The sequence below is a fragment of the Phyllostomus discolor genome, chromosome 2 (genome assembly GCF_004126475.2).
Source record: "Phyllostomus discolor isolate MPI-MPIP mPhyDis1 chromosome 2, mPhyDis1.pri.v3, whole genome shotgun sequence".
NCBI lineage: Eukaryota > Metazoa > Chordata > Mammalia > Chiroptera > Phyllostomidae > Phyllostomus > Phyllostomus discolor.
In genome coordinates, this window is record NC_040904.2 from 150919695 (window position 1) to 151169780 (window position 250086).

Below are 250086 nucleotides of genomic sequence, written 5' to 3' on the forward strand. Positions count from 1 at the left end.
TACTTGACTCTGAATGCCCTACGAACGTTTCTGTTTTTCAGGTCATTTGCAGAAAGCACGAGCTAGTTTACATAAATAATTTTCACTGTTGGAGAGAAAGCACTCACAAAATAAAGAAGAAATAACACACAATGTGCAGTTTTCGTTCTGGTTATTCTGCACCAAAATATGGGCCAGTTTCCCTTTCTTATTTTTGAGAAACACAAGGGAGCTGCTTGTCTAGAATCACTGTTCCCTTTGTCAATAAATAAAAGATCCTTGTGTTTGCAAGGATTTCACATGATGAACTAAAAAAAAAGGCGTGTAAAGTTTCCACAGCAAGTGTGTTCAGCAAATTTGTGTGAACCACTTAATTACAGGGGATTCGGAGGGATAAGCCACACTTCTGTGCGGCGCTAGCAGCGAGCCTGCAGGGTGCCAGGGCGTTCCCCTTCGGGCTTCCTCTTCCCTTGCGGGCTTCCACAGACCCAAAGACAACTGAAGCAACAACAACAAAGAACCCACAAATTATTTTTTAATTAAAGTTGAAAATTTGAAGCTCATTTCCAAGAGACTAACATTAACTCACATCAAGCTAAATTAATAGCAGAGAAAATATTTTTTTTCCTGTATTTAAACTATCAAGAGTGTTTAATAAAAGCAACTTAAATCCTTCATAAACCTTCTAGGGTTCTCAAATAAAACCTGGCTTAAGATAAAAAGCCTGCTTAACTCCCAAGATTTCAAAGGAGTTAAACAACATAAATAGTTTTATTAAAAAAAAATAAAATCTAGACAAATCCTGAAACTAGTCAATGAAAATTAACTCTGGATATTTGAAAAATATCTGCATCTATCAAATATCTATGTTTGTAAAGCAAAAGAGCCTTGGCTTCATTAATTAAGGACTAACAGGAGCTGGTAAATGGGATTTTATTAAGTAAAAGTTAAACTATTATATGTTAAAAAATAATAAATTAATCCATGTAGCTTCAGGTAATAGCCCTCCAACCAATGGCCCTACTTCTAAGGGTAACTTTGAATGATATTGAAAGTTTTTGCCTAACTCCTCTCACCTGTTTCTGTGTACACAGGTATACAGTGTATGTAAAAGTCCAGCCTCATTATTGGGCTCTGCTAAATAACTTTGCTTTAATCGATCATTAGTACCTTTGTTTGAATTGGCATCTGAGCTAGCAAGGATGTGAAGGCAAGATCTCTAGGTAGTAGGTGGGCTACAGAGGTCAGGAAAGGTGAACACTCAAAAGAGTCCAAAAGCAGCCTTCTCAGGGAGACAGATATCGTCTCCCTGAGGGCGGTCAGCTCACCCAAGTCATGCTGTCCCGTGAGGCTTTCAGGAGGTGGCAGCTAACCTTCTCCAAGGCCCATGTTCTCTTCTCTCTCTATGTGGCATAATGTAGTGGTCAAGTGCATGGACTCTGCAGCCAGACTTACATTCAAGCTGCATTTACAGGGTACGCTTAGACATGGTACACTTTTTGTTTATGTGTGTCTGCCCCATTAAAGTGGAGCTTTCATGAGGGTGGGAACTTTCTTTAGTTCATGGTCATAGAAGAGGGCCTAGTGCACAGTAGGTGCTTGGTGTTTATTAATTGAATGAGTGAATGAAGCATTTAACCTCACTGGGCCTTGTTTTCTCATCAGTAAAAGGAGGACAATGCTAGCTTCCAGTGTGTCATACATACAGGTAGCAACCAGAGTCAGGATGCAGGATCAGAGTTCACCTTGCCAAGGAGTACTTCATGTTCTTCCTGTGAAGGGGAGGACATGGTTTCAGGACGTGCAGCTCCGGACAAGGAGGGACAGGGAAAGCAGCCACGGGTGGGTGCTGGTAGGAGCTGTTCAATTGTGTTTACTTGGAAATTCTCTCTGCTCTTTTGAGAAGGAGCTCTGATCATACAGATGTACTTACGCTCTTATTTTTGTTGTCACGAGTCAGCCACTTATATTTAATGAAACGAAAATGACTTAGATAAAATGTGATGGGGATGGAAAAGGGATAAGAGCAAAACTTTTCATTACGTTTGGCAGCTCTCATTCGAGGTGCGCAACTTGGGTGGGAAGATAATTTTAGAATTCAGTATGCTCAGTTACAAAGTGAGTGTGTAAACATTGGTGTCCTTCCTACAGAGGGCTGTGTTCAGTCGGAAAAAAAAATAATGAAAATGTTTTTGCAAAAGCAAAACTAAATGTGAAACACCAATGAATAAACATAGCAAGAAATATAAAGGCCTGAATGAAGACTCCTCTGAAAAATTACTTAGACGCATGAAAGAAAATAATTCAATGAAGAGACACTTTATTTCTGGATGAAAAGTTGCATTATTATAAATATTCCCAAGTTAATTTGTAAATTTAATGTGAAATTTTCCGCAGTATTTTTCTTAGACCTATATAATTTTAAGAACCAACTTTGTAGACTAAGCTCATAAGAATAACTAATATAATTTAGAAGAACAGGAGAATATGGATAAGGAAGGACTTGTATCAATTATTTAACAAAACATACTATAAAGGTATAACACTTATTTATTATATTTATTAAATATAATAAATATTTGGTCATGACTCCCTAAATTTATATCATGGCCTATTAAGGGTCATCAACTGCACTTTGAAAAACAGTGGTTTATAGATATTAAAATTCGGCGATTTGGTGACATTTATTTCAACACAGTCATAATGCAGAATATATGCAGTTACTAATAGCAATGTAGTAGAACTATATTTGTTGGCATGGAAAAGCTTGACAATATATTGGTAACTAAAAAAATTACTAGAGTTACCCTATTTTTAAAGAATAAAATATATGCATATATATGCACACAAAAAACATGGACAGGTATGTCCATGGACCAATATGTTAACAAGAGTTACAGCCCATTTTTCTTTAACTTAAACCTTATTTCCATTTTTTGCTATTTTATTTAATATTATGATTACTAGCTTTATGAAAAAAAGATTTTCCAAATTTCTGATGATGCCTTTAGGATAGAGTCCTAGCATTAAAATGACCTTAATAAGCATTTTAAAAGCTACATCACAAAATTATTTTCTAAAAGGATGGCAGCAATTTTCATCCCTGGCAGCAATGTATGAATGGCCACTTTCTTATACCCTTGCTCATATTAGGTGCCTCATTTAAAAAAATGAGTAGATACAAAATTTTAAAAATTGTATTTGCTCTTATAATAGGCTAAATTTTTTTTCATTTTTGTTTTAATTTGTACTGGCTTTATTACCAGTGTAGTTAAACACTTTTCTATGTTAGTCATTTATATTTCCTCTTCTGTGTATTATTGCAAACACTTTCTTCCTGGACCATTTTCTTTTGACTAAGAATGAACACTAACACGGTGACGGTTACCGTGACACAACTCTTTTCACTCCAAGAGAATAAACTATTAAATCATCTCATATCAAAACTCAGGTCTAAAGTCTCCCAATTAAAGTCCCACCTTATCATAAAATGAAGAAAAATGTTAAGATATCTAAGGACCTATCTGCCCTTTATTTATTATAATTTATTATAATCATTCACTGCCAAAGACAATGAATGATACTTGATACTTGCTGCTTCAAATATAATGACTCAAATTTTCATTCCCCACCTCTAAATGTGCCCCCAAAAGTAATTTAATATATTGGGCCATACTTTAACAATTTGTGTTTACACAACATAAAATGTCCTTATGAACAACACTGAATAAATAAAATTGTTTAGAAAAATTATATTGTATCCAACAGACCTAAAAAAAATAATAACCTTACTGAGTTGGAACCAATTCTTGCTCTATTTTCAGCAATCAACAGAGCTACATGGAATGTTCCGGACATATTTGTAATGCCATAGTGAAGGCTTTCATTGTTTTATTTATGAGAGTTGGGCATTTTATTAAGTAAAACTTTAGATCAATGTTTTCCAAATTGTGAGTGGGTCATGAAATCAGTTAAGTGGGTCAGACTGGCTTTATTTATTTATTTGTTTTTAAATTCTTACCTGAGGATATGGATTTTTAATTGATTCTAGAGAGAGAGGGAAACATCAACAGAGAGAGAAACATCGATTGGTTGCCTCCCCTCTGTGCCCGGTGAACCCACCACCTAGGTAAGTGCCCTGCCCAGAGATCAAACCTACAACATTTCGGCACACGAGATGATGCTCCAACCAACTGAGTCATCTGGCCACAGCAAGACCAGGTTTCTTTTTTTTTTTTTCTTCTTTTCTAAAAAATAGAATAGAAGGGGGGAAGCATTGTTTGCAATAAAGGTATTACTTCATATGATATGCCAGGTTGCTATGTCAAATGAATCCTTACTATAGGGATTCATTTCCCTATACCATATGCCGTGTGAATCTCTACTATAGGCTGTGGCCTAATAGGTTTAAAAGCACACAGCTTGCCCTGGCTGGCATAGCTCAGTGGATTGAGTGCAGACTGTGAACCAAAGCATCGCAGTTTCGATTCCCAGTCAGGGTACATGCCTGGGTTGTAGGCCACGGCCCCCAGCAGCTGCACATTGATGTTTTTCTCTCTCTCTCTTTCTCCTTCCCTTCCCTCTCTAAAAATAAACAAATAAAATCTTTTTTAAAAAAGTTTGAAAAGCACACAACTTTACATAATAGCCAGTGTTCTTCTCATTAAAAAAAAATTAATTCTATCCTCACCCCAGCAATTACAGGCATGCCTGAGAAATATTGTGCGTTCTGCTCCAGAACACCACAGTAAAGTGAGTGGTAATCTTTTTGCTGGTGGAAGGTCTTGCTTTCAATTTGTAAAAATAACACATCTATGATGTGCAATAAAGCAAGGGGCAACAAAATGAGTTATGCCTGTACTTTCCGTTAATAATTTAAATTTGTTTTAAAGAGAATTATTTACTTGCTGCTACCATATCTAGGCATTGTTCTAGGCACTGCGGATACAGTGCTAACAAAGATTCCCTACTCTCATAGAGCTCCCACAGAGCAGAAAGACAGGTGACGTACAGCATCGGGTGGTTTGACAAGGACCATGGGAAGAAGGACATAAAGGGTGAACCAGTGACTCAGGTGCAGTTTTAGATAGAACAGGCAGAGAAGGCATGATGAAGAAGGCGACATGTGAGCAGAGTTCAATATTTGATTTTTTAATCTTCATTTTAAAGTGTTACTTCAAATTTAAATGAACATCTTAATAAATAAGAGTTGCTGAGATGAAAGAATATAAACTATTTTAATTTCCTATTGTGATGTTTAACTTTTTCTTCATTTATATATTTAGTCCTTTGCTTAAAAACTGTTTACTTTGTTCCGATCAAGGGCTCCCCACTGTATTGGACCCTGGGGATTGAACTGAAAACAAGATAAACATAGTCTTGTTCTGAGAAGTGTCCAGTTTACTGGAGTTTTCAAAAATAGGGCACAGGCAAAGGCAATCTCAATGTGATACATAAGCAATGGGGGATTACAAGTCACAATTCTCTCCTTGGAGGATCAGAGAAAGCTTCCTGGAGGGATGATGACTAAACTGAGATATAGAGGTTGAAACAAAATTACTGTGAGTTTCAAAAAATTTGACTCACTCTTACTTAAAATCATAGTGGTGCTTAATGAAAAATTGTGAGTTGGTCTCCAAGGAGGACATACAGAGGGCCCAGAGACATATGAGAGGATGCTCAGCATCACTGGCCATCAAGAGAGATGTAAATGAAAACCACAATGAGATACCACTTCATATCAGTCAGAATGGCCATCACAAGCAAATCAACAAACAAGTGTTGGAGAGATTGTGGAGAAAAGGGAACTCTAGTACACTGTTGGTGGGAATGCAGACTGGTGCAGCCACTGTGGAAAACAGTATGGAATTTTCTCAGAAAACTAAAAATGGAACTGCTTTTTGACCCAGTAATTCCACTGTTGGGATTATACCCTAAGAACCCTGAAACACCAATTCAAAAGAACCTCTGCACCCCAATGTTCACAGCAGCACAATTTATAATAGCCAAGTGCTGGAAGCAACCTAAGTTCCTATCAGTCAATGAGTGGATCAAAAAACTGTGGTACATTTACACAATGAAATACTACACAGCTGAAAGAAAGGAGCTCCTACCCTGTCCAACAGCATGGATGGATCTAGAGAGCATTATGCTAAGTGAAAGAAGCCAGAGAGAGAAAGACAAATACCATACGATCTCACCTATAAGTGGTAGCTAATCAACAAAACAAGCAAGCAAGCAAAATAGAACAAGAATCATTGAAATAAAGAACAAACTGACAGTAACCAGAGGGGAGGGGGGAGAAGGATAATAGGGGAAAATAGGGGAAGGTCCATCAAGGAACACATATAAAGGACACGTGGACAAAGCCAAAGGGGGTAGGTTCAAGGGTGGAAGGTAGGGATGGGTGGAGCAGGGGCCCGAGGTGGGGTGAAAATGCAGACAACTGTACTTGAACAACAATAAAAAAATGGAAAAAAAAAAGAAATTGTGAGTTGGAACACAAATGCTTTTACTTCACATAACAATGGCTCAGTCATAAATGTCCTCTTTAAAAAATACAAAAGGAGGTTAAGAGAATGTTTACATACCTGTTTCCATTCAACTTAAGTCTATAATGATCTTTTATCTTATAATCAAAAGGTTAGGTTTCTGTCTGTTTATGAAGTGAACAGGTGTTCCTGGAATAGAGGTATGTTTTTATAGCTGGGAGGGGGGTTGTTGATCCACAACCTGAGACTGTGAATATTTGTACTGCAGAACTACATGCAACATATTAAAACGTCATCTGCAGAGAACCCTGTTTCTTCACATGAGGTTGTAAACTGTTTGCCAAAGGTTAAACTAGCTCACCATCCTTGTGATAATTAACCAGGAAGACCTCACTGATGCTGTTACAATGAACTCCACCAGTATAAAGAACTGTGGGTTTTCCTGGCATAAGGATAATGCAGAAGCTTTTCTTCCTTGCAAAGATTATGCAAATAAAAGTAAATAGGTGAGGCTAAACCAATGACAGGAATTTTAAGTACAACCCCAAGTCTCATAGTTCCACAGAAGTCAGCACTCGAGGCAGAGTGGAGGAGTCTAGTGCAGTGTTCCAGATCATGGGAACTGAACACAAGCAACTCTTTCAAGGACTCAGAGCTGTTCAGATGAGATGCTTCCAGGGGAAGATGGCAGACTGAGTAGATGCATGAGATTTCTCTCCCCAACTTAATCCACTATTGCAATACCTTCCCCGAATGGCATTTCATAACCACCACCACCTAAGTTTTATCCAAAGCATTTATTGTTATCAAACGTATTATATATTTTACCCATTATTTTTTCTCTCCTCCACCCCCTGCATTAGAGTGTAAGCTCAAAGAGAACATGACTTTGGTCTATTTTGCTTACTAACATCTCCAGTTAAGAATGGAGACTAAAGACTGATGGGAGGTTTAAGAATGAGGCTTATTAACTTTGATCTTCACTTTAGGCCCAAGGTGCTATGGGTGGATAATTTTCTGACTCTCCTCCTCTCTCCCTTCTGACCCCATGTTAGTATTTTTAAGTATTTCCCCTTGAGCTGGTCAAAAATTTCCCCAAGAAGAGTCTTGCAATCTTCTACTTGGAGATTGAGGTCTGGCAAACTGCCAGATTCTGGCAGCTGAGTGAGAAGGTGGGACTTTCTTCATCGATGTATTTTTATCAACTTTTACACATTGGTTTATAGACTCATGGGAGCAAATCCATGACCAAGTTAGCTCAGCTCAAGAAATAGAAGCAAAAACCAGATTATCTGTCCTGTCTTTCATTCTATGCTTCCAACTTCTGCCATTTTCCTTTGACAGTCTCTCTCTGGTCCTGTTTATCAACTCAGACATTGTGGTACATCTGTTCACTTACCTTAGGTCCTTGTACATGCTCCTTGTACATCTCCAGTCTGAGAAATCCCTTCTCATTCCTGCTTGTCCTTCTGCCTCCAATGACCCACAACTTCTCTCCTTATTTAGGACAGAATCTGTCCTATATTTATTTATGTCATTTACACAAAACAAGCAGAAGCCTGATACAATGAAGTTGTATGTATTTCTGATCAAAGAGGGTGAGGAAAAGGGAAAGGGAAGCAAGGGAACTGAGTGGCAGGCTGGTAGCTTCTTAACACAGCATAATGAGGATGTTTATGGGAACTGCATGGATTGCCTTAACTCTACCACATGTATATAAAGATTCCAGCTGAGTTTACATGAACTTGATGAACTTCATTTCTCCATGAAGTCATATTGGCAAGAAAGTGGTCTTTAAAATCAAGTCTCTCTTTGCCTGCTTTTCCATTAATTCTTCTGGTTGCAAGCTACCATGTGCAAAAGACCTTCAAATATAAGTCAAGTTCACTAGTTTGCCAGAATTTACCAGTGGGGACCCTGGAACTCTCAGGTAGATGATACCTTTCTCAAACAATGGCATAACACTTACCTAATGGTGGGTTTATTTGCTTTTTTAACCTGGTAACCAAAACATTAATTTGCTGTTGGTAATGACAGAGAACTTTTATTAAGAATTCTTTTTGTAGAGAACATTGCACTTGTTTCAAAGGAATGTCTTGGTAAGGTCTTTTGGGAGTGTAAAACAAAAGACTAGCAATGCCTGTATCTGTGGACAAATGAATTGATAAATAAACTGTAGTTTGTACATATAATGGAATATAATTCACCCTTAAAAAGGAAGGAGTTTCTGATACATACTATGACATGGATGAAACTTGAGGACATTGTGCTAAGTTAAATAAGCCAGTCACAAAAAATAAACACTGCATAATTCTACCTGCTGACAAAGTGTAGTAAAAAGTTAAGGTAAGTAGGCCAAAAAGGATGTTTCTTTCATTCATTCATTCATTCATTCATTCATCCCTTCCTTCATTTGTTCTATTTGCTTTCTTATTGGAAACTTAGGCCCAGGAGATTCTGATTGCATAGATCTACAGTGAGTCCATTAATCTGTATTTTCTAAATGGTCCCCAGGTATTATGATGACCAGACAGGCCTGGGAACCACAAAACTAGAGGAAAAGTATTAAAATTTTGCTTGGGCTAGTAAATATTTGGTACAAATATTCTAAAGTGATTCTGAGGTTCTACTAAAAGAATTACAGGTTTAAAATAGAAGACCCTTGTCAGGAGAAATCCTTACACTAGAAAAATTTTTCGTAATTCTATTTTCTTTTACTTGAAGATTACAATTACGTAAATACCTTGATTTCCTTCCTTGGTTGTTATAGGTAACCAGTATGCTTAACTCTTCTTACCTGTTCTGCAGGTAGGAAAGGTAGGTTCAGAATGGTTAGTTCACTTGAGCAAGGCATACTCAAAGGATCTAAAATAGAAATGGACTCAGGGCCAGCTTCCTGAGCTCAAGACCTCCTTACTCACATAGAGCCCATGCTTAGAAGGGCCCTGTGCTGGGATTAACGGTCTGCTGTTGCTATCTTAATATTTTTAATAATTTTTAACAAGAAACCTTGCATTTTCATTTTACACTGGACCCTGCAAATCTAGCCAGTCCAGGACTTAGGTCACCGATTCCAAAATGTGATGTTCTAGGCTCACCTGGAGGAAAGGCCATGAATAAAGCAGCACTGTCCCTTTGACTCAAGACTCAACATGCTATTTTGTACACAGTTTTCATATTGGCTTGGCCATGTAGCATTGCAAAACTAACACGAGTATCCACAATTTAAAGGGAATTTAGAACACAGAGTAAATAGTTACAACCAAGTTTCCGAGAGAAATCCTCACAAAGACTAATATAATTTTCTCATAAATATTTACAAGTTTTAAATTCTTGGGCATTAGTCATTCCATTTATTTTGGTGTTTCCTTGTGAATGGAGTCCATCCAGTGTCTACATCTTATTGAGAATAGTCTGTGAAGCCAACAGAGAAAGAAGAATCAAGAAAGCCAAAAATAAATGTTTTCATCTTGAGCCAAAGAATGAATCACTTGTGCATTCATATATTACAGAAAACGTGATCCCCTGTTTCCAGTTGTATAAGGCCAACACCTATCAGAAACACTAATTCTTACGTTTACTGATTTAGACTAGCTCTTAAAAGCCATAAAAAGGCTGTTCATGGAAATGAACAAAGAATGTATTTGTATCTTTATCTGAGACTGCTTGCCAGAATCCATTCCAAATTAGCAAAGTAACATTTACTTTATATTTGTGTGTTTTGGTGAATTTTATAAACCCTAATGCTAACTGACTTTTGCTTGTAAAGTAGAGATATAAACTGACATTGGGAGAGAAGACTGGTGATATGTCAGGACTGAAATGTTTGTGCCTTATTTAGTAAACACGATCACCCTTTTTCGCCGGAAATCACCCCAGAGTCGGCTCTCTCAGAAGACACTGAGGTCCAAAGTGAGGGTTTCACTTCTTCCTTATCCCTAAGCACTGAACAGTGCTAGCACACGGAAAGTACTCAGCAAATCCTCTCTTTACCTTCTCTCCAAGTCTGGCCTCTCAGAGAACAACCTCCTTTCTCCTGCTAATTTTTCACCCAGATCTGTCCTGGTTGAGCAGTGCTCCCAGTAGCCAACCTTTCCTGTTCTCTCTGCAAACTTCCATTATAATTTATTTGTTCCCAGTCCCACTCCCTCTGATTCCCAAGATGAAAATCATCTCACGACTAACTTAGGATCATGTTTTGATTAATTAGTGCATTAACAAGGTAGCATGAGACTTCTTTTTCAGGTGGTAGTTTTTACAATAACAATGATATATCCAGACAGTGGCCAATGGAATGACACTTATAGTTAAAATTTCAGGCTACACAATTGGGATTTTGAAACATCTCTGAACCTCATAATTTAGATGGCAGCCTATGGACAGGACTGGTTCTTTCAAAAAGGTACTTACTCATTTCTTTACTTAATCATCAAATATGTCTTAAGGACTTAAGCTGTACCAGGGCATACAGCATTGAATCAGACGATCAGGTCCCTATTTTCATGATGCTTACATCATAGGCATGTGAGGAGAGGATCTACCAAAAAAAAAAGGTAATAATAAGTACTATGATGAAAATAAAACATGACGATGAGGGTGTGGGCCTGGGGCTGCAGCTGGGTGGTCACAGAAGGCCTCTCTGAGGAGATGGCATTGATGTTGAGACCTGAAGGATAACAGAGAACCAGACATGCAATGATCTGGAAAGAGAACATGTCTGGCCCATGGGAAGAGCTAGTGCAAAGGCTCCAAGATGAGAGGCAGCTCTTTTTGCTCATGGGTATTGTGGCTAGAAAGTAGGATGAGCAAGGGAGGTGAAGGTGAGAGGTAGGCAGGGGCCCATTCATGCGGGGTCTTGGAGACCAGGAGGAGGCTTTGGATTTGATTCTGAGTGTGACCAGAAGCCACTGGAGTATTTTAAGCAGGGCTTCTGTTTTGAAAGAACCCTCTGGCATTTGAATTATAACTAGACTATATGTATATGCCAGGGAGGAAGCAAGGAGGGCAATTGGGACTGAGATGCAAGTGCTTAGGCTGGCATGGCACCAGTGGAGGTGTCAGCAGCAGACGTCAGGATGTAGGTTGGAGAAGGGAGTCCATAGAACTTACTGATGTATTTTAAGTGGTGGGAGGAAAAGAAAGAGAGGAGTCAAAGATGAGTTTAGGCTTTTTGGCTTGAGTAATTGAATATATAGTAGTGTCATTTTCTGAGCTGAAAAAGCTGGGAGGGGATTGCCCCAGCAGGATTGGCTCAGTTGGTTGGGGTGACATCCTGTAACTAAAGGGTTGCAGGTTCTAGCCCCAGTCCAGGCACATACCATCCCTGGTCTGGGCATGATCGGGAGGCAACCAGTTGATGCTTCTCTCTCCCATCAGTGTTTCTCTCTCTCCCTTCCTCTCTCTTTAAAAAGCAATGAAAAAAGTGTCATCAGGTGGGAATAAAAACATAATAATAATTTTTATATAAAAGAAAAAATGGGAGGGTGGAAAGTGTGATGAGACAGGTTCTCGGGGAGAAATCCTAACTTACAGTTTTTAAATGTTGAGTTTGAGATATCTATAGACATCCAAGTGGAACTGTCAAGTGGGCACTTAGACATGCAGGCGTGGAGCACAGAGGAGAGGCCAGGGACAGAGATGTAAATTGCAGAGTTGTTGGTATGTAGGTGAGAGTTAAAGCCATGGGACTGGATGAGATTATCGAAAGGAGGAGGGTGAATGGAGAGGATGAGGAGTCAAGAATGCCACCACTTAAAGGGTAAGCAGAGAAGTCAGCAAAAAAGTCATTGAAAAGGATAAAAGTCTGGACTCCGTGTGTATCAGAAGCCAAGAAAGGGCAGCATTTCAAGGCAGAGTGTGTTTAACTGTGCAGGATGCTGATGGGAGGCTGCATGAGATGCAGACAGGCGGGTGGCCACTGAAGGCCTTTGGCGACCTTGATGGGGCAGTTTCACAGTGATGGGGACAGAGTTAGGACTTTGAAGAAATATATGCTATACTTCTTAAGACACCCAATGCTGCATTGGTCTAGGAATGCACAATGTTCTCAAAGGTTTATAATTTTTTTTCCTAAACAATGTGGCACACAGAAAACACACACCAACAAAATGCTGTGAAGTTTTCATTGCCGCCTACATAGCTCATAAACCCTGAAATGCCTGAAAGAGCTCCTAAATAACCAGCATTGATAATTTTATGGGGTAGCTCTCCAAGACATCATGAAGAAAAAAAAACAATAAAATACACTGTAAAAAGTCTAACAAAAATAAAAAACCTGCCTGGGAATAACTCACGCCCGATGAACTTCTGTGTGGCAATGCTAACAAAGCCACCATAAACACATGGTGCTGACTTCCGTGGTTAAGGCATTCACAGTACAACAAACCCCACAGCTAGTAAAACTGTGTCTACCATTGTGACAGACTTTTATTTCACTTGTCACAAGGTGCTACTGAAATTGTATCATGTTCCATTTCATCCAGCAATTGTTTGTAGGGAGCAGATAGTAAAGAAAAGGGGCTGCGCTGGCTGCTGAAGGGGACACAAAGATGAGGCACAAGCAGCCCCTGCCTTCAGAACACTCACAAAACTGCCTCTGCCACCAGGCTGCCACCGCCACAGGGGCAGGGACTGAGTCTGTCTCGGCTCCACTGTCACCCAGCGCCCAGATGTAGAAGGAAGGCACTTATCTTAGTCCATTAGGCGACTATGGACTGGGTAGGGTATCGACAACAGAAATTTGTTCCCCTCAGTTCCGGAGGCTGGGAGGTCCAGGAACACGATGCCAGCAGGTCTGGTGTTTGGTGAGGCTTCTGGTTCATGCCCAGCCATCTTCTCATTGAGTCTCCATATGGGTGGTCTCTTTTATAAGAGCACTAATCCTATTCACGGGGCTCCATCCTCATGATCTAAGTACTTCACAAAGGCCCCACCTATTAGTATCATCACCTTTGGTATTAGGTTTTCAACATGTGACTTTTTGGTGAGGGACACAAACAGTCCCACCAGAGCAGTGTCCACATCAGTATTTCTGAATACATGGGTGAGTTCAAAATAGGGAAAGATTCGTGTATCTGGCATGTAGTAGGCAGGTGTTCAATAAGTAGTTATTGAACAAACATCTTAAGATACATTACAAAACGAGGGGGAAACATATAAAGGGATATAGAACTAGGATTGTCAGAAAAGAGTCTTGAAAAACTGGCTTCTGAAATAGGCCTTGAAAGCTAGATGGAATTTTAGTGGGTAGAGTTCAAAGGAAAGCTATTCCAAGAATGGAAACAAGAGAAAAAAGGTTTCCTTAAGATCTTTAACCACAAAAGAAAATGCTTTAAAGAGAAAGAGAGAGAGAGAGAGAGAACGCGCTGAAGGAGGTTCTTTACTACCCAGTCACGTGAAGTGTGTTGCTTTGAGTTTGTCATCTAGAACCAGGCCAAATATTCTGCAGGGGGAATGGGTCTCTGGGTCCCACCATGACAACTTGCAGAGAAAGCTGCTTTCTGTAACTAATACCTACCTCCTCTGTTGGACCTTATCTTCCTGAGAAACAGCAGTTTTGGTTAGGCCACCTAACCAAATTTAACTCTGATTTACTCAAATCTCCTATACCACATATATTTTTCAGAAATTGTCCTAGACTCCCCACTTGACAGCCTGTAAATTTTAGATGGAGAAAATCAGCAATCCAACCTTGGCCAGCATCATGCAAATAGACCAGGGTATAACACAGGCAGCAGAGCTCACGCCTCACGTTCTTCTGACCCACTGCAAGCACAGAGCAGGTGTACACAGTTAGAAAAGCACATGGTTTTCCTTCCTGACTACTTTCACTGGAAACAGCCCAACACCAAGGTCACCTGAAGGGCTGATTGACAAGATAGAACCCCCTCCTGTCTGTCCTTTTCCCAACCATTTGGAGAAGGTGAAGACTCTGGGAATTGTGAAAAGATTATAAATAGGACAAACTGCAGGAAAGTCTCTCTCTCCCCTCTGGTGCTCTGCCTCAGAAATATCCCAGATGTGTGTTTGAAAGACGGGAGAGAAGTGGGCAGAGCCAGCTTCAGGGTGCGGGGACTGCACCTAGGTTTTGATCTCACTGTCTTGAGATTCCCGATAATGTTTGAACACAGAGCCTCACATTTTCACTTTGCACTGGGCCTACACATTGCGTAGTAAGTCCTGGAGGTGGGAGCTGGCAAGGGCCAGCCTTCAGGGAAAAGCAAGCTCATGCCTGACTCTCACTGGGCTGTGGGAGTTTCCTGTCAAGTATTTTCTTTTTCCAATAATGTCAGAATAGAGGGACCTTGGACTCACTAACCTTGGTCTGAGGAAAAAGCAGTAAATAGCTCTCAATTGTGACATTTCTTTGAAGGCTCATATTTTATCCTAAAGAAAAAAGGAAGTGATATTTGCATGCTGTTCCATAATATATCTGTTGGATACATTTTAGAAATAAGATAGACTCCACCCTCCCCCTAAAATCTGTAAGACTGATACTTCAAGAAGATACACCTTCTTTATCACTTGGGTATGAAGGTCTTCCAGCCTGTCAAATAACAACCCCCGTGCTGGAGCAGTGGGGGGTGCACAGGTTCAGGGACACAAGGCGAAGGTCCAGTTTGGCAAATAGACACTCATGGGAGTCCACTGTCTTCTCTGTCCTCACATGGTCCCCCTGCAGCCTTTCTTGGCACACTGTATAACTCATGGTGTCTGACTCCTTTGTTTCTGCCCTTCATCCCTTTCCTCTTCCTATGAAAGAATGTATTTGCTTGCTAAAACACGACCCTAAAACTGCCTTTAGTCTCTAATTCCCTGTGCCAGTTGAAGTTCAATCACTGAAGCAGAACCACTAGGAATAATATAGATAAGGGATTTGTTTCAAGAATTGAAACTTTAACCAGCAATTTTTGGAGCTAGTTAAATGGTCTGTGTAAGGCCACTGATTCTGCATCTGGTGCTGGGGCTGCAATCTGCAGGGCAGGTATTTGGGGGGGAAAGATGAACAGAGCAAGGACAACTGGAGCCTGTGGGAACCAGTTGGACCCCTCCAGAACAGACTGGTACCCTGGCACTGTTTGTTGGTGGGGGAAGAACCACCCCCACCCCATAGAACTCAGTTGTCCAGAGCATCTTCAGATGGGGAACAGCTGGGAGAGTTATTTGGAAATGTAGGGATGCTGGAAATGAGCAAAATGCACGACAGCACACATCTACTAAAAAGATTAAAGTACTTATTATCTCAATATTGTTTCTGATGTGTGTGAAATAAAGCATCCTGTTCTCTCTGCCTGGGCCTTCCATGTCTTCCTCCTTCAGGTTTCACCTTAAACAGACACATCTTCAAGAAGCCTTCTCAGACCTCCACTCAGGAGCACTCCAGCCCAGTTAGCATCCTCAGTTCCTCTGCCCCATAATATCCTGCAATTTCCTTTTGGTAACACACATCAAAATGGTGGTTGAGTGGTTGTTCATCTCCGAGTCTTCCCCTGAAGCATGAGAACTCTATTAAAATAAAGGCTGTTTCTCCTTTCCATCCTGGGGTGCTCAGCGTATTATTGGATGTTTAATAAATATTGATAGACTGACTAAATCAATCAATCATGAGGAGACAAAAGAATTTGTTTTGGGTACTCAGTATATTTATAATTTTATCTTGTGGAAGTAATAGTGAATGGACATGGTTTAGGCTGTTTCAAAAGGATCATTGAAAAGAAAATGATTCAATGAATTCATAAGTTATCAACTATAGCATTCCCCCTTATTGATAGTTTCAGTTTCAGCAGTGTCACTTACTTGTAATCAACCATGGTCTGAAAATATTGTAAGGGAAATTCCTGAAATAAACAATTCATAAGTTTTAAATCGCATGCCATTCTGAGTAGCCTAGCACTGTCCTGCTCTGTCCCACGGGACGTGAATAATCCCTTTGTCCACTGTGTCCATTAGTCATTCAGTAGCATCCTCGCTTATCAGATCAACTGTTTCGGTATCTCAGTGCTTGTGTTCAAGTAATCCTTATTTCACTTAATAATAATGGCCCCAAAGCACAAAAGCAGTGATGCTGGCAATACGGATACGCCACAGGGAAGCTGGTAAGTGCTTCCTTTAAGTGAAAAGGTGAACCTTCTCAACTTAATTAGAAAAGGAAAAAAATATCGTATGTAACCCTGTAAGATCTCTACAACCATAAACCCCAAATCATCAATGATTATCCCATTTCACAGAAGTAAGACAAAGAGTCTGCATTTCCAACAAGCTCCCAAGTGATGCTGATGCTGACCCTAACCACACTTTTTTTAGGTTCTAGCTCTTCAGCCTCCAATCTTCTGTACTCCCCACCCCCACCTCCGATTGACTCTCTCCTGAATTTCCTTCCCTCCCAGCCTAGTGTGAACTCCAAGGGCAGTAATTTGAACCACACCTTGCCCCTTTGCCTTTCTGGAACAACAACCCTGGCATTCTCCACCCCTGCGCTGATAAAACCTCCAGTATTCAGCCACAGAACCACTAAAGGAAACCATGTAACTGCCACTGCTTTTATAACAAGTGTTTGATTTCTAAAGTCAAATAAGCAATCCTTCACTTTGTTCCTAGTCAGTTCCCCTTCCCACTCCTTATTGCAACTTTGCCTAAATCTAACTAATCTCCTCAAGCCCCATACCCCCGCCTTTCAGGACTCAGTGAACACGATGTAAGGACGACCTCTTAGGGAGCCATCTGGAAGTCACATTTAGTATAGTAACTATTGCATACCTTCAAAAAATTCCACTCAAAAATCCAACAATATCACCCTGACCTGGTGGCTCAGCTGGTTGGAGCATCCTCCTGCACACCACAAGGTTGCAGGTTCGATTCCTGGTCAGGACACATACCTAGGTTTCAGGTTTACTCCCCTGTCAGTCAAGGCACATATGGGAGACATGGAATCAATCAATGTTTCTGTCTCACATTAATGTTTCCCTCTCTCTAAAATCAGTAAACAAAATGGAGATCATATGGAGGGTTATCAGTGGGATGGGGAAGCAGGGAGAATGGGGGGAAAAGTACAGGGAATAAGAAGCATAATTGGTAGGCACAAAATAGACAGGAACAGGTTAAGACTAGTATAGGAAATGTGAAGCCAAAAAACTTATCTGTACCACCCATGGACATGAACTAAGGTGGGGGGATGCTGGTGAAAGGGGGGTGCAGGGCAGAGGGGGATAAAGGGGGAAAATGGGACAACTGTAATAGCATAATCAATAAAATATACTTAAAATAAAACAAAATCAATAAACATATCCTTGGGTGACGATTTAAAAAATCCAACAATATCATATTAAAATTTTACAACTATTAGAAAATTCTTTCCAATTAAACTAGATCATTTCTTTAAGAAACACCTCACACAATGAACCGGATCATGCGATGCTACAGTCTTAGTTCCTAACATTCTCCGTTTTGCTGCCTGGGAATCATAGGCAGCCTCGGGACTCCTCAGAGCTCAGTTCCGCAACAGTGTCTATGTGAAACAAAAACGGCCAGCAAACCCTTGAAGGCACATTCAACTCACTCAGGGCACGTTGAAAAAATGTTTCCTGGGCTTCAGTGAGAGAAATCTAGTTCAATTCATTTGGAGCGGGGCCCTGGCACCACAATTTTTAATCCGTTGAAGAGGAATGTTACCGCAAGTCAGTGATTTTCAAACTTTTTACAGTCACAGGACCTTGCCAGGAGTCCCTCCTTACCCTGACAGGTAATGCGTGACAGGTGTGTGAGGTCTCTGCTGGCATCACAAACTGTCTCAGGTTTTGGTGAAGCCCTTGTTCCCCCCAGTGTAAACACAGACCACCCAGTCCGTTCAGAAGGGAGCATTTTAGGAAGGCAGAACGGAGAAATTGACTTAGGAAGTGTTGGTGGAGGGAGCACTGAATTTACAAATAGTGACTCTGCTTCCTAATGTGTGATCTGCAGTTTTAAACGTAACTCTGATTTACTCAAATCTCCTACACCACATATATTTGTCGGAAATTGTCCTAGACTCCCCACTTGACGGCCCTTAAAACTTTTACACACATGCATTCTTCTTTCTTAAATCCCACGCGACTGCGGAACAGGGCTGAGGAGCCTGAGGAGGCTGGGGGCGCGGTCCCAGCGACTCCCGCGCAGGGACTGCGGAGACCCTTAAGAGCCCGTGCCAGACCCTCGGCACCCGGAGCTCGCCGGGCGCATCCTGGGACGCCAGGTGAGCCGCAGGGGCGCCGGCCCGCAACGCCCAGCGTGGGAAGCCCGCTGAACTTTCATCATCTCCAAATTTGCAGCGGCTGGAAACCCTCGGCAGGGCGTCCCGACCCCATCGGCGGCCGGAGTTGTGCTGGAGCGGAGGACACACTTCCAACCCAGCAAAGACTAAAGCTGCTGCGGGTCCGCACAGCCCCGCGCGCCCTTGCTTCCTAGCGGGGCGCGAGCGCAGGGTCTCCCAGGTGAGATGAAGACAGAGGAGTCCGCGCCCGCGCGCCTCGGCCCCGCCTAGAAGGAACCCCCGGCGTCTGAATGGGCCAGAGAGACGTCAGTCAGGACTCGGGAGCGGGTCCTGGGAGCGCCCGCCCCCTTGCCCGGCTATAATAAGTGGCCCGGCCCCGCGGCCGCGGGCGGGTGAAGGTGCGCGCCCGTGCCGGGGTGAGGCTGAGGGCGCGCCCAGCCGGGTGCAGCTGCCGCAGCTGCCGGGCGGCGAACAGCAGCCGAGACCCGGGGAGGGAAGGAGGGGAGGGGGCGAGATGGATGGCACCCCGGGCTGCCCGTGTTCCGTTCGCACTAACTCCCGAAGGTGTTGCTTCCAACTTTTACCTCCTTAGGAAGCAGGAAACGATAGTGTTAGGACTGACACTAGAGTGTCAGTGCCGGATCTAGTAACGCCCATATCAGTCTCCCCCGCCCCCCCCACCCCACCCCAGGCCCCGCGCCCCGCGTCCCCCCAGTCCCTTGTCTGGTCTCAGCTTTGTTATCATTTTTATTCACCTCCAGAACATGGACTTCGCCTGCCTCTGGCTAGGGTTGCTGCTGCCTTTGGTAGCTGCGCTGGATTTCAGCTACCACCACCAGGAAGAGATGGAAGAGTTTTTGAAGAATGTTGCCCAAAACTACACTTCTATCACTCACTTACACAGTATTGGGAAATCTGTGAAAGGTAGGGTCCGTCTCGTGCACTTTTCCAAAACTCGCTTTCATTCATTAAATATCCCTTAGCTTCGTGTCCCCTCTCTAGGAAGCTACTCAGAGGAGCTCCAAGCGGGCACACCAATGCCTTGCTTGTTGGTGGTTGTCTGCTTTTGTGTGTTGTGTTGCTTTATTTTGTCAGGGGAGTGGTAACAGGACGACCTGAGTTTTACTAAATGCTTCTGCTGTCATTCGATGTCACTGAGTCCTAGGAATTAATGAATGGTGTTCTGTCTTTTGGATCTTGCGAATATCAGTTGCCTGGAATGTGTATTCTCGTTCTTTTTCTAGACAAGCTTCTGATAGGAAAGTCAGTCCGTCTGTCCATCTCAGGTTTCCCTTTTTGTTGGCTTCTTTAAATATGATTCAGACTGTTAGTATCTCGTCTAAAGGTCTCTTTTGAACTAAAATAGTGCAATTCTGTTGATGAGATTTCCTTGTCATGTATAATTACCCGAAATGCTTCAAGTTTTGCAAAAAATATATTGGCTCTGATGCTGTTAAAGGCTGTTTTTAAAATCACCCATTTGAATAAGACAATTGCTGGATAATAAATACACATTAAGAGTGATCGCTACTGCTTCTAGCATTTTCACATTTATCGTTTAATTGCTGTATTGATTTAATTTAGAAACTAGATATTAAGTATAAATATATAACTTTATATTAAGTAGTTACCATTTTTATAGATGGGGATGTTGAATCATAAAGATATTAAGTATTTTGCCCAAGATCACCCCAATGTTAAGTTTTATCACCAGGTTTGGCACTCAGGTCACTACTTCAAGGCTTGGACATTGGGGCAAGGCAAATAATTTTGATCACATATTACTTCTTAACCCTCTTTAATTGCATTGGTACCTGCAAAGAGATTACCTGAAATAAGTGCTTAAATCAAAAGTCTTGTCAAGTTTATGTAGTTTGGATCTCAACTTTTTGTATCTTCAAGCCCTAACTGGATTTTAGCTCTGAGCTTTTCAGCCAACTGGGAGTCTCTTAATTACCATATTCTTACTTTTTCCCCTCAAATTAAGGTCAAGTTTTCTATATTAGAAAAGAGATATTACATAAATTTACTTATGTGCAATGTAAAATAAAACTCCTGGGCTTATCTGTGTGATGGCACCTTTGTTTTTAAACCACATTGCCAGAGAGATGGTGCCAGACCTACTCTGCATTGCTCTATAATCTAAAAGTATAGAGATTGCATGTATGAGAAATCATATCTTGAATCAGCATATGTATTCAACCTTTTGAAATCACTCCTGCCTGAAGTTAGATAGGAGCAATTTTAAAAGATCTAAGAGTACTAATTATATTAATAAAAGAAATATAGAACACAACTAGCTTGAGTTATTGTTCAGTCATCATTTAAACCACAAGATGAGGAGGATGTTGTTAATTTTAAGTACAAAATTAAGTACTAGATTTGGTAATTTTTTTTATTTTTGCAAGCACAGAGTGCTTGTGAAAGAAAGCTGGGGAGTCTCTTAATGTGAACCAGCTATTTTGATCTACCCTGCGTGATATCAGACCACAGAGCAGTAGGCTTTTTTACTTTGTATGCACTCCTGCGGTTAAAGCGCTGAGGAGCTATCATGTACAAATGATATGACACCAGTGGTTAAATATGTGCGCTGAGTATGTTCTGAATAATTACTCAGATTAAGAAAAATCCCAAATCTGCTATTAGGTTCCAAGTAGTAGATTAAAATACACACTAGTAGCTGGGCGTCAGTTTCTCCTGTATCTGCATGTTAGTATGAGCATTAAAGACAGAGCTGCTTTGTAGGCACTCTTCACTAGGAAGGCAATTTTCGAGAGCCAACTTGCCCTCTAGAGTAGGAGTACTGATCTCTTTTCCCTTGTTGTCAAGGAAAAAAAAAAGACAACAACCAACACAACAAGAGCCATTGGTGAGAATGAATCAAAATTATACCTATTTTTTTGTCAAATTGGCAAAAAATAAAACATTTTTTGGTGTGCTGCAGAATTTTAGTAGTTAATGTGTACCATGAGATAAAAAAGATTAAAAATAGCTGCTCTAGTGTAAGATAAGTTTGCTTAGCAAATAAGATTTATCATACATGGTATTTATTTTCCTTTTTTTATGACTATGGGCAACCTACTCAGAAGGGAGATTAATACTCCTACCTTGCCAAATACAGTTTTAATTTTTGTATATGCATATTTCATATACTTTCACTGTTGTAATAGTGGATTCCAGGCTACTTTTTCTTTAATTCTCATTATTTTAAGACATTTTTCCATGAACTGACAGAGTCTGCCAATATGAATTGGTTGCTATATAGTATTTTATCCTCTTGATTATCTAAGTTTTCTTAAGTCATTCACCTCTTTAAGACATCTGTATAGATTCTGATGATCTTTTTTTATAAATAGTGATGCTATAAATCCTTCAGGGTATGTCATGATAAGTACATTTTATTATATTTGGTGATTTTGTTCAGGTTTTTATTTGAACTGTTTGAAAAACACAGAGAGGTTGAGTGCATGTATACCTTTCACCTAGGTTTCAGACACGGTACTGGTACACTGACCATATTTCAGTTGAATCTTTGGAGAAACTGCACTACCAAATAACATAGTAAAGAAAATCTACATGAAACAAGAGAAGCAACTTAAACAAACAAAACACCTGACAACTGAGTTGAGAAAAATCAGTACAAGTACAATGTTCATTGGTTCCTTCCTCTGTTCAATTAAAGAAGCTTCTGCCCCTTCCCCTCCATGTGTGAAATTTCTAGCCCCATTTGAGTAGCAGGATGCCTGGAACATATTCAGTAATTTGTATCTATTTGATGGATTGAATATTTGCTGAGCAAATGCCATGTGAACCAAGCGAAGATGTGTGCCATTAATTCTCTACCTCAGTAGTTCTCTACATTCAGTAGTCTGCTTTAAAATATAAATGTATTGGTGGGAGGGATGCAGACATGGAACGGACTGGACTCTCACCTACCTGTGGTGGATAAAAAATTGGTATGTCTAAGGCAGCGAGGAGTCCCAGTCCCACACCAGGCCCTCCAGCCCAGGGTTCCAGTGCCAGGAAGATAACTTCTGGCTAAAACAACCAGAGGGGACAGAGTCAGAGGAAGAAAATTCTAGACTCCCAAGTGGTTCATTCCTCTTAAAAACCTACACACAGACTTACTGAGACTCACTCCCTCTGAGCTCCAGCACCAGGGTAGCACCTTGAAAGGTACCAGTGGCATACAAGGAGAAACCGAAGTAGCTGGCATCAAGGCAAGCAGAGGCCATTGTCCCTTTTCTGAATACTCCCCTTGACAGAGCCACAGAGCCTGTAGGATGGTGCCATATCTGGGACTCCATCAACCTGGCTAACACTGTGTGCCCCGTCCTGAAGATCCCCAGAGACTCCGTCCCACTCAACTTAGAGTCCCACCCAAGCTGCTTTTCTGTATGAATGCTGGTCTTGGCTCATGCTTCACAACTTCCTAAATCCTCTCTGGCTTCAGTGAGCCCCAGGCCTGGCACTAGCAGCAGCCAGCCTAGATTCACAACTTGGCTTCACCTGGGGATCTCCAAGTCTAACACATGTAGCAGCCATCTCAGATTGCTTTATAACCCAGGCAGGATGAACCTGGACAAAAACACAAGTGGGAGCTAACCTTGGCCTGTACCACTCAGGAAACCCCAGAGCCTGCACACCCAGTGGACAACTATGGACCACATCAAAGTACCACCACCCTGTCCCTGCACAACTGACCCTCCACAGGGAGTGGAGGTTGGTGGTTAGTGATCCTATGATCACTAACCTAATGATCATAGCTGCTAGTCCTTGCAGCTGACTGGCCTGGGTAAATCCCTCCCATTGACCTGCCAACAGCAATCATGTCTCAACTATAAGAGGAGGGAGTACTCAGCCCACACAAAGGGCACACCAGCTTGAGTGATAGAGGAGGCTGTGCCACTGGACCCTATAGGACACCTACTACATTAGTTCACACCACCAAGTCATGAGTCGAAGCAGCTCTACCTAATACATAGAAACAAACATGGGGAAGCTGCCAAAATGAAACAAAGAAACATGACCCAATTGAAAGAACTGATCAGAACTCTAGAAAAAGAACTCAACAAAATGGAGATAAACAATCTATCAGATGCAGAGTTCAAAGCACTGGTTATAAGGATGCTCAAGGAACCTAGTGAGGACCTCAGCAGCATAATAAAGATTCAGTCAGAAACAAAGGATAAACTAATTGAAATAAAGAACAATTTATAGGGAAACAGCAGTAGAGTGGATGGAGCCAAGAATCAAATCAATGACCTGGAACATAAGGACGCAAAAAACAACCATGCAGAACCACAAAAAGAAAAAAGAATCCAAAAAACTAAGGATAGTATAAGCAGCCTCTGGGACAACTTCAAGTTTTCCAACATTCACATCATAGGGAGAAGAGAAGAAGAGAAAGAGCAAATAATCTCTTTGAAAAAGAGATAGATGGGAAATCTACTTGAAAAAAATAATGAAACACAACTTCCCTAATTTGGTGAAGGAAACAGACATGCAAGTCCAGAAAGCAGAGTCCTAAACAAGATGGATGCACTCCAAGACACATCATAATTAAAATGCTAAAGGTAAAGAGAGAAGCTTAAAAGCAGCAAGAGAAAAGGAGTTAGTTACCTAGAGGGAAGTTCTTATAAGACTATTAGCTGATTTCTCAAAAGAATCTTTGCAGCTAGAAGGGATTGGCAAGAAATATTCAAAGTCATGAAAAGCAGGGGACTACAGCCAAGATTGCTTTGCTCAGCAAAGCTATCATTTAGAATTAAAGGGCAGATAAAGAGCTTCCCATCAAGAAAAAACTAAAGGAGTTCATTGTCACCAAACTATTATTATATGAAATGTTAAAGGGTCTTATTTAAGAAAAAGAAGATCAAAACTATGAACAATAAAATGGCAGATATATATATCATTTTTTAATCTAAAAATAAAATAAAATATAAATGTATTTATTGTGATTTTCCCTGCTTAGCCATACCCCCCAAAATTAGTTCTAGCACCATTATAAATGAGAAGTCCTACCATCTCTGTTTTAAGAATCATATCTTGCCTTTGAAACTTTACTTTATCTAATTAAGGAAGCTTGGAAAGGGCAAAAAGTAGATAATAAAAATCTCTGTTATCAAGTGTTTTCCTTGTATTAGGTATTTTAATGCCTTATTTCAATCTCAACAACTCAAAGTAGGCATTTTCCTCGTTTACTGAAGAGGTCAAATATGGCACAGAGAATTTAACTTGCTGAAAATCACACGGCTGGCAAGTGTTAGAGGGAGGTTTCGAACTCAGATTCACCTATCTCCCAAGCACATCTCTTTTCCCTTTAAAGAAATAGCTTGAGTGGACCTGGAGATTATTATGCCAAGTGAAATAAGGCAGTGAGAGAAAGACAAATACCGTACGTTTTCACTTATATGTGGGATCTAACGAACAAAATAAGCTGATGAACAAAATAGAAACAGAGGCTTGAAGACATGGAACAGACTGACAGAGGGTGGGGGAGGGGGGATTGGATGGAGGAACGTGAGGGGATTAGTCAAAGAACACACATGCATAACCCACAGGCACAGACACCCGTCTGTGTCATGGCCAGAGGGAGGGGTGGGGGTGGGGACTGGGTGGAGGTGGGCAAAGAGGGGGAAATGGGGACATAGGTAAGACAGTGAACAATAAAAATCAAGTTAAGGAAAAGCAGCTTGACATAGATGTAGCTGGTTACATGGAGATTGAGGTTGTTAGTGGAGGGTTTCAGATTCATGGTTTGGGCCACGGAAGTGTTGTCCATTACAGTACTCATTAGCCCCTCTGTTAGTGAGCAGCTGAAATGCGGCTAGACCAAACTGAGATGTCCTAAAGTGGCTTTGAAGACTTAACAGGAAAAAAACAAAATTCTCCATTATATTTTATATTGATTACATGTTAAAATGATATTTTAATGCATAGATTAAATAAGAAATACTTAAAATTAATTTCATCTGTTTCCTTTTGCCTTTATTAATGTAGTTTTGTTTCCTAGGACATTTTAAATTACATATGTGACTTTTATTATATTTTGATGGGCTATGTTGATCTAGGGAGACATTTATTAATAATATTTTTCTGTGTACACAAAGAATTCAAGTTCATTTAGAAAATTTGGAAAATACCGAAAAGAAGAAAATCTCACCATCCAAAGGAAACAGGTGCCTTCCCCCTTCCAGCGCGCCAAATATCTTGTTTGTCCGTGCAAACATTTTATTTAGAAAATTTGATTTTTAAAAGATTTTATTGATTTTTTTAGAGAGAGGGGTAAGGAGAGAGAGAAAGAGAGAAACGTCGTGTGGTTGCCTCTTGCATGCCCCCAACTGGGGACCTGGACTGCAACCCAGGCACGCACCCTGACTGGGAACTGAACCAGCAACCCTTTGGTTTACAGGCTGGCACTCAGTCCACTTAGCCACGCCAGCCATGGTGAAAATTTTATTTTTCATGATTGTTTTGTGTCCTATCAATGGATATACTATTGTTTATTTAACCCATACTGCACTGATGGACATTTAGTTTGCTTCTAAACTTTCCTTCTTATAAACAATGCCATAGTGAACATCTTGGCAGCTAAGACAGCGAAAGTTGTCAATACACAAGCTTTGGAACCACAGTGTCCAAGTTCAAATTCTAGGTTCTCTACTCTGTAGGCAGTTTGACCTTGGTTTGTTAGCACAAAATCAGTGCTACGTAAGAGCTATTGTTAGGGAGACATCTACTGCTATTAGGGATATATTTTCATAAAAGTAAATTACTAGGTCTTAAGCAGTTTTATGTTATTTCATACATGTGACCAAATTGCCTTCCAAAAAGATTGTATTGATTTAAAATCTCATGAGAAATATATGCTAAGGAAAGAACAAGTCTTATATTACTCATAACTCAATACTGGCAGTGATTTGAAAGATTAGTGGAGTATTTGTCAAAGAGTACAAAGTTTTTATTTTCCAAGATGAATATGTCTTAGAGATCTACTGTATATCATAGTGCCTATAGATAATAATACTGTATTGTATGCTTAAAATTTTACCAAAAGGATAGATGTTATGTTGAGGTGATGATGATGACAATGATGAAAGATTAGTGTATATCAACTTTTATTTGTGTTTAATGTATAAGGGAGAATTTCTTTCTCATGCTTTTTTTCACCCAAGAACTCTAATATTCATATATTCATTCAACAAATATTGACTTAACTCCTCTACCAGGGGTCTTTATACAATTTCAGATGCTCAAAAGTCTCCCTAGATTTGGCTTAGATCCCTGCCCTGAAGAGGTGTGTACTATGTTCACACACACAGGTCTCTCATTGTCTACTGCCCTTGACTGTGTAGATTTTGGCAGGTGATTGGCCCTCAAAAGAAAAAACAAAAACAGACATTGTATATTAAATTTTGCCACAACATTTAGTTTTCTGTCACACTCTGTTTACTTCTCAAGTACGGTCATGAAGCCAGTTTGCCTGAGATCCTGTATAAAATGCTCTTTGTGACATAAGGGAGTGGGGTATACTGAGGACTGAATATCTAGAAAACCACTAAAATCTAGGAGTTTCAGCTGAAATACACATGTTTGTGATTTCAAGTTACACTGATTAAGCAAGACTTTCCCCTTCTTTAACTTGAAATGCAAAGTTTTTTGTTCTGAAACATCTTATAGATATTGCCCTTGTTTATAACCATTCAGGGTTTTTTTTAAAGGCACTGTTTTTTGTTTGTTTTCTTATAAGGAAATCATTTAGACTGATTCTGTTTGTAGTATAATTTAAAAGAGAATATCCTAAAAATAACACAGAATTTTACTCTGCTTCTTATATCTAGTAACCACTTTTATTCCAAATCTCAAATGTGTCTAAACAGAAATACTCTAGATGCAAATGGCATTTGAAACTTAAAAAAAAAATGACAGCCAACATCAAGTAAATTTTACTATTTCCTAGCACTTTACATATCTGTTCCCCTGAATCATTTTAATGATTTTATAAAATACCATTATTATCCCCATATTTGCATGTGAAGAACTGATATAACATGAATTGTCCATAGTTTGTAAATGACAGATAGGTGACTGGAACCAGTCTGTCTTATGCCAAATAATAAACAAACCCTTAAATTTTTTTTGCTGTAGAGGAAAGATTCTCCGGTTATCTTAATCTCTGTTCTTGTCACCTACCCTGCCTCCTACAGATCTTCCCCCCAGCTCCTGTGATTCTGAAAAAGTTGACAAGCATCCTTTGCCACCCAAGCATATTAAATGTTTATGGGGTTTTTTTTTTTTGGGGGGGGGGGGTGAGTGACCTGTGGAATTTCTTGAACCCTTTTCAGTATTCACAGTTTCATCCAAAGCAGTTTGAATTCCTAATTTTTTTGCTGTAAACTTAATTTTTCCTATATGGAAAACCCTTGGATTATGAGACAGAAGATGGCAGAGATTCTGGTTTACACACTCGTCCACCCATCCACCAAACTGCATCTTCTGAAAACAGTGGTTCTCATTAAGAGCAGTAGCCCCCCCTAGAGGGAAGTTTGGAAATTGAGGGGATGTTTAGGCTTTATAAATCTTGGGTTGGAGGAGGTGGTCACTCCTGGTGTATCCTCCTGATCTTGTTAGCAACACACAGGATAGTCATGCACAGTGAAAAATTGCCCCCTATATTTTTTGATACCCTCTGTAGGGGAAAGACCAGCTTAGAATGATCAGAACCTAAAACCAAACTCTGGTTTTGATAACAAAATACTTTCCCTCACAATTTTAATATATACTGAACTTTCCAGAAGTGTAACTATAGATACGATGAGAAGAATTTGATTTTATTTTTCTCTGAACTTGGCTGAGAGATATTTTGCATTCATAAAATCCTCACATCAGTGACCACACAACTGTATTAGTCTGCATTCGGGATAGATGCAGTCACCGTGATGCTCAAGGACAATCAGCCTTCTGTATCCACAAGTTCTGCATTGCTGGATTCAACCCACTGCAGATCAACAATAGATTTACAAGTTACAGCGTTGCTGATGTATATGATATAGTTAGATCTGCCGTGGTTGCATCTGTACTGAACACATACAGACTTCTGTTTTCTTGTCATTATTCCCTAAACAATACGTACAACAACTATTTACACTGTACTCACATTACTGTATTAAATATTATGAGTAATTTAGAAATGATTTAAAGTATTCAGGAGGATGTGTGTAGATTGTATGCAAACATTACACCACTTTCTATAAGGGACTTGAGGATCCTCGGGGTTTGGTGACCGTGGGAGTCCTGGGACCCGTGCCCACGGATGCAGAGGGAGCACTGTGGAGATGAGCATCCGACTGTTCCATTGTGTCTCCTAGTGGACTGTGCCCAGATTTTTACATTCTGATGCTATGTTTTGTTATAAGTTGCTTTCCTTTTATTTCTCCTTTGTATACAGTTTGAACACTAAACTGACCTTTTTGAAATTATGCATATAAATATTATATTTTCTAGGAATTTCATGCCAGCATGGTAAAGGGAGAGCTGCAAACTACTGGGCATGAGAAAAGGGCCATAGACTGATGGGGTTAGGAGCGGTTCATCTGCCGTCACAGACAGAGAGCTGATAGGGACCCCCGTTCAGATTCACGGAGCAGCGTCTAAAAAGGTGTTTGGTCTCTGCTCTCAGTCAGTGCACACATGTGTCTGGAGGTAACACAGTGGTGACAGCCGTATCTAGGGTCGGGAGGTGACAACTCCCATTAGCTCTGTTTGTATATTTAGAATTTCTCTTTCTGTAAGAGTGCAGAGCTGGAAAGTATAAAAAGAATCTTAAACATAGGTAGTAGTGGAACTAATATGTGCTCACCTGTTGTCTTATTTTCTTAATAAGGATCTAAAGATTTTTTTAATCCTAAATTAAAATCTAAAAAAAAATACTAAATACCAATGTGCATTTGGGTTAGGGGAAAGGTATTAGATCAAATCTTCCTATCTAGTGATTTAAAACAATTGGTACTCTCCCTAACTTTTTAGCAGTTCAACGTAATGTAATACACTATAGCAGTTTGCTGAGAGGTTTGTTAAGTCCTAATTTGAGTGTGTGTTAAAACAGACATGAGTTGCACATGAATAATGTTTCCCATCTGTGCATGTCAGATGTTTAAGTTGAAGGACAAAGTTTCTAGTCTGTGACCTTTCACATGCATAACTTCAAACTGAGGGCTTTGTCTTCACTGCGTCAGGGAAGGCGCAGCCAGCTTCAAACAAGTTCCCTTCAAACTGGCCCAGAGACTTATCATGAATTTACCCAGAGCTGCAGATAGCGGCCTTTTCGGTGGGGTATGAAGGCATTAAAAATAGGGCTTATGTACTTGGAGTGTTCACCCTATTACAGAGTTCACCAGAAGAAACCTGCTAAGTAGCTCTTCTATTTGTTTAAATAAAGGGCTTTCAATTAGGCACTTTCCCGGGTCTTTAGTTTCTCCAACAGGAATCTCTCTGAGGGCATGGGGGCTGCACCCATGGCACACAACAGGTAAAATTCAGCACAGTGTTCATTCTTAGAGCAGGTGTGGATGTGACAGACCATTTGACCATTTATTCAGTTCATCAAGGCTTAGTTCAAAATGGTACCTTTTCCTGGAAGCCTTTTTCTAGTCCTGGGCAGAGTTAGGGTCCTGCATCCTTCTTCCCCAGTATCTTCCAGTAGCTCCAGCTACATTGCCCCTGGAGAGCAGGGACCAGGCTTTGTTCACCCTGCATCCTGGGCCAGTGTGTGCTTACATGTGGCAGCCAATCTTAAGGTCAAAGCAGAGAGCTCTTCCATGTGTGGTAAATGAAACATGAATGTAAATATACCTTCATACAGTATAATATGTTACTATTTTGTAGAAGTACATAAGATGTGTATTTTTATATATACTTTTATATAGTTACATATACTACATGTAACTTTAGGTAATAACTTTGTAAGATTATACATATTGTATGTAGTAAGTACTTCAGTCTCAAGAAAATGAATTCTTTTTTTGCAATGTAAACTTTTTTTGGCTAAAACTATTTTACGGTAAGTAATATGATAACTTGGAGAGGTAGAAGTTAAGGACCTCATTATGCCACAGCTCCAGATAAGTTCCCGGAGTGGAGGAGAAGGCAGCGAGGAAGTGAGTGTGTTTCAGGAGGTAAAGGACATAATGAATAATTCACTGACAAGCCTAAAGTTGTTCTTCCCCCTCCCCTCAGCCCCCCAAACCTAACCAAACATGCATCAAAAGCAGAGAGGTAAATACAGGACACACACACACCCCTCCATTAAGCAGAGTTTAAGTAAATATCCCGGGTTTTATCTGAACAACACAAGAATAATTCAAGTGTCTATTTAGAGAATGTAAAAATAGAGAAATGGAACATGTGATGAAGGCTTTCCCCCCAAAAGTTAAACAGAGATTTGAAACCCCTCAATTTTAAGGGTCTTTTTTCCCTCCATACTCAGCAATGTTGTACAGATTTAAGATGAAGGCAGCCAACATGTTTAACTATTCTTGCTGTGAGTGGTTCAGGAAGGTGTGGGTTTGGGAAATACACAGGTATATAGACTGCTGAATGTATCTTAGCTTTAATTTTTAGTCCCTATTAATATTCACTCCCATGCCATTGCTGGTGACTCAGTTGAGCCCAACAATTAAAATTCTTTTATTTTTTTAACTATATTTTATTGATTATGCTATTACAGTTGTCCCAATTTTCCCCCTTTGCCGACTATCCCCTCACCATTGCCCCACATCCCCTCCAGGACCCTTGCCCCATATCCCCTCACCATTGTCCATGTTCATGGGTCATGTGTATAAGTTCTTTGGCTACTCCATTCCCTACACTGTACTTTACATCCCCATGGCTATTCCCTAACTACCTATTTGTACTTCTTAATTCCCTCGCTTCTTCACCCATTCCTTCACAAGCCCTTCCATTTGGCAGCCATCAAAATGCTTTACCGTATCCACGAATCTGTCTCTGTTCTTCTTATTTGTTTAGTTTGTTTTTTACATTCAATTGTTGACAGATATATATTTTTGTCACTTTACTATTCATAGTTTTTATTTTTCTCATTTTTCTTCAATAATTCCCTTTAATATTTCATATAATAATGGTTTGATGACAATGAACTCCTTTAGTTTTTTCTTGTCTGGGAAGCTCTTTATCTGCCCTTTGATTCTAAATGATAGCTTTGCTGGGCAGAGCAATCTTGACTGTAGGCCCCTGCTTTTCATGACTTTGAATATTTCTTGCTAATCCCTTCTAGCCTGCAAAGTTTCTTTTGAGAAATCAGCTGACAGTCTTATAAGAACTTCCCTCTAGGTAACTAACTCCTTTTCTCTTGCTGCTTTTAAGAGTCTCTCTTTACCTTTAACCTTTAGCATTTTAATTATGATGTGTCTTGGAGTGCATCCATCTTGTTTAGGAGTCTCTGCTTCCCGGACTTGCATGTCTATTTCCTTCACCAAATTAGGGAAGCTGTGTTTCATTACTTTTCAAATAGATTTCCAATTTCTTGCTCTTTCTCCTCTCCTTCTGGCACCCCTATGATGAGAGTGTTGAATCACTTGAAGTTGTCCTGAAGGTTGCTTACACTATCCTCCAGTTTTTTGGTTGTTTTTTTTTTAATTTCTTTTTCTTCTTGTTGTTCTGATTGGTTGTTTTCTTGTTCCTTATGTTCCAAATCACTGATTTGATTCTCAGCTCCACCCACTCTACTGTTGTTTCCCTATGAATTGTTCTTTATTTCAATTAGTTTCTCCTTTGTTTCTGACTGAATCTCTTTTATGTTGCTGAGGTCCTCACTAAGTTTCTTGAGCATCCTCATAACCAGTGTTTTGGACTCTGCATCTGATAGATTGCTTATCTCCATTTTGTTTAGCTCTTTTTCTGGAGTTTTGATCAGTTGTTTTCTTTAGGGCATGTTTCTCCTCATTTTGGCAGCTTCCCCGTGTTTGTTTCTATGTATTAGGTAGAGCTGCTATGACCCTCTTGGTAGTGTGAACTAATGTAGCAGGTGTCCTATAGGGTCCAGTGGCATAGCCTCCCCTATCACTCAAGCTGGGTACTTGAGGTGCACCCTTTGTGTGGGCTGAGTATATCCTCCTCTTGTAGCTGAGCCTTGGTTGCTGTTGGCAGGTCAATGGGAGGGATTTATCCATGCCAGTCAGCTGCAAGGACTAGCTATGACCACTGACCGCCAACATTTGTCGTCTGGGAGGATCAGTTGTGCAGGGACAGGTGGTGGTGCTTTGATGTGGTCTGTAGCTGTCTACTGGGTGTGCAGGCCCTGGGATTTCTGGGGTGGTGCAGGGCAAGGTCTGCCCCCACCTGTGTTCTTCCCAGGGCCACCCTGCCTGAACTATAAAGCAATCTGAGATGGCTGTTATTTGTGCTGGGCTTGGAGATTTCCAGGTGAAGCCAAGCAGTGAATCTAGGCTGGCTGCTGCTAGTGCCAGGCCTGGGGCCACTTAGCAAGAGGTGTAGGGACTGAGGACTCACTGAGGCTGGCCCTTATTCATTTGAGAGGATTTAGGAAGTTGTGAAACATGAGCCAAGACCAGCTATTCCTATGGAAAAGCAGCTTGGGTGGGCACATAGTTGGATGGGACAGTGTCTCTGGCAATCTCCAGGGCAGGACAAACAATTTAACTAGGTTGATGGGATGGGGTCTTAGATATGGCACCAGCCTACTGGCTCTGTGGCTCTGTTAGGGGGAGAGTTCAGAAAAGGGACAGTGTCTCTTCCTGCCTTTCTCTCTGGGAGAAAGCTGTCCCCAGCTTTTGCTCTAATGCCAGCCACTTCAGTTTCTCCCTGTGTGCCACTGGTGCTTTTCAAGCTGCTACCCTGGTGCTGGAGCTCGAGGGAGCGAGTCTGAGTAAGTCTGTGTGTGGGTTCTTTAAGAGGAACTGCTTAGGACTCTAAAAGTTTCTTCCACTGACTTAATCCCTGCTGGGGTTTTTTGTTTGTTTGTTTGGTTGGTTGGTTGGTTTTGTGGGGGTTTTTTTGAGCCAGAAGTTGTGGGGACTTATTTTCCTGGCACTGGGACCCTGGGTTGGGGGGTCTGGTGTGGGGCTGGGACTCCTTACTACTGAGATATCCCTCCTGAATTTTTATCTACCACACATTGGTATGGGACCAGCCTGTTCCAAATCTCTGCTCCTCCTACCAGTCTGGGTGGATGTGGTTTCTTTAATTCCTTAGTTGTCAGGCTTCCATTCAGCGCATTTTCTGATGGTTCTAAGTGATGGTTGTTCTATATTTTAGCTGTAATTTTGATGTGGTTGTGCTAGGAAGCAAGCTTCCTATGCCACCACCTTGACTGGAAGTCCTTAAAATTCTTTTAAAGGGGAGTATTTACTCTTGTGAAAGTGTAGACACCTGGGAACAGGTGGGGACCACAGGTCATTTTAACATGTGGTAATTCCACAGGAGTTTTCCCATCAGTTTGTTCTATTACTCTAACAGACTCAGAGGAATAATCATACTGTACTGGAGATATCCTAGAGCCTAGCTGGTTTATCATTTGTTGCTAGTAAGTTCCTTTCTATGTGTAAAGAAATAGAAAAATAAATTGGGAAACACCATATTCTAACCTTAACAAACATGTAATTGGGTTTGGTCATCTTTTGAGTTTTAAGAACATGTACTTCTTAATGTATAAAACGTGTTTTCAGAGTCTGTCGTGCAGAGGTGGAGGGTGAGCACTGAGGCGTGGAAGTGGAAGGGGTGCTCCATGCACCACCTCCTCTGGGGGGAGCTGAAGCTCAGTGAGCCAGGGGAGAGGTCCTGGATGGAGTGGGAGTGAGAGGCGTGCTGGGGACAGACCACAGAGCGCCTCAGCAGCCAGTCAAACATAGAGAGTTTGAATTCTGTTCTGAGAATAGGCTTGAGGAGTTTTATGCAGAATGACGTGATCTGATTAGGTCTGAAAAAAGATGATTCTGGCTGCTGAGTGGAGAATCACTGAGGAGCAAGTATATGTGCAGGGGGAAAAAATCCAACTAGAGTAATCCAGGCCAATATTGATGGTGATTTGGATTAGAAAATGAGAGAAGTGGAGGGATTCCTCTCCTAGAGATGTGTTTGGAAATAAAACCAAGAATATTTGCTAATGGATTGGAAGGTGAGTGGGCAGGGAAAAATTAAAAATCCAGGATGACCTTTAGGATTTATGTTTGGTCAACTGAGATTATGCGTTTTATTTACCAAGATGGGAAAAACTAGACGAGGACAGGTTTGGGGTGAAATCATGAGCTCTGACTTGGACAAGTTTTTATACGTTTGAAATCCTTAGTAGACATAAAGTGGGGGTGTCCAGAGGACAGCTGGGTATGTGTGTGGGATTTGGGGGAGAGGTTGGGCTGTACACATAAAACTGAGAGTCATCAACATATAGACATATGATGACACTGAAACCCATGGAACTAATAAAATAATCTAGAGAGTGGAGATAAAAGAAGGCAGGAATAGAGCGGTAGGACAATGTACCATTTAGAGTCCGGTGGAGATAGAAGCCAACACAGGAGATGGAAAGAAAATCAGCAATGAGGCGAGAGGAAAACAGGGGGTGGTATCACAGACATCAAGAAAGGGCAGCAGTTCAAGAAAGAGGCTGTTTCAGGTCCCCTAACCACCCGCTAGTGAATTGCCAGAAAGGCTAATGACTCAACATAAAGTTGTACTCACAGTTAAGAGTTATTAAGCAAAGGATAGAGTGAAGAAACAGCACAATAGTGAAATATATAGGCAAAGATGAGAGAAGTCAGCATACAGTTTCTTCTCCTCCCTCGGTGAGGCTCCCACAGGTGGATGTTTCTCTCCAGCTGTGAATTGTGCCTCCACCTGGGGAAGCCAGCTCATGTCTCAGCAGCTCAGAGTTCCTCCAGGGAGCGGCCAGCGCCCTGTGCAACTGGCCAGCGTGCAGACCCACGCTCGGTACCAGCTGCACATTATGAATCTTCCTGCTTACTTTAAACACTGCTTTCAGTCAGCTTGGCACATCCTGACCCACTGACGTAGTGGTACAAAGTAACATCACTAATTACTGAACATTTCAGGAGTTTAGGGTCATTATTGTGACTGTAGGTGTTCCCAGAGATAAGCCGGAAGTGAATGGGACAGACTGACCATGTCAGTTCTTTCCTTGCTGAGGTCATGGTCAACCCTGCTGAATGCTGCCCTAAGTGAAAACTGAGAGCCGTAAAGTTAAGTGAAAGATCTTAAAGGACAGTTAGTTAAATTCTATTTTTGTCTAGACAGATTGATTTCATTTACTCAGCAAACAGGTATTGAATGCCTATATAGTTTGTGGCATGAGGCATAGGGATATGGAGGTAAAAGATGTGGTTCCTGCCCTGGGGGAGTTGAGAGTCTGAGGGTGGGTGGGAGGGGAGAGTCATTCAATAAAAGCAGATGTGATTGGCCCCAAGGGCATCTGTGGTCTCTAACACCAAAAGGATAAACAGAAGCCAGCCAGATGAGAGGGAGAAAGCAAGGCAATAAATAGCATGTTGAAAGGCTTGGCAGTGAAGGAGCATATTGACCTTGAGGAACAGAAGAAATTCGGTGTGGCTGGAGAGGGGAGAGTGAGGGAGGAAGGAGATAGGGGGCAGGTCAGGGAGCAGCTCCTTCGGTTGTTAAAGACTTTTTGCTTCGCCCATGGGGAGTCATCATCGTTCTAGGGATTCCTGCACGATCATAAAATAGGAACATTCTTCTGGTGGAAAAATTTCTGATAAATTTATAATTCATCTTGCATTAGAATTCCCTTCCCATGCATTAGAAAGATTCCCTTTAAGAAACAAGATAGAACAGCAGTTCCTGGAATTTAAAAATAAAAAAGTGAGGAAACACCAACACACCAGGGTGAGTAAACCAGAGCACCAACCAGAGTATTATCAAACCTGTTCAACTAATAACAGTCCCTGAGAACAATCAGTGAGAAGAATTCTGATGTAAATACCATAATTGGATCAAATTGTTCACTGAGAAGAAACTCAGTGTTACCATTGGAACTTCTTCGAAATGTTTCAAGAGTGTCACGCACTGTCGTTTCTTTTTGCTCTCACAGAACATAGATCACACAGAAAGAAATGATTCTGTAATCAGGACTTTGTAGACAAATTCTGTGCATGCAAACCAGACAGAAACTGAACAAGATGAACTAAATCTATAATTCAAAGAAAAATGCCAGAGTATCTGGGAGGAGATAATTTTTTTCCTAGCTGTACCGAGATATAATTGACATATAACAGTGTGTAAGCTTAAAGTATATGATGTGATGATTTGATACACATGTACCTTATAAAATGATCATAATAAGGTTAGTTAACACATCCATCACCTAATTACTATTTTGTGGTTATAGGAGTGAAAACATTTAAGATCTACTCTTTTAGCAACTTTTAGGCATATAACACAGTATTGTTAACTATACTCACTGTGCTGTATATGAGCTCCTCAAACCTTATTTCTCTTATAACTGGAAGTTCGTACCCCTTGACAAATACCTGCCCATTTCTCCCAACCCCTACCCCCAGTAACCATCATTCTACTCTCTTTCTATGAGTTCAGCTTTTTTAGATTCCACATGTAAGTGAAATCATACACTATTGTCTTTCTCTGACTTATTTCACTTAGCTTAATGCTGAGTTTCACCCGTATTGTAGCAAATGACAGGACTTCCTTCTTGTTTATGGCTGAATGATGTGAGTGTTTATGCTTTCTTCATCCATTCATCCATCTATAAATCCTTTGGTTGTTTCCATGCCTTGGCTGCTTGTGAGTGATGCTGCAGTGATCATGGGGTACAGGTATTTCTTGGAGATGGAGATTTCATTTCCTGTGGATACATATCCACAAGTGGGATTGCCGGATCATATGGTAGTTCTCATTTTTTCTGAGGAACCTCCATACCGTTTTCCATGGTGACTGTACCAATTTACATTCCCACCAAGCAGTGCACAAGACAGGAACAGCTACTTTCTACTTAAAAATAGTTTGGGGCCCTGACCAGTGTGGCTCAGTTGGTTGGGTGTCATCTTGCAAAGTGAAAGGTCACTGGTTTGATTCCTGGTCAGGGCACGTGTCTGGGTTGCGGGTTTGGGTTGCGTACAAGAGGCAACCAATTGATGTTTCTCGCTCACATTCATGTTTCTCTCCCTCTCTTTCTCCCCCCTTCCCCTCTGTCTACAAATAAATAAATAAAAGCTTTGAAAAAATAATTTTGGAACACTGTTATTATGAAACACAGTCACTTGTATTGTCAGGTGGTGTGTGCCCTGATCTCATGGTGTAGGTACGCTGTTCAGCCGGAGCAGCGAGGGCGGGGCGCAGAGGCCACCTATTAAGTTCCAGGCACCGTGCTAGTCCCTTTACAGACTTTCCTCCTTTGAACTATATAAAAACCCTGTGACGTGTTATTTACGTTCCCATTTTAGAGCCGAGGACAAACAGATTTTATAGATGAAGAAATGGAGGATCCAAAATTATATCTTGGTAACTAAGAGATTTGGGTCATTACCCCAAATTCGTCTTTTTAAATTCATTGTTATATTTGTTCAACAAATATTTTCTTAGCTCCTGTTGTCTGCCTGAATCTGTGTGGGAGGGTGCATGACCTGGACCTTTCCCTTTGGGAGCTCAGGCGGGAGCCTGGTGTGCACTTCAATGGGGAAGGCATTGTAACACAGGCCTGGCCCCTAGGGTGCTTGGTGAAGTGCAGAAAGGCTTATCAGGGAAGCTGATACTTGAATAAAGCTTTGAATGTTACCAGGCAGATAGGTGAGGGGATAAGGATTCCAGGTGGAGTGAATGGAAAAAGATACTGAAGTCAAAAGGGCAGGGCGGGGTGGTGCTGCAGAGAGCAGCTGGAGCCCTGCGTTCCGAGGACACGGGCCGGCCTCTGCCCGTGTGGACGAGGATAAAGACAGACAGCGGTGTCCAATGTATCTCAGCATCCAGGGATCTTAGTTTGTGCTCACTGGGAAATACAAAGTTATAGAGGGATTTTTGTTATCATGGCGGTTGTTTTTACAAAACAGATCGTTCAAAGAACAGTGATAAATAGGGAAAATATTTTGACTCCTGTAACTCTTCACTGAAAATGTAGTATGTGTAGCCCCAAGAGAACTGTTTCCATAGGACATTCTGTTCTCTGTCCTTGGGAAAATATGTTTAAAAAGGAATAAAAAGGGGGTATTTGAGGATTAGTAATAAAGTTGGACACTTTGTTGAATGCTTACGACGTACTGGCTACTTTCACGTTATTTTACATCCTGACATCAGGGAATCAGGTCGTGCTGTCCCTGTTTTAGAGATGGGAAGCTGAAGCTTAGGGAAAGGTAACTTGTCCAAGACAACTTGGCCAGACAGTGGCAGAGCCAGGCACTCCGACCCAGGCCTGTCAGGATTCAAGGCCTCAGTTCTCCCAGCTTTCAAGTGGTCTGTGTGGCCTGGAGGCTTTTGTGAGGTGATTTGGGATACTTCAGTGGGTAAGTAACTGGCAGCTTGGGGTCCCCTTCCTTAAACCAGGGCAGCTCAGCTTTAACTTCTTACATTGGATTTTCACATTAGGCTTTATTGTATGAAAGTTCCGTGACCAGGGTGGGTGGCATGACCAGGCTACCTGTGCAAGAACAGACTGAGGATGTGCCACAAACAAGGCAATGTGCCGGACTCCCAGGCGCATGCCAAGGGGTATCAGTTCCCACCCTTTGGAACGTAGTATTCTAGAGGGACGTGTATCAGTGGTGCTTTACAAAGGTTCAGAGCCCTCTGGAACCGATCGAAATAAGATGCTATCTGTTAGGAAAATACTGAATATATTCTATATAACAAGCCGAATGCTAGGGGCTTGTGTAAATAACAGAGTACTTGGCTGATCACCTATCGGTTGAGTTAGGAAAAAGATATCTTAACCCTCCCCTCACCCACGTCCTTGCTATGATCAGGGCAGATACAGTCTCTCTAAATATCTGAAGAAGCTCAGAAATGCTCCACTACCTCTCCTGGTTTGCCTGGGCTGAGAGCTCCCTCCTCACAGCTGAGACTCAGATTTACACAGACTCGGTTCATTGACAAGGTGGAGCTAGAGAGCAGGAGGCACAATCTGGCCCTCAGGAACTTTGGGTTTTCCAGTGAGCACAGACTAAGATGCCTTGGATGCTAAGGCTGCAGAACCCCTGAGGGAAGATTATGTATAAGACATCAAGCCCACTCAGCATCCTTAATGTCCAGGAAGGGAAGACACCAATGTAGGGACATTGAGCAATGCTGGCCAGCCTCAACTGTGTGTCCTGTGAATGAGATGGTGGGGTTAACATGTAACCATGTCTGTCCTCACCACTGGGGTCCCACTTGCTAACAGGGGAAAGCTTTTCCCTGCATACTAGAGGTGGAGCTAGAAATGCATTAAAGAAAAACAAAATAACCTTTTACACTGGGTAAATTAACAGAATCCTACACTGCTGCCCTGGCTGGGTTGCTCGGTTGGTTGGAGTGTCATCCCATACACCAAACGGTTGTGGGTTCAGTGCCCTGTCAGGGCACATGCCTAGATCATACGTTTGATCCCTGGTTGGGGTGCATATAGTAGGCAACCAATCAATGTTTCTCTCTCTCTCTCTCTCTCTGCCACCCCTCTCTAAAATCAATTTAAAAAAAGAATCCCAGACTGCCAAACACTGGGGCATGCTCCATTCATCAGCAGCCCAAAATATATTTCCTCTAAGGGACACATTATGAGCTGGTATAATGGTATATGTAGTCTACCGATAAACAACTCAGTTTAGAGGTGGAAACTCTAGGGAAATACAGTCAGCTAATGGACCAGAATGGAGCCTATTATTGGAGAGATGGTAACTCTCCAGGCTTTTGAGTTCCAAATCATCTCAGGCTCATAAGAATCACAGTGTGATTTTAGAGGTTGTAAGTGACCAATAGAGTATAATAATGCCTTTCCTTATATTTGTTTTTTAATATAGCCACCTTTAAAACAAGTTATCATCTGGCAGTCACTTTAATCATAGATTAATTGATTGTTTAACAAAGTAATTTTTAAAATCTTCATAAGAAAAGATCTTGGCATCAGGTATTGAAATTGGGAGGCTTTCAGAATAGAGGAAAATGCCATATTTATACCCATGTCCATAAATACAGAACTATTTGTGAAACAATAATATGACAGTTATTAATAATGGTTAAGAACACAGTCTCTGAAGAGTACAGATTACCTGGGTTCAAATCCTGGTCTTACTGTGTAGTAACTGTTTTCCTGGACCAGCTGCTTACCCTCTGTGTGCCTATTTCTTCTTTTGTAAAATGGAAATGATAGTTTTTACTTCATAGTTTGATGAGAGGGTTAAATAAGTTAATAGATATTAAGTGCTTAAAATGTGATTGGCACATAATAAATGCTATAGAAGTGTACGCTACTCTTATTGGCTATTATAGAAAACGGGGTATTTGGCAACTTGGAAGTGTAGCACTGACACAGGCTTTGGTGTTTAAAATACTTGAAGCTGCTGTTTATTGAGGGCATCTTTGGTGTCAGGTACAAGATTTGTGCTTTATCTCACTGAATTTCACAACATCCTGCAGGATAAGTACCAAGTGATAGCTTTAGAGACCGACTTGCCCAGGGCCATGAAGCAAGTAGCTGGCAGACTCAGACCTGAACTCCCAGTCTGCAGAGCTCGGCTCCCGCCCCCACTGCACCTGCAGATTTAGGCTGACCTCATTCCTGCCAGCACACCCTGTGACCTGGGCCAGACAAGTTACAGCATCCGGGCCAGACCCTCTGTTTTCCAGAGGAGGACCATGAGGATGCTGGATTAAGTGAATTGCTGAAGGTCACCCTCTACTGAGACTGTGGAGTCCAGGTTAGGAAACCAGACCTAGTATGAACGCTCCATCTCTCTCTGTAGGGTCCAGTTGTTCATAGTACAGTTGGCAAAGAAGACTCAGGATAAGCTGTCCGACACCAGATAACTGACTCCATTGAGGTCTAGCACAGGTGCACTAGGGTACAGGTAACAAACCATCTTTTCCTTTGATTGGTGAATGAACATTTAAAAAATCAGTTTTTTGTTTTCCCACTTTTACATTTGCTTTGGAAAGTCCCCTATCTCTTCAAGGGGTTTAAAATCATGCTTAATAATAATGTAATAATCATAGAAAAAGACCAGCCCATGTTTCTTCTTATCACTGTTTATCACTGGCCCTCAGCAGATGACAGCTTTCTGTCCCATAGAGAAACACATTCGAACGAAGTGTGTGTGAGGGTGCAGATGTAGAGCATTATTTATGATAGTAAGAAAGGAAAATGGTAGTTATCTAATTAGTGCTATTGAATTGTATACTTAAAATGATTAAAATGAGAAAATTCATGTCATATGTCTTACACAATTTTTGTAAAACTAATATAACATACCGAAACCATCAAACTATATTCTTTAAATGGGTGAATTGTATAGTATATGAATTATATCTCAATAAAGCTGTTTAAAAACAAGCCATCAACAAAGATTTGGCTACTTTATGCTGTACCCAGCAATGGAACTTTATACAGCCTTTCTGAGAGAATGGGGTAGTTTTTATGTTTTGACGTGGGAAATGTCCAGAATAGACTGTGACAGAAAAAAGGTTCATATGCAAACTTTTTCCTATGCATTTATGTGTGTACACATGAAGACAGTTTCATTTTACGGGTGTCCCCCCACATACATCAGCAGGCAACCTGCCTTTTCCCCCTGGGTGCTGGAGATTGGCACATGTAGCCATGCCTCACTGTCTTTAACTGCTTGGTGCTATTCCTGGTTTGATTTCCTCATAGCTTGTTTTATCATTGTCATGCTGATGAGTACTTAGGGCATTTACAACTTCCAGGGATTTCCGGCAATGCTGTGATCCATACCTTTGACAAGCACACAGAGCTCAGGAATTTCCCAAGGTAGGCATCGCTAAATCAAAAGGTGCATGCATTTTTATGCTTGGTACATGCCGACAGATTGCCCTTCCGTAAGATGTATTGTTTCACTCCCAACATCACCCGAGTATGTACATTTCCCCACATCCTAACCAACGCTTTAAATATTTTCCAATCCAATGGGTAAAAAAAAAAAATCTCCATTTTAAATTGTACTTTCATGATTAAAAATCAGAATGGGCATGTTTACACATTTATTTCACCTTCTATAAACATTGAGGTTTAAATATTTTCCCATCTCATGGGTAAAAAAGATAATCTCCATTTTAAATTCTATTTTCACAATGAAAAATCACAGTGGGCATGTGTTTATACTTATCCCACCTCCTACAGACATTGAGGCCGAGCTGCAGTGGCCGGAGACACCAGTGAACAAACAGGTCTCTGCCCCTGTGGGACTTACATGCAAAGCTTTTCAGCGACTTATCTTTCTTTCCTCATGCCGTTTGCCCGTTTTTCTGATTTGTAGGCCTTCTTGGATGTCCTTTATGGTATATGTGGCAAGTATCTTCACCCGTTCTGTGGCTTGTCTTTTAAACTTCATTTTCAATACTTTTTGCCTTAGTGAAGTTTCTAACTTTCATGAGGTCATATTCATCAATCTTTTTATTTATGCTTTTATGTTTTATGTCTCATTTTAAAAGGCCTTCTTTGCCCCAAGGTCGTAAATATAGTCTATACTTTTTTCAATGTTTTTATAGTTTTAGTTTTTATATTTATAGCACCTGAATCCATCTGGAATCTATTTTTGTGAGTGGAGTGGTATGTGGATAGGTTTCATGTCCTACAGTGTGTATTTTTGAAGGCACACATTTTTAAAAAGCATGTATGACTTCTGTAGGCAGAAAGAGCCAGGACACTTACAGAATGAATGTCCAGGGGAGCAAAGGTAATGTGATGGGGAGACAGGGCTGTGGGCCTGTGGAATAGATTCGGGTCACAAAGGGTCTGGAGAGGCGTGGAAGAGAAAGATGGGCCTGTGGCTCACCTTGTGTCCTGGTTGATATAGCAGCTCAGGAAATACTTGAAACATTTCATATGTACAAAGTATCAAATCATAGCTTCAGAAAACAAGCTAAAATGAATGAGAGATTGGATTCTGTGGTATTTCTAGTAACAGAATTGTTAATCCATCATTGGGGGAAAACCAAGTTTGGGAGAACACCCCATTTAAAAGTAATCGAACCCCAGAATAATGATTGACTTGATTCCCATTAATTCTGGCTACCTGTTAGATTTAAGAAAGAGAAATATGGATAATAAACGAACCTTCAATAGATATAATTCTTTTAAGGGGGTGGACTAAGAACTAGGCTGGACTAATCCACTCAAAATCACACCAACCCCTTTCTTCCTTTGGCATGGGACCCGTACGATCCTCTAGTGTCTGTGTGACTCCAAGGCATTTAGAGAAACCATTCACCTCTCAGACGCATTTGCCTAATGCTGCGCCAGAGCCGGTTTCAAATGTTAGTTCATTTATTCCCTATAATAATCCTATGAGGTACAGACATAGGCTTTTTATTTATTTATTTTGCCTTTTATTCCCCAAGGTTTTTTAATTGTTGTTCAAGTACAATTGTCTCCATTTTTACCCCACCACAACCCACCACCCCACCCATCCCTGCCTCCCATCCCCAAGTTTTTTTACATTTCATCTTTATTTGTATTTTTTCTGTTACCATTTAGTCTCCCTATACCCACCTCCCCCAGCAATCACCACACTGTTGTCCATGTCCATGAGTCCTTTTTCCTTTCTGCACCATCCCTCCACCCTCTCACCTCTCCTCTGACACTGGCTGTCATCTGCTCTCCATCTAGGAGTCTGTTCCCATTTTCCTTGTTAGTTCAGTTTGTTCATTAGATTCCACATGAGTGAAATCATATGGCATTTGTCTTTCTGTGACTGGCTTATTTCACTTAGCATAATGTTCTCCAGGTCCATCCATACTCTTGCAAAGGGTAAAATTTTTCTTCTTTTTTATGGCTGAGTAGTATTCCATTGTATAAATGTCCTATAGTTGTTTTATCCATTCATCTACTGACAAACACTTGGGCTGCTTCCATATCTTGGTGATTATAAATAATACTGCAGTGAATATAGACATGCTTATGTTCTTTTGACATAGTGTTTTGGGTTCCTTCAAATATATTCCCACAAGTGGGATCACTGGGTCAAAAGGCAGATCCATTTTTAATTTTTTGAGGTATCTTCATACTGCTTTCCACAGTGGCTGCACCAGTCTGCGTTCCCACCAACAGTGCATAAGGGTTCCCCTTTCTCCACATCCTCTCCAGCACTTGTTGTTTGTTGATTTATTGATGATAGCCATTCTGGCAGGTGTGAGATGATATCTCATAGTAGTTTTAATTTTCATTTCTCTGATGATTAGTGACATTGGATGTCTTTTCATGTGTCTGTTGTCCATCTGTATGTCGTCTTTGGAGAAATGTCTGTTCAAGTCCTTTACCCATTTTTTAATTGGCTTGTTTGTGGTTTTGGTGTTGAGTTTTGTAAGTTCTGTATGAATTTTGGATGTTAACCCCGAGCAGATGTATTAACAAATATGTTCTCCCACTCTGTGGGCTCTTTATATTTTGTTGATGATTTCCTTTGCTGTGCAGAAACTCTTTAGTTTGATATATTTGTTTATTTTTTCTTTTGTTTCCCTTGCCTGGGGAGATATGTTTCATAAAATATTGCTATAAGCAATGTCAAAGATTTTGATGCCTCTGTTTTCTTCTATGATATTTATGGTTTTGGGTGTAACATTTAACTCTTTGATCCATTTTGAATTTATTCTTGTTTGTGGTGTAAGAAGGTGGTCTAGTTTTATTATTCTGCATGTACCTGTCCAATTTTCCTAACATCATTTATTGAATAAACTATCTTTTGCCCATTGTATGTGCTTACTTCCCCTATTGAATATTAATTGACTCTAAAGGTGTGGGTTTCTTTCTGGGCTCTTTATTTTGTTCCATTGATCTATGTGTCTGTTTTTATGTCAGGACCATGCTGTTTTCATTACTATGGCCTTATAGAATAATTTGATATTAAGTAGCATGATTCCTTCCACTTTGTTCTTTTTTCTCTGTTGTTGTGTGGGGCCTTTTGTAGTTCCATATAAATGTTTGAAATGTTTGTTCTAGTTATGTGAAATATGTCATTGGAATCTTGATAGGAATTGCATTGAATCTATAGATTGCTTTGGGTAGTATGCACATTTTAAAGATGTTAATTCTTCTTGTACATGAACACAGTATGTGTTTCCACTTATTTGTATCTCCTCCAATTTCTTCAGTGTCTTACAATTTTCCAAGTGCAGATCTTTTATAACTTTTGTTAGGTTTATTCCTAGTTTATTCTTTTTTTTAATCAATTGTGAGTTTGTTTTCTTTTTTTAAAGTGTATTTTATTATGTTATTACAGTTGTCCCAATTTTTCCACCTTTTATCCCTACTCTACCTGGTATCCTTCATTCCTCCTCCCTTAGTTCATGTCCATGGTCATGCATATAAGTTCTTTGGCTTCTCCATTTCCTATACTGTTCTTGACCTCCCCCTGTCTGTTTTGTACCTACCCATTGTTCCTTGTTTGTTTGTTTTTTAGATTCATTGTTGATAGTTGTAAATTTGTTGCTTTTTTAATGTTGATAGTTTTGATCTTCTTCTTTTTCTTAAATAAGTCCCTTTAACATTTCATGTAAATAATGACTTGGTGATGATGAACTCCTTTAGCTTTACCCTGTCTAGGAAGCGCTTTATCTGCCCTTCCATTCTAAAGGATAGCATTACTGGATAGAGTAATCTAGGTTATAGGTCCTTGCTTTTTATCACTTTGAATACTTCTTGTTGGTCCCTTCTTGCCTGCAAAGTTTCTTTTGAAAAATCAGCTGATAGTCTTATGGGCACTCCTTTGGAGGTAACTGCTTTTCTCTTGCTGCTTTTAAGATTCCCTCTTTGTCTTTAACCTTTGGCATTTTAATTATGATGTGTCTTGGTGTGACCACTCTTTGGGTCCAACTCGTTTGGGACTCTGTGCTTCCTGGACTTGTTTGCTTTTTTCCTTTGCCAAATTAGGGAAGTTTTATTTCATTATTTTTTTAAATAAGTTTTCAATTTCTTGCTCTTCCTCTTCTCCTCTGGCATCCCTATGACTTGTATGTTGGTACACTTAGAGATGTCCCGGAGGCTTATTTTGGTCATTGTTTGTTGTTCTTTTTCAAGTTCCTTTAAGTGTGAAGTTAGATTGTTTATTTGAACTTTTCTTGTTTTTTTGAGATAGGTCTGTAATGCTATGAATTTTCCTCTTAGGGCTGCTTTCCTTGTGTCCCACAGATTTTGGACTGTTGTGTCCTCATCTTCATGTGTTTCAAGATAACTTTTGATTTCTTCTGTGATCTCATTGTTGACCCATTCATTGTTTAATGTCATGTTATTTAGCTTCCATGTCTTTCTCTGTATTTTAGTATTCTTCTTGTGATTGATTTCTTGTTTCATAGCATTGTGGTTGGGAAAGATGCTTGATATGATTTCAATCTTCTTAAATTTATTTAAGAAGAGACTTGTTTTATGTCCTAACATGTGGTCCATTCTAGAAAACATTCCATGTGCTCTTGAAAATATATACATTCGCTGCTTTGGAGTGAAATGCTCTGAAGATATCAATTAAATCCATTTGTCTAGAATCTCGTTTAAGGCCACTGTCTCCTTGTTGATTTTTCTGTCTGGAAGATCTATCTGTTGAAGTCATTGTGGTGCTAAAATCCCCTACTATGACTGTATTTCTGTTGATCTCTCCCTTTATATCCATCAAGATTTGCTTAATATGTTTAGGTGCCTATGTAGGGTGCATAAATGTTTACTAGGGTTATATCCTCTTGGAATGTTCCCTTTATCATTATGTAGTGTCCTTCTTTGTCTCTTGCTCTTTGTCTCTTGCCTTAGTTTTAAAGTCCATTTTGTCAAATACAGTACTGCTAACCCAGCTTTTTTTTCTTTTCCATTTACATGAAATATCCTTCTCCATCCCTTTACTTTTAGTCTGTGTGTATCTTTCAATCTAAGGTGGGTCTTTTGGAGGCAGCATACATATGGGTCTTGTTTTCTTATCCATACAGCATACTTTTGGTTGGAGCATTTAAGCATTTACATTTAAGATAATTATTGGTAGATATGCATGTTGTGCCATTTTATTGTTAGAATATTTCTTGTCTGGGAAGCTCCTTATTTCTCCTTCAATTTTAAATGATTGCCTTGCTGGGTCAAGTAGCCTTGGTTGTAGGTCCTTGCTTTTCATCACTCTGAATATTTCACACAACTCACTTCTGGCCTGAAATGTTTGTGTTGAGTAACCTAATGACAGTCTAATTGGTGCTTCCTTGTAGGTAACTCTCTGCTTTTTTGTCGTGGTTTTTAGGATTCTCTCCTTGTCTTTAAGCCTTGTCATTTTACTTGTGATGTGTCTCAATGTAGGCCTCTTTGGATCCAGCTTGCTTAGGACTCTCTGGGCTTCCTGGACTTGTGTTTCTTTTTCCTTTACCAGATAGGGAAATTTTCAGTTATTATTTCTTCAAATAGGTTCTCGATCCCTTGCTCACTCTCTTCTCCTTCTGGTATTCCCATGATGAGAACATTGTTATGCTTCATGTTGTCCAAAATGTTTCTTAAGCTCTCCTCATTTTTTAAAAATTCTTTCTTTTTGTTGCCCCACCTGTTTATTTTTTTCTACCTTGTCTTCCATATTACTGATGTGATCCTCTGCTTCATATAACCTACTGTTTATTTCTTCCAGTGTATTTTTATATCAGATATTATATCAGATATTTATTATTGGAAATAAATGTCTTTATTTCCAACTTTTTTATGGTTTCTTTGTCTTTTTTCATGCTATTGACTATCCTTAAATCATTACTCTAAACTCTCTATCTGATAAATTACTTGCCTCCATTTCATCTAGTTCTTCTGGAGAATTCTCTAGCCTTTTCATTTGGGGTCTGTTTCTTTGTCTTCCCATTTTGGCTGATTCTTTCTTTGTATTTTCTGCCTTAGCTGCTAAACTAACCAGCCATCAAACCACTCAGTTGTTAAACTAATCAAGTTGTAATCAGCAGGCTTGCTTAAGCTCCACTGGGTGGGGCAAAGTCATTCCTGTGGGTGGGGCTATTGCTTCCCATTAGGCTGATGCCACTTGGAGAGGAGTGCTTTGCCTGAGAAAGATGGCTTCTTCAATATGGGGAATGACTCAGCACAGATTTTCTGATGGCTGTTCCTCCAGTTCTCTCCTCAGAGCCACCAACCCCAGACTCTCCTTAAGCATTTCTAGTCCATTCTGCCGTCCCTTGCCAGAGACCAGGGTAATTGGTTGCACACAAAATTATGAGCATTGGACCCTTTAAGAGGCTCTCTGCATCTCTAGCCATCTCTCCCTCACAGACAGAAACCCTGCTGCTTTTCAAAGCTGGATTTATCTGGGTTCTTTTCTGACTCTGGTGCTGCAGGCTGGGAAGCCCAGCTCAGGGTTTAGACTGCACACTTCTCATGGGGACTCCCTCAACCACTGAAATATCCCTCAGCACTTCAGCTGCCACCTGTAGGAGTGCAGCCAGCCCTCTCATGCCCCCTCTGTATCCCCTGCTAGTCTTGTTGTGGTGAAGTGGTTTCTTCTATCTGTTTTTTTGTTATAAGGCTTCTCTCCAGCTATTGTTCAATTAATTATTCAGGATGATTTCTCTACAATTTAGTTGTAATTTCAGATTGGTCCTGGGAGGTAGTTAGTGTAGGTTTCATGTACTCCTCCACCATCTTGGATCTCCCCTCTGCCCCAAGTTTTATTGAGCTATAAATTATAGACTTGTGTTACTCACAAGGAAGCTGAGGCTCCCAACAGTTCAAGGGTACCAGGGCCACATCAGAAGTAGCAGAATTACAATTTGGAGTGTAACTACTGTGCTGATGCCTCCACACTGGCTACATCAGCAAATGTGGTGGGCAGAAAAGAATTCTACTCTGATGAGACCTCATGAGGCAGAGTTGAAAAACCTGTGTCAGGAGAAGATATTTGTACTGTCTCTATGGTTATCAGACCCCCTGGAAGGAGCCACCCTAAAGCTGAAAAACAGCTGCTGCTCTGGCCCATCTGACTTTGGTTACAGTGTGACTTCTGTAGTTCCTGGCAAAGTTTGACCCTGTGGTAAAAATGGAGGAGAGTGCCTTGTGATATAAGTGGTGGCATATCCGTGCATAGCTCTGCCTATGCTTGATTCTGGGTGGCGGTGGTTCTCCATTTGGTTCACATCACATGAAACAGCCCTGAGAATGAATGACTTACACTTACACAACAGTATGAATGAATCCACAATAGGAGGTAGTGCCTGGATGTAGGCACAAAGGTGCTTCTACAGTGCTGGCTTCACAACCATATGTTCACCTTATAAAGTCCACAGTGAGCTGTACAATCTATAGTTTTCTATATTATATTGTTTCACTAAAGAGTTTCTTTAATGGTGTGTACTGTAGTTAAGTGAGGTATTGTGAAAAATTGAAACTCCTGAACTCATGAGATTTCCATTCTGGGTGGAGCCCAAGAGTTTGTAGTTGTACAAATTCTATTGCAAGTAGCCCAGAGATAATCTTGTAAGAAACACAGTGATGCCAATGACCTAGTTTGCTGCTGATTAGTTTAACTCTGGCCACCAGCAGGACTATATAGGCTGAGCAAAAGATTTTTTGAGAATGACTGAACTCACACTATAGGATATCGCTTACATGATTAAAAAAGTCCTCCTGACCAGTGCGGCTTGGCTGGTTGGGTGTCATTCTGCAACATGAAAGGCTGCTGGTTCGATTCCTGGTCAGGGCACACAGCTGGGTTGCAGGCCAGTCCCCGGTTGGGGAGTATGTGAGAGATAGCCAATCAATATTTGTCTCTGACATTGATGTTTCTGTCCCTCCCTTTGCTTTGGCTGGTGTGGCTCAGTGGATTGAGCACTGGCCTGTGAACCAAAGGGTTGCCAATTCAATTCTCAGTCAGGGCACATGCCTAGGTTGCAGGCCAGGTCAGGCCTCTAGTAGGGGACATGCGAGAGGCAACCACACATTGATGTTTCTCTATCTCTCTTTCTCCCTTCCCCTCTATCTAAAATAAGTAAATAAAATCTTTTAAAAATATCCACAAAAATGCAGAAACATACAAAACAACTGCAACAAGATTTCTCTGAATTCCTCCGATGCCTATATGAGAAGTGTTTAAAAATCTTCCTGCATTTTAACGGAAGAGGATAAATTTCAGATGTGGTTCTATCCCACCAAAGTTTCTCTCCATTAGATAGAAGTCATCCGTGTGTGGGTATATCACCACCCGCATCCTCAGCTGCCTCATCTTGCCCTTCCACCCATGCAAAACCATGGTTAAAACTGCTCCTTCCCAGCTTTTCTCCTGGGCCTTTGTCATACCCTTTCATGCCAACTTGCATGTGCGTTAAATGGAGAAGGTGGCTCAAACCTTACGTTATTATTGGCCTGTAAGTGCGCATCTAACTCTGAGTGATGGTTAGACATGTCTCAAGGTAGTGCCCCATTACTCACTCTCTGGTGGAGTATTGCTGACATGTTGAGCACAGAAAAAGCCCTGTCAAATCTTGTTGCCCATCCTTTCTTAAGAATCTGCCTCATCCTTTCAGCCCAACCATTGGATTGAGTGTAGTGAAGTGAAATAGGGGAGAGCGTGAATCAGGTCCCTGTCTACAAATTTCTTAAAGTCCACTGAGGTCAATAGAAGCACACTGTCAGGAAGGATAGAGGCTGGCCGGCCACCATGTGCTACAAATGGTGGGTATAGAGCTGTGACTGTCAGGTGAACCAGGGCTACCTGGCCCCACTGTGAGCCAGTGCCTGATGCGGTTAGAAGGCACCTCCAGAATGGCTCTGTATCTGTACTTGGGCTTTTCACTGAGGTTCCTGTGTCACAGCCCATGGGAACGTGGTGCCTAGCAAGAGGCCTGACAGCCATGATCATTGATGCATATGAAGTCAACTCTAGGCATCTGGCCCACTCTTTCTGGAGAATAGTTTGCCAGTGAGCAGTGTGCTATGTGACCAAGCTGCCTCACATCCTTTGTGAAGTTGGCAGGACATAATTAATTAAACAGATACAAACTAACAAGAGATCAAGATAAGATATGCTTTAATGTGTGTGTAAACTCAGGTGGCTCATTAACACCTGCATTTCCGCATGCTTCTTCAGAAATGGGCATTTCTCAACCTGTTTTTTCAGGTAGGAGCTGATATGAGATAAAGCTAATTATATAGTTTGATGAAACCAAAGAGTTGGGCTTGGGAGATTTTTTGACCTTAAAATGTTCATTGGCAGTGGCACCTGTGTGTAATCTTGGGTCTGCTCTGGCACAGTTCAGAGCCTGAACAGTCAGTGTTGCTCCTTTAGACATATAAACCAAACCAAATGCTGCAGTTATGGGTGCGAGAGTGGCATTGTTAAAGCTCTGGTCTTTGGCTTAGGAAAGATGTATTGTGACCACACAGCCAGAGAAACAGTTGGGAAACTCAGCCACTTCCAAATTAAATGCTGGTTTCTTTGTCTATGTGTGCACAGGCCTGTTTTGTAGATAACATTGGCTTTGAATGGTAACCAGTGAGTGTCTCTGAGCTCTTATAGACACAAAAGAAAGTAAACACCTGAAAGCATCTTCTCATTGATGAGTCTAATGCCGCTATCAGAGAAGTGACTTATTAACCAAGTGGCTTTTGTTGGGTGGGGAGAGAGATATGGGAGATGAAGAAGCCCTTGCTTTGTTTTGGGAGTTAGATGCCTCAAGTTCTTTGTTTTCAAAAAGTTAAGTGTTTATTGGTTACAGAGGAAGTTCTGTTTTGCATTGGAGCAAGGAGGAACAAACATTAATCTTAGAGTTAAAACACACAAAAACCAGTTCAAATCCCAGGCTGACTGAGCCTATTTTTCTCATCGGTAAAATGAGGATAACACCTGCCTTGTCTACCTCATCGGGTTTCTCTGAAAATTAAATAACATGAAGTATATGAAAATAACTTTGGAAATTATGTAAAATGTCAGCATTTTAAGCAGGTATGACTTCCTGAAATCTTTGAGTTTTTCCTCAGATTCCATGATTATGATAGCATTTGAGTATGCGATCCCCTTCCTAATGCTAATGATGAAATTCTCAGTGAAATGCTGGAAAAGTCCCAAACCAATAGAAATTCCTACTAAAGCAGCTCACCATCTGATGTTCCCCAGTGAGTGATCACTGTGATGGATCTGCTGAAGGCACCCTTGCCGATGGCTTTGTAAGCTTGAGAAATCTGTTGATAGTTTCTGAAGGTAGGGTGTTGCAATGATATGAATGCGTAGGACCTGTTTCTTGTTTTGTTTTTTAAGTAAATATGTTTGTGTTGAGTTGACAACAATAGGTACAGCAAATTTAACCTACTATTTTGTTATAGAAGTTTATTAGCACCAGCTCCTGGTTCAAGTGATCTAGAACTGCAGTGTTACAGTACACTCATATTCTTGGCTGTGTTAAAAACACAAACAGAAATGAAGTAGATGTCATTGTCAGCACTCCTCTGAAGGAGGTTGAGTAATTATAATGTTTCTTGGCATTTGTTGACAACAAATTTAGGCTATGGCTTTGTTAAGGAATAAGTTGAAAGAATGCTTGAAAGCCACCAATATGTTGTCCTTCACTGGTGTCCACTGGATAAGGCAGGACTTCTCCTGAGCCTGTGTTCACAGGCTGGGAGACATTCAGGCCCTTCTGCTCCCTCCGTCCCTCTTAGTAGCCCCTGACCTGGCCTCGCCTCCCCTCCCTCTCCTGTAACAGTCTTGCTGATCTATTCTAACAAGGCCTGGAGGGGAGTGGAAATCAAATCGAGGCAGAGACAACAATTTCAGTCATTTACATTCCTACTTTCCCTGACCCAGTGTCCAGTCTTGAGGAAGAGATGGAAGTCGTAATTAAAATGCCTTACACGCAGGCTTCACTGATTCCTTATTCTTACCCTATGTTGATCACCCGGTCCTTGCTAGATGAATGACTTGGTGACCAGAAGGCTGAATGATCACATAAAGCATATAATTTTAAAATATTTTTGTAGGGTTTTTTTCTTGTTTTATAAAAAATTAAAAATCCCTGTCCTTGGTCAAAATTCACACATGCATCAAGATGATGTTTGTTTCTCAATATACAGGGAGATTTAATCCGCTAATGTGCCTTTGTTATGAATAGTTTACATAGTAATTTCTTAACCCCCTTTCTAGTAGAGTGTTTTCAAGGGGAAGAGGCGACCTGTGGATGTTTCACCCCAGGGCCCCCTTCCCTCCTCAGGGCCTCACCTTTCATTCTAGGTGGCCGCCTCTGACCTCTCTTGATCCTGTATCTCACCTTTACAAGCTACCGAAGCCAGAAGCCACGAGAGCAGGCGTGATTGTTTTACCTTTACCTCTTTTAAAGCTTCCCCCTCCCCAGCTTTTTATTTAAAAATTTGCCAAGCATATAGAAAAATTGTAAAAGTAGTAAAATAAATACACGGTCTTCATGTAGATCCATCAGTTCTTACTGTTTTGCCACATTTGCTTGCTCTTTTTCTTTCTCATGAGCTCTATCTACAGATTTTGCTGAACTATTAAAAATGGCAATAACATGCTTATTTACTAAATACTTCAGCACACACCATCTGAAAATGACTTCTTGCAGCCTTGGCTGGTGTGGCTCAGTGGACTGAGTGCCTGTTTGTGAACCAGGAGTTGCTGGTTTCATTCCTGGTTGGGGCACATGCCTGGGTTGTGGGCCAGGTCCCCTGTGAGGGGTGCATGGGACGTGGCCACACACCAATGTTTCTCTCCCTCTCTTTCTCCTTCCCTTCCCTTCCCTCTCTCTAGAAAGAAAGAAAGAAAGAAAGAAAGAAAGAGACTAAAAAAAAATCAAAATTACGTCTTCCTACCTAACCACAACACAACATTACTAAACTAAGAAAAATAATGATCATTCTATAAACAATATACTCCATATTTAAAGTCCTCCAGTGGTTCCAAAAATGCCTTTTATAACTTTCTCCCCCCTTTTAGAATCCAATCAAGGATTGGAAACACACTGCATATAGCGTTATGTCACTGTAGTCTCGTAATCTGGGGCAGCTCCCCTGCCTTTGGTTGCCATTGACGACCTCACGCTGAACCAGTTCTACGTCTCCCACTGGCTCCTCATGAACCAGTTCCTCATCAACAAGTTCCCAGGTTGCCCTGTTCCAGTAATAAGCTGAGATCCCTCCACAACAGGGCCAGAATGGAAATCTTAACCTGGGTAAGCCTGGAGATAGTTAAAATCTATGTGGTGGCTTCAGTCACTTTGGCAACAGGCCACGTAGGAAAATGTTGTGAAAGACACATTTATAGTTAACTTTTCAATGCAGTGAGCCAGGGTGACCTGCTTTCAGGCCCAGCACCACCTCAGGCATTTTGTCCCGGGAATTCTGAGTGAGATGTTGTCCTTGGACTTAAAAAGTACATCCACCTGATGTCCGTTTGTGACAGATTTAGTGCTAATAGATTCTGAAGGACAGATTCTCTCAAGGTAGCCCCTTCCACTTCTGAATCCACACTTCAATATCAAAAAGTCTGCAGTGTGTCTGGTCTATCTGAGCTGATCTGCAGGTTGTCTGGATCATACATTTCTGCCTCCTGTTGGCATGAGGCCTCTATATTTTATGGACGTTTATATTTGAATTTTTTCTTTAATTGTGTCATCTGCTAGGGCCTATACTTTGTCATCAGCTCATTCTCTGCACTCCAGTCCCTAAACCAGCATGAGCTCCCCATGTTTCCAGCACTATTGTGAAAATTGTGAGGGTTAAGTGAGATAGAATCCCATAACACAGAGGTAAAATTTACCCCATAACACAGATGAGAAAACTAATTCACCCCAAGAGATCAAGCAACTTGCCCAAGACCACACGGCGAGGTGTTTAAACCTTGGCAGTCTGATTCTGGAACCTGCGAGTATCATCTTTTGATGAGGTGCCCCTCAAGGGATCCTGCATATCTTTTAAGAAATCGTAGATGCTGTTTTGAGGCAGATAGTGTGCTGCCGAAATACTGGTTTAGATGTGCTTACTAAGCCATTGAGCTATTGGTGAGACTGAAATCTTAGGACAGTGACAGTAGTGAGAAATCCACCTTTGTTAAGTGGGTTAACACTTGGGTCCTGAAGGACCCTCATTTTGACAATATCAGGGCTGCTGTTATCAGGAGCTCAGCATCCCTCTGTCGGGACTCTGGCTGGCCCCACTTTCAAATGAAAGTGTTCTAGGGCACAAACTCAGGGAGTAGGATGGTCGAAAGAGAAAGTTGTATTCTCCAGAGTGGCCTATGAGGACATTGGAAAATTAACTGCTGTTATTTCTTGCCACTAAAAGATGCGTCCTTAGAGTAGCAAAAATAGGCAAAAGGATAAACAGACCTCCAACAAACTGTCTTTTCTCTGGGACAGATGGATTGCAATCGGCCTCCTCATAAATCACGGCAGGCACTCGTAAGAAGTAAAAACACCAGCTGGGGAGAAGGACCTGAACGCCCACACTGAGCCAGAATGCCCCCCCCACCCCAGCCCCAAAGGAGAACCCTTAAGTGGACAACAAATGTATAGTGTGAGCTGTAATTATTGTACCTTTTCAAACACCATTTAAAAAATCTCTTTAAGTACTTTTTGTACTTTTAGATAAGATGATCTGACTATGTTTGACTTCTCTCCCAAGGGACCAAAAAGCAAAGTTCTCAGCTTTTTATAGCACCAGGCCTCTAGAGGTTTTCACTTGGGGGACTTAAAATCAAATTTCCTGTCTCTGCATGAAAAAAGACTAGAAAGGAACACAGAAATGATGATAGCTGGGACATGAGAATTACGGCTGGTTTTAGAACTCACTTTTTAAAAACTTCTTATCATTTTATGACTTATGGCTTGAGATTAAAATTGCTAGAGGAAGGGGAGCAGACTCATCAGCCTCTGGCCTGGGAACAGAGTGGGGTGACAGAGGGGATCGGGCTAGCAGGGGGCGAAGGCAGGGCGACTTCCTAGAATCCTCTTTTGGGTGATGGTAGCTGATTAATGAGAGCAGCTGCTCTGCTTCTCTGCAGGTCTTGACTCTCTTGAAATCAAAAAAGAAGAGAAAATGTATTTCAACTCTTGCATTTTCAGATTTTTCCTTTTCCTTTATCCCCTACAAAGGGACATGTCCCTGAGCAACCAGAAGAATCTCTGATTTAGAAACTGAGTTCCCCAAAGTTCTCCACTCCCTTGTTCAGGAAGAAATAAAACATACTTTCTTTCTCAGGTATTTAACGTTAGTGCTGTGGGTGCAAATGTGCAAGCAGATGGAATCTCCTCTCCCCATGATGTTGAAGACTCTAACCTGAAGCCGCTTAGTTGGTTTAAATCTCAGCGCTCTTTTATACAGAAACACTCCAAGAAGGTGCATCTACTCTGGAACTGATCTAGAAAATTGGGCCCTTTTCAGAGCCTATCTCGGAAGGCGCTTTGAAGTGTGGCTGCAGATGTTTTCATCAACACTGGGAAATAACCTAATCTCTGAATCAGAGGCGACCCCAGATCCAACTGGACTTCCTCATTTGCTTACTGATGTATCCAGTCTTTCATTCATTTGGCAATATGTATTGATCATCTACTAGATTTGTGCCACACATGACACTAAGTGCTCTAAGCACGGAGGTGCACAATCCCCTGCTGGCAGGAAAGCCTGTGTTTTCAGTAAGTGTTAGGAGAGGGGTTGCAGAAGTGCTCCCAGAGTTCAAAAGGGAGGGTGACTAGGCTGGTATGGGATGAGACCAAGAGAGGGAAAGGGTAAAAAAGGTGTTGGATAGAGGGGGCTTTTGGTTGAGCGTTGAAAAGGCAAATGGAAGTTGACCCTTTGATCGGGTGGACCAAGGACTATCCATGCAGAAGAATGATCATGCATTAAAGGCAGATGGTTGGCTCCTTCTGGAAATAAACATAATTAAGAATGGCTATGCCCTGGCTGGTGTGGCTCAGTGGACTGAATACTAGCCTGCAAACCAAAGGGTGGCCAGTTTGATTCTCAGTCGGGGCACATGCCTGGGTTGCAGGCCAGGTCCCCAGCAGGGGGCATAGGAGAGGCAACCACACATTGATGTTTCTCTCTCTCTCCCTTCCCCTCCCTCTAAAAATAAGTAAAATCTTAAAAAAAAAAAAAAAAAAAAGGTATAGCTAGATCCTTGTGTATGGTATTGCGGAGGCTCAAGGCGGGGAGGGGACAGTCCTCAGGAAGTCTGATGTGCCGTGCCGAGGGGCTTGGGCACTCTCTTGATGGCAGGGGAGCCATGTGATCCGATTCACCTTTGGTTACCTCCTGAATAACAGACAGTTTATCAAGCACTGTATTTCTTTTGGACTTTGTGTTTTTTAATAATAATGATGTCAGAATACAAAATGAGTGGCTTTTGGGCAAATGTAATCAGTGAGGGATTCATATCTGTTTCTGCTGACTAAAGCCTGGCTCAGGATAGGCAGTCAGTACATATTTGTTGAGTGAGTATGTGAGAAAATGAAGAGTTAAGCCCTTGTACAGGAGGGCCGCCTACGCAATGGAGATGTGTCTGATTTTCCACAAATGAGTCTGGGAATGCTGCGTTCAGTCCCTCAAAGCTTCAGGTGTGGGTGGCAGTGCTGCCTGCTGCTTTCGGCGTGGCCAGTCTTTGCTGTCCAGCCATGCTGTGCTCCATGCTGTGCTCCAGCATGCTCCTGGCCTATGCTTGTCTACCCTGGTATTTCACTGCATCCTTCAAGGGCCGCCCCTGCTCCCCTCACTTGGGATGGCCCCATGTTTCTTACCACATGGCAAGTATTTAGGTGCTTGTGTTGTCTTTTTTTTTTTTTTAATTCATGCCCAATGTTGCACTCCTAGAATGCAAAGCATTACTTGAGCCCTAGAATTATATCTACTGACAGACAAATACCATGTGATGGTGCATACAGATATAATGAAGTTACCCAGGGAAAAAAATTCCAGGAGTTAGGTTTTGCCAGTGGTGTCTTGCTATGGTATTCCTTCTTAATATGGTGTTTTTAGTGCATTTTAATAGTAATTTATTGGCTGTCCATGATAAGCCTATTGGTAAAGTAAATTTTTGTTTGATTTTTGTCTTTGTTATTTTCCATCCTTAGGTGACTAGAGCAGTGCAGCATAATGGTTAAGAACAGAGCAGATTCTCTGGGTAGACTATACAGCTTCATTTCAGGCTATGGTGGTTCTTGAACAAGTGTGAATGAGGATCCCCTGGATGCTGTGGGCTGTGCTGTGAGAATCCCCTGGATTCTCCTTAAAATGCTAACCACTGGTCCTTACCTTCAGTTCCTGAGTCAGCATTTAAGGGATGGGGCTCAAGAATGTGCATTTCTGACAAGTTGCCAGGTGGTGCTGATGGACCACACCCTGGGAACCACTGCCATGTGAGGTTCCGTAAGATTGTGTCCACCTGTGTGAAAGGACAATCCAGTACCTACTGCTTATGGTTGTCATTGTTAAGCGAATATACATAAAATGCTGTGAATACCACTACACAAGCATAGCCAGTCTGGAAACTTTGGCCATGCTTTTGGTCCCTGTGTTTTGTGCCAGTGTTTGTTTTCTTCTGGTAATGAGCCACTGAGCTGATGTAAACTTTGGAGGCTGAGTCGATAACCTGACTTAAGTGATGTGCTATTTTCAGCTCCTCTAGGGACTCATGCATTATTTAACATAGGATTTTGTGTGCTATGTGATAAGCCTCTGTGTGTGTAGCAAAGGGAACGTGCATATGTGAAATTGAAGGTTCGGTATCAGATCTTTAGCTCATTCTTGGAAGGAGCTCACCAGCCTTACACCAGCCTTGCCAACAGGGCTGTTGTTCACACCTGTGTGCAAGGACACTGGAACTCAGTGCACTGGGCATGCTCTCTCAGGCTTTGAGTTAGGCCAAAGGGTAAGGGTGAGGGCACACAGAAATGTGCAAGTTTGGGAAACCAGCCGCCGACCCCTCACTCTGGACAGCAGAGCCTCGAGGATCAGACACACATACAACAAGCCTCACGAGAAACTGGAATGCACTTCATCATCTCTGCAGCTCTGCCTCAGTGACCGGGCCACCCAGGTAGCATCGCTGCTGCTCTCTGGGCCTGTCCCACAGAAACTCCCAGATCAGTGATAGTCTGACAGCATTGTTACATCAACACCTACATGGAATGTCCCTGTAGGGTAGGCCTCCGTGCCGGCGTCTTGTCCTGGCTCAGTCGGCTGTAGCCAGGGAGCAGCCTGCATCTTGCTCTAGGTGCAAACCATAGCCACTCATTACAGAAAGAATTGCTTGGGAACATTCCCTTCCGAGTGCGGTTGGCTCTGGCCTACCTAGCACCTTCAGGGAAACTGAGGCAGCCTGGAGTATCCAGAAGAGCACAGATTTTGGAATCAGATAGACCTGGGGCTGAACCCTAGTTCTGCCACTTAAATCAGTTTCCTCAACAATGAATTGTGGCTCTCGCCTACCACACACAGAAGCATTGTGAAATGTTTAGCATAGTGCCTGGCGTGTAGTATCTGGACTTAATGAATGATAGTATTTGGGTTTTTTTTCTTAAACAGTGGCAATATGGAAAAGTGAAAAAAATGTACTTGGTTTTATCACCCTGCCACTTTGCCCCTTATCACTGACAGTGTGTCATTGTCAATGTTTTTCTTTTTTTGAGCATAACTTATCTGGTTTATTTTAAAACACAATTTTTAAAATAATTCTTTTAAGGGGTTCAACCATTATTTAATTTAAGGCTTTATATGCTATGGAGCCATTTTCCTCCACAGTATTTTTTAATGTAAAATCTGTTCTACATGGGTGTAGTTCTATAGAATTTTGCATTCCAATTTCTTTCACATGATAAAAGGTTTTTATGTTACAAATTCTGTACACAGGTTCAGTGGACATGCTGAAATTTACACAAAATTATGTATTGCTGGACACCTACCAGCAGAGCATTGGTTGTGTGAACGGCAGTACATGTATAAAATATTAAGCCCCCATTTTAAAAGATACAGTAGAATACAGTATATCTGTTAACATAGAGGCATGTTCACAATTATATGTAAAATGAGATGATTTTACCTAAAGATTCACTGCCTCCCAAATCTATCTGGACGTTCCCTGCCTCGGTCTCGGCAGCTTTCAAACTTGAATGGGCCTCGGAATTGACAAGGGAGCCTGATAAATGCAGGCTTCAGGCTTCCCGCTTAGAGCTGGGTTTAGGAGGCAGGGCTCGGGGTCGGCCTTTTCACAAGCATCCAGGAGATTCTGATATGGGGATGACACTCCACCCATTTCTGCCTGTGGAAGCTGTATGAGGCACATCCAGGGTGAGTCCAACCATCGTTAATATAATGAGAATGGTTTGCGGGACATCGATATAACCTGGCAACCAAAGAGAGTGGACTAGAATGCACATGTGTGAACAATGAAGACTTCGCTGTACTAGTCAGTGGGGGTGGTAGATGCCATTGAGCGTGTGTACTGTGTGACCGTCACATTAAAAATGACTGAATGAGTAGAGCATTAAATCTGCATCAAATTTTGCATTAAGCTGGAACATTCCTCTGTGGAAACTATTCGGATGATTCAGAAGGCTGCAGCTATGGGCAACTAGTGATTGGCAGCTTCATCATGACAACGTGCCTACTCATGCATCATGTCTTATGTGGAGTTTTTTGGCAAAACATCAAATCACCCAGGTGACTCATCTGCCCTACAGCCCAGATTTGGTGCCCTACAACTTCTGGCTGTTCCCAAAACTAAAATCACCTTTGAAAGGGAAGAGATTTCAGACCACTGATGAGGTTCAGGAAAATACAATGGGGCAGCTGATGGCGACTGGGAGAACTGTGTGAGGTCCCAAGGTGCCTACTTTGAAGGGGACTGAGGCGTCATTGTCCTATGTACAATGTTTCTTGTATGGTGTATCTTCTTCAATAAACATCTCTGTTTTTCATAGTACATGGCTGGATACTATCTGGGAAGACCTCGTACTTCAATTTCTAAGCTTCTCCTACTTTCTTCAGAACTCCTGTAGAAGTTTGTGGCACTTATTGCCTGTTTCCTTGTCTTTGTGCAGCCTTCTGAATTGTAAGGCTGTCCTCAGTCCTCCAGACAAACCCAGCTGGGCACCCCCATCACATCACTGGGATTTTGTCAAGCCCCTAGTGAGTTCCTGAACACAGATACTAAAACATTTGGAATCCAAGTTTTGTTTACTTTGTGATGAGGGGAAAGAAACCAAGCAATTCATAACTCTTAAGCACACCTGGTATTAGGAAGAACTTGGGGGAATAAAGGTAACCTTTCCAACCCTGATAGAAAAAAAATCTTGTTTAAATTACCCTATCTTGGCAATCAGGCTGTGAAAAGTAAACATTTGTCCTTTGTATATTAACCCTGGTCGAAACTGGAGACAGCCAGTGTTTGTGGGAGAGGGTGCTTAAAACCCTTCGAGAGGCTTGTCCTTCCTAAAGCACTGTGTGAGTATCTTCTGGATTTATTGCTTGGTTTCTGTCTTAGACTTTGTGCCATTGAGGTTTATTCAAGGTGAGTTTCTCATCTTGCAGTTCACTTCCAGGCCATTTGTGCTAAAATTGAAGTTGAGTTTCTCATCAAGGTACTTTTTTTTTTTTTTTAACTGGTTTGGTTTCTCTCCTTCCTTAAACCCAGCAATACTGGCTATCCATGTCAAGTCAGATTTTTGTTGTCTTACACTCTCCTTTATTTGTCAGGTCAGCATTGCAGATGTAGAGTTATAAATATAACAATTGGTAAATATTATGTAGAGATATTGGATTTTTCCCTTTGCCCATGAGGGGACTAGACCATATTCTGTACAAATCTGCGATTATTTTAGCTTTAAAAGCATGAATAGCCACCTAAAAGAATTCCCTGGAAGGAAACTTAAAGAGCCAGGTTTGATAGCTTGTCCTTGGAAAAAGCTCTTCCTTGCTTCACATGAAAATGTTAATTTTGTACAATTAACTCCGAATGACCTGAGAATTGGCATGGTGGGGGATTGGAAGGTTCTGGTTAATGAAATGGTTCTGGCAGGTGGATTGTGCTGGTCCACATGGCAAACTCATTCTTCTGAACCCCATTCAGACGTCAGATCTAAAACCCTACACCCGTCAAGGTTTACATGATCCCCATCCTTGGAACAGGTTAACCATTCATCGTAGTCTGCTCCCACAGTGCCTGACACACAGTCCTGGGGTCGTACGTCACCATCTAGTGTGATTACATGTTTGCACGTTGCTCCTCTCCACTAGATCAGAAACTCGCTGGGCATAGAGGACTTACCTGTGCAGCCTAATTGCCTGGTTCGATGCCCAGGTGAAGTAGTACGGAATAAGTGGATGTAGGGTGTCCTGCACTGAACAGGAGGCATCAATCAGATAAACTGCATCTGGGGTCATTTTCTGAGAATTCCTGTAGTTACTAAATCTAAAGCCATCATCCTATTGTTACAATAAGAATAAATGGTGAAAAAGATAAGTCCAGTATCTGCTTCTTACTGGATTCCTTATGGCAACTGGGTGTTCTCAGGCCGTGGGACCCTTGATTTAAGGACCTGGATCTGAAATTCTGCAGAAGCCTGCTCTACATTAGCCCATTAGCTGCTGTTACATTCCTTTCTGGGCTCTTGAATTCCACAGAAGGCTTAGACATCACCGATATTTGAACTTGGTATACATGTGATAGATATCAAACATACAATCCCCAGTCTCTAATTTTGAAATGTTTGCATTCAAAGAGTTCAAAGAGCCAGACGGTGATAGAATAGAAAGGGACCCCTTCATTTTCCTGATTAGGAAACCAGACACTTGATGGACGGACAGCTTTTAGTGGAAGGAGCGCTGGAACTGAAATCAAATAGTTAGGATTCAGGTCTTGGCTCCAATCACAGCCTCTTACTGGCTGGCTTTGGGATCACAAGCAGTTTTCCTAATAATTTTTGAAGATCAGCTTTCTCATTTGTGAAGACTGGTTAAAAATCCATCTTGGTGAGTTAAGACAAGGGATTACCTGAGACGATGTGAACCAGGGTACCAGCTGTAATGAACACACAGAGCAAATCCTCAACGATCTGGAGTCTCTGCCCTTCCTTGCCCACATCACACCATCTGTGACAGAGTTAGGACCTAGTGTTTTCCCGGAGGTGTTGTTAGGATGCACTGTGGTTCCCAGTTCACTTTACACAACTCCGGCACATCAAGGACACTCACTGCAAAAAAGCTGTGTCCCATCAGCATCTGCAGACAAGATCCAGGATTTCTCTCCAGAAGGACAAGCTCCCTTCTGAGTTACCTGTGTCGTGGCTGTTGCTTCTCCCCCTTTCCTTGTCCTGAGAGTCATGGCACCCTCCTAGTCAACCACCAACTGCAATTCAAGTTTCTGTAATTGTGTGGATTAGCAAGATCATTTCTATAAATCATGAGAAACTCAGGGCAAAGTATACAAGCATTTTGGAAAAATCAGATCCATGTAGCCTCATAAGTCTTTGGGTTTTAAAAATCACATCTTAATATAGTAAGTTAAATATTTGTGCTAAATCGCCAGGGTTTGGGCTGGCAGTGAGCTAGGAGCACTTTGAGCGCTGAGCTGTCAGTCACGGATGTCAGGCGTCATGAAACAATGGTCAGGCGGGAGAAGTGGCATCGTCTACTCCCTTTGGTCACTGCCCGAGTTCATTTGTCCTTTCAAAAGACAACTTATTTTTTTATCTTTTTCTTCCCTATAAAGGCAGAAACCTGTGGGTTCTTGTTGTGGGTCGCTCCCCAAAGGAACACAGAATTGGGATCCCAGAGTTCAAATACGTGGCAAATATGCACGGAGATGAGGTATGTATGGGGCTTGAACATCTGAAGTATCACTACGGACGGAAATATCCCCTGGGGTCTTTTGAGCTCTGTGTAAATGCCAAGGAGGCAGCGCAGATTATAGCAAAGAATCTGGACAGGTCTTCCTGTTAGGCCTTCTGAGAGAACAAGCAACCGGGCCGGCCACTGGCACAGCCCATTGGTTGTTTACCCAGAGTCCTTTGAGGGAAACTTGCGCTCGTTTTTGTTTGGGGGCTGAGAGACCAGTGGTGCCGAAATGCCAGCTGAGTCCCTGAACTCCTTCCTGGGTTGATTTCCTGCCCCCTGGTCAGCATCAAGGTGACCCAGCGAAGGAGGTATACTGTATTTGAACTCAAACCATCAGAAGACCCCAAGTAGCTCTCCAAACATGTGATATCTGGTTTTTTGAAAGCTTTTGTCACTTGCTCTTAATCTAATACTCAGTGCTTTCAATGCTCAAGTTTACACAATCATAGTTAAGACTCTCTCATACCCACCATCTACAAACACATAAATTCTGTGATGTCTTGCCTCTTTTCCAGCTTGACCAGGAGAAACTCTATTTTTTCTGGTTTTCTGTTATTTATTTTATATTTGGCAAAATGCCCTTTTACCACTTCTACCTGCCCTACCATTCTTGCTAGGCTTGAAAATGCTCCCCGCTATTTCTTGCCTTACTTCCTCCGAGTATTTTAAGAATATGACAACTGCAGTATTTTCCATTCCCCGGGACACCATACAACTAGGCAATCAGGTGGAAGGGAAAGACAGTTCTAGGCATCGCATTAAAGAAAGTTCCTGTAGGAATAGTGTGGAACAAATTGTAAAACACACCTAACTTTAAGGAATGTCGAAGTAAATGTATATCCAGTAAGTACAACTGGCTGGCTTGTTAAAACACTTCTGAAGTCGAATTAGTGTGGGCGGCATGTTCTAATCAAATGCTGAGCTTCCTGTCCTGACTTAACCCTCCCCAAACCTGGGCTTTCCCGAAACAGGATACGCCCCTCCTGACACGCACACAGCCGGCCCTTTCCAGGCATGCTGCCCAACCTGTCCCACCCAGAGAGGGCACTTCTTGCATCTGGATCTAAGCCGCAAGCACTCGCCTCCAAGCAAGGGGCTGATCTTTGAACCGGATTTGTAGGCGAGTGGAAGTTCAATCCCCCTGTGACTTTTTTTTTTAGCATAATGGGCTGTGCTCTAGAAGACTTACTATTGCTAGGAGTCTGTCCAACGTTGTTTTTAATAAAACAACCATTCATTCCAGACAGCAGCCCAGACTTCCTCTCCCTGTTGATCAGGGTCCCGTGGAATCCATTTTTAATCAGAGATACATGACACTCGTTGACTCAGTCATTTGTTTACTGAATTCCTGGCATTTCAGAGGGTGCAGCCTGCTGCTCAAAATTTAATCCTCTGAACTGAAACTTCCGAAGATAAGCAAGAGTCCTTTCCCTCACTCATCTCTGAATTTGCTTGTTCCTCCCATGTACTTTCCTGAATTTCTGGCATTTTGCTCCCCAGGTAGTTAATATATCCCATCAAATCAGGGCTCTCCAGCTCACTTTGATCTGAGGACTGAGATGGGGCAGGGGAAAAGTTCCAGTGTGTTTTGGGGTTGGGACTTGAAGTCCTGTTACCCTCTGTGTGGCCCAGCTGGGAGCAGGGTTTGTGGGCTCTAGAGACCATGGAGACACTCATCATTCTGAATTTGAGATCGTGTATATTCTGCCGTCCTGGTGCCACTAGGAGCTGGGGAAAGCGACAGCTTAACCCGGGAGAGTAGAGGAGTCACAGGAGGTACAGGGTCTAACCGCTTTCCTCATCCTTCTCCTCCCAGATCTTTTGGCATTGAAAGAACATTTTCAAAACTTACTATTAAATAGCAACACAGGTCCTGGCTGGTGTGGCTCAGTGGATTGAGTGCCAGCCTGCAAACCAAAAGGTCACCAGTTCGATCTCCAGTCAGGGCAACATGCCTGGGTTGCAGGCTAGGTCCCCAGTTGGGGACGTGTAAGAGGCAACTGATTGATGTTTCTCTCACACATGGATGTTTTTCTCCCTCACTTTCTCCCTCCCTTTCCTGCTCTCTAAAAATGAATAAATAAAATCTTTTCTAAAAAAATAAAAATAAAAAGCAACATAGTTAATATTCAGGGCAATGGTTCTTAACCTTCTTGGGACGGAGTCCTTAAAATTCTGGCACAAACTTCAAATGCTGACCTCAGGGTCTATGGCTCTTCTGGGAGTTGTGGACCTCCTGTAGAGAATCCCAGCCGGGAGCACGTGTGCACTAAGTACATGGTGGACAGAATTAACCACATTATTATAAAGTGTTAGCCCTGGCTGGGGTGGGTACCTGCCTGTGAACCAAAGGGTCACTGGTTTGATTCCCAGTCAGGGCACATGCCTGGGTTGTGGGCCAGGTCACCAGTAGGGGTCGTGTGAGAGGCAACCACACATCGATGTTTCTCTCCCTCTCTTTCTCCTTCCCTTCCCCTCTCTAAAAATAAATAAAATCTTTTTAAAAAGAAAAAAAATAAAATGTTTCCTCTTTCTCCTGGACCCACCCCAGTGTGTGTGTGTGTGTTTTCCACATCCAATGCCACGGCCAGGTGATGGTGGCATCACCACCAGGAAGATACAAGGCCATTATCAGACCTGCCTTATACCTCATTATTGCTTTAGAATCAGATCTTTTTTACATTAAAAATAATCTATTTTTACAAAACCAACATATGTACACCTTAGAAAAAATACAGATAGGCAAACAAGAGACCTTGTATACTGACCTTCCAAAAATTAGGACTGTTAATTCCTTACTCTTTATTGTTCCAGATTTGTGACTGTGCATGTCTGTGCCTGCACTTTTAGCAAATGAGCATGCTAATTTGCTATTTATAATGTTCTTAAAGTTAACACTAACTCCCTTTTCTGTCCATAAATCTGTATCTTGTCTTCACCTTGTTCTCTACTTTCCAGTTCCTCCAACTGTCCTATAATGTCCCCTGAAATTGCCCAAATAAGGATCATGTGTCACATCTGGCTGCTATGTCCCTCGAATCTCCATTAATCTGGCATCTAGGGAATCTTTGACAGTAGATTTAACAAAGACCCCGTCAGCTGTCCTGCAGAATGTCCCATGTTCTGGACATTTTGTTTCCTTCCTTATTGTATCATTGAACTTGTACTTCGAGTTCCTCTGTCTACCTCAAATGAGAAGTCAGATCTAAAAGTTTGTTGGATTTAGGTGAAGTTTTTTTGGCCAAAATGCATCTTAGAAATTGTGCAGATGGGTTAATTTGGCTGACGCCGAGGGTGTAGGCTGAGGAGCCTGACCACACTCGGGAAGGCAAGAAGCCAACTGTGAGTAGCAAAGTCAACTTAAAATGGCCCTGCGTCTGCAAGCAAGTATTGTCACTGAAGAAGTGAAGTTAAATCTACTCTTGTTTTGTGCGATATTTTTTTTGTTGTCTTCAGTCACTTGCCATCGCATCAGCTCACAGCCTTTGCATGATGCTGACTGGCTGTGCACATGGATTGGGTGTCAGTTGCCTTCTCTGCAGTGCTGCACAGCACATCAGTGAAAACTGCCCGCATGCGCTGAGCACAGACCACACCGAGCACTTTTGCTCACCTCTGCAGGAGGCTCGTCTGCTAGTCATTTGCCTGGAAAGGGGTCCAGGTCTGTGTTTGGTGCTATGCTGCCTGACCCCAGAGCCGGAGCCTCAGCTCTGCCTCCTGTACTCTCTCTGCTGCTTCTGGAATATTCTGTTTTTATTTTTCCATATAGATCTATGGTTTATTTTTTACAAATAAATTAAATTAACTGTGTTTGGATGGGTACCTTCTTGTTCCAGTGCCATTTCACAACAAGATTCGGGCTCATTCACTGAGTAAAAGGGGAGCCAGCTCCAAGGATCCCCGGGATGAACATCTCCCAGGCACCTGTCTCTGTCCCTTTCTTGGTCCTACTTACTCCCTGCTTCCCCTCCCTGACAGCCCCGGAGCCACACAGGGGAGCCAGCTGACGTTTGATGAGGCTGTGTCACCTGAAGTGCATGCTGTCTCAGAATGTAGGAGACACATCTGTAGTGGCTGCCCTTCCCATGTTAGCAAGACCAGCAGGCGTTTTCTAGACCACCCAGTCCTTGGTACACACGTTGCTGGGTTGCACTACAGAAGCCCCAGTTCCAGGTTTAATTCAGGCCAGCTCCCGAGTGGCAGAGCTGACGCACCTGCAGACTAACAACTGTCCTTCATCGTAAGGGACGATCCCAGCACACACTGAGTGGGGCCCTGTGCCCTGCCCTCACTCCTTGGACATTCGCACTGTCCGGGAGTCAGGCCTTTGCCTTCTTTCCCTGCCCCTCCACCTCATTCTGCCACTGGCTGGCTTTGGAGTAAAGTACCACCCAATGTCTACAGTCACAGCTTTACCAAAAACTGGGGTCCTACCCTGAAACTGGGGACAACTGATACCCTCAGCCTAGTTGTGGGTACAGGAGAGAAGCCTGGAAAATCGCTGCTTCTTCCTTCCTCGAGCCCTCCCCTCTCTTTGTTCAGTGCCTGTCTTCTATTCCACTTTTTAAAAACTTTGTAGAAAAGAAAGTCTTACACTAGGGTAATCTCTAGACTTGTTAATACATATCTAATTAATCTCCAATGGAAATATGTATTCAAGTGAGACCTATGTGCTTAGAAAGCTGGGTGCCGATAGTTTTAAACCAGTCCAGTGACCGGCAAAGGACAGGCCAAAGTACAGGCTGGGTTCACAGGCACCTTTGACCTCAGGGGCCATGGTCGAGAGTAGCGTGAGGGTCGGTATTCCACATGTGTTTGTTAAGCTTAACTGAATTGCCAAGTCTGATGCTTTTTGAGCTTCTGTTTCTTAAACATCAGTGCATTATTTTTACTATGATGGTTTATTTGGGTATAGACTTTTGAAATAGCCACCCCACACTTAGAATTTCACATTTGGTGGCATCAATTCATATAGCCAATTGTGGGAGTGTTCCAGGTAGATAGGTTGAAGGGAAAAGCATTCTCTGGGTAATGGTGACCATATTTTTTCAACTTTAAAAGATAAATGATTTTCACATACATTCTGGATATGAGATGGTTTATGAGATGTAGTGTGTATGTCTTCAGAGGGTACGTTAATGTTGACATAAGCAGTAGGACAGCTGTCTGAAACTGTGCCTGTCCTGGAAACTCTGGGCTGTGTAGTCAGCGCGCTGTAGAGGTGCCAAACTTAGTAAGAACGAAACAAAAAAATTAAAGCAGTGAGGCTTGTCCTTCCAAAAGCTACTTCCCAAGGATTTTTCCCTAGTTGACAGCAAAATGTCCTCAGTTTTGCAGTATGGCTTTGGATAATTGATTCTTCCTTTTTGGATTTAGACAGAACTAAACTTTACTCCAGATGAAGTATCTAATTCCTTTAAGACATGTATTTAATTCCTGATATAACTATCTTTTTTCTTTATCTCCACTTTGACTAGGGTGACCAGAAATTGGGAGTCCTCGTCACGACCAGACTTGTTAACCCCAGGCTCCATAAAATGTGTTCAATATTGAAAATCCTTCAAATGAAATAACTTGAGCAGTTGTACATCTCCCCTCCCTAAGGGCCTTATGCCCTCATGTTTTCAGAAAGTTCCTTCTTAGAATAGTCTTGACCTCGTAATGCATTTGTCAGCAGTAATTTTTGAATACATGATATACCAGGAGCTGAGTAAGACGCCAGTGCTACAGAGAAAGCCATTAGCATCCCTGCCCTCAGGGATTTTAGGTGGTGGAGTTGGGGAGCAGGGTCTTTCAAGCTTGGTCAGGCCATTGTAATGTATTCGAACTGTGTTAGGATAGCACAAGCGTGGAGAGTTATGGGACCACGTAGGCAGGAAGTGGAACCCTGACTTTGGGAGGCCAGGTAACAGTGTGCTGGATCCTGTAATAGTTAAGACTATTGGAAGAAGGATTTTGCTAATCAGTCAAACAAATGAATTAAATCTGCAACACTATTGCACAGCCTCAGAACTGACAGGCTTATATTTCCCCCAGAAGCTGGGTTACGATGTAGCATTGCAACAACAGATTCTGTCACTAGGAGAGCTGACGTTTTTGTGCTACCTCTCACACAACACACTGCCTATGTTGTGGATTGTTAATGCCAAAAAATGTTTATGTTCTTTTTTTAAAAAATATTTATTTATTTTTAGAGAAGGGAAGGGAGGGAGACAGGGAGAGAAACATCAATGTGTTTTTGCCTGTTGAGTGCCCCACCAACTGGGGACCCTGTCCACAACCCAGGCATGTGCCCTGACTGGGAATCAAACCTGTGGCCCTTTGGCCCCCAAACTGGCACTCAATCCACTGAGCCACACCAGCCACAGCAAAGTGTTTATATTCTTTATACACATTGTTGAAAGAACTCACTCAATTTTACCTAAAAAATTCCAACTTGACTGAACTGAATTAAAACTGATAGTTCTTTTCTGTTTTCTGGATTATTGCCATTTTAACTATGAACTATGAACTATGAACTATGAATGAAAGGCTTCAGAAGCTGGTGTGTTCACCCAGCCTTTCAGTGACTTCATTGGGGATTCTCTCATTAAGTCCACACTCTCCCCAGAAGGAAGGAAGCAGGCTCAGTGAAGTAAGGCTGGTTAAGCTACTGGAGACTGACCACTTTCTTTCTTAAAATTTGGATTCTCTAAGGTTTCATAGTTAAAGACTTAATTTTAAATGAAGGGAAGTTTATACATAAAACATGAGTGTTTGAGACATTTATATTAAGGTTGGGAAGAATTAATTTGAATATTATTTGGCATAAATCTGCTGTCACAGAGACAGCAAAAATGTGTCCCAACAACAAAAAAGAGGACTTTGTTTAACTTCCCCTGAAATTTCATCTGTTTACCTCAGCATTTTTAAGTTATCTGACTCTTCATTAGTTCTTTATTGTATTTCCAAGATTTTTATTTATCCTCTGCAGTTAGGAACTTGTGATTTGTTTTGGCATATGGAGACAAACAGAAAATATCTTTATTACACATTTTTTCTTGAAAAAAATCATGATTTTATTGTTTTTTTTTTCACTACCATAAGTTTTCTTTAATTTACAAGTGACACTGGAAAAATAAGAAGAAATAAGAATCATTCAGAATACCATCACTAGAAAATAACCATCACTAATATTTGTCAAATATTATTCAAGATATATATATATATATATATATATATATATATATATTTGTAGTAAGAGAATGAGAGGGATTAAAAGGATATAAAATAAAATGTGTGTCATAGTACATGTTATTTTTAAATAAATAGTATGAGATTTAATACTATTTTGGCAATAAAACTGAAGTGGAACTAAAATAATTGGTGAACTTGATATTTTCTCAAAATAAGAAATTGGGTATCAAAAGAGTCTTCTAAAGTCAAGAAAAAATTACAAAAAATTTTTCAAAAATATTTTAAGTTATTTTAACTTTTAATAGTATCTTACAAGCCATTGCTATGGAAAGTGAGAAATTGGCACTTGGAAAAGTTTTCTCCCCTCTCCTCTCCTCTCCTTGCCCCAGCCTCTACCCTCTCTGTTAACTATAAATCTAACTTTTATACTGTATCCTGTACCCATATTAACACAGTTGCTTAATCTAGTTTTATAGCTTAATCATAGCTTCTTTACATTTCTTCTTTGTTTTCATTTGCTTTTGGTTGAATGAATTTCATTGCCAACTCATGCCTTGAGTTCTGGCGTGCTTGAGGATGTGCGGCTCAGACAACGAAGAGGGAAACTCACATTCGGGGCCATGTGGGGACTCTGACATGGCCCCCCTCTGTGCTTGACTTGGGGCTCAGATGGGACTCCGCTTTCTCCTGAGTGGCCCCTCCGATCGAACCATCCTACAGTCTCCAACCAGCATTTGAAAGTCTTAGGAGCTGCAAGTGATTCCTGATCTCTTCTTCCTCCCTTTCCTTTACTTCTTTTTCTTCCCCAACCCCTTGCCAGAAGAGCTCCTTAAATCAACTACACTTTCTACATTTAAAGTTACCTTGGAAAACCAAAGTCACTAGTCCCCTGTCTACTGGTTTTAGGCTAGTCAGTAAATGACGCATGGAGGGTACGTCCAAAAGTGTTTGAGCTTCCAAAACTCCGAATTGGAAACCCAATGTATGGCTCACTGGACTTTTCTGGTTATCAGTTCATAAGGACTTTTTCAAGTGATAATTTTTATTATAAATACAAAACTCGACAGGACCTCTGGCCAATATGGTAGCATAGGTAGACACACTGTGCCTCCTCGCACAACCAAAAGGACAACAAATTTAAAAACAAAAACTGACCAGACCAGAACTGACAGAAAATTGAACTGTATGTAAGTTTGACCACCAAGGATTTAAAGAAGAAACACTCACCCAGACTGGTAGGAGGGGTGGAGGAGGGGCGGAGATGGGCAGCCGGGTAGGGAGGACTCACAGCAAGGCAGTGGCTGGTGGACCTGGGCAGGCGAGGAGGTGGCTGGCGGACTTGGCGGTCCCTACTGTAAAAACTAGGTTTACAGTTCATACAGAAAATAATGCAATAATTAATAAATAATAATACAAGAATTAAAAAATTCACAGTAGGGAAAAAATAGAAATGAATAGGAAAAAAATTGAAGTCAGAACTGAATATATTTCCACTCTGAATTTTATGGCTACCTATGAATATGTAATTCACATATACCAAATTTTCTTAGTCCCAGTTATTCTGTGTTTATTCAGATAACAAATTCATAAAATGAGGTCTCTGCTTGCTTGCCACTGAGGGGCACGAAGGAATTGCTCATCCTGTGTCACAACAGCGACTTCCTGCAGTGGAGGCGTAACTGAACTTCTCCCTGCCCACTGCGAACCTCAGTCAGTGCTCTGCAGCACTGTCCTCGTTTGTGCACCTGCCGGCCCCTCTGCCCACTTCCTGCCCGCTCACGGCATCTGATCTTATGTCAGGCAAACATCGCTTTCTCAGAAACATTCCTTGAACCCAGGATTAGAGGGAGTAACCAATGTTGCCTAATCAATTCTTTCTCTAATAAGGCTGAAATGTGAATGACTTTTATTTTTTAATAAGAAAAATAGTAAATCTCTTCTTTGGGGGTTGTAAAGCATGACCTCTCACAGGCTTCCAGTTGATCAGTCTCATTGCTACATAAGATAAGTCTAGATGAGTGTAATGACTACTTTATTTTCATAGTCATGCTTTTATTCTAGTGTACATTAGAAACATATCTCTAGGAAAATGATAGTGACACGAAGTTTTTCTTTTTTTGGCATTCAGTATTATTTTATATTAGTTTCAGGCATATGGCATACTTTGCAAAGTGTTCCCCGAGATACTTCTCGTATCCCCTTGGCACCACACATAGCTATGCCAGTGAGACTGACTGTATTCTCTATGCTGTACTTTACATCCCACCAGTCTGTACTTCTCAATCCCTTTACCTTTTTCACCCAGCCCTCTCCAAACCCTGGCAAACATCAATCTGTTCTCTGTGCCTATGAATCTGTTTCTATTTGGTTTGTTCATTTATTTTGCTCTTTAGGAGTGGGCAAAAGTAGGTTTACAGTTGTTCGTAACAAATAATATAATAACAATTTAAAAAATAAACTCATGCACACAAAACTGTAAACCTACTTTTGCCAACCCCTGGATGAGTGAAATCATATGGTATTTGTCTTTCTCTAACTGACTTACTTCATTTAACATAGCACCCTCTAGGTCTATCCATGCTGTTGCAAATGGTAAGGTTTTTTTATGGACAAGTAATGTTCCATTATATATATATGTACCACAATGTGGGTTTTTTCCTGCAATTTTCAAGTATATAGTACAGTATTGTTAATTATCTATCGCTACACCATAAATGATATCTCCAGAGCTTAATCATCTTACAACTAAAATTTTGTGCCCTTTGATCAACACCTCCCTATTTCCCCCACCCCCTGCCTTTGGCAGCCACCATTCTAGCCTCTGTTTCTGAGTTCGGCTTTGTACATTCCACATATAAGCGATGCCATGCAGTATGTGTCTTTCTCTGTCGGAATCATTTACTTGCTATAATGCCCTAAAGATCCATCCATGTTGTGGCAAATGGCAGGATTACTTCCTTCTCCTGGCTGAATATATTCCATTGTGTACCTCAATGTTTTTATCCACTCATCTATTGATGGGCACTTGGGCTGCTTCCATAGCTTGGCTATTGTAAATAATGCTGCAGTGCATGGGGGGTACATATATTATTTTAAATTGGTGTTTTGAGTTCACTCTAATTCCTTTTCAAAAAGTAGATTATCAATAGCCCTGAGTGGTGTGGCTCAGTGGGCTGGGTATCATCCTGCAGATGGAAAGATTGCTGGTTCGATTCCCTGTCAGGGCACGTGCCTGGTTGTGGGCCAAGTCACTGGGGTTGGGGGAGTGTGAGAAGCAACTGATTGATATTTCTCTCCCTCTTTTTCCTTTCCTTCCCCTCTCTAAAAATAATTAAATTTAAAAAAATTAAAGAAAAGTCAATTATTTACAGATGGGTATTTTTTCATTAACTTTTTAAAAAAATTGTACTAACAAACAACTTTCAACACACCTGTGACTGATTGCCACTTGCCAGAGTATCGGCATGCTTGGGAAACAGTGGTCTCTTTTCTTGCAACTGGTTTTGGTATCTACTCTGTGTAGAGTTCCTTTATTGGGGAATTTGTGCTTTGCAGACTATTTTTCTTATTTTCCTCTGACCTAATAATACCCTTTTCCCACATACAGACTGTAGGGCGTGAACTGCTGCTACATTTAATTGAATATCTCGTAACCAATGATGGGAAAGACCCTGAAATCACAAGTTTAATCAATAGTACCCGGATACACATCATGCCTTCAATGAACCCAGATGGATTTGAAGCTGTCAAAAAGCCTGACTGTTTTTACACCAATGGAAGGTAAGGATGGGCTACTCAATCTTTATTTAAAATAAAACAAAACAAGCCCTGGCTGATTTGGTTCAGTGGATTGAGCGCCAGCCTGCAAACCAAAGGGTCGCCGGTTTGATTCCCAGTCAGGGCTTGCAGGGCTTTTGGTTAGTTCCTGGGTTGCAGGCAGGTCCCCAGTTAGGGGTGTGTGTGAGAGGCAGCCATACATTAATGTTTCTCTCCCTCTCTTTCTCCCTCCCTTCCCCTCTCTCTAAAAATAAACAAAGTATTTTTAAAAAGAGAAAACAGAATTTAAAAACAACAAAAAGGCTCCCATGAGCGAGTCCCCTTGGCCCCAGTAAGAGGAGTGGGGGAACCATCTCATAGCCTGTGTCCTGTCACAGCTGTGCTGAGAACTCCTCAGGGCTGCCTGCCTGTTGCTTTTAGGGTGAAAAGTAAAATCCCGAAGAAGGCTGCTTTACTGCTGGGCCCACCTCCCTGCCTCATTTACTGCTCCTCCTTCTCATGCCGCACGAAAGCTCAGACGCCCTCCATCTCTGCAACTGCCAGGCTCTTTCTTACCTCCCATTGCCCCCTCCTCATGCCTCCCACTGCTTCACCAGCATGTTGGCAAAGATTCCTTCCTAGCCTATCATATATGCATTAGGTCCCTGATCATACTCACGTCACCTGGCACTTGACCTTCACAGCACAATTTTTAATGTCTAATTTCTTGTTTACTGCCTGAACTATAAGCTACCTTAGGGCAGGAATCCCGTCCAGTGTGTTCATCATTGTTAAATCCCTAGGGTCTAGCATTAGTACCTAGGTCCTCAGTAACTACCACTTGATTTATTAAGCCAGGGCCGGAACTAACCAAAAAGAACAGTGAGTCTTATAGTCTTCCTTCCTTTGCCTTCCTTCCTTCCTTCCTTCCCTCCTTCCTTCCTTTTCCTCCTTCCTTTTCTCTTTCTCCCTCTCTGTCTCCCTCTGTTTCTTTTTGAAGTGAACCCCCAAGATCTTGTCTTCATGATAAAACAATATTTGAAGCTCAGAACTGGATCATTTGGTCCTTTCTCTTCTTACCTCTTCCCAGTTCAAAATGCTTGACTCTCTTAACAGTCAGCATTTGCTTGGACCTGCAGTTGGGCTCAATGCATTCAAGCCTCTGCACAATCTTCTTTGTAGTTTTAGCCTTTTTGCAAAAAATTAGCTTGATTTGCCCACCACAGTCATTCTGCTTCCTGTCGTTACGCCACTGACCCTGCCCATGCCGAGGATCCTGCCCTTCTTGTGCTGTGTCGCTTCGTGGGGGTGATGTCTGCCACGCTCCTCACAGAAGGTCCTGCGGGTTTGAGGAGCACTTACCGAGTTTGCGAGAGCGCTCCTGTCAGCGAGGGAAGCAGCGTTTCTGATTTAAACTGTTTATTTTGTTTCAAGTTACCTCAGGAAGTTTGGATTTTCTCAAATGTCTAATATACATTTATATTTGTGCAACTAAAATTTGGTTACTTTTACCAAAATAAATAAAAGCTCACCACTTGATTTCCTTCAAGTTTTTCTAGCATACTTAAACACGGCCAGTGCCACTTTTAGAAATACATTTGTATAAAGTAGCACATTCCATTGGTTTCCGTTATCAAATATGGGGTAGACCAAAAAGTCTGTTTAGTTTTTTCCCTAAACTAAAAGGCTCATTTTTCATTTTCACCAATAACTTTATTGATTTTGACAATGTCAGCTATCTCCCACATGGTAGAACGTTGATTGTCCTCAGTTAATGTCTCGATTTGACCTCCATCAACTTCAACTGGTCTAGCGACCACCATGGAGCATCGTCCAGCAGAAAATCTCTAGCTGAAACTTCGCAAACCACTTTCCATACATTCGATCAGTCACAGCACCTTCTTCATACACTGCACAAATCTTTTATTGCATTTCAGTTGCATTGTTACCTTTCTTGAAATAATAAAGCATAATATGCCAAAAATGTTGCTTATTTTCTTCCATCTTCAATATTAAAATGGCTACCCCAAAATTCACCAATTTTGATGGGGTTTTTTGTAAATGCCCACTGATATGACTGCCATCACAATACAATCTAACAAAATTGTTTCAAATGAAGTTGAGACAACTAAGTGCTGCTAGAGCCGTCTTATGGAAAAAGCCAAACAAATTTTTTAGCCAGCTCAATGCTATGTAATAAACCACCAGGAAACTCTGGGACTTAAAACAACCACCTTTTTATTTACTCCCAATTCTGTAAGTTAGGAACTTTGTCAGGGCAGAACAGGCACGTGCATCCCTGTGGCCTCAGCAAGGGTCTGGCTGAGACCGTGGGACCATGTGTCTGCAGTCTGGTCACCTGGGTCCCTCATTTCTCTGTGTGGACTCTCCACATGGCTACCATGGGGATCTCAGGGTCCCAAAAGAGAGTGTTCCACCAGCAAACACCCCAAAATGGAAACACTTATCAAACCACTACTTACATCACAACAGCTACTGTCCCACTGGTGTGAGCCAGTCACACAGGAAGGGGTGACATATTGTGTGAATACCAGGTGTGGTCCACTGGAGGTTGCCAAGGCAACCATCCATCCACCACACCTGGAGCCCAAACCAAAGGTTCACACATGGCATGAATCTACTCCCTCACATACCACCAGTAAACCCTAAAAAATTCTTTCTTTTAAAGGGAAAACGGTAACTCCTATGACCTGAATAGGAATTTCCCCGATGCTTTTGAAGTGAACAATGTAGTAAGGCAGCCTGAAACAGTGGCAGTCATGGAGTGGCTGAAAACAGAGACATTTGTCCTCTCCGCAAACCTCCACGGTGGGGCCCTGGTGGCCAGTTTCCCATTTGATAACGGTGTTCCAGGTAAGCAAACACGGGCCCGGCTTTGGCTTTCTAAGTCCAGAGTGAAACTGTAAACTCTCCTCCTCACTTAACTTCTCTGACAGGGGTAGAAAGAGCCTCCTTTTCTCAACCCTGAGCCAACCGTCCCACAATTTATAAACTGTAGATGGACAGTGTGGCTCAACTGACCAGCAGCAACAGGACTGCCTGACATTCATCACTGAAACAGAGAAACTGGGGTTTACGCGATCTCACAAGAGGCCCCATGGCCAAGAGGAAATAAAACTAGAACAATTTACCCTTCTTTGCTAATCATATGAGTCATAATTGTTGACTCCTCTTAAAACTCTGCAGGATGAGGTAAATACGAAGGACTTAAAATATGACAGTGGCTTCATTAACCCCTACAGAACCTAGGGAAACATCGCTGACCTCCGGAAATGAGCAGGAGTGACCAGGCGGCTCTTTAGCTGTTCAGCAGGTTTATGTGGATGGCTGCTTTTGTGTGATGCCGCCTGGTGTGTGTGCATTACCCACGGGGAAGGAGGGGGGAGGGGTGTTCTCGGGAGAGGGTAACGGGTTTCTCTGTAGGAGGCAGAGCTGCTGTGTGGGATGCGATGATGTATGTGCTCGTCGGGTGCTGTGCGCTCCCTCTCACTGCACTGTCACCACGGAGGTCTCTGTTTGTCTTTCCCACGTAGCAACTGGGTCATTACACTCCCGGAGCTTAACCCCCGACGATGATGTTTTTCAACATCTTGCAAATACCTACGCTTCAAGAAATCTCAACATGAAGAAAGGAGATCAGTGTAAAAATAAAATGGACTTTCCTAATGGGATTACAAATGGGTACTCTTGGTATCCGCTCAAAGGTGAGTCCCCCTCCCTTCACTTCTGTCACGTTCCTTATGGCCTGCACCCAGGGGTACCCACTGGTTTTGGTGGGCCCCAGCCCTTGTCCTAAGTTCGTTAGGCACGGGGCAGTCCCTTCCATTGCAAGAGCACTGGGGGAGACTGGTCGCTGGGGAGGTGCTTAGACAGCCAAGGCTGCCTTCCTTCGTTCAGATGCTTGCTCAGCTTTTTCCTGCTGTGAGTCAGGAGTGATGCCCAGAACGACGAACAGGACACAGATTTCACCCCAAGTTTAATACAGAAGAGTGACATGCAAATGTGGAATTGTAATGGCAATGTAATTAGAATAAAAAGAGAGATTTAGAAAAGGTACAGTGTGCCAGGGTGTAAAACCAAAATACAGAAGGGAGGGTGAAGACCTTGGAGACATTGAAAGCTTCTATCTCATCTAATGGGGACAGCTGCTCCTTGGATCCAGCTAATTACTGCTGTGCCACAGTGGGTCCCCTGATTGCCAGATCTTCCAGTTCATAAAACAAGCTGGGTTTGTGCCTGAAGCCTCATGATTTCACAGCCACTTTGTAGGTTAACCAAGAGAGCTCTTCAGGCTGGATGCGGTGGGAGGGGGGCCTCCAGTTTTCCAACCTTAGAGCGGATGGCCAGGTGAGGGAGGGGAGGTAAGGAAACTGCCAGGCGGGGGCCATGAGAGTGGGGATGCTCTTCTCAGAAGGAAGGACATAAGCAGAAGCCCAGGGATGTCGGAGAACTCATTCCAGTCTGGGAACTGAGACATCACAGGAGGAAGATGGAAGGGTGTGAGGGAAGACTGTGGGCTGGATCTGGAGTTCCCTGGCCTCAGTGGAAAGTGTCCCCTTGGAGGCTGCTTTGCCTGAGCCTCCCAACAGCGAGCTTCGGGCTGCACTTCTACAGGCAGGACAGTTGCCCAGTTGTCACTTCGGGTGCATAGGCTATCAAGTAGTCTTGCATAAGGTGGTCCTTTCATGTGCAGGTGGCTTTCTGCCAGCTTCCTAGGTAACATAAATACGCACAGACCACAGGCAATACCACAACATCCCAGACTTCTCTCTGCTGTCCTAGGCACAGCCTCCCTCAGCCCCTGCCCCGGCCTCAGGGCTCTAGCCTGATCCTGGCTCCTCACTCTGCACCATGGGGAGGAAAGGGCCTCCTGCCCAGTGGCAGAGCTGTCCTTCCTGTGCCCTGTGTGTGAATTTCAAGACAGAGGCAGAGGTGTGGGAAATTAGCAAGGGGCCCCAATGGTGCTGTCGGGAATTTTTCCCAAGTGTGCCCACGTGCAAGCTGTGTATCCTTCTGAGAAAAAAAAGGCAGACAGCCAGCTACGTTAAGGAGTTTAAAATGAAGCCTTCTGGTTCAGCCTGGAGGTTTTGTGGGCCGGCCTGACTGGCCTTGGCCAGAGGTGCACACCTCTCCACACTTGGCATCCTCAATTCTACATGCTTTGCACACCTGTCGGGCCATGTGAATTCTACCTACCTGAGACACAGTCATCTGCCAAGGGCCTGTGTTTTGTTTCTCTCTCCATTTTTTTCCTTCTTCTATCTCATGGAGAAAATGAGGTCAGAAAGAAATACAAAACTCTTAGTAAAAAAAAAAAAATAGAAAAGACAGAGAAATTCTTCCTGGCTAGAATCTGGATCTACATAAGTACTATTTAACATTTAAATAATATCTTGACTTATCAATATTTTGACCATTTTTTAACATAAAATTTTTTTTTCTACTTTAGTATTTCCCAAATACTCTGATGTAGTTAACAGTACATATCTTACTGGGCAGAGATCAAGTATAACAAGTTAAAATATGGCAGAAGCTACCTCCTTTCAAAGTTACTATATTTCATCAAATCCAAAATGGCATTGACTTGTAAAATACAATGTACTATTGAGAAAGAAAAAAAAAATATTTCCAGCCAAACTAATGACACCAAGATGCTTTTCAACCATCAGATGTAAGACACATCACAATTCATAGATTTTAAAATATGGAAAGCTTTGCATCTTAGAAAGTATGAAATATAATCATAACCCTTTGAACATAGGCTCTCCAGCGGTAAGAACTGGAAAGCAAGCAGGGCAGCGGCAGCCCAAAGCAGCAGCAGCCTTGGCTCTGGTCCGTCATCCCCGGGCTGGACTCCCTGGGCACATAACTGATCATCCGTGATTAAGCTTCCCCATCTGCACAGTGTGGGCAGTAATTGCTGTGAGGCTCACGAGTTGATACAAAGCCCTTCACATGGTGCCCAGCAGCAGTGAGCACTCCGTGAATGCTGGCCATGGTCATTCCCCCAAGTCATGTGCTTAGCTTTATGCAGTAACTGTAATTATAAATAGTGTATAGGGATAGTTCTAAATAAATCTCACTATATTTAGGGAGGTAATATAATTTGAAGAATCCTTTTTTGTAATGTATGATTATGAAACGGAACCTTCCCCTACCTCTCACTTAATTTTATGCACAGTTGTACTCCAATCAGCTGTGATCTAGTTACCCATTTGGGGATGTTCAGGGTTGCCTGGTCATGCCTGGGTAATACATTGTCAAGCTCTGATTTTATATGCTAACATATCAAGTTCATCTTTTCCTGTGTATATCTATTTTCCTTGCAATGGTCTGGTTCACTTGTGCTCAAGGCGTGGGATACTCGGCTCCACTCCAGTTTTAGACCCTAAAAAGTATTAAATATGCTTGTGTTTAGGTGGAATGCAAGACTATAATTACATCTGGGCCCAGTGCTTTGAAATTACGCTGGAGCTGTCGTGCTGCAAATATCCTCGCGAGGAAAAGCTTCTACTCTTCTGGGATTCTAACAGAGCCTCGTTGATTGAATACATAAAACAGGTGCACCTAGGTTTGTGAGATTTTCTAATTCCTCTTAACAGAAAACATAACATCTTGGCAGAACCTGTGGGCTGCAAAAATGCGAGCCCCTATTTGTGTCTTCTAGGTGCAGCTTCATTTTCGTGCCAGAGCTAACGGTTGAGAATTCTCTGTGCGTGAATATCTGCGGCGTGTGAGAAACACAGTGCCCACGTGTCCATATCAGAGAAAGCACAGTGTGTGGTATTTTCATGTGGGGATGCAAAGTCCAGACTGCTTCTCATTTTACCTGTTGAATGACCTGGAAATCTGGCAAAAGATCAGGAAAACAGGTTGTTATTGTTGCATCATCACCAGTGAGAGGAAAGCCAGGTCTGCTTGTCAGCCGCCATGCAGTATCACAGACTGGGAACACTGCACAGGCCGTTTTGCATTTTTCTAGAACTGGGGTAACGATCACCGTTAGCGTTAGCTCCTCCCACCACTCCACTCTGCCAAATGACCTGGCACTGGGAATCTTCCCAGCTCGTTTCTTGACAGCCGACTGGCCTTTATCACAGATGGACAGACTAAATGTGGCAAGAGTGGTAGTTCTCAAACACGTGCAGCCGACTCGTGGGGAGGGCTTGTTAAAACACAGGTCCCATACCCAGGGCGTGATTCAGAGTGTGGTTAACATCTTCCCAGGTGATGCTGACGCTGTTGATCCAGAGAAACACTCTGCTGGTGACGATGATGAAATCACACACTGTTCAAGTTTATTGGACCAGTCTGTGTCTCTCTGGGCCGGGTGTGGGGGGCTTTCCGGCATTGCAGGAGTGGAAGTTATTTTTCTCCACTCAGAACGGCTTGGGGAGAAGAAACACCAGGAACTGGCATACTAGTTAAGCTCCCACATCAAACCAAAGTGCAGGGTGTATGCGTGTGCTGAAGACGTGTGTATCGTGTGCCTGCTGCGTACTTCCTGTCATTCCCTGCATGTTTCATACCTGCTAAAAAGAGATGGAAATGGCTGGTGGAGGGAAAAGTAAGAAGCGCAGGGGTGAAAGGCTGAGTGCAAGGGGAATTAAGAGCTTTCCTTGGCCACACATCCCCAATAAGGATGCCCCCCCCTTTCAGACCTTCATCCCCAAACCCGTGCCCCAATCCCAACACAAGCACAGAGATTGTCGGTGAACCCACAGGGCTGTGTCTACCTGACTGAGACGCATTTGGGGCAGGTTGATTCCCTGTGACAGATGCTACAAAATTCCACCTTTTTCACCAGCATCTTACTAACATTTATTAAGCTTATTATCAGTCTTTGTCCTTTCTCATTGTCATCAAACTTTGTTTTGGGTCCTCTCTTGCTTAATATTCTGGTGTTTCCCCCACTAGGTTTTCCTTTCTACCTATATGGATCCTTTAGTGTGTACTCTGCCGATTGTTTTCTGAAATTCCTCCTCCAGCAGCAGGGGGCAACCCAACATGAAATATGCTCCATGTGCCTGCACTGTTTTTGGAATTTCAATCTACTTGTAAAGGTTGCTTCCCAAGCACTGAATTGTATCATGCTGACACAATACTGCCAGTGAAGGAGCTTTGTAAACTGTTAAATAATGTATAAACTATAGCACAACCAGTGTCATTAATTTGGAAGGCTTGTAAGTCCATCTATACTAGGCTTTTAAAGAATATGTTATCTGTCCGCCTGTGTCTATAATCGAATATGTACAACTCACTTAAAAATGTGTTCGTGAGCACGTCAACCCTGCCCCCTTGTGGTTTAAGACAGAGGCATTTTTTTTCTCCTAGTTTAATCATGAAACCCTGTTTCCAACAATGAATGGTCTAGTGTAGTTATTTTTACTTGGTAGAAAGGTTCTCTTCAAATTGGTGCCCAGGAGAAGGCCAAAGAATATCTTTGTGGCTGATGGGAGCAAACAGCTCCTTATAATATTGGTTTGGTTTGAGGAAACTGTTGATATTTGTCAATCTAAGACATTCACTGGACCAGTCTCACCACTTGCTAAGGTGACTCTAAGTCTCTGAGATTTTGGCCCATCTGAAGTCTACAGCCTCTCTTGGCCTCTTGCTCTAAGGGAAGGTCCTGGCCAAGAGGACATGGGCCAGGGTAAGGCCCAGCTGCTTTGTCATCTGTCCCTGTGTAAAACCTTGAGCAAGCTATTTGCCCAAACTGCAGTTTTAGTTAACTGCTGGGCTCTCTATCCTACTCTAGTGATCTCTCTGTTATGCCATATTGTTTTGATTATTATACTTTTGTAGTAAAGTTTGAAATCAGGAAACATGATACCTCCCACTTTATTTATTTTTAGAGAGAGGGGAAGGGAGGAAGAAAGAGAGGGAGAGAAACATCAATGTGTAGTTGCCTCTTGTGTGCCCCTCTGGGGCCTGGCCTGCAACCCAGGCATGTGCCCCAGCTGGGAATGGAAACAGCGACCCTTGGGTTCGCAGGCTGGCACTCAATCCACTGAGCCACACCAGCTGGGGCCCTCCCACTTTGTTGTTACTCAGGCTTTCTTAGGCTATTCAGGGTCTTCTGTGGTTCCATGTAACTTTTAGGCTTACTTGTTCTAGTTCTGAAAAGAATGGCATTGGTATTTTAATAAGGATTGCAGACATTAAGGCCAAAATAGCAAAGGAGGGCAAGTCTAAGTTCTAGGGGCCCGGAGTGCTTGTCCCCCTTTCTGGAGAGAAAGATGAGAAAGCCCTGCCCTGGCTGGTGTGGCTCAGTGTGTTGGGTGTGGCTCAGCGCAAACCAAAAGGTCATCCGTTGGACTCCTGTTCAGGGCACGTGCCTGAGCTGCAGGCCAGGGCCCCAGCCGGAGGTGTGCGAAAGGCAACCGATAGATGTTTCTCTCTCACATTAATGTCTTCCCCCTGTCTTTCTTCCTCCCCTCCCCTCTCTCTAAAAATAAATAAATAAAATCTTTTTTTAAAAAAAAGATGAGCAAGCCACAGTGTTACCTGTTGCTGTCCTCTCTGCTCAAAGCAGTTCTGAAGCCCAAAGTTTGGGGTGTGGCCCACAGCACCCAGAAATGTAAACAACCTGACCTAAGAGAATCTGGGATGCGCTGAAGCCAGTGGGACACAGACACACACCTGTCGTCAGACGCAGAATAGGTGGTGACTGGTCATAGGTGGGAACCAGGGAGCGAGCCGGCAGTCTCCGCGCACCTCCCTGCCTGGCCTCTGCACTGCGCCCAGCGGACACCGAACTCCAGTGCTCGCCGGGCAGGCTTTTCATTCCTGGCGCCTGGTGCACCTCCAAGGGAAGGGGAGCTTTGCATTTCTCCCCCTCATTTTCATGTGTGGCCACGGAATTTGTCTCAAATTTTTTTCTCCTTTGTTTATGATCTGAGCTTTTTTCAAAATTTCACTTTTTGTTCCCCTGATGGAATAGTACTGGCTCTCTATGCATCTCTTTGGATCTACTGGTCTTTTTCCAATGTTTCAATTTCAACATGTACAAATAAATCATGTCTTCTGGTAAAACAATTACTTCCCTCTCAGTGAAAGGTTTGGCGATGCCTGGACAGAATACTGCAAAGACATGTAAGACATGAAGACAGCTTTTGTTCGGCTGGCAGTCTGCGGTTTCCCTCGAATAGAAACCCCACATTCAGGCAGGGTCTGTGTTTGTTCGGCAACCGTGACATTCAAACACCCCAGCCTTCCCCAGAACTGTCTCTAGGTTTGGGTAAGGGTCATGTGGCAGTGAATCTTTGGATTTTTAGAGGATAGTTAATGAGAGTCAAACGGGAATATGAAGATTTTAGTGATTCCCCTAAATCCAAATTATTCCTCTTCTCCCATATTTGAGGGCAGACAGACCACAGGTCACTTGAAATCTTTGTTCAGTTGTGACACATACTAATATATGGGTGTCATATGGGTACCTAAGATCATCCAAAAATACCATTAATGTGAAAATTGAAGCCTGTTCTGTTCAAGTATAACCCATTCTAGCTGAGAAGGAATTTACTACCCTTTTTTAAGGACCATGAGATTTTTTCCCTTGGTGTCTTCTGTTAACTACTGATTAGTAGCATCCTGAACTGTTTCAGAATTACCTTAGATGCTTTAAAAAAATTTTTTTCAAAATCTTATAATTCTTTGTTTTTAAGATTTTATGTATGTATTTTAAAGAGGGGAAGGGAGGGAGAAAGAGAAGGAGGGAAACATCAATGTGTGGTTGCCTCTCATGCACCTCCTACTGGGGACCTGGTCTTCAACCCAGGGACATGCCCTTAGTGGGAATTGAACCAGCGACCCTTTGATTTGTAGACTGACACTCAGCCGCTGAACCACACCAGCCAGGGCACCTTAGATGCTTTAAGAAGATGGTATTAAGTCAGTTACAAAGGTAGTTTTTATATTTTTAGGTTGGCTTTTATTTTGTTTGATTTGATTGGTTTTGTAGAAGTCAATGAAAAATGAAAAAGATGTTAACAGTCAACACCTCTACCACAAACTATGTTGCTCAAATGCACAAATTTTCCTTAGCGGTGGGAAGATAAGCTAGCCCAGAGACCCAAAGGAGAGAGAAATATGAGTAGCTTCTTCCACCACATATTCCTGCCCTTGTTGGAACAAAGTTGAATTGATGTTCCAGAAATTTATCCAGTATTTGTCTCACCTACAAATTTACATAGCTACATTCTTTCTGTTCTGTTGTATAGTTTTTCTTACCCAAATAAGAAAAGAGTTAAGTCCTGGCTGGTGTGGTTCAGTGGACTCAGTGCTGGACTGCAAACCAAAGGGTCACCGGTTTGATTCCCAGTCTAGGGCTCATGCCTGGCTGGCAAGCCAGGTCCTCAGTAGGGGGTGAGCAAGAGGCAACCACACAATGATGTTTCTCTTCTTCTCTTGTTCTCATCCCCTCTGTCTAAAAATGATTTTTTTAAAAGATTTAATTAATTAATTTATTTATTTATTAGAGAGGGAAGGGAGGGAGAAAGAGAGAGAGAGAGAAACATCAATGTGCAGTTGCTGGGGGCCATGGCCTGCAACCCAGGCATGTGCCCTGACTGGGAATCGAACCTGCAACACTTTGGTTCACAGCCCATGCTCAATCCACTGAGCTATGCCAGCCAGGGCTTAGAAATGATTTTTTTTTTAAAAAGGATTAATAAAAGAATATGAACTGATCAAAGGTTTTTTTTTAATGAAAAGTATTAATAATTGTTCAGCCTCCTGCCTGGAAGGTGGTGACGCAGGAGATAGAATAGGAAGAACTCTGAGACTGAGTCGCTGTTGCTAGCCAGCTGCATCCTGGTTGCCAGGCAATTCCTCTTAACACTTACGCAGCAGCTAGAAATGAGCAGCCAGAGGGCAAACAAAGGCAGGACCCTCACCACTGCAATCTAACAGAGAACTTAACACAGGAGGCTAAAAGCAAAAGAAGACATGCTCACTCATTGACCCTGTAGTCCTGACCCTAGATCAATAAGGCTGCCAGACATTCCAAACAACATAAATAAATTGTGATAGTGCAGGAGGGAAGTCCTTGAAAGTCTGTGTGTATCATCTTCACCAGCTGGGAGGAGGAAAACCTTGAGACTGTGTGTTCATTCCAAGGCCTGGAAGGGGGAAGGGGAGGGGCCTACAGTGCCCAAAGGACCCATAAAACAACTTTGGTTAACTGCCTGCCTCCTGACACATATGCAAAATGAACAAATAGAGTCTGGAGCAAGATAAGGATCCAGGCTAACAGATCCCCACCCATACCTATGTTTGGGTAGTCAGGTCTCCCTGGGGCAGCTGGCACCACCTTTACCCATCAACCAATATGTAACTTCTTCACCCCCATCCTGCTAACTGTATGAATCCTCAGAACAAAGGACTCCCTCTCTTGGCTCTCTTGCCACATGGGGGGGGCCCTGGCCACCTGGCCTCTTGTCCCTCTCTTTTTTGGCCACTCAGCCTCTTGCTACCTCTGCTCTTGCCACCCTTGCTTTTACTCTCCCATTAGAACTTAGCACTGATAAACTTTACTTGCATGCTAGTAGGCTTGCTGACCTGCAATTCTTTACTGCGTCGGCAAGAAGAACCAGGTTTCTCTCTTAACAGTGCTACATATTGTGCCCAAAGTATAGGTGATGAAATTGAAGCTTGGGAATGTTTAGTGACTGGAGAGCTGGGATTCAAACTGAGACCTGACCACGTTCTTTCTGTCATACCAAGCTCTGCTGTATTTATCTAATGTATCAAAGGACACGCTAAGAAGGGTACAATAGAAATACCTTTTCAAAGAATAATGCCACTGAATCCAACAAATAAATGCATAATAGGGTTATTAAATTATGACTGATGTTTGTGATTGGGTCTACCTAAAGATATAAAGGATATACGAGGTCTATCCAGAAAGTATCCAGCCAAGTACTATGAAAAATAGAGACACTTACTGAAGAAATCAGAAGATACAAGAGACAAGAAACACTGTACATAGGACAATGATGCTTCAGTTCCATTCAAAGTAGGCACCTTGGGACCTCACACAGTTCTCCCAATCACCATCAGTTGCTCTGTCCTATTTTCCTGAATCTCATCGTCTGACATCTCTTTACTTTCAAAGGTGATTTTAGTTTTGGGAAAAGTCAGAAGTCTCAGGGCACCAAATCTGGGCTGTAGGGGGCTGAGTCACCTGGGTGATGTTTCACCAAAAACCTCTGCACGAGACATGATGTATTAGTAGGCAACATTGTTGTGATAAAGCTGCCAATCACCAGTTGCCCATAGCTGTGGCCTTCTGAATCATCCAAATAGTTTCTGTAGAGGAATGTTCAAGCTTATCACAAAATTTGATACAGATTCGTTGCTCTGCTCGCTCAGTCATTTTGAATGTGATGGCCACACAGTACACATGCTCACTCAATGGCATCTACCATCCCACTGATTAGTACAGTGAAGTCATCATTGTCCATGCATGCACATTCCAGTCCACTCTCCTTGGCTGCCAGGTTACATTGATGTTGTGCAAATCATTTTCATTATATGGCTGGACTTTTTCTGGACAGACCTCATAAAACTAAAAATTAATTAGAAGGAAACTGGAAAGTTCACAAATATGTGGAGATGAATCATGTTACCTAACAACCAATAGCTCAAAGAAGAAATCAAGAAAAATTTAAAAACATACCTTGAAACAAATGAAAATAGAAATATACTATACCAAAATTTATGGGATGCAACAAAAGCAGTGCATAGCATTAAGATGCCTACATGAAGAAACTTAAAGACCTCAAACAACCTAACTTGGCACCTCAAAGAAGTAGAAAAAGAAGAACAAACTAAGCCCAAAGTTCAAAGGAAGAAAAAACATCAGAAGAAATAAATGAAATAGAAACTAAAAATGAAAAAAAGATCAATTAAACTAAGAGCTGGTTGTTTGAAAAGATAAACAAAATTGATAAACTTTTAGCTAAACTCACCAAGAAAAAAGGTAGATTAAATAACATAAAATGTAAGAGAAGACATGACAAATAATACGACAGAAATACAAAGAACCATAAGAGACTACTATGAACAATTGCACACCAAAATATTGGACAACCTAGAAAAAATGGTTAAATTCATAGAAACATACACTTACCAAGGGTGAATCATGAAGAAGTAGAAAAGTCTGAATAGAATTTCTACTAGTAAGGAGAATAAATTAGTATCAGAATATTCTAACAAACAAAAGCCCAGGACCCAGTAACTTCACTGGTGAATTCTATCAAATATTTTTAAAAGAATACCAATTCTTTGACTCTTCCAAAAAAAGAAGAGGAGGAAATCCTCTCGAACTCAATTTACAAGACCCTTAGTACACTGATGCCAAAACAGGAAAAGGACACACACAAAAAAATTACAAGCCAATATCCCTGATGAACAGAGGTGCAACAAAATCCTCAACAAAATATTAGCAAACTGAATTCAACAGAACATTAAAAGAATCATACCCCATGATCAAGTGGGATGTATTCAAGGGACACAAGGGTAGTTCAACATCCACAAATCAATCAATGTGATATACCATTTTAACAAAATAAAAGATAACAATCATGATCATCTGAATAGATACAGAAAAAGTATTTCACAAAACTCAATATATCCATTTTGATAAAAACTCTCAACAAGGTGTTGTATACCTCAACATAATGAAGGCCAGCTATGACAGTCCCTCGGCTAACATACTCAATGGTGAGAGGCTGAAAGCTTTTCCCCTAAAATCAGGAATGAGACAACAATATCCACTCTTGCCACTTTCATTCAACTTTGTACTGGAAGTCTATGCCATAGCAATTATGCAAAAATAAATAAATAAATAAATAAATGGCATCCATTCAGAAAGGAACACATAAATTAGTATTTGTTTTTTAACTATATTTTATTGATTATGATATTACAGTTGCCCCAACTTATCCCCCTTTGCCCACCTACACCCAGCACCCCCCACTCCCCCAGGCAGTCCCCCCACCATTGTTCATGCCCATGGGTCATGCACATAAGTGCTTTGGCTTCTCCATTTCCTATACTGTACTTTACATCCCCAGGACTATTCTGTAATTACCTATTTGTATTTCTTAATCCCCTCACTTCTTCACCCATTGCCCCTCTCCTATCTGGCAACTATCAAAACATTCTCTGTATCCATGATTCTGTCTTTGTTATTCTTTTTTGCTTAGTTTGTTTTTAGTTTCAATTGTTGATAGATATGTATTTATTGCCATTTTATTATTCATAGCTTTAATCTTCTTTTTCTTATAGAAGTCCCTTTAGCATTTCATATAATAATGGTTTGGTGATGATGAGCTCCTTTAGCTTTTTCTTGTCTAGAAAGCTCTTTATCTGCCCTTTGATTCATTTTAATTGTGATGTGTCTTGGAGTGGGCCTCTTTGCATCCATCATAATTGAACTCTGTGCTTCTTGGATTTGGATGTCTATTTCCTTCACCAAATTAGGGAAGTTTTCTTTCATTGTTTTTTCAAATAGATTTCCAATTTCTTGCTTTCTCTTCTGCTGGCACCCCTATTATACAAATGTTGGACGGCTTGAAGTCCCAGAAGTTGCTTACACTATTCTTTTTTTTTTTATTCTTTTTCTTCTTGTTGTTCTGATTGTTTATTCTCTGGTTCCTTATGTTCCAAATCATTGATTTGATTCTCAGCTTCATCCACTCCACTGTTCTTTCCCTGTAAGTTGTTCTCTATTTCAATTAGTGTATCCTTCATTTCTGACTGGATCTTTTTTATGCTGTCAAGGTCCTCACTAAATTCCTTGAGCATCCTTATAACCAGTGTTTTGAACCAGTTCAGCCCCACCTGTGTTCTGCCCAGGGTCACCCTGCCTAAGCTATAATGCAACCTGACTTGACTGCTACTTGTGCTGGGCTTGGAGATTCCTAGATGAAGCCAAGGTGTGAATCTAGGCTGGCTGCTAATGGTGCTGGGCCTGGGGCCACTTAGCAAGAGGTAGGGATTTAGGAGTTCACTGAGGCCAGTTGTTGCTTGTTTGAGAGTTTTTAGAAAGTTGTGAAGCATGAACCAAGACACTGTTAACAGCTCTAAGTTGGGTGGGACAAAGCCTCAGGGTATCTTTAGGGCAGAGCAAATAGTGTTAGCCAGGTTGATGGAGTCTCTGACATGGTACCAGCCTTCCAACTCCGTGGCTCTGTTAGGGGGAGGATTCAGAAAACAGTCAATGGTCTCTGCCTGCCTTTCTGTCTGGAAGAAAGTTGTCTCCCAGCAATCACCTTGATGTCAGACACTTCAGTTTCTCCCTGTATGCCACTGGTGCCTTTCAAGTGGCTACCCTGGTGCTGGAGCTCAGAGGGAGTGAGTCTGAGTAGGTCTGTGTGTGGGTTCTTTAAGAGGAAATGCTTAGGACTCTAAAAGTTTCTTCCACTGACTCAATACCCACTGTTTTTTTCAGCCAGAAGTTGTGGGGACTTATTTTTCTGGCACTGGAACCCTGGGTTGGCAGGTCTGGCGTGGGGCTGGGACTCCTCACTACTGAGATATCCCTCCTGAATTTTTATCCACCACATGTGGATGTGGGATCAGCCTGTTCTGCATCTCTGCTCCTCCTACCAGTCTGGATGGTTGTGGTTTCTTTAATTCCTTAGTTGTCAGGCTTCCATTCAACACATTTTCTGATGGTTTTAAGTGATGGTTGTTCTATATTTCAGTTGTAATTTTGATGTGGTTGTGCTAGGAAGCAAGCTGTGTTAACCTATGCCTCCATCTTGACTAGATGTAAAGTATTGCTATTTGCACATGATGTATCATATACAGAAAATCCTAAAGACCCCAAAAACTGTGAGAACTAGTAAACAAATTTAGTAAAGTTGCAGAATACAAAATCAACATACAAAAATCTGACACGTTTCTATACAATTACAAATTATCAAGAAAACTGTCCCATTTACCACTGTATCCAAAAGTAGAAAACACCTGGGAATAAACTTAACCAAGGAGGTGAAAGACCTGTAGTCTGTAAACTTAAGACACTGATGAAAGAAATTGAAAATGTAAATAAATGGAAAGATATTCCATGGTCATGGATTGGAAAAATATTGTTAAAATGCCCATACTACCCAAAGCTATCTACAAATTCATGTATTCCCTTATCAAAATCTCAATGAGATTTTTCACTTAAATAGAATAAACAATCCTAAAATTTCTATGGAACCACAAAAGACCCCAAAATACCCAAAGCAATCTGAGGAAGTAGAACAAACGGGAAACATCATGCTTCCTGATTTTTAATTGTACTACAAAGCTATAGTAATCAAAACAATATGGCATTGGTTTAAAAACAGACACATAGATCAGAATAGTCACCAGAAACCAAACTCATACATATATGGTCAACTTATTTAGAACAGGAGCCAAGAATATACAGTAGGAAAGGGCAGTGTTTTCAATAAATGGTGCTGGTAAAACTGGGCAGCCACATGTAAAAGAGTGAAACTGGACCGCTGTTTAACACTGTACATAAAAGTTAACTCAATATTGATTAAAGGCTCAAATGTTAGACCTGAAACCATAAAGCTCCTAGAAGAAAACATAGACAGTCAGCACCTTGACATCAGTTTGGTGATAACTTCTTTAACCTGATACCAAAAACAAAGGCAAAAGAAGCAAACTTAAACAAATAGGACTATATCAAAGCTTCTGCACAGCCAAGGAAACCATGAACAAAATTAAAAGACAACCTACTAAATGGGAGAAAATATTTGAAAACCATATATCTGATGAGGGGTTAAAATTCAAAATATATAAGGAATCCATACAACTCAATAGCAGAGAAAAACCACTCAGGCTAAAAACTTGGCAGAGGGTCTGAATAGAGATTTTTTCCAAAGAAGAATAATAGCAAACAGGTACATGAAAAGATGCACAATGTCACAAATCATCAGGGAAATGCAAATCAAAACAATAGTCAAGTATATTGCCTTACAACTGTTAGAATGGCTATTACCAAAAAGACAAGAAATAACAAGAGTTGGCAAGGGTGTGGAGAAAGGGGAACCCTTGTACACTGTTGGTGGGAATGTAAATTGGTACAGCCTCCACAGAAAACAGTATGGGGGTTCCTCAAAAAGTTAAAAGAGAACTACTATATGATCAGGCAATTCTATTTCTGGGTGAAAACACCGACTTGAAAATATGTCTGTACCCCCATGTTCACTGCACCATTACTTACAACAGCCAAGACAGGGAAGCAACCTAGGTGTCCATCAATGGATGAATAAAGAAAATGTGGTATATATATATTTATCTACAATGGAATATTAACCAGCCATAAAAACGAATAAAATCTTGCCATTTGCAACATGGATGGACATTAAGGGCATTATGCTAAGTGAAATTACTCAAAGAAAGACAAATACCACATGATCTCATCTATATAATAAAACAAACAACCAAAAAACCCCTGAACTTAAACTCAGACATACTGAAAACAGATTGGTAGTTGCCAGAGGCAGGGGTGGGAGGAATGTAAGAAAGTGGTCAAAAGGTACACACTTCCAGTTCCAAACAAATACTGTCCTGGAGACGTGTAGTGTACGGTAAGATGAATATAGTTAAGAATACTGTATTGTAATTCAAAATTTACTGAGAGAATAAATCTTAAAAGTCCTCATCATAAGAAAAACATTGTAACTGTGTTAACTAACGTATTGTAGTGATTATTTTACAATATATACATATATCAAAACACATACCTAAAACATGTTATATGTCAACTATATCTCAACTTTTTCAAAAAGTTCTCCTCAAACATTTTATTAACTCAGAACAGCTAATAAATATTGGGCATATTTTACTTAAATAATTACAAGAAATTTTTTTCATATGCCATAAAACATGGTGTTAATATTGAATTCTCTTTTTGTCTTACAGGTCTAAAGGGTCAAGTTTTTGATCATAAGGGAAATCCGTTACCCAATGTAATTGTAGAAGTCCAAGACAGAAAACATATCTGCCCCTACAAGACCAACAAATTTGGAGAGTATTACCTCCTTCTCTTGCCAGGGTCATATACATTAAATGTAAGTATACAGTTCTAGTTATTGTTCTTAAAATATTACAAAACTCATAATACCTCCTCACCCAGAAGGAATCTACAGTAAGTCTGGAAAGTCCAGAAGTAGCACAAACACATCAGGACAAAAGGAAAAGATGACACCAGACTTGCCTTCGGCAAGGACTGAGAGAGGGAGCATGATAGGAACCAAAAAAATCATGTTTTTTTCCATCTGGCAATCAATATTTTTAATAAAGGCCAGACCCTATTTCTTGTAATACCTTTTATGATTTTTTAAAAATGGAAGAAACCTTATTCATAGTGAGAATAATTAAACAATGTAGCTAGAGTACCTACAAGCTTTATAAAATATCATTTTAATACCCATTTCACAAATCATCATTTCTGCTATTAAAAAACAGATTTGGACAGAATTTCTTTAGAATTCATTAGAAGTAAAATTTGACCCACAAATTTTACTACATTAAGCAAGTGATAAACATATTTTGTAGTCCTTTTGTTACCGAACTACAGGGTGGGCCAAGGGGAGCCAAAGGGCAATATGCTATTACCGAAAGGAACCCCCCAGGTTTGTTATGTCCACTGCCAGAGGAAAGATGTCTCTCAATGCCAGAGATTTGTGAAAAGGAAAGGAAATGTTTATTTAATGCTACACAAACTTAAAATAGTGACCTAATGTCTTCATCAAAATCCCAAAGTCCCTTAAAATACCCATAAACACACACAGTCCTTCCTTCCCCCTTTGCCCAGTCTGAGGCACCATATCTCAGGAAAAGAAATAGAAGTCTGTGGCTCAGGCAGCCCCCGGTTCTTCCCAGTAATCCATCTTGGCTGGTAGGCCTCCCTCGGTTCCTGGCACCATCAGCTGTGTCGCTGGGATTTCTGCTAAAGCCCGGTGGTGGTTCCCCCTTCTAAAGCTGTGGGGGTCCCCACTCTAGCAAAGCCAAGAGGCTCTCTCTCCACTGCCCCAACAGCATGGTACTCTCTGCACAATGGCCACGGGAGTCCCCACTCAGCCAAACCCACATGATTCTCCCTCTAATGGCTGCCATGTCTGGGTTTAAATCCCTGAGCCAATCCTCCTCTACAGACCCATTTCCGACTCCTCCTACAATTGATGACACTTGCCAGCACTCCCATATCCTTCCAGCTTCACTGAGCTGCCATCATGGGTCTGGGCAGGTGTGGCTCCATGTCATGGAGCCAATCTTCTCCAAGCTCCCACCTATGCACTGTAACCAGGGGGACCTGCCCCCACAGTTACATCTTGGTGGGGAAGTTACTTCCATTCCCCTGGCTCAGAGTATGGCCACACCTATTTAACCTATCTATGCAACCAGTTAAAGGTTATAGATATGTTAAATGACCACACCAGAGGTTAGCTGCAAAGCTGTTGCTATGCAAAACAGCTCTCAATGCCCCTGCTCCATTTGTCCCTTTCCCAAGTCACACCTGTGGGGGTGCAGGGGTAAGGACATCCTAATATATCCTGGACACCTTGAGTTCTAGACCCCATTCCAAATCCCTATCTGGGGTCCCCCTCTTGGCTGTACCCTGTTACACTTTCATAAGCAAATGATGGTGAGTTTTCCAATCAATGCAAGTGAAGTTCTGGATTTTAATTTTAAGGTACATGTTTCTGAGTCATTTCTTCCTGGTAGGAAGCATGGACTGGTTTGAGCCCAAGTAGGTTTGTGCAGATGAACTAAATGAATAAGGATCCAATTTCATGGCTGGATTGTGTGTCTTACTCTCGAGTGATACGACTTTTCTCTAGGAAATTCAAGATTCTTCTACTTTGTTTAGCGGGTCTGATGCCGACCATAGCAGTTGTTCTGAGCAGAAGAGCTACTGCTAGGAGAAGGTGGTTTATTCTGTGGGAAAAACTGGCTTTGCCTTTCATTATTTCACCTTTACGACATAATAAAGGCCATGGGTTTTAGTTTTTACAACTCTACGGAATTCAGAGGCCCCCTGCTCCAGAGGTCATTCCCGCAGTGCCCAGCAGTGGCTCTCCTCAACCTCTAGCCTTCTTCTTAGGGATGTCTCCTCCCCACAGCCCCCTCCCCCGAGGGGGGGAGAGAATCCGCGGGATGACCTCGCCTCCCTGGGACTCTGTGCTGTTTACTGTGACATATCCCTTCTATGAAAATAAGGGTTTTCCTTGTAGTGGATCTAAATTATTTTTATCTAATTCCAGAAAGAAGCCATGCCCATATGGAATAGTTATAAATAGTCCATTTCCAATTAGTTACACCAGCGTCATACATGTTGGCTTTAGCTACTAGTTCTAGGACAGATTAGAAGGCAGGACTTTGGGAGCTGAAATGAATGGCTGCAATACATACCAGTTACTGGTCATGTCGATGTTATTCCCCATTCTTTCCTCTCTTTGCTGTATATGATTAATTGAGGATTTGTCCTATTTTTCCTGACCATTTCCCTCAACAAAAAGAAAACAAAACAAAACAAAAATCTAGCCGAGGATTCAGACTCATATGAACAAAACCAGGTAAAATTAAAACATTCTAAGGGAGCAGTAAACTTGTACACGTAGTTGTAAGGAAAATGGAATAATTTTAATAAAAGAATTACACTTCTAAATAACATGGATTCCCAAGCAGGATGCCCAAGACCTGGGACACAGGGAAACAGTCAACTCTTTCCCTTTACTCTCCATGAAGACAATGGGGCGGAATCAGTCTCTTGCTTCCTTCTGCTGACTTACATCTCCAGATACAAAGGACCTGCCTTTATTTCACTTTGTAATTCTTGGCAACAGCATTACCAACTGTGGTCCCTATCAACAGACATTGGATAACTCTTTCAGTGAACAGAACTGAGCTGTTTACTGGCCTGGGAGGCCTGGCGGACTGTTACATGTGTTTCCTAGAGGCTGCGTTTTCGTGGTGGATATTAGTGTTTTCAGCGTTGGCACTACAAAACATTTGAAATCATTCGGATAATTGTTTCTTCTTTCTTCTCAGGTTACAGCCCCTGGACACGCGCCACACCTCACAAAGGTGACTATTCCCAAAAAATCCCAGGACTTCAGTGCTCTTAAAATGGATATTCCATTTCCACTCAAAGGGCAGCTGGATTCTATCCCAGTATCAAGTCCTTCGTGCCCTCTGGGTCCTCTGTACAGTAACTTGCCCAGTCACTCAGCTGCAACAAAGCCTGGTCTGTTCTTGTTTTTAGTGACTCTTTTTCACATATTGTTCAAATAAAGCAAAATGTGAAACTCAACCCCATCGCCACCTGGAATCAGGGATGACTCACGCCAGGTTACTGCACAGTCTAATTCCCTCTGTGGGCAGCGGGACAAACTCCACCGCCCTTCCCTGAGAAGATGAATGGTTGTTTCCAAACCCTGCAATAAGCAACTCATGATAACAAAACGAACGATTTAGTCTTGATGAATGGAAGGCAGCCACCTATCAAGTACTGACCACCTCCACGTAGAGTAGTCTTAGAAATTTATAAGAAGTTAAGCTTGAGAAACAAAGAGGTTCCCACAAGAAAAAAAAAAGGAGCTAATTCTGTATACAGAGAGCCAGATGAATATAAGCAATGAACATGAACATTTATTGATCACCTATTCCATACAAGACCTTGCTATGAGTGCTATATATGAAGAGAGAGTGCCATATATAACCAGTCTCGGGGCAGGGAGAAATGACGACAGGACTGGAGGCATTTAGTTTTGCAAATGTTCTAAGGAAATATAAGAAAAAATAGGCAACCGTGTCTCAGTGGCCCAAGAAAATATGGGCCTAATAGGATGACAAGGGGGTGCCTGCAGAGTCCCACAACAATGGGTCAATTAAGTAAGCATCCCTGCCTTTCTGTACCTGGGTGCCACAGTCCTCTGTTGTGCTGATAACCCAAAATGTGTGATTCTAGCCTCTTGCCTGAGCTTCAGACTCACATCCAACCTCTCACTGTATATGTATCCACCAGGATGTGACCCAGAGGTACCTGGAACTCATGTTGGATATTGAACATACTTTTCGCTAGAGCTGCTCTTCCCCCTATATTCTCTGCCTCAGTTACTGGTCCCACCAAACCAGAACCCTGGGAGTCACCTTTGATACTTCCTCTTCCTCTTTCATCCCCTGTAGTCAGTCAGTCAGTCACTGCAGACTGATGTCAACTATAAATGATGGTCAAGCCTACCCTCCCTCCGTGGCTACTAGCGCTTCCCCGTCTCAGCTCCACTCACGTGCTCCACTGCAGCTGCTTTCCTGGTCTTCTGCTCCCAGCGTCCTCTTCTTCAGATCCATCCTCCTCTCAGCCCTGGGGAAGGGGTGGGGGTCTCTTTAAAACAAAAATCAACAACCTGTTGCTTGTAGTTCCTCCACACCTAATGTCCTGCTGGGTCCCCTGTGTCTGGAATGCCTTTCAGACTCACATGTTCTTCCTCCCCCTCCTTTAAAACTCAGTTTGGGTGTCAGCTTCTCCAGGAAGCCTTTGCTGACCATCACCCCACTCCTTTCTGCTTCTCCCCCTCCCAGTCTGGGGGCCCCTCTTCTTGGCTCCCCTAATGAAAACGGGTTACTTCTATTGGATTTACAACACTGCATTACTCTCTTGTACTTCATATGTGCTCTTTCTCCAGCAGAGTGGGAGCTCTTCGGAACCAGGGCCTATTTAATTTGCTTGAAAAGTACATTGTGATATCCTTGGAGAACATATTAGGAACTAAATGAATGAACAAAGGGCTCCAACAATTTGCTACCCCCAGTCTCCCCCAAAAACTGTATCGGTCTTTGAGTCATTTTATGAAATTGGAGCCCATGCTTTGGCAATTTCCAGTTCACTAGTAACACTGACAGAAGAGTGTTTTTGTATATGTATCAAGAAATAAATTCAAATATGGTGCTTTTACTGGACTTTGCATTTATCCTAAGATTCGTAGTAAAGGTATTATGTTACCTGGTCATGCTACAGCTACCTTTTTTTTTAAAATCAGAAAACAAAATTTTCACCATTAGTACTCAGTATGAAGCAATTATTCACTATAATGAGAGTTAACCTAACTTAAAACATTGTATTAAGGGGAATTAAGTAAGAATTAAGGGGAAGTGTCAAACAGAAAAAATAATAGCATAGCAACCCTGGTAAGCAGGTCTCTAAGTGCTGTGTATCAGTCATGGAGAATGAGTTGCCTTGGCTCTTATTTTAAATGGAAAGTTCTGTGGGATCTGGAAGCAAAACTGTACTGGGCTTGGTGTGTGGTGAATGCTTGAGCCTGTAAATGAATGGGAGGCACAGGGGCATTTAGGAGCTATTCTCGCGCCAAGCATACGCTACCTGCACAAAATCACACATGTTTAACATAAACATAATTTGTAATCTTTTAACTGCTTCTTTTAAATCTGGTAATAACCTAAATATCTCGATCATTTTTATTTAAATAAGCCATAATTTATTATACTTGAAAGTATATATTAAAGTATTACAGAAAATGTATCAGTATATTACCTATGAAAGTACATAAAATTTGGCTTGATTTACCATCAAGCTCTAAACAATTTTTCAATCAGGCATTCTGAGTTCTAACTTCTCCTTTTCCAAGCAGTTTTTTGTATCTTTTTTTAATCTTGTTTTTAATTTTTAAAATTAAATTTATCAGGGTGACATTGGTTAATAAAATTAAAAGACAGCAATTTTTCAAGAAACATGAACCAAAATCTGAACTGGTTCATGAACTTTAATGTTAAGAAACATTTTTAAAACTAGAAATTTTATCAGAATCAAACAAAATTATTTAGAGATGAGCAAAACAACTAAAATTATCTCCAAACCAAATTTATATCAGACCTGAATTTAATTCAGAGCAGGTTTGGGGTACATATTTTCAGCAGTGGCTCTGTACCCCACAGTTTGTAGCAAAGGTTAGTAAATACAATGGAATCACAGCTATACCCTCCACTAATCCAGTGAAGCGTCCCAGAGGAGAAATGTCTACGGAATTTTGACTACAGTCAGACCATAACCTTTCCGGCTGTTCTCCACCCTGGAATGTTCCTCAGGCTCTAAGTTCAGGTATAACTCCTTTTATGGAGAGACCGATATGGTCAAGGTTTTCGAGACAGGTAGGAGAAAAGATAGGACATGGCAGTAAAATGACAATAAGGCAGAAGCCCTGGGCTCAGACCCACCCCACGTTCAGTTTCCTTACTGGTGAAACGGAGGCCTCCGCTGGCCTGGTTCTGTGCCTGTCGGAAGCCATGGTTTGAAAGCCACGCTGGTGCTGTTTTTGCTATTTGCCCAGGCGGAGGAAGGAAATTAACACTCAGGTGCAAGTATTTCAAAGGCAGTGCAACTTACCCAGGACCAAATCTTTTGCCTCAGGTACAAACAGAATTGGTCTGAAAACTAAAATGAAACATTGATTAGCTAGAATGATCATTTAATTGTATTTAAGGAAATTTCCCTGAAGCAACAGTTTTCCTGGTGTAGGTGCACTCAAACTATACAAACATGAATGACTCTGAATGGTAGAGAGTGTTTTAAAGAAATGTTATCGCTCCAGATACGTGTCAGTGCTGACTTTGGAGCTTAATTTATCACATTCAGAACTGAGCTGTTGGATGAACTCAATGTTTTGTTCTAGAAGCAAATTTGCATGGTCTACCTTTAGAAAGCAAAAATATCTGACACTTCATTGGAAAGATCTTTTCCTAAGGAATCCAGAAAAATGAGCATTGCAGATTATCTTATGGCAACAGGATAAGTCACTTACTGAGAAGTTCGTTTCTTACTGTACACAGTGAAAACACAAATAATGTCCATTTCATGACCGATGATCCCTTTTATCTTCCTCATGACTTTAGATGGGGGGAGAGGGAGAAAATGGTCAAAGAGCAATAAAAAACATTAGTAACACCTGAAACAGAAGTTTGGGGATGGTCTAACTTCGTTGTAGACTTTATATCACTAATAAGCAGGCATTGTTCTGTATTGCTTACAAACTGTTTTATCATGGTTTAGCACATGAACTGTTCCACAGCCCTTTGTAGATGTTTTGCGATAATTTTCGAAATTTTCTCAAGGACTTTCTAGTTAAGAACTTTATGCGCACACATTAAGATTATAAAGTTTTATTGGGTATTGGCCATGACTACCTCTGAACTTAATAAATCTAGAATGTTTCTTATTTTCAATAAACTAATATTCATGTAAACAATGAGTGCTGTTTCCTTCCATTACATTACCTTGAAAACAAATGCTTGTGCAGGTCTAACGAAGTCCCCCTGCTAGAGAACTGATTACAGAGCCTGGGAAAGAGCAAAGTTAATGACCTTTTATGAGGCAATATTGCAGTCAGTCTTCAGAGATCAGATAGTTCTTTCATAAACTCACCCTAGTATGTTTTATTCCAAATTAACTTGTACTGTGGGGTAGATAATGAAAAGTGTGGCTTCTGGTGAAAAAAAACCAAAACACAACTTTGGAAAATTCATAACGGATATGAATGTAGTTTAATGGGTCTGAGAAATCACACAAGAAAGAAATGGGATTTCCCAAACATACTTAGCCACGGAACCACTCTCTTAAATAATGTTGCCTTAAATAATGTAATGAGGTGTGGCTCAGCTGGTTGGGTGTCATCCCACAAAGCAAAATGTTATTGGTTGGATTCCCTGTCAGGGCACATGCCTGGGTTGTGAGTCTGGTCCCCAATCAATGTTCCTTCCACAGATCGATGTTTCTCTCCCTGTCTTTCCCCCTCCTTTCCTCTCTCTCTAAAAATAAATAAAATCTTTAAAGGAAAAAAAGACTACAGTAGCAATGTGTAGGCATGATAAATGAGATTATTTTGCACAGATCAGAAAGTTTTATAAATAGCATAATCATTACCTTAACATACCCTGAATATAGTGTTTATAATCTAATTCTTACTACCAACTGTCCTCAGAAAAGATCCTTAATTCTATACTTGAAGTATTATAAATCCAAAATTAATAAAGCTTTACTGTATTTGAGGATACTCTTTGACTAACGTAGTAAGCACTTCAGCCATTTATTTCTTACATGAGGTAAATTATGTGTGTGGTTACTATTTTAAAGTTTAATTAGTAACTGGCAAAATCATAGAACTTCAGTTCTATTCTGACAATAGTTCCATGGATTTTATTGTCCTCACCTGAGTGTGTACAACTGTCATACATGGGCATCAAACACTGGGACTGTCAATCAAAGTGGCTATTTTCACTATTTTGCTGATGTTTATAATTAAATATAAATCAAGATGTTAATCTGTGCAGTTTGAGGTATTTTAGAATCCTATGTTCTGACCCTACTATTCTTAAAGTGTTAGGAAATTTCTAGACAATTCAGAGCAACGTAATGACACTTCCAGCTAGTTTAAAAACAGTCCTGTTTATTCAATTTCTCAATTACTCTGTGAATTCACTGGTTTCTAAAACTGGCTTTAGGCACAGGTCTGAAACCTAAGTAACTATCAAGAACCACAAAAAAGCCCATGAGGGCACTTCAACGTGTCATAGCAGTTCTCAATCTAACCAACAGATGGCACCAAATCCTGACATTAGGTGCAGAAAAAGAGCCTGATATACAGGTTAAGATGCCTTGGACTTCAAGTTCTGTCTGTGGGTGAATGATGGTTACTCTCAAAGACTTCTCAAACTGACATCACTACCACCTATCCTTTACTACACCGGAGAAGCTGGATAATAACAAACATTTTTACTTACACAGTGAATATGACTACCAATTAATTTTTTATCTAGAAAGAGTATTTTACAAGGTTCTGAAAGAGTAGAGAAACTAAGGATTGAAAGGTTTAGTAATATCTAAAATGTAAGTGTAGGGGACCAGTTTGTTTCAGTCTGGCAAGTGTGAGTCAGCTCTGCCTGGAAGACCTACAGAAGTGAGGTGGTGGGCAGGAGCCAGACCTTCAAACCGAGTTTCCCCATGGGAATCAGGCCTAGAAAATGCATCCAGACTGTTATGGCTTGCTCTTGCTAAAACTCCCTCACCCTGGTCTGAAACAGTAACTGTGTATTGTCTATCTTCAATTTCCAAAGCCTGTGTAAATTTCCCCAAAGGTGGAGCTAATCAGCTCACCGTCTTTCCCTTCTGTATGTGTTATTTTCACTTCCTTGACTGTACCTAAAATGTAGACAATAATATTCTATGTAATAGATGATAAATCCTTCTTTGATGTAAGACCCAAGAAAAACAATAAAAGCCTGTGTAGGCAAGGGTCGGGGTGCTCTCCCCTTGAGAGAGCGGCTGTGCCATCCCCCTTTTCTCCACAGGATTGCTATAGCCTGTGCATTTATTCTCGTCTTCAGTCACAACAGGCAGACTCTGCTGGCTGGAGTCCACCACATCTGGTGCCCAGGAACAGGGACCCAGAGGCTACAAGTGGTCATTGTGGCCAACATACCAACATGGTTGGAACGCATGCATCAGCCCAGGTAAGGGCCTACGACCCCAAGTGCTTTTCAGTAAGGTCATAGGGTGTGTTGTATTTCAGAGAAAAAGGGTGTCTTTCCAAGGTTGCCCTCTCTTGAGACCACACTCTCTTTAGTAAGCAGAATCCTTTGCTCTCTCTCTCTGGCAATCGCTGCACTTCGTGGGCACAGGCTGGGTAGTTAAGAGCCACAAGGGCACCCACCACTGAAGGTCACCCGTGACAGGATAAATTGGGACGTGGACCAGGACAGAACACTAGGTTTCCTGACAAATGCAAGCAAAATCCCATGCAAGGAGGGGCACACTGTAAAAACATCCACAAGCCCACCCCTGCAGCACAACCCCCAATCAGGTTTTAGGCTTGGGAGAGAGAGCAATGAATTTTCCTTTCAATTACCTTTTTTTCTTATAAGCACCTCTGGGCATTCTTTCTTTAAAAGCTGCTTTTTGCAGACCTTTTGATTCTGCCTTTTCCCTCCGCCCGCCTGTAAACAGAAAAGCAGATAGTAAATGAGCTTTTAGGTTTCAACCGAACTCCAAGGATTGCTTTGAGAACCCAGTGTTAGTTACAGGGTTATTTATGAGTGTCTCAGCTTCTTGCTGAAGCACCGAAGATCAGAGGCATTCCTCCCTCCGGCTTGAGATCTCAAGCGTTCCTACTGTGAGTAGGAGCCTTGCGGAGGTGTCTGGGGTCAATCCCCTGAGACGTGCAGGGGTCTCACAGGGAATTCCAATCACAGTAATTTAACTCTTCCGCTCGGTCAGGGAGCGCAGTATAAAGGTTGGTCACCTTGCACTTTGAGCCCCCCTCGTAGTCTTAGATGTGTGGGGAAAGCCTGAAACCCACAAGAGGGGTTAGGGTACCCTGGGTAACAGGCTGCCCTCCCTCACGGTTTCACCAACAGTACATTATGACTCACTACATTCTTTTCACTAAAAACAAAGAGGATTTAAAGGTGCGGACCGAGTGAAAGCAAAACTGGCTTTGTAATCGCCGCACTTGTGGCGGGAGGAATATCAGAAAAAGGTTCTTTTATTTGTTAAAAAAATTTTAAAAGTGTTTCTGCGAATCCTCCACCATGGGGAACGGGCTCTCTAAAGAATAAGAGCAATGTTGTATGCTACTCCAGCAGCTTTTTAAGGCTGCTACATGTCTCCCTGATAAGGGATCTTTACACTTAGTTATTTGGGAAAAAGTTGGGCAGAAATTGAAACAGCACCAGGTGGTGTGAGATAAGGGGTGGTGTCTCACTCCCTCCTTTAGAGGATTTAATTTGAAAGTACTGGTTCGCTTGAATTTTGCTTTTGTTCCTGTTTTAAATGTAACATCTCAGTCTCAAAATGTTTTGGTAAATAGAATGAGATCTCTAATGTTGTTAAATCATGCGGATTCTACTCAGAAAGAATTTAAATTGATTATTTAAAAAAGAAAGGAAGATCTCACTTCTCTCAGACAGTAAAAAGTGCAGAAAGAAAAACAATGAAAAAAAAAACCCGTGTCTTTTAACCATTCTGAATCCCCTTTCTGGAGGCCCAGGGACTGCCTGGGGACAAGCTGTGCCAAGCTTAGCATCCTCCCTCCCTCTTCTTCAGCCTCCCTAAAGCTGTCAAGGGCACTGGATAATGAAACAGCTCACTTTTGAGCACATTCCAGGAATGCAGTAATCACTGAGAATAAAAAAAAAAGTAAATGTATTTGCCAGTAGAAGAAAAACTGTTTCTAAAAGTTATGAATGTGTTCATAAATTTGTCGATCTAAAGCATGCTGTGAGATGGGAGGTGTGACGTGTTAAAGAAATATTAAGAATCCTCCTTGTTTATGCGGGAACCGTGACCTTTTACTCTAAAAATAAAATATATTGTCTCCCAGGGAGAACTAGCCCTTCTCCATGGAAGACTAAGCATTATTTTTTAACTCAGTACCTGTAAACTCTGATTGTTTCCTTGGGGAAGAACTGGCTTCTCTCAGAGGGAATGGTTAGTCAATCGAGTCACGAAAAGCCCTTGGTGAGTCACTTTTGTCTAAAACATATTTGAGCAGAACCCCCCCCCCCATCCTCCCCATTTTCCTTGCAAACTCTAAACCTAGAAGCTACCAAATCCTAAGAACAACAGGGGCAGTTAACTTGCAGCTCGAACTCATTGCAGCTTACAGAAACAGCAGAGGGCCTGTCTTTCCAAGTAGAGAAAAACAATGGCACTTTTAAAACTGAGGCTAGTTTTCAGCCACCACTTGTAACCAAACCTTGTTCACACTGGCCCCTACCTGTTATAAAACGGAAAGCCAAGGGTTAAGGGCTTAAAAGAGCCCTTCCATAAGGGCGAAAATCAGACCCCCAAAGCTAAACAGAAAAAGTAATAGAAAAAGCTAAAAGACTGTTTATCATTCCCAAGCTAAGCAAATTGTTAAAGAATGCTCTGACTGTCAAGCCCTTACTAATGCACCTCCATCCACGGGAGTTAACCCTTGAGGACTAAGTATTCAGATAATTTGGCAAACAAATGTCACTCATTACTCTCCCTTTGGAAAATTCAAATACATTCATATTTCTATTAATACTTACTCTGGTGCCCTACATGCATCTGCTTTAACGAGATAATCTGCTAAAAATATACAAGCCCATTGGCTTGAGGCCTTTAGTCATTTAGGATGGCCTCAGCAAATTAAAACTGATAATGGCCCAGGATATCTTGCCCATTCTACTCAAGCCTCCCTTCAGCGTTGGAATATTCAACATAAAACAGGAATACCTTACAATCCAACCAGTCAGGCAATTGTTGAACAGGCACACCATACCTTTAAAAATCATCTTAAAAAGGGGGGGGGAGTCAAAAGTCTGCCCCTCAAAATTTGATTATGTTAAATATGTTCACCTATAACTTTCCAAATTGTGATGAATCAATCTGTACTCCAATTGAGAAACATTTTCAGAAGAAAGACCCAAAGTCATCTTATGCTCTGGTTTTATATAGAGATCCACTGGGAGATGGTTCCTGGCAAGGCCCTGTAGACCTCTTAACTTGGGGAAGAGGGTATGTGTGTGTTTCCATCCCTACAGGTCCCGTCTGGCTTCCAGCTAAAAGGGTGAAGCCTTATCATGAACAACACAGACATCAAGCTCTGCCACCTGGAAATGAAAACCGATCAGCTAACAGACCAGATAGCCCATTAGAAGAAAACAAGCACTGGATTCCGGTGCCAAAAAAATACGGTTTATGTTGCTAAGTATTTACTAGTTTATTTTTCTGTTCTTATTGGCACATTGTGTTTTCCTTTAAAGGAGCAACCTTATGCTGCAAGCAAAGAGCAATACAGTAATTACTATCAGCTTTCCATAGTAACTACAATTGGCCTGTGTACCCAGGAGGGGATTTATCATACTCCCAATCCCTCTCTGGTTCCTCCTTATACTTAGACAGTAGCCATAAAGACTCAGTCTCTTAGTCTTTGTACAGGGGACCAAATGCCACGTTGCTTTTCTCCTCAAAACTCCTTTTATAGTGAAGAACTGGGGAGCTAATTGGAAGGTACTAGCTAAGCTTGGCACACTAGCTTCAGCTCTGCCTCAATTCCCATATACTAATATGTGGTGGGAGGGGCCCAGTACTGGGTCACCTGTTATTAGAATTGTTTCTCCCAACCACACTAGCCCTTGGCATTACAATTCTTGGAAAATGGGCTTGCCTTTTATCGCTAGAAAATGTTCGTATGAAAATTTCTTTAAATGTCTCTACCAGGATGACCCTCCACAACAGGATTGGGTCACGGTTTGTAACTCCCAACCCTACTTGTTTTTAGCAGCTCCAGGAACAGCTCAAGTCTTTTATAATAAATCAGCAAAAATTTATTCTCTGCCTGTCCCTGTAAGCTCCATATATGCCAGCTGCCTCACTCATCTCACTATTACTCAGTTAAGCTTCACTACAGTTTATAGTTAGAAGATGAACTCAAGTATGGGTGCCAGTTAATGTAACCAGAGAATGGGAAGATCCCAATGGCATAGTAGCACTTAACAATGTGCTGGCCTCCTTAAGAGTCTGACGGTTTGTTGGCACCTTAATTGCATTTATTGTCTCTGCTATAGTTGTCGCAGCTACTGCTACCACAGCAACCGCTGCCCTCATTGAACCAGTTCAAACTGCTCATACTGTTGATGTTCTCTTAACCAGCACTACTTTAGAAATACTTCAACAGGCCCAGATTGATCAAGAAATCCTAACTCACCTTTCTGCAATTGAATCAGCCCTAACTGGATTGTAAAACACCAGGACACGCTAGTAACCCATCAGCAGCTGACCTGTGATGATCCTGGTTTCTCCAAACTGTGGAGTGGAGTGACCATGCCAATAAAACTCCAGCCAATACTCCTGGAGTGATATTCAACATCACCTAAGAGCTTTTTCTACCAATTTAAAGGGACAAATTAATAAATTACAACTGGGGTTACGCCAGCAGTTGCAGGACATTCAACGTTTACCTAAGCAGGAGATTTTTCACTTATTAATAATTTCATCTGGCTAAACCACAAAAATGGGTTTAATAGACTCAACCTAAGACTCTGGTTCACTGGAGCCACTGGTTATTTTACTGATTCTAATAATGCTTTATATATTTCGATGCATTTACAAATTATTTGCCTAAGGCCACAAGAGAGACCAGCAAGTAGCAAGTCTTGTGGGATGCATTACAACAGCCTTAACAAAAAGAGAAAAAGGAGGGAATTGTAGAGGACTGGTTTGTTTCAGTCTGGCAAGTGTGAGTCAGCTCTGCCTGGAAGACCTACAGAAGTGAGGTGGTGGGCAGGAGCCAGACCTTCAAACCGAGTTTCCCCATGGAAATCAGGCCTAGAAAATGCATCCAGACTGTTATGGCTTGCTCTTGCTAAAACTCCCTCACCCTGGTCTGAAACAGTAACTGTGTATTGTCTATCTTCAGTTTCCAAAGCCTGTGTAAATTTCCCCAAAGATGGAGCTAATCAGCTCACCGCCTTTCCCTTCTGTATGTGTTATTTTCACTTCCTTGACTGTACCTAAAATGTAGACAATAATATCCTATGTAATAGATGATAAATCCTTCTTTGATGTAAGACCCAAGAAAAACAATAAAAGCCTGTGTAGGCAAGGGTCAGGGTGCTCTCCCCTTGAGAGAGTGGCTGTGCCATCCCCCTTTTCTCCACAGGATTGCTGTAGCCTGTGCATTTATTCTCGTCTTCAGTCACAACAGGCGGACTCTGCTGGCCAGAGCCCGCCACATTTAAGTAATTAAATCTGTCACAAACTTTTTCTTCTTACATGAAAAGTACTAAATAAGTTACATTTAAATGTCCTACTTAAAGTGTTTTTAGGGGGAAGGAGGCTGTTTTTATTACAATGTGGTATCCATACAGTTGTAGGAAGTTAAAATAAAAAAGAAATTTTAGTGTTTTTTTTTTCTTAAAAGATCTTATCTGAGGCAGAAATGATATGCCATAGATGAGAATACTGGCTATCTTCAAATTTATCCATTACAAATACCAGTTGTTTGTTTGGAATCCTCACCCAAGGACATGTTTACTGAGGGAGGGAAACATCGGTATGAGAAATATCGATCAGTTGCCTCCCCTATGCACCCCAACCAGAATTCAAACCCACAACCTAGGTATGTGCTGGATGGAAACTGAACCCACTACCCTTTGGTCCACAGGACAATGCCTCCACCAACTGAGCCACTCAAGCCAGGGCTATACTTTTTGTGTAATATTTTATTTATTTATTTTTAGAGATGAGAAGGGAAGGAGAGAAACATCAGTGTGTGGTTGGCTTTTCACACACCCCCTTCCCATGCCCTGACTGGGAATCAAACCAGTGACCCTTTGGTTCACAGGCTGGTGCTCAATCCACTGAGCCACACCAGCCAGGGCTATAATTTTAATTTTATAAGCAGGGCAACTAGGAGAAATAAGTTAGCACAATCATTTGAATTGGTTGTCTACATACTGGGCATGGCTTATTTCTTTTTTTCAGCTTCTTTGCACATGTAAAGCATGCCATAAGATGTCCTGTTTTGCCATGGACAATGCAACCATTTTTAGGTCGGCCTTGGCAAATCACACAAGGTTCGATGGCATTACTGGGCAAATTATTTTCTACAATTTCTTCTTTGTCTTGTGTGTCTTCTTTCTCAAACTCTTTGATATCTTCTTGGCTGCTATAAACAATGCTACTAGAAGTTGATGGCTGAGAAAAGTCCTCACTTTCTTGGGAGTGGGAGGCTTGTGTAATCTTTTCATCATTTTCCTCAACGCATGATTCTTGGGAATCATTCACTGTATTTTTTTTACAATCAGGGACATCAAAGCCCTCTTCTACTTGTGCTGAGTTTTCTAGTTCAGTTTTCTCAGGCATGTTTCCTTGTTCCTTCCCTTTGTCTTCAGGAAGCCAATTCTCACGAAGGGCCCAGCATCTGTTGCAATGTGATGGAAGGGGAGGGTTCGTTTCATTGCATGAAGTACACTTCCAATAGTCCTTCAATGAAATAAGACAGTTAGTTTCTGTAACCGTGTAATAACTGAGTCATATTAACACTAACACCTTTAATATGCCTAAGGCAAAATGTATCACACAGCTCCATTTTCAGCATTTCATGTTTTATATGGAGCAGTCAACGTATAAACTCTGTCTTCAAGTATGAGATTTAAATTATTTTTTTTTTTCAGCTAAATGCTTAACCATAAACCTATAAAGTGCAGTAAATTGAAGCAAGTGCTATGGGACTGATCTTCTACTCTGTGATGAGAACTGTACCCACTCCATTTCCTTACAGGCTCAACCCTGTGCACCGGGCCCATAGCCCACCCAGTGAATCTAGATGAAACTGCTGCTCAGCCTTCCACCGACCCCCTGAGAAGTACTCTAGAACCAGGTCTCAGCTGAGTGTTCCCTAACTTCACTCACAAAAGCAATGCTAAAATATTCTCCAACAATCACTGCCAGCTAAAATCTGTCATCCTTGTCACTACCCAAACTGTATGCCCATTACGTGTCTATCCTTTCTTTGCAAGATCTATGTCTGAAACATCTCACTCAAGTTGACATCAAATGAGTCTAGTTACTTGAATTATTTTGTAATAGAGCAAACAACTATTCAAAAATTTTACAATTTCGCTTTCAGTCAAGATGGTGGCATAGTTGTAAACATGGTACTTGCCTCGTCCCACAGCCACATCAAAATTACAACTGAACTCCAGGACCATCATTCAGAACCGCCTAAAATCTGGCTAAATGGAACTCCTACAACTAGGTAATTAAAGAAGCCACATCGAGACTGGTAGGAGGGGTAGAGACAGTAACAAGCTAGACCCACACCCATGCATGGCAGATAAAAATCAGGAGCAGGGGTCCCAGCTCTACACAGGGCCCCCAGACCAAGGTTCCAGGGCCAGGAAGAGAAGTCCCCATAACTTCTGGCTGTAAAAACCAGCAGGGGTTAAGGCTGAGGGGAAAGAGCGGGCTTTTGGCATCCCAAGCAGTTTCTCTTATTAAAGGGCTTGCTTGAACACGAACTTACTCAAACTCACTCCCTCTGAGTTCCAATGCTGGGGCAACAGCCTGAAAGGCACCAGAAACATAGAGGGAAGAACTGAATCGCCCAGAATCGGCAAGAGCTGGGGGGCAGCTTTCTCCCAGATAGAAGTGCTGGCAGAGGCCAGTGTTCCTTTGATTAGCCCTCCCCTGACAGAGCCCACAGGCAGACACCATACCTGAGTCTCCATCAACCTGGCTCACACTGTTTGCCCCACCCTAGTGATTGAGTCCCTGCCCCATTCAACTTTTGGACACACCCAAGCTGTTTCCAGTGGCTTTTCCATACTAATGGCTTGTCTTGGCTCATGCTTCAGATTTTCCTAAAATCTCCCAAACAAGCAACAACTGGCCTCAGTGAACTCCCAAACCCCTACCTCCTGCTAAGTGGCCCCAGGCCCAGCACTAGCTGCAGCCAGTCTTGATTTGCAGCTTGGCTTTGCCCAGGCACCTCCAAGCCCAGCACAATTAGTTATCCGCTATTTGCAGATCACTTTGTAGCTCATGCCTGGTGACCATGAGCAGCACACAGGCAGTGGCTGACTTTGGACTGACCTCCTGGGAGGCCCCACAGCCAGTGCAACCAGTGGACAGCTGCAGACCATGTTGAAGCATCACCACCCAACCACAAGCAGCACTCAAGGGATGGACTCAGCAGGCAACAGAGCCCTGATGAAGAAAATCCTGCTCTGTGGGGCGAATCCCTACATAGCTGATCCATCATGGTGGTTGAAGGTGTGTGGTCACAGCCAGCTTTGCAGCTGATCAGACTGGGCATAAATTCCCCCTAGAGACATGCCAACAGTAATCAAGGCTCAACTACAAGAGGAGGGTGTACACAGTGCATATGCGGGAGCACCTGGGAGGCTGTGCCACTGCACCCTACAGGACACCTACAACACTAGGCCACTTTACCAAGCTCAGAAGATGTAGCAGCTCTACCTAGTACATAGACACATACACAGGGAGGCTGCCAAAATGAGGAGATGAAGAAACATGGCCCAAATGAAAGAACAAAACAAAACTCCAAAAAAGAACTGAACAAAATGGAGACAAGAAATATATTAAATGCAGAGTTCAAAATACTGGCTATGCTCAACGAACTTACAGGGAACTTCAATAGCATAAAAAAAGGACCAGTCAGAAATGAAGGATAAAAGAGCTTCTCATACAAAAACATGCTAAAGGGGTTCATCACCACCAAACCAATATTGTAGAGAATGTCAAAGGGTCTTTGTTAAGAAGAAGAAAAAAAAGGATAAAATATGAACAGCCCTGGCTGGGTAGCTCAGTTGGTTGGAGCATCATCCTAGTGCGCCAGGGATGCAGGTTTAATCCCTGGTCAGGGCACACGCAGGAGCCAACCAGTGAATGCATCAGTGGGTGAAACAGCAGGTCGATATCTGTCTGTTTCTGTCTCTCCCCCTCCCTTCTCACCCTCTCTCTCTAAAATCAATATATAAAAATAAAATGGAAATAAGTACATATCTATCAACAACTGACTGTAAAAAACAAAATAAACAAATATATATAGACATATCTATATCTATCTATACATATATATATATATATATGAAATTCTGATGGTTGTCAGATGAGAAGGGGTTTGGGGGATAGGTGAAAAAGGTGAAGGGATTAAGAAGTACAAATTGGTTGTTGCAGAACAGTCACAGGGATATAATGTACAGCGCTGGGAATATAACATTCTAATAACTATGTATGCTATCAAATGGGTTGAGATTTATCAGGGTGATCATTTAGTATGTCACATAATGTCTAATCACTGGGGCATACACCTAAAACTAATATAATAATCTATGTCAACTGTAAGTGAAAAATAAAAATGATTTAAAATTTTTTAATTTTATAATTTGACTTTTGCATCTGGATAATTGTTTCCAACTCAGAAAGAAAAATGAGATTCCCTATTCAAATATAAAAGGCAGCATTAACAAAAATTAAAGCAAATATTCATTTAATAAAACTTCCAGGCCCTGGCTGGTGTGGCTCAGTAAACTGAGTGCTGGCCTGTAAGCCAAAGGGTCACCAGTTCGATTCTCAGTCAGGGCACATGCCTGGGTTGTAGGCCAGGTCTTTGCTTAAGGGCATATGAGAAGCAACCACACATTGATGTTTCTCTCCCTCTTCCTCTCTCCCCTCCTCTCTCTCTTAAAATAAATAAATAAAATCTTAGAAAACAAAAACAACTTCCAATGCCTCAGGAACCCAGTGAGGCAATACAATGTTTAAGTCCTGATTTCTTTATGTGGCATATCCTACTGAATTCTACTACAGTGTTTCTAGAAGTGTTTCTATTCAACAAGATTACAAAATGGCCCTAGCTGGAGTGGCTCAGTGGATTGAGCATTGTCCCGCAAACTGGAAGGTCATGGGTTCAATTCCCAGTCAGGACACATGCCTGGGTTGCAGGTTCAGTCTCCTGGTCAAGGCATGTACAGAAGGCACCAATCAATGTTTCCCTCTCACATCAATGTTTCTCTCTCTTTCTCTCTCTTTTCTCCTCTAAAGAAAAAAGACTGGCAAATTTTGGTAACTATTAGAGGTTAATGATAAGTATACTGGTAATATTTGGTATGCTATACATACTGGAAATTTTCCATCAAAGTGTTCTTTCAAAGTTCAAATTCCTGCTCAAAACTAAAAAATGTAGCAATAGATCCCAACACAACAAAGAACAAAAATGCTTTAAATCAGGGGTCCCCAAGCTCTGGGCTGTGGACGAGTACTGGTCCAGGCCTGTTAAGAACTGGGTTACACAGCAGGCGAGCTTGAATCATCCTGAAACCAGTCTCCCCACCCCAGTCCGGGGAAAAATTGTCTTCCAAGAAACCAGTCCCCGGTGCCAAAAAGTTTTGGGACTGCTGCTTTAAATTATTAAAAGTTTACAGATTTTTAACATTATAAAAAGTATCTCATGTCAGGGAGTAGACAATATTCTAATCTTGACTTCAATGTTATTTTTTTGACACCTTAAAAATACATGTATACTACTTACAGCTAAGGAAATTTCAGGATCTTCAAATGAATCTGTATCACTCTCCTCTGCTTCAAACACAGTAACTTGATATACCTAATAAAATAAATCCACTATTTTTTCAACCAGGAAGGTTTCTTAGTGGTAAGTGCTAAATAAATAGCATATTCAACTATATATAAGAAATTCTAAGACAAAGGTCAAATGGAGTGAGTGAGTGTAAAGAGGGAGAAATGGAGATCAGTGAAATCCTGAGCCACTATGATAAAAAGTCAGACAGGATGTTTAATGAATAAAGCAGGAATTCATTATAAGCATCTTATTTCATAAATATGGAGGTAATAAGCAACAATGAATCAGTCAGAAATATAGGCAACAAATCTAGAAATACTATGTGACTTTATGTAACTATATGTATGCTTCACTTTTGTAAAAAGTATATTAATATTAACAGAGGGGAACTGAATTAAGTATTTTTTAAAACCAGCAGACTATTACAGCAATGCTCCTTAGGGCCTACTTAGTTCTTGGCACATTTATAAAAAATACAAATAAGACATAACAATATTCTAGTCTGAACATATCAAGCTAAAGTATTTCAAGTGAAATCTGAATGCATTGTTTCAATCTCATCAATCAATGAATATGAAAAAGACTGTAAAATTTTTAGAATTAGAGAAAAAAAACTACCTCATCATCATCATCTGAGAGATCTTGTCCTTCTTCACTAAGGTTATAATCTTCTGAGTTTAAAGACTCAACTTCAAACTCTACACTGAATCGATCTGAAACTGAATCTTGATCCAACCAATCACCTGATTGGTCACTGACACCAGCATCCAGATCCTAAAATCGGGGAGGAAAAGAGACACTACATTATTTGTTGGCCTCCGTGACAACTTCCTAAGTTACATCCTCTGCCTCTAATTCTGCCTCAATTCTATCTTGCCCACTGACACCTAGATTAAGACTCTGGGTCATTACTATTCAATACATTATTTAACCTGTCTAAACCCACATCACATTCAGGGAAAAGGCCAAACTACTTGGTGTTCAAGGCACATACAATTTGACTATATTAACATTTTCAGTTTATCTCCAACAAAACACTCCCTCCTCCTCAAAAATATTAACTATCGGTCAGATCTACATTGTTTCCTAAACCAAACTTGGCACTTCAACTTCCACTTTCCCTCGCTAACTGCAATAATGAGGTTTTAGTCCTGCTCCCCCTTTTTGCCAAAGCCTCTGTCAAATCATTACTAAAAGAGCTCCCTGAATCTTCACTATCTTTACTACTTATCTATTATTCATTATATTTCCCCATATAAGTTATGAAAAACATAATTATGCACACTTGTTTCTTATCTGAATTATACACACTTTAAGAGTTAAGACCATGTCTTAATCACCTCTGTATCTTCAGACTGGTAGAATGCCAGTAACTACTACAAAGCACTAATTATGAGATCTACATTTTATAATGAACTTTGAGAATTTCTTTGGAAGACCTTCCAGAAATAATTTTTTGAAAGCTATTTCAAAAAAAATTTTTCAAAAAAAAATTGTGTCTGCTCATGTGATTCCTCACTTTAGGTCTCTAATTAATAGTATAAGAACCTCCTTTCTGCTGTAGACCTGAGTAGCTGTTGCAGAAACGGGCAAGTTTATGAAAACTCAGGAAAGTGGTGCTGGTCCAGGCCGGACGCTACTCCAGACACAAAATGGTCAGCCTGAAGAACACTGATGACGGCATCCCAGACCGCCCCTGCAGCCTCGCTCTGCTGGCCGGAACTGACTGCTGTCCCCGCCACATGACAGCTAGCTGCCACAGGCAAGAAAACTGCCAAGAAGTCAAAGATCTGTTTTTGGGGGGGGGGGGGGGGGGGGGGGTCGCAAAATTTTATAACTACAATCCCCTCACGCCCACAAGGCACTCTGTGGATATCCCCTTGGACAAAACTGTCATCAACGAGGATGTCTTTAGAGACCCTGCTCAGAAACACAAGGCCTGAGGGGAGGCTGAGGTCAAGTCTGAAGAGAGGTACAAACCCAGCAAGAACAAATACATTTGTTTCTATCATTAGAAATTTTTTTTTAAAGGAAAAGTATAAAAGCCTAATAAAATCTTCAGAATTAGTATTGCTGTCAGTGGGTAAGGGTACGAACATATGCAAAGCAGAAGGGCACAGCCAGAAAAAGCCCATTAAGTCTAGGAATCAGGATACAACTCTTATTCTAAACTTCCATTCAGTGGCGATTAACCCTTGGACGTATCTAACCTGTGAAGGCCACAGCCACTTCATCTATGAAAGGAATTTGAATTAAATGATCTCTAATAAATTTCCATCATTTTAAAAAACATATTATTTTATAACCACTAATGTCAAAATACTGTTCTGTTTTGTTTACAGTGAGGTTAAGAAAGCGGTGGTAACAGCAGCATTCATCCAGTTGCAGTTCTAATTCCTAACAAGGGTTCCATTAACAATCAGGTCAAATTCAGAAGTCAAGCTACAACACTTTAAATAAAGTAACCTAACAAACTGGATAGTTCAATTAACTAGTCTTTAGTACACTAATTTCAGAATAAGAGGGTAAATCATAAGAAAAATGAAATCTCAGAAAGCATCCTCTATGGCAGGGGTCAGCAAACTGGCCCCCATCCACTTAGTTTTATAAAGCTTTACTGACCACAGCAATGCCCCTGTGTTCACTCGTCACCTATGGCTGCCTCGCCTTACAGCAACAGAGCTGAGTAGTTGCAACAGAGACCACATGGCCTGCAAAGCCCAAATAATTAGTATCTGGCTCTTTCCAGCAAAAGTTTGCCTACCCCGGTTCTAAAGTATATGAAGAAAGCAGTATTAAAGGTTTTTTAAAGTTCAAAATGTTCAAAAAAGAATGACCCAGAAACTTTAAATACTTTATATTTAAAAAGCATCATAAAGGCTTATCTGGAAAGATCTTAAATTTTTAAGTCAGAAATCCCTAGTTTAATCTAAATTCCACTTGTGGAAGTTAGTTATGAGATCGTAAGTTATTTGAAACCCTCAAGTCTTAGTTTTCCCACCTATAAATGAAGTTTGAGGCTCCCAAGATGATAAAATACGCTATCATGTAAACTGCCTGGCACAGACCTGGAATATGTAGCCTTGGCTCCAAAAGTTTATTAAACTGAAAAGATGAAAAGGAAATGAACTTTCCTTTAACTCCATTTACAAGCTGGTGAATGACACCACCAAATGATAACTGTAACATTCTTATATGAAGCAAAATTTAAAAAAAAATGTTTGCCCTACCAAAAACTTTCACAACTAGGGCTTTAGTGCTATGGCCATGCCTCGTGGCCATTGTTCTGGATCTGAGTGATCCTTTTTTATTTCTCCAGAAGATGTAAGGGACTGAACCAATTGTGATAGTAATCCTATTCTTTTTATGTATTCTTGTTGCTTGTGTTATCTTCGTTTTTCTCTTCCAAAGCAGTGATTTTATGCCTACAGATATGACCTCTACAATTAGTATTTAACAGAGCTGTTACTTATGCCAGCCACTAGATGGCAGGAAGAGAGCAAGTTTAGGGCTTAAACTAAAACAACAAGACTTCTAAGAGAGGGATTTTTAGGATAGGAGTAGCCAAAAAAAAAAAAAAAAAAAAGGTTAGCCCCTCCTCCACTCCTTGACTTCCGGCCAAGATGGAGACGGAGGCGTAGGTGGACACACTGTGCCTCCTCGCACAACCAAAACTAAAGACAACAAAAATTTAGAAACAAACCAAAAAACAACCAGAACAGACAGAGAAATGAACTGTACAAGTCTGACAACCATTCATCCAAACCGGTAAGAGGGGCGGGGACAGAGGCCAACAGAGAGGGGTCAAAGGGTTGTGGCAGGAAAAAGTGGTGGCTGGCAGATGGCGACGTGCAGGGTGCAGGTGGCAGTTGGTGGATCCCAGGTGTGCAGGGATTGCAGGTGGACCCGGTGGCAGACCCCGGGTGCGGGAGGCAATAGGCAGACCCAGTGAGGCGTGCAAGGAAGCTGGCTGTCTGCAGTCACACATTTGCGTGCTGATAAACCAGGCAAAAACGGGCAGCGACACAGACTGCGCAACCCAGCGACCCAGCGCCAGGAAATAAAGCCTAAAAGCATCAATTGAAAACACTTGTGGGGGGTTGAAATGCCGGCAAAATCTCCCAGCCTCACAGGAGAGTTCATTGGGGAGATCCACAGAATCCTAGAACGTACATAAGCCCACCTACCTGGGAGCCAGCACCAGAAGGGCCCAATCTGCTTAAGGGAAGCTGCAAAGGGGACTGAAGTCCCAGAGAGAGGGGAGCAAATGCCACTGTTCCCTCTCTGACCCTACCCCCACATACAGCGGTCACTACCCAGTGACTGGGTTGCCCCGCCCTGGTGAACACCTAAGGCTCCACGCCCCTCATATGTAACAGGCTTGACTAGACCAAAGGCAGGGGTGGGGGGGCGGCGGGGGGGGGGCGGGAGAGATGGCTCGAACAGAATTGAAAGCCCCACAATGAGTACTTTTAAGTGGCTGAGAGATAGCCAACCTATCAGATGCACAGTTCAAAGCACTGGTGTTCAGGATGCTCACAGAATTGGTTGATTATGGTCACAAATTAGATGGAAAAATGAAGGCTACACTAAGTGAAATGAAGAAAAATGCACAGGGAACCAACAGTGATGGAAAGAAAACTGGGTTTCAAATCAATAGAGTGGACCAGAGGGAGAAAAAAACATACAATCAGAAAAGAATGAAGAAACAAGAATTCAAAAAAAAATGAGGAGAGGCTTAGGAACCTCCAGGACATCTTTAAACATTCCAACATCCGGACATCAGGGGTACCAGAAGGAGAAGCAGAAGAGCAACAAGTGGAAAACTTATTTGAACAAATAATAAAGGAGAACGTCCCCAATCTGGCAAAGGAAATAGACTTCCAGGAAGTTCAGGAAGCTCAGAGAGTCCCAAAGAAGTTGGACCCAAGGAGGAACACACCAAGGCACATCATAATTACATTACCCAAGATTAAAATGAAGGACAGAATTCTAGAAACAGCAAGAGGTAAGGGGATAGTTCCCCTTACCTACAAAGGGGAACTACCACCTACAAAGGAGTTCCCTTCAGAATATCAGCTGATTTCTCAAGAGACCTTGCAGGCAAGAAGGGGCTGGAAAGAAGTATTCCAAGTCATGGAAGGGAAGGACCTACATCCAACATTGCTCTATCCAGCAATGCTTTCATTTAGAATGGAAAGGCAGATAAAGTGCTCCTCAGATAAGGACAAGTTAAAGGAATTCATCATCACCAAGCCCTTATTATATGAAATGTTAAAGGGACTTATCTAAGAAAAAGAAGATAAAAAATATGAACAGTAAAAAGACAGCAAACTCACAGTTATTAACAACCACACCTAAAACAAAAGCAAACTAAGCAAACAACTAGAACAGGAACAAAACCACAGAAATGGAGATCACATAGAGGGTTAGCAACAGGGGAGTGGGAGGAGGAGAGAGGGGAAAAGGTACAGAGAATAAGTAGCATAGATGGTAGGTAGAAAATAGACAGGAAGAGGGTAAGAATAGTATGGGAAATGTAGAAGCTAAGGAACTTATAAGTATGACACATGGACATGAACTAAAGGGGGGAATGTGGGTGGGAGAGGGTGTGCAGGGTGGAGGGGAGTAAAGGGGAAAATAGGACAACTGTAATAGCATAATCAATAAAATATATTAAAAAAAGATTAGATTTCCCTCTATTGACTTTGATAACATGACCATGACTTTGATAACAAGGCAGTGGTTCCAGGAAGAAAGCAAGTACAAGAACTTTAAATATAATTTGGCTGGAATTCTAGGGCGGGGGGAGGGGAGTTAAAATTTTTCAACAGGAGATTGTAAGGAATAAAATTATCCAAACATGAAGTTTGTGTATACGTCATTTTCTTTTATTGGATTCAATTTTCAGATCATACACACTTGCTTTCAAGAACCTGTATTTTATTCATAGCATTTACTAAATGTTTTATTTATTAAACTGTTGATGTTGTATCGATATCAACACGAGGGCAGGGACTGTATCTACCTTCACTACTATTATATCCCAGTACCAAATAGGGCCTGGCACAGAAAAGACACTTAAGCCCTGGCTGGTGTAGCTCAGTGAATTGAGTGCCGGCCGGCAAACAGAAAGGTTGCTGGTTCAATTCCCAGTTAGGGCACACGCCGGGGTTGCAGGCCAGGTCCCCAGTTGGAGGCATGTGAGAAGCAACAGATCAATGTGTCTCCCTCTCCTTCCCCCTCCTTTCCCTTTTCTCTAAAATTAAATAAAATATCTAAAAAAATGTATTACTTAAGTAAGCCAATTAAAGGAAACAGTAAAAGAGAAAAAATAATTTTACAAAAAGACACGTAAGTATCTACTGAATAAACTTGCTCTCCTCCTGCCATCTAGTGGCCAGCATAAGTAACAGCTCTATTGAATACTAACTGTAGAGGTCGTATCTGTAGGCATAAAATCACTGCTTTGGAAGAGAAAAACGAAGATAACACAAGCAACAAGAATACAGAAAAAGGATAGGGTTATTATCACAATTGGTTCAGTCCCTTACATCTTCTGGAGAAATAAAAAAGGATCACTCAGATCCAGAACAATGGTCACAAGGCACTGCCATACTAATAAATTTTCTAATTTTAGTAACATTTCAAAGACCAATATTTAAAGACAAGAAAAATATTACACTTGACAAGTACTCTTGTTAGCAAAAAACTTCTTTCAGTGACATCTCTTAAAAATTTTATTACTGGGTAACACTTTGGAATTTTTATGAATCAAAAGTACTGATATTTGTCATCCACATGATAATATACCATATTTCATAGCATCAGTAAACAGATCTTCTTGATGTCTACACTTACATATGACAAATATGAAGCTCAGACTCCAACTTATTAGCTGATGACTATAGTAAAAAATTTTTTATTCTAAATATTCAAGGCAAATTTGCCTTAAAATCCTAAAATATCTAACTAAATAAATTTTCATTTTTGTTCCCTTATTTAAAAAAAAATTCTAAACTCAGACTATACTCCAATTTATTTGAATTTACTATTGGTACAGTGGCCCAAAAAATTCTCCAGTATGTAGGGTGACATTAATAACTATTAATATTGGCCCTGGTGGGTGTGGCTCATGGATTGAACAGCGGACTGAAAACAAAAGGATCGCTGGTTTGATTCCTGGGTTGCAGCCAGGTCTCCAGTAGGGGACACTCAAGTGGCAACCACACACTGATGTTTCTCCCCTCTCTTTCTCCATCCCCATTTCTAAAAAAATTAAAAAATCTTAAAAAAAATAACTATTAATATTGGTACTAATTTTATCAACATACCCCAATGCAACTCCACTTTCTTACACTATTGTCCCCAAACCTAGGGTTATGGTAGGGAAGATCTACCTAAATTTATTTGAATAAAAAAAAAAAAAAAGAAAGAAAGAAAAAATTTACTGGGTGTATCTGAGATCTTGCTCCCTGGTATATGTCACCAGTTTGGCATAAACAAATTCATAAAAATTCAAAAAGAAAAGGTAAGAAAAAATTATTTTATCACTGTCTATAGCAGCAATCAAATATTATACATGAGCATTCTATCTGAATATTTACTAGAACTGCCAAAATTAGATTTTTAAAATTAGTCTTGTTAAAATAAGTCATCTTTTATTTAAATGAGAAGATTACCGGATTTGATGGAGTCCCTGCTGATTCACTGCTACTGCTTCTTTCACAACGTAACTCCCTTATCACACACAGAGCAAGGTTTTCATCAAAGGAAAAGGAAATACTATCTGATTTGTGGCGCTTCCTTTGACATTCACCAGGTAATTCGTCTGAGTTTTCTTCTGGATATGTAAGGAAAAACCAAGTTAATTAAATTGCTATACAGATTTACTTAGAAATTAAGCTGTCATGAGTATTTATTTGTACTAAAATTTAGCTCCAATGAAATTAAACTGCTGTTTCGAAAGTCAACACTCTTTCATTGACTCTGTCCACAGTAATAGCAGAATATTATTTTTAAAAGCTTTTTAAGCTGCTTTTAGAACATTATCTCCATTAAGTCACAATTTAGCATGTATTAAACAAACAATCTAGGGTTGCTGTCATAAATCAACTTTTAAGGCACAAAATTTTTTCTCTGAAAAAAAAAAAAAAACAAAAAAACAAACCAAAATGTTTAATATACTTAGAAGTCAAATCTGGAATTTACTTTAACATAAGTTATAAATAGAAATTTATTTTTTTCTCAAATAACTAACCTTTTGTTCCAGTTCCATGTATTTAGTAAGACATCCTGTGCCCTTAACTACCCTCATGTACAAGATGCTGGTGTGGATTTATCTGTTCTTTTTCACTGATTTTCTCTCACTAGATTCATAGTTTGTTACAATGACTTCTGACTAGACAACAGCTTCCTCCTCCACTATCTTTTCTCTGCAAAAATGCTTGGCTATTTTCTTTATCTCATCTTTATTTCTAAGATGCTATTTATCGTTTTAAAACTCACTGATGTTTTGTCACATTAGGAACAATTAAATATGTTAACTGCTAAGGTGATCAAGAATAGGTAAAACAGAGTATATATCCTTGTCCTCTATTACCTGAATAGAGAGCTGGCTAACTATAAAATCCAGGGGGCACAGTAAACCGTACCTGCTGTAGTCGGTCAACCAGAAAAATGTTGCTAAGAAAGCAATTTTTAAACCAAATAAATCACATAAAAATGAAAATGAAACTCAGAAATTCATTCATCTAAACCAAAAAAGCACAGCAATTTCATTAAGCATAAATGTACTAATTTCATTAGAAAATGAACACTAAAAAGCTATTTGAAAATGACAATTACATATTCATGTCTACCTGTCTCACTGACTGTTCTCCTTCTAGATGAGGTAGATGGTATAGAAACCAATTCTGAGGATGAAGGTTTCTCTTCCTGCAGCTCTTGCACGGAGTCCTACGCATTAAAAGGAAAAAGACCCACAACCTAAGTGGTAATACCACAAAGCTAATTTCCAATTTTAATAAGCTTCCCAATTTTCAAGAATCATACTAGAGTAAGTTAATTTTAAGATTACCTTTTGGTCACTCCCACCTTCGAGGTGACAAATATTTTCACTCTCAGAGGTGCCTGAATTTGATGGTTCTGATAGAAAATAAAAACATAAAAGCACAAACTAAGAAAGAGCTATGTAGACAGTCCAGGACAAACTGCTTACACAATTTAACCTTGCAACAAACATTAAATTTTCTCCCAGGTGCCATCCCTGTGTTAGACGCTGGAGATATAAATAAGAATTCAATTTTAATAATGCATAAGAATAATAATAAGGTATAATAAACACAATACAAGTGCAAGATAAATCAGTGGCAAAGACGAGCAATGATTATTTGGTAGGGACAGGGCAGTGTCTGAGGAACAAGGAAGCAGGAAAGTTTTCATTTCAGATGTACAAGTAGGATCAGGAAAAGCCATTCCAGACTGAGGGACACGTTGTTTAAAAAAAAAAAAAAAAAAAAAAACACCAGCAAGCAAACTATCAGTGCTGCTGCAGGAAACTGCAGGTGGCATGTAATAACTGGAACACTAGTGGGATCACAGAGGATCCCGTGTGTCTTACTGGAGAGCAAGAGGATGCAAACAGCAAGGAGCACTCATGCAGGCAATCCCACTTCAACCCATTCTTTCCAACTGCTCCTTCAGAATCTTCCCTATGGCACTGCTACAGCCACTCCTGACTTGTCAATGTACAAGCAAGTTATTTTATCTAGAGAGCAAAAAGGAACTCCTCACTAAATGGTATTTTAGGCACAGGAATGATAAATCACTCTGGCAAAATAGAAGGAAAAGAACAGAGGCAAGAAAACCACTATTGGACAGTTAACTGCAATAATATAAATGAAAAGGTATTTAAATCTAAACTAAGGCATGGAAAAAAGATCAATTTTGGAGAAATTAAAAAGGTAAAAACCAGGTGTCTGATATACAAGGCAAGGAAGAAAGGAGTTAAGGATTCCAAGATTCTACCTAAGACAGAAACTGCAGAAGACAAACAGATTTGCATGGGAAGATGGAGAACTAAAGTGGATGAAACTCATTCAGGTAGGTATTTAGTCTTTAATTAGATGTGTAGACACAGAGCTCAAAAAGTCAAAGTTTAAAAAAAAAGTCCAAGTTTCAGATACAGAAATTACCAAAGAACATAATCAAATGCACTTTACTGCTCACTCCAAGACATTTTCACCTTGACAGGGAAGTCAGGCCTGAGCATTAACTATTTGAAGTTTTATACATTATCATAATAGTTCATTTCTTTTTATAAGCAAGGTATTACACTTCTTTTAAGTTGTATATAAACATAGGTTATATTTGTTTTAATATAATAGATATTACAAAACAGAGGCAATAAAAAGAAAACACTAGGTGTGACAAGGTGTAGAGAGCACTGTGAGTTCCGAAGTTAATGCTACTCAACTGAAACCTGAAACAAACTCAGAAAGGAAAAACAACAATGTACAAGTCACCATCTCATTTATATCACCTGCCTCGTAATCGACCTATGTTTGCTTATTTTTTTTTGTTCTTTTCAAAAGAACAAAAGGTTTATTTAGAAGTATGAATACATCAGAGATAATAACTGAAAATACTACTGCAGATATTATAGTTTTTATTGCCTTCATTTGATTTCATAAAGAGTTTCGTAAAATGCTGAAGTCACCAGACTAATCATCACCTCTATTCTGGATAAGACAGATGGTGATGCCCTTTTCTGGGTCTTAAATCCTAACTTTGGAAGAATAAATATTCAACACATTTACTAAAGGTCATATTGATAAAACACTGTACTGTGTGTGTGTGTTGCAGAATGCAGACATAACAAAAATACAGGAAAGAGAAATACAAACTATTATAACAAAGCAACATGACAAAATTTAAATACAAAATACTGGGAACAAAAACAAGTGGTCAGTTCATCCTGGGAAGTAAACAAGCTTCTGAGAACAGTTCTTAACTGACTTTCTAGGATGGGCTTTAAGAAATGTGTGGTACACTGGAGCTGGCTCCTAGCATCACTCAAACACAGACTGTGCACATCTCTTCCCAATTCTGTATGTTCTGAAAATGGCCATGGTGAAAGTATATATACCATGGAAATCAGCAGCTCCTACAAATCAGGCCTTTTCTACCAGAGAGCCGGTTGTTAAACATTTATCAGCATACCACTATATGTGTGTATCTTTCTGGCATGAGAACCCAGTGCTTTTGTCAGATTATTAAAGGGATAAATGACACCAAAATAGCCACTTAAGAACAAGTCTAAAGGTAGAAAAGTGAAATGCCATTTACCTAAACAAATTGGAAAACAAAACTCGATTATAAAAATGAGAAAAAAACAAAAACAAAAAACACCCTTTCAAACGGTGCTACCTTTCAAATACCCAAGCCTTTCAATACTTTTCAGGTTTGATTACATCTCTATTAAGCAGGACCTTTTAAAATGATCTACCTTTCAAAATGAATTCTAATTCTAATATCCCAAGGCTTAAACTGATATAATAGGACATTTAACCTTACATATTGTAAATCTGCATTAGAACCCTGGTAGTATGTTTAATTCATATGTATTTCTTCCTGTTAAATTTACATTATTTTATTAAAAGTAAACATATTTAAAGCAACTTTTATAGAGAATCAATTATAAAATGACTGGATATGCACAAAATGTCTTTAAAATATTTTTATGGCATATGTTTATGGTATTCAAAAATTCACTTACCCTGCTTATTGACTACTACCAAGTTCCTGTAGATCATTGTATATATTTTCCTTGAAGGGAGAAACAAAATAAGAAATGTACATTTTAAAATAAAAATATATTAAACTGGACTTAACCAGACTTTTAAATGCATTATTATGAATTAGTGTACACAAATCAAAATTTTTTCAAACCAAATTTTGTATCACTGCATTCAAATTATATCAAGCTTCTAAATCTTAAAAAAAGTACCCTAATTAGTTGCAGAATGATTACATACGCTACTTTTTACAATCACTGAAGTTTCTCTAGCTGAAAGATTCTACGTCTCTTTCCTGAAATGTGGTTTGTGTGTACTTTACCAAACAACCCCAGAGAATGGGTATGAATGAAGAAGGCGGGTTACTATATGTACTTATGTTCAAACAGAAATTTTCAAGCTCTGTGCTTACAAGTAGACTACCTAAGAAAGTAGTGTTATAGAAAACCCACTATTGGAATTTGATTATCATTTTGACTTTCATTGACCTTAGACCAGTAATCTCATGGATTTTCTTTCTGGATCTTAAAACTTATTAAAGATAAAGCAGTAATCATTCATTTCATAAATACAGGCTGAGAACCTATTACATACTAATCACTGTTCTAGAAACTAGGGGAAAGGAATATTAATATAACCAAATCTCTGCTCTCATGGAGCTTACATCATAATTGGAAGACAATTCACTTATTCCAGCATTCACTGATATCGTAGTATGCTTTTTTAACTAAGGATTTTAGAGAATGTTTACTGGTCACAAGATATCATTTCTAATTCTCAAGGTTAAGAGGGAAGTGACAAACCAAACTACTTTTTACCCTCGGGATTGATGATATAGCTCCTTAAGCTCACAAAAATCAATAATCCTATCAATACCCTTTTTCCAAATCAGTAATTTCTAAGTGTATAACCTCTCAGCATATGAGAATTCAAGTCAAAGATAATTTTAAGCCCTGGCTGTTGTGGCTCAGTGGACTGACCACTGGGCTTCAAACCAAAGGGTTGCCAGTTCGATTCCCAGTCACAGCACATGCCCGGGTTGTGGACCAGGTGCCCAGTAGGGGCACTGGAGAGGTAACCACACATTGTGTTTCTCTTCCTCTCTTTCTCCCTCTCTTCCCTTCTGTGTAAAAATAAATAAAATCTTTAAAACGTAAAGATAATTTTAATATCATAAATTACATCTCAAAACATTATCAGAAGATCCAATACTCAAATGGTGCAAAATCACTGATAGTTACTTCTACTTTTTAGTTTTTATTTATTGATTTTAAGGACAGAAGACAAAGGAGGTGGGAGAAAGGGGGAGAGGGAAAGGGAAGGGGAGAAGAGAGGAAAAGAGAGAGAGATGGGGGAGAGGAAGAGAAAAACATCGATTTTTTATTCCATTTATTTAAGTATTCATTGGCTGATTCTTGTATGTGCCCTGACAGGGGATCAAACACACAACCTTAGCATATCAGGACAATGCTCTAACTAAGCTGCAGAGCCAGGGCTAGTTACTATTTAAATTTATACCATTAAAGCTTATAGCCCGATGATAATATAAATAAATATTAAACAGAAGCGGTTTGTCAATGGAAAGATACTTATATGTTAAATTAAGTAGCAGGATGAGTCCTGGCCAGTGTGGCTCAGTTGGCTGAATCATCATCCCATGACCAAAAGGTTGTGGTTTGATTCTGAGTCAGGGCACACGCCTAGACTGCTGGTTTGATCCCTGCTCTGGGCGCAGCCAATCAATGTTTAATCAATGTCTCTTTCTCATATTGATGTTTCTCTCTCTCCCTTCCTCTCTCTAAAAGCAATGAAAAAATGTCCTTAAGTGAGGATAAAAAAATTTTTTAATAAAGGTTTAAAAAAAGCAAGATGAAATTAAATATATTATATTCACAACTAGGTCCAAACACACATCTGCACATAATATAGAAGTGACAGGTAAAAAAATGCCTTTCAGTGACAAACTATAGTCATTTATCTTTGTTCTTAGCTTTCTTGCTGTGTTTTCTTAATGTTTAATAATAAATTATATTACGCTCATGTTAATGAAGTTGGTTTAAAGTTATAGATGTCCCATTTAATTACCACTCTTTTATCTTTACTATTATTGAGCATTAATACAAGTAGAATCTACTCAATTCTTTCAGGTGAGAAGTATTCACCCCATTTATTAAGCTATACATGCTAAGGCCCCATATGGACTGTGAATAAACCAAATGGGATTTCAAATGTGAGGTATGAATGACTGAAAAAGGTCTTCAATTCATAGACTAATCCTACAAGTCTCTAGTTCCCAGTAGAATAATTCTCAAAGTGCTACATGAACTGAATTCAGCTGATTAAGTACCATAATGCTATACAACAAAAAGATTTCCAAAGTAGCTAAAGCTCAAATCTAAGCCTTTATCACAGGGTGTTGAATAAAGATTTTTGGAAGCGACTGCAGTATTTTTTAATATTCAGTAACTATAGCTAATATTTTAATACTTTCTATATGCCAAACACTATGCTTTCTACACACAGTCTTTTCATTATCTCCACATAAAGTATTTATATTATTCCTACTTTACAAATGGGGGAAACTAAGGTTTAGAGAGAATTAAGTCAATTTGCATAATCACACGGCTACTGAACGACTAGCTGAGCTAGGTCTGAAACCCAGGATTTTCAGATTTTAGAACTCACATTCTCAAACAACATGCTATATTGCTAAGAAACTAAATTTTAGCATCTTTTATATATAACAACTCTTTTCTGACCAAAGGGAATGAGTGGAGGTGACTGAAACATTTGCCCAGCTACCTTTTTAAAATGAACTAAAGAATTTACCTGTGTTCTTTCACAGAGAAACTTGGCACTCCAAATAAATCCCCTAGAAGATCATTTGAACAATACACAATATGCTGTTGCTTCTCATCGTATAATCTTTTATTCATAATATACTGCCCAAGATAAAATATAACCTGAAATAGAAATATGATTTCTGAGCATTAAAGAAAATTAAATGTTAGTTTCAAATGCATTCAATGACATTGATCTGAGGAGAGTTAAACAGCCACCACTCACATTCACAACCATCTAGAACAACAACCCTTTAAAAAACTGCTTTTAAATCTTTTCCTTTTAATTTGATGGCAGCAGGAACACTGCTTCTGATTTAGTTAAAATGTATTTTTTTCAGACTTTAACTCTGCCCAAATATCTATGTACTACACATTAGGAAGGAAAAAGGCAGCAAAATGCTAGTAAGACATTAATTATCTCATTAACTGTTAGTTCAGCTTACCTCTTTCATAGTATAAGTGTCTTTTTGTGCACCAACAGATTTTAACAACTTCAAAAGCAACGGCTTTGGTCTAACCTATAAAAAACAGAGCTGCTATTATACTTCCAAAATTATTACAGAACTTTAAGACCCATTGCAAACATGTCCATAATTTTTTAAGGTTTTTAATTTTTAATTTTATTTTTTATTGTTATTCAAGTACAGTTGTCTCCATTTTTACCCTGCCTCGGCCCCCGGCCCCACCCATCCCCAACTCCCATTATAATTTCAATAAAGGCAGCAGACTACATTTAATAATCTCATAAGGTTATACTTCAAAAAAATAAGTTATAATGTTTTCACTATATGTAACATTATATAAACTGAATACCATAGATTGTCTAGGAAGTTTGAAAACAAATGCTGGGACCTAATTATTATGCAAATAGTCAGACTTCTCAAGTATTGCTACCCGTTGCCATCAAAAAATGGTATCCATACCAATGCAGTGAAAACTATTTTTTCTTCCAGTTATTTCTGTTATTTGCTTACTACCTTACAAACTCACACATAAATAGAATACTCCAAATGAACAAACAGAACAAAATGACCCATAGATACAGCAAAACTGGTAATTGCCAGAGGGCTGGGCAGTAGGAGTATGGGCAAAAAGGTTAAGGTGATTAAGAGGTACAAACTTGCAAGTCATAGGGATGTAACGTACAACATGGGGAATATTAATAATATCAATATCACAATAACTTCGTATTGTAACAGATGACAGTGGACTTTTTGTGGTGATTGCTTTGTAAGGTATATAAATGTGAAATCTCACTATGTTCTACACCTGAAACTAATATAATTGTATGTCAACTGTACTTTCATCCAGAAGAGCTTTACATTTCAGAATAAAAAGCTAGACATAAAACCAAACTTTTTTTTTAAAAAAGAATACTCCAAAGAGCTTACTCTAAACTAAATGACAAAAATCCAGAAAAATAAATAAATCTTTAGTGTGGGGATGTTTACCAATCTTTTCCTTCTACAGATTAGGATCCTGAAGAATGAAGAATTTAAATAACCAAACCAAGGTGACAAGATGATTAAAAGCAGACATGAGACTGCAATTTATGTTGCTCAATTGCAAGCCACCATTTTCTTCTTACTATATCATGCTCTTAGTTGGTCTCCATTTGTATTATCTATTTGACAAACATTTATTGAACTTCTACCATGCACTACACAGTGATAGGTATTGCTAAAAAAAGAAAAATAGCCCTGTCCCATGTGGCTCAGGGAACTGAATGCCAAACTGCGATCCAAAGGTCCCCTGTTCGATTCCCAGTCAGGGCACATGCCTGGGTTGTGAGCCAGGTCCCCAGTAGGGGGCGCGCGTGCCAGAGGCAACCACACATTGGGTTGTGGACCAGGTCCCCAGTAGGAGGCGCGCGAGAGGCAACCACACATTGATGTTTCTCTCCCTCTTTTTCTCCCTCCCTCCCCCTCTCTCTAAAACTAAATAAAATCTTTAAAATTTTTAAAAATAAATAGCCCTGGCTGGCATAGCTCAGTGGATTGAGCACGGGCTGCGAACCAAAGCATCGCAGGTTCGATTCCCAGTCAGGGCACATGCCTGGGTTGCAGGCCATAGCCCCCAGCAACCACACATTGATGTTTCTCTCTCTCTCTTTCTCCTTCCCTTCCCTTTCTAAAAATAAATAAATAAAATCTTTAAAAAAATTTTTAAAAATGTTTAAATAAATAGTCAAAAGACTAGAATTTTCAGTTTTTACTATCTACATTTCTGTAAGCATGTAAACTCTACAGCCATGAATTACTTTTGTGACTTAGGAACCATTTAAAAAGTTAAATACTAACAAGTCAAAACACAAAAAAACTCTTATCACATAATAAACTTCAGCATGTATGGAACTCACTCTGAAACCCATTGTGGTAAAGGGCTAAGAAAAGACTGTTTCTGACAGTTAACTTTGCCTCTACACAGTTATACCTGAGTAGCAGAATTTAAGTTTTGTACGTACAATTTCACTTCAACACCCATGCTATGATGGGGGCAGAGGGGTGAGGTGTTTACGGAATTTAGTTGATCACCTCATAAAGTAAATTTTTCTAAAAAGTTACACTTTGAGACGAAATACCAACCAGGGTCTCTTGTTCCGATGCTGGAATCTGTGAGGTACTTACAGCACCATCAGTAGACACAGACATACTGGTATTACACATCTGTCTAAGAATAGAGAAAAAATAAAACTCGATAAAAAACTAAAAACAATACCTTTAAATAATAAAACACGATAAAAACCTAAAAACAATACCTTTAAATAATGCGTAAAACTAAAGCCATTATTAGCAAGCGAATCCTTACCTGGATCACTAGAGAATGAGTGCTGTCCGCCCGTGACCACAGTGAACACAGCTGGCAATAGTCACAGTTTAAATACCCTCGCTGGAGACAAGTCAGGGCTTAGCTCCTTTTTGCACACTCAGAACGTGTCCGAACTTGACCAGCCCAAGAGGAAAAGCTAAGTCAACCTGCCCAGAACACCAGCCCAATCTCGCCCAGACTCGGTGCCCGCCTTAGACTGGCTACAGAACAGGCACCTGTCATTATTCCAACCCCCGGCTTGGAGGCAGCTGGGGGCTCCGCAGCTGGGGGCTCCACAGCATCCCCACCCACGTGACCTTTCCGGACCTGCCCGAGGAGCCCCCGCAGAGCCCCTCCCCCGTGCCCCCCAGGGAGTGCGGGCCTGTAACCCTGGCGACAACAAGCTGGCCTCCTTCCAACAAAACCTCCACAAAACCTTGTGTTCTGTACCTCCCACCACGAAATGACAAAGACTGCGTGTAGGCAAAGAGCTGGAAAGGACAGAGAGCTGGGAGACCCAAGTCACAGCGCCAACCCAAAACTGCCTACACGCTTTCCCGCCGATACCTACTCCTTCTCACCAAGGAGGGTTTTCAGCGCCTGGAGTGGGGTGGCGGTTCCCCCAAGGCTGCTTAGTTCCTTTCATGGGTGCGTGGCAGCCCTCCACCCAAGGTTTCGGCGACTATTCTACTCGTGGGCCCGGGCCACTGGGGCCCTTCAACTTACTTTGTCCGGAGAAGGAGGCTCCTGACTTAGCAAGCAGCAGGACCCAGGTCAGAGGGTTAAGAGCTGCCTCTCAAGCTTGGCTTCTTGCTCCATTTTCCTTTTAGAAATACAGGCCCGCACATGCCCCAAGAGGAACCGAGCAAGACAAGTTAGACCCAAATAGCGACCCCTACCGCTGGAGAGGACCACACCGGAAGTCGCGGCCCGTCGGTCTTCTGTGCGCGCGTGCACGTCCGGGACCCACCACCGCAGCTCGCACTTGGGGGAGGGGGCTGGGCCCCGCCTCCGGATTGGGTGAAGGGGGTAGGTCGGGGATCGTGGTGCGGCCGGCCAGGTCGGGCAGGGGTGCTCGGCGCGCACCACCGGCCATTCCCATCCGCAGTCTCCCCCTGCAGACTTGGCCCTGCCCATGGCTGCCGGTTTGGCGCGGAAAGCTAGGGACTTCTGTTTCCGTTGAGCTATTTTTTATATTTCTTTTGTTTACACCTCCTAACCGCAGTGGAGACCAGGCAAATGCGTATCGAAGCGCCGCTACCAAAAAAGAAACCAAAATTAACAGCTGTGCGGTATTTTAAGCCCACGCCGCCAGCCACTGGAGTTGTATATAAATGAGTTCTTTCAAGACTTTTTTTTTTTAAGTACGAGTAAAAATAGAACAAGACAGGCTTGTGCGCGGATGCATGCTAATGTTCTAGGTACAGAAGACGGGTGGGATAAAGAAGAGCAGTTACTTTTCACTTTGCATTTCTAGAATGTTTGGCTTGGTTCATGTATGCATTCATTCTCATTAAAAATATATATGTATTAGGCACTCCATGCTGACTCACTCACTTGCCCCCTTTAGCAGACAAATGTAGCAATCTCAAAAATGAACAAGGATATAAGAAATGAGTTGGCTCAACCCAAAAAGGACAGTCATTGGCAAAGACTAACTTCTTTGACCAGAAACAATTAGCTCCTTATGCACAAGGACCGTTTTACATCTTTCCCTTCTTTCATACTCTAGCCTACTAGAAAAGAGTATTTCTTAAACATATTGGTCACAATTGACGTTATTCAAGAATAATTCGGTTTGATTTTTAAAAGGTAACAAAAATAAAACAAAATACGGAGAACAAATTGGTGGTCCCCAGACTGGGGGGAGAGAGCTGAAAATGGTGAAAAGGATTAAGAAATGCAAATTACCAGTGATTAAAATAGTCACAGGGATACAAAATACAGCATAGGGAATATAGTCAATAATGTCATACCTATAATTTTGTATGGTGTCAGATGAGTATTAAACTTAGGTGATCACTTTGTAAGTTATAAATTTCTAATCACATTGTACACCTGAAACTAATATAAATTGTATGTCAACTATAATTAAAAAATAAAAGTTATTAACATTTTTATTAAAAAATTAGTCCTGGCTGATGTGGCTCAGTGGATTGAGTGCCAGCCTGTGAATTGAAAGGTCTCTGGTTGGACTCCCAGTCAGGACACATGCCTGGGTTGCAGGCCAGGTCCCCAATTGGGGCCCTGGGGGAGGCAACTGATCCATGTTCCTCTCCTACCAGATGGTCCTTTCCTTCTTTTTTTCCCTCCCTTACCCTCTCTCTGAAGATAAATAAAATCTTTTTTAAGAAATTAGAAACTCTAGCCTTTATCACAACAAATGCAATGAAGTTTCTGGTTGTGAGAGCATGTGCTTGGCACAGGATAAAAGAAAATCACAAGAGATTAAGAAAAATAAGCATAAATATATAAATTATACAAGCTGTCATTTGCTAATGCCAAGTAAAAGAACAAGTATGTGCTATAAGATTTCAAAGATAGGACTGCTCAGTGAATACCCAAGTAATTCACAAAGGTCTTAGAGGACCAGAGTATTTTGTGTCTTGAAGGACAATTGCGACTTAAAACAGAGGAGAATATGCCAGGCATAAGAAAAGTATCATCAAAAGGTCCAGAAGTGAAATGTAAAGAGTTGTTTGTGAAACAATAAATCAGTTTGACTTGAAAAAAATGAAGACAAAAAGTTTTGGCCCTGGCCAGGGGCTCAGTTGGTTATAGCATTGTCCCTCTATGCCAAGGTTGTGGGTTCTGTCCCTGGTCAGGCCACATACAAGAATCAACCAATAAATGCATAAATAAGTGGAACAACAAATCTCTCTCTCTCTCTCTCTTTCCTTCTCAAAATAAAAAAAGAAGACAAAAGAAAGAAAAAACTCTTAAGATCTCTTAAACTCTTAAGATCTCCTTTACATTTGAAACAAGAGAACTGAGGTTTGGACAGAAGAGGTAGTAGACAGATTGTGAGGATATAAATGGGTGAATTGCTTCAAGTTGTGTTTTTTAACAGGACCCACCAGGAACAGATTCAAGTTCTGAATATTTGGCCCACCCCCTCTGGACCAACTTTCCCCCTTCTCATTAGCCTAGTGTTTTATAAATACTCTGTTCACAGACACAATTAGGGCAGGAACAAAGGGCAGAAATGATAGGTTTAGTCCTTTTCTAGTGGAAATGTTATCATTGGTACTTAACTAATTGTTAATTTAAAAAGGAGAGCAAAGGGACTTAGACATTGAGCCTAATAAACTGGGGAGCATAAACCTGTTTCTAGGAAGAAACACCAGGAAGCTACAGCTTCACACCCTGGAAGATTAACACTCCTCTCTTCCCCACTCCAGTACCTGATTGTTGGGGAGCACAGGGAATACTGCTGGACCATAGAGGCCTGCCAGTCTAACTAGGGGGTGTAAATCCATCCAAAGCCCGAAAAAGCTTGGGAAACTGATTGTTTTAAAAAAGCTTCTGGTGTTTTCCAAGCCTGACATATATAATCCCCAGGAGAACAAAGAAGCACGTGCTGTCTCTCAGGAACCTGTACTTGACCCCTGCGCTCTCATGTCATCTCCCCACGGACATGTGGCCTTAACAGCTGCGTGGCCAGCAGCCACACAGACTCTGCCACTGAAACAGCTGGGGACAAGCTAAGCTACCTACCTGAATGGCAACTGAGACTACTTAGCAGTGGCCCGCAGGCTCCGAAAGGACTGGACTCTCTCTCTTTCTCACCCAAAGATCCACACTCATGCAGTGCGCTCACCTGCTTTATATTGGCCCTACTGACAACAAGATTGGACATTTTCCTTGGAGAGACAAACAGAGATGGGACATTGGGGAGTCAGGAGGGGATCTTCCTTAATTTTACATCATCAATAAAGTTTACCATGGAGCTCCATCCTCCCATGCAGGTCTCAGGAAATTCTTTTCCTCTCAGTAAATACCACAAGAACTCCTTTACTACCGATAACAGAACCATAAATGAAGAAAGAAATGACCATATTCAGAGTGTTGGGGAGAGAGAGGTGGATGAGGCAAGGATTCTATCTTTGAAGGAATCGGTGCTGACAAGGAAAGAATTCTGAGATGTCCTTAATTAAATCACAGCAGGCCAGAGGGTGGAAGGAGAAGACTAAAAGGGGTTAACCTTTAACAATGGTGGTACAAAAACCAACAGAAGATTGCTCACACTCAATACATGTGTGAATTATGAAATTAACCTCCAGGGGGCTATTTCTGAGATTATCTTAAAAGCAAGACTAGCCAGGTGTCACAGAACCCCAGGGACCTCTGCTTCTTGTTTACACAGTTTTACAGACTCTGCTGCCCCAATCCCAGAACTAGCCCCAATTCACCTTCCTCCATCTCTTTGCTTAGAGCTAGTGTAAATTCTTTCAGAAAGGCTTTCTCCCGGCTATTTGATGTGTAAAAAAACCTTGTAAAACTCCTCTAGGATGAGACATGTCTTTTCTACCTGGCCATGCTGCTGGTGGTTTAGACTCCAAGTGCCAAAACCAGTCTTTTTTTTGCTAGCAGTGGCCTCCTAAAAAAACCCTTTCTTAAAACAAACAAAATTAGTGTGGAAGTTAAAATATTTTTAACAGTATTGAAAATTTTATTAACCATTATCACTCCAATAAATTCAATTAAAGAAAAAAGAAAGAAAATTTGCCTTGTATATCAAGCACTATCCTAGGTCCTAAGAGGTGAACAAGATACTATCCTCTTGGCTGTCATAGAACCTAGCAGGATGACAATTTTTTCTTTTTTTAAGTCCTCACCCAAGGATATGTTTATTAATTTTAGAGACAGAGGAAGGGAGAAAGAGAGAAAGAAACATCAGTTAGTTGCCTCCCATATGCGCCCCAACCTGGGATCGAACCCGAAATCCTTTGGTGTACAGGATGACGCTCCAAACAAGTGAGCGACCTGGCCAGGGCAGGATGACTCTAATTTCTACCAGGACAGAATGAGGATACTGCTGACAAAAAGTCTGGAGAACTTGAAAAGTTGGTTGGTGGTTGAGTTTGGAGGATGCACCACAGAAGGAAGAGTTCCCTGCTAGAAAAAGTGGCCCTGAAGCTCAGCCTGGAGACAGAGCTTTTGCAATGATGTTTGGCTCAACACTTAAGAAGTGATAAGTTTTTAATGGTGAGAAGAGACTGGACTAGGATAAGCTGCAGGGGTAGGGACAGTAAAGAAGGAGAGGAATGACTGGAAGACCAACCAACACAGGACCAAATAATGGTGTTTCAAAAACCAGGAGTCAAGTTATGATACTGAATACTGCAGGAAGTAAGAGAAAAAAATTAGAAAACACACTGGATATGTTCACTCTAAAAACAGTTCTTGTTGTTTGTGACTTTAACATCAAGAAAAAGATACAGACCAGCTGTTGTTGTTTCCCTGCATTCCACAGTTATCCCAGTCACTCTGCCCTTGTTGTGCTTACTCAAGGCTTTTCTGGGGCAAATTTCTTCTTCATTTTTAGCAGCACCGTTGACACCCTTGTGTGTTCTAATATATGATGATACCTTTAGCATCTTTATACCCTATAGGACCTAAACTCTGCAAACAAATCCACAACAAAATTTTGTCTTGCTCCAAAGGCCATGTCATATTTGTACTTATTAATGACAAGTAATTTTTAAAGAATGGTTAAAAACAAAGAATTTGTTTTCGTTTTTGAACAACAGAATTTATCTCAGAAAGTGTTTAGAATGTTCAGAATGCTGAAAGTTTCACAATATTTATGACATCATCTAAAATTACAGAGGTAGTTCAAATTCCAAATATCTAGAAATGAATAGTGTTATTTAAAAAAGGCAAAATCCCAGCAAATAGTAAATATAAACACAGACTTTTGCTTCTAATTATTTTCTTTTTCAACCTCTGTTTACATTCATTACCATTCTGCACCAGTTTCAGATGTACTTTTTGTTTCTGTTTTTAGAATTAACTACTTTTTGCTTATTTTGATAAGCTTAAAATATGCAGAAGCATGTACAGAACAATTCATATCCAATGTAACCACTGCTTACAATTCGCATTTGTCATTTCTTCTTCAGTTATATTTTAAAACTAGAACATATTTTTTAAAGTTGGTATGTAAGACATGCAGGTGACCAACAGATACACAAAAAGGCACTCAACATTCCTAACCACCAGGAGAATGAAAATGAAAACCACAATGATGTATCACTAGCAGAACGTCTATTACCAAAAAGACAAAAAAAAAATTAGCCCCGGATGCTGTGGTTCAGTGGATTGAGCTCTGGCCTGTGAACCAACAGGTTGCTGGTTCAATTCCCCATCGGGACACATGCCTGTGTTGTGGCTGGGTTCCCAGGTGGGGGGCATGTGAGAGGCAACTAATTGATGTTTCTCTCTTTCTCCCTCCCTTTCCCTCTCTCTAAAATTAAATAAAACCTTTTTATTTAAAAAAGACAAAAAATAAGTGTTGGCAAGGATGTGGAGAAAAGGGAACCCCCATACACTGTTGGAAATGTAAATTGGTGCAGCTACTATCAAAAACAGCAAGGAGGTTCCCCAAAAAGATTAAAAATAGAACTACCATCTGATCCAGCAATCGTGCTCTAACTCAAATGGATATGTGCACCTCCATGTTCACTGCAGCATTGTTTACAAGAGCCAAGCTATGGAAACAACCTGAGTGTCCATCAGCCGGCAATGGTAAAGATAATGTGGAATATATATATATATATATATATATATATATATATATACACAGTGGAAATTACTTAGCCATAAAAAAGAAAGAAATCTCGCCATTTACAACCTTGAGGGCATTATGTTAATTGAAATAAGTCAGCCAGAGAAAAAGACAAATACCATATAGTCTTTCTTACATGTAGACTCTTAAAAAAATTAAAAAGAGAAGAAACAGTCCCACAGATACAGAGAACTGACTGGTGGTGGAGTGGAGAAAATGGGTGATGGTGGCCAAAGAGCACAAACTTCCAGTTACAAAATAAGTAAGTCATGAGCGTATAAAGCATGGCAACTATAGTTAATAATGCTGTATTTGAAAGTTTTGAAAAAAGTAAATCCTAAAAGTTCTCATTACAAGATAAGAACTTCTGTTAGCTATGAATGACGAGGGATGCTAACAAGATTTATCGTGGTGATCATTTTGCAATATATACAAATATTGAATAACTATTATATACCTAAAATAATATAATGGGTTTTTTTTTTTATAAAGACTTGTTCTGTTCTCATTCTAGAGAGAGGGGAAAGGAGAGAGAGAGAAACATTGATGCAAGAGGAAAACATGATCGGCTGCCTCCTGCACCGAAGATCAACACACAGCCCGCGCATGTGTCCTGATCGGGAATCAAACCAGCAACCTTTTGGTTACAGGACTATGCTCCAACCGAGTCACACCAGTCAGGGCAAACTAATATAATGTTGTGTGTCAATTTACCTCAGTAAAAAAAGTTGAAATTTCCCTGTTCTCACTCTTAATCTCAGTCCCTCCCTCTCTTGAGGCAAACCTAAGGGTCAGCTTCATGCATATCCACTGAGTCCATGTTTTTATACATGGACCATAAATCTATGAATCCATAAACAGCACAGTAGGCTACATACATATGAGAGAAATTGCCAGGCCATAGGTATTAAACTTTATAGTTAGTTTTAATATCTAACAGAGAAAGCTCTCCTTACCATTTTCAGCATTATCTTGGCTCTTTTTTTGGATGTCGCTTTTAGAATTAATTTGTCTAATACATAAAATAATCCTATGGGGATTTTTACTCAAATTGTATTGAATTAATAGATTAATTTGATTGATATCTTTTCAATCTGGATTCTTCCTCAGACAAGAACATGACATATTGCTCCCTTTTTTTTTTTCAGATTTTATTTATTTTTAGAGAGAGGGGATGGGAAAGAGAGAGGAGGAGAAACATCAGTTGCTCTCATTAGCTCCCAACTGGGAACCTGGCCTGCAACACAGGAATGTGTCCTGATCAGAAATTGAACCAGTGACATTTTGGTTTGCAGGACAATGCCCAACCCATTAAGTCACACCAGTTAGGTCTGGGCTTGTTGTTTTTTTTTTTTTAATTTTTAAAATAACAAGTGTTCAATTTTATCTAATGCTTCCTTATGCATGTGGAAATGACCATATGGCTTTTCTCCTTCATCTATTAATAAGATTATAGTGATAGATTTCCCATTTTTAATTTTTTTTTATGAATAGATGAGAGTGAGAGAGAGAGAGGTGGAAGGAGAAACATTGACTTGTTGTTACACCCATCCATGCATTCATTGGTGATTCCTCTATGTGCCCTGACTGGGGTCGAACTTGTAACCTTAGCACATTGAGCTAGATTTTCTAATATTGAACTATCCTGTATTTATTGCTATAAACTCTACTTAGTTATAATGGGTATTTTTCTTTTTTAAGATACCAATGAATCAAATTTTTAACAGAATAATGTAATAGGATGATAATGGAGCATGACTGATATTTTATCCTGTCTTTAGAGGTTACCAAATATTTCGGGGATTTATTTGGAGATATTGCCCTGTTGAAAACAGTTACTTCATTCTTTAAGATTAAGTTCAAATAAGGCCAAATTCGTGATCTTGTTCCCACAAGGTTAATATGAATTCAACTGGTTTGATGACTTTTACCACTGAACAAGGGAGGACCAGTAACAATATAGGTCACCTTTCAAAGGAATGAAGAGTTTATAACATGCCACAACCCCTAACCAAATCTGACATTTGTAATCATGTAACCTCAGAACCAGCTCAAAAAGGTCCTATCCTGTTTAATGAGATACTGAGTTGCTTTTCAGGGACAACAGACCAAAACTGCAAGTCATGCGGCCAAAGCATGTGCAGGGGAAAGAACTTTTCTCTCTAGCAATTGGTAACTAAAGTTTTGCTCCTCCACCCACCACAGGGAACCAAAAAACCGGGACATAACGAGACCTTGATCACCAAACCCTTTCAGAAGTAGAGGGTCCAGTTGTCCAGAAAGCTCTTATGTTGACACCCCAGGGTCCTCCAATTAAAACTTGCTCCACCAGCACTTCCACATTCCGTGCACGTTTAGCCTATTCACTTAAAAACCCTCCACAAAGACTATACATTCAGGGATCATTTCTATAATTTGCTAAAAACCCTCCACGAACCCTGGATCCTTTTTTCCTGGGCAGTGCCATTCACAATTAAATAGCCAATCTTTCTCCTTTGCAATTCTTGGTGTTTAGTGTTTGGCTTTGCTAGCATCAAGTGGACAAATTCTTTCTGTTCTGTGACAATCGTATCTTGCACAAAAGTTGCTGAGCTACCTAACTGGCAAAAGAGACAAGTGTGGTCTACCTTCCTTTGGTGCAGAAGGTTTGCCAGAGTTTCCTACAGGTCAGTGGCCCCTGAAGAAAATGACAGGTGTGCAAGGAATTTTGCTGGTAACCCCAAAGCTGGCCACTGCTTTGGGAATAGAACCCTGACAGCAACAGGAGTTCTACCAGACCCTGGCATCGGAATGACTATTGGTGGATGTGCTGAGTTGTGGCATAATTCAGCTTCATTTGGTTCCCCTCCCTGTGCCCTGACAATAAAGTAAATAGAGTACACACTTGATCAATTTTCTACCTCTGACTTTTGTAATGCGTGATAAAGACTATATCATAAGCTCCACAAGGGCCAGGTCTTGTCTGTTTCTACTCACCTTTGTGTCACCAGCACACACACGATGCCTGGCATGCAGCATGTTTTCAATGATTATCTACTAAATGATTGAATGCATAAATGAGTGGCTTAACTGGATACATGGAAATAAACATATGAATGTAGTAAAAATATACTCATTCACTTGGTATTTTATTTACTGTTCCATGAATATTTACTGAGCACTGATTATTAGATCCTTGATTCTAGGAAATAGAGTTCTTCAGTTCTTGGATGCTAGAATACAAAATCCCTGAGTGATTCATCTAACCAAGGGGACTTTCCCATCTAGGTACAGTCAGAGAAACAGTCCTTTATTCAGCTGCTAGCATGACTTAAGAGTCCCCTTCATGCAGCACACTGTACTAAAAACAGAGAAGTGGAAAGAAATGTCAGACATTTCCTTTCATCACAGAGCCCTCAATCTAAAGTTCAGAGAACACAGCCATGTACAAAATACTAAACTTTTATGCAGTGACACATTCATGAACAAGAAAATATTAATGTATCACCAACTGAACCAAAATGCTGAGGCTGTCTGAGTAATCGAGTGAGCATTACTCACAGTGATTCTGTTTGAGCTAACTCCGCCCCCTGCTTGCACAAGTCCCTGTCATGCAGATCTCGTGGAGTCTGTGTCTACATAGGTGCCTACACGCCCTGATTAGTCTCTTTTTTAAGAACCCAGCTCTTTTCCTTCTGAAAAAAAAATGCAAACTGTGTTTCCTTCTGAAAACACTGTACTGCATTATAAGCTCCAAAAACAGGAGGACTTTGTTTTGATCAGGCTGTCTTTCCATTGCCTTGCAGTGGGCTAGTAAATATTTGTGAAAGATACGAATTAAGGATCACTGCCACATTCCTGCTTAAAATGTATCAATACCTGTCTGAGTGGGGTGCAGTGATCTTTCAAGTAACTCTAAACGTGACTGGTCGCACAGGATTTCTCCTTCCACATGCACTACATGACTGTTTCCACCTATGCTCGCAGAAGCTCTAGATTCCAGTGTACTTAACACACACACACACACACACACACACACACACTTTTATTTACCTATTTATAATCGTGATAAAGACTCTAGTTTTCTTTTTTAAATTGGTAAATTTTATTTATTTCCACCATTTAAGTGATACTGGCTTTACTAAGTTTTCAGAAAAATATTTTTTCGATTTCATTTTTATTTCTTTCTTAAAGATTTTTTTAAAACTGAGTTTGAAAGCAGAGTTGTTCTTTCTTTTTAAGATTTTATTTATTTATTTTTTTTTAGAGAAGGAAGCGGAGAGAAAGAGAGAGAGAGAGAGAAACATCAGTGTGTGGTTGCTGGGGGCCGTGGCCTGCAACCCAGGCATGTGCCCTGACTGGGAATCAAACCTGCTATGCTTTGGTTCGCAGCCTGCGCTCAGTCTTTCTTAAAGATTTTTTATTTTTATTTTATTTTATTTTTTGAGAGAGGGTAAGGGAGGGACAAAGGGAGGGAGGGCAACATCAACATGTGAGAGATTCATTTGCCTCTCACACACCCCAAACTGGGGATGTGGCCTGCAACCCAGGCATGTGCCCCAGCTGGGAATCGAACCAACGACCTTTTGGTTTGCAGGCCAGCACTCAATCTACTGAACCACGCTAACCAGGGCTATTTATTTTTTAAATTTATTTTTAAATGTAGTTTTTTCCATTACCATTTATCCCCCTTACACCTTCATCCTTGCCTTACCCCTAGTCACCACACTGCTCTCCATGTCCATAAGTCCTTTTTCCTTTTTGCTCAACCCCTCCACATGTTTTTAAACACCCACTGATTTAGAAAACATATCACAAATCCAGTAAATTATATAATTTTATATTAAAGAAATATCCCATTGGTCTTTCTTATATTTTTTACTTACTTTTTAAAAAGTTTTTATTCAATATAATTGACATATAACATTGTATAAGTTTCAGTATACGACGTGTGGATTTAATACATTTATATATTGCAATATGATTACCATCACAGTATTAGCTAACCATCACCTCACAGAATTATCATTTCTTTTTTTGTGGTGAGAACATTGAATATCAAGTCTCTTAGAAACTTTGTACAATATTGTTGATTATAATTTCTATGTTGTATATTAGATCTCCAGAACTTATTCACCTTCTAACTGCAAGTTCCTACCCTTGGACCAACTCTCCAATTGCCCTGGCCCTACTTTTAAAATTGGACAATAATTTAAATTTAAAAATTATTCTATTAATTGTTTTCCTATTTTTAATGTGGTATATTTGGATTTATGTCTTTAAATAACTTACATGTGATGAGGACACTTTTAGGTAAGGTGATGAGAGAAAACATTTAGCCTTTACCAAGAGGTTTTTTAATTTTTAAAAAACATTTTATTTATTTATTTTTAGACAGAGGAGAAGGGAGGGCAAAAGAAAGGGAGAGAAACATCAATGTGTAGTTGCCTACTGGGAACCTGGCCTGCAACCCAGGCATGTGCCCTGACTGGAAATTGAATCGGCAACCCTTTGCCTTGCAGGCCGGCACTCAATCCACTGAGCCACATCAGCCAGGGCCCACTATCAAGACTTTTAAAACAGACCACAGCCTCTAAGCTTGAAAACAAAACCACAGCCTAGTTGGTGCAGCTCAGTGGATTGAGTGCTGGCCTGCGAACCAAAGGGTTGCTGATTTGGTTCCTAATCTAGAGCACATGCCTGGGTTGCAGACCAGATCCCCAGTAGGCAACCACACATGATGTTTCTCTCCCTCTCTGTTTTCCTCCCTTCCCCTCTCTAAAAATAAATAAATAAAATTTAAAAAATAATAATACAGTAAATTTAAAAAAAACAAAACCACAGTTAGATTGTGCCATACTCTGGTCTTTAGAGGGAGACATCACTATTATTGGCTTTCTTAATCTTCAACTTATTTCTAGAGGAACTTCTCTTCTGTCATCTTAAAACCAAAGCCTCTGGAGCTCCAGCCAAGATGTAGGCATAGGTAGAAACGCTTCACTTCCTCGCACAACCAAAAGAAGGGTAATGACCAATTTAAAAAACAAAAACAACCAGAACTGCCTGCCAGAAAATCAAACTGCACGGAACTCTGACAACCAAGGAGTTAAACATTCATCCAGACCAGTAAGAGGGATGGAAAGGGGCAGCTGGGCAGAGAGATTGCATGGCAAGGTGGTGGCTGGAGGTCCAGGAGGGTGAGGTGGGGGCTGGTAGAATGGAGGATCCCATATTCACCCATGGATAAGCTGGGAAAAACAATTGGGGAGTGAGACAGAGAGTGAAACCCAGAGTTTCAGAACAGAAAACTAAAGACTCAAAACCTCTGGCTATAAAAATCAGTGGGGGTTGTGGCATCAGGAGAAACTCCCAGCCTCACAGGAGAGTCCGTTGGAGAGACCCACAGGGCCCTAGAATGTACACACACCCACCCACCTGGGAATCAGTACTGAAAGGGCACAATCCATTTGTGGGAAGTGAGGGGAGTGGTGGAAAGTGGGGCAAGAGCCAAACATGTGGCATTGTTCCCTCTCTGCCCATGCCCCCACAGACAGCACCACAATGCAGCAAAGAGAGTCACCCTGCCCTGGAAAATACCTAAGACTCTGTCTCTTACAATGTAAAAGGCATGCCCAGACAAAGAATTATGGCCCAAATGAAAGAACAAATCAAAACTCCAGAAAAAGAAGTAAGGGATGAGGAGATAGTGAACCTATCTCATTAAGAGTTCAAAACACTGGTAATCAGGATGCTCACAGAACTGATTGAGCTCGGTTGCAAAATGATGGAAAAAATGAAGGCTACACAAAGTGAAATAAAGGAAAATATACAGGGCCAACAGTGAAGGAAAGGAAACCAGGACTCATTAATGATTTGAAACAAAAGGAAGAAATAAACATCCAACTAGAACAGAATGAAACAAGAATTCAAAAAAATGAGAAGAGGCTTATGAACCTCTGGGACAACTTCAAACGTTTCAACATCCAAATCATAAGGGTGCCAGAAGGAGAAGAAGAAGAGCAAGAAGCTGAAAACTTATTTGAAAACATAATAAATGAAAACTTCCCCAATCTGGTGAAAGAAATAGACTTCCAGGAAGTCCAGGAAGCTCAGAGAGTCCCAAAGAAATTGGATCCAAGTAGGAACACACCAAGACACATCATAATTACATTACCCAAGATTAAAGATAAGGAGAGAATCTTAAAAGCAGCAAGAGGAAAGGAGAGAGTTACCTACAAAAGAGTTTCCATAAGACTGTCAGCTGATTTCTCAAAAGAAACCTTACAGGCAAGAAGGGGCTGGAAAGAAGTATTCCAAGTCATGGAAGGCAAGGACCTACACTCAAGATTACTCTGTCCAGCAAAGCTGTCATTTAGAATGACAGAGCAGATAAAGTGCTTCCCAATAAGGTCAAATTAAAGGAGTTCATCATCACCAAGTCATTATTTCACAAAATGTTAAAGAGACTTATTAAAATACAGAAGGAAGATCAAAGACTATGAATGGTAAAATGACAACAAAAAACTATCAACAACTGAACTTAAAAGCAAAAACTAATCAAACAATTACAACAAGAACAGAATCACAGAAAGGGAGATCACGTGGAGGGTTATCAGTGGGGAGGGGAAGGGGAGAATGTGGGGGAAAGGTACAGGAAATAAGAAGCATAAGTGGTAGGCACAAAATAAACGGGGAGGTTAAGAATAATATAGGAATTGGAGAAGCCAAGGAACTTATATGTACAACCCATGGACATGAACTAAGGGGGGCAGGTGATGCTGGAGGGTGGGGGTGTGCAGGGAGTAAGAGGGTAAAGAGGAGAGAAAAATTGGGACAACTGTAATAGCATAATCAATAAAATATACTTTAAAAAAAACAACCAAAGCGTCTGGAAAGTATTTAAATTAGATTTTAGCTTAGTGACTTTCCTTAAGTGGGAACCACCCTAAGGGGTAGAAAGAAGTAAAATAAGTCGTCAGTTGACTAACATTTTAACATACAGCAATGCTGCCTGTTAGAATTTGACTTCATTTTTAGATTTTTCAGAGAGGTGTAAAGTTTCTGCTGTGTTAAATAACAAGACAACCACTAGTTAGCAAACTAGGGAGGGGACCTTTGAAAAGGAAGGGTGGCTAACCTCTCTGGGTCAAAGCCTCAAGATTCGGTGAATTAGCAAGTTGGAACACATGGATTTTCCCTTAAAAACAAAACATTTTGTGCTGATTTCTCATTTTGGCTCCAGTAATTACTTCTCAGCCTGTAATTGTTCTTGCTCTTTAATTTCCTCTTCTGACGATCAAGGAAGCTGCAGTTGCTAAACATTTGAACTGGAAACATCACACAGGACAATGACACAGGAAAATGGACAAGCACGGGCAAAGCCTGAAGAGCAGGAGTCTGGGCCCTCTTGTCCTCCATTTTCCTTTCTCTGGTTCCTTTTGTCTTCATTTCTTACACCATTACCTTTTCTTCTTAACCTTGTCTGCCACCCTTTTCTCCTGCTATCACACCTCTTCCTTAAGCCCATAGTTAAAGCACTTAACAACACTTTCTACTTGGCCCCCAGTGGTCACTGCAATAACGTAAATTCCTTTCTCTATAAACATAACCTACAAGATGTTCTAACTGATTAAAGGAAAATTTTAACCTATAAAATTATCAAACATATTATTTTTCATGAAGACCTATAAACCCATATCTTTCCAAATATAATATAGCCAAGGGTATGGGAAAACAAGTAACTTACATTGACTGTAGCACTGTAAATTGACATACCCTTTCTTTGATCCAGAGAATCCACTTGTAGAAAGGAGACAGAGACAGTCATAAGGATGTTAAGATGTACATAAGGGGTTTTGTCCAGGGAAGTTTATCACAGAACTATTGATAATAGCAAAAAATTGGAAATCACCTAAATGTCCAATAGTCTTGGTCCATCTTTGTGATTCCCCAATCTTCTGGAAAGACCTGGGGTTTTTACTTGGTACTTGACAGCTGTATCTAAGTTGTGAAACCCTGAAGGTCACGGACCTCTTCAACTAATGACTGCTGGTCTTCTCTTATGTCTGAGCACAAATAGGTTGGTCTTCTCTCCATGTTAGACCTGCTGCTTAGAACTTCCAAATACTTGCAATTGCAACCCTGTCTATATTCCACTCCAGTTAAATACAAGAATTGCAGTCTTTAAATTTTTTTAATTATTATTGTATTCCCCTAAACTTAGCATCATGGTTAATCTATATAGTGTTGGCCAAAAAGATCATTTTTTTTCATAAGATGGGAAAATAAGATAAGTAACTAGAAGAAAATAAATGCAATTGGCCAGTGAGCATCTGATAACTGATCTTCACCAATTATCAAGAAAAACTAGGCTTCTGGTCAGATGGCGATGAAGTCAGACATGACTCACCTCTTCACACAACCACATCAAAATTACAACTAAAATACAGAACAACCATCACTCAGAGCCATCAGAAATTGAGTTGAATGGAAGTCTGACAACTACTCAATTAAAGAAACCACATCCATCCAGACTGGTAGGAGGGACATGGACATGGAATAGGCTGGCCCCACATCCACATGGATAAAAATTTGTGAGGGATATCTTGAGAACGAGGAGTCCAAGACCCACACCAGTTCCCCCAGCCCAGGATTCCAGTGCCAGGAAGATAAGTTCCCACAACTTCTGGCTGCAAAATCCAGTGGGGATCGAGTCAGTGGAGGAGGTTGTTGGAGCCCTAAACAGTTCTTCTTGGGGACCCCGCACACAGACTCACCTACTCAGACTCTTTCCCTCTGAGCTCCAGCACCACAGTGGCAGCCTGAAGGACACCAGTGGTATACAAGGAGAAACGGAAGTGTCTGGCATTGGGGGTGACCAGAGGCCATTATGCCTTTGCTGAGCCCTCCCCCAACAGAGCCGATAGGCTGGTGCTGTATCTGAGACCCCAACAACTTGGCTAACAATGTGTGACCTACCTTGGAGATCCACAGAGGATCTACTCCGTCCAATTTACTGGCTAACCCAATCTGTTTTTCCAAGAGAATGGCTGGTCTTGGCTCCTATATCCTACCAAACAAGCAACAGCTGGCTTCAGTGAGCCCTAGCAGCAGCCAGATTAGAGTCACAGCTTGGCTTCACCTAGGAATCTCCAAGCTCTGCACAAGTTGCAGCCAACTCAGATTGCCTTATAGCTCAGGCAAGGTGCCCTGGGTAAAACATAGGTTGGGGCTGACCTTGGCCTGCATCACCCTGTAAACCCTAGGGCCAGTGCACCAGTGGACAGCTACAGACCACATCAGAGCACCACCACCCTGCCCCTGCCCTGCACAGCTGATCCTCCACAGAGGGTAGAGGTTGGTGGTCAGTGGTCACAGCCAGTCCTTGCAGATGACTGACCTGGATAAATCCCTCTCATTGATCTGCCAACAGCAATCAGGGCTCAACAACAAGAAGAGTGTATATTCAGCCCAAACAAAGGGCATACCTCAAGTATCCACCTTGGGTGATAGGGGAGGCTGTGCCACTGGGTCCTATAGGACACCTATTAGGCCACACTACCAAGACAGGAATTCATAACAGCTCTACCTAATACACAGAAACAAACACAGGGAGGCTGCCAAAATGAGGAGACAAAGAGACATGGCCCAAATGAAAGAACAGATCAAAACTCCAGAAAAAGAACTAAATGAAATGGAGATAAGCAATATATCAGATGTAGAGTTCAAAACACTGGTTATAAGGATGCTCAAAGAACTTGGTGAGGACCTCAGCGTAAAAAAGATCCAGTCAGAAATGAAGGATACACTAGTTGAAATAAAGAACAATTTACATGGAAACAACAGTAGAGATGATGAAGCCAAGAACAAATCAATTTTTTGGAATATAAGGAACCAGAAAACAACCATGTGAACAATAAGAAGAAAAAAGAACCCCCCCCCACCAAAGCATAGAATAAAGAGGCCCTGGGACAACTTTAAGAGGTCCAACATTCACCTCATATGGGTGCCAGAAGGAGAAGAGAGAAAGAAACTGGAAATCTATTTGAAAAAATAATGAAAGAAAATTTCTCTAATTTGGTGAAGGAAATAGACATGCAAGTCCAGGAAGCACATAGAGTCCCAAACAAGATGGATGCAAAGAGGCACACTCCAAGACACATCATTATTAAAAGCCCAAAGATTAAATATAGTCCTGGCTGGTATAGCTCAGCGGATTGAGTGTGGTCCTGCAAACCAGAGGGTTGCTAGTTCGATTCCCAGTCAGGACACATGCCTGGGTTGCAGGCCAGGTCCCCACTTGGGGGCATGTGAAACGCAACCACACATTGATGTTTCTCTCCCTCTTTTTCTCCCTCCCTTCCCCTCTCTAAAAAATAAATAAATAAAATCTTTAAAAAAAGATTAAATATAAAGAGAGACTCTTAAAAACAAGAGAAAAGAAGATAGTTACCAGAAGGTTGCCAGATGGGAGGGGAATGTGGGGGAATGGGTGAAGATGTGAGGGGATTAAGAAGTACAAATAGGTAGTTAAAGAATAGCCATGGTGATGTAAAGTACAGTATAGGAAATGGAGTAGCCATGGAACTTACAGGTATGACCCATGGACATGAACAATGGTGGGGGGATTGCCAAGGGAGTGAGGGGTGCTGGGTGGAGGTGGGGGAAAGGGGAAAAAGTCAGGATAACTGTATTAGCATAATCAATAAAATATAATTAAAAAAGAAAAACTGATTATATGTAGAACACTGAGATAATATTCAACCATTACCTTGGCAAAAATTAAATACATTAATAAAATATTGACATGGGTGTGAGAAAGCACTCAAACACTGCTAACAGGAATATAAAATTAATACAGCCACGTTGAAGGGAAATTTGTCAATACTGAGTAAAATAAAAATACATGTAGTCTACAATTCAGCAATTCCAGACATCACTGTCTACTTTTGAAAAACACTGTCGCTTGTGTGCAAGAAAACATGTACAAGCATAAACACTGCAGAGTTCCTCATAGGGAAAAATGGGAAACACTGAACCATGAATAGAAGAATGACTAGGAGAGTGTACATTCAAACTATGTATGCAGATGTATAAGACAGTTAAAAGAATGCAGTAGGTCCAACTGGGTTAAAAAGCAAGTTACAGATATATTATTATGATACCTTTTTATCATAAGAAATTAAATGATACCAAATGTCATTTGATAAATATCATTTATTTATCAAAAGAAAATAAATGATAACACTGAGAATACCGGTACCCCTCTAGCTGGTACCTGGGGAGATTCTTTTGTCTGTTTCAGGGAGCCTGTGAATGCTGTGGTTTCATAGTGAATGAAGCTTAATTTCTGATCTTAACATCCAATTCAGCTCCCTAGTTTATTAGGCTTAATGTCTGATTCCATTGGCTCCCTTCCTTTATTTATAAGTAATCAGCTGCCTATGCTAACAGACACTATTTAAATTGACTGTTTACCTAATCAGATCCAACCAAATTTAAATAATATTGCACTTTCCCTTAGTTTTCCTGTTAAACTCCAGGTTCAGCCTCGTGAATAATTGTGGGCAAAATTAATGTGTAATTTCTTTATTCGCCCGAGTCATAATGAGTTAAATGTATAACCCCACATAGTTCCCAGAAGCTCAGAGCAGGGCTCACGGGTGAGCAGAAACAACAGTGCACCATTGGGACTAAGGTACAGATGGTGAAACACCAGAATGAGGTTAGTTTCTCAGTAAGGAATGCGGATCTGTTGCAACCCAGATGACAGAGTGCCTACAACAAGGAAGTAAAACAGACCTCAAGTGATAACATTTTTTTAAGGAATCTTTAAAAAAATTTTTAAAGGTGATTTTAGAGAGAGGAAGAGAGAGCAAAACATCAATTTGTTGTTTCACCCATTTGTTTGATTCCTGCACATGTCCTGATGGGAATCAAACCCACCACCTTGGTGTATCGGGATGACATTCCAACTGACTGAGCTACCTGAGCAGGGCTCAAGTGATAACTTTCTGAGCCATTGGTCCTTCACCCAGTGCCTGTGTATTGGTACTCAAGATGTGATAAAGGCCTGGCTGAGAGACTCAGTTGGTTGGAGTGTTGACCCAGTCCACTAGAATTGCAGGTTCAATCTCTGGTCGTGTACATGAGGAGTTGACCAGTGAGTGCACGGAAGGGTGGAACAGCAGACTGATGTTTCTCTCTTTCTCTCTCTAAAATCAATTAAAAATAAAAAGAATGTGACAAGGGTGGTCTCATTGTCCTTGTAGGAGGCAGGTTGCACTGTCCTACCAAAGCTGACAGTAGTTAGGTCCCCTTATCTGTAGGGCCTCAGGTGAGGTGTGCTCCTAGAGAGGGAATCACAACCTTCTGCCTCTCTGCATAGACTTGACAGTAGTGTTACCCGGAAGCCACCTGGGGTTCTGCTGCTCACTGCCAACAGGCAAACTCTAGAGTCAGAGCTTTGGTGAAAAAGGAAAGGGGTTGTTTATTGAAAGGCTATACAGTTTTGGAGTAATGGCAGGTTTCTGATGCAGATCCTTGCTCCTCTTAAAACACTCAAAGACCAATAACCATGCCACCCTCTGCCAGGCCAGACCAATTCAAAGATGTGCCTGGAATTCCTTCTCTCCCATTTAAAAGTGCCATCCTTTGGGACGTGCAGGTGGCTGTCGCATGCTCATCCAGACAGCTTGGCAGGTTCCTGGTTGCAGCTTAGCTCCAGGCATCTCTTGGAGTCTGTGTTCACCTGGTCTGGCAGGGCTGCACAATTGAGGGAGGGGCCCCTGGCTTAGAACCTGGCCACATGGTCTCCAGGGCCCTCTCGCCCAGGGACACTCCAGCCTTGGAACTCTGACTGGGCCCACGTGGGGGGAAGGAAAGAGAAAAAGGGCCAGGTTTCTGTGTGCTCTTTGCTTTTCAGGTCCTGCCCCAGGAAACCCATGTCCGACAGGGCATCTGGCTTTTTAAGCAAAGTGGGCTAACGTCTGCCATGTTTGTCAGCCCCACAGTGTCTCTGCCCCTCTTCTGGCTGCCATGTTGCAGAAGGAGCCACGAGTTTCCCAGGGTGCACCGGGGCACAAGTGTCGCCTTCCAAGGCAGGTCCTCTGGCCCCCACAGACCTGGTGAGCTCTCTGCAGGGGTGTCCTGAGCTACTCAGCTGCTGGGGCCGGTTTGTTTATAGTCGCTGGAGCATGGAAGCCTATCATACCCCAGCTCCAGTTGCAATCCTGGGCTGCCTTGGGAGATTCTTGCAAACCCTCCCTTCTGGGGGGGAGGTGCTGGCTCTTGCACAGCTTCAGGGGTCCCTTCCTCTGCCCCTCAGCAACCTGGCCAGACCCACCCTGTTAGAGTAGGGCATTATATAGGGTAAGGCAAAACTAGGTTTACAGTTGTTCGAATGGAAAATAATGCAATAATTAATAAATAGAAATACAGGAATAAACTGTTTCATATACTCACAATCGCAAAACTACTTTTGTCCCATCCTGTAGCTTTGTAATCTCTCATTCAACCACCACAGAAGTTAGAAACATAACTCAACCTATTCAGAGGAACTTGTCACAGAGTAGACTGTTTAGCTTCACAGCTCATTTCTCTTTGTTTTTATCTTATTTAGACTAAGGCAAAAGCTTCATAAGCAATCAATGCATGGGTGACTGCTCAAGTTGAGACACTCTCAGGGGAATCATTCAGAGAAACTCCTTTCACTGAACTATGGTTCCTCTTCAGGTAATAGAGCTTCCAGTTTTCCAGACCCGAAGTAAGAAGGGATAAATTACATATAGCACACACACACACACACACACACACACACACACACACGTTTTTATGTGCACTAACAAGAATGCTTTTAATCTACTGAGTGATTGTTTTCTCAAAAAGAGTCTCTAAATATTATGAATATAGGTTCTGTGGTCAAACTGTCTGGGTGTTTCAGCCCTGACATGAACTTTCCTATTCTCTGCATGCCTCAATTCCTCATGTGTAAAATTAAGGATAATAACAAGATTATTGCTAGAATTCAACAAGTTAATACTTGTCATTTTTCAGAATAATAACATGGGATCCCCTGAAGAAATGTTAAGGCCAAAAATACACTGCCCTTATCCAGACCTGACGGCTCCCTCTCCCCCACCTCTCAGAGACCAGTTCCTGCCTCAGGGCTTCAGGCCTTTCGGTTTCATGTTCCCAGAAATCTCTCCTGCAGGCTCCTGATGGTAGATAGCCTTTCATCACTGACCTCTCCTCTCAGATATCACCACCTCAGAGGGCCTTCTCAAAAACAGCCCCTCCTCCATCCCTAGTTACCTATCACTACCCTTGTATTCTTCATGGAATTCATTGCCTTTGAAATCACCTTACTTCTCTACTCTACTCTACTCATTGATTTTCTACATTTTCTACCAACCCTGGGACTTGAGCTCCACCTCGGGCAGGGACTTGGTTGTCTTGTTTACCAGGACTTCCTGAAAGCCCAGGGCAGAGGTTCTCAAAGCTTGGTCTATGAGCCCCTGCAAGGCTCTCGTAAAGGCTAAATTATTTTCGTAATAATACAGAGACTTTATTTGCTCTTTTTCACCTTGTGGACATGTGCACTGATGGTGGGTAGGGTGGTGGGCACCTTGGCATGAATCAAGTCTGTGGTACCTGCTGTACTAGCAGTCATTGTATCATTCTTCTGCCACAGGCAGAAGATAACACTGGAACATTATCTCCCACTGATGGTAAAAAAAGACCAAAAAAAAAAAAGATAGTTTCCCTTAAGAATGTCTTTGAAAATGTGGTCGAAAGTATTCAAATTATTCATTTTACAACTGATTGGTAGTCTGTATATTGAGACAGGATAGTGACAAATAGGAAAATTCCTTGGTAAGTGGCATAGGGGAAGTGAAGCAGAGCTGAGCACAGCAGCTGAGGAATTTACAGCCAGGTGCAGATGGTTACCAGGACTGAAGGCTGGAAGGCTGAGTGTCTGGCAGGGAGCAAAACTTGGAAAACAAGAAGCTCACCCTCAGGGTAACCATTTCTCCCTGGAGATAGCATTTAGGCCTCAGTTGTATTTCAGCTCCAGATCCAGGTGGACAACACCAGAACCAACTGCAATGACTAAAGACCCCCTGCCCTGGCACTAACCAATCAGAGGAGACCATGACCCTGAAACGGCACCTGGAGAACTGATGAATAAGCTATTAAACCCTTCCTGAGACCTCCCTGAAGATTCCCACTTGTAAGAAAGAGATAAAAGCATCAAGACAAAGATGTGGGTGCACTTTCCCTCTGGGTTGTAGCCTGTGCCATTCCTTTTTCTTCCCCAACTTCTTCCTTCACAGGCACATGTCTTCTAAACTCTCAGGCAGTGGGCAGTTGGCAGCTTGTCCAAGGCTAACCCCCTGACCCTGTTCCCAAAGCACCCTTCTCTCTGACTTCCCAGTGAACTAACACAGCCCAGCCTAGGCTCTCCTGTTGCTTCCTCTATGCTACGCCCTTCCTTATTTTACTGTCCCCAACTTTTATAAATGTACCCTCATCGTCACGTGGACTTGTGTTGTGAAATCTTTCCTACACGAAGTCAAGAACCCACGCACTACTGCTGGCCCTAGGCCGACCCACGCAGGGCCAGGCCCTTGTCTGGTAACAACACAATGGCAAATCCCATTAAGCACTCCGTTTCACACCAAGGTGTGTACTGTGGTCATCACAAAGAAAAACTTTCCCCTAAATGTGCTGTGAGCTGGAGTACATGGCTTTTTTCATGGGACACCATTTTTTACTTGCAAGAACAACAATGGACTATAGTCAGGGGCACAGAAATAAATAGACAGTGTTGAGAATTACCAGCTTAGTGCTGATAGTGAAACATAATGTCAAATGTGCCCGACACTGTTTTACCCACTGCTGACAGACCAAATAGACAAGTTTTCCGCTCTCCAGAAGCTTCTAATAAAATAAAGAAAGAGTGGAGGTCAGGATGGAGGTTTGCCAAATATTCGAAACTGGGGGCTAGAAAGAGAAGGATCAAAAGGAAACCACTTTGGAAACGCATTTATTTTAAACAATCTGCAAGACAGTGTTTTTATTATTAGTGAAGCAGAGTGGTCATAAGCCATAAGCTAAAATGAAAAAACAATCCTTTTATAAGTGTAATTATAATGGATTTATTCAACAAAATGAGATTTTAATGTCTTATATATTCTATTAATATATCTAAAAATATATTAATACTTTTCCTCTCACCTTCTAACTTCTTCTAGGCTGGCCCAATAATCAAATTACCAGAAACAGATTAGTAGGATAAAATCAAAGTTTAATACATGTATATGGGAATTCACACAGACATGATAAATCCATGAAAATTCCAAAAACAGAGGCAAAACTGGGTATATAATGATGAAAGGACAAAGTCAGCCCCATTTGCTATTGAGGCACCATTTGCCCAGTAGGCCTATGACTTTGTTAAACATGACTGCCATTTTGCTCTTCTGACCTTGTCCCCAGGACTGGAAATTACTGGAAGCAAGAACAGAACTAACCACTCCCTACAGCCACAGGCGGAAGATAACATTGGAACAAACTGCAGCCTGTGTTACAACACCCCAACAGCTCAGGGGACACACAACAGCACCCAAACCCTTTTTTAATCTAATTATAATCCAGTAAAAGCTCAAAACCCCCTCCCTCAATGCTGGTGTATCTCTCCACACCATTCCCTCTCCTTTCTTGGAGAGTGAATAAAAACTTTGTTCTTTACTTTCTGACAGGGGACTCAAGAGTTGGAAAATTTTAGTAAGCCTAGTAGTTAGTGCATGTGAAAGCTATTGTTTCAGGAACGGAAGGTATGACCCACCCTGACCCCAGGGTACCATAAAGGGTTCCACCTTTGTGCCTCAGGAGGACTGCAAACAATTCAAGATGGTATCCGGCCACTGTGTTCCTGGGAGAGACACAGGGCCACCTGGGGCCCAGCTAACCACCCAGGGCAAAAATGCTGCAATTTTTTTTAAAACTAAGTTTCCCTGAATTTCAAATCTCACCACAATTTGCTGTTATAAAAAGGCTGGCTTGAAAGGAAATGTAAGACAGTCTGTTAGGGTACAAACCTTCTCAAATCACCAGCCAACTGAATAAAGTGCCCATAAAGATTCAATTCCTGTCTCTGCTTACTGGGTCTGGTGGGTGACAGGCAGCACAAATGCCAGCTTTTATGATTTTGTTTCTCCTCTTTGTGAATTCCCTCACAGCCTGTATCACCGACCACCCTAACATACAAGACCTGTTTGGACAAAGGAGTAAAGAGGAACTGGGTATGAGATTTCAGAAGTGAGAATGGAGGTTTACAGGCAGCTGAGTAAGAGGGGAACACACATGTCAGACATATTCTTGCTAGGTGTCTTAGAAACAGGGGCACACAGGGTTATCTAGTGGACCCATCCCTGTCTGAAGCCCTCCATTTACCGTATTTATTTCAAATTAGGCTTAGGTGGCAACCTAAAATCTCCTTCCTGAAGGATGTTTCTCTGTATGACTCTTCAGTAAGAAATTGGGGAGGGTCATGAAAGAGTAAGGCCAGTTTCCCAGCCAGCCAGACTGCTCAAGACCCAGCCCCACCAGTTTCCAACCCGCTGGACTGCTCATGACTCAGTTGTCCGGACGCGCTTGATAGCCTGCGGCTTGACGGAAACTCTCTCCCACCCCCCTCAACAGACATCTGGCGCCAGCCACAATAGCCGGACCCTCCAGCCAGACACTTCACCTAGCCCACAGTTCCGGCTCACATCCTGGAACCCTGAGGCACCCGCCTAGAAGAACAAGAGACTAACCGCTCCTCGATTCCCTCACAAACACCGGCTTTTTCTTTCAAAAATCCTGTTCCTGCCTCACTGCCACCCCCCACCCCACCCCTGCCCCACAGACTCAGCCCGCCATAAACGCAGCATCAAATAAAGGCGCTTGGATCAGATCATCCAGTACCTCCCGCCTCTATTTCTCACGTATTTCTATCAGATCAGAGGTTCTTTCTGAGTCTTGTTTCTTAATAAACTTGATGGGGGGCTCAAAAGTTTGAAATTTTTAGTTTTAGGTAATAGGTAATAAGCTTAGGAATCAATGCACGTAAAAGATCTTGTTCCAGGAACTGAAGGTATGACCCACTCTGACTCTAGGCCACAAGCAGTCCCACCTTTGTGCCTCAGGAGGACTGGAAGGAATTCAAGATGGTATCTGAGCCACTGAGCTCCAGGGTGAGAGGACCACCGCCCAGGGCGCAGATGAAGGAATACTGCAGCTTTTTATCTGATTAACTTGTTCCCTGAATTCCAAACCCCTTACCTACCCCTTTCTTCTTCTAAAAAGGATCAGTGTAAAATGGAATTTATGACAACCTATTAGGGTACAAACCCACCGTCTTCTCATATTACCAGCCATCTGAATCAAGCACCCATAAAGATTCAATCTCTGCTTATTGGGTCTGGTGGGTGACAGGCAGCGCTAACGCTGACTTTTCTGGTTACAAACTTGGTGTCAATATCCCAAAAAGCAGCCCAGGGTGGCAGAAGTTTGGTCCCTTCGGTCCCACCTTTAAAACTTTAAATTATCAAGTTTCACACTCTAGGAGGCAAGTTGGTAGACTGCCCCAAAGTTTCTTGATTAAATCACTTAGTCCTGGGGATAAAGTCAGTTCAGTTAAATGGCTGAGTCTCATCTCAGGAGGCTGTGATACAGATGGGTTCCCAAAGTGAGGCCTGTATTGTGTAAGCAAGTAATCAGGTGTTTAATAAGGGGTTTGTCTCCGAAAACAAGAAAAAAGCAACAAGAAGGGTTAATGATCAGAGCAAATGATGAACCAGTTTCTGATTTTGCAAGGCTGTCAGTGGAGGAGATTCCTAGATGTAAGGCTCCGAGGACATTTTGCTGGATTGAAGGCAGACAGTGACGATCCAACAGAGTCTCTGGGTCTGTGGTTTCAATGTCTCCAGCGATGTTGAAACCAGAAATGACACGGAGCTTGGGCTGCCTGTCACAAACCCAATACCCGGAGACAGGGATTGAATCTTTATGGATGCGTTATTCAGATGGCTGGCGATCTGAGAAGATGACGTGTTCATACCCTAACAGACATGTTGTCTTTTCTTTCCAGGCCAAGGTTTTTATAGCAGGGAATAAACAAGGTGTGGTGAGGGGTTTTGAAATTCAGGGAAAAGTTAATTGGATTAAAAAAACAACTTCAGCATTCTTGAACAAACTTAAAGGACACATGGTCAAAAACTAGGGGGAGGGTGGTAATGGGAGGGGGGTTGGACTGGGAGTAAAAAGGAGAAAACTGTATTTGAACAATGATTAAAAAAAAAAAAAAACAACAACCTTCAGCATTCTTGTCCTGGGCAGTGGTCTTAAACTCAGTGGTCATCTCACCCTGGAGCACAATGGCTCAGATACCATCTTGAATTGCTTGCAGTTCTCCTGAGGCACAAAGGTGGAACTGCTTGTGGTCTCCTGGAGTCAGGGTGGGTCATACCTTCAGTTCCTGGAACAAAAGCTTTTACGTGCATTGATTACTAAGCTTATTAGCTATTATTTAAAGTAAACTTTTCCAACTCTTAAGTCCCCTATCAATGTCACCAGGTGCTCAGGTAAACTCTGAGGCTTACACAGCATCAGTCGCTGAGACTGTTTAAGTGTGAGCTGTTGTGGCAATTTCTCAAGTTTATGTCATGTCCTTTAGCTACAATTTTCAATTACAAGGCTTAGGAACAAAAGTTTTAGTTCTCAGTAATTCCAAGTCAAAGAATGGGAGAAAAAAAAGAAACATTAGTTCAGAAGGCTGTAGCCAAGTATTTAAGGAGACTAGAAAAATTCAGGATCCAGTTCAGTTTACAGGTAAAAAATAAAACTTTGAAGACAATCAATAGCTAGACTCTCTTAAAACAATCTTTATTTTTTATCAAAAGTAGCCAAACTAAGAGTTATTTATTGCATTTGGTTTCTTTTTTTTTTTTAAGGTTTTATTAATTTATTTTCAGAGAGAGGGTAAGGGAGAGAGAAAGAGAAGGAAAGAAATATTGAGTGGTTGCCTCTTGCCTGCCTGCAAGTAGAGACCTGGCCCACAACCCAGGCATATGCCCTGACTGGGGATTGAACTGGCAACCTTTAAGTTTATAGTCCGACACTCAACCCACAGAGCCACACCAGCCAGGGCAAGTTTAGTTTCAACTTGGCCTAATTATTTGCATGAACACAACAATAATAGCAATTGATCATAAAGGCTCTCTTAAATCTGTTTTGCTAGAATCTCATAAAAATCTCTAGTGTGCACAAAAGATAAAAAATGGGCCACATACTTAACCTGACAAGCTCAGATGAGGTCTGCCTGGTGGTCTTACAAGCTCAGAGACCTAAAGCAACCACATAGAAAACTTTCTAACTAAAAGGAGTTGGTGTGGGTAGTCACATCTGAGAGCAATATTTTTCTTTAACAAAGGTCAACCTTCATCTTAACTGGGCCAGTCTGTTGTCTTTTTCCACCTAAGATAACACACCTGATAACATGCCTTTGGAATATCAAAGTAATTTCCTTGCCCCTGCACCACACCCCTCAAAGCACCTACCACCCCCACAGCAGAGACCACAAATCTCCTCACTGTTATAATTATCACATTAATTGTCAACTGTTAACTGTCCTATACTCACAAGTAAAATATGTGTCTATTCCTGTTCCTTTTTTTTAAGTTTTGAATATATTTTATTGATTATGCTATTACAGTTGTCCCATTACCCTTCATTCCCCTCCACCCTGCCCACCCCCTCCCACCCACATTCCCCCCCTTTAGTTCATGTCCATGTGTCATAAGTTCTTTAGCTTCTACATTTCTCATACTATTCTTGCCCTCCCCGTCTTTTTTCTACCTACCATCTATGCTATTTATTCTCTGTACCTTTTCCCCTCTCTTCTCTTCCCACTCCCCTGTTGCTAACCTGGGTTGCAGGCCAAGGCCCCCAGCAACCACACATTGATGTTTCTCTCTCCCTCTCTCTCCCTCCCTTCCCTCTCTAAAAATAAATAAATAAAATATTTTAAAAAATAAGGGCTTGTTGATGATGAACTCCTTTAACTTGATCTTATCTGAGAAGCACTCTATCTGCCCTTCCATTCTAAATGAAAGCTTTGCTGGATAGAGCATCTGGGATGTAGGTCCTTGCCTTTCATGACTTGGAATACTTCTTTCCAGCCCCTTCTTGCCCGTAAGTTCTCTTTTGAGAAATCAGCTGACAGTCTGATAGGAACTCCTTTGTAGGTGACTGTCCCTTTATCTCTTGCTGCTTCTAGAATTCTCTCCTTCATTTTAATCTTGGATAATGTAATTATGATGTGCCTTGGTGTGTTTCTTCTTGGGTCCAACTTTTTTGGAACTCTCTGAGCTTCCTGGACTTCCTGGAAGTCTATTTCCTTTGCCATATTGGGGAAGTTCTCCTTTATTATTTGTTCAAATAAGTTTTCCACTTGTTGCTGTTCCTCTTCTCCTTCTGGTACCCCTATAATTTGGATGTTGGAATGTTTAAAGATGTCCTGGAGGTTCCTAAGCCTCTCATTTTTTTGAATTCTTGTTTCTTCATTCTTTTCTGATTGTATGTTTCTTCCTTTTGGTCCACTCTATTGATTTGAAACCCAGTTTTCTTTCCATCACTATTGGTTCCCTGTGCATTTTCCTTCATTTCTCTTATCATAGCCTTCATTTTTCCATCTAATTTGCGACCAAATTCAACCAATTCTGTGAGCATCCTGATCAGTGCTTTAAACTGTGTACCTGATAGGTTGGCTATCGCTTTGTCACTTAGTTGTATTTGTTCTGGAGCTTTGATCTGTTCTTCCATTTGGGCAAAATTTTTTTTTGTCTTGATGCGCCTGTCACGTGTTAAGGGCGGGGCCTTAGGTATTCACCAGGGTGGGGCAACCCAGTTGCTGGATTATGATGCTGTGGGGGAGGGGTCTGAGAGGGAACAATGGCACTTGTTCTGCTCTCTGCCAGATTTCAGTCCCTTCCGCTGCTTCCCCCAATCAAACTGGGTCTTTCTGGTACTGAGTCCTGTGTAGGTGGGCTTGTATTCGTTCTAGGTCCCTGTGGGTCTCTCCAACCAACTCTCCTGTGAGGCTGGGAGTCTCTCCCTGCACCTCAACCCCCACAGGTGTTTTCAATTGGTGATTTAAGGTTCTCCCCCGCACCCCCCAGCACTGGGGTCCTTGGTTGCACGGTCTGTCTCCCTCCCCAGTTTTGCCTGGTTCATCTGCACACAAATGTGGGACTGCCCAGTCAGCCACCTTGTGCACTGTGCCCCGCTCCACAATCCGCCCCACCTCGCTGGGTCTGCCCACTTCCACCCCACACCCAGGGTCCCAGGGTCTGCCAGCCACTGCCTGCATGCCCAGGGTCTGCCCTCTGCTGTCTTGCGCACCCAGGGTCCGCCAGCCACCGCTTTTGTGCTGAGACCCCTCTCCGCCCAGCCACAGTCCCGACTCCGCCCTTCCTACCTGTCTGGATGAATGTGTCCAACTCCTTGGTTTTCGGATTTCCACACAGTTCAATTTTCTGTCAGTTCTGGTTGTTAGCTTGTTTCTAAATTGTTGTTGTCCTTATTTTGGTTGGGCGAAGAGGCACAGTGTGTCTACCTACGCCTCCATCTTGGCCGGAAGTCCATTCCTGTTCCTTTTTATCCAGTCCCAGAGATTGCCCCGCTTTGCTTTCTCCCTCCTCCCTAATCTATCACCAATGAATTTTATGTAACCACCTAACAGCTTCCCCTTTGATTCTGATATATAAAATAAGTGGTAAAACTGCCTTTTTGGAGGGAGCATTTTCTCAGTTTGTTGAAATTTAGTTTCCCAGGAATAATCATTAGTTTGGCTTAATAAGCCTTTTGGTGTCCCTGGGCCACACTGGAAGATGAGTTGTCTTGGGCCACCCATTAAATACATTGTGACACATAATCACAAAAACATTTCATGTTTTAAGTAAATTTATGATTTTGTGTTGGCTGCATTCACAGCCATCCTGGGCTGCTTGCAGCCTATGGGGCCGAAAGCTGGACACCCTTGGAAAAACTCATCAAAATTCTCTACAGGTGTGAACGTTCCTAATGTTGACACCTGATTAAACTTTAATTGCCTCTCAAGGCTAAGAAGCCAAGCCACATAGTTACCACCAGGCTTTACCTGAAATAAGGGGTATTATACTTATCTGAATCTCTCCGGGAGGGAAGGAGGGAGGTTCAAAGGTTCTTTATGAGCCTCTTGTTTCTTAATAAATAGCTTAAAATAAACATCTGAAAAAGCACCTTCATGGTGGCAGAATTTTGGTCCCCTCACTACTTGTACTAATATTTTAAGGATCTTGCTTTTTTTCCTTTAATAGAGAATCCTTGCTCATCCACAGAGTTTTCAGCATGAGAACGTTCAGAATTAATGGGGAAGTGGCAACACTGCAGATTACGAATTATAAATACTTTGTCAAATTTACAATGAGAATGGTAATTAATTTTTCTCTGTTTAAAAAAATTTATTGAGCCCTGGCTGGTGAGGCTTAGTGGATTGAGTGCCGGCCTGTGAACCAAAAGGTCTCTGGTTTGATTCCCAGTCAGGGCACATGTCTGGTTGGGGGCCACGTCCCTGATCGTGGGCCTGCGAGAGGCAACCAATTGATGAATCTCTTACACATCAGTATTTCTCTCCCTTTCTCTCTCCTGTCTCTCTCTCTAAAAATAAGTTAAATCTTTAGAAAAAAATATTTATTGATTTTAGAGAGGAATAGACAGAGAAACATTAATTTTGCTGTTCTACTTATTTATGCATTCATTTCTTGATTCTTGTATGTGCCCTGACTGGGGATGGAACCCGAAACCTTGGTGTATTAAGACAACACTCTCACCAACTGAGCTACCCATCCAGGGGCCAAGAACAGTAATTAATTTTTCATCCCTGTCACATATAGTGTTGTATTCATCCCCAAGGTAACTTAAGTTTATACTGCAATCACAAATCTTTTTAATTTTTTAAAAATATATTTTATTGATTATGCTATTACAGTTGTCCCATTACCCCCCTTCATTCCCCTCCACCCTGCACACCCCCTCCCACCCACATTCCCCCCTTTAGTTCATGTCCATGTGTCATAAGTTCTTTAGCTTCTACATTTCTCATACTATTCTTGCCCTCCCCCTGTCTATTTTCTGTCTACCATCTATGCTACTTATTCTCTGTACCTTTTTCCCTTCTCTCCTCCTCCCACTCTCCTGTTGCTAACCCTCCATGTGATCTCCATTTCTGTGATTCTGTTCCTGTTTTAGTTTTTGCTTAGTTTCTGTTTTTGTTTTAGGTGTGGTTGTTAATAATTGTGAGTTTGCTGTCATTTTACTATACATGTTTTTTTTATCTTCTTTTTCTTAGATAAGTCCCTTTAGCATTTCATATAATAAGGGCTTGGTGATGATGAACTCCTTTAACTTGACCTTATCTGAGAAGTGCTTTATCTGCCCTTCCATTCTAAATGAAAGCTTTGCTGGATAGAGCAATCTGGGATGTAGGTCCTTGCCCTTCATGACTTGGAATACTTCTTTCCAGCCCCTTCTTGCCTGTAAGATCTCTTTTGAGAAATCAGCTGACATTCTGACGGGAACTTCTTTGTAGGTTACTGTCCCCTTATCTCTTGCTGCTCTAGAATTCTCTCCTTCAATTTAATCTTGGGTAATGTAATTATGATGTGCCTTGGTGTGTGCTTTCTTGGGTCCAACTTCTTTGGGACTCTCTGAGCTTCCTGGACTTCCTGGAATTCTATCTCCTTCACCAGAATGGGGAAGTTCTCCTTTATTATTTGTTCAAATAAGTTTTCCACTTGTTGCTCTTCCTCTTCCCCCTCTGTCACCCCTGTAATTTGGATGTTGGGACATTTAAAGATGTCCTGGAGGTTCCTAAGCTTCTCCTCATTTTTTTGAATTCTTATTTCTTCCTTCTTTTTTGTTTGATTTCTTCTTTCTTCCTTCTGGCCCACTCTATTGTTTTGAGTCCCAGTTTCCTTCCCATCACTATTGGTTCCCTGTGCATGTTCCTTCATTTCTCTTATCATAGCCTGCATTTGTTCATCTAAATTGTGCCCAAAATCAATCAATTCTGTGAGCATCTTGATCACCAGTGCTTTGAACTGTGCATCTGATAGGTTGGCTATCTCTCAGTCACTTAAAAGTATTGATTGTGGGGCTCCAATTCTGTTTGGAGTCCCCCTGCCCCCGCTGCCTTTGGTCTGGTCATGCCTGTTACATATAAAGGGCAGAACTTTACGTGTCTACCAAGGTGGGGCACTCCAGTCGCTGGGTTGTGACATTGTATGTGGAGGTGGAGTCCAAGAGGGAATGATGGTGCTTGTTCTGCTCTCTGTCAGACCTCAGTCCCTTCCGCTGCTTCCCCCAAGCAAACTGGGCCCCTTTGGTGCCAATTCCTGTGTGGGTGGGCTTGTGCACCCTGTGCAATCACAAATCTTACACTATTAAAAATGATGCTGTTACTAAACTCAACCTGAATTTTTCTTCCCCAAGATATTCAATGCAAGAACAGTTTGTTTTAAGCAAGACTTTCCTGTTTTCTCCCCTCTGTTTTTTGAATGCATGTTCATTTGGGCTGAGCCCAGAGTCCTGGTTTGTTCCCTCTGAATCAATGTTCTGTCTAGGAGGTAGATGCTGGAGAAGACAAGCCTCCCTTTCACAGGGTGAGGGCAGCAAACTGCACTCTCTCAACCTGAGGTCTAGTGGAAAAAGTTCTCCAAATTAGAAAAGAAGCAAGGCTCTCAGAATAGCATACAGCACTTTTTATTTTAATAAAAGATGTGACTGTAGGTATTATGTATTTATATTGTATGTGGAAGAAAAGAAACCACATATGAACCTGACAGGCTCAGGGGAGGCCTGGGAGGCAGCCTTACAAAATCAGAGACCTAAAGTAACCACAAAGGATGGTCTAAAATTAAAACTTAACTAAAAGCCTTCCACGTGGGTAATCATTTCTGAGGCCAGTATTTTTCCCTAGCAAAGGTCGAGCTCTACCTTAACTGATCCTGTCTATTGTCTTTTTTCATCTATGACAACATGCCTTTAAAATGTCAAAGTAACTTCCCTTTTCCAAGCCCCTTGGGCACAACCACCAGATCAGACTACAAATCCCCTAATTGCTATTGTTATGCTAATTGTTTATTGTTAACTACCCTTTACCCACTTATATAAAAGAAGCATGTGTCTGTCATTTTACCTTTTATCCAATCCCAGAGGTTTTGAAACCGGAAAAGACACCAGTGTTTGTGCGGCCTGTCACGTACCAAACACAGTAAGCAGAGACAGAGATTAAATCTTTATGGGCGCTTTATTTAGATGACCAGCAATCTGAGAAGATGGAGGGTTCATACCCTAACAGACCATCTTACATTTTTTTATCCAAGCCGACCTTTTAATAACAGGAAATAAACAAGGTGTGGTGAGTAGTTTTGAAATCCAGGGAAAGTTAGGTGAAAGAAGGCTGCAGCATTCTCGCCCTGGGCAGTTAGTGTTCCTAGGGCAGGTGGTCGTCTGTCTCTCCCTGGAACACGATGGCCTGGATGCCTCCACTTGTCCTCAGAGGGTCATCTTTAGCAGTGCCCCAGACGGTGACTCAGGCTGTGAAAGAATTCACAAAGGGAAGAAAGTGTACAGAGTGAAGTTGTTATTCTCCAAGAAAGGAGAGGGGCATGGTGTGGAGAGATACACCAGCATTGAGGGAGGGGGTTTTGAGCTTTTACTGGATTATAATTGGATTGAAGAGGGTGGGGGGTGGGTGCTGTTGCGTGGGGCCTGGGCTCTTGTAACACAGGTTGGAGTTTGTTCCAGTGTTATCTTCTGCCTGTGGCTATAGGGAGTGGTCAGTTCTGTTCTTGCTTCCAGTAATTTCCAGCCGGGGGACAAGGTCAGAAGAGTAAAATGGCAGTCATGTTTAACAAGGCAACATCTGCTCAGTAAATGGTGCCACAATAGCAAATGGCGCTGACTTTTAATGTTGAAGAACTAACAAATGAATTCAGCAAAGTAGCAGGAGACCAAATTAATATTTAGAAACTACTTGCATTTTTGTACACTAATAATGACCTATCAGAAAGAGAAATTAAGAAAATAATTCCATCATAATTACATCAAAATTAATAAGATACTTAGGAATAAATTTAACTAAGGAAGCAAAAGACCTGTACTTGGAAAACTATAAGGCATTGAAGGGAAAAAAACTGAAGATAAAAATAAATGGAAGCATGTATACTGTGGTCATAGATAGGAAGAATTAGTATCACTACAAAGCAATATAGATTCAAGGCAATAGCATTTTTTCATAGAACTAGAACAATCCAAAAATTTATATAGAATCACAAAAGACCCCAAATAGCCAAAGCAACATCGAGAAAAAAGAACAAAGTTGGAACTACCTGATATCTAACTAAGGCTATAGCTATCAAAACAGCATGGCACTGGCATAAACACAGACACTTAGATCAATGGAAGAGAAAAGAGAGGCCAGAAATAAACCCAAGCCTTTGTGGTCAACTAATCTATGACAAAGGAGGCCAGGATATACAATGGGTTAAAGACAGTCTCTTTAAGAAATGTGTTGAGAAACCTGGACAGATAAATGCCAAAAAAAAAAAAAAAAAAAAAACAACCCAAAACTAGGTTAATGTTGAAACCAGAAAAGCTGCTGTTTGTGCAGCCTGTCCCCTATCAGACCCAGTAAGCAGAGAGAGGGATTGAATCTTTATGGGTGCTTTATTCAGATGGCTGGTGGTCTAAGAAGTGGTGGGTTTGTACTCTAACAGACCGTCTTACATTTCCTTCCAAGCCAGCCTTTTTGTAACAGAGAACAAAGTGCAATGAAGGGTTTTGAAATTCAGGGAAAATTAGATTAAAATAAACTGCAGCATTCTTGCTCAGGGCAGGCAGGCGTCTGTCTCTCCCTGGAACACAATGGCTGGGATGTCTCCAGCTGTGCCCCAGGAGGTCGGCTGTCTCTCCTGGGAGTGGTGGGCCTGCACCTGCAGTTCCTGAAACAAGTTTTATTTAACATGTACATTACCTACTGGGCTTATTAACTATTTACCAAAATTTTCCAACTCTTGAGTCCCCTATCACCATCTTACACTGTATACAAAAATAACCTCAAAATACGTTAAAGACTTAAATTTAAGCCTGGAAACCTCCCATAAGAAAACATAAACAGTATACTCTTTGACATCACTCTTAGCAGTATTTTTTGTTTATATCCCTCCAGGCAAGGGAAACAAAAGAAAAAATAAACAAATGGGACTACATCAAACTAAAGTTTTTGCACAGTAAAGAAAACCATCAACAAAACAAAAAGAAAGCTTATTGAATGGGAAAAGATATTCACCAATGGTATATCTGTTAAGGGGTTAATATCCAATATATAAGAAACTCATACAACTTAACGCCAAAAAAACAAAAACAAAAACCACACAACAATCTGATTCAACAGTGGGCAGAGGCTCTAAACAGACATTTCTCCAAGAGGACACACAGATGCTCGATGTCACTAGGCATCAGGGAGGCGCAAATCAAAACCACAACAAAATGTCAGCTCACGCCTGTCAGAATGGCAACAAACAGCAAGTTTTGGGGAGACTGTGGAGAAAAGGAAGACCTCCCGCATTGTTGGTGGGATTGTAATTTGGTGAAGCCGCTGTGAATAACAGAAGTTTCCTCAAAAAATCAAAGATAGAACTACTATGTGACCCAGCAGTTCCTCTTCTGGGTATTTATCTGAAGAAATCCAAAACACTAATTTGAAATGACATATGAACCCTTATGTTCTTGCAACAATATTTACAATAGCCAGGATATAGAAGCAATCCAAGTGTCCGTCAATAGATGAATGAGTAGAGAGGTGGTACATACACTCAGCCATAAAAAAGAATAAAAACTTACCTTTTCAACATTATGGACCTAGAGGGTTATTATGCTAAGTGAAATGAGTTAGACAAAGACGAATACCATATAAGAACAAACAAACAAATGAACTAGAGACAAACTCATAGATACAAAGAAAAAAATTGATAGCTGCCAGATGGGAGAAGGGAATGGGTAAAAAAATGGGTGGAAGGGACTAAGTGCAAACTACCAGCTGTGACAACAGTCATGGGGATGGACAGGGCAGCACAGGAAATACGTATTGTAATGACTAAGTTTGGTTCGGTGTCAGAAGGGTACTAGACTTACTGAGGTGAGCACTTTGTAAGACATATAAATGTCTAATCACTGTGTCGTACCTCTGAAGGTAATGTAATACTGTGTGTCAGCAGTAATTGAAAAGTAAGTTTAGCCTTGGCTGAGTGGCTCAATTGGTTGAAGAGTCATCCTGTATACCAAAAAGTCATGGGTTTGATCCCCAGTGGCAGCCAGTTCTCTCTGCCCCTTCTACTCTCCATAAAATCAATTTTTAAAATGTCCTCGCGTGAAGATTAAAAATTGAAGACAGAAAAAAAGAAAGGGGGCCCCAGCCAGGTAGCTCAGTTGGTTAGAGTGTCATCTTGATACACCAAGGTTGTGAGTTTGATTCCTGGTTGGGGCACATAACAAGACTCACTCAACCAATAAATGCATAAATAAGCAGGACAACAAAAATTGAATTTCTCTCTCTCTCTCAAATCAATTAAATAGATAAATAGATAGATAGATAGATAGATAGATAGATAGATAGATAGATATAGAATTCTGACCTATGTTAACATGGATGAACCTTGAGGACATCATGCTCAGGGAAATAAGCCAATTTGTAAATTATTCCACTTACGAGAGGTACTTAGTTAAACTGAGAGAGACAGAAAGTAGCACGGAGGTTGTCAGGAGCTGGGGTGGAGGGTGGAATGCAGAGTTACTGTTTACTGGATATAGTTTCTGTTTTGCAAGACGAAGAGTTCAGGAGATGAATGGCAGTGATGTTTATACAACAGTGTGAATGCACCTAATGCCACTGAACTGTGTATGTTAAAAAATGGTTAAGATGTCACATTTTATGTGTATTTCACCACAATAAAATTTTTTAAAAATCTGAGATATTAGAAATTGGAGCCAGAGAAGTAGCCCAAATGTGCCCCTTGGTTACTCCCTGTATGCCTAGCAGCAGCCTCTCTTTGCGGACAACCTCAAACAGTGCGGAGGAAGGGAGGTGGGGTGCCTTCCCCCACACGCCCAGTCGAAAATCATGTATAACTTTTGACTCCCTTAAAACTTAATGGCCATACAGCTGTGGCGGTGTAAAAACTATTTTTCCTCCCACCTTCTAAATTCTTGTAGCTGGGTTAAAAATCAAACTAAGAGAGATTAACAGTAAAAAATACCCAACATTTATTGTGGGTGCACATGCAGGGGAGCCATAAGAATCTAAGTACTGAAGACACATTGGGCAGTTGAGACTTACATGCCATTCTGAAGGAAGGGGAAGGGGGCAGGGGCCTGGGATTTCAAAGTAATCAATTCACAGGTAGAAGAGAGCAGACATATAAAAAACAAACTCTCGCTGGGCCACCAGAAACAATGGCACACAGAAGGAGGTCCAGGAGGCAGGCTTTGCGACATTGCCCCTTCCACCACATTCAGTTTCTGAAACGGTGCCAAGGCAATGGTCCCTTCCTTTACGCAGTTTTTTTTTCCTGTCTGAATTCCTTCAGGCAGGTAAGGGTCCAGGTTTTTTACTAAGTTTTTGTTTCTTAATAAATAAATTTTCCAAAAGGTATATTTTGGGGTGGCAAAAGTTTGGTCCCCTCTCAGTGCGCACTGTTGACTAGAAGCCTTATCAATAACAAAAACAGCTGATTAATAAATTTTTATATGTATTATATACCATATTCTTACAATAACATAAGCAAGGGAGAAGAAAATGTTGAGAAAATCATGAGGAAGAGAAAATACATTGATAGTATTTATTGAAAAAAATCCATGGAAAAGAGGACCTGTGCAGTTCAAACCTGTATTGTTCAAGAGTCAATTGTATTTATTAACCATGTGTATTTATTCTTTCAGCTTTTCTGAGTTTTTCACACAGCGTCATCAGTTCCCTCCTCCTGAGATGTTCTCCTGCTTACACGTGCTCATTCTGGTTCCAGCCACATGGCTTGAGGCAGCATCCAGTGTTTTCTTCATCTACAGACTCAACCTGAAGCAGAGTTGGAGTAGTGGCCAAACAGGTGTAAGGCTGTGGCTGGGGGAAGGGCAGTATTGGGTAATTGGGGGTGACCAAAATTGGGGAGCAGAAAGAGAATGGTGGAGGACCAGGTATGCCACCTCCCACTTGCTTGGAAAGTCTGTTGCTGGTTGGAACTGGTTTGCTCACCCCAAGCCAGCAATATCTTGAGGTGCAGCCTCTATTTGGAGTTCCCATGTCCACCAAACCACTTCTTCTCTCCCATCCACCTCACCCTCGGGGTTCGGTACAAGGATGGCAGGGGTCGGACTAGCCACTACCCTGTTTGTTTTATCCAGTTACATTTACATGTTGCTTCCTTTAAAATGTAACAAAGAAAGACCTCCATTCTCGCCCCTTTGTACTCTCAAATGCTCACTGGCACGCTTTTGGCTGCAAGTAGCATCTAAAAGTGGCTTAAAAAAATGAGGGTTTGCTTTTCACATAGAACAAGAAGCCTGGAAAGAGGCACCTGATGGCATTGTTCAGCAGCTCAGCACTCGGGGATCAGGTTCTCTTCACCTCTCCTTCACCAGGTGGCACAGGTCCACACATCCGCAGCTACATGCAGGGCAGGAACAGGGAAGGAACAGGCAGTACCAACCACATCCATTCCCTTTATTATGAAAGCAACAGCTTCCTCAGAAATCCGCAAACTTCCAATTATGTTTTACTGGTGAGTTCTCATATGATTACCCCTACCTACAAAGCAACACAATAGAAAGAGAATTTAGCATTTCCAGCCTCTAGAGTGAGGGCAAATAATAGGAAGCCAATTATCTTCCCTTTTTTCTCTGTGTAAGTTTTCAGTGACTTATATAGAACATTCTGATTCTAACCAATATAGCCAATGCGTCACTGCAAAATTCTGTAAGAACTCCAGTCCAAAGAGGTTAGTCTCTTTCTGAAGTCCAGGCAGAGGAAGACCTGCAGCATCTGATCATTCCTGTAGTCAGTCCCAGTTATAGAGATCCCAGGCCATCTCCTCAAAAGGCTAATACTTTTTTTGCCCCTCCACATTCCTAGGGTAAGGTCTACCCATCACTCTCGTGCACCAAATGGCCAGCTGTAATTTTAAGAAAAGGGGAATTGAGAAAACAGGAAACTGACTTTTCTGGAAGTACAAGAACAAACAGGAAAAGGAAAATGATGACATTTGGTTGATACAGATCATTTGATTTTAAAAGGGAAAAAAATAATCTCTTGTGGTTAATAAAAAATCCCAAAATTTAGAACTGCCTATGAACCTAAAACTACTCTTAAAAAATACAGTCCTTAAAACAATGCACAGCCCCGGCTGGTTAAATAAGTGTGCAGGCCCGTTCCCATGGCACACATGGTGTGTGGGAGACATCTTTAGTTAAACAGAAAAGTGTGAATTACTATGGTTTGGGTGATGTGCTGACTTGCAAATTAAAAACAGCACAGCAAAAAATGTAAATAGTTAGTTGAATTAACAATAATTCACCTGCCAATGATTTTGTAATGTATGAAGCAGCTTTGTTTGATAAGCCAAATGAATCAAATCATATCCTCTAATATAACAAAAATGAAAATAAGTCACATTTCATGTTTCGCATATTTTGGGTTGGTCAAAAAGTTTATTTAGTTTTTTCCATATGATGGCTCTAGTAGTGCTCAGTTGTCTTTAACTTCATTTAAAACAATTTTGTTAGATTGTACTGTGACAGCTGTCATATCAGCATGCATTTAAAAAAAACCTTATCAAAACTGGTAAATTTTGTAAAAAGATTTTAAATTTATTTTTAGAGAGAGGGGAAGGGAAGGAGAAAGAGAGGGAGAAAAACATCAGTGTGTGGTTGCTCCTCAAATGCCCCCAACTGGGAACCTGGCCAGCAACCCAGGCATGTGCCCTAACTGGGAATTGAACCAGTGACCCTTGGTTTGCAGGCTGACATTCAATCCACTGAGCCATACCAGCCAGGGCAAAATTTGTGAATTTTTGTGCAGCCATTCTAATTTGAAGATGGAAGGAAATATGTAACATTTTCTGTGTATTTTACTTTTTTTCAAAAAATTGTAAAAACGCAAAAAAAGATTTGTGCAGTATATGGAGAAGGTGCTGTGACTGATTGAATGTGTCAAAAGTGGTTTGTGAAGTTTCTTGGTACTACTGAGATGTTGACCAAATAATTCTTTGCTGTGGGGCTGTCTTATGCATTGGAAGCTGTTTAGCAGCACCCCTGGCCTCTACCCACTAGAAGCCAATAGTGGGAGATAGCGAACATACTCAAAATATGCAAATCAATAAAGTTATTGGTGAAAATGAAAAATGTCTTTTATTTTATAGGAAACAAACTAAACAGACTTTTTGGCCAACCTAATACTTTCTAAAGAAATGCACATGAAAACAGGATCCATAAGTAAAGAAATGCTCCTTAAGAAGAAAACAATTCTTATAAGGGTCAAATAAATTCTTTCTCATTTACTTACTTAAATCTGCCCTCAGGGTAAACAAATGAGAGAAAATTATAAGTTTAGTCTGAGAAATCAGAATCAGGGATTTTATAGCTGGAGAGCCCCTTGGCAATCATTGGGACCCACGCTCCCATTTCATAGATGGAACTGAGATAAAAGCCAAGTGACTCGCCTAATGTTAAGGCCATCCTAGTAAATGGCAGCATCTGGACTGGAAGCCACAGTCCTCATGTCCAGGATAGCCCTGTACCACTGCACCACACTAGTTCCCAGACTGATACTGGCCTTTTTCTTGGCACTTTTTTTTCTTTTTAACCTTAACAGTACCAAAAACAAGAAAACACATGACTGGATCAGCCCCTAGTGGGTTTGCAAAATTGTTTTTCCAAAGTATCTGCAGTTGGCAAAAGCAACTGTTGATTTTATTAATAGCAACCTATATGACAAGAATACATTTGGGAGCTCAGGAGCCAAAAATAAAAGTTCTTTTCAGAGCAAAATATTATCCCTGTTACAGAAGCACCTGCCTTGTTTCTACACATACACAGGATGTTTGGTACTTTACAATTTTAATTCTGTAATAATAAATAACCATTACAATAAAAGTCTTAGACCCACACACAAAAAACATCCAGTTCTTGTCAAGTGAGATTGAATATTGCTTGTAACACTGCAAGCTGCATTAGCACCAGAAGTGTCTATACTCTTGGATGCCACGGCCCACCTCTCACGCAGACAACTCAGCCCACTCCAATGTGCTTTTCGCTGTATTAAGGTCAACAATAAACTGTCAATACAATGGCTATTTTTCTGTCCATCTACTATGATCTCTCGGCAATATTATCACATCTGTCCACTCTCGCTTCCAATATCGTCATCCTCATTTTTCTCCTACCCTTTTTGCAGAATTATCTTCCTCTACCAGTATATGCTGGAGCTCCTCCAGGTTCAGTTATACAATAGACTGTCTTTTTGCTTTATACCAAGCTCATCCTGGTCTGTTTCCATCCTTATTGAGTACACTCCAGTAATCCCCCAAGTTTTATCTCCACTCTAAGTCAAAAGTTTCCTAACTCCTAGACCTGTACGGTTGTTTGGTGAACGTCTTTAATTGGATGCCTCAAATCAAGATGGCTATGTATGAACTCATCTTCCTTCTCCCTTGTTTCCAGAAAGAATGGCATCATTCTCTATCATGCTGTACAACCCAGACACGTGATCGTTGACTTCACCCTGTCTCCTGTGCCTTTCATTTCCAGTCTCTCTCAAGTCTGGTGGAGTCCATCTACTAAATTCTCTTCAATGTACCACTTCTTCTGTCACACCACCAGCCTCCCAAGCAATCACATCTCACTACAGTCATCTCCCAGCTGGTCTCCTGGCACCCATCTGGTTCTCCTCCATTTGTTTCAAAACACTGGGGTTGACTGTGACATCGCTCACCACACACCCTCTTGCTCTTCCTAGATTTCTAACATAGCCGACAGGATGGTCTATGGTCCAAGGCCAGCCTGCTTTTCCTGGCTCATGCCATACCCTATCTCCCTGTCCCCTATATCCATTCTTTTTGCATTAATTTATACTAGTAATTCTCCAACCAATGGGCCTTTGTATATGCTACTCCTTTTTACCAGAAATGCAATCCCCTCTTTTTGCTTAGCTCACTTCCACGCTTTCATCAGATTTCAGCCCAACCATCCTTTCCTGATGGACACCTTCACTGATGGCCTGCGCTGGGCCAGAGTATTTGGTTATGTGCTCCAGATAACCATGTTCCATTATTTTATATTTTACTTATTTATTTTTAGAGAGAGGGGAAGGAGAGAGGGAGAGAAACATCAATGTGTGGTTGCCTCTTGCACACCCCCTTCCTGGCCCACAACCCAAGCATGTGCCTTGAGAACTGAATTTGGTTTGCAGGCAACCATCTTCCTTTTAGCATAATAAACTTACTTTGTTTTTATTTAATTAATGTCTATCTCCTGGCTGGCGTAGCTCAGTGGATTGAGCATGGGCTGCGAACCAAAGTGTTGCAGGTTCGATTCCCAGTCAGGGTACATGCCTGGGTTGCAGGCCATGACCCCCAGCAACCGCACATTGATGTTTCTCTCTCCCTCTCTCCCTCCCTTCCCTCTCTAAAAATAAATAAATAAAATCTTTAAAAAAATGTCTATCTTTTCTGTTAGACACATGTCTCTTGGAAACACAGGATTGTCTTGGCACAGTGCCTAGCACTGCACCTGGCATGTAACACACATACAGTAAGCCTCTGCTGGTGAGTGAAATTACTGTATTCCTAATGTTAGCAAGCATAACCCAGTTCCAGTCTGGAAACAGAAACGCAGAACAGGATATGCCTAATACACCTGACCTCCATGCTCTTTATCAGACTTTCAAGTCTGACCATCCTGCACACTCGTTCCCCTGACTACTGACCACTGGGGTCCACGTGGCATGATGGATTAATGCTGCTGCTCTTAAATCTTTTACAAAGGTGACTAATGACTTACATACAGCAATGTTGAAAGAGTATTTTAAAAAATGAAACAGAAGAAAGCTTGGTTCATTTCAGAGAGAGATTTCGTTTTCCTGATATTTTAAAAAGGAAACGAGGATTTTGTTTCACTGGATTCCACATATTTGGGAGCTGGACAGGCCAGCGTTTCCCACTGCACGTACACAGAGATGCTACCGTTTTTCCACTGGTCCCCACACAGTATGGAAGTAAAAACATCAGGGTCTCTTTATTTGTAACAGGTAAACACTGAAGTCCAGTCATTTAGCATAGGGTGAAAAACGAGTGCGGCTCCACCTGCAGCAAGTGCAGCTCCTCCAGGCACTGGGCTGGTTGCTGTGGCAGGTACCGGTCATCCGGCATGTTCTCCTCCAGGAATTTCCTTTTCCCTGGGAAGCTGTCTTCAGGGCCAAGTAGGTTTGTCAGCCTCTAGTTCCAGCAGCACGTATTTTATTCACATACATACATATATACATATATACATGTATATGTATCCCACCCTGTCTTGTTCCAACTTTCTCACTGCCTTCCTACTGATATCAGTCCCTTATTCTAACCCACCCCCTAAGTGGTATTTACAGTCAATGAGCATTTGTACATGGCACAAATTAACTCAGCTGTTGGCACACAGAAGTCACATAATTCTCACTGTGTTGAAATACTTTTCTCCAGCTTTGGGGAAATAATTACATGTTCATTTAGACACACACAGAGAATGCTGTAGACAAACAATGCCTGAGGCCCATCTGTAAGACAAATAAATCGTCTTGTACTTCTTAGCACAACAAAATATACTTTCGGAAACTGAGAAGAACCAAAGAATATTTAAAACACAAATAGAAAATGACACATATTAATCATACAACAGAGTGACCAATACAAAATACTGTCAAAATAGATTTTCTCGGAGGCTTTCATTTCAAATAGGTCAGGGAAAAAAATCCTACAAAATCCACATGGCTCTTCATCCTCTTAAAAGTTGTTTTCTCATTTAAAATTTAAAAATAATATTTAGAAAAAGAATTATTTATTACAAGAGGGTTTGTCTAATTTATGAGAGGTTATTGGCAACTGCTTTTGAAGCTCTAACGTCAAGAAGTTGGAAGGCAGAAATAAATTTTGCAATTAAATATGTGGTACTATTTATTTCCTTAGGTGGGACTCATATGTTCCCCCTATACACTAACTTAAAAAAAAATTATTCCTTTCAAAATTCATAGAAGTAGTTAATTATTAACCATCTTTCTACTTCTCTTTCAAATCTTTCCTAACATTTTCACCAAGTTTCTGCTCAGTGTTTGGACAGCATTTGCCATGACTTGTTGTGTAAGAATCTTCCTCAGCCTTAGGGTGGCTGGACACAGTTCACTCCAAGTCCTCAGCGCCAGAGAAGGCTCCACGGGTGCCTCAAATGGGGCAGGGGTGGGCGGCGGGAGTAAGAGCAGAGATGGGGAACTAGAAATTACCAGCATGGGCTCAAAGAGGCCAGGAGAACAGTTACCAAGATAATGAGAAACCTTATTTCATCTATAGTCTTTCCTTTGGGACATTTGAATGTGGAGTTAATTTGTTTTTTAACTAAATGTAGTTTCTAGAATTCACTGAGAGTCCCCTCAAAAACTTAGCTTTTTTGGATAACATACAACTTCTTTTTTATAGAAAAATCTTAAAAGATTTTATTTTTCTTTATTTTTCGAGAGAGGGGAAAGGAGGGAGAAAGAACGGGAGAGAAACATGGATCATGCCTCTCGCACGCCCCCAACTGGCATGTGTCCTGACTGGGAATCAAGCCTGCAACCTTCCAGTGTGTGGGACGTCCCAGTCACCCCACCCACTGAACCACACCAGTCGGGGCTGCATCATTTCTGACGTCAATTTTCCATTAGAAGAATGTTACTTTTGGAATTAGATTTTGTTTTATGGCCTTTTGTACTACACTTTGCTTTCTATAAATTATATTTCACTTTCTAGAAATGAAATAAGCAGGAAGTTTTACTAAACCAACTAAGATAGCAATGCTAGATTTAAATTCTGACTTGAATGCTGACTGAAATCATAATAGAGTTCACACTGAGGACCACCCTACCAGTAGGTAGAGGAATCTTCTGTGTCCTTTTTTGAACAGTCTGAACACTTAAAGCCTTGACACATTTGTAGTTCAGTGATATGAAGTCCTTAGTCACTATGGAACTTTAATTTTATGTACTTCATTTGGTATAAACAAACCATCCTATATAATTCATACCATCATCATCTTTGAAAAGAAGCATGAATTAAGTTTTTGAAAAAAAAAAAGGTACACTAAAAAAGTCATTATTTATAAATAAAATTTCCTTTGTGTTACTTCTTGTAAACCATCATTCAATAAATTTTGCAATGTAATTTTTTTCCTTCTTTGAAAGCAACTTGTACATTTCACATTTCATAATCTTCTTGGGGTGACTTTCTCTTCTCCACAAAAAACCCAATTAAGGTCGTTGTACCAGTTTACTCTTACTTCCTTCCTGTTCACTGAGTTTAAAATGGGTATAGGCGAGAATGCCGAATAATGTACACAGCATGCCAAGACCCTGGTTAACTGACAGCGGGTCCTTAAATAAAACATAGCCGCCAAACAGAGTAATGCAGAACTTGAAGTGTCCGAACATGTTATAGCTGAGGTTTTGGATAAGGATAAAAAGAAGTAACGAGTCAGATGTTATTTTCATACTCACAATGCATGTGCACACACGCACACACACAGCTATGGCTCCCCGGGGCTGGAAAGAGCTGCAAGACGCACTGACGGAATGGCAGGGTCTCCTCCCCCAACGTAAAGAACAACAGGAACTGCAGTGAAGCACTGGGTCAATCCCACTTTCCACAGGTAGGTTTTAGCAAGTAATAAGTGACAGGAGACTGCTTCAAGTCTCCCCACTGGTCTCTCCAAAGAAGAAGAAAGGAGCTACAATATAAGGCAGGGAAAGGAGTTCAGAGCGAGGTACAGGGAAGATACTTTGCAAAGCAATGTATGGTTCTGTTTTGACTGCCAATTCTAATAATAATTCCCCTTGGCAGGTGAGGTGAGATGTGTAAGGCACCAGAGAGCTGACTCAAGGTAAGCACACCTAGTATGCTTACGTTTAGGAGGGAAGGAGGAAGGGGGAGAAAGTAATAGTGTGCACCAATGACACGCCAGCACTAAGCACCACGTGTATCAGCTCTAATAATAGTTATCAATACCAGTATTTATGCCTAATAAACATCTGCCAGGTGCTTGACACATATTCTCTCAAACACTCGTAACAACCAACATTGTAGGTACTATTTCCCCCATTTCATAACTGATGAGAGTCAGGGCTGAGCTCACAGGTAGAGAGGCAGAGTGGGCATGCGTACCTGGATCTGCCTGATGCAAAGCCTGGGCTCTTTCCTCGGCTCTGAGGCCGACTGCGCAGCCTGAAAGAGCCTCCTGGGCAGGAAAGCAAGGGCTCTGTAACGGGGACCTGAGCTTGGCTGACTTGACGGAGGTGATTTCCTGAGAGACAGAGGATCTTCCCAAGGATGTTCAATAGAACCATAATCAAAAGTGCTTTATTTTCAATTGTGAGCTATCTTCAAGTGCACTGGCTCTAACACTCCGGCATTTCTTTACTCCTCAGCCTCTTTCAAGTAGCTCATGATGTGTTAAAGATATTTACACCACAAGGAAGGCACATGTAAAGAAATGCTAGAGTGAATCCTTTCGTCAATTGAGAAAAGGAGCAGTCTATAATTGGTATGTACAATTCTCTTTAAATTTCTACCATTCCAGTTAAACTTTCACTTCAACACTTTGAAACCTCCTGTCAAAACCACCAGCACCCACACCTTGTGACACCCCTTCATCTATGACCAGTCTTCTCACACCTGGCCCGGCAGTGGTATTCCCCTACCCTGGGCTCCTGTGCCACTCTCCCTCCTTTCTGTCTGATTGCTGCTTTCCTGCCTCTTCTGCCTGGCTCCTCTCACCTGTCCGATCTCCAAACACTGAATGACCCAGGACTCAATCTTAGGCCTCTTTTCTTCTACTTGTTCGCTTAGCTATTTCAACCAGTCTCTCTGCTTTCAATACCTACGCACCACTGACTCTCTCAGGACTGCCCCAGCTGAGACCCTGAGCTCTCAGACTTGTCACCCAAAACTGAGCACGTGCTCTTCCTCCCCACCCCTAAACCTCAGCCTCAGGGCCATCCCACCCCCGCTGATGGCAACTCCATTCTCCCAGGTGCTCAGGCAAAAACCATCTGAGTTGCCCTCTCGTATTCTCCACAACCAATTTGTCAGCAAAACCTGTTGGCTCTACTTGAAAATATATCCAGAATCCAATCCCTTCTCACTATGTCTGCTGCTACCATCCTGGTTCCAAATCACCATTATTTCTAAATTAGAATAGTACAATGGCCTCTTGACGGTTTCCCTTCCTGCCTTGCCTCATTCAGTCCAGTGGTTCTCAAACAGGGTTTACTTTGCCACCTGGGCAAGATCTAGACACACTGTTGGTTCTCATGATTGGGGAACGGGAGAGCTACTGGATCTAATGGGTGGAGGCGAGGGATGCTGCTGAACATACTACAAAGTACAGGACAGGGCCCTGCAACAAAGAATTGTCTGGCCAAAAATGTCAATTGCATGGATTTGGGAAAGCTCTTAACATAGTAGACTGGAGTGACCTTATTAGGACATAAGTAAAATCACACCATTTCTCTGCTCGAAACTCCAATGGTTTCCCTGCTCACCCGGAGTCATCAATCACCCTTATGTGAGGGCTCTGCTCCACCGGCCCCCTGTCGGCACTCAGAGCCCATGGCCTCCCACCCTCGGCGCTCTGCTCCAACCACACTGGCTCCCTGCGGTCCCCCAGGGCCCGTCACCCACCCTTCCCTCACCCACCCGGAATGCTGTCCACCCCGATCTGCTTGGAGTAACCTCTTTTTCTTTGGATCTTTACTCAAAAGTCCTCTTCTTATAGAGAGGCCTTCCTGCCTTCTCTCCCTAAAATTTCAACTCTGTCCCCAACATTTCATATCCTCTTCCCTGCTTTATTTTTTTCTCCTTGGCAATTGGCACTATCTAATGCTAATACGTATATTATCTATTTTTTTTTGTTTATAGTCTGTTTAAGCCTGTGAGAGCAAAGATTTTTGTCTATTTCACTAGATCTCCAGTGTTTGACATATAGTAGATATTCAATATGTAAGTACTAAGTCAATGAACAGTTTATATTGCATTTTCAGTGTCTGTTGAATGGATCAATGTTAGTAAGGGTACACACTCGGATGCCCTGACTTGGCAGCATGATGCAGAAGTTTTGGGATCAGACTGCATGGTTTGAAATCTGGATACAACCCTTCTCAGCTGCACGACCTTGAGTTATTCAAACTCTCTGCACCTCTGTTTCCTCCTCTGGAAAGTAAAGTAATAAAGTGTTCCTCGCAGAGCTGCTGTGGGGATTAAATGCCTAATATACCAGGTGATTCAAAGAGTGCCTGGCACAAAATAAATATTAAGTGTTATTCTTTTAAAAAAACTATTATTATTGTTATTTGTTGATAGTTGTCAAATATGCTGCATTCTTATCCTTTGATGACATCAGTGTTCACTCATTTGTATAAATCAGAACCCTATGACATCACACTGCTGAACTACCTCTCTGACTTGCAGAAATCCATTCTCTGCATTTGCCTAAGAGTGGAGCAAAGTGAAATGAGAAGAGAAACAGAATGATGAGCAGAATGTTAAGAACAGGCACTTGAGTTTGATTCAGGCCTTCATCGTATGACTTCATTTTGTGAAGTAATACTGAGAAAAACAGGCACACCCACATTCACGTAAGTACAAAAACATCCTAAAATTCGGAGGTCACTTAGGTCAATTTCAGAGGTCTGATCATCTGCTGTGTGGATAACCACACGTCTATTAATATAGATAACTGAGAACTGACTGACAACCCAAGCACCCATCCCATTATTCACTCTACAAATATTCATCAGACCCCACTATGTGCAAGGAATGGTTCTCTATGTTCATTCTGATAAGGAAGATGACCATCTATGACTTAAAAAATTCAAAAAGGTTCATGATATAAAAAGCTAATTCTTTCCAAGTTCATATGTCTTCAAATTTTTATAGACTCTAGTGTGGAATGAGATGACTAAATATTAAAAATAGCTCACTCTACTTAATTTAGGCCATGCAGTAGTAATTGTGAGACTCAAGGAATTGATGTGATGGACTTTTAGAAAATATGAAAGACCATGCATTCGTAAGCCATCAGGAAAAGGATACGTGACTGGTGAAGTGTTCCCAATGATCCAGTAAATCGACAAGTTCACCATGAAAGCTGTTACTCCAGACAGCAGCACCATGATCTATGAGTGAACCAAAAGAATCGTTAACGCAGATTCAATCAGTACAATCATCAAGTACAAATACATTTCATTAGGCATTTCTAAAAACTCGAATATCGACCATTAGGAACAAGATTTTAAAAAGAATCAATTTGAAAGACAACAAAATTTGAGAGTTCAAGGGCAGAATAAATAATATTCTGAAATGTAATTTTGTCTACAAAACTCAAAGAAAAATTCCCCAATAATATCCTGCCTCTGAATGTGCATTTCCAGTTTTACTTTTCTTATTTATCTGAAGAAAAACTACTTTTTAAATAAAACACATGTTCATTATAGAAAAATCAGAAAATAAAGATAAGCAAACAGAATATAAGAACTTCCTATAATCTCAACCACCCACCACTATTAATATCTTAGCATATATCCTTCAAGATCTTTCTTCTATTGAATTTCCCATATTTGTTCTTATTTAAATTGAATCAATGCGTAGTCATTGGATATCTACAAAAGCAGGCCACGCCACGTGAGGAACACGACATGTTCTTGCCCTCGAAGAGCTTAGATACCACTTACAGACATAATCAAAGTCATGATAATCACAACTAACACTTCCATAGTATTTATTATGTACCAAGGATTGTTCTAAAGCTTTCCATATATTACTTTATTTAATCCTCACAAGCACCATGAGGTAGTACATACTATCTCACTTTACAGATGAGAAAACAGAGCACAGTGAAGCAGAGTGACTTGCCCGAGATCACACAGCCAGGAAGTGGCAGGGCGGAGATTAAAACCGAGCAATCTGGTTCTGGAGTCCCTGCTCCTAACCCGCTCGGTTACACTACCTCTCAACACACGAAAGTGAGAGTGCAATGCAAGATTTCTGGCTCAGGCAATAAAGGAAAATGAACTCCTTCATTTACAGGCAAACAAACAATAAGTTCTATATGAATGTCTAGGCAGGGCATGTCATTTTGGGCTGGGATAGTGAAAAAAGTCTTTGGATTTCAAATGTAAACATTAAAGGAAAAGGAGGGGGTAGGATTCCAAGCAGAGGGAACTACGGGCCAAAGCACGGAGGCATGAGAACACTGGGTGGGCACACGGACAGTGAATAAGACGACCTGGCCGAGGACGGGGTGACAAAGTGGGCTGCACCACGGTATACACACGCCACACTCTATTCAAACCCACCTCACAATTATTATCTAAAAAGTTATGATGTCATTTTCTACCTCTAAAGTGAGAGTTAAGATAAAATATTAGCTATGATCTGAATTAATGATAAGTTTAAATTCTAAAGAGATCGATAAGTCACATTTCAAGATTCTTTCTGTCCCATGTGAGTTTTATCGGTTTTTGGATCAGTGCAGTTACAAGTTGGAGTTGTGTCCTATTTAGGTGAAAAGAGTAACATGTCATTTGTTTTATAAAAGTCAGGCCCATTAAATGTTCAACGAAAAGAAACTTGCTCCTTAAAGATTTTTAAAAACTGTTTACAGCCCTGGCCAGTGTGGCTCAGTTGGTTGGGTATCGTTCTGCAAAGTGAAAGGTCACCGGTTCTATTCCCGGTCGGGCACATGCCTGGGTTGTGGGTTCACTCCCTGGTTGGGGTGTGTACGAGAGGCAACCGATGTTTCTCTTTCACATCGGTGTTTCTCTCCCTCCATTTCTCCCTCCCTTCCTCTCTCTAAAATAAATAAAAAATAAAAGAAAAATTAAAAAAATTTTAAATTGTTTCTAGAAATATATTACTAATTTTGAGTTCACAGAATATTACATACCAAATTTCTTGATGACTTAGCATTACAAATACAATTACAAGCTCTACTTTGAGACAATGATGCCCCCTAGGGATATTAAAGGGACTTTCCCTTATTTAAATGGCCTCAGACAGCTGGGCACTAAGTTTCTTTGATTTTTTTTTAATGAGCTTTCTGCTGCTCACCTTTTTCACAAAAAACTTCTCCCCTTTCCAATTTAAGTAAGGCGTCTAAGCTGCAATGGTTTGAAAACCGGACAACCAAGATAACTATAACTTTGTAAAATTAGAGGAAATATCATCTAACAGTTGGCCCGGTGGTTTCTACTTTGGAAAAAAGGGCTTATGTCAAAGCATGTGAACTTGAAACAGCTATCGGCCTGCTCACAGGCAGCACAGTGGGGTGTCTGAGGATATGGACCTCACGGCCAGAATGCGTGGGTCCCACCTCCAGCTCTGCCTGCTAGCTGTGGGATCTTCAGTCAGCTACTTAACTCTCCCTGTCCTTGTCTAAGTACAGGGAGAATAGTATGTATCCACACAATGAAGCTGTTATTGGGATTAAGTAAGTTAATATTTGCAAAGCACTTAGAACAGTGCCTAGAACAGACCAAGAGCTATGTAAGTTTGATAAATTACCAGCAACAGAAAAGACATCCCCACTGACTGTGTTCCAAAGGTTACGGTTACGGGAAGCAGACATTCCTTCCCTATGTTGGGGATTACACTTTGTATCTTAAAATGTCCCCAAAGTACATAGCCCTTTGATCTGGCAATTCCATTCTTAGGATTCTACTTCACAGAAAAAAGTACTGGTTCATGAGGACACACATACAGAATGCTTATTGCAACACTGGTCATAGTGGTCAAGAACCAGAACTAGTATTTATATATACAGGCATTGAAAAGAATGACATAAAAAGACTTTCATGAGATATTAAGTGAGAAAAGCCAGATACAGAAAATCATGTGATATGATCCCATTTTTCTAACAGAATCAACTGTTTACCTTATGTCTATATTCACATGTGTGTCATCTATGTTGGTATATGGGCATGTGCACCATGAAGAGAATACGGAAGAACAAACACTAAAATGCTGACATGACTGACTTTAAAGGGCAGGGAAGGGGTAATGAGATGTGGAAATGTGTGGGAGTAGGAGGGCTGGGGAAAAGGAACCCATGATAAAAACAGCATATACAATAATGCTCCATGTAAATAAAATTATACATACATACAAACCACATGCATGCATGGATCTGTGTATCTGAAAAAGAGATCCATGAAAGAATCTCAAAAATGATAAAGGTGATTGTCTTAGTTTGTCAGGATTCTGGGAGGCCGTCACTTTCTTTATATTTTTATGTATGTTCAAAATCTCTACAATGACCATGTACTATTTATATTATTAAAACAAAATTGAGCACCAGGAGAGACAGTTACCTAGAAAAGGGAGCTACCATAAGACTGTCAGCTGATTTTTCAACAGAAACACTACAGGCCAGAAGAGATTGGCACCCAATATTCAAAGTGACGAAAAGCAAAGAGCTACAATCAAGATTAGTCTATCCGCCTGGCTGGCATAGCTCAGTGGATTGAGCGCGGGCTGAGAACCAAAGTGTTGCAGGTTAGATTTCCAGTCAGGGTACATGCCTGGGTTGCAGGCCATGACCCTCAGCAACCGCACACTGATGTTTCTCTCTCTCTCTCTTTCTTCCTCCCTTCCCTCTCTAAAAATAAATAAATAAAATCTTTTTAAAAAAAGATTACTCTATCCTTCAAGGCTCTCACTTAAAACTGGAGAAATAAAGAGCTTCCCAGAAGAGAAAAAGCTAAAGGAGTTTGTTACCATCAAACCAGCGTTACAAGAAATGTTAATGGGACTTCTTTAAGAAGAAAGAAGGAAATAAACCCCAAAACAAAACAAAATATGTAAGCCTGTATTTTTATTGTAAAAAAGTAAAGTGAAAATAAATGCCCAAATTATTTGTGAGCTGTAGCTTGGAATGGTCGGAGCAGTAACCGGGCATCAGCAGACCTGAATTTTAGGCCTGGTTTTGCCACTGACTACCTGCCTGACTTTAGGTGAGTCCCTTAACCCTTCTGTGCCTCAGTTTCTTTATCTAAAAAAAAAAATAACCCTTACCCTGCCTCCCTTACAGGCTAATTATGAGTATTAACTGTGAGACTAGATCTGAAATAGTGCTCTGCAAGTTCAAACTGCATTAACAATGGAGGGATTAATATTATTTTGTTTCTTGACACTGAAACAATTAGAACTCACCAGAGCAGAAACTGACCAGGGACCAAACAGGCCTCCTTCTTCAAACAGGGGCTCAAAGAAGGGCACAGCAACCAGCAGCATGGCGGATGACATCGGAGCCTGGTAGTACAGCAGCTGCATTGAGTTAACTTGCAATTCATGCTGTTTGGCTCCTACCCACTGAAAATCAGGAGATGAAACCAGTCAGGCAGACAACAAACAGCATTGCTTACTAAAGGAAAGATGCAATTCTAGCCACAGAGGTGGGAATGCGGGGCCCAGGGCTGGGGGAAGCGAAGATGTCTAGTTATTCTATAGGATTTCAGCTACCAACAATATGTACAAATGTTCTTTAAGCACTTTGGATGAAAGGAGTTTTATAACGTCAATGCCTGATCATATGTTGTTTTCTGAGTTATAAAGACGGAGAAAAAAAATCCATTCTTCCCTCTTGGTCCTAGTAAATGGAGAAAGTCCATGCATACATGAGCCCACAAGCATAAGAGATCTCAGGAAAATATGGCAGGAATGGAAATTCCAATCATTAGGAGGAACACAAATGCTGTCTCAGACTTCATTTCTTTCTAAAAATGCGCCCCCACAAAAGACTGGGTGGGGGGCAGGGCACCCTAGTTAGAGACTGACAGGAACCTCAGTTGTCCCAGGTGGCTGCCAATGTATGTGGCTAGAAAGGTATGTGAGGTCTTCTCATTCACTTAAAACAACCCAGTCAATGGTAAAAGGAATTCTTCTCTTTATGGATGACTTTTCTGTGGGTAATCTCCCACCAATACACCTCAACAAATCAGATGATCACAAACCCTAAACAACTATATCATCTAGTAAAACCAATACCTCAAAGCCTCCAATCCCATCAGCCCTCAAAATGCTTCACCAATCTGTCTAAAGAAAGCTCAAAAGGACTGTTTGCATAAGATCTGGCAAGAACAGCCAGGCCTTTGAATCACTGCTCCTTCATAATTTTCTTTCCTGTAGGTCTGGGTGTCCTGTTACACATACTCCAAGTCTACAGACATTCACCAAGACAGAAATAGAAGAACAGGAAATCTGACACATGCTCCTACCAGCCTTAACCAAGGGTCTTCTGTCAATATGAAGGACAAAGAATTGATTCTTCTGCTGCTGGCTCCTCGGGCACCGCGGTGAGCAAGACGAATGCAGAGAGTACTCCTGCTCTTCTGCCCCTTTAGCGGCCTCACCCGGCAGCTGCGTTTCTCTGACACAGAACCACCTGGAGTCGTGGTGAGTCAGGGCCTCCGCCTTCCCTTCCTGCAGTGCAGCCTGGCTTCTGCCCACCACCACTCTAAGGAAACTGCTCCCCCAAAGGGCACCATCACCTCCGAGAGTCCCACCTGAAGGGCTCCCCTCCACCCTCCTCCTGCTGGAGATTTCTGCACAATCTGCAATTTCCCTTGGGAGCACTTGACGTCTGGTGTGCACTGTTTCCTCGCTCACCTCTTCCTTCACTTACTATTTTTAAGGCAGATATCCGACCTTCCTCATTATCCTCATAACTGACTTATTTTACTATCCGCTGACGTCTATAGCTCTGACCTCTTTGCTCGAGCATCCTTAAACTCACATCTTTAACAGTCTACTGGCCATCTTCACTGAGATAATCTATAGGGACTTGTTCAAAATCAAGCTCATTACTTCCATCCCAAATTAATTTCTCCTGTGTTGTTCCAGTGATTGATAAAATCTCCTTCAAGGATCAGACTCCTTACTTTTCTCACTCCCACATTTAGTCAAATCCCATGAATTCTTTCTCCAATAGGTTTCCGGAGTGTTTTTCCTTACCTGCTTCACCACCTCTGTCCTTGGTCAGTGCCTTCCTGTCTTCCCCTAGGACCACGGAGAGCTTCCTAACTGCGCTGCCTGTTACCCTTTCTTCCCTCTCCCATTCACTCTTCATTGCCACCGAAGTCTACACTCCTTTCCTGGTGCCTGCAGGATGGAGAGCATACTTCCCCAGCATGATGTTTAAGACTCTGCCATCTGGTCTCACCCAGCCCAAAGCCTTGCCCTTCCAGAATGCCACTCTAGTCTCACCAAACAAATCAAGTTCTCCGAAAATGCTGCATACACCAATGCAAAGAAAGACCTCTGCTATATTTCTATGCTAAGCAAATTCATGTGCGTCCTTCAATTTAAATTGCTAACTTTTTCAGGAAGACTTATCTCACCACCCTCTGGTAGGGTGACACTTCCTCCCTGGTGTACCACAGAACTTCCTTATACCCTGAGCTATCCTGCTTATGATTAGCTGTTTACATGTGTTTTTGCACTACTGGACTGTAGCTGCTTTTCCTCTTTGTAACCTCAAGCCTGAGCATGAAGCAGAAGGACTCTGCTGACTGAATGAATGAGTCCACACTCTTTCTACAACTAACTGTAATACCTGATCACTCATGTTTTAACTCCTTTTAATGCCCTGCAGACATAACTTAGAAATTATACCTGCATCCAATGGGAAATACAACTTTTTTTAAAATGAATTTTTGTGGAATATACTTATTTTGTAACATTACTTTTACCATTTGCTAATAATGGAGAACTCTGTGAGTTTGCTAGTCTATGATCCTTCATTGGTCAATATCATTCCAAATATTTACCTGAGGGATATAGAATCCTTTGATCTAATTTGTAACAGTGTTGAGACTTGTGTGAACAAAAATGGTCACACTGTCATGAACAGTGAGTACTCTGAATTTAAATTATATATAATGAATACAAGAAAGTCTCATGTTCAACAAATAAAATTTCTTGCCGTATTTAATAAATATTTAATCCATACTGGAAAAGAAAAAGTTCATTTAGCAAAAAAGAATGTTCACTTACTAGTAACAAAATTTAAATTCACTGAAGTACACCCAAATATAATTTCCTGAAGCTCAGAGCTGAGCTTCCTCCGATTACTCTCTGCAATAAAAGACAGTGTCTGGGAATCAAGAGGCAAGAGTGAGTGAGTGCTCCATCCTCTCGTGCCACTGTCTTTTTTAGACTGCTTCTCTGCCACTAAAATAGGTCTTCAACCTCAGAATTTTCACATAACAATGTTTCTAAAATGATCAGTATGATGAAGTTTAAGATGTTAAGGCTATATGATTAAACTCCTAACACTTAACAAGAAAGTCTCAGTTTACAACCAGTAGATGTTAGCAAAAAAAGTAAAATTGGTTACACATTTGGACTCTAATTTCCCCATGCAGGCACACCCAGAATTTTCAGTCCAAGGTTTTCAGTATAGAGAAAATACTGTTTCACTGTACCCTACCAAGTTACTTTTCCCAACTATATAAAACACAAAATATATACTTGTCCAGATTTTATGGTAATGAAGTAAGTGGATCTATGAACAAATTTTTAATGAATGCCTGCTATATAGACAAGGCACTGTGCTAGTGCAAGAAGTGAAATACCCATTTTATACAAATATAAAATATTCATATAGACATAGTATTCAAAGCCAACGTATAAGTTGTAACACCAGAATATTTTTAAGGCAAAGGTTTAGAAATCTGTAATATTCCTTTTCCACCCAAATTTTTGAAAGTGTACTCACTCTTTCACAATACTGTTATAATTGAAGAGTAAAGGACAAACATAACCAATGAACTCAGTTCTCAAGTAAAAAGTCTTACTACTCATTTTGTGAAGACTTCCCCAAAAATCGTAACACCACCCCACACTCAGACTGTTAAGCATGGGTGTTATACACTTACAAACAGGGAGGGAGGCATTTGCTGGGCATGAAGTTTGTCTCCTTTCTTCTCTTCAGCTTGAGTCAGCCAATTTAGTCAATTATGCTTTCTTCCTAACAGTTTATTGTCTCTATACTGTATTTTCTAAACCTTGGGATACAGCTTCAAAATTTATGAACTCTGCTAAAAAGGCAAATAAAGAAAAAAAAATTACCAACCACTTGATAAAGGGATGTAACTAAAACACCAAGAGCAGCAAACACCATTCCAAGGAAATTAAACTTCACATCGTAATAAGAATTTAGGATTACACCTAAAGTTATAGGAATCTGTAAAGAAAAAGAGGTAAATGTTGTTCAGATTAAATTCAAGAGTATGGCATTACAGGGTTAATTTTAAAAAATCACTGGGAAACAATGAACCTCTATAAATTTTTTTTCTTTTCTGTTTGAAAACACTGTTAATCCTGTTTCCTCAAAGTTAAATATGATAGTCCTAATTATGTTCATTTAATGAACATAACTATTTAATTCTCATTTAATTGTATTTAAGATAGAATTAATTCTATTTAAAATTTGGGGTAAAGTAATGAGTCAATGCACTACACTTTGCAAGAAATGAATACCACATACATGGACACAGGAGTAAAAGAACCCCAAAACTAGTGGCTAAACAACATATAAACAAACATATAATGAAAGCATTTGGATCTTTAATATTGTAAGTTATTAACTGCTAAAATTATTTTAGTTTATATCCTCATAAAGATACAGAAACATCTACAAAATGTCACTGCTGACATAGTCTGAAACATATTTTACCATAAACCTTTAAAGTTTATCATACAGTTTGGTTCCCCTGGGGGAGGTGGGCTTTTTTCAGTTTGAGATTTTGCAGATAATCTGATAGACTGAATTGCACCACCCAATATAGCTTTCTTTTCTTACAGATCACAGCATTAAAGGCTATCTAACAGCAGTTATTAAAAACACGCAAGTACACTCTTGGGGTAAGAACCCAATGGAGTGCCAGGGTGGCTTTTTTCCATATCCCCCAAATAAGCCTGAAGTTCACATGCTCACAGATGACACAAGTGTGGATTTTAAGATGATGGGAAGGAGTATGCAGCAAGGTTAAACATTCAAATTTCCCGGTGAAAAAGACGGTCCGGGAGGTGCGTCTTGCAAAGCTGAAGCTACTCACCAGCGTGAGCTGTATTTTGATAGAAATGGTTTTCTTGTAGCAGAGGGTCTGGATAACTATGATCACCGGCGTGGTCATGGCCTTGGCCAGCTGATAGGTGCCTATGGTGTTGTTCTGCAGAGAAAGATTGGTGAAGACCACGAAGCCACAGAAGCTGAGAGCCAGGAGGAGGAGCTTAGAAGGCGGCAGACTTTTGGGGGCAAAGATGTTCAGCTTCTGGCAGAGGAACAAGCCCAGCCAGGTGACCACAAAGTGCACCAGGGTCAGGCTCATGTTAGGGAAGCCATGGTGCACATAGATCCATTTGTTGAGGAACACGATGCAGATGGACACCAGCAGGTTGACCAGGAGCCCGGCGGCGATGCGCCCATTGCCCCGCACTCGGTCTACCAGAGATGCCATGACCCCCACGAGGCCAAGGCCGTTCAGCCTCGGAGAGGGACGCCCGACCTGTCTCCGGCCGTCCTTGCCCTCCTCCTCCTCCTCTGCTGCGGTGTCGGTGCAACCGCTAGTTTCAGCTCCTGGCGCGGCAGAGGGTCCCGGGCGAGTAACAGGAGCGTACACATGCTCTGCCACCGCCCATTGAGTCGGCGACTACGCGGCAGCGTCCCTTGCGCCCCGCCTCCTGACACGTGACTCGGGGCGCCGGCGATTCCGCCAGCAGCTGGTAGCAGAGCCGCCCCTATCCTGCGCAGGCGCATTGGCCTTTACCTGCGGAAAGCTACTTCCTAGGTCCCCTACTTCCCCTTAGTCGCCTAACCTCTACCTTGGCGGGGCCCTTCTGGGACCCTTTTCATGTTAGACGTTTCCTGTGTTACTCGACTTACTAGACTGCTGCTCTCAAGCTGATGGGATGGGCTGTGCAAACACTGTTGGTCAATTTTACGTACGAGGGGGGTACTGAGCATTTTAGTCTTCCAAATATACAGAAGAGTAGAAACGATGGACTTTTATATACTTATGGTTAGTAAACTATTCAGATTTTCTTTTTGAATTGATGTTTGACCTTTTATTGTTCTAGAAGTGTCCATTTTACTTAAATGTTCTAATACACTTGGTTAGAGTGGTACATAGTGTTCTATGATGTTTTAAATTTATTTCATCTGTTTACCACTTTATTCATTCTAAACATTATGCATTTGGGCTGTCTTTGTCCCTTGCTTAGCCTTACCAGTAATTTTTCTATTTTATGAGGCTTTTCAAAGATCACTTCTACTGATTTTCATTACTTTTTTCATTCCGACTTTTACCCCTAATTTCTTGAATACAATGTTCAGTTTGTGTGTTTAAAGGATTTAAAGCTGTGAGTTTCCTCCCTGAGAATAGCTTTGCCCATGGTCCTCAAGACAGTGTAATTCTCATTGCCCTTAATCGCTAAGTAGTCTGAGAGTTTTAATTTCTTCTTTGATGCAAATATTGTTTAAATATTGAGTACCTGCTTTGTGCAAGGCACTGTATTTGGCACCTGGTAAATAATGGAGAATAAAACCATCTGGACCCTCTCTCGTAGAACTTAGTGAGAGAAGACTGGTACTAAACAATTATAAACCATAACAAAATAAATGTTCTGAAGCAACAAAATATGGTCCTGTGAATGAGAGAATAAGAGAACCTGATCTAAACTGGGGAAGGGACAGGAGGTTAAGAGCTTCCCCAAGAAATGATTCAAACTAACATTTGAATGACTGACTATAAGTTTGTTTTTTTGAAGGTTTAAATCAGCCTTTTAAAAAATACGTAATCTTTATTATGTTTTTTTTTTCATTACCATTTAGTCCCCTTATACCTGCCTCCCCCCAGCAATCATCACACTGTTGTCCATGTCCGTGAGTCCTTTTTCCTTTTGGCTCAACCTCTCCTCTCATGAACCCCTCCCCCACCTTTAGCTGTCATCTGCTCTCTGAATCTGTCTCTGTTCTGCTTTTTACTTCAGTTTGTTCATTAGATTCCACATGAATGGAATCATACGGTATTTGTCTTTCTTTGACTGGCTTATTTCACTTAGCATAATGTTCCCCAGGTCCATCCATACTGTTGCAAAGGGTAAAATTTCCTTTAGGGACAAGTAGTATTCCATTGTGTAAATGTCCTATAGTTGTTTTATCCACCGTCTACAGATGGGCACTTGGGCTGCTTCCATATCTTGGTGATTGTAAATAATGCTGCAATGAACCTGGGGGTGCTTATGTTCTTTCAAATTAAGTGTTTTGGGTTCCTTTGGATATATTCTCAGAAATGGGATCACTGGGTGAAAAGGCAATTCCATTTTTAATTTTTTGAGGTATCTCCACACTGCTTTCCACAGGGGCTGCACCAGTCTGCATTCCCACCAACAGTGCAAAAGGGTTCCCCTTTCTCCACAACCTTGTCAACACTTGTTTTTTTACTAATTGATGATAGCCGTTCTGACAGGTGTGAGATGGTATCTCATTGTGGTTTTAATTTGCATTTCTTTGATGATTAGAGATGTTGAGCATCTTTTCATATTGGCCATCTGTCTGTCTTCTTTGTGGGAAGTGTCTGTTCAGGTCCTTTGCCCATTTTTACGTGGGTTGTTTGCTTTTTGGTGTTGAGATTTTTTAAAGTATTTTATAAATTTGTATATTAACCCCTTATCAGGTGTACCAGCAAACATGTTCTCCTGTTCTGTGAGGTTTCTTTTTATTATGTTGATTTCTCTTTGCTATGCAAAAACTATTTAGTTTAATGAAGGTCCCATTTGTTTATTTTTTCTTTTGTTTCCCTTGCCTGGGGAAGGCAAGGGAAACAAAATTTTTATATCCAATAAAAAATTTCTACGAGCAACGCCCAAGATTTTGCTGCTGTTTTCTTCTAGGATTTTTATGGTTGTGGGTCTAACATTTAAGTCTTTCATCCATTTTGAATTTATTCTTTTTTTAAAAAAAAATTTTATTTATTTATTTTTAGAGAGAAGGGAAGGAGAGAGGGCAACCCAAGCATGCGCCCTGACTGGAAATCGAACCAGCAGCTCTTTGGTTAGCAGGCCTGTACTCAATCTACTGAGCTACACCAGTCAGGGCTGAACTTACTCTTGTGTGTGGTATAAGAAGTGGTCTAGTTTCATTTTTCTGCACATATCTGCTCAATTTTCCCAAAAACCATTTATTGAATAAACTATTTTAGCCCATTGTATGTGTTTTCTTCCTCTTTTGAATGTTAATTGACTGTAGAGCTGTGGGTTTATTTCTGGGCTCCCTTAATCTGTTCCATTGATCTGTGTGTCTGTTATTAGGCAAAGTCAAAGTCTAGCTTTCTTAACATGCTCTTTCTGATATGCTTTTCTTCTGTCATGCCACCAAACCCTACTATTGTACTGTACTGTGTGCCTTTTCCATTGTGTATTTATATTGCCATCCCCCCTTCCAGTTTTGAGCTACAGAACCCTACCTGCTCAAAACTTGATCATGTTTACTCTCACTACTCCCCAGTTAAGAGCATATGTTTTCATTAGCCTATCTTCATTGTCTCCTTGTGATTACAGATTTGGACTGATAATCTTAGCAAGGATAAGTTTTATTTTTACTATTCCTCTATTTCTCTTTATATTTGAAAATATTTAACATATGAACTCAAATTTGGGTTAAAAGTTAAAAATATCCAGCTAACCCATTTTAATACATTCAACAAGTTCCATGCCCTTCTCACACCCCAAGTAAATGCTAGTTTATAAGAACTAGTGTGTTTCACAGCAAAGTCCTCTGTGTCATCAGGCTAAAAACAATAATTTAAAAGTCCACTTATTTGTTCTGTTCTTAGTGCAATATTGTTGTATGTTTCTAAGTTATCTATTAACAATATACATAACTTGATATCATAAAAAAAAGTTAAAGCCCTGGCTGGGTAGCTCAGCTGGTTAGAGTGTTGTCCTGATATGCCAAGGTTGCGGGTTTGATCCATGGTAGGGCACATACGAGAAGCAACCGATGAATGCAGAAATAAGTGGAACAACAAATTGATGTTTCTTCCCTATGCCCCCACTCCCTTCCTGTCATTCAAGGCCTCCCTCAGTCTGACCCCATCTTTGACATCCATCCAGTTTCCCACTGTTCCAGAACCTGTACTGGCCATGCTGCTTTAGCTGAAGTAGCTTTCTGTACCTCCTTCACAAAGCACAGGAGCCTTAACCCTTACTCTTCCTGAAATGTAATTATCTTACTCTCATTTTCACATGTTGAAAATAGAGGTCCACTAGTGTTATACAGCTAAAATGGGTGAAAATAAGATTCAAACCCAAATTTCTCTCCAACTCCCTAGCCCATTTCCTTCCTTTTCATTATGGAAAAAATGCAAAGTTAAAAAAAAAAAAAACTTGTGCAAAGTTAAAACAGTATGGTAAACCCTCTTGTACTCATCACCTGGTTTCATCAACTGCCATTCTTGTTTCATGTATACCCATTCTCCCCCCTTCCACTCAATTTTCAGAAGGTAATTTATAAATAAGCCTATGTAACCCACACCCGTTAAGATATAGAACATTTCCATCACCACACAAAATTCCCTAGGAAAGCCTGCCTACCTCCAATAGGAAGCCACTGTTCTAATTTTCTCACCATGTAGCTCTAGAACTTTATATAAATGGATCACACTGTATGTACTCTTTGTGTGTGTAAATTCTTTTGTTGAGTAGATAATTCTTTCCTCTTTATACTGCCAAGTAGTAATGTTTTGTATGAGCATTCCAGTTTGTTGAACCACTTCTACTGACAGTATATGGTATAAAGAGGGGGTTGTTTATCTTCCATATAGATATTCTGTTGTTCTGTCACAATTTATCAAACTCCGCCCAAATATTTTATTTTGAAAAAGTTTAAATCTATAGAAAAGTGGAGAGACTAGTATAATAAATACTCTGTGCTCTTTCTATAGATTCACTAGTTAATATTTTGCCATACTTGCTTATCTTTGTAGACTTTTATTTTAAAAGCTGAACCATTTCAAAATAAAGTGCAGATTTCATGACGGTTCGTTTCAAGTATTTCAGCATGCATCTTCTAAGAATAAGGACACTCTCCTGCCTAGCCACAATACCATTATCACACCTAAGAAAATTAATATTAATTCAGTCATCCCAACTAATATACGATCCATTTTTCTGCTGAAACATTGATAGGAATGGTGTTAAACATGAATATCAATTTGAGAAGGGGTATCTTTACTATGTTGTCTTCCAGTTAATGAACAAGGCGTGTCTCTCTGTTTGTTTTACTCTTCTTTGGTTTCTTTCATCAGTATTTTGTAGTTTTCAACATACAAATCCCATACATGTTTTGTTAGATTTACTCTTATCAGTTCATATGGCTCTACCTCACTTTAAAATGGATACATGGGAAGAGATCAAAATTAAAGAGGTTTTGATGAAAAATTACTTCATCTTTGATCACTTTAGCCAGAATAAAAACAAGGCAGAGTCCATCGTCTCTACACCTCTTCCTGTTTGATGCCAAGAAGACTGCATTATGATCAACTACTGCTATCCACTTTAGGTACAGGAGGAGTACCAATACCCATCTCTGATTTAAGCCAGAATGGCTCAAATTTAGCTATTTAGAAATTATCCATTGCTTCTTCTATTTAAAAATACAAATTCTATGACCCCATTCCAGGCCTCTGGAGCATAACATCTCTAGAGGTGGCATCTGTAAATATATATATTTAACAAATTCCTCAGGAGATTCGGAAGCTAGTTTAGTAACTAACCTAGACCATGTTTTCTATTAGACTCACATTCTCTCTCCACTTTTTCCATTCGTAAATCCTACACTCTAGTCAGTGTGGTATATTGGTTGAATCATAAACATGCAGTTCTATTTCTCGGCCTTAATCACACTGATTTCCTATCTGTAGTGCCTCACCCTTCTTCTTGGTGCTTTATCTTTGCCTTTGCAAATTTAGTGCATTATTCAAACCCCAGCCCAAATGCTACTTCCTCAGAGACCTTTTAGCTGGAAATAGCTTCTTCCTGCTTAAGATTGCTTGTATTTTGTAATGGCATTTATAATATATATTTATTGTATTTCCCCTACCAGAAGGGCTGCATTAGATTTTACTCACTTTGTATTCAGAGTTCACTGTGTTCCAGGTCCTACACTATGTCTTTACATGCTCCATTTTAGTAGCAGGTTTGCTGAATGAGTTAATAAACTAGAAATGTCTTCAAAATAAAGAAAATAATAGCTTATATTATTTTAGATAACATTCTTCCTAAATTTACCTTATCTGTAATGTTAAAAAATACTAAATTTTACGATGAGAAGTTACATACCTGGCTTAAATCTACTTTCCACCCTCTTTATAATTTTAAGATACCAGAGCACTTATGATCATAGGAAAAATGTAGAATAAGAATTCTAATTTCTTACTACACAACAGAGAAACAAGCCTGGAATTTGTAGGAAAAGAAAATTTTTATTTTTATATAATTTTATTAATAAACACAGGGAAATAGTGATACAATACACTATAATTTCAGTATCACCATAATATTCTGAAAAGTATAAAATTCAAATGTCTAAGTTTTAAAAAATTTTCCCCCACAATAATTCAAAAGAAAAACCCAGTAATTACAAATATGTATATTTTACAAAAGACTCCATTCATCATGGAAATTAGTGAAATTACAAAGAACAGGTGATTTATGACTGAATTTCATACCCTAACGGATCAAGTCCCTGGTCTAGGAGCATCAGAGAGGATTCTCTTAACTTCTGTAGCAATTTCCTTAGTTCCTCCTTAGAAAACACCTGATTTTTGAAAAAGAAAAAAGTTGAAAATGAGAACAAAGAAGAGTAAGAACTTATATTCATATAATCAACCTGATCAGCTTAACGTAAGAAAAAAATGCCCTCTTAATATTTATGTAGCCAGAGGCCAGTGTGTTACCATGGTTAGGATTTCTCTGAGCCAATCTATATACTTCTAACTGCTTAGGAAGCACGTATGTATTTTTTGGGGGGATGGGGAGCCACAATCATTAAAATGGGATTATTACTTTGAGAAAATCTAAGTAGAGCTTACCAAATCACTAAAATCTAACAGTGCAAATGCTCCAGAACTTACCAGATACAGTTTGTGGCGCTCGGAGGACACCATGTCTGCTAACTGCAGGCATTCCTGGTACTGACCGGTGCTGTGCAGTATGGTGTGAAGCAGAAAACACAACATTGGCAGACAAAGCTTTCTCAGTAAAACCATTTGATGTGTTCTTTCAGGGTCTTCTTCAGCATCCTACAGAGAGACATCAGGTGGTTATCAAATTGTTAAAATGACTACCTTTCAAGCATCCTGTCCACATCTCTTCTAGAAAGAGCAACCTTTCTATTTCTTGAATTCACAGAATTCTTAATTTGCGTGTTTCTTATGGTATTTAGTACTTTCGTAACTGCTGCTCAAAGCAGCCTATACATTAAAGCTCTCTAGGCAATTTAAAAAAGGACAGCCAAGCGTCCTCCCTGAGACTAATTAAACTAGACATTCTGGGGGTGGAACCCAGTCTTTTTAAAATGCTTTCCAGGTCTTTTAAGTGGAGACCTAGAGGCGAGAGCCACTGCTTTACATATCTCATTCATACTACTAAGACTTATCTTTGTATCTTTTAAACTGAGTTGAATACAGGTATAATTTTTTTTTTAATTTAGGTCCAGAATTAAAAAAAAAAAGATTTTAGTATTCTGAGTGAACATACTAAATCTAAAGAAATAGTTTACCCAAGTAGAATATTCCCATTCCTAGCTGGTATTTTTACTTTAGTCTTAAATTAAGGGATGTTCAGTTGTAAGTATAAAGGTTATATAAGAACTACACATGCTCCTATTCAGAGCAAAACAAAAAAGATTATTTTGTTGGTATTTTTTGCTTGTAACTCTAAACAATACACACAGCTTACCTCTCTAACATCTACCATCCAGCCTCCGTCAACAAACAACAAGACATTATACATTTTCTCCTTCACATCAGCAGTTAAGGCATCCAAATGCCCTTTCCAAATACTATAATCCATCTGCAAAACAAACATAAGGCAGATATATCATAGATGAAAACCACTAAATAATGTATTTGTAAAGTACAGTCAGGAATATATATATGGAACATCATTCTAAAACAGCAATTTCTACCCTGGCCAGTATGGCTCAGTTGGTTGGAGCACTGTCCTATAAACCAAGTTTGCAGGTTTGATTCCCAGTCAGGGTACATACCTAGGTTCACTAGGGTGTGTATGAGAAGCAACTGATGCATATTTCTCTCTCACATCAATGTTTCTGTCTCTCCCTCCCTTCTCCTCTCTCTAAAAATCAATAAACATGTCCTCAGGTGAGGATTAACAAACAAAGCAAGCCAGCTTTAAAAAAAAGGCAACATTTTTTAACCCTGTTCATCTCATGGCACACATAAACTAATTACTAACATTCTGCATCACAGCAAAAAATATATTTTTTGTTGATCGGATACATAGGTATAACTTTGACTGTCTTACAAAAAAACAAAAAATAACTGCCTACACCTTTTTGCTCCAAAGTGACTTATAATTAACCAATCAGATGCAATCTTATTATGTGACGTGACCAATATGGTACAACACTATTATATGTCCTATACATTCATGGTTCAAGACAAGGCATTCACACTGCAGGGCTATTGTTATGTTGGCCGTTGTCATGTTTTTATTTGGCAATACAAGAAAAAAGAGGTCAGTACCTCTTACTAAATAGTCAGGCATTGCATGTTTTAAAAATTCTTGCAGCACACCAGTTGAAAAATGGCTGTTCTCAAGTGCTGACATTCAGTCAGCTAAAATAAACATAAACATCAACAGACTGCAGTTAAACAAAACACCAAAATAATAGCTTTGTAAGTGAATACTACTATCATCTGAAGGTATGTTTCAGGTCTGGTTAATTATCTATAGAACAATAACTTAACAGAAGGCTTCCTACCCCTGCAAAGTAGAACATTAACAGCAAGATCACCTATTATAATAGGAGTATAGTTATTAAAAATGACCTTTTTATGTATACAGCATGTATTATAAAATGCAATAGACAGGTTTCATCTATATTCAACTTACTTCATATTTCTTTTCTTTGTGTTCATGAGCCACTTTCTCAGTAAAAGTTGGTTGAGGTATCAAACTAGGTTTTTGTGGAGCTGAATTCATATGCTTAAACCACTCATTAAAGGTTTCATGGGCTTCCTAATATATAAAAGGAAATAGAAAAATACAAAACAAGAAATAAAACTTCACATGAGTTTTTAAAATTCAGTTCTTAGACATAATTTTGCAGCATCAAAAAATAAAACTTTAACATTTCGCTTTTATGCAAAAAAAAAATCATTGTGAATGTTTTGCAAGTGACAAACAAAGCAAAGTTCATACTATTGTGTTTTCTGGTGCCTACTCCTTGCTTAGCACCCTGATCAGATGTGTATCTTCACATTTATCACTCTATGTCATCCTCTGTGTAGTACACGTGTTGCCTATCTGTTTTCTTAACTGGTCTACTGGTTTCTAGAAGGCAAGGGCAGAAAGCCCCCCCCACAGATTTAGCCCTAGAACCTAGCCCACTATAATCTTTCATTACTTGTTGAATGGATTTTGAATGATACGTTATTTAGTCATAACAAATAGAGATATATTGCTTTTCTCAGTTATTAAAAGCAGAAATTAAAGTTGAGACAAGCATTCAAAGAATCTTAAGAAAACCCAGTTTTCAGACATCACATACACTGTCTGCCACGTGAGATGTTCTTGGTTGGCTGGCAATTAAATGGAGGCTTCAGCTAACGAGGACCAGGTCATGACTTAGTGCCCTTGGGTCCGTCAGTACCAGAGTCACCAGCGAGATTAGATAATGAGCCAGTCACCACTTTTGGAAACAGTTTAGAGTCTGAGAGTGAATCAGAAAAATCATCATGAAGGCAGAACATTTGTTTTCTTTACAAACTCACCAAATAGGCTCTAATGCACAAATGTTCTCTGATAGCATTATCATCTTCAGGAGGAAGTGGACTTTCCATTCCTTGTTCTTCCCACTGATTATAGATTTCTGCTATGGAATCCTGAGGAATTTTCACAAATACTTCTTTTGCAGCTTCATGCTTTTTTGATGCTGTGAAAAAGATATAAACTATTTCAATATATGTGGGTTTCTGTGTAATGGTTTCTAATGGAGTCTAATCACTGGTGTCCAACTTTTATAGCTAGTGGTAACCATTTCAGGTCCCATGTACTTCTGTTAAAGGTCTGGGTGACCTTTCTGCCTGATGGCTGGGCTTTTTCCTTATTTCAATGACATAGTCACAAAAGGATTCACTAAATGCAGTTACTTTTATATACTTCTGCATCTTAAAAAAAAGGATTACCTTTTTCTATGCAAAATTAAGTAGGACATGAAACTTCACTGTAAATATATTTTATTTCATAACATCAGGTTTGATATAGGAGTGGCTATTTTGTACCCTCCCTTATTGGAAGGGTTAGAAAAACAAACACAAAAACAAAGTTCAAGAATATATGGACTTGAACAAAAACTTTAAGACAGAATATAAAAATACAGCATACCCAAGAATTTTCTCATTATTGCATTGCCTTGTTTTAATGCTTCCGCCCTCTGTGCTGGGTCAAACACCAACCAGTCAATTACATCAATTTTTAAACGGTCCTCCTATTCATTTAATTGAAAAATTAAAGAAAAAGAACCATCAATTTTATTATTTTCTAAGATCTTCTGTAAATTAGTAGAATTGACTTATATTGTCATTTTAGTGAACATCATTTTCCTTCAAGTTATACAAAACTGTGAAAGAATCTAGCTTTCCTGAAGTTTATTTTCACATTTGATAGCTTTCTATTAAATTACAGAAAAACTTACTGGACTGTGAATCTGGAATTACATATTCTATGTCCTACCAATTTAATCATTGATTCCTTTAAATGTTACTCTAACATTTTTTTCTTCCCGGATAAAACTTTCATTCCTTTCTGAAAATAGGAATAAATAAACCACATAAGAGTTAGTGACTGACCAAGTACATAGAATAATCTGATGAGCAAAAATCCAATACTCAGGAATTTTTCTACAAAAGAAGCTTTCTTTAACTTAATACTACTATAAGTAAACCTTTACATGAGACCTTAAGTTTGTTCCCAATTTTTATAATTTAAAAGGTTTGGCTGACAAAGGAAGATTCTTAAAAAAAAGAAGAAGCCAGAGCATTTTAAGGCAGAAGTTCACCAAAGCCCAACATTCCCTCTTCCCCTCATATTACCTCAGTAGTGCCAGTATCTAGGGCTGGGGCCAGGTCATGATGACTGAATTCACCATTATCTCTCTTTCGAATATTCTCAACTACAGTTTTTGTTATAGTAGCAATATCCAAATCTAAAGAATTTTTTGAAGAGACAAAAGCAAGAAGTAATCATTCACACTAATATTCTCTAAACTGTCACAATAATTTGGCATATTTGAGATAATCATTTTTATTTATTTATTTATTTAATTTTATTTACTTATTTTTAGAGAGAGGGGAAGGGAGGGTGAGAAACAGAGGGAGAGAAACATCAATGTGCAAGAGATACATCAGTTGCCTTTTGCATGCCCCCAATTGGCCTGCAACTCAGCCAAGTGCCTTGACTAGGAATTGAACCAAAGACCTTTTGGTTTCCAGGCTGTCACTCAATCCACTGAGCCACACCAGCGAGGACAGGGATAATAATTTTTAAAAAATATAATGAAGTATGAAAGACATTGTTTTAAAAATGACAAAATTAAAAGTTACATGAGTGAAAGTACATTTTATTCCTAAAACAGAATTTCACTGAAATTCCCTCAAGAGAAATAAGATTTAAAACTAGAAAGATAAATTTTACTAAAGCCCAATAGATGAAGTTCTTAATCATTTTTACCTGCTTCTTTAGCCAGCTCCAGGCAATGGTGACGCTGTTCAAATTCCGTAACACCTTCCAAAAATAATGCATACTGGGCAACAGCTAGGTCTTGAGGCAAATGACAAGTATAAAATGCTACAAGATTTGTATGTTTCTCATTTATTAAAAGCTAGAAAATAGAAAAAGATCACAGTATGTCAATAATAAAGTACTTCAAGAATGAGTGGTACTTTTTAAGTTTATTCAAAATTTCAAACGTATTTAGAAGAAATTCATACAAACAGATTTGTGCTGCTAAACAGAATAATTTTACACTCTAAAATATGAACTTATGAAATTAAAAGATCTCAGCCCTGGCTGGTGTGGTTCAGTGGATTGAGCACTGGCCTGCAAATTAAGGGTCAGTGGTTCGACTCCCAGTCAGGGCACATGCCTGGGCTGTGGCCCGGGCCCCAATAGGGGGTGCGCCAGAGGCAACCACACATTGATGTTTCACTCCCTCTCTTTCTCCCTCCCTTCCCCTCTTTAAAAAATAAATAAAATCTTAAAAAAAAAAAAGAAAGAATCTCTGATAAACTTCCTTCTATTGGGTATGAAAATTATGACCATTCTTTTTCATTAAAATAGTAAAAAAAGTTAAATTGTGAATTCTTAACATTTACCTGTATGTATGTCTTTAAAACCTCAATGGAAACTTCTTCCTTCATAGGGAAAAAAAGATATAATTCAATTATAAACACAACTGCTTATGTGTACCAGCACTATATCTAATAAAAATTCTACTATTAAATTATTTAATGACTGAAATTTAACATTGAGCAATAACTATATGACAGGCTAAGTGCATAGCACAGCATGCACTATCTGATTTAACCACACCATATTCTTTGTGGATAGTTACTACTATTGTTCACATATTACAGGGGAAGAAACTAAGACCTATGGAGGTTTTATTTACCCAGAATTACAAACTAGAAGTTGTTGGGTAAGGCTGTGAACCAGGAGTCTTACTCTAAAACCCAAGTTTGTAACTACTGTATCATTCTGCCTTCTACATGAATTCTAACCAAAATGGTATTCATCACTTAGGGAAAAAAGAAAAAGAAAACAAAGGTTTAAAGTCTCACGCAGAATGTAGTCTGGTTCAGTTAGCTTAGCTGGTTGATTCCGAGTTGGGTACTAATAAAGATTAAAGTTACAAATTTACCAGAAACCAGAAAAACATAAGCATTCTGCAGCCACAGATTAGAACTTTAACAAGTTACCCACAGTGAGTTACCAATGAGTGAGCATGTGAGACTGTATACAAGAGTTCTGCACCCCATCAACTACTTCTAGAAAACAATAAACAAGCAGTGTGTTCCTGATGACAGGTATAAAGCATCTGCCTTGCAGAGAAGAGTAAATGGTTCACTTTTGCTTACTTTGGTCTGTAGTCCCAGCGTGCGAAAAAACAAAATGAGATGAGTCATGAAGCGGAGGAGGTGTCCAGGTAGATTATTTCTGCTTTTGGAAAGCCATTTGCTAAACTCATCCATCAAACCTACAAGCCATCAAAGCAAAGATGCAATAATAGGGATAAAAATCAAAAGCAGATAAATATACATTACCAGAAACATTTAACCACATCCCTGTAGTGCTATTCAGTCACTATCTCATTGTTAACAACCATCACATAAAACAGACTCTGGATGAAATTCAAACTTCAGAACAAGTAGATAGTTATGTTCAAATAGGCTAATATTTATAAGGATTAAAAGAAGTCATATGCATTGCTTTGACAACTTTTTACAAAATTACTGTAAGAAAACCAGGAACTCATACAAAGTAAAATAAAATTATAATCTTACCATCAATATCTCCCAGGATAAGGAATTTTTGAACTATATGATAATGTTCTTGATTCTCTTCCAGAACTCTCTGAAAAAAATTTTACATTTTCCATAAATCTTCTAGTGGTCATTGTATAGTATGTACTCATTGTTAAACTAAAAATGTCAAGCTTTTGAAGACATATACCTAAAGAAAAAGTTGGAAAGGAAGGATCACGGGAAATCAAAACAAAGTAAAATATGGGAAGGATACTGCCTTCAGAATATGCTTAAGCTTACAAATCCAGGACTGAATGCTATCTTTGAAAGCAGAGAACTGTGATAAAACAATTTAGTCTCTATGAATGTTACCAAACTTTAATTTCTTATATTTTACTATTGTTTTCCTTACTACTAATTAGATGAGACAATGAAGATTTCCTTTTTTTTTTTTAAGATTTTATTTATTTTTTAGAGAGGGAAGGGGGGGAGATAGAGATAGAGAGAGAGAGAGAGAGAGAGAGAGAGAAACATCAATGTGCGGTTGCTGGGGGTTATGGCCTGCAACCCAGGCATGTACCCTGGCTGGGAATCGAACCTGCGACACTTTGGTTCGCAGCCTGAGCTCAATCCACTGAGCTATGCCAGCCAGGGCGACAACAAAGATTTCAATCAACATGAACAGCTGTGCTTAAAAGCATGCTTTGAGTATCCTCTTCTGAACATGGCACTGAGAGTAATAAAAAAGGCATCAAACTTGTGATTAGGCACAGAGTTGAAAAAACCATTCAGGGTAACCTGCAGCTACATTTCTTGCAGCAAATACCGTATTTTGGACTATAAGACACACCCCCCAAATCTGGGTGGAAATGGGGGTGCATCTTATAGTCCAAATGTAGCTTACCTGGCTTGCTGTGGAGGGATGGGGTGCTGGCCTGTGTTATTTGTGTTATTAAATATTGTACCACATCTTTTGCTTCAAAAACTTTTTCCCCTATTTTTCTCCTCTAAAACCTAAGTGCATCTTATGGTCTGTTGCATCTTACAGTCCCAAAAAATCAGTAGTTTATTTTTTGTCCAATATTTAAAATTTTTATTTAGTTGTCTAAATCTTCCTTTAGCATTTATACTTTTTACATTTGAACCATTGCTTTATCTGGAATTTCTTGTAATACATGGCATGAGGTAAGGATCTAGCTTTGCTTTCTTTCTGGATGAAAAGTCAATTATGCTCACACCTTGTATCTAACTAAACCCATCCCTTTCCCTCTAATATGAAAGGTTACCTCTTCATTTAGTAAGTTCTCATCTATATTTGGATCTCATATGAACTTTTCAACTTTCACTGATTTATTTATTCCTGTGCCAATTCCATACTGTTCTACTGTATTTCTATATTAAGTTTTGTTGTGAAGACAACAATCCCATAACTATCGTTCTTTTACAAACTTTCTTGCCATTAATTTTTACTTATTCTTCTATTTGGAAATTTTCTGTCCAGAAATAATCTAAAGCACTAGGATTTTCTGTTAATTTTGCAATGAATGACATTTACATTCAGTTTTCAGATCTGGGAATGTAGTATATCTATTTACTCATGTTTTCTTTGGGAAGGCTCTCAAACCTTTGGTTAATTTTTATTCCTAGGTATCTTAGTCAATAATTTAAATGGGACTTTTGGGGAGGGCTGTATCGTTTTATAACTAGTTGTGACAAGTATAGAAAGGCTATGATTTTTTGTAATTTTTCTTGAATTTAGATAAATAGATTCTTATTAATTCTAGTAATTTACTGAATTTTGAGGTTCTAGATTACACTTCTATCAAATGAAAATGTTCCCTCTTTTCTAATTACCTATTCCTTGACTTTCTTGATTTCCTTGCATTAACTGGAATCTCCAAAATAATAAACTGGCAATAAACCCTTGACAGAAAAAGCATTAATTTTCTTATTATACAAAAAACTCATTATACAATAAGAAAAATATAAAACTCAAGAGAAAATTGGGTAAAAGATCTGAACAGGGACATTCATAGGTGGTCAATAAACAAAGGAGAATTTGCTCAGCCTTATGAATACACAGAAAAATGTGACCAGAACAATGCAGTCCTATTTTCCATTTACTCTGATGGACTGGCAAAAAATTAAAAAGGGTGATATCTGGGACCAGTGAGAATGCAGGGAAATGAACACATTAATAAACTTCTTGTGGGGACTCCTGGGCAAGATGGAGGCGTAGGTAAACATGGCTCGCCTCCTAGCACCATCACAGCAAAATTTACAACTAAACTACAAAACAACTATCATCCATAACCCTCAGAAAATCGAGCTGTATGGAAGTCCAACAACTAAGGAATTAAAGAAGACACATTCATCCTGATGGATAGGAGGGATGGAGATGTGGTGGCATGGAGACATACAAGGGATGGTCCCACAACCATGAGTGGTGGATAAAAATCAGGAGGGATACCTCCGACGCAAAGATTTCAGCCACAACCCAGACCACCCAGCCTAGGGTTCCAGTGCCAGGAAGGTAAGTCCCCATAACTTCTGGCTATAAAATCCAGTGGGGGGTGGGGCAGCAGAAGAAACTGCAAGATTCTCAGGGGCCTCCTCTTAAAGGCCCACAACAGACTTAGGACTTATACAGACTCATCCCCTTTGGGTCTAGCACCAGGGCAGCAGTTGGAAGGGCACCAATGGCATATGGGGGGAAGCTAAAATGTCTGGCATCAGAGCAAGAGTGGGAAGACAAGTCCCTCCCTGACAGAACACCAGAGGCCAGGCAGCAGCACTGTCCCCTTTCTGAGTCCTCCCCGACACAGAGCAACAAGGTGATGGCACTATATTAGAGACTCCATCAACCTAGTTTACACAGGTCTGAGGTTCCGCCACATCCAACTTACCAGTGCGCTTTTCTACAATAGGCCAAACTATAAGGTGGAGTCCAAGCAGCTCTCCTTAACACACAGAAACAAACACAGGGAGGCTGCCAAAATGAGAAGACAAAGAAACATGGCCCAAATGAAAGGATAGAAGTCCAGAAAAAGAACTAAACAAAATGAAGATAAACAATTTATCAGATGCAGAGTTCAAAACACTGGTTATTAAGATGCTCAAGGAACTCACTGAGTACTTCAACAGCATAAAACAAGACCCAGGCAGAAATGAAGAGTAAACTACTTGAAATAAAGAAAAAATTACAGGGAACCAACAGTGGAATGGATGAAGCCGAAAATCAAATCAATGATTTGGAACATACGGAAGAAAAAAAAAAAATTCAATCAGAACAGCAAGAAGAAAAAACAATCGAAATAAAATAAGGATAGGCTAAGGGGCCCCTGGGACAACTCAAATGTACCAGTATTTGAATCATAGTGGTGTCAGAAGGAGAAGAGAAAGAGCAAGAAATTGAAAACTCAATTATAAAAACTAATGAAACAAAACTTCCCAAATTTGGTGAAGGAAATAGACACACAAGTTCAGGAAGCACAGTGAGTCCAAAACAAGATGCACAAAAGAGGACCATACCAAGACACATAATGATTAAAATGCTGAAGGTTAAAGACAAAGAAAGAATTTTAAAAGCAACAAGAGAAAAGCAGAGTTACCTATAAAGGAAATCCCGTAAGACTATCAGCTGATTTCTCAAAAGAAACTTTGTAGGCTAGAAAGGACTGAAAATAAGTATTCAAAGTGCTGAAAAGCAAGGACCTACAACCAAGATTACTCTATCCAGCAAAGCTGTCATTTAGAATGGAAGGGTAGATAAAGTGCTTCCTAGACAAGGTAAAGGAGTTCATCACCACTAAGCCACTATTACAGAAAATGTTCAAGGGACTTATTTAACAAAAAGAAGATGAAAACTATGAACATTAAAATGGCAACAAATTCATAATGATCAACAACTGAATCTAAAAAACAAACTAAGTAAACAAGCAGAAACAGAAATAGAATCACAGATATGAGGATAATTTGGAGGCTTATTAGTTGGGGGCGGGGTAGGTGGAGAATGGTGGAAAAGGCGCAGGGATTAAGAAGTACAAATTGGTAGGTATAGAAGAGATAGGGGGAGGTTAAGAACAGTGTAGGAAATGGGGTAGCCAAAGAACTTATGTGAAAGACCTGAGGACATGACCAAAGGGGGGACTGCCAGAGGGAGTGGAGGGTACCAGGTGGAGGGGAGCAAAGGGGGAAAATTGGGACAACTGTAATAGCATAATGAATAAATATATTAAAATAAATAAATAAATAAGTTACTTGTGGGAGTATAAAATAATTGCTATAGCCAGTTAATTAATTTAATATTCATATACACCTTTACCAGCAACCTCACTTTCAGGAAACCTATCCTAAAGAAAAGGACTAATAGATATGTATATGCACCCCCCACCCCACATTTTTCAGACAATAAGATGCACCCAGATTTTAAAGAAGAAAAATAGGTAAAAAATTTTTGAAGCAAAAATGTGGTAAAATATTTACTAACATAAATAACACAGTATTTCACCAATGTAAATGTAAACAGAACTCAACAGCAGCATTAACAACCATTATTCCTCCCAAATTTGGGGGAGAGGAGGGTGGGCAAGTACATCTTCTAGTCCAAAAAAAGGTAAGTATATACATGAAAAATGTTCATTATAGTGCTAGAAACAACCTAGATATCACTACAAGTGGGATAATTTAAAAATTTTATCTCATTCTACTGAACATTATATACCTTTTAAAAAGAGTATCTTAGGATGTTAACTCTATATCCACTAACTTCGAGTATCATTAAATGAAGAAAAAATCCAAGTGTATTAATATTAGGAAAACAACAAAACCCAAAATCTTACAAAAGAATATCTATATTATTTCTACAATATTTGTAAGAGTATGGAGAAAGACATGGAAGGGTACTTTTCAATACGCTTTACCATCTCAGGGGAATGAGAATAACCATAAGGTGTTGAGAGGAAATTATTATAAAGGTTTTATTACTGGATTTCTGTATTCCAGGGACATATGCTATTACTTTGGTCATTTAAAAATTTATAAAGCATACTACTTTAAGAAATGTTAGATTATTTTGAGATCTAGGAAAAGTCTTATTATTTTTCATTATGTGTTTTTATTTTTCAAAAGGAAAGGGATAAATTAGCTTATATGCATAACATATATTTAGATGAAACCAATCCTAAACCAAAGAAACAGAAATAATGTATTACGTAAATATGCAATTAGGATTTTCTTTTCACAGAATGTCTCTTATTCAGATAATAGGTGAGGAAAAGAAGGGAAAGAATAACATGGTTTCACTTTTTTTTGCCTCCCAGCTACAGTGCACAACGGCATAACATTTATTGTTTACTATTTATTTACCTTTTTATCAGTAGCTTGAAGTTCTTCAAAAACCTTTTCTAAGGTCCAACTTCAAAAGAAAGACAGGAAAAGGGTAAAATAATATTAATAATATGAACAATGAATATAAAATAAAACTTTAGAGTAGTAGGAGGTCTGTCCAGAAGGTATCCAGCCATGTAATACAGAGACATTTACTGAAGAAGACACAAGATACAAGAAACATTATACATAAGACACTGATGCCTCAGTCCCCTTCAAAGTAGGCACCTTGGGACCTCACACAGTTCTCCCAATCGCCATCAGCTGCCCCATCATCTTTTCCTGAATCTCATCAATGGTCTGAAATATCTTCTCTTTCAAAGATGATTTTAGTTTTGGGGACAGCCAGGAGTCACAGGGTGCCAAATCTGAGTCACATGGGTGACTTGATGTTTCGCCAAAAAACCTTGCACAAGATGCAATGGATGTGCATGATGCATGTGTTGTCATGGTGAAGCTGCCAAGCATCACTTGCCCATAGCTATGGCCTTCTGAATCACCAAAATCATTTCCTTGGAGGAATGTTCAGGCTTAACACAAAATTTGATGCAGATTCATTGCTCTACTCGCTCAGTCATTTTGAAAGTGATAGCTATGCAGTACACACGATCGCTCACCGGCGTCTACTGCCCCTACTGACTAGTACAGTGAAATCATCATCGTTCACACACGTGTAGTCCAGTCTAATCTCCACGGCTGCCAGGTCACACGGATGTTGTGTAAACCATTCTCGTTATATTAACAATGGCTGGATTTTTTCTGGACACACCTTGTATACTAAAAATCCCCAAAACTAAAACCAACAAACTCACTTTGCTTCCAAATATTCTCTAGGGAGTTCTTCAGTTTCATCCAGAGTTATTACTGATGTCCGGATCTCCTGTTCTACCAGACTGTCCACCATCACTCGAAAGTAGGCCCATACTGTGTCTTCCCAGGTGTCACAGACAGGAAGAAGCTTTTCCCCCATTCCAAAACAGAAACACATAAACATAGTCAACAAAAAAGAAAGTGAAAGCAGTTACATCCATTGATTTGGACTATAAAGTCACTATAATCACAAAATATTGTGGATTATAATGTAAAATATCAAATAACTGACCTACTCCCTGACAAACCACACCTTCTAAGTTTGAACTATTAAGGTTTTTCCATACTGAGTACACAATAACATCAATTTTCCATGCTGATTTATTATGCAGTTTCAACTAATTACTGTAACATACCTCAAAATTGCTGTAAACAGCTGTTAGACAATCCAAACAGTGCTGTGCCTCAGTGATACACTTCTGCATAAAGCTATGCATACTATAGTCATCAATAAATGTATGTTGTAATTAAATTTACAATTCTTAGAAGTTAAGTCTGATTTCATGTATTAAAACATCATTTGGTGTATGGGATACATCATATTAAGCAGCTCAAGTCACTATTCTATTTCATGATGATCTTTATCATTGCTACTTTATTTTTTAAAGATTTTATGTGTACTTTTAGAGAGGGGGAGGAGAAGGAGAAAGAGAGGGAGAGAAACAGCAATGTGTAAGAGATAAAACAACTGGTCACCTCCCGCAGGCCCACAAACAAGTACTTGGCTTATAACCCAGGCATGTACTGTGACTGGGAATTGAACCCATGACCCTTTGGCTCGCAGACCAATAATCAGACCCCTGAGCCACACAAGCCAGGGCTCATTGCTACTCTTAAAAAGTAACTTAAGTTTATAAAATTTATTATATACAGTTATTAGAATATTTTATGTTTCAGATTGTTTCACAGGGAATAAAGAATTATTAAAATAGACTGCATACCTGTTTGAGATTCCCACTTAAAGCAGCATAAATTGCTCTCTCATATCTATTAAAAAGTTCCTGAAATACAATAAATATAAATAAATTGGAAAATCATTTTTCTTAGTATGTCAATTTTTTCCCATCATCTGAAATTTTGCAATGTCTGGTAAACTGAACTTATTTATTTGATAGTTTCTAAACTTAGCAAAAGATCTAGTGGGGTAGTAAGAAGAAAAGATCCCATGGTTTGATGATAAATTCCATGCTGAAATCTTCAGGAAAAGTCAAACATCTGAATTTCAAATACAGGGTGAATGCGGATAGAAGTGTAATGGATTCTTTATTTATAAAAGTCAAATTTTATTTTAGATAGAATTTATACAAGTTTTTTCTGTTACAAAGTTTCTAAATATCTAACACTACCTGATACTGACTTTAAAACATCAAAACAAAGCACTTGGAACCTGTCAGGCATCAGTTAGCATCAAAATCCTAAGTAGAATTAATTATATTCATTAAATTATTCCATTTTACTTCCTGCATCTATAAATGGCACTTTCAGTTTTCTTATCATCCACACACATGACCTAGGGGACTCTCACTGTCTGAGTCCTCCTCTACCTTCTCTCTCCAAGTACTTGTCCTGACCATTCTTGCTCCCTTCCTTTTCACTCTCAATATCACTCTAGGACAGGCCCTTAATTACTTAGTGTCTGAATAATTCTGACAAGCTCCTAACTAGTTTCTTGGCCTTTAGTCCGTTCAATTTTAAGCCTATTTTCTACTGCCAAGCTAATCTTAAAATACTGCTGTCATGTGCCCTTGAGGTTTCAATGGTCACCACCATTAAAAAAAAAACCAAAAAAAACCAAAACAATCACTTCTCATTCTGTAGAGCAGCACTTGAGGACCACCTCTGTCTGTTCATAATTTACCTCTTTCAATCACCTTTTCCATTAGTCAGTTCTGGTATAGTGTTTATTTTGAAAACGTGAATTTGTTTCAATGCAACTGGTATGTCAAGGAACAATCTGTACATAATGCAAATTTCCCACCTGCTTGTGCATAATTACATCCTCAAGAAACACTAAGTGAATGCAGAAAACTACACCCAGCTGAACTGGTCACTGGAAAATATACAAAGGTAACACACCTCAAACATCTACCAGCTACTTCAATTCATCAGGAGTGTTATAAGCTAAATGAGTACATAGCAAGTGTTACAATTTTCTATTTGATCTCAGATAACCTCCTTTTACCACTTCACAGTAATTCATAAGCTGGAACCCTCTGACACCCAATTCCACAAGCAAACTTCAGGTCTCTTGCAAGGTAAAGTGCCACACTTATTATTGTATTTATGCATTTTGTAAGCATTTAACAGTGTGAAACTGCTGTTTCTATTGTTTTTATCTTTTTATGTATCTCTGATGGTTTGTGAGTCTTGTGCTCTTAACTCCTTTCCCCCCAAAAGTCCTGTGGGTTTTTGTACAATTTTGCATGCTGCAGTGATTTTTAGGAATGCATAAGTTGCATCATAACCTATGATCCTACCTAGAATTCTTTATTTGTATGCCCAATAGCCCAAATCCTACTAATTTTTAAAAGTTCAATTTAATTCTCTTTCCTGGGAACCAGTTTTAGCCCAATGCTTATTCTCAGAATTCATTGGTACTTCCTTTACATTTTTGCCTTATATTAATGTTTAATTCTGACTACTTAGTGTCTGAGTGATTCTGATTAGTCACTAAGTCTGCCAATTCCTATTCCTCAATTTGACTGCAAGTTCTTTGAAAGCAGGGAATTTAGTCTTATACTACTCTGAACATTTCGTAGCACCTTCTGCAGGCCTTCAATTAATTAGAGTAAAAATCAACATCAGTAAATATTTTATTTTATCTTACATCTTCTGCCATTCTCCAACAACTTATTTTCCAAATGCATCTATACGGATTCCCTTCAACAGGCTCTAATTCTGTTCCTATAAAACAGTTAAAGAAATAAAATATAGTTTAAAATGAGATCTTTCATTGATTTTTAAACACAAAAGCTACACTTCACAAACACTGGCATTTAGAGCTAAATATATCCCCAATTCTCAGAATAAAATCTACTAAAATACCTCCATTAACATTAGGGTCGTGATAGAGCTTCCAGCCTTCAAGTGTCGCAGCTCTCCAAGCCTGCCCACAACGTTTACAGAGCCGCTGTGCCTTCGGAAACAAGAAAGAGCAGTTAGTCATATGATGAGTGCAGCGCTGGAAACTTATAGGAAAGTTTAAACAACGTGTGACAGGAGCAGATAACTTATGATGAGTTATAACGAATGATGGTGACAACTAGTAATGACATTTCATTTTATCACCATATGCATATCTTACTGTGATCTCTGTCTTTCTTTTCCTAATAATCCCTTTGCTGTGATTTTGGGCTTAACAGGTTCTCATAGAGCCCACAGGCATTTAATTCTGCTAGGGACAAATGGGGTTGAAGAAGTTGAGGACCCTTAATTTATGTAAAAGTATTACAAAACCATTGTTAGTTACTAGAATGACAGGGTGCCTCTGCTCATTCACTCTATTCACAGTATTTCTTTATGTTAAATGTGGCCAGTCAAAAAAACTTACTGGGCTAGTAAGACATAAAGATGTCTATTGTTCCATCATCTCTTCAGGAACCATCTCTTCCCCAGTGAGTCCATAAGGTTTGTGCAGGCCTAATGCCATCTCTGAACCCTAAGGTTAGGCATGTGATCTAACAAGAATCACCCCAGGACTCTTGCTGAAGATACTGAAAAAGAGATATAATCCTTTTACTGGGATTGCTACCTGGCAGGAAGATGTAAACTGCTGGTGGCCTTTACAGACACAAGGAATGGCTTCTTGAGAATGAAGCCAGAAAAGAAGGCAGAACCAAGCATTTGGCAGAGAGGCAGTAGCCTACTGACACCTTCTGAGTCCCAGGATCCTGCTTAAAGCCAATTTAACCCACTATACCTCCCTGTTCCATGAGCCAATCAATTCCCTTCTTGTAAGTAACCTGAGCTCAGTTTCTTGAACCAAGAAAACCTAATACATACAATCAGGTATAGACTATCTCAAACACCATTCTGGATTGATGGCTTTAAAAAATTATGAAATAAATAAATTATGAAAGCTATGTAAAAACATGGAAAATGTTTTGATATGCTATATAAAAAGAGGATAAAAATGGAATGTAGAACCTTGAAAACACTCTAAGTAAAATAAGCCAAACACATAAGGACAAATACTGTATGATTCCACTTATATGATATCTAGATGAGGCAAATTCATAGAAAGTGGGTTAGAGGTTACCAGGAGCTGGGGGAAGAGGGAAATGGGGAGTTATTGCATAATGGGTACAGAGTATCTGTTTGGGGTGATGAAAAGTTTTGGATATAGAGGCAATGGTTTCACAATGTTGTGAATGTTATTAATGCCACTGAAATACACACCTAAAAAGTTAAAATGACCAATTTTGTTATATACATTTTGCTTATATACATAAGAAAAAGTTAATAATACACCGAAATCATTTGAGAGTGTGTGTGTGTGTGTGTGTGTGTATGTATGTATATATATATATATATATATATATATATATATATATATACACACACCTATATATATATAGGTACCTCAGTACTCAATGTTAATTTGTTCTGGAACTTGTGACAAGTGGGGAAATTGATGAGTACCAAACAATGAAGCATTTTCTCTTCCTGGACGGCATCGTGACTCACACAAATTCTAGTAAGTGCGCCTGTGCCAAGAGCTGAAACATTTTTTCTTATCAACATACAATGAGCAGAGGGTTTGACGAGTTCCATTACTGACAAGTACTGAGGTATGACTGTACTTTAAATGGGTGAATTGTATGATTATGTGAATTATGTCAATAAAGATGTTAAAAGAAAAACAAACCCTGAATGTATACTATGATTACAATTATGTTAAAAAGTTATAAAACAAAAAGAGCTTTAAGTAAATAAAAAAAAAAACCACTATCTGCGGCAATGTAAAGGTAGCAGGACCTGGAAGTTCTTGGTTTTCATGCCTTCAGGAATGAGATTTTTTGTTTTGTTTTAAAAAAAAATAGAACCTCATCTGCCACTGCAATTCCTAGTATCTTGCATATCACCTGGCAGAGTGGCTGGGACTTAAATATTTTCTGAGTAAATGAATGTATATCAACTTCTTTTCTTAATTAAAAAGTAAGAATGAGGCTTAGTAACCCAAGACTTACTACTGTAAGAAATTACTTAATACATGCTAATGGTTTTTAAAAAACAGAACAGGTAACACTTCGAATTAATTCTAAAAGAACTGTCACCAAGAGTACAGCACAAGAGGTACCACATAATACCCAAAGCTTGAGGCTCCTATGCATCAGACTGCCTCATCACAAAAGTCAACAAAACCATCCAGTATAAGCTGTCTGATCAGATACTAAACATTCTGCAGGCATACCTCACTTTATTGTGCTTCACAGATGTTTACAAATTGAAGGCAAGATGCTCTACCCGCAAAAGATTACCTCTCGCTTTATTGCGGTTTTCTGGAAGTGAACCTGAATCTCTCAGAGGCATGTCTGTAGATATAACAGCTTAACTATCACAAAGGAGATCACATCTTAAAGAGGTGAGGTTAAAAGGAAGAAGTCTGAGGGCCATGGTGGTCTTCAAATGCACAGTGTCATCTGAAAGAGCAATCTGGGTCAAATTTAGTCTCAACTCTTAAAAATTGGAACTGGAAATAAGGGAAATATGCCTAGGGTACACAGTGCATAGGGAGGAAAAGTCTGACTTCTTAAAAATTTTTTCTATTAGGTTTGTGCAAACTAGGGTGCACTGCTTTCTGAGGCAATGTGTTTCTTATCAGTGGAAATGGCAATTAGATCTCGACACACTGTGAAAGAAGTCACTGCACTGAGAAGGCATATGAGGTGGGTCACGAAGAGTCTGTGATTTTTTAAAATTGGACAAGCAGGGTGTACATGTTTACCTCTTCTGTCATCCCAGCACGGATTAGAGTGAAAAGATATTTGAGTAATCTAACTTCATCTTCTCTATCCAGATCATCAAGAGGCATTTTCTGTCTTATGGGAGCATCAGGGTCCTATAAAAAAAATCAACTATAAGTCCTTTGTACCCACATACATTTAAATATCAGTAAAAGATGATAAATCTCTCCTGAGTATATTGCTGAAACAAATCATTTACAATTCGGTTAATTAATAATGGGAACAGAAGTGTCTCAAGCATTCCAAACAGCCACACAACTGCTTGCTGTCCATTCAAAATAGACTCCTTTAGCCCACACAGGTGCATGCCTAGGTCAGGAAAGGTGGAAACACCAGTAGCCCAGCCCAGCGAGGGTAACTCTAGAAATGCTACTCATAATTCAAGATGACTTGATCTTCACTTTGATGTAACAGCAACTGTATGGCCAAGTTAATACTATACAGAATTAGGCCTAGATGAAAAATGAGTACAGAGGAGAAAAGAATCTCAATCTATTCTGTGACTAGAAAGGACTAGTTAGTAGTTTCTGAGACCTATGAGAAGAGAGTCCATTATGGGGTTGATGCTAGATAAAACATACCAACTCCCAATAAAATTCTGTATTTTAAAAGCAGATTTTTAATAAATAATGACCTCCTCTCCAAAACAAACAAAACCCAGTTATTCCTACCTACTACCTTCCACAGATAGAAAGAAATATGCTTTTAAACATTTGGGATAATATTCTGTTCTTACTTTTCAGCAAAGAGCACACATGATCTGCATGTTGAATTTCAAATGAAAATCTATTTTAATGTGATTTAAGAAAGGAAGTAATTCTTATTCCAATGTTACTGTGTATGGCAATATGAGTATCAGTCCATAAAATGGAATGCACAATAGGTTTGGCTATTTTCAAATATTTTGCAACAGATACAATCATTCAATTTTGGAACATGATCTCTTTCTGGAAGAAGGGAACGACCAACTTTCCAGATGATAAGAGGAAATGACTTTCAGTTGCCTGCTACTGAGCAGTTTATCTACAATGTATTTCACACTCTTCTTCCAGTAGTTTCCAAAAATTTTTCATCAAAAACCACTTTTGTTACCAAATGGAATTCTAGCAATTTTTTCAGTTGTTACTTGTTACCCCCTCTGTTCACCATAACCATTTAAATTACATGCTGCCACCTGTCACAAAGCTCTATGCCTTTATTTACAACTAGACTCCTGTTCTTAGCAAATCCATTGTTACTCATACCCTAGAATGTCCTTCCAACATTAAGAGTCAAATCTTGCCGTAAGACCAAAATTAATTTGTTTTTAATGCTGGCAAACCAGGAACACTTTCTGTAACTTCTTTTAAAAATTGTAATTTATGTTACAGATATGTTCAAATACATTGAATCAAATTCAAATACAACTTAGTAGTTTTACAGTATGAGAAAATCTTCAGAAAACAAAAAGAAGCCTTTTTAAAACATCATGTAACTTGGAGAACAGCTGCCCTTAATTTTCTTCTTTTTTTGAAGACAACTTTCATTTCAAAGAGAACACGTACCAACTCGGTGACAAGAGTACGGACGCTTCCTATATAAGAAGACAGCTGCCGCTGTTTCAAGGTATGCAGAGTATTTTCCCTGAAAGAAATGGTACAATTTATTTTTAAAGGAGCAATTTTAATAGGTTTATTTTAAAAAATAATTATGTCAGCCTTGGGTGGTATGGCTCAGTGAATTGAGTGCCAGCCTGAAAACCAAAGGGTGGCCAGTTCTATCCCAGTCAGGGCACATGCCTGGGGTGTGGGCCAGGTCTCCAGATGGGGGTGTGCAAGAGGGAACCACACATTGATGCTTTTCTCCCTCTCTTTCTCCCTGCCTTCTCCTCTCTGAAAATAAATAAATAAATAAATAAATAAATAAATAAAATATTTAAAAATAATTACGTCAAAGTAAAAGGTATAAACTCAGAAAAAAACATGCAGAAATGCTAAGTATAGCATTTCACATAAGAGAACTTCACATTTTAGCACAGATGACTAATAATGAGCACATTTTCATGTCCTTATTGGCCATTCACTTGTACGCTTTGTGATTTGAATCTGTGAGCTTTTTATTGGGTTATCTTTTTTTTTTACTGAATTGTAGTTCTTTCTGAACTTTGGGTTGTATGTTTCTTCCAGCCTGTAGCTCACCACTAATTCATTTTCTCAATGATGTCTTTTAATGAGAAGTTTTCAATTTTGATAGTCACATCAACTTTTATCCTGATTATTGCTTTCTGTGACCTAAGGAAGAATCACTTGCTTATCCTGTAGTGATAAAGATGCCCTCCTATATTTTCCTGTGACAGCTTTTTGGTTTAGCTTTTACATTTAGGACTAGGATCCATCTTGAAAAATTGTTGGGTATGATGTAAAAGAGGTGTCAAGATCAATCTTTTTTTTTCACATTCCTTTCCTTATTTGATTGCTTTGAATGCTTTGTTGAAAACCAAATGACCATATAAGTGTGGGTCTATTTGGGAGTTCTCTATTTTATATTCATAAAAAACTTGCAAAAATCTTAACAAGGCATTTTAACTAAAATTCTTTTTTTCTGAAGATGAAAATTCATTTTTCTGCTCAGAAAAACCACAACTATTAAAGATTTAATTTTTAAGAAGATTTCATTTATTTATTTTTAGAGAGATGGGAAGGGAAGGAGAAAGAGGGGGAGAGAAACATCAATATGTGGCTGCCTCTCGCACGCCCCTTACTGAGGGCCTGGCCTGCAACCCAGGCATGTGCCCTAGACTGGGAATCGAACCAGCAACCTTTCAACCTTCTGCAGGAAGATCCCCAACCCATTGAGCCACACCAGTCAGGGCTGAAGATTTAATTTTTTGTTTCATTTTGAAGATTTAATTTTTAATAAACATTTAGTAACACTAATTTCCTAGTTAAGCAGAGAAAAAATATAATTGACTTGCAGACTTTGTACACGTAATATACTAAATTCAAAGGTGATCTGAATTTCTTCAAGTCTTGAAATAAATTTGTCTCTTTAACCTAGGGGTGCTTTCTGGTTTCAAAGGCTGGGACCTGGCCTATAACCCAGGGATGGTCCTACACTGAGAACTGAACCAGTGACTCTTTGGTTCACAGGTTGGAGCTCAGTCCACAGAGCTACACCAGCCAGGGCAAAAGCCTCTTATTCGTAACTACCTGTTACTTCCTTCGAGAGGCCATCCCTGAGCACCTCTTCTACTTAAAACTGCACTCACTATCATCCTCTATCTAGCAATTCTGATTGTTTTTTGCTTAAAGCTGTTAATACCTAATAGGATACGTATTTGTTTTTCCTCTCCTAAACAACTGTAACTTCCATAAAAGCAGAGTTTTTATTTGTTTTGCTCACAGACTGAATAAGAAGAAGGGGATAAGTATTTGCTGAAAGATGAATAAACAAAATCAATTTAAGTTTTTGGAATAAAAGTTTAATGACTTACCAATATACTGATTTTGCATAAAACTCAATATTATCAGAAAAATCTCCAATCTCATCTTTGGCAATGCTCTCTAACCAATCTACCACCAACTAGGAGAGTTAAAAAAAGAAGAGTATTAACTAAAAAATCTGTTAGCATTTTATTTGCAGTACTCCTACACTTAATTTCAAAAAAGTTTCTAGTGTAAAAATACCAAGTAATAATTTTCCCAACCCCTATTTTTTACTTTTTAAAGATATATAAAGATTATGGCAAAAGAACAAAATTTTCTATAGGAATAATACAATTTTCAACAGGCTATTCCTGGAAATACTAGGGCTATTATATGAAAACCAAAAATAAGGTTCTTAATTCCTTTTTATTACAAATAGAAAAAATTAAGGAAAAAGTTTTAAATGAAAACAACTTAAGTTCTTTTATGTTATTTATCTTTTCTTTCCATGTTTCATAGAAAGAAATTTAAAAACTCTAGCCATACCTGACTTTGTCGGACAAGTGAATCTCTCTGAAATAACGCCTCCACAACTGCTTTTTCACTAGCATTAAGAGCCTATTAAAAAAATATAAATGGAAGGAAAGAAAAAAGATGCTCTAAGAATATTGTTTCAACAGAATGGTAAAAGCGAATCTGAAATAGGTATATTTAGTCACCCATAAACATTTTATCACACAGCAAATTGGTGTATTCATCTAAGAAAATTTTTATAAATAAATTTCAAACTGTTATATCAATGTGTGGCTGCATTTACTTGATATTTTAATTCTATGGCTACACTTGGAATTTAAAATATCTATTTTTCCAGAGATGTTGTTTTAGGGAAAAATAAGACAGAAAACAAAAAAATCATCATAAAGAGATGAATGCAGTCATGTGACATATTAGAAAATTAACATTAAAAACTTTAAAATCTATTTATTTTAAACACAGCAGAAAGTGATAAAACTTAACAATCCAAGGCTCTTAAGACAAACTTTAAGGACAACTTCATAAAATATTAGCAAGTAATATTAAAAGAATAATATGGTAATGGAACCTAATTAATCTATCTTATTCACAGAGTCAGTAAGAAAAGCCACAGGAACATCTGGATAGATGCCAAAATGTCATTTGTAGTTATCTTCATAAATTATAAACAGGAGAATATTTTGCTAATATGATACACTATCTAGCTAAAGCCTATAACAAATATTTCACTTAACTCTAAAAGCAAACAAATAAGCAAGAAAAACCCCCAAACAAAAAACTAAATAGTAATAAATATGGAGAAAGAGTCAAAGTTGTCACTATTTTTAGATAATAGAATTGTCCACCAGAAAACCCAATCAACTGAGAACTATTAAAACCAGTAAATTCAATAAACAGCCAAAGATAAATAATCTTCCTAGACATGCATATCACTTGGTTGGAATGACATAAGTATTTGCAGAATAAATATATTAACAGATTGAGAAAGCAATAAATGAATAAACAAGAAAAAAAAAAAACAGTAACTCATGGACACAGACAACAGTGTAGTGGTTACCAGGGGAAGGGGGAGGGGGCAGTGAAAGGTACAGGGGGTCAAATATATGGTGACAGGAAAGACGTTTTGATTTTGAGTGGTGGGGATACAATGCAGTATACAGATGATGTATTACAGAAATATATACTTTAAACCTATAGAATTCTTATTAACCAATGTCACCCCAATAATTATAAATTAAAAAATTAAAAACAAATTTTATAACCTTAAAAAATAAAAAATAATAAAAGTGCTGCTGGAAAGCCAAAAAACAATTTTTTTAAATAAAAGATTGAAAAGATAGTAAAAAGTATTTTAGGTGAAAAAGCAGATTAACAGACATGTGTGGCTGAAATAATTTATTATAAAAATGTACAATTATTTTTTCCTTTGTTCACTACAGTTGCTTCAAACATGAATTACTTTAGTAATTAGAAAATAAGAAGTAATTAAACTCCAAAGAGCATCTGGTCTTTATGATTTCAAAGGGGTATTGTTACCAAGACTTCAAAGAACAGGTAATTTCTATGTTCTTCAAACAAAGCACAGAAAAATGATGGAAGATTTATGAACTTGTTTTGGAGAGTTAGACAACAGAACTGGACGAGGGTAACTTACACAAAGAAAATGTTTTGAAAAGTTCTAAACAACATTAGTTAAGAAAATTTAGTAGTATATTTAGGAATACATCACAACTCAAGCATTTATTCCATTTGAGGATTATTCAACATTAGGAAAATTGTTAATGCAAGCTATTATAGTAATAAATTAAAGCAGATATCTATAGAAGCTAAAAAAAATCAAAACAAAACATATGGCTGCATTCAATACCCGTCCCAACTCTCAGCTAGTTAGGAGAAAAAAAAATTCTTAATCTGCAGTAAGACAAAAGCATTCTCAACAAAAGTCAGGAACATGAAAAGAATGCCTACTAACTGATATAACTGTGTGGGTGCCCCTAGTCAATGATATAAGGAAGTAAAAGAATGAGAGATTAAGAAAGATTAAGGGAATTTATTACTTGCAAATTACTGCCACTACAGAAAATCCAATAAAATCACTGAAAAACTTATTAGAGCTAATAAAAGTTCCAAAAGATGGCAAATGTGAGCTTTACACATAAATCATTAACTTATTTGATAGTAACAAATAATTATAAAATACAATAGGAAAGAGAATCCATTTACAATAGGATTTACAGGGACTTTTATAAAAATTACAAATCTTATTAAACTATAAAAGATCTAAATAATCAAAATAATAAAGATCTAAAAGATATGTTATGACCACAAACAGGAAAATTAAACATAAAAATGTCATTCCTCCTTATATTAATTTACAAATTCAATATTACTGTCATAAATATCTCAATTAACTTTTTAATAATGGAAATTATAAAGTTCATCTGGAAAACAAAAGTATGCAAAAATAGCTAAAACACTTACTATATTCATAGCAGTCCTAAGTGCCCATCAGTAAATAAGTGAATCAAAAAACTGTGGTAGATTTACACAATGGAATACTACGCAGCATAAAGAATAGAAGGAACTTCTACCCTTTGTGATAGTGTGGACTGAACTGGAGAGCATTATGCTAAGCAAAATAAGCCAGTGAAATTTGGTGAAAGACAAATACCATATGATTTCACCTAGAAGAGGAGCCTAATGAACAAAAATAAAGTAACAAACAAAATAGTACCAGAGGCACAGAAACATGGAATAGACTGACAGTGACCAGAAGGTTTGTGGGGAGATAATGTTAGAAAGAAGGGAAGGGATGTTCAAAGAAATGTATGAATGACCCATAGGAATGGACAACGGTGTGCGGACTGACTAGGAGCAGGGGTGGGCTGGGTGGAGGAGGGCAAAGGGGGAAAACTGGGATGACTATAATAGAATAATAGTAAAAAAAATTGTTAAATAAAAAGAAAGAAAATAAGCTTTAGATTTAGAAGAAAACACTGCAGAATATTTTCTAAATAGCTAGGAAAGGCCTTCCTTAAAAAAAAACAGGAGATCATGAATGACAAAGGAAAACATGACAGATGTGACCTTATATATGGAAATGTCAGCTTTACAAAGACCCCTTAAATGAAGCTAAAAGACAAGTGACAGAAGATTATCTCTAACACATATGAGGAAAGAATTAAATAGAAAATGAGCAAAAGAAATGAATATAGAATTTATATAAATGCTTAAGAATGACAAATACTCCACCTCACTGACAGTCAATAATAAGCATATTAAAACAATGAGGTACCTTCCTTCCAAACAGCAAATTCAAATGATTAATGTCAAAGTAAACATTTTCACATACTGTGAGACTGTATATAAACTGGCACATTCCATTACGAAGGTAATATAAAAATCTCTACCAAACTCTGAACCAACAATTTCACTTCTAGAAATATAGGAAGTACTCAAATATGTAAATAAGTATGAAGAAGAATGTTCCTTGCATTATTGATTGCTATAGCAAAAATACTGGAAACAACCTAAATATATCCAGCCGAATATCTGAAAAAATTATGGTACATTTATGCTCTGGCAAACTATGAGAAAATAAGGTAAAACTAAGTAGATTGACATTACAAACTAAGGAATGCTGATGATAAAAAACGCTCAGGCATAATGTATAAATGAAATTATACCATATTTAAAAGAAAAAAACAACTGGTGTGTGTATAGAGCCAGGGAGACTAGATGAAAGCCACTGCCATAATCCCTGCAAAAGATGATGATGATGATGGCTTCATCTGAAGTGGTGGCAATAGAAACAAAGATGAGTGGGTCCGAGCTGGGACTAAAGAGACAGGAGAGGGTCACAAGACTTGATGATGGATTACATTTTGGAGATGAAATGGAGACCAGAGTCCTATACCCTTAATACCAAAGTGTAACATACAGACCAACAGCATCAGCATCACCTGGCAGTTTGTTAAGAAGCACTTAGGCCCCACCCAGAACTAGTGAATCAGTCTATGTTTTAACAAGATCACCAGGTGACTCATGTGCACCAAACAGATGTGAAGCCCTCCAATACGGTAGTAAACACAAGAGGACAGGTCAGCTGTGTGAATTTTGGAGTTAGCACTTAGCTGGTGAATTCTACAGTTAAGACATGTTGGAATAAATGCTTATATGCAGTAATCTGAAAAAATATATATTAACCTCTGAAATCATCATATCTGTTTTTATAAAACTTAATCACTCTCCCAATTCTACCTGGTTAGCTGAGATTGCTGAGTCACCTTTGTAATGAACAAAACCCTGCAAAATGTCACAATTTTAGTCTTTGAAAGACTATGAACACTGTGATAAAAAAAAACTATAAATGAAACAACTTCCAAACTATCCATCATGTTTTTAGTAGTTTTAAATTGCTCTAATAATTAACTTGTATTATTAAGAAATTATTTTTTAAAAAATCTGCATTTTAACAAGATCCCCCGGTGACTCATGTGCACAAAAGTTAGAGAAGTGCTGATTTACAGAATGTTCAGGTTCCTGGGAAAGCTGGCTGTGGTGCTTTCCAGCAAAAGACAAAATTGGGTTGGCTTTTGCAGGTTGGAGTTACGGTACTTGAAAGTTATTCTGAGTAGAAGAGACTACACTAGACTAGAATAGAATAGAATAAAAAACAAAAATAAAAGGTGCTAGCTCTTGAAGTCAGTTAGTTTCCCTGAGTCTGCTAGGAAGGAAGAAAAGAAAAATATGGGAAGAGAATTTACAAAATGAGACAGAGCCAGGGGACACACTCCTTTCAGGTTCTATCTTCTCTCTGTTTGGAGTTTCTAGGGGAGAAAGAAATACATTCCAGCGCTACTGAGACGGCTGCATGATTCAACAACTTGACTGGCATCCATGCTAGGAACCAAGTCAGAATCCTGCAACACTGTACCCAGGCTGCATAAAAAATTAAGCCCTTGGGCTTCTGCTGAACTGCCTAAGAACCACCCCCTTAAATTTTCTAGAAGTTCAATGTTTTATCCAGTAGGTAGTGAAGCATACCACTCTTTACATTTGAGGGCCTCTGTGTGAAGGAAGAGAGCTCTAGAGCATCACAGCAGCTCTCTCCGAGTTTTACCAAGCATTTCACAGTGAAATTCTCATCTTCGTCTTAAAACAAAACCCCCAAGCAGTAACAACAAAAAGGAAACTATGTGTATCTGCATGTATAAAGATGTATAGAAAAATGTCTGGTAGGATACAATACCAAATTGTCAGACTGAACAGTAAGAGGTAAAGCGGATTTTTACCTTTGTTCTATAATGTAAATCGGAATTTGATTTTTTTATCTTTAACTGTATCTTTTACTTGTAAAATTTTAAAGATGAAAAAATTCATGATGGAGGAGTTTTTTCATTCTTCAAAAAATCAAATGCTACTATTAAAAACATTTTAAATTTTGAGCATTGGACAAAAAATTAATATAAAAAACTTACAGTAACTGCAAACAATATTTCATCTTCTAAGGCAGACTGTATCCTGTCTCTGAGGGAAAATACACAAAATTAAAAACCCTTATGTCATATAAAATATAAAATCACCTTTGAAGCTATATGCAAGCACAAACCTACAATCTCAAAAATGAGTTTTAATTAACTTAGCCACCCTGCTTTAAAAACAAGATACAAGTTGTAAATGCCTTCTGAATCTGTTACTGACATCTGAACAAAACTGATATTTAAAAAAATTCCAAAGTCTTTAACAGCTACCTGCTAATGCATACACCTAACTTTTTTTTTTTTTTAATTTTTTGAGAGATGGGAAGGGAAGGAGAAAGAGAGGAAGAGAAACATCATGTGTGGGTGCCTTTCACATGGCCCCCACTAGGGACCTGGCCTGCAACCCAGACATGTATCCTGACTGGGAACTGAACCAGTGACCCTTTGGTTTACAGCCTGTGCTCAATCCACTGAGCTACACCAGCCAGGACACACCTAACTTTTTAATATAACCTTTCACATGGCAAAATTAAAAGCTTATGATTTTCTCATGAGGATGAGAAAGCAACAGAATGAGTCAAATTCACTGAGCATCTGAGAGAAGGAAAACTTAGTTAACTTCTTTTAAGCTGCCACATTACATAAATTCTGCCTTTCAGTCTTTTTTTCTTAATCTATCCTCTCCTAAGTATTGTAGGATTTTTAGCACTTTCCTTATATCTTTTACATATTCAATTTTTGGTAGCTACCAGCTTTAAGACCTCCTCCTAACTCACTCCCAACAACTAAGGAATTAGGAATGATAAGCGTCAAAAATAGCAGAACCGCCCTGGCTGGCGTAGCTCAGTGGATTGAGCGCGGGCTGGGAACCAAAGTGTCCCAGGTTCGATTCCTAGCTAGGGTACATGCCTGGGTTGCAGGCCATAACCTCCAGCAACCACACATTGATCTCTCTCTCTCTCTCTCCCTACCTCCCTTCCCTCTCTAAAAATAAATAAATAAAATATTTAAAAAAAAATAGCAGAACCTATTTCTAAACACATCCTACCCTAACTTTAAATCATTTGGCCTATTGGCTTGTTACCTTGTGTCTATTTCATTTCTGACATCTACACAAACTTTACCTATACAAAGAAGCCAGCAGCCTCCATGTGACCATCTCCTGTTGAAGAAGCCAGAGCATGCTGGCTGTTTTTGAAAACTTCTGAAGTCCAGGTGTTGCTCGGTTCACTATTTTACTCAGTATATTCACCTGAATCATAAACACAGATGGAAGGAGATTATCTATAATTTTGAGTAACAACTTGGTATTCGTCAAGTACATTGTGCTAAAACTAATTACACATGCATGGGTGGGCAAAGGTAGGTTTATAGTTGTGAGTAAGCAAAAAAAAACCTTCTGGTATCATTATTCATTTATTATTATATATTTTTATTTGTATTATTTGTTGTCTTATTATTTCATATCCTTATTTATGATTTACCTTTTAGGTAATGATGACTGATAGCTAAACCAATGACCAACCTACATGTCTTTCTCCATACAAACAACTATAAACCTACTTTTGCCCATCCCTGTGTATGTACATATTTATATTATAAATTTGTCTTGCCCATCTCTTGTCTTTTTAAACTGAATGTAATATAACATTCCCACTAGAAATGGCCTTAATTTAAAGAAAGGTGTGTTTATGTGAGTATACATGTAAAAGTTTAACATAACTTAGACTCAATAATAACAGCCTTGGGTACATTTTTTCCTCCGTGTATATATACCTAGAAGATAAACTAAATCTAACCTATACCTGACAAAATCATAACACAAACCTACAGAGTAGCAATGAAAACTAAAAATATCTTCAAATTATGTCTGAAAAATGTACACCATATTAACAAATCAAGAAAAATATTTTCCTAAGTTAGGGACCAAAACAATGCCCTTTCTAGCCAAAACTTCCAAGTCAGTCCCCCCTTGCTCTAAAATAGTTCTTAACCTTTTTGGGACTGAAGCACATGTGAAATCTAGTGAAAGGTATGCATTTTCTCCCCAGAAACACACATAAAATTGTTTATCAGGAGGTTTGAGTCAGGTTAAAGGAAACCTTTTTCAAAGGTTATGAATAATAGTACCTCCTTATCTTATCAAAGGGAATAAAGAAACATGATTATTCTCATTCAGAACTTGAAGAATCACCAGCACAACAGGTCTTCCCTCCCTTTGAAAAGCCACGAAGCAATTTTACTTCCATCTTAAGGCCAGTTTTTAATAAAAGTGTTATCTGTACTCTCATTCATTTATTAAATTCTCCACTAGAATCCTAACTCTAGTGATTCACTGAAGTGATTATTATTCCTTTTGTTATTTAATGAAGCCAGTACTTTTTATAATGGAATAATCCAGAGACTGATTATTGAAATAATATTAAATGCTCAAAAAATGTTGGCTATTATTTCAACTATTCTTTAATGCAAGTGTCTTGAAGCCCCTTTCCTTCTAATAGACTAATTTATAGTGGTTTTAGGTTCACAGCAGAATTAAGCAGAATTCTCATTACTCTCTGCCCCCACCCATACCTCACCTTCTACTATCAGTGTCCTGCACCAGTGTAGCACCATTGTTATAATCATAGAACCTACCCTGACACATCATTATCGCCCCAAGTCCACAGTTTACATAAGGGTTCACTCTTGATTTTGTACCTTCTGAGTTTTGACAGATGTATAATGACATGTACCTAACATTATAATACACAAAATAATTTCATCCTCCTAAAAATCCACTGTGTTCCACTTTTCACGCCTCCCTCCTAACCCCTGGCAACAACTGATCTTCCTACTCTCTCCAAGTTTTGCCTTTTCCAGGATGTTTTGGATTCATACAGTATGTAGCCTTTTCAGATTGCTTCTTTCACTTAGTAACATACATTTAGGGCACATTCTTGTCTCTTCATGGCATAATAGCTTATTTCTTTTGGCACTGAATAATATTCCACTGTCTGGATGTACCACAGTTGATTTATCCATTCTCCCACTGAGGGAAGGACATCTCGGTTGTTCCAAGTTAAGCTAATTATGAATAAAGCTGCTACAATATCTATGTGCAGGTTTTACATAAATATAATTTTAACTTATTTGAGTAAATACCAAGGAGTATGAATGTTGGATTATATGCCAACGGTATACTTAGATTTGTAAGAAACTGAGAGACTGTATTCCAAAGTGACTGCACCATTTTGCATTCCCACCAGCAATGAATGAGAATTCCGGCTGCTCTACATCCTTACCAGCATTTGGTGGTGTCAGCATTTTGGATTTTTGCCATTCCAATAGTATAGTGGCATCACACTGTTTTAATTTGTAATTCCCTAATGATATCTGATGTTGAGTATCTTATCATATGCTTATCTGCCATATGTGTATCTTATTTTGGTGAAGTGTCTATTAACATGTTTTGTCCATTTTTAATTGTTCATTTTCTTATTGTTGAGTTTCAAGAGTTCTTTGCATATTTAAAATTTTCTTTTTTCAAGCAGAATCCTTTGTTCCCCAAATAAATCTTACATGGACCCTCTGTATGTAATAAGCAGAGATACTCTGGCTGACCTCCCAACCATGCCACCACTGCCATTATACCTAAGACATCTCCCTTAAATACTGTTCAGAAATTCTCACAGGTTGAAGCCATTCAAAAAAACTAAGTACTGATGGTTAACCAACAATGGGGTGAATTAACTTACCTGAACACTACAAATGTTTTCATACTCTTCTACAAGGTCAAAAACTGTAGTTGAAGAGTGCTTCAGAAAAGACTGCAGGAAATCACAAAACATACTCATAGATGCTAGAACACATTAAAAAGAAAAGGAATAAAACATACTAAATGACATACTTCTAGGTAATTGGAAACTTAAAAACTAGCTATGAGCATTCTTTTTTACTACTCTAGTTTTTTAAAAAATTGTAACTGTGGTAAAATACACATAACAAATTTCCCATCATAATCATTTTTAAATGTACAGTTCAGTGGCACTAAGTACATTCACACTGTTGTGCTACCATCATCACCATCCAACTGCAGAATCTTTCATCTTGCAAAACTAAAACTCAGGATAGCCAAAGCAACCCTGAGGAAGAAGACAAAGCTGGAGGCATCACTTCCTGATTTCAAAATATTCTACAAAGTTCTAGTAATCAAAACAGTATGGTACTGGCTTAAAAATGGACACAGACCAATGGAACAGACCAGAGACTCCAGAAATAAACCTCCACATATAAAATCCACTAATATTTGACAAGGGAGCCAAGAATACTCAATGGGAAAGAAGAGTCCTTCTCAAAAAATGGTATTGGGAAACTTGGATATCCACATGCAGAAAAATTAAATTTTTACACTCCTACTTTACACCACTCATTCAAACGATTTAAAATTAAAGTCTTAAACATAAGACCTGAAAATGTAAAACTTCTAGGAAAAAAATAGGGAAAAAGCTTCTTCTCATTGGTCTTGGCAATGTTTTGGATATGACACAAAAACCATAAGCAACAAAAGCAAAAATCAATAACTGAGGCTCTATCAAACAAAAAAGTCCTACACAGCAAAAGAAATAATCAACAAAATGAAAAGGCAACCTATGAAATGGAGAAAATGTTTATAAAACCATATACTTGATAAGGGGTTAATCTCCAAATATATATAGCACCCATGTTAACTCATAATGATGATAAAATAATAAAGAACTTATGTGATAATGTGTAGGTGCAGAGATACTAAAAGCAAAATCTTTCTTCCCCCAAAAGAAAATGGTAACAACCAACCTAAAATTAGAAAGATCTCAATACTATTTGAAAACATAGCATCAGCAAACAGGCCAAAGAAGGACATGTCAACAGTGTTAGATAAAAACTAAATCTAAAGAAAAAGAGAAGCTCTTTCAGCAGCACAAATATGAAAATAATAAAAATATTAGAGACCTGTGTACTAAAAACCTAACAGGTTGCTATTTACACTAAAGGACAAAATGGCAACGTGCTCCCCCAACTGAGAACTAAGATGAAGTTCTAAACTTCCAGAGCTACTACCTCAAATGGCTTAGCCACTACCAAGGCTAATAAGCTTAACAACAACAACAAATTTAATGATGACATTCAAGAACAGGAGGAGGTAGTTTCCCTGGCCTTAGTAAAGTGACAACCTCCTCTGTTACAAACAAAGCTCAAAGCCATTTTAACCAGCTTCTCCAGGATCATCCTCACGTAACATAACAGCACTGAGAGTTACATCCTCGGTCGCTCCGTGGGGCTCTGTGTGTGTGAAGAGCCCTGAACGCTGTGCTGAGAATGCAGCGGTCCAATTACTGTCATCCAAATTAGTTACCTTACAAAAAAGGAACATACAGAAAAGGAATGGAGTTATTGCCATTGAGTGAATAAAGACATTAATACTGTTAAGTTATTTTAACCTTACATATGTTTTCCATTTTCAAGAGATAGCCACAGGGGCTATTTTGTTTAAAAAAAAAAAGTAGGGCTTTTGTGATTGTTTTCTTCTTTGTACTACCTAACCTATTCCATATTTTTAAAAAAAAATCAATAAAGATCATATTTTGCAATATTTAAGCTGATATTATTAGGTAAATAAGAAGTCCTACTGTTCTAATTTCACATCAGTTTTTCCCTTTGAGGAAATTGTACTGGACTAATGCCTGGTTTCTTCAATAAATGATAATTTTAAAACGATGAGGGAGGAACTTAAAAAATATATCAAGCAAATGCAATGTGTTGACCCTGTTTAGTTCCTGATTTGAACCAACTTAAAAAATTTGACAGAACTGAGGAAATATAAACACTTAGTGAAACAGATAAGAAATAAAGTGGAAATGTGAAATATTAAAGGGGTTACAGTCTGTGTGTGTATAAGGGTATTTTTAAATGTGTTAATAGTTTAACAGAGATACTGTGGATTTGGTTCCAGACTACCACAATAAAGCAAATATAGTCATAAAGTGAGTCACATGAATTTTGGGGTGTCCCAGTATATATAAAAGTTATGTTTACACTATACTGTAGTCTATTAAGTGTGCAAGGGCATTATGTCTAAAAAAATAATGCCATATACCTTAGTAAAAAATACTTTATTGCTAAAAATGCTCACCATTATCTGAGCTTTCAGTGAGCTTTCAGTGAGTCAGTTTTTTTGCTGGTGGAAGGCCTTCAATTTGTATAAAAAAATGCAATTATCTGCAAAATGCAATAAAACAATGCCTGTACTATGCTTATGTTACAGAAAGTGTCCCTATATCTCAAAGGTATGTACTGAATATTTATGGATGAAATGGTTATGAAACCTGAAAGTTGTAAAGTAATATAGGGGAAATGCTGAGGGTGTAGACGGAACAGGATCAGCCATATATTGGGAACTACTGAAACTGAGGAATAAGCACATGGGACTCAGGCTACTATTCTGCTTTGACATATTTTTAAATACCTATAATAAAGTTTAAAAAATTCACTTTTACTTAAAATTCAGGCATGAAGAACAATAAAACTGTATTTTTAAATTAGTCTCCCAAGGAAAAATGCTAAAGACAGGTGCTGGAACCCTATATATTCATGAGATAGTAACCATGGGCTGAGGAGAACTAACCTTCAGCTGTTAGAGACTGATTAATGGTTGAGTCCCTTCTGGGTACTTATCATCATTAATATAAGAATCAAATCCTGATACGCAGATATGTTAAAATTAATGTAGCAACTTTACTTTCTTCAGGGCAACCTATATATCCGAGACCACCTCTTACAGTCAACTATTAAAACTAGCAAAGCAATCAAGAAAATACATGTAACTACACAGTAATTCCTAAACATAATCATCAATACACACTTATTCTACTACTGCCTTTAAGAGAGTAACAATGTTACTATTAATCTTGTAGTTCTGAAGCAGTAAATAATAGTCATCATTTGCTTAAAAACCAGAGGCAATTAATTCACTTATCTTTTAAGTACAAGATACAGCGTAGCAAAATAAACCAGTTTCATAAGCAGAATAAAATTGTTCGATGACCAGACTGTTGTTATGCTCTATAAATCCACCAGTCTACAATAAATATTTTAAAGACTGAATTAACCTTGTAAGACAAAGAAAGGTTTAACACAGAAAACCACCCTTCAGAAAACACCGAGTTTAGACAATTTCAAATGTATGTAAAAATCTGTGCCTTTTTAATAAGTACAGAGACAAATATAGAATTGTTTTTATCTTGTTTTTGGAATTAAATGTGCCTATTAATACTCTACTTTTCCAACAAAATTCTTCTTTTTCCTTCTCCTCAGTGAGGTGTAATTCTTTCTTTTTCTGTAGTATTTTAAACACTAGGTCAAGTCATTCTACATCACAGTTTATTATGTTTCTGCTATTTCAAATAATGTACTCTAGTGATTCCTAAAGATCATATTATACTTTTATAAAAGGGAGAGAATTTCAGCACTATTTTCTACTTACCATAGATAGATTTCCCAAGAACCCTGAAGACTGTGTAACCCAGGGAGACCTCCCTCCTGTTCCGAGAATGCAGGAAACATCTGGCTGCCTGGGTAAGCTTCGGTTTGGTGGAGTAACTACAAATGATAAGTTAGCAAAAAGAATCCAGAGTGCATGAGCATTGATTATGAAAAGAGAACAAACAAGCAAATAAACAATAAAGGACAAATAATCTTCAGTTTTCAATTACTTTGATTATAACCAAATAAATACTTTACATATTAACATTTCCACATAAGAGTATTTTAACTTATTTTGGCACTTTTGAGCCCATCAAGAAAAATTTTACTGCAAATAGAGATGCTTTCTTTGTAAATGAGCAGTAAATCAGCACTAATGAGCCAATGGATTGTTGATCTTCTATTTTATAAAATGACACACTGAGGAGGCAGTATAGTGTAGAGGGAATGGGCTTTGGAGTAAGCTGATCATTATTTGAATTCTGGTTTCATGACTTATATACTTACTTGGCTATGTTATCAGCATTAATTAACTTCTCCAAGTCTCACTTTCAGTTTTGGTAAAAACAGAGATAATATCTACATCGTTAATTACTGTGTTATTTACATAAAATATAGAGTTCAACAAATAGCAAACTGCAACCATTTTATTTGTTCTTAATTATTGATATTGCAACCAAATATTATTTATTATGTGTATTATGAGTATTAGCTACTACTACTACTACTACTACTAAATGCTTTAAAAGCAAAAAATCTTACAAGGTGGTCGAAATGAGCTGGGAGTTCGAGGAGTAACCTGATTTCTTGGTGTGGTATTAGCAAAAATTTCATCCTGGGATGCCCGAACTGCAGGAAGTTAAGAAAAGTTTTCCATATAGAAAAGACACCATTAATGTTAGAATGAACTATACTTACACTATATAAAATATATGAGTATGTTTTTCAAGGGCAAGGTACTTTATGTCTATCATTTTTTCTATGTGAAGAGTAAATAAGTCTTTCTACCATTTAAGTTCTCAGATATCAGTCTTAGATTACTACCCACTGAACTAAGAGTTCTTAGTCACATTTCAAATTAATAAGGGATACCTAATCTCAGCAGAAGCTAACCACAATATGGTAGTTAGTAGTAATGGAATATCCTAATTTTTCAGGAAGATGTAAATCTTAATTTCATTGAATTACAGGCTATTTACCAAGTAATATATCTGAGGATTCAAAAAAAATTAATTTCTGCAGCACTTTATTATTACACCTAATGTTTAACACCTCTCATAAAAAGAAAATTCTATAATCCTTATTTCAAACATGCTGCAATTTTTTATAATGATGCTTAAATGCAAAGGATATTTAAAACTCTTTTTTGAGCACTCTGTTTCCGTGCAGTCCGTGTTACCTCTGCCTCCCGGATCACAGGGGATGACATCTCTCCAAAGCCACTCCTAAAACAGCATAACCAAGATCATGTGAGTGAAACAAGAATGTAGTATTTGCAAAGAACGTTATAAAAATGACTGAGCAAAGGACCCTCAGTCAGTCAAGGTCTACGTCATTTTAATAGTCACGTCTTTGCTCTTTTTGTTGACAATACCCTTCCAGCTCCAAATCCTGCCTATCCCTCAAAGTCCTGCTTAAATATTGCCTGCACAAAGGCTTCTTTGACTTTCTAGCATTCAGTTTATTTTTCTCCTTTGCAATTATGTCAACACTTGGAATCTATATTAAATAATTGCTTCATGAAGATAAACTTTTCCCCTGTTAGATTAAGGAATTCCTAAAATTGTAGGAGCTATCTCCTAAAAGGATTCTCTGTAGTCTCCAAAATACTTCTAATCATAGTAAGATGGGAGGAGGCTAAGTAAAAAGGAATTGTAGTACACTAGGGGGTCTCCTATCTCAGCACTATTGTAGTCACAATGCTCCTGATCACCTGTCATTCTCAGCTCAAGGTCTAGAAAATAAACTGTGTGAATTAAGAGACCTGTACTTTAAGAGAATAATATAATGTGCTTTTCTTGCACTTACAGAATCAAGTCCAAATTTCCTACCATGGTTTCTACAATCTGACTCCAGCTTATCAGTTCAGCTTTACAGCCACAAAACATCTCTCCCATACAAACACATACACTCAACCATTTACCTACGCAAAGCACACACTTTCATATCCATACAGCTCTGCATGTATTTACAGAGAACATTTGATCCCTTGGTGCACCGGAACACCAACTCGTCCGCCAGCCTTCCAGAGTCGGGAGATACACAGATCCAGGTTGGCAACTTGGTTCTTCTATTTATTAGCTTCCTAACTTTGACCAAGTTCCTTAACCTCTTTTAGTTCCAGTGTTATCTATGACAGGACGATCATAACACCTCTCCTTACAGGACTGTTACGAAAATTAAATTAGCTAATAATATATTTAAAGTGTTTAAGGCATTCAATCTTGGATACTATATTATTCAAAGACCGACTAGCAAGTTACCTCCATTGAGAGGTCTTCCCGATACCTCCCTGTGGCAGTGGGACTTAATTGCTTGGATTTCTTTTCCCACAGAGCTGTACAAAACTGCCTGTACGATTCCTCTACTACACAACGAATCCCCAAGGCCAAGAAACTTGAATAACTCATTTTTGTCGCAGACGGCTACCACAGCGTTAGGGTCATAGGAAAACTCAATTCAATAACTATCTGATGCTGTAACTTGTAATCAGAAAGTCTGAGATGAGATCCTAGTTCCGTTATCGACTGGCTTTGTGATCTCCGGCCGGTCATTCAGCATCTCTCAAGCCCGCTCAAACCGCCTACCCCGCCCACCCCGCCCACTTCAGCAACGAAAAGTGTTTTTCAAAGGCTCGATAGATCAGAGCCGCCGTGGGAATGCAGGAAATTATCTTTCCGCATAGCTCTTCCACACAAGCGGTCTTTCTTCCATCAGCTTCAGAACCTCCCAGCCCTGGAAAAGTCCTAGGCATCAGCACCCACGCCCTCCCTAGCTTTCTCTGGGAGCTCGGTTCCCCTTGCTTCGGTTTGCCAGTAGGAGGGACAAGTGTCCGAGCTCCGCAGTCACCACCAGAACTGACCTGTCCATGGCCACAGCTTTCTCCACCGAGAACCTTGTTAATTTGGTATCAATTTAGCTACCTCGCTTCAGCCTTCCCGCCTCTCCGGAAGCAACCCTTCGACCCGGAAGAGTGTTCTCGCTAAGTCGTCGTAGAGAAAAGGGGGGGGGGGAGAGCAGAGGAAGAGACAACTTCCGCCTACAGTCGGAGGTCTGATCTGCGCAAAGCGCGAAGGTGTGCCCGTTCGGGATCGCGCGGGGCTCGCGGAGCAGGGGCGGGGCTTGGCAGGGTTCATCCTTGCTGCGGGGCGGTGACACTTTGCCTGACTGGCATTGTGGGCGTCGTCCAGGCGCCTGGCTTCCTTCTGCGAAACTTACGTATCCTGGTAATTTAGAAAAAAACGTGAAGTCATTTCCTAGTATTCCATGTGAGAAAGAGCCTACAGTTTTTGAAATTGTTTTCCATAACGGCTATTGATGCCTGCTTGGTATGTTCCCCTATTAAGGAGAAAAGCATCACTTGCCTTAAAAAACTTAAAAGGTGATGGTATTGCCCTGTATTTCAAGTGCCAATAGACAAAAAAATGTAGTATATTCTGGCCTTGAGGGAACCAGTCGAAGTTTTGTTATAGGCATTTACATTCTGCTCTAATCCTGGGAAACTTTGTTCCTGGGAAGGCTTTTTCGTACCTTTTTCCCGCTGAGACAACATGGCTTGGTCTCCTTGTAGGCTCTGCAACCGCAGATTCCTCATCTGTGGAAAGGAGATTACGCCTTTATTTTAGAGCTCTTGTGAGGATTAAAAACTAGATGCCAAAGGACAGTACGCATAGTCGTCATCAAAGTGGTGATTTTTCTCCTCCTTTAGTAACCTGCTTGAGCGGTCCCACCCTGGTGCTCTGTCATTCTTCCTATCTCCTAATTTTCCTGTACAAAAGTGCACTTGTTCTCTATGGAAGTGAATTGTGATCCTAATGATTCTTGTCAGTGACATGGCCGTTTATTCAAAGTGTGAGCCAGTGATTCAGGTTCTTGCCATGCGTTTCCTGGCAGTTGAGTTCCAGTGTGTTTTATCCATATAATGCACTTGAAGTGATCGGCCATAATCCACACGATAAAAAGGAAGAGTGGTTTTAGGCGAAGGAGTGGCCCGACGTTCAGTTCATATGCAAAGAGAGAACACTTGCTGAGAAGTACCCTCGGGTTCATTTTTGATGCATTCAATGAGTAGGTATAAATATTACACTACCCTAAATATTTCAAAATATATTCATTGGATTTTAAAAAAGATTTTATTTATTTCTTTTTGGAAAGGGAAGGGAGGGAGATAGAGACAGAGAGAGAAACATCAATGTGCGGTTGCTGGGGGTCATGGCCTGCAACCCAGGCATGTACCCTGGCTGGGAATCAAACCTGTGACACTTTGGTTCGCAGGCCGCGCTCAATACACTGAGCTGTGTCAGCCAGGGTGGGATTCTTTACAGTACTTGGAGTAACTTCTTGTGTGGTGCATATTGTATACATTCTAGCTTTATTTTTAGGGTTTTTGGGTTCAGTGACAGGGATTTTACTAGAAGCCTATCAGGAGCTCCACAGAATTGTTAAGAAGCTAGAGAAAAGATTTGGGAAAGAACTGTTGCTCTGGTCCTGCCTGGTGTGGCTCCATGGGTTGGGCATCATCCGTGAACCAAAGGGACACTAGTTTGATTTCCAGTCAGGGCATATGCCTGGGTTGTGCGCCGGGCAACCCATCATGCTTCTTTCCCATATCATTGTTTATCTCCCTCTCTTTTTCCCTCCCTTCCCCTCTCTAAAAATAAATAAATAAATTCCTTAAAAAATAAAATAGAGGACTTCCGGCAAGATGGAGGAATAGGTGGACGCACCATACCTCCTCGTACAACCCAGATTAGAAAACCAATAATTTTACAACAATAATTTACTATCAGAATAACACCCAGATCCGGCAGAGGATTTATCTGAATGGAAGTCGGCAGCCAAGAAGCTGAAGTAGACCCATATATCCGGACTGGTAGGAGAAGACGAGCCGGGCAGCGCGGGGCTGGCTTGGGTCGGCGGTGCACGGAGGTTGGGGGAAGGTTTGGCGCGAAATCGGCGCAAAAGCCATCCGGCACACAAGAAGGCAGCGGTGATCCCTGAGTACGCAAGCTGCGGCTGGCAGACCCAGAGGGGTAGTGATTGGGACCAGGGCAGAAGTCGCGGCCCTAGAAGCCCAGACAAGGGTCTGAGTCCAGGGGAACGGAACTACCGCCATTGTTTTCTCCCGCCCCACTCCCGCTCCGCCCCGCCCCCACTTATAACAATCACTATCTAGCGACTGGGTGCCCCGCCCTGGTGAGCACCTAAGGCTCCGCCCCCCACCGTAACAAGAGCAACCAGACTGGAAAAAAAAAGGAGAGACAGGGGGAAAAAAAAACTATGTTTTCAACAGAGCAGATCAGTCCCCCAGGACTCATCCTTTTGAGCGATCAAGAATTAGCCAGTCTATCAGATGCGCAGTTCAAAACACTGGTGATCAGAAAGCTCACGGAACTGGTTGTTTTGGACGAAATTTAGATGAAAGAATGCAGATTACCATAAACAGATGCAGGAAGACACGCGGAGGAGAGCCAATAGTGAAAGGAAGGAATCTGAGTCTCAAACAATTACAGTGGACCAGAAGGAAGATAGAATCAACCAAGAAGGGAAAGCATGATGAAATAAGAATTCAAAAATTGAGGAAAAGATTAAGAGCATCCAAGACATCTTTAAACGTTCCAATATCCGAATTATAGGGGTACCAGAATCAAAGGGGAAAGAGCAACAGATTGAGCACGTATTTGAACAAATAATAAAGGAGAACTTCCCCAATCTGGCAAAGGGAACAGTCTTCCAAGAAATCCAAGAAGCTCAGAGAGCCCCAAAGAAGTTGGACCCAAGAAGAAAACACACCAAGGCACATCATAATTACATTAGCCAAGGTAAAAACGAAGGAGAGAATCCTAGAAGCAGCAAGAGGTAAGGGGACAGTCACCTACAAAGGAGTTCCCATCAGACTGTCAGCTGATTTCTCCAAAGAGACCTTACAGGCAAGAAGGGGCTGGAAAGAAATATTCCAAGTCATGAAAGACAAGGACCTACATCCCAGATTGCTCTATCCAGCAAAGCTCTCATTTAGAAGGGAAGGGCAGATAAAGTGCTTCTCAGATAAGGTCAAGTTAAAGGAGTTCATCATCACCAAGCCCTTATTTTATGAAATGCTAAAGGGACTTATCTAAGAAAAGAAGATAAAGAAAAGACATGTATAGTAAAAGGACAGCAAACTCACAAATATTAACAACCACACCTAAAGCAAAACCAAAAGAAACAAAGTAAACAATTAGAACAGGAACAGAACCACAGAAATGGAGGGTTAGCAGCAGGGGGGTGGGAGGAGGAGAGAGGGGGAAAAGGTACAGAGAATAAGTAGCATAGAATGTAGGTTGAAAATAGATAGGGGGAGGCAAGAATAGTACGGGAAATGTAGAAACTAAAGAACTCATAAGTATGACACATGGACATGAACTAAAGGGGGAAATGTGGGTGGGAGGGGGGTAAAGGGTGGAGGGGAGAGAGGGGGGAAATGGGACAAATGTAATAGCATAATCAATAAATATATTAAAATAAATAAATAAATAAATAAATAAAATTTTTAAAAAGCATTAGAGAAAAGGGGTCAAAAGCTCAGACTTGAGGGCTGAATTGCCTGGAGTCACAACCCAGCTCCACCACTTACTAGCTATGTGACCTTGGGTGCAAGTGTGTGCCTCAGTTTCTTTTTGGGTGTAACAATAGTACTAGGCCATAAGATTGTGGGGAGAAAGGAAATTCACTAAGGAAAAAATAATGTAAGCTGACCTATTCAAACATAATTGACCATAACATAGAATGCATGAATATTTTAAATCACTATTGAAATTACCAAATAAAATTTGGCCATTATGTTCTTAAAATAATTCTCCTTTTTAAAAAAGATTTTATTTATTTATTAGAGATCAGGAAGGGAGGGAGAGAGGGAGACAAACATCAAGGTGTGGTTGCCTCTCGGGCACCCCTACTGGGGACCTGGCCTGTAACCCAGGCATGTGCCCTGACTGGGAATCCATCTGACAACCCTTTGGTTCACAGGTCAGCACTCAATCCACTGAGCCACATCAGCCAGAGCTCTTTTATTTATTTTTAAATCTGTGGTAACATGAATACAACATAAAACTTACCATTTTAGCCATTTTTTAAGTGTGTGGTTCAGTGGCATTAGATACATTCACATTGTTATACAAGGCAATGTTTTAGTCATATGACTATATTTTAGTCATATATGCTATAAATATAACTATATATTTTTATAAATAAGCTGTATATATATGCACATATATTAGTCACATAGAGGCATATATAATACAAAATTATTCCCAAATTATTTTTTATTTAATTTGGTTTCTGTTCAAGATGTATCAGAACTTGGTAATGAAAATAAAATTCTGCCACACTGTTATGCATAAGTAGCAGTGATATTTCTTTTTTTAAGATTTATTTTTAGTTTATCTTTAGAGCGAGGGAAGGGAGGAAGAAAAGGAGAGAACATCTCTATGTGAGAGATACATAGATCAATTGCCTCTTGCACACCCCAAACTGGGGATCTGGCTTGCAACCCAGGCATGTGCCCTGACTGTGAGTCCAACCAGTGATCTTTGTACTCATAGGCCAGCACTCAATCCACTGAGCCACACCAGCCAGGGCCAGTGATATTTCAAAATAGTTAAACATCAGTGACGTGAAGCAAACTGAGCTTTAAATATATTTAGGAGGAATCTGAAGATTTGGATTTAATCCAGATCAGGCAGGCAAAATGATAGGGAAAAAAAGGTTAAATTTCAAGAAGAAGAAGTGGTGTATGAATCAGAGAGGAAGAAAGATATTTAAGTGTGAAGTGTAAACTATGTGTGCCCTCCAAGGTATGGATATTTTACTTGGGCTTCATGTATAGGAAAAAGGCTAATGGAAGGACTCAATGAGACACTTACATGACTCTAGGAAAGAATGTAGTTGTGATGATAATAGAAGGAAGCTGTTGATTAAGTACATTATCTTTTCACATAGGACTTTTTTGTGAGGTTGGCAGATGAGAGGGAGGGGTGGTGGTGGTGGTGGTGGGGTCTGGTTTGAGGAGAAATGCCTACTCCAAGGTCAAATGGGGTCAAAGTTAAATGTGGAGCCTGGTTGACACGGGGTTGTCTATCTTCCCAGTAAAGCACTGTAGCGTGGTACAGTGGGTAGGATATTGGTCAGTTCATACTGGGTGAGTAATTTCACCTCTCTGCATTTGTTTCCTCTTCTGTAAAATAGAGATAATAAGAGCATTATCTTTAAAAAGTTTGTATGGGCAAGTAAATAATATTTACACAGTAATTTAAAAGGTGGTGCAGACACAAAACTGCCTGGCTCCCACACTTACTCAGTGGAGCCTTGGACAAATTACCTCTTTACTTTTGTATAACAGAAATAATAGTACCTACCTCAAAGATTTATTGTGAGGACTAAGTGAAGTAATATATAAAAATCACTCTGAACAGTGTTTGGTATATATAATCACTCAGTAAATATTGACTATAATTATAATGCACCACATGTAGTAATATTCAACGTGTTTGCTCTTTTGTTCAGCTGCAAGAAGGCAGGGGCCACAACCTGTTTTATCCACCTCTACCTTTTGTCACTTGGTGGGTGCTCAAATTTTTTCTTGAATGAGTAGGTTATTTCCAATCAGCACAATTTGCATTTAATTTCTCAAAAAATATTCTAGAAAGAGTATCTACATTGTATAATAAGATTGAATTTATGTTTATTTATTTTATATTCTACCATATACAGATACTTCAAGTACTCTCTACCACTTTAAAAGGTTCTCTGTCATCTTACCTAGTGGATCGTAAAAACAGGAAGAATCCTCAATAATTTATATTATAGCTTCTTTTTTCCTCTTTTTTCAAATTGTGATCAATTTGAAGAGGAAAATAAAATGGTGAAATGTAAAACTGTAATTTCAAGTTACTCTTTTAGTGCTGGATTGTGATTTAAACATTGATATTTGGAAGACTTTCAACATGAACCTGAAGCATATTATTGCTTCATAGAAGTCTAACTTAAGTAGAGCTCAATATAGGTGTTCACTGGGGTTTGTGCTTCTAGTATCTTAGCACAGAGTAGTTAATGACATTTCCAGGTAGGTGAGGAATCTGCTGACAAGAAGTTTGCCAGACAAATAAATTAATTCAATGGACTACTCTTTACAGACATCTTCAGGCCTCAATAGTGGAAATGATCTTGGGGCAACTGAAAAACTAAAATCATTATTTTCTGTTGATATAACACATTCTCCAGCTAACCACAAAAACTATTATTGCAGCTTGTGCATTTTACCTTGCTGTTTTCACATATTTCTCTGCTTGGCATAGAAATTCTGTAAATCAAACACACATTTGCATTTCTGAAAAATGATTTATTTGGTCTCTTGTTTGTTCTGTTTTTTTCTAAAATAGCACGATTTATACTGTTTAGGTTTTATCATGAAAAGACGGTAGCTAGCATGAACCTTACCCCATAAATCTGGCTGGGTAATAAAGTCACGTTAATTTTTTTTATGTAGTCATCATTCTGACTGAGTCCTCACCCTGAGTGGTTTGGTGGGTTGAAGGCAGGAAATTCAACTCACACATAGTGGGGGTTTTCTCCTCTTTTCTAAGGTTTGGGCAAGAATCCAGAAGGGTGGCTTCTGTGGTGCTAAGAATACAGATGAAGACATTCATTCTTCAACCCACTTCACCTAATGCAGGTCATGTCCAGACCTCAGTGTGTGGCTGCAGATGGGAGGCAAGTGCTACTTGCATACCGAGAGAGGTAGAAGAAGGCAGGGAGGGGGAAAGAACAAAGGGAAACAAACACACATCATTATCTGACTAAATAACCTTTTGAGAAGCAATGTAAAAAATCCAAATGGATAATTACCATATATATATAGTTTTGTCTATAAGTAAATACCTTCTATAGAGGCACAGGGGGCAAACACAAGGTCCACAAGCTGAATCCAGCCCCTCCACCGTTTTTATCTGGCCCAGCACCTTGTTTCTACTTGGTGCAGAGCTCTCACTTAACTGTGAAGGAGTAGTTTACATTTATACATTCCTAAAATTACATTTGGCCCTTTTTTTTAAAAAAGATTTTATTTATTTATTTTTAGACAGAGGGGGAGGGAGGAAGAAAGAGAGGGAGAGAAACATCAATGTGTTGTTGCCTCTCACGCGCCCCCGACTGGGGACCCGCCCTGAAACCCAGGCATGTGCCCTGACTGGGAATTAAACCAGCGACCCCCTGATTCTCAGGCTGGCACTCAATCCACTGAACCACACCAGCCAGGGCTACATTTGGCGCTCTTGAAGGCAACCACCAGCCTGATGTGGGCCCTGGTGAAAATGAATGTGACACCCCTGCATTAGAGGATCTATAAAAATGTATCCTTAAGATGATACAGCATGCATGATGCTATGAACCTATTTTTTAACAACAGAATTTTCAAGGTGTTATTTTAATGATTAAAAATAAAGTATATTTATTTCATAAATAAAGAGCAGAAACTCATTTTTAAAATACTTTGAGTATGTTTATATTGAGCTATAAACATATTGACATATAAGAGCAAACTATGCAGATTCTATAAATAGAAGTACATTTAAAGTATAAAATCATAGAATGTAAGCATTGACAGTATAACACCAAGAAAAAGCTGTGTCTGTCTTGAACATTGCCCTTGAAACTTGTCTGGAAGCTTGAGTCTATGCAGCAAAGGGGAATTAGGTAAATATGTGCTTCAAAATCCATCCTGCCTACCTATTTGCAATTTTTAAATGATTGAGCTTCATCTTTAGGAAACTGGCCTGCCATCCTAGGGGAGTCTTTCTGCATCTTTGTCCTTCACAAGATCCACTGAAGTTTTATAGCTGTATAAAAGCGTTGAATTTCAGGCAATAAAAGAAAGCTAGCTCTGGCTGCTGTGGCTCAGTTGGAGCACCATACAATAACTGAAGGGTTTTGGATACGATTCCCAGTCAGGGCACATATCTAGGTTGCAGGTTCAATCCCTGGTCCGGGAACGTATGGGAGGCAACCAATTGATGTTTCTCTCTCACATTGATGTTTCTTTCTCTCTCTTCCTCTCTCTAAGAGCAATGAAAAAATGTCCTTGGGTGAGGACAAAAAATAAGTAAATACATAAATAAAAGAAAGCTAAACTCTTTTGGCTTTTTTAATGATGATTTCTTTTTTCTGATTTAAGTATGAAGTTAAAATGATAATGACTTAAATTTTGTTAAATTTCTTTTTATGTAAAGATAACACAACAGTATTAGGGAAAAATGATTCAAAAGTCATCCACATTACTACTGTTAGCACAGTAATTTTTATAATTGTACACTACCTCCCATGTTTACATTTATATTTTACATACAATAACATTATATGTATATATAATATAGCTTCTAATATTTATATTTAGTGCTACTGACAATGAAGATTCTCTATAGTTTTTGCTCTTTTTCCCTCAATCCCTGTATTTTTGCTTTTCTTCTCCCACCTACTAAAATCTCTCTAAATTCCTCACCCTACCATCCTGTATGACCATATTAAAAAACTGGCATGCATGTTTCCTTCAGTTCTTTTCCAGGTTTGTGTAACACACACACACACAACACAATTCTCCTCTGTATTTTGCTTTGTTCACTTTCAATACCTCATAGAAATCCCTCTAAGTCAGTGATTTTTACTAGTGTGCTGCAAGAATTTTTAAAACATGCAATATCCAACTTCTGGTCAAGATGGAGGCATAGGTAAATATACTTCACCTCCTCATATAACCACAGAGTGAATTACAACTACACCTCAAAACAAATAATACCAGAACTGTCAGAAAATCAAACTGTATGGAAGTCTGACAACCAAGGATTTAAAGAAGCCACATTCATCCAGATGGATAGTAGGGGCAGAGACAAGGAGACAGGCAGAGAAGTGAGGAGAAGCAGTGTGGTGAGAGAGGCAGTGGCAGCAGGTTGGATGGTCCCACAATCATGTGTGATGGATAAAAATCGGGATACCTTGGGAGTGAGCAATCCCAGTCCCAGGCCAAACCACACAGCACAGGGTTCCAGCACCAGAAACATAAATCCCCATAACATGTGGCTGTAAAAACCAGTGGGTGTTGGGGTACAGGAAGAAGCTGCTGGATTTTCAGGAGACTCCACTTAAATGGCCCACGTGGCCTTAGAACATATGTAAACCCACTCACTCTGGGACTCAGCACCAGGGCAACAGCTGGAAGGGTGCCAGTCACATATGGGGAGTGGGTGAAGTGACTGGAAATAGGGAAAGTGCCAGGCAAACCTCCAGAAGCCAGGTAACAGCACCATCCCCTCTCCAAGGCCTCCCCACACACAAAATGGTGAAGCAGGTTGCCCCTCCCTGGTGACTACCTAAGGCTCCACTGCACACAATTTACAGGTGCCTTTTCTACAACAGGCCACCTTCCTAAGACAGGGATTCAAAGCAGGTCTACCTAATACACAGAAACAAACACAGGGAGGCTGCCAAATTGAAGAGACAAAGAAACAAGGCCCAAAAGAAAAAACAGAACAAAACCCCAGAAAAAGAACTAAATGAATGGAGACAACCTATCTTCAGCCTATCACATGCAGAGTTCAAAACACTGGTGATCAAGATACTCAAAGAACTCACTAAGTATGGCAACAATGTAAAGGAAAAAATAAAGGTTACATTAAGTGAAATAAAGAAAAATCTACAGGGAACCAATAGTGAAGGGCAGGAAGCTGGGATTCAAATCAACAATTTGGAACATATGGAAGAAAGAAGCATTCAACTAGAGTAGCAAGAAAAAAGGAATTAAAAAAAAGAAGATAGTATAGAAAGCCTCTGGGGTATCACCAAATGTACCAACATCTGAATCTCTGGGATGCCAGAAGGAAAAGAGGAAGAGCAAGAAATTGAAAACTTATTTGAAAAGATAAAAGAAAACTTCCCTAATTTGGCAAAGGAGATAAACATAAGTGCAAGAAGCACAGAGAATCCCCAACAAGTTGGACCCAAAGAAGACCACACCAAGACACATCATAATTAAAATGCAGAAGGTTAAAGGTAAAGAGAGAATCTTAACTATAGCAAGAGAAAAGCAGATAGTTATGTACAAAGGAGTTCCCATAAGACAATCAACTGATTTCTCAAAACAAACTTTTTTAAATAAAGATTTTATTTATTTATTTTTAGAGAGAGGGGAATGGAGGGAGAGACAGAGAGAAACACTGATGTGAGAAACATCAATAGGCTACCTCTTGTATGTGCCCAACAAGGGACCAACCCCACAACCCAGGCATGTGCCCTGATGAGGAATTGAACTGGCGACATGCTTTGTAGGATGATGCCCAACCAACTGAGCCACACCAGCCAGGCAGTACCTGATTTTTTCAAAAAGTCACTTTGAAGCAAAAAGGGTAGGTAATTACTACTACTACTACTACTATTAAAATCAATCAAAATTATACCTATTTTTGGCAGATAGCCATAAAATATACTTTTGGTGTGCTGCAGAATTTTAGTAATTAGGTTATGTGTGCCATTAGGTTAAAACGTTGACCCAAAACAGCAACCACACATTGATGGTTCTCTCTCTTTCTCCCTCCCTCCCTCTCTAAAAATAAATAAATAAAATCTTAAAAAAAATAATGGAACCTCTCAATTCCCTCACCAAAGCTTTAAAAAAAAAAAGTTGAAAATCACTGCTGTAAGTCAATAATTAAACATGAATGTAATTTTTATTTTATTTTATTTTTTTAAAGATTTTATTCATCCATTTTTAGGGAGGGAAGGGAGGGGGGAGAGAGAGAGAGAGAGAGAGAGAGAGGGAGAGAAACATCAATGTGAGGTTGCTGGGGGTTATGGCCTGCAACCCAGGAATGTACCCTGGCTGGGAATCAAACCTGGGACACTTTAGTTCCCAGCCCGTGCTCAATCCACTGAGCTACGCCAGCCAGGGCTATGAATGTAATTTTTTAAAAGTTTCACCTGAGCATACGTTGTTATTGATTTTAGAGAGACAGAATGGGAGATATATCTATATCTATATCTATCATCTATCTTATTGAGAAACATCAATTGATTGCCTCCCATTTGTACCCCTTCCAGGGATGGAACCTGCAACCTAGGTATGTGCCCTGACTGGGAATCAACTGGCAACCTTTTGGTGTATGGGATGGTGCTCCAACCAACTGACTCACCCTGCTAGGGCAACATAAAAGTCATTTTTAATGGCTGCATAATGTTCTATGAATCATAATTTATTCAATTATTCTTTACTGATAGTCATTTATTCTATTTCTGCTTTTGCTTGTACAGTGTGTCACTAAATAGTCTTGAGTATATATCCTTTCATTTCTTTGGTCTCTTATCAGGTATAGAATAGCTGGATCAGATTTGCTTATTCTGAATTTTAATAGACATTAGCAGATAGCAACCATTAGCAATATATGACTCATTTCTTGCCCTCCAAGCTCCCTTCTGGGATTGTACTGGATCCTTTGCAATGTTTGCCCGTGTATTGGGTTCTTTGGTACTTTTTGCATCTTTCTTGTGACTAGTTAATTTGAGCATCTTTTTATGTTTATGGGTCATCTAGAATTGCTTCTTTCTGAACTGCTTAGTTATCTCTTTCATTCATTTTTTGGGGGGGCATTGTTTTCACTTTCTAAGAACCATTTGTATTTTATAGATATTAACCCTATTTTATTTGTTTTCCAAAATCTTTGTATTTTCCCAAACAAGTTTTAAATCTATATTCTTGAATTTTAGCAATTTAACTCATATAAAATATTTTAACTTTAAAATGGCTTGAGTGTCTTGAATTAACTAAGGTCTACCCTATTTCTAGACTTCTCTTCCAGTCTTAGGCTTGCTTCTATGATTTTTGTTTTACTTATAGCTTGAAGTTTTTCAATGTATCTGCATTTTTTGTATGATATAGGAATTGAACTTTTTCTTCAGATTGATAACTGTACCAGCATCATTTACAAAATACTATTATATTCCTATATATTTTTGTTTTGTAGTAACTTCTGTTATACAATGGCATCTGCTTCTGGGCTCAATTCTGCTCTACTGGTTAATGCCATTTCTTCTTACCCTTGAACTTTAAGTTCATTTAGTACAATTTCAATTTCAAAACCTTACCCAGTTGAAATTCAAACTGGTATATTAAATTAAATGTTAACTTGATGGAATTGCTATTTTATATTGTCTTCCCATTCAAGAATATATTTGTTCAGATCTTGATTTATATCATTTAATAAGATTATATAAATAGCTTTGTTGGCTTTATTCCTTGAGACATTTATAGTTTTTGCCTGTCATAATTATTTTTCCCTGTATCAACTTGTGCTTATTGTGGATAGAGAAAAAAAGCTATTGATTTTTGGCATATTTACCTTGTATCAAGCC

General features: G+C 40.0%; 4 protein-coding genes across 11 annotated transcripts; 1 reads left to right on the forward strand and 3 right to left on the reverse strand.

Moving 5' to 3' along the window:
- Positions 1-19031: 19031 nt before the first annotated feature.
- Positions 19032-101946, forward strand: CPM (carboxypeptidase M). 2 transcript variants are annotated; one of them, XM_028533463.2, is made up of 9 exons: positions 19032-19130; positions 19476-19638; positions 64596-64693; positions 75504-75676; positions 78342-78526; positions 79207-79377; positions 82092-82244; positions 94610-94758; positions 97742-101946. In XM_028533463.2, exons 2-9 carry the CDS (start codon positions 19479-19481, stop codon positions 97982-97984), a joined length of 1332 nt encoding a protein of 443 aa, XP_028389264.1. In that variant the 5' UTR covers positions 19032-19130; positions 19476-19478; the 3' UTR covers positions 97985-101946. The 2 variants fall into 2 exon arrangements, with proteins under 2 accessions (XP_028389264.1, XP_035874591.1); XM_036018698.1 differs by lacking the exon at positions 19032-19130 and adding an exon at positions 19206-19278.
- An 8117-nt stretch (positions 101947-110063) lies between these two features.
- MDM2 (MDM2 proto-oncogene) lies at positions 110064-133226 on the reverse strand. 5 transcript variants are annotated; one of them, XM_036018701.1, is made up of 12 exons: positions 133010-133226; positions 132061-132145; positions 129919-129993; positions 129462-129595; positions 126614-126663; positions 123914-123981; positions 123696-123792; positions 122517-122677; positions 115453-115608; positions 114784-114858; positions 113843-113935; positions 110527-110711 (listed from the first exon to the last, which is right to left on the reverse strand). In XM_036018701.1, exons 2-11 carry the CDS (start codon positions 132139-132141, stop codon positions 113867-113869), a joined length of 966 nt encoding a protein of 321 aa, XP_035874594.1. In that variant the 5' UTR covers positions 132142-132145; positions 133010-133226; the 3' UTR covers positions 110527-110711; positions 113843-113866. The 5 variants fall into 5 exon arrangements, with proteins under 5 accessions (XP_028388807.1, XP_035874592.1, XP_028388806.1 ...); XM_028533006.2 differs by lacking the exon at positions 113843-113935 and having other exon boundaries at positions 110064-110711; positions 133010-133223; XM_036018699.1 differs by lacking the exons at positions 113843-113935; positions 133010-133226 and adding an exon at positions 132865-132969 and having other exon boundaries at positions 110064-110711.
- Positions 133227-176325: 43099 nt separating this feature from the next.
- Positions 176326-192213, reverse strand: SLC35E3 (solute carrier family 35 member E3). 2 transcript variants are annotated; one of them, XM_028533184.2, is made up of 5 exons: positions 191581-192213; positions 190596-190706; positions 186674-186832; positions 182558-182640; positions 176326-178906 (listed from the first exon to the last, which is right to left on the reverse strand). In XM_028533184.2, exons 1-5 carry the CDS (start codon positions 191980-191982, stop codon positions 178720-178722), a joined length of 942 nt encoding a protein of 313 aa, XP_028388985.1. In that variant the 5' UTR covers positions 191983-192213; the 3' UTR covers positions 176326-178719. The 2 variants fall into 2 exon arrangements, with proteins under 2 accessions (XP_028388985.1, XP_028388986.1); XM_028533185.2 differs by lacking the exon at positions 190596-190706 and having other exon boundaries at positions 191581-192193.
- Positions 192214-197990: 5777 nt separating this feature from the next.
- NUP107 (nucleoporin 107) lies at positions 197991-237673 on the reverse strand. Of its 2 annotated transcripts, XM_028532335.2 has the most exons (28): positions 237521-237673; positions 235792-235883; positions 235201-235287; positions 234440-234555; positions 232168-232312; positions 230676-230779; positions 228063-228190; positions 226936-226984; positions 221468-221539; positions 220990-221078; positions 219062-219140; positions 217499-217612; positions 214597-214687; positions 214379-214455; positions 212493-212552; positions 211494-211639; positions 210661-210709; positions 205333-205402; positions 204907-205025; positions 204145-204183; positions 203501-203651; positions 202864-202976; positions 202157-202259; positions 201544-201704; positions 200663-200788; positions 199484-199597; positions 198658-198825; positions 197991-198341 (listed from the first exon to the last, which is right to left on the reverse strand). In XM_028532335.2, exons 1-28 carry the CDS (start codon positions 237526-237528, stop codon positions 198234-198236), a joined length of 2778 nt encoding a protein of 925 aa, XP_028388136.1. In that variant the 5' UTR covers positions 237529-237673; the 3' UTR covers positions 197991-198233. The 2 variants fall into 2 exon arrangements, with proteins under 2 accessions (XP_028388136.1, XP_035874596.1); XM_036018703.1 differs by lacking the exons at positions 235792-235883; positions 237521-237673 and having other exon boundaries at positions 234440-234582; positions 235200-235272.
- Between the last annotated feature and the right edge of the window lie 12413 nt (positions 237674-250086).

Bases quoted from the DNA above. Each gene is read 5' to 3' on its own strand.
- CPM (XM_028533463.2), top strand. From the start codon at position 19,479: ATGGACTTCGCCTGCCTCTGGCTAGGGTTGCTGCTGCCTTTGGTAGCT. The intron at 19,639-64,595 runs GTAGGGTCCGTC...TTCCCTATAAAG, and splicing joins TATTGGGAAATCTGTGAAAG to GCAGAAACCTGTGGGTTCTT. The intron at 82,245-94,609 runs GTTTGTGAGATT...TTTGTCTTACAG, and splicing joins CATAAAACAGGTGCACCTAG to GTCTAAAGGGTCAAGTTTTT.
- MDM2 (XM_028533006.2), bottom strand. From the start codon at position 132,141: ATGTGTAATACCAGTATGTCTGTGTCTACTGATGGTGCTGTAAGTACC. The intron at 115,609-122,516 runs GTAATCTTCTCA...CCCCGATTTTAG, and splicing joins CAGGGACTCCATCAAATCCG to GATCTGGATGCTGGTGTCAG. The intron at 114,859-115,452 runs GTAGTTTTTTTT...TTATTTTATTAG, and splicing joins TCTCAGATGATGATGATGAG to GTATATCAAGTTACTGTGTT.
- SLC35E3 (XM_028533184.2), bottom strand. From the start codon at position 191,982: ATGGCATCTCTGGTAGACCGAGTGCGGGGCAATGGGCGCATCGCCGCC. The intron at 190,707-191,580 runs GTGAGTAGCTTC...TTTTCTTTACAG, and splicing joins TCAAAATACAGCTCACGCTG to ATTCCTATAACTTTAGGTGT. The intron at 186,833-190,595 runs GTTGGTAATTTT...CCTGATTTTCAG, and splicing joins TTACATCCCTTTATCAAGTG to TGGGTAGGAGCCAAACAGCA.
- NUP107 (XM_028532335.2), bottom strand. The intron at 232,313-234,439 runs GTAAGTAGAAAA...CTTTTTTGTAAG, and splicing joins TCTTGGGAAATCTATCTATG to GTAACTAATTTGGATGACAG. The intron at 217,613-219,061 runs GTACGTGTTCTC...TTTTTTTTATAG, and splicing joins GTACTCTTGTCACCGAGTTG to GACCCTGATGCTCCCATAAG.